The sequence below is a fragment of the Hydractinia symbiolongicarpus genome, chromosome 12, assembly GCF_029227915.1.
Source record: "Hydractinia symbiolongicarpus strain clone_291-10 chromosome 12, HSymV2.1, whole genome shotgun sequence".
NCBI lineage: Eukaryota > Metazoa > Cnidaria > Hydrozoa > Anthoathecata > Hydractiniidae > Hydractinia > Hydractinia symbiolongicarpus.
The window spans coordinates 21,114,484-21,343,547 of NC_079886.1; the positions used below are offsets into that span (position 1 = coordinate 21,114,484).

At 33.3% G+C, this 229,064-nt stretch overlaps 19 protein-coding genes across 24 annotated transcripts; 7 read left to right on the forward strand and 12 right to left on the reverse strand.

Moving 5' to 3' along the window:
- Positions 1-1,850: 1,850 nt before the first annotated feature.
- On the reverse strand, positions 1,851-17,612 carry LOC130622467 (dynactin subunit 2-A-like). Of its 2 annotated transcripts, none has more exons than XM_057437926.1 (18): positions 17,465-17,612; positions 11,188-11,253; positions 10,544-10,640; positions 7,680-7,744; positions 6,753-6,848; positions 6,518-6,592; positions 6,288-6,326; positions 6,177-6,217; positions 5,964-6,030; positions 5,497-5,559; positions 5,256-5,321; positions 5,035-5,079; positions 4,367-4,444; positions 4,151-4,222; positions 3,753-3,815; positions 3,629-3,668; positions 2,765-2,856; positions 1,851-2,523 (listed from the first exon to the last, which is right to left on the reverse strand). In XM_057437926.1, the coding sequence occupies exons 1-18, from the start codon at positions 17,501-17,503 to the stop codon at positions 2,425-2,427; spliced, it is 1,203 nt and encodes a 400-aa protein (XP_057293909.1). In that variant the 5' UTR covers positions 17,504-17,612; the 3' UTR covers positions 1,851-2,424. The 2 variants fall into 2 exon arrangements, with proteins under 2 accessions (XP_057293909.1, XP_057293910.1); XM_057437927.1 differs by lacking the exon at positions 17,465-17,612 and adding an exon at positions 11,706-11,881.
- A 169-nt stretch (positions 17,613-17,781) lies between these two features.
- Positions 17,782-20,581, forward strand: LOC130622468 (14-3-3 protein beta/alpha-A-like). Its single transcript, XM_057437928.1, has 2 exons — positions 17,782-18,163; positions 19,663-20,581. Exons 1-2 carry the CDS (start codon positions 17,891-17,893, stop codon positions 20,128-20,130), a joined length of 741 nt encoding a protein of 246 aa, XP_057293911.1. The 5' UTR covers positions 17,782-17,890; the 3' UTR covers positions 20,131-20,581.
- A 5,378-nt stretch (positions 20,582-25,959) lies between these two features.
- LOC130621578 (vacuolar protein sorting-associated protein 41 homolog) lies at positions 25,960-52,777 on the reverse strand. Its single transcript, XM_057436883.1, has 32 exons — positions 52,539-52,777; positions 52,109-52,267; positions 51,762-52,013; positions 51,344-51,408; positions 50,419-50,500; positions 50,252-50,318; positions 49,063-49,121; positions 44,301-44,351; positions 43,006-43,132; positions 42,667-42,728; positions 42,475-42,585; positions 41,519-41,580; positions 41,357-41,438; positions 34,456-34,548; positions 34,255-34,326; positions 34,047-34,102; positions 33,750-33,797; positions 32,805-32,901; positions 32,454-32,495; positions 31,942-31,992; positions 30,941-31,000; positions 30,754-30,831; positions 30,194-30,248; positions 28,168-28,232; positions 27,671-27,746; positions 27,488-27,549; positions 27,175-27,249; positions 26,994-27,037; positions 26,781-26,836; positions 26,631-26,675; positions 26,229-26,311; positions 25,960-26,136 (listed from the first exon to the last, which is right to left on the reverse strand). Exons 1-32 carry the CDS (start codon positions 52,749-52,751, stop codon positions 26,074-26,076), a joined length of 2,613 nt encoding a protein of 870 aa, XP_057292866.1. The 5' UTR covers positions 52,752-52,777; the 3' UTR covers positions 25,960-26,073.
- On the reverse strand, positions 28,797-29,866 carry LOC130621580 (uncharacterized). The gene has a single exon (XM_057436884.1). It carries the CDS (start codon positions 29,849-29,851, stop codon positions 28,835-28,837), a length of 1,017 nt encoding a protein of 338 aa, XP_057292867.1. The 5' UTR covers positions 29,852-29,866; the 3' UTR covers positions 28,797-28,834.
- A 14,095-nt stretch (positions 52,778-66,872) lies between the features above and the next one.
- LOC130621679 (uncharacterized) lies at positions 66,873-74,266 on the forward strand. The gene is made up of 2 exons (XM_057437008.1): positions 66,873-67,246; positions 71,749-74,266. The coding sequence occupies exons 1-2, from the start codon at positions 67,207-67,209 to the stop codon at positions 72,834-72,836; spliced, it is 1,128 nt and encodes a 375-aa protein (XP_057292991.1). The 5' UTR covers positions 66,873-67,206; the 3' UTR covers positions 72,837-74,266.
- A 1,629-nt stretch (positions 74,267-75,895) lies between these two features.
- Positions 75,896-80,472, reverse strand: LOC130621680 (uncharacterized). Its single transcript, XM_057437009.1, has 4 exons — positions 80,128-80,472; positions 77,816-78,055; positions 77,062-77,273; positions 75,896-76,830 (listed from the first exon to the last, which is right to left on the reverse strand). The coding sequence occupies exons 1-4, from the start codon at positions 80,342-80,344 to the stop codon at positions 76,558-76,560; spliced, it is 942 nt and encodes a 313-aa protein (XP_057292992.1). The 5' UTR covers positions 80,345-80,472; the 3' UTR covers positions 75,896-76,557.
- Positions 80,473-83,603: 3,131 nt separating this feature from the next.
- Positions 83,604-86,221, reverse strand: LOC130621990 (uncharacterized protein C17orf98 homolog). Its single transcript, XM_057437383.1, has 4 exons — positions 85,960-86,221; positions 84,985-85,084; positions 84,283-84,414; positions 83,604-84,203 (listed from the first exon to the last, which is right to left on the reverse strand). The coding sequence occupies exons 1-4, from the start codon at positions 86,185-86,187 to the stop codon at positions 84,193-84,195; spliced, it is 471 nt and encodes a 156-aa protein (XP_057293366.1). The 5' UTR covers positions 86,188-86,221; the 3' UTR covers positions 83,604-84,192.
- A 532-nt stretch (positions 86,222-86,753) lies between these two features.
- On the reverse strand, positions 86,754-95,089 carry LOC130621988 (protein lifeguard 1-like). Of its 2 annotated transcripts, none has more exons than XM_057437382.1 (12): positions 94,867-95,085; positions 93,815-93,828; positions 93,662-93,726; positions 92,775-92,828; positions 90,631-90,681; positions 90,475-90,514; positions 90,228-90,265; positions 90,064-90,109; positions 89,752-89,793; positions 89,364-89,453; positions 89,216-89,263; positions 86,754-87,869 (listed from the first exon to the last, which is right to left on the reverse strand). In XM_057437382.1, the coding sequence occupies exons 1-12, from the start codon at positions 95,051-95,053 to the stop codon at positions 87,717-87,719; spliced, it is 828 nt and encodes a 275-aa protein (XP_057293365.1). In that variant the 5' UTR covers positions 95,054-95,085; the 3' UTR covers positions 86,754-87,716. The 2 variants fall into 2 exon arrangements, with proteins under 2 accessions (XP_057293365.1, XP_057293364.1); XM_057437381.1 differs by lacking the exon at positions 86,754-87,869 and adding an exon at positions 88,048-88,557 and having other exon boundaries at positions 94,867-95,089.
- Positions 95,090-99,302: 4,213 nt separating this feature from the next.
- On the forward strand, positions 99,303-121,917 carry LOC130621182 (adenylate cyclase type 5-like). Its single transcript, XM_057436500.1, has 22 exons — positions 99,303-100,249; positions 100,460-100,609; positions 100,730-100,854; positions 107,501-107,612; positions 108,391-108,518; positions 108,943-109,101; positions 109,326-109,494; positions 109,703-109,777; positions 110,460-110,506; positions 110,703-110,865; positions 111,101-111,198; positions 111,311-111,395; positions 111,481-111,591; positions 115,760-115,870; positions 115,993-116,162; positions 116,574-116,664; positions 117,019-117,171; positions 117,987-118,133; positions 118,934-119,032; positions 119,167-119,281; positions 119,923-120,047; positions 120,808-121,917. Exons 1-22 carry the CDS (start codon positions 99,491-99,493, stop codon positions 120,931-120,933), a joined length of 3,318 nt encoding a protein of 1,105 aa, XP_057292483.1. The 5' UTR covers positions 99,303-99,490; the 3' UTR covers positions 120,934-121,917.
- An 830-nt stretch (positions 121,918-122,747) lies between these two features.
- On the reverse strand, positions 122,748-131,944 carry LOC130622728 (bis(5'-nucleosyl)-tetraphosphatase [asymmetrical]-like). 3 transcript variants are annotated; one of them, XM_057438225.1, is made up of 3 exons: positions 131,894-131,928; positions 124,828-125,230; positions 122,748-123,992 (listed from the first exon to the last, which is right to left on the reverse strand). In XM_057438225.1, exons 2-3 carry the CDS (start codon positions 125,183-125,185, stop codon positions 123,886-123,888), a joined length of 465 nt encoding a protein of 154 aa, XP_057294208.1. In that variant the 5' UTR covers positions 125,186-125,230; positions 131,894-131,928; the 3' UTR covers positions 122,748-123,885. The 3 variants fall into 3 exon arrangements, with proteins under 3 accessions (XP_057294208.1, XP_057294207.1, XP_057294209.1); XM_057438224.1 differs by lacking the exon at positions 131,894-131,928 and adding an exon at positions 125,985-126,073; XM_057438226.1 differs by lacking the exons at positions 122,748-123,992; positions 124,828-125,230 and adding an exon at positions 126,173-126,899 and having other exon boundaries at positions 131,894-131,944.
- Positions 131,945-132,030: 86 nt separating this feature from the next.
- Positions 132,031-145,613, forward strand: LOC130622726 (POU domain, class 2, transcription factor 1-like). The gene is made up of 12 exons (XM_057438222.1): positions 132,031-132,215; positions 132,606-132,694; positions 135,258-135,400; positions 135,602-135,654; positions 136,205-136,366; positions 136,453-136,572; positions 139,876-139,941; positions 140,401-140,566; positions 141,495-141,565; positions 142,251-142,612; positions 143,054-144,299; positions 145,555-145,613. The coding sequence occupies exons 1-11, from the start codon at positions 132,090-132,092 to the stop codon at positions 144,180-144,182; spliced, it is 2,487 nt and encodes an 828-aa protein (XP_057294205.1). The 5' UTR covers positions 132,031-132,089; the 3' UTR covers positions 144,183-144,299; positions 145,555-145,613.
- A 1,292-nt stretch (positions 145,614-146,905) lies between these two features.
- On the reverse strand, positions 146,906-149,974 carry LOC130622727 (GATA zinc finger domain-containing protein 1-like). Its single transcript, XM_057438223.1, has 3 exons — positions 148,520-149,974; positions 148,033-148,210; positions 146,906-147,331 (listed from the first exon to the last, which is right to left on the reverse strand). The coding sequence occupies exons 1-3, from the start codon at positions 149,090-149,092 to the stop codon at positions 147,090-147,092; spliced, it is 993 nt and encodes a 330-aa protein (XP_057294206.1). The 5' UTR covers positions 149,093-149,974; the 3' UTR covers positions 146,906-147,089.
- Positions 149,975-151,185: 1,211 nt separating this feature from the next.
- LOC130621376 (uncharacterized) lies at positions 151,186-156,038 on the reverse strand (the record flags this gene model as incomplete). The annotated part of the gene is made up of 10 exons (XM_057436664.1): positions 151,186-151,896; positions 152,186-152,269; positions 152,490-152,731; positions 152,810-153,133; positions 153,371-153,390; positions 153,760-153,835; positions 154,095-154,348; positions 154,732-154,865; positions 154,961-155,044; positions 155,784-156,038. Coding segments are annotated over 10 exons (1,653 nt in total), but the record flags the coding sequence as incomplete, so codon positions are not given.
- A 65-nt stretch (positions 156,039-156,103) lies between these two features.
- Positions 156,104-156,460, reverse strand: LOC130621378 (aquaporin-2-like). Its single transcript, XM_057436665.1, has one exon. It carries the CDS (start codon positions 156,458-156,460, stop codon positions 156,104-156,106), a length of 357 nt encoding a protein of 118 aa, XP_057292648.1.
- Positions 156,461-158,322: 1,862 nt separating this feature from the next.
- LOC130622759 (transformation/transcription domain-associated protein-like) lies at positions 158,323-189,957 on the reverse strand. 2 transcript variants are annotated; one of them, XM_057438258.1, is made up of 56 exons: positions 189,907-189,957; positions 185,866-185,976; positions 184,552-184,601; positions 183,840-183,915; positions 183,611-183,645; positions 183,234-183,305; positions 183,089-183,121; positions 182,540-182,623; positions 182,356-182,412; positions 181,690-181,854; positions 181,387-181,464; positions 181,084-181,172; positions 180,869-180,965; positions 180,632-180,770; positions 179,990-180,216; positions 179,699-179,749; positions 179,530-179,621; positions 179,291-179,435; positions 179,045-179,183; positions 178,731-178,814; positions 178,574-178,643; positions 178,244-178,304; positions 177,959-178,148; positions 177,772-177,866; positions 177,585-177,693; positions 177,341-177,485; positions 176,460-177,052; positions 176,088-176,286; positions 175,690-175,868; positions 175,074-175,237; positions 174,433-174,600; positions 173,460-173,696; positions 172,787-173,116; positions 172,035-172,529; positions 171,524-171,880; positions 171,028-171,279; positions 170,044-170,280; positions 169,669-169,850; positions 169,166-169,448; positions 168,201-169,085; positions 167,606-167,748; positions 166,382-167,415; positions 165,768-166,192; positions 165,136-165,598; positions 164,637-164,810; positions 163,693-164,474; positions 163,143-163,377; positions 162,713-162,985; positions 162,403-162,610; positions 161,983-162,175; positions 161,460-161,750; positions 161,042-161,206; positions 160,671-160,905; positions 160,236-160,432; positions 159,952-160,063; positions 158,323-159,127 (listed from the first exon to the last, which is right to left on the reverse strand). In XM_057438258.1, exons 2-56 carry the CDS (start codon positions 185,930-185,932, stop codon positions 159,018-159,020), a joined length of 12,051 nt encoding a protein of 4,016 aa, XP_057294241.1. In that variant the 5' UTR covers positions 185,933-185,976; positions 189,907-189,957; the 3' UTR covers positions 158,323-159,017. The 2 variants fall into 2 exon arrangements, with proteins under 2 accessions (XP_057294241.1, XP_057294240.1); XM_057438257.1 differs by lacking the exon at positions 189,907-189,957 and having other exon boundaries at positions 185,866-186,776.
- A 108-nt stretch (positions 189,958-190,065) lies between these two features.
- Positions 190,066-193,871, forward strand: LOC130621614 (cilia- and flagella-associated protein 300-like). Its single transcript, XM_057436933.1, has 2 exons — positions 190,066-190,180; positions 191,854-193,871. The coding sequence occupies exons 1-2, from the start codon at positions 190,127-190,129 to the stop codon at positions 192,631-192,633; spliced, it is 834 nt and encodes a 277-aa protein (XP_057292916.1). The 5' UTR covers positions 190,066-190,126; the 3' UTR covers positions 192,634-193,871.
- Positions 193,872-195,555: 1,684 nt separating this feature from the next.
- LOC130621613 (protein white-like) lies at positions 195,556-209,024 on the forward strand. The gene is made up of 20 exons (XM_057436932.1): positions 195,556-195,838; positions 196,198-196,420; positions 196,498-196,546; positions 196,996-197,182; positions 197,560-197,631; positions 197,950-198,048; positions 199,162-199,328; positions 199,887-199,958; positions 200,137-200,239; positions 200,836-200,898; positions 201,419-201,453; positions 202,413-202,518; positions 202,905-203,036; positions 203,291-203,383; positions 203,692-203,749; positions 204,073-204,150; positions 204,298-204,403; positions 204,796-204,896; positions 206,232-206,308; positions 206,696-209,024. Exons 1-20 carry the CDS (start codon positions 195,689-195,691, stop codon positions 206,795-206,797), a joined length of 2,073 nt encoding a protein of 690 aa, XP_057292915.1. The 5' UTR covers positions 195,556-195,688; the 3' UTR covers positions 206,798-209,024.
- A 415-nt stretch (positions 209,025-209,439) lies between these two features.
- On the forward strand, positions 209,440-215,617 carry LOC130622035 (uncharacterized). Its single transcript, XM_057437428.1, has 8 exons — positions 209,440-209,565; positions 211,416-212,344; positions 213,287-213,363; positions 213,581-213,656; positions 213,736-213,854; positions 213,979-214,281; positions 214,456-214,771; positions 215,532-215,617. The coding sequence occupies exons 1-8, from the start codon at positions 209,531-209,533 to the stop codon at positions 215,567-215,569; spliced, it is 1,893 nt and encodes a 630-aa protein (XP_057293411.1). The 5' UTR covers positions 209,440-209,530; the 3' UTR covers positions 215,570-215,617.
- Positions 215,618-215,789: 172 nt separating this feature from the next.
- LOC130622036 (mucin-2-like) lies at positions 215,790-219,658 on the reverse strand. The gene is made up of 4 exons (XM_057437429.1): positions 219,530-219,658; positions 218,193-218,226; positions 216,375-217,975; positions 215,790-216,160 (listed from the first exon to the last, which is right to left on the reverse strand). Exons 2-4 carry the CDS (start codon positions 218,215-218,217, stop codon positions 216,122-216,124), a joined length of 1,665 nt encoding a protein of 554 aa, XP_057293412.1. The 5' UTR covers positions 218,218-218,226; positions 219,530-219,658; the 3' UTR covers positions 215,790-216,121.
- Between the last annotated feature and the right edge of the window lie 9,406 nt (positions 219,659-229,064).

Genomic DNA, 229,064 nt, shown 5'->3' on the forward strand with positions numbered 1-229,064 from the left:
CGAAGTACTACTTGGACTGAGGTTAAACAGGAAGATTTAGTTTCTGTCGAGATAGAAAGTAACGACGACTCCAAAAAAATTAATCCATATAGCTGTGCGATCAAAACATTTCTTGGACAGCCTTCACAACTAACAACAGTGGCACATATTTCTAGAGAGATATCCAGACACACATTTTTCTTCTTGAAAGAAGAAAATGGAAAAATCGAATGATCAGTCCACAGTACAAAATATCATCCATCTCCGATTCCAGCAGAGGGTTTAGAGATTCCTCTAATGTTAACGTTTAAAAGTACACGTTTCATTACACATTAAAAATGAAGAACTTCGTTACATGATTATATTCATATGATTACGAATCACAAAAAATATATTCAGAGGACGAAGAATGTGATGATATAAACTTTATAATTGAACAAGACAAAGATGAAGAAGTGGTCGAACCAAAGGGTAAAAGAAAAAGCCGCCAATCATATACGAGACGGCATTCGAATCGTTAGAAATCGAGATATGTAGTGAAGTGATTAAAACAAGAGAAAAAAACCTTGTATCGTATTCATCAAAACCGAATCATCAAAAAATGAAGAAATCGTAGCGTAGAAAAAAAACTGATCTTATATATTTTACAAAATTACACTTGTAAAATATCTTTGGTGCTATATTTATTTGAAAAATATAAGTTTACTAAGGATATACAACGTTTGTGGTATTTGTTTTCACCTGTATATTAGCTGATTGAAGTTTTAATAAAAAAGAAAACAAAACATAAAATGGACAAAAATTTTCGTCGGACAATATTTTTCGTCGGACAAAAGTGACGAAAATTTTGTCCGACAAAATATAGTGTCGTTTTGGGAAAAGTAATCCATGGAATTTCCTCATAATTTTTTGTATGTATGCTGGACTTATTTTGACATTTTTATATATCAAAAATTTTGTTTCTATAACTTATGGCGTAAATATAGTTACATTTTGGGGAAATTATAAAAGCCTACCCCTGAGCTAAACCAGTTGACCACTAAAAAGCAAATGTAAATGATATCAGCAACGATTTAGATGTGCTTAAAATGTCATAACATATATACCGTAAAAATTATCCGTAGTCATCTTCTAGTATTTTGTCCAATCAGATTGTAGCTTTCACGCAGAAAGTTTTTAATGTTGCGCAATAATAATCTAGCAGTAGATTGACTTTGTCGAAGACTGGCTTGGTATATTCTTGACCGCAGAGCTTTTTGAGATAAACGTTGACAGTAGTTTGAGGTTTTATCTTGAAAAGCTCTGGGGAGAAGAATGTGTCTTGATATACACGCATTCCTTATAATATACGTGTTTGTAAGAAAGGGAACTGATCACAACCAATTTTTGCGCTTAAGTCTTTTTTACAATCTAGTACGCATGCACTTATTGTTTCGTAAATTAGAAGGGCTGGCTGCTGGCTACTAAAGCAGAGTAGGACAAGCAATAAACTCTTACTTGTCAGGGCCAATCGACCTTTGCTTCGCGTGCAGATTTTAAACTGCATTCTCTCGTAAGTGTGACATTTAGAAAGTCCTTTTTTTCCAGTCAAGCTGTCCTATTCACGGTTTATGCAGTTTTTGCGAAATAATCTTATGTACGTAACTAGTTTTTCTAAACTTTTAGTGCTATCTTATAACACGGACCACCCTTTTGATTCTAACACATACCCTTTATATTCTTTTAACTCTGCAATGAGAAACTCTCCTCTTGTGATTGTAAAACTGAGGTCGAGGTTGATTTTATTTTGATTATATCGTTTTAAAGTTAATATGTAAATTGATGCAAATGTTAGCAATATATGTAGTGGTAGTTAGAAAGAGGAACAAATGTACTCGCCGTATTTCAATCTCTTTCCAGAATAAAGGAAATCTAGGGTCAAAATACAACCAACAACAACAATCTTGACCCTTTTCGATCCCGGATCGTTTATAAACTCCGATATTAGTATTTTGGATAAATTTTATGTTTTTAATAACTTCGCAGAAAAAGGTGCTGACATCAGGAACAATTTGTTGCTACCATTTTATTTCTTTGTGACGCACTAGTAAACCCAGACAGAATAAGGCTAATGTGCGAAGAATGTGTGTCAAATTCACGATTTCATATCAATATTATTAAAAATAAATCATATAATAAGAAAGAATTCTTTTTGTATATTGATTTATACCTATATTTACTAAAATAAATAATTCATAAAAAACATTTCTCCATCTCAACTAAAGGTTTATCAAATGAGTGAAGTGTTTTTCTATTACGAAAAGCGAGATTAAATTTAAAGGGAAAATTTTTTCAAATCTCTTCGTATTGACAAAGTACGAAATACAAATATATGCCGTTCGTATGCAAGCGATTTTTTATGGCAGCGAACAGAATCAGCTTAATGATAATTTCTTTCGCACTGTTTTATGTTCCCACTTTTTTCATTACATTGGTTATTCGAGTTTCTAGCGATACACAGTTTTCTTGGATGGAAGTGACATTCTCCGCAAAACTTTTCTCAAACTAAAAAAAATAACATATTTTTTGATTAGCAACCAATCACAATATTTTTTTTCTTATCTAATCTACGACTTGTTGGGTTTGGTACTAATCTGAATTCACAAATAATTTGTGGTCTTTTCTTAACATACAAATATACACTTCAATCACAAAAACAGGGCAATGATGAAATCGCTAAAATTTTCAAAACATGGTAAAATATTGAGGAACTGTTATTTTTCTTGCTACGAAATCCAACACTTACCTTTTCTAGCATTTCTTTTTGTGAACGAAGCTGATCACGAATGTCCGCTTGAGTTGTGTTTAAATGTTCCAACGATTGTGAGAAAGACGTGGCTGAAAGAAACAAAATTTTTGTTTCATAACGAAGATAACTTTCTTAACATTTGATGTTTTGCTGTACAACTTATATTATGATTACAAACCCAAACATTATACACGAGTTAACTTCAACTATTAATGCGTTCTTGTCCGTAATATTTTTCTGGCTGCAACGACTGTATTTAGGCAGTTTTATGTATGGTCAAATTTTCTAACAGGCAATGACTTTTTGCACAACTCAATCTTAAAAGTGAGCTGGAAGAGCAAATACTAAGAAGAATGCGTAAATTTTAAGTGAAAGGAATATCTGAATAGAGATTTTAAATTAATCAGAAACTGCCCAGAAAAAAGTGATTTAAAAGTTTTTAATAAAGCTATAGTCATGAAACCTTCAGATAAACATTTACCTATAATTTTTGCCCATTTTTTATGTCACCTGCTTGTAAGGTTTCTTCAAAAAGAATGGAGGAGGGGTGTAGTTTATTAAATAGTTAAAAAAATTTGTAGGTACTTTATTTGCGTCTAACGAGTAACAAACGAGTACAAGTTACAAATTTTTTTTTCAAGACAAACTAAATGATCAGAGTATCATTTCAACACCTTCATTGTTTTATTCAGGTCCAAGTTTCTTTTTTTTTTTTTTGGCAAATACACCGCACTAGTAACAGTTCTTAACTTAGCTCCCAAAAACATCCTCGAGGATTAAAAATACTGTCTTGAAACGTTTTCAACGTTGAACATAGTATTACATATGATAAAATTTTTGAGTGAAAAGAGCATAGTGTACCTTGTTCGTTCAAAGGTTGCAAAGCTTTTAAACGTTCGATCTAAAACATAAAGGAAACAGGTTAACAATACCGGTTACGGTTAGATGTCGCAAGTTTCATAAGGTTACAAATTGAGGACCATACCAGGTCAGGAACAATTGTAGCCACACTGTCCCAACTTGTGATAAGAGTATGTAATTCTGCTATCTAAGAGAAGAAAAAAAGTAAGATTATTTCACATCCTTAGTTCCAAACTACTTATAAACATGTATTGGAAATTCCAGCTAAAATATCACGTTTAACAATAGTCGTACAACACGTTTATAGAACGAACTCTTCTAGACAAAAAATAGGTAAAAATAAACTGAGTTTTTTAGATTTTTTAGGTGGACAAACCGATCATAATATTTTGTGTTGAGTTCTCAAACAGTGAGATGGCCCATCTAAACAGAAGAATGGCGTTCAACTTACTTTGTTTTTCTTACCCTAAGTTAAACAGTTTTAAAATTTTGAAACACAAAATCTTAAAAAGAAAGACTTACTTTAGTCTGTTTATTTACATCTTCGATTGCACTTTTCTTTTGAGAAATTTCGTTTATACAGTGAAGAAGACCCTAAAGCAAAATTGTTGTAAAATGTATAAACACAACACGTGTTAACGTCTATGATGAACTACTAAACAGAAAAGTGCAATGGCAAGTTTTAAACACAGCCTGTGGAACAAAAAAAAAGAAAGAAATTCTTTTACTTGTTATTACCTGTAACCTTGCGGCAATTTCTTCAATATGTGCAACGTCAAATAAAGTCAATTTGGCTTGCATGGAAGCTGTGGCATCCTACAGAGAAATAAAAGACAGTAAAAAATATAATAAAGAATATTATGGGTCATCTAAATTTACATGAAACTTGTTATTTTTACTATCTAAGGCGTATGTAATTAATAAGTTGCCCCTATTCAAATTTTTTAAACATGCTTAAAGAGAACCCGAGGTATAAAATGATGTAATTTTTTTGCATTAATGACACTCGTTTGCTTGTCCTAGGCCTCTTAATTTTTTGCTGATGATTCCATAACTTGGGTCATTTTGGCAAAAAAATGTCAAAATTTGCTATTACTTAAATATGACATCGTAATTTTTGCAGCATAATTAAATCCGAAATTCTTTAAATGTGAATACCTTAAGAACGAAAAGAGCTTTTTAAGAAATTTAAAAAGACTTGTTAAACAACTTTTTAAGCTCTATAATACAAGTCCAACATCATTTTATATCACGGGTTCTAACGAGGTGCTCAAAATACCATATCTAACAACTAAACCCCTTGTATGTATCCATGAAGGCCTGAGTGCAACAAAAATTGAACTTGTGTGAAAACCGTAGATCAGATAATTACACCAGTAAGAAACGGCTAAAAATGGAACACATACCATGAGTGTTGTTGCATTTAAGGTTGGGTCGCTGATCACTGATTGCTATAAAAAAATGTACAAAATGTTCACATCGAGAAAAAGTGAATCTAACGACATTAAAATAAACTAACATGAACACTACAAAAGAGCGAGAGAAACAGACAACAAAATAAAAACAAAAAAATAATTATAAAAAATACAATGAAACGAACAATAAAAAATTTCAAATTCAGACATACAAGTTTTTGCGTATCTTTGCCAATATAATCTTCCAACTGCTTTATCTTCCCCTCGAGTTCACTAATCTAAAAACATACCAAAAACACTTGCAGAAAGGTAAAAGAAAATTAAACATAAATTAGAGATGCAGTCTGCAGCTATGTCCACAGACCAGACGAAAAAAATGTGTAAAGTTATAAAATAATGTACAATTTAAGAAGGATAGTTAACAACGCAAAAATATTTTTAAAAAATCTTTACCTTGGCTGCTTGCGCGAATTTAGTGTGTTCTGGTTTGTAGTACATTTTATAAACTATATTGTCCTATTGCAAGAAAATAAATTAATATTTTTATAAAATTTTTACTAGATATACACAATTTTTATGAATATAGCTGGACTATAGTCTGGGTTTATAACAAAATTACACAATAAATATAGCTGGACTATAGTCTGGGTTTATAACAAAATTACACAATGATGTCCTCTGACTTGTAAACGTAACATGTTTTGCAAGAGACCAACGCATTTTTTAAAAAATTCCTGACTTTTTGACCATGAAAATCACTCAATTGGTTTCTATAAAACCAAATAAAATCTCTATGTAATCAGATGATCACAACAAAAGAGTTCGCATAGACGAACACTTATTTGCACAAGATCATATCATTGATTCACAAGTTTTACTGCTGGTGGTCGAAAATTTAAATAGAAGAAATGGACCATCACCTGGTTTTGACCATCTTTTCCAGCTGTTGTGTTTGCTTTGAAAGCTTGTAGTTGATTCAAGATTTGTCTAAATCCGAAAAATAAAATTATTATTATTATTGGAGAAGTTTGCTGTATTGAGAATTTTTAATATACTTTCAAAAATTTAATTTAAATTTAACTTTTTACTTTTCTCTAAATTCAGTTTTCTAAACATTGAAACATGTATCTTACTTTGTCCAAGTACCAAACTGAATACCACCTGTTGCTAAAGCCTAAAAAATGTACAAACATAAATTAACCAATTAAAATTAATGAGACAGTGAACGGTATTCAAAAGGTTACCTCTGTTCCAAGGATTTTCTCTAAGTGTAGATCATGAAGCTACAAAGAAATAATAAACCAAAATTTAAAATAAATAAAAAACAAAACTAATTTGAATATGCCGTATTAATTGTAATATTAGTCAGACAGGAAGTTATACATTAACTGTGAGAAAACTATTTAGTATCAGAGCAGTTGAATTGGCGGAGAAAGTCAAGTAGGTTAGAAGACAATATGATCACTGCTGTCACCTGTTTTTGGAGAGATTTCACTTGTTGAGAAAGCTCCACCGGGGTTGTTTCTTTATCAGCGGATGATACAGAGTCCTAAGATTTTTAAAATATTAATAAAAAGCAACTAATTAACTAAAAATTATAACTTAGTTTTTTCTATCAGTTATGCATAAAAGATTATCTCGCAAGGAATGGGTTTAACACGAAAAACACATATCCTATCACTTTTACATATTCAACAAAATGAAATCACTTTTATTTGTTCTACTTCCTCTGCCAATTGTGTAAGTTCAAATTGAAGTCGGTGATATTTTTGTTGTGGTGTTTCTTTAGCAACTTGCTCCCCAATCTACAATACAAAATAATTGTAAGTTATGAACAAAAATGAAGCATTATTACATGTAATTTGTTTGGCCTGTTTGGTGACAATAATCAGAAGCGTAGCTCATTTATAGCTTTTTCTTTCTCTGATGCGTTGTCAGTAAAACAAACCAGATGTAAACTGTATTTATTTCTTACAAATGAATATTTGCGCTCTATAATACACACAACTTTAAATATTTTTTTTTCATTACTCCTGTAAAAAAAAACTTGGATAAATCAAAACTTTGTTTAAAAGTGAAACCTACTGTAAATTCTTGCCAAAAGACGTAATTTTCAGAGGTTAAGAGTTCATTTTTGTTAAACCATTTGCATATTAGTGTTTCGAAGTCTAAACTTGGTATTTTTTTCACTTTCAGTTATTTTTAAATGTTTTAAATCTTGAAGAAAATAAGTGGATGCTTGCTTGTGATTGCACATTTTTTTCTCTATTTTTTGGAACACTGAAAAGATAGAGTGATGTGCTTTATCAATATTTTATGTTGAATACTATGTTAAATTCAGATGTAATAAAAAATAAAGACCATAATTTAAAAAAAAGCTGGTTTTGGAGTTTAACTTCCTTTTTAGCAAGTTACTAACAGTTATGGAATCAAGTTACTACAGTTCATATTTCTTGCAAATTTTATTGGATAACTAGTCTTTAAAAATAGATTAAACAATTTAAGGCTAAAAATGTCATAAATACTGCATGAAGTAGAGAAAGCAGAGAAAATGTCTATTTATGAATTTTTTTCCAAATTACTTAAATTTTTTTTTTCATATCTATCATTGTAACAAATGATAAAAATTTACTAACTATTTCAAAGACTGATTTTGACTCATAACCTCCTTTGTGTCCATGTGATAACTTGTCAGAAAAATCTAAAGAAATATAATAAACAAAGTAAGTCCATCCTCTATACTCATTTGTTATCCCAATAGTATTGATGCATAATTATGTTACATAATTATGCATCAATAAGGATACATAATTATGTTTACTTTTAAGAGTGTATTTGTGCTGTATTTTTTCCCTTGTATGTTCCTAGGAAGTAAATCTGTTTTTCAAGAGGTAGTTATTACAGAGGCTATCAGTAAAACTACCCAAGCTGTCGGCAAAAAAAGAAATCAGTAGCAGGAAAAAAGTAGCACCTCCCTTACGCAAGGCACAGTAGTGTCACTTTATATTTTTACAGGGGGTAAAAGAGTAAGAAAAAGCATTCAATTAATACAACTCTTTTGTCTATAATACAATTAATACTAACTTTTAGATTTTGTTAATGCATTAGGCAATAGCAATAGCAATAAGTGACCTTTAAAATCAACCTTTTCGCTCCGCTCCATCACTTGTTTTTAAAGGGCTTACCCAGTAGGCCCTAAACATTTTTGATTGGCATTCAAATTATTTTTATGGTAGCCGATCAATAAAAAAACACCAGAAAAAGTATATCTTTCAGAAACAAAACCGTTTGTGAGTATCTTTATCGGTTCTGTTCAAATTGCATTTTGCAAATCAACAAACAAATTGGCAACCGCAACATTTCGGTGAAGTCGAATTGATGACATGGACGAATTGTTAGAGTATGTAATGAACTCTGATAGTAAAATTGAGGGGGATTCTGATCAAGACGTAAGTTCAGAAGACAACTATGATGACTGTGATGTTGATATAAATGATCAGGATGCAATTAGAGACGACCTGATAAACCCCACTATTGACACTAACATTGAGACAGTTCAACAAGCCTTGGATTGTTTCTGTTACAAAATATAACTCTTTTATGTGAAGCAATAAGAACTAATCAAAAAAATTTTCAAAGGAAATTGTGATTGTCAATCTTGACAAAGGAACATCAGTGTTTTATGTTTACGTTACATAAGAAGGTAATGTTGGCTTGTAAATACCGCTCTCATAAAAATAAAGCTGGCAATCAACTAAAGGTCGTTCATATGCTGTCCGTCACCAACTGAGAACATAGATGAACGATGATGCCATAATAAACCCGAAGCAGTTTTGGAATTACAACCTTCACATTGTGAAATAAGTCCACATGCAATTTTCCTGTACCATTTATAAGACTTTCGCAAAATATCGAATGAACGGAATAAGACATCCTTTATTTGTAAAACTTTCCCCAAGCAAACCAGGACTTTATCTGATATATGTTTTAAACTATTTCATACAAAACAAAACATTACAAAATAAATAAATGCAACTGCAGCTCTAAGTTTGTTATAATTTTAACATTTTGGAAAAAAAAGAGCAAAATTTCAGCCAAATCGAATAAGTATTTGTTGAGATATAAAGGATTAGGTGGCAGAGGTCGAAAATATAGAAAATACGCTCTGGAAATAGCCAAGGTATTGCTCCGTACTGAAAGGGTTAACTTTAAAAAGCTAGTTTGCTTCCTACTCTGTGGTAGACCAAACACTTGTTTATACACTTCACAACTAGAAAATCTTGATTTATCTTTTTCATTTGGTTTGCTACATTTTACACTTACGGTTACTGTAAAGGAAACAATTTGTTTTTAGGTTTTTTGCAAAAAAATCATGACATATAGAAAAAAACTCTTTTGAATGACATATTTTATATTCCATGAAAATATTTGGAACATCCCTTTTTTCTGGAAAAAGCCTTTTCAGAGTGTTATATCCTTCACACCTTCAGGAAAATATGTGCAAAATGAGTTGAGCATTTTTTTGTGAGTATTATGCATGATATGGAACTATAAATATATGCATAATAATATTTTTTAGATAGCTTAATTTCACCATCGATATATATAAATATAAATGTTTTGACTTTTGTCTGTTAATAATTCTGAACGCGTTCATGCATATTCAGCACGAAGAAAAATTCACATTTCTATCATCTTTCTGCATATTCAGTTCACACATTTTCATAACACCTACGAAAATCTTTAAAAACAAATATCTTGTTGGTAAATTTTCGCATATATGCCCTTACGTTTGTGGCCTCTATTTCCGAAAGGTTCCTATTGGCTCATTGAAATATTCGGAAATGGAGAGCTGAATAAATTATGCACAAAAGGTTCCCGATTTTTTTTGTATATTTACTGATTAACGAATTATGACAACAGAAAGAAAAAAATAAGTATTTTTTGAATGATTATATATAATTACAAAAAATTTCTCAACGACGTTGTTAGAAAAAAAACACGGGAACCTTTTTAAATTTAATTTATGCTGAATATAATGGTGCAAAAAAGAGAAGTCTGCAACCACGCGTTCGGAAAAAGAAGCCATTTTAAAACAAGCATTCAGAAACAAAAAAATAAGAAAAAATATTAAAGTATTGATAAATTATAAGGGTTTTTCTTGGACTACTCATCAAGTGAGTTTTTTCCTTTACAGTAACCTTAACTGTGCTGGTCTTCCCTACATAAGACATCTGTAAATAAGTCTGAAAACTAAATTCATAATAATCTTTCAACTTTAAAAAATCATGCCTTCAAATATTTAACTGTGTACGATTAACAGCATGCAATTTTTCTAACCACCTTTTTAAAGTGGAGTGAAATGTTTACCACGCCACTATTTTTGGCCACAGCCAGGTCTACAATGTTGAAAAAATGTTTACAAAATATACCAGATTAAGTGATAACAAATGTCAAACATTAAGCGAAAAATAATACAAAATCAAAATATGCAGCCTACCAATGTTCGACCCATCCAGATATTTGTTTTGAAAAACATTGTACGATTTAGATTGGTCAAGATGAATATGCTCCACTGCCTCGCTTGTTAATTCGACCTATAAAATAAGACACAATAATTTAAAGAAATGGTATCCGAGCACCATCAATTTACAAAACGGAAAGGGTATTTTTTATTAAGGAATGCCATTATAATGACACGTTATTATTTTATATCCATATCAAGCCTTCCCAAAGATATATCAATGTAAGCTTGATACAAAACAAATACTTTAAAAATAGCTAAATAAGAAGGTAACAACTACTGTTTATGTTTTCTTCCTTTTAAATTTTTTAGCTCCTTTTCCCTTTTTCTTATTTCTTAAAAGCTTTTCTACTTTTGACTTTAGTTTGGCTTTTCTAATAGTTTGGCTTTACCACAAATTCTAAGCTATCAATAAAATAATAGTTAATGTCTTGTCCATAGTGTGACAAGTGACACAATAGCAAAAATGGGAACTGCCAAATTTGAAATGTGCTTAATAAACACTACACAGGATCAGTAGTACATACTGTGCAGCATAGTTTACTTGTAGCAGAACACAAGTAAATATAAACACCAGAGAGGTATATATTAGAAGTATGGAACATAAAGGTAATACTAACATTGTCAGTTTTTCCATGAGTTGATACTTCAGAACCTGATTCGAAGCAGTCTTTACCACTTGAGTCCTAAAAAAACAACATAACAAATACAGTAATTGATTTGGTAAACATATATCACTTTGTGAGACTGTTGAATATAAACATGCCTGTTATGGAGACTATTTCCTTGGTTATCAAGAAAATCTTTCAGCATGAAATTACTTTTAATTTCGAGGGAGACACTTTAAAAAAAGGTATCTTGTGTAACAAGAATCTATTGATTATTTAAAAAAATTATCATAAATAAAGATTATCAAATTAAATAAAAAAATATTGCTTGTGAATGTATTCAAATAAAACAATTTTATAAACAAGAAAAACATATTTTGGAGCAACTTAGTCTGTTAACAATTTTACCTCCTTTGTGAATTCTTTGTTTAAAGCCATGAACGTTCTCAATTTGGTAAATACATAACACAATTTTAAGAAGGCTATTCCCCTATTGTGCAAGCCAAGTATTAAAAGTAGGCTGATCTTACCTGACCTAAAAAGCACCCTGGCATGAATTAAGGTTAATGGAAAAGGATTCACATAATCACCAAACAGGAGGAGCTTCTAAAAACAGGTTCACACTTTCCAACATAGAATTTGATAACAAAAACCTTCATGTTTGGAGCTGCAAAAGTATGGAATAATCTTCTAGATCAAGTGATCGTAATAAAAGTCTGCTTTCTTTTGAGAATTCCATCTCTAATGTATTTGGAAAATTCTAATCACTTTTTATTTTTGTTTTTAATTATTTTTATTTTCAATTTTCTCAGATTAGAAAAAACTTACTATGTTTGATGGAGCTATGACAGTCAAGGTTTATCATTTTTTGGTATATTATTTGTTTCAGTGGCCAAGTCGAAACAATCCACTAACTATAGGTTTTTGTGATTTTCTGGGTTAGCCACTTTAAGTATTTATTATTATTATTATTATTATTATTATTATTATTATTATTATTATTATTATTATTATTATTATTATTATTATTATTATTATTATTAATCTTCTTTATTTATCTTCTATTTAGGTGAAATTATCAGAGATGATGTAACTAAATAGTGCCAACCATTTAGTTACGTTATGTCTGGCCAATACTTCGATGAGTTTTGATCTACATGATATATTATAAGACTACAATCTGGCCAGCTAGCTATATAAATTTCTTAATTATCAATTGAAAAAATTTACACCCAGTACCTATACAAAATATCCAACACTAAATTTGAACTACCTTATAATTTTCTTAATATTTGAAGGTAAAAACAAATTAGATACATTAAACTCAAAAGTCTTTATCTAACTCACAACCAAAACCATCACTTTTTTTTAATTTTAACCGCAGCGGGGAAAAAGCAACTTAATCAAACTTGCAGGGTTATCGCATAAATTAGTAACGTAGAGATTTTATGAGAAATTTACTGCTGTCTTAAAAAGAGCTTCCCACTTGAACGGCGTGTTTTCTCTTAAAGCATAAGGACTACCCTATAAAATGGGACCTGTCATTGAATAAAAAGTATCATGTGATATTTGCCAATCAGGAGAATTGATTTCAGAACGTAAGAAATTTATTGTTCTTCTAACTTAAGCCGGATGCCAAGTTAACACTTTATCTATAGCTATGCATCATTATCATCAACATCATTCTCGGCTTAACATATGTTTTCCATGCTAGCATGTGTTAGACAGGGTATATTAATGACCCTCTTCCAATCTGATCTAGACTGTGTTGGATCTAAACTCAACTTCCTCTGAATTAAGTCTGTCCTTATAACCTCCTGCCAAGTCTTTCTCAGTCTGCCTCTGAGCTTTGCCCTAGGAACTATCAAGTCTCTACACTTTCTTACCCAATTACCCCCTCCATTCTTTTGAAGTGCCCCAGCCGATTTAATCTTCTTATCTGGATAACATCTTTAATTCTATGGATACTTAGCCTGCTTCTTAGCTCATCTGAACTCGTTACACATCCACCTAACCATTTTCATATCATTCCTTTCTAAACGGTCAAGATCTTCCTGCTTCACTGCCCATGTCTCACTACCATACAACATAACACTTCTTACACAGGCCTCATACAACCTACCTTTTAACTCAATTGACAAGACCCTGCTAGTCAACAAAGGAAACTCTTTGAACTTTTTCCAAGCAGAACCTATCCTGCAAGTAACACTTCTTCCAACATCCCTTTCACTGCCCAACATATCACCTAAGTAACAGAAGTTCTTAACTATCTCTAAAGAGCCACTGTTGTACATCATTGAAGCTGGAAATACTTCATTCTCTATAATCTCACCTTTGCAACGCTTGTATACAAACTGAATGTCAGCTCTTAACTTTCCTTCAGTACTATTGCACTTCTTATATGTACCCAATTCTTGCAAGTCTGACAAAAACTTGAGTTACTACCAACCCCTTTCCTGCACACTCCACAAGGCCACTTTCCAACTACCAAGGTCACACTTGGCTGCAATGCTACTAATCATGACTTTAGACTTTGCTGTGTTCACCCTTAGCCCTTTCTCTTCTAGTCATTTCTTCCACTTCTCAAACTTTCAACTAATTCTTCCATCGACTCTGCTATGAGAACCAAATCATCTGCATACAATAACTCCCATGGACAACCTGTTCTGAACTCCATCGGCAGCGCTTCTAAGACTAGAACAAACAACAAAGGACTAAGTACAGAACCCTGATGTACACCAACATTTACACTAAATTCATCATTAAGTGAATCGTTAATCCTGACACGACTTCTAGCATTGCTGTACATAGACTGTACCATCGTAACTAGCCACTCATCCACACCTAATTTTCTCATAGCCCACCAAATAACTTTATGTGGCACTCTATCAAAAGCTTTCTCTAAATCCACAAAGGCAAAATAGAGATTCTTTCTCTTTCCTAAATACTTTTCCTGAAGCTGTCTGAGTAAAAATATTGCATCTGTAGTGCCACGCCCTGGAACAAAACCAAATTGCATCTTATCTATATCAATTCTTTCTCTAAGTAACTTATCAATCACTCTTTCAATAACTTTCATTGCTTGATCAACAACTTCAAACCTCTATAGTTACCTCTTTCTAATACATCACCCTTGCCCTTGAAACAATTCACTATTATGTACATTAAACTGCCACTCACTTGGAATAGCACCATCCTATATAATCTGATTAGCAAGACTTGTAATAAGCTCAACTTCAATATATCCAGATGCTTTTACCATCTCTGCATACCTTATACTCCTACAACCTTGCCAATCTTCAATTTCCTAATAGCCTCCACTAGCCATTATGTCTTGATCTGCATAGCAGGCCCTTCTACAAAATCATCATCAGGCAAATTATCCTCATCCCAATCAAAATCAGTGTTAAGCAACCTCTGATAATAATTCTTTCAAGCTACCCTTTTCTCCTCCTCTGTGCTAGCCAAAACACCTTCATCATTACGAATACACTTCTCACCTACAACATCTTGATTAGTCTTCTTCATTCGCTTTGCTATCTTGAATACCTCATTGCGCTGGTCTTCCCTTCTTAACACATCTTAACAAATCTGTTTCTCTCTGCTCCTGATTTTGCCTTATACACTGCTGTACAAGCACAACGCTTAGCTTCTCAGTAAATATTTTTATTACCACCTGACTTCCACTCTTTCCAAAGTTTCCTCATTTCCTTTATACGCTGGTCAACCTCATTATTCCAACACCAGGTCTGTCTATGTCTAGCTGGTCCTTTCGTCCACCCACAGGTATCATCAGAAGCTTCTGGAAGGCAATTCTTCAAAGTAGTCCAAGTACTTTCAACATTGTCACTATCACACTGACCATTGTGGGCTAAATGCTGAACTTTTGCACTAAATTGCCTTGCTACAATCTCTTCCTTCAGCTTCCACAGGCCTGTACTTTCCCTTGGCTTCTGTAACACTCTTTAAGATAATATCACAAACCAGCAACCTATGCTGGGAAACACACTCTTGTCCGATATAACTTTAATATTGTCCGATATAACTTTAAGGTTAAGGCTTTAAGGTTTTAAAATTAGAACCATTGCATCCTGTTTAACACCTCACACAAAAAACCTTTTAATTAATGCACTTGTCATGCCATATTTCAACTACTGCTCCTCAGCATGGGCTTGTGCCACCCAAGGTAGATTGGGAAAACTAGAAAAACGATTAAAATGTGTCCGTACCTTTCTTGGGAAAGAGAGGGAATATTCAATGAATAATTTACTCATCAAAAACGATGCCATATTAGTTTTCAAAGCCATGAATCACAATGCTCCTGATTACATGCGCTCAAAATTCCTTTTGACAAAAAACTGTCATAATCATCAAACAAGAGGAGCTTCAAAAAACAGGTTCACACTTCCCTTGGTCAACACGGAATTTGGCAAAAAAGCCTTCCCATTTAGAGCTGCAAAAGTGTGGAATAATCTTCCAGACCAAGTGACCTGTGATGGAAGTCTGCTTTCGTTTAAGACTTCCATCTCTAATGTATTTGGCAAATTCTAATGGAGATCACTTTTTAATTTTTGTTTTTTTATTCTTTTTCTTTTCAATTTACACAGATTATAAATGTTACTATGTTTGATTGAGCTGAGGCAGTCTAAGGTTTATCATTTTTTGTTTCTTTTTTGTTCTAGTGGCCCCCAGTGGAAACAATCCACTAACTATAGGTTTTTGTGATTTTCTGGGCTAGCCACTTTAAATATTTATTATTATTATTATTATTATTAACTTTCACGTCCTTCACCACTTTCTTGTCTGGCTTTGTAACCAGGAAGTAATCTATCTGTGTCTTACAGGCACCTGACTCAATGTTATCAGCCTACTCTGTCTCTTACTGAATGATGTATTGCAAACCACCATGTCCATTGCCATTCCAAACTCAAGCAATCTCTCCCCTTCCTTATTTCTGCTCCCAAATCCATAGCCTCCATGCACACTCTTATAACCTTCAGATGACTTCCTAACATGACCATTAAAGTCGTGGCCTACCATGACAAGTTCAGTGTCTCCAAACTTTGATGTGACTGCTATTAACTCATCATAAAACTTATCTTTATCTTCCTCACTGATGCCTATGACTAATAAAGTCATATCACCTAGTTGGGCGATTCATGGTAGACTAATTAGGCCATATGTAACCTAGTTAAAACATGACAATCTTTAATGGCTTTTTACACATTTCGTAGAAAAAATCGCAAAACAAAGTCTTTATTGAGAATGGGTACCATAATTCTAAAATTGTCACTCGTGCTCCGATATGTTTGTGCACGTAAGAGTACGTTAAAATGAAATATATAACCTGATTATGTTACACATCGCCTATTTAGGTAACGATAGTAAAATACTTTACTGAAAAAAAATACTTCATAATAATTTAATAAAAATTTTTGACTGGGACCAAGTTTTATCAACATTGAAATCTTCATCGAACACCACAACGTTTTCAGCTGCTAACGTTTTCAGCTGCAAAGCTACCAATGCACAATGCAAATTAGTCAAAATTTGCTGCAAAGTAAACTGATTTGATATACATAAAAATTGTATTTGAAACGCAATGATTTCAATGTATTTAACAGTAAGTTTTCATTGGCCTATTTACTACTAGTTACTACTACACAGATAGACTGATTGAACAACAACATGTGGCCTAACTTACAACTCATGCAATTATGCCATGTCGAGTAATTAGCAGGGGACGATTTAGACTCCAGCCACTTCGGCACTTGCCTAAGGAGAAATTTTGCCAATGAGAAAAGTATTTAATTTAAAAGCAACGCCCAAGGACAAAAAAACTGTATCCGCCCCTGATTAGGTGTTTACCTTGACTGTACAACAGCTAGATAAAATAAAAAATAATAAAAATTCAACGGAGGTGTGATGTGCAACATTTTCTTAAATATGTGCTAGTAGAGCTAGCGCTACCAGTTTTTAAATCATGACTTTAACAGGGCATTCAAAATGTTACCATAGTTCAAGGTTAATCCAAACCATGTAAAGGAAATTGGGGAGATGGAACATTGTGGTTATCTTGTGTAGAGCGCGGGCGGACCCTAATTGGGTCTTCGCGTACTACTCAAAATGAGCACTAAATACTCTAGAGGACTCCACTCTATCTAAGCCATAATAGCCCCTCCTGGAAATACCAGACAGGGTGTAATCCTAAATATTTGTGACGCTCGCAATGCAATTCAGTGTTATTTTTATCCGGCAATGATTTGTTGTTATATTGTTATTCACTTACAATAAATGGTAAGGAGTCGTACTTCACTTGATCCGCCATTATGGTTTGTGATTAAACATATTAGTTGCCCTTGGGTTTACTATCATTGTTTACCCGAGGCGCATTTTAGGGCAGGGTCTGTGCATAAAATGACCCGTATGAAGCCCTTGATTTAGATTGGTTCGTGAATTTTTAGCTTTTGCTGCACGATACACACCACAGTGTACCATAACACTATAATCTAGGTCGTCAATACAGCGTTATTGCGTCGATAGTAGATTTTCTGGGGAAAGTTATATGTTACTTGATAACTATAGATAGACAGATTTATTGAAGAAAAAGGTAGGCTTCTGTACCAGGCCTTGTGATAGCTTCTTCGGTTATAGCCTGCAGTTTGCTTAGAAATAAAACATCTGAAGCTAACCCTTAATTTACATCTCAAATAAAATGTCAGAATCAGAATTAGTTGATATGGCCAAATTGGCCGAGCAGGCAGAACGCTACGATGACATGGTAAAATACATGAAAGATTTGACAGTGAAGGGCCAGAAGCTCACCGACGAACAAAGAAATTTGCTATCTGTGGCATTTAAAAACGTAGTTGGTGCAAGAAGGTCTGCGTGGAGGATTATTTCAAGCATTGAATCAAAAACTTCCGAGAAGGGTGAAAATGTTGACATGGTAAAGAAATATAAAGAAGAAATTGAGAGTGAATTACAGGTAAACACCATAGCTAGCCTTTTTCCAGGCAAATTTTGGGTTATAGTCCATTTTCTTTTTTTAAATGGGTTTTGATCATTAAGAAACTGGCTGTTAGTCTTTAAAAGCATCCCCCAAACCTAAAACACACAACCATTTTTTAATAATCATCAATGCTTATTGCCATGAGATTGCTTTTTTGTTTTGTTTTCACAAATCTGTAGCTAGCAGATTATTTACAACTGTTTATAAAGTTTCATATTTGTGTGCGCATCCTGTCAGGCCAAAAAAGAAGGACCACATAGGCCAAATTAGCTATGCACTTCAATTTTGATTTTTAAGAATATCAAGATTGAAATTCCCTGGAATTATTTTTCTTAAGTACTATCTTCTCCGTTTAAAAGTAGACTTTACTAACTTCACATCCTTGCAGTGTGTTTTTTTTGTGCAACTATCAATTTTTTTGCAAATCTCCCTCATTAACTCCTAAAATCCCCTTCAAATTAAAAACGTCTTCAAAATTTTGTTTGAATTTTTCGATATTTTGTTTCTTTTTAGATATGCTAGTTTTTATATTACTTATTTTCAATTTGTGGTTGCCATGGCCTTACTTTTTTGTTGTTTGTAATTGAATGTTTAAAGTCAAATGTTTCTTTTATTCATTTTCAAAGTGCTTTAAGAAGCATTTCTCTGTAGCGCCAATGAATTTATAAAAAAACTATTTGACCATACTTGTTAAAATGGGGAAAATAGGCGAAGTTTATTGAAACGACGAATGGCATTATTTTCCCATTACCAGGTTTTGGTGCAAATAAAGTATACTGGGGTCAATGGCCTGGTTACACTCTTCATATATTAAAAATTGTCAAATCATCTGAGAATGTAAACCTGTGTCACCAGAGTAGCATTTTGTTGCCAGGAACAGAATAAAATTAGTTTGCATATTGTTAACTAGTACCAAGAAAGCTGTGACACCAATTTATGTAATAACTTAGTCAACATTTTGTATTCAGCCAATCAAAATGCACTAATTTCAACCAAAATCTTTTCTTTGATGAAATGATACCTGTGGCACATATAATTGAAAACGCTGTTATAAAAACACTGTTATGATTGCACCTATAATCTTTGTGTCAGCAGGCATTGAAGAATGTTGGGAATATATACAACTGGCAAGCTCCTGTAGAATTTTCTACAAGCAACAACTAGTATTTTAAGGTTTAAATCAATGCTCTTCAAAAATTATGTTGGTGCCAAATTTTGTTGATTATCAAAGCAGAATATCTTATTATCAAACCATATAATTTTTTCTTGTTCCTTAACCTTCGTGAATCAATGATCTTAAAAGTTTCTGCATTCAAAGTACTCACAAAATAGGTTGCCATTCCCTTAATTCTGATTCAAAATTTATGAACTGGGCTGTCCTGTTCCTTACAGCAATTGTAGCTGGTTAAGTTTCTGATAAGTAACTTTATATTATTGTTCCTGATTCTAATGTATCTGATTTTAATCCTTTGTAGGAGAGGTGTGAAGAAGTTCTTTCATTAATTGATGATCACTTGTTAAATACAGTTCGTGGTGTAGAAAATTGTGATGAAGGGTTAGTTTTTTACCTAAAAATGAAAGGAGACTACTACCGATACTTAGTTGAAGTAACTACTGGTGATAAAAGAAAGGAATTAGCAGATAAATCCAAAGATGCATATGTTGCAGCCACTGAAGCCGCTCAGAATTTAGCAGCAACTCATCCTATAAAGCTTGGTTTGGCTCTAAATTTCTCTGTCTTTCATTATGAAATCAAAAATAATGGTAAGGAAGCTTGCATTTTAGCTAAAGAAGCATTTGATAAGGCAATTGCTGAATTAGATAACTTGAAAGAAGATTCATACAAAGATAGCACACTTATAATGCAGCTCCTAAGAGACAATTTAACGTTATGGACCTCTGAATCTGAAGCTGATCAAGAAGAAAACATTGAGGGTCAGTAACTACACCAAAAAGTACACCGAAAAATGCGATTTAAATCAATGAATTATCCAACTGTTCTTGTTGCCAGTTTCAATGCTATGAACTGTCATGGGTGAAACTGTTGTTGACTATTTAATTTTTAAAATTTCATTCACTATATATATACTTTGTATATGACATGTTCACTGCATCTGCTTGCCAATAGTTCAATCTCAGGGTTTCTTATATTATGTGTCAAAAAATAATAACAGCTTTGTAAACATTAAGAGCTTTCTGTAGAGCACTTCATTCTGTAAATTAATGTAACTTTCATACTAAAAGTTTTTTTTAATGAAATTTTGCATTTCTCTTTTAACAAAAGGTAATGAGGAATGATTCAATGTGGGTGGTTTGTGAAAGGAAATCTGTAAATATTTTTCCGATCAACTGTTAATTTATGGTCATTTAACTAATTAAAAGCAGGTCTGTAGTCATGTTTAGCACTGATATATATGCGTGTACCACACCAACAAGATTGTTTATTCAGTGTGCGACAAAAAATGGATGTGAAGGATATGCAGTTTTCAAGTATTGTTCAACGGAAGTAGCGCTAAAAAAAGCGAAGAAATTCGACTTTTCATAAAAAGATAGTTAGTTTGATTTCCCTTGGTTTGCTTTTGACTTCGTTTAGCCAGTAGACCCAGCTGGTTTTTAATTTGGGGAATGTTCTGAAAATCTATTCGTTGCGAATGAAAATATACAATCCAAACTTAAGCAAATAATAAACTGCACATAACATAACACAGTTTAGTGCCACCACGTGGTTAGAGTCCATTTCAGCATTTTTTTGGAAAAACTTTTATTTAAATTTCTAAACCTCGTTTTGTAATTGTATTATGGAATCTGACTGATAAGTTCCTATTTGCCGTGGGGGAATTACGTAATTGCGTGGGATACTAAAAATAAATGTTGCGCATGTGCAGATTCTGTTCGTTTACTCGTGCGACTCGAACAAATGAATTATTTTGCATTTATACTGGAGCCTAAAAAATATCTACCATGACCAATAATTTTTCATATTTTGAGATAGCGCCAAATTTGATAAATACAGACCAGAAACAACAAAACAAACACAAATGGTATAAAGTGTCATACCTATAAAGTGACATGGCTCCGTCACCAGCTTTTCTCAGAATACGAGAACAATAAACCCAACCTCGTCCCCAGGAATTTTTTGAGTCCTGAGACGAGGTTCCAAAATTTCCTTGAGTGACAGAGCCAGTTTTCTGAGAAAATATCTTATCGACTGTAAGCAAAAGAAGTCCAAAAATGTTTTTAAGACATATCTCAAAATTGGAACCCAAACACAATCAAAAACCTTTAAATGTCACATTGGACATTCAATCTCTTTAATAATAGCCGTATTTTGTCTGTGTGTCCGCGAAAACCGTGTCCCGTAACGGAAACACGAAATTTTTAAAATACGCACGAATTTTAAATGCGATAAATTTTTGTCCACTTTGTTGCAACGGGTTAATTTAAAAGACGAGCGGGGGCGACCCCGTGGATTTCTCCACGGTTAACGACTAGTCTCTTTAATAATAGCCGTATTCCGTCTGTCTGTGTGTCCGCGAAAGCCGCGTCCCGTAACGGAAACACGAAATTTTGTAAATTACGCGCTTTGCTATGGCAGGGTAACAACGGTTTGTAAACTCTGTTTTCATATCAGCTATTGTTGCGGGAAAGTAATTTTTAAAAAATATATTACAGTCGCACACTATAATGGTGTATGCGCTTAACTTGATTTACGCCTGCGCAACACGGTTTAACTGTACTAAGCGTTCAGCCCAGTGTCACGATTAATTTTTTAACTTTTAAAAAGACTTTTCCACAAAATAAAATAATATTGACCGATTGTTTTTGCTATGACAGGGTAACAACGGTTTGTAAACTCTGTTTTCATATCAGCTATTGTTGCGGGAAAGTAATTTTAAAAAAAATGTTACAGTCGCACACTATAATGGTGTATGCGCTTAACTTGATTTACGCCTGTGCAACACGGTTTAACTGTACTAAGCGTTCAGCTCAGTGTCACGATTAATTTTTTAACTTGCGCAAAAAGTTATTCCGCAAAATGAAATAAAATTGACGATTGTTTTTGCTATGATGGAGTAACAACACTTTGTAAACTCTGTTTTTATATCAGTTATCGTTGCGGGAAAGTTATTTTTTGAAAAATATGTTACAGTCGCACACTATAATGGTATATGCGCTTTAAATGATTAACGACATACTGTATACCTGTACTAAAGCGCTCCACCTGATCGTGTGGGACAGTTTACGGCTCTTATTAAGCGCTCCACAGAGTGTTCAATGCCGGATCACACCTTTACTTGTGGCTTAACCCGGCGTTTTGACGCCGGGTTTCCCGGCTAGTCTATATTATAATACCCGTATACGTCTGTCACGCAAAATGGTAGCTTAGCTGCGCAATAGCGAGAAGCACGCAATGTGGTCTAAAAAGGACGGGCGAACCCATGGATTTTCCACGGGCTAACGACTAGTCTCTTTAATAATAGCCGTATTTTGTTTGTCTGTCTGTGATAGGGGAGTCCCGTGGCGGAAACACGAAATGCGATAAAGGACGGGCGAACCCGTGGATTTTTCCACGGGCCTAACAACTTCTCTTTAATAATAGCCGTGTTTTGTCCGTCTGTCCGCGAAAACCGCGTCCTGTTACAGAAACACGAAATGCGATATATTAAGGACGGACGACCCCGTGGATTTTCCAACGGGTAAACGGCTAGTCTATATTATAATACCCGTATACGTCTGTCTGTCTCTCACGCAAAATGGTAGCTTAGCTGCGCAAGTAGCGAGACGCACGGATTTTTCCACGGGCTAACGACTAGTTTTCACTAAAAACGACAGAAAATTAATCTGTCTGCATGCATTTGATATCCATAATTTGTTCTAAAAAAACAAGAATATTCACAAGAATAGTCTGGCTTTGTCTCTGCATTCGTCGTGATGGTGGCGGTCAGGTAACAAAAATAGTGATTTTTCGTCCAGTGAATTCTGACTTAAGATGGCGATTCTAGCAGCGACAACACTCGTTTGACCGGCTACTTTTTTATATTTATAAAATTGCAAGGAAATTCTCTTATACCTAGGTGATTGACGGCGAAAAACACCCTGGTATCATTGACCGGATTTTGAAACAGCGCACAATTATGATGACTTTACCATATTTGTTTATATCTTCCCCAGTACTCTAGCTGTTCTTATTATGTATTTATATTCTCGAACATGTTAGTTTAGATTTCGTTCTTTAAAAATATAGTCACGTTTTAAAATAAAGTTTTATTTGTATCCGAATTTATCTGGTAATTTAGTCACCACTATTTAAGTTAAGATTAAAATGCCGCATAGAGTCCTGATCGATTATATTTTTCTAAATCAAACTTTATAAAGGTAGCCAAATTTATAAAAGCATTTGGTGTTACTTCGCAGTACCTTCCTTTGTGTGAGATTTATAAAATATCACTGACTTGTTTAAATTCCTGTATCCGCCCCTTGAACAGTTTTGTTATATAATTGACCATAACTATTTTGATGATGATGTAGACGTCATAAAAATATATTCAAATGTGAAGGAAAATTTACAAAAGTTAGTTAACCTCCCGGGGTGTTTAATTACTACGGTAAGTTTTATCTTAAAGAAAACCATTTTCGTTTTCGTTGTGATAAGTATTCTCATCAAAAGTCATATTTACTATATAAAATACAATTTATTCTGTTTTTTTTTTGTTTTTTTTTGTTAAAAAATATATATAAAAAAAACAGGAAACCTCTAATTTTCGTGAATCAGCACTTTTTGCAACATTTATTTTCTCTAGAGGGCGATATAATAACGTATAAAAATGAAACAGCTGTTTTATTTTTTACTTCGCGTACCAAATTTATTTAAATCCCTTTAATTACATATTCAGGGCTCCCACAGGTCCTTGAAAGTCCTGAAATTTCAAAAATATCCTGGAAAAGTCCTGGAATTTCAAAAAAGTGTCCCAAAAAAATGCTGGAATTTCAAGTGGCCCGGAAGAGTCTTGGAATTTTACAAATGTTTGCTTCTCCTTTAATTACTTTTTATAGTAGTTCATAACTTCTCAGCAAGTAACGTATGCTGTTCCATAAGTTGTTTCCTTGTTTACCTGTTTCGACTTCTAATAATACTAAGGAAGTTCTGTGAATTGTTTTCTCATTATTATATACTTTTTAAATTACTGAATGCCTAAACACAATGCCAAAAATAAATGTCTGTTCCAACAAAAGTGGCTTGATGACAATCGGTTTAAATCTTAGATTGAAAAAAAAATTTTTTACTGTTGTAAAGATATCAATGTTCCTAATATGGAAAAAACTGCTTTAACCTTACACGTAAAGGTAAAAAACACATTGATCTAAGGTGAAAGTAATAAGGCAATGATGTCAACAACATTTGTTCTAACACCTGTTGCAGCATCAGGGATTGTGTCGGAGTGCTTGAATGATGCAGAAAAGCAAAAAACTGTTGACAAAATGTTGATTAATGCATCTACTGTTAAGCTAATATACATTAGATACTCAACGTTGTCTATTCAAAGTACTCAATGAACTCTTCAACAGATTCTGCAAAGTTGTTTAGATTGATGGTTCCTGACAATGCTGTTGCAAAGTCATTCATTGTGGTCTCACTAAAGCTGGTTATGTAGCCACATTTGGGCTTGCCATCTACTTTCAGAATATATTAATATCATCACTGTGCACTGTCCCCTATTACACTGCTTCATTTGATGAATCTCTTAAGAGGGCGAGATGGATCTTTTATTTCTATGATAAATCTGACATGATTAGCACTCATTACCTTAAATCAGAGCATGGAGGTAGAAATACTTTTTCTATTTCTACCTCCATGATCAGAGTTTATGTGGCGCTCAACTACCGTTGATGTTTTACATATATGTGGTATGGTATATGTAATATTGATAAATTCAAGAGTATACAGGTGTCATCAGTTGGGACAAATGTCAATCTACTCTTTCTAAATAATTTCATGAATGAGAGAAAAGAAGAGAAACTCGATCTTCTAATAGATATTGGAACCTGCGTTTTTCACACAATTCACAGAGCTAGCAGTCGATATAGAGAAGATTTACAATCGTAAAGATAGCAGATAGAAAACAACAGTAAGGATTTGAAACGTAAAATTGTAAACGATGAAATAAAAGCAGTAAGAGAAAAGCATCGAATCTTTAACCAAGAGTCTGACAAACTTAAGAAAAGAACATTGATCTAAATATTGTAAAGAGAGTCAAATAAAAAAAGAAATTACGTGACGCCAAACAAATAGAGATTAAAGAGTTGGATGAGAAGTCAAGACTTTTCTCCACTGATGTTTTGCCAAACATGCCGTAGTCCTTTTAGTAAAAGGACGGGTTCTTGAGATTCAATTTTATTTTAAGTAGGTTTTGTTATTCAGAAGGTATATAAAAGAATGTATATTAATTTTTTAATTTTTCCATCAACGTTTGCTTGATTATGTCAAAACATAGCAATACGTTTTATCTGAGCAATTCTTGATTTACCCATGATAAAAGTCCTAGAAAGTCCTGGGATCTTTAGAGTAAAAGCCCTGGAAAATTAGAAAAATAGTCATAGATAGACCTGTATTTTCAAAACTAAATTCCTGTGGAAACCTTGATATTACTAGAAACGATACCTATCATCAACCTACCGAGGGCGACGACATGGCCAGTGCAGACAGGCTGAAAAAGACTTTGAACTTTGGCAATTTTAGTCCGCTTAAAAAAGGAAAATATAAGGACACCTTATTTAGCACTATAAGTTACTGACTAAGAAAACAGGGTCAAAAAATAAACCCTATAGATAGCATAAAATTGAATTATACAGCCAAACCATGTCAAAAATTGTAAAAAAAAAATCGGCTAACGCAAAGCTTTTTTTCTCGTGGAAGATTTACTCGATGCACAGATGGGGCAGAAAGATTCCTAAAAAAGAATGAACAAAAATAAAAATGAAAACCTTTCTATCAATAGAAAAATTAGATTTACTAGTTCACAATATTTTTTTTTTTGCTTACCACTTGTCTGGCTTGTTGAAGACAATAGTCATGAAAGTAATGTTGACAGTGAAAACATACAAGATTGCTAGCATTTCTGCTGTCTAAAAATAGATATAACGCTAACGTTGAAACAAATAAAAAATAAAGGTTCTTTTTCCTCTTTTAGAAACTGCGCGTCACACCAAGCAGACTGTTTTTGTAATTCATTGAAGCTGAAAGCAACTATAGTCACCACGAAGTGCTTTTTTACATTTTATAAAAAAAGTTTAAACGCATTTTAAATTTGCAGTTGGACTATTCTGGAGCATGAAGTGGCATGTTGTTTTCAGGTCTTTAAACATTTGTTCATAAAAAAAGTATACTCATGCGGAATGCAGCTCCGAATGCTAGCAAAAAAGATTTAAAGACTGGACTACTCACCGTCGACAATTAACTCGCCCTGGCACCCTTGACATTTATGGTTGTCTACGAAAAAAAATATTAAAAGTCACAGAACTCATTAAGTTATCCTATCTTACAACTTCTATAATTGAAACAACACAAGTGACATAAAAAAACATAAAAAATTACCTCGTACTACATAACCCCTTGTTTGACATTTCACTTGTTTCTGAATCAACGCAACACTAAAACGAAACAATAGTTCTGCATAGTCAGATGATCTATACATCCTTAACAAAAAATCATAAAAAACACTGAGCTCGATTTCCCTTTCTTGCTTTCCACTACACAACAACAACATTCTACGAAGCGTTGATGTTGAAAAACATGGCTACCGCTTACCTATCTTTATCTAGTATGGTTTTACAGCCCTCGTGCAGGGAGACCTAAATTAAAATTAGTGACAAGAACTTTGAATGTTGGGTTGCGTATTAGAACCGTTCTACAAATGTGGACACCACTGTCAATGTGGGAACTACATTTTGTTTTCTTTTATCTAGTAACTGTAATTTAAACTGCTGACCTGCAGATTGTAGTCTTGAAGTATCTTTACCAGTGCATCTCGCAGTGACGGGATTTTGAGACCAGGAGGAATACGCTAAAAGGAACATGGCTTGTTATTTCAGTACCGCTACGTAATACAATGGATTTTTTAATATATGAGAATCAGTATGCTTGCACACTTCGACAGCATTATAAAAAGTGAACACTGATCAACGACAGAAACTTAAAAATATCGTAATAGTCTGATACTTGCACATCGGTGCGCATGCGTAGATCTCTGTGTGTTATTTGACAACCTTCCCGGCATGCAACTTGATGAACGTTGAACTTACTTTTATTAGTTTTTGCGGGTCAACATGTGTACCAATATTGAATAACAATTCTTTGATGAAAGCTAAACGAAAAAAAGTTTCAAGATCAGATAAGATACACGCTTCGCATATTAGCATCTCGAAATGCGAATGCATGCATTTTTCGTCTTTTCGTAAAGTCTTAAGCTTACAATCAAAGAATACCTGGTTTGTTTAAAGACTGAGTGATCAAATCATACCACAGATCTTCATCATTTTCTTCTTTAGCAAAATCGATAGCCTAAAACAGAGGTCTAAAATTTGACAAACCGGCAACAATTGCATCGTTGATAGGACGTGCACTAAAAAGTAGAGATGACACAACGGAGATTACATGAAGCAGGATGATATAAAGATGACATGAAGGAGATGATATGAAGATTACATAAAAGAGATGATGATATGAAAATGATGGCGCATCTACAACGGTAACGAATAGGTTGGAAGTAAATTTAAAACAATCTTTCTAAACCCATATCTGGTTTTGGTTTGATGTTTATTGAACCTAATGTTCGTTCGTGTTTTTGATAGAATGTTTTGAAAAGAATAGAGCTTGATATAAACTAACTTACTTGTGATATTAAGAGCGTGTTCAGTGTGACACTTATTTTTCATTTTGTTAGTCAACCCCTAAATTAGTTGGCTTCTTAAATTCATCATACCTTTTGAATATCGTTCATTTTATCGATAATTAATGATAGCGCCTTTTTGTTGTTGCCCATGCGACCTGAATAAAAAAATAAATTAACTAGACCAGCGATAGACGGTCCAAAATTCAGGATTAGTTCATTTTCATTCTCCCTCATATTTATATTTATTTTTCAAGGGTCATTAATACGAACAAAAAAGCGAGATGCTAAAGAACTTTGGGACTGTTCTATCCGTGTTGTAAATGGTATCCTGTTTAAAAACGCTTCGCCGGGCTGTTTGTCAACAACACAACGTTTTTAGGCGGTTTCGTTAAGTGAACAGGTTTGTAAGCCGCACGTTCTGTTTGTAAACGCAATACAACTACGCCATTTCAAATTCTAAGAAATAGCTATACTGGAAAATAACTCTGAATCTTCAAGCAGTGGTGGAGAGCTTGAGAGCTTAAACTAAATTGCGACATTATATATAAATAAATAAATGTCTAAAATCGAGGCAAAATAACGACGGCGAGAATGTTAAAAAGAAAAATTGGAATATCATGCAGCTATGGTCTTTAAACCCAATCAACAGTGCCTGTATAAGCAAAAAGAAATCCAAAATGGTTTAGAAAAGCCAGGATGACAAAACATGACAAAAAAAAGCAAAGAAGTAATCAGCAATCTTTAAGTACAAGATAAATTACACGCTTCTGCCTAAATATACTTTAATGTTTCGCTTGTTATGTTGAGCAGCTGCATTGATCACCTCACTACCCACATAATCCACAACAATAAAATTAACTGTTCTTCGTCTTGCGTATGTACCTTTGAAGCACTTCTCCACGCCAGTTTTAATGTACTTCCTGCACACCGATGCAAGATCATCAACACACAGACCGGAGGAGAGATACATATCATAACGAACAAACTTATGTGACGCCTCCTTCCTACATCGTGTTTCGCCCATAGCATTCATTAAGTTTTTACATCCTGATGATGCCAAAAATGTCATGCTGGTCCAAGTAAATCCGACATTCCATTGCGAGATAATCCAAGGTTTTCTGTACGATCCACTCAACGAAGTATGCATAATTATGTGGATACGTTGGTTCTTTTTGATGGATTCACCTAATTTTCTTCCAACAGAAGTTTCGATGGCTAACTGACCGGCAGCAAGCCGTTTGTTAGAAGGCTCCCATTTGTCACTAAGTTGTTTAATAATATCTGCGCCGGTTTTATCTGAATCCGTACGGTCGAAATCCCGATTAAAATGAATCACTATAACTTCATTCCTATTGGCTGGTTCGTTCATCCAATCATCAATCTGTTGTATCATTTTCTTGATAGAGCCACCATACGCACCCGAGTGACATATCCACGCGCTGTTCGGTTTGTAGTTGTCTTCCCAACACGAGTCAATATCAAAATACCGCACACCAAGAGACAACTGCTGTTTGAATGACAACTTTTGATTGCGATAAAAACAGCTCAGTGCATCCACTTTACCAATTGGTGTGTGGTAGTCCAAAATACCATCAAAACCAGCTCCTGAGTTATGACTTCCAGCCAATGTTACTTGTGAGATATCCAGGTCGCATAAATCAGTCATTCCATTGCACTTAAGAGCCGCAGTTTGAGATATTGAAATTAAACTAAGAATTACAAAACGAACAAGGCGCGACATGATTGAACTTGACTTAGAGACAGCGTACTGCATGTGTATACGCAATTTATGCGTTAATTGCGAGAGTAATACAGGGGGTTTAACATTTATCGGTGCTGAAATTGTATGTCTATACGTAAGGCATAGATGTTTAAATGACATTACACACCTGTTAAAGTAATACTACAGGTAGCCTTTACTTAGCACGCAAATCAAAACATTTACTCCACTGGCTGATTTTTATAAGCTACACAACTTAACAATAAAGCTTCACTTAACCCCCGTTTTAGCATTAATCAAATGATACTAACTTTTGTAACGCCCTTTAAAAAGCTGGTTAAATAGATTTGCAAAAAAGGGGGATACAATAAAAAAGCATTAAATATTTGCACTTACCCAACAAAAACACCATTTCTTGTATATAACCACGTTCTTCACAAACATCTAAAGCCTAAATTGTAAAAATCGAACAAAATTCTCTAGTATTACTATGGTAACAGCCACATATTAACAAATTAAATCAGTTGAACAAACTACGTTAGCTAGCAAACAACACAACCTTTAAAAACATCACGCTAACGACACTACACCGTAAAAGTTGTCGCCGTTGAAAGCTAACCGAAACAGAAGCGTGTATAAATGATATAAAGCTTGCAACGAAGAGAAACAATAGCGTATTTTAGGTTTGAACCAAGGCGAATCAACAGCGTATCTGACGTTCGCAATGAGGCGAAACAATAGCGTATTTGACGTTCGCAACTAGGGAAATATAGCGTTTACGAAAGGTGTTATTAACTGGAGAAAGAAGATTTCCAGCAGAATTTAAATACAAAGGACGCCATAAAATTATGAGGTGTGCGCTAAGTTTATACGAAATAAAAAAACATGGGGGTTCGGACCATATACAGTGTACAATTTTTTTTACACAAAACATATGGCTCGTTAGCAGATCTTACCTTTTCCAGTTGGTAGTAATTACTGTTGCGTAAAAATGACAGCAGGCGATCTTTTTGATACTCGGCGTATAGTTCAACCTAAAATAAAACATACAATAGTTAAAACAAGAAAATAATTTGATGCGATCCCTTTTAAAAAAGAGGATCAGGAGTCTGGACACGAGTGGTGGGTGGACAGAAACAATACCTGCAGGTTGTGGAACTCTTGACCTGCTTGCGGATCTTTTATGAACAGTCCATTTAAATACTAAGTGAATAAAAAAAATATATGCGACACATGGTGAAATCATTGCGTTATATTGAAAAAAGGGGAAGGCGTTAGTTATTACAGCCTTATTAAGACAAAGAAATAAAAAACACTATTTATAATAAGAACATAATCATACTGATAAATGTTTAACTAATTACAGCCAGTTTTACGGAATCGAAATCTGATCCCTCAGCTTACAGATTAATTAAACTTTCGTGCAATTTTATTTATACACAAGACGGAAGTTTAATCAATGTGAAATAAACATAGTATTAAATCGCGCGAAGGATTACGGATTTTTTTCTCAGACGTTAACTTTTCACCTAAATGCTATTAAAATCAAAAATGTCGCATGTATTTAACAAGCGCGAAAAAAAAGTCGCCAGTATTTAAGATGCGCGAAAAAAAAAGTCGCCAGTATTAAAGATGCGCAAAAAATGTCGCTAGTATTTAACATGCGCAAAAAATGTCGCTAGTATTTAATATGCGCAAAAAATGTCGCTAGTATTTAAGATGCGCAAAAAATATCGCTAGTATTTAAGATGCGCGAAAAAATGTCGCTAGTATTAAAGATGCGCGAAAAAATGTCGCTAGTATATAAGATGCGCGAAAAAATGTCGCTAGTATTTAACATGCGCAAAAAATGTCGCTAGTATTTAAGATGCAAAAAAATGTCGCTAGTATTTAAGATGCGCAAAAAAATGTCGCTAGTATTTAGGATGCACAAAAAAACGCGCTAGTATTTAACATGCGCGAAAATATGTCGCTAGTATTTAACATGCACGAATTAAGGCCAAACATTTTTTTGAAACACAAGATGGCCGGCAAACAGTAATACATCATCATGTGATACTTGTTCCTGCTCTTCTTTAAAACGCACCCAAAAGCTTTTCAGATTAAATAACAACCCTTGTCGTGTTTTTATTTTTATTGCTTACCTGGTGCAAAAGCTTTTTATTCTGTTTCAACTGCTTTACAACGCTTTCAACCTACATACAAAAATAATAAAAAATACGTGTATATGTTCTTCAAAACCATACCAATCTGGCATCATGCATGTCATGTTGTTTTCATGCAAAGAAGACACAAAACGAATGACAAGCTAGCTACGATACAATAGTGAAGCATTTAAGCATCATTATCTTCAACATCATCTATCCTTCAATAGTCATATATCCCTTAACAGATAGATGGAGAATGCGAGTATTCATCTTATTTGTGAAACAGAGAGACACAGAGAGGCAGTCGTACGAAAAATGTACAGAATATTGAAAATATTTCAAAAAGACTCCAAAAACAATTAAATGACCGCTCGGGCCAACGAAACGATGCCACAATTGCATTTAAGTATGTAGAACTCACAATTTTGCTTTGTTCTTCAGCGATGTTACTAACTTATATTTTCAAATTTGAATGCTACGCACGAGACTTGTAAACTCGATGTACTTACAGGAATATCTTCCATATTCTCAACAAACATTGCAGTGGCTTTCTGAAAAAAAGAAAAACACAGATACAATAGTTTGAAAAATTAAGTTCTATAAATCAAAAAAGTAATTTACAGCAAGTTAGTTTGTTTTTGGAAATAGTTTCGTTTATTATTATACGCCCATCATGGGCGGAAACATGGGTGGAAATCAAATAATGCGAGTTCCTTTAAGTTCTTTTAAGATGGGTGATATTTTGTTTGATATTTTTGTTCTATAAGAGTAATCAGAGAAGCTGACACTCGATTTCAACGAGTTGTTGGTTGATAGTGAACACAACTTCAAATTTACATTTTTAAAAAACGAAGGCTCACATCTTTATCAATTTCCATCAACTCCAAGTACTTTTCTTGAATGTAATCAAGTAATTTATGTTCATATATCATTTCGAACACGCCATTGTGACGAAGTCTAAATAAAACATCTCATGTATTAGTATTATTCAAGTGACATTTACTCGAAAAAACCCACGTGTCTAATGATTGGGGTTCAACACAGCTTTATGTTGACAATTACGTAAGACGGAACAGAATTTTCACAAACGTCACAAAAAGGTTGTACGAACATAAAACTTTGCGTATTTGACAATTATTCGCGAAATTCATCATTTATGCCTGCTTAAATTTGTGCACTTAACTGCTTCTTATTGTATCAGGACAAATTTTTACCTCATCTAAAAGCATATCAGGAAAAATATAAAAGTGTGTGTTTACTTAAGTTAATTCAATCCCTGTGACCTGTGAGTACACACACATCTCTCTCTCTCTCTCTTAGAGAGAAGTCTTAATGCAACGATGTGAAGCAGACATATACTACTCAGGAAACTACAATATGGCAAAGCTCAATGTGTTATTTAGCGAGACCTATTTTTCTAATATAGCGTGTGATTGTCTAAACATAATAAATAGAAAATACTTCAAGAGTTGATGTTAAGAAAATGACTATTCAAGTTGACATATCCATTTATTTTATTTTTTGAAAGTGAGCTTTCGCCAACTCACAGGTTAGCATGATCACACTAATTTACAAATTCGTTTTCTAACGTATTAAATACTTAAATTGTACAAAAAAATAACAATAGTAACAATAGAATTATTGAAATAATTTCAAAGGTATCGATTTAACTGCGTTATTAAGAATAGCTCATTTCCTCAACATTAATATTTCAACTAGAACTGCTCCTTCACAATATACTTCGAAAGTTGTTACAAAGCAACTGAAACACGAGTTTTTTTAAATCAGAGTAGTGTTTCACTTACTCTAAATAAATTCGTAACGCTTCACCGTATTTCTTCTCGTGTGCATACCTGAAATAAAATGTAACTACCCAATATTTAAATACATCACATACATGGTCACACGCACGCTCCTAAAGGTTGAACCATGTCCATGACCCAGTCACTCATTTATAAGGCCAACTATATTGTTACCATTGCACTATAATCAACATCAAATTAAAGGAAGTATCAAACTTTTTAGTCTTTATGCAAACGGCATTTACATTTAAAAGGTTTGAAGAAAATATATGTTCGAGTTCAAGCACAGATACAACTTACAATGTTGCTAAGGATTGAAGTAACACTGCTTTTTTTGGTTCCTCTTTTATCTTTGCCTACAAGTTTTAATAAAAATATTAGCAGTTTTGGCAACTGAAGATGAAAATCGATTAGGATTTAACATGACAATAAGCATGAAGTATGGTTTGACCAAAGGATCTCCTTTTTCGAGTTGATTGATCTTTTAAATTCAGAAAAAGGATTTTACCTGCAAAGAGTAGATAATCGTCTGTGATCGATACAAATCGGTTGGCCAATCTCTAATCAAGTTGTAAAATCCCTAAAAGTAATATTTACTACAAAATGCGAAGTGATACAAAAACTATTTCGATTGTTTAAAAATTTCTTTTTATCTGTAGAAGGCATTATCAACCAAGATATTCTGTTTGGTCATATTTGGTTGCCCTACCTGATAATGTGTTTGCAGAAACTCGTTTAACACCATTTCGTAAATAGTACTATCTAACTTTGGATTGCGGTAAGGGATGTATGGAGTAATAGCCTAAAACGATCAAAGGTGAAAAAAGAACGATAAAATACAGAGAAAACGATAAAATTATGAAGAAACACGTTAAATGTGGGAAAAAACGATAAATGTGAAAAAAAGGTAAAATGTGGAAAAAAACGATAAATGTGGCAAAAACGATAAATGTGGCAAAAACGATAAATGTGAAAAAAACGATAAAATGTGGCAAAAACGATAAATGTGAAAAAAACGATAAAATGTGGAAAAGATTTAGAATTTATTTTCCAACTCATCTTTGTTCGATCAATCTCACAAAACTTACGCTTTTTATAAAACAAAAAAACAAAACAAGAAATTTGGCATTTAGTCTATAGTGTTCTATTTTATCACATATTTACCTATTGTTAACCTAAAACTATTCTTTTTTTGTTCTAAAATTTAGTTGGCAGTACATGACATTTTTTTGCCATCTACAATCTAAGTTATAGTGCCGCAAAATCGCAACTATTTTCATGTTTATTGCGTTTTTTAGAAAAAAGAGAAAACCAGTAAATTTTATTTTTCTCTGTTACTAAATCTTTTTTTTTTTACATTTCTTCACAGCTGGTTGAAATTTTTTATTATCTTCTTCATTATAACACTTCTAACATCCCTTCTGATCTCAACATGCTTTTCCTTATCAATTTTCTTGACATAATAAAGTAACATTTCAAAATATAACTAAAAAAGTTGCTTTTTTGGGGAAAATGATGACGTCAACATAATTTTTGAGTCAAAGCACGTTTTTCATTTTTCTTAGTTACTTTGCCAGATTTATAGTCATACCGTTTTTTTTTTGTTGAATTCGATAGGGGTGGTAATAGTACTACACTTCCCTAAAGACGAAACCCAAAATCGACGAGTCCCCCCTTCCCCCCCCCCCCCCCCCCCACAAATAATAGTTTAACTTTGTTTTTTTATTTTCGATATAACTTTTTACGAATTAGAACATCAGAGTATTGCTAAACACAGTGCAAAAATACATTACCACATTAAAGTCTGGTGGAGCATTTTTAGGGAATTTAATTTTTTAGATTTTTCAATTTCTGGCTAACAGTTCGGCACGATTTTGACTCCCCACCGCTCTTAAAAAATATTAATAACATTTTTTAATGATTTATGAGTCATTTTTATTTACGAGGGTAACAATGATTTAAGACAACATTATTTCAATTTGTAAAAAAATCGGACATCTAATTAACATTTTCACATGAGCGAGGAAAGGGAGAAGTATCACCCACTCATCCTACTAAGCTATATTTTTTTCCTGTTGTTTTAACAGAAATCAATACCTCCCTTCATTATCAATTACATATTTCAGAGTTTTATATTTTTAGAATACATTGTCACATTTTCAAATCACAGAAATTAATACAACATTGAATCAATAGATACTCAACAAGAGTCTGAATTTGTGTAAAAAATTATATTTTGTGATCAATGATGAGGGAGGTCTAAAATTAAACTTGCCAAAGGTGAATAATCCAAATTATTATACTTTAATTATTACGTTACATTTAAAAATCTTTCATTATAAAAAATTATGCCACACCTCCTTTTAACATAACTTAGAACAACAATTATTCTACGTGGAGCATTTTTATTTAGTCCTCCTCAATTTTACAACATCACAGGGAAGACACAATGTTGATAAATATACGAGCCTCCCTTATTATGTACAGAAGTGTATAAAATGCATCTGAAATTATACAAAGTTATAATTTAAGAAAACACTTCTCTAAAAGACACAACTTTGATATCATATACCAGACGGTTTATATTATAAAGAGCCATGTACATTTCTTTGGTCAAAACAATTGTCATCTTCGTCTCAATTACATTGCTTATGGTAGAAGGAAAATCAATCAACAAGGTAGAACTAGTTATTTTTTTCATGAAAAGCTTACAAGTTCTTAAGATTAGAATCTTTTCTCATTTTTAAGCTCCAGAAATGGTAACAGAATATTATCAATAATACCATTGCTTCAATTTAATTTCTTTATGATGAAAAATAAATCGACGTTATTAACAGAACCTTCTCAATAAACTTTCTGACAGCACGCATTAGGTTTAGTACCTGCACATGTGGTATTTTTAAGCGCTTGATGGAAGTTACTAGATGGCTTGAAACTTCAGTACCTTATATACATTAAATATCTGAATGTAACAATCAATTTCCTGATTACAAACCTAGGATTAGAAATTTTTTTCTATTTTTATTAAACAGCTTTCGCTTTTAACTGTTGGAAATTTTGCAATAACTTCTATCACGCAACATGACGTGGTGTAGCTACTAATATTTTAAAATATTTTATATTTTTATGCAGGTACAAAACAGTGACATGACAGCTTTAAATGCGTTATTAAGAAGTAAAAGACAAGTCTGTGGAGAATGCAGCATCACTGCAGAGTGCTTGGCTTACTGCTCACCTTCCCATGTATGCTTGGATGGTCATTGTATCGACGACGAAGAAAGTCCTCCAAAATAAAGTGGACTGTGAATGGATGATGACAATTTTGTTGTCAGAAATTGTTTTATGTTAAAATATAAATAAATATATAATTGTTTCTAAAGAAAGAAAAATATTAGCTTTACGATCTTTTTTTTTTCTGCACACTCTCATTAGCTAGCGTTATATTGAAGCTTATTTTTTTGGATTTTTTCACAACCACATTAAATCAAATCAAATCAAATCAACGAACAAATTATTTATCAACGACCAAAATATTTAGCAACCACCATTAAACCACCCACCATCAACAAAGGTAAAAAAAATCTTATTAAATGATATTTAAAAACGCTGTATACAATCTAACTAAACTGTGGAAAAATGTTCGTCATTTAGGCTTCTTTTGTTTATTAAAGTTCTGCGATTTTCTCAAATTAACCGTGTACTTCATTCACGGTTTCTCGTAAAACATACAGAATCAGACGATGAGGACGTGATAATTTAGAGTAGGTTAGACAGTGTAAAAGTGTAACATCCACGAATTCATGATTGTTGGAGAATGCAAGTGTGTTTGGAGTTCACAACATTACTGTAAAAAATACTGGAAGATGTTCCATGCCTTAACTTACTAAAAGATTTTGATAGTCTTTGTTCAACGTATCAGATACTGCGAGTATTTGACATCGCAGATATCAAAAAAAATTCAAAGATGTAAAATGTTTTCAAAACAAGTAAGGTTGATAGTTTCCCCAATAGGCATCCTTTTAATTCATCTTTTTTGTCACAATCAAAGTATACAACTTTATTCATTCCAAATGCAAATGATTCACCATTTCACCGAGCATCTATATCGTGTAACCACCGTTCTGCGCAATTTTTCTTGGTTGCATTTACTACCTTCAGAACCATAAAAAGAATTTTTTCAACAGTGAACGTCTCAGTGGTTTGAGCACCATACGGAAGCAACTTTGGCATTTTTAGTAGAAAATACAAAAATTAAAATTTACACAACAAAAGTAAAATTCAACTCTTCCTTCATACATCAGAACAAAAAAATACGAACCTTGCTGTTTCACTTACTCACTCTCGCGCATCATTGCTCTCCATCGTAGAGCTATTTACGTACACTAACGGAAATGTGCGTCCAAATCCTTTTTTAGACATAAAATCCTCATAATAAAGCTTTTTCTTTTACAAAAAATAGTTCTTCTTTTAGATAGTATGATAAATCTTTTTGTGAAAAAAAATTTTAGTTGTCAACGATTCAATCAATGAAAAAGTTTATATTTGGGAAAGAAAGCATGGCCTAAACATTGAAACATAATTTACTATTTTTGTTTTATTTGCATGCTGCATTAAAGGAAAAAAAAAAAGACTCTTTAGTTTAAAACAACTGCATACAAATTACACAACATTTTTGTTTTAAAAATATATGTACAAGACATATACAAGAAAAGATATAAATACAGTCAAAGTTGGCTTTCAATCGTCTCTCTACCGCAATATTGCCATAAAGATTTGAGGACATTTTCAAATTTCTCCTCATATTTGAAGAGATTTTAAAGGTGATTCGATAAGTAAAAAAGAAAGACAGCTGTACCCATGTTGCATTTTTTTTTTACCAAATAGTTTTATAAAATTAAGATTAAGGAGATTTAAGAAGAAAGTTGTTAAAAATCTAATTTTAGATAATTGATGACTTTATAGGAGACGTGGCAACTCTGCATTAACTCAGTCATATTTGTAGAAATGTTAATATGTAAAGCAGCCAGTGGCCAAAAAAGTAAAAAAAAATAAAAAAATAATATTTATATATATATACTATATATTATACACTATATTTAATATTTTACAAACCACTTTAAATACATGCAGGACTACAACGTTGCATTACAGTATGATAGGGAAATTATTTATACAATGCTCAACGTAGACAATGACGCAAGATTTGAACTGTGGCTGTCATACAAACATCTTAAAATCTTAAATAAATCATTGCAGAAATGCTTTGCTAGCCAATACTTCAGACAGTAGCTTAGATCATTGGACTAACAAAAACAATGAAAAATAAGAGCCGGGTGACCAAGTAATCAAGACAGAATGTGACCAAATTGGAACAAATCACATATTTAGTATGATAATGATTCAGACTTAGTTGCAATAAGTAGTGATAGGTTGGTATACTGATGGTATGTCAATGTTCATTTCTTGGTTAAGTTTTGGCAACCAAATGTGCTCAAATTCTCGACCATGATAGTTGTACATTTCCCCCTAAAAATGTAACCCCTTTCCTTTTTGAAATCACTATAATTTGACTTTATAATGCAGTGACTACAGAATTGTAGTTTAAAAAATAAACAGGAAAGTGTGCATTTTATTGAGGTATTGAGCTCGTTGTATGATATAAAATAAAATACATCCATATACCTTCCTCTTTTAAACACTTGCCTTTGACATGCAAACTATTCCCCTCCCACAAATCTTCAAAGTTTAAAAATACAAAAGATGATTGACTATACCAAAAAGTTTGTTCCTTAAACAGTTCCTGCTAAACACACTTTAGATTAACACCTAGATAATTTCTTTCAAAACAAAAAAAAACATTCCGTTTAAAAATTGGATAATTGAATTACGGAATTGATCAGAAAACATGTGCTTGTTTTTCTTTGTATTAATTGTTCAAACTTACCTCAGTCTCAATTCACATTGCTACATTGTTACAAATCTTTTGTGTAAAGTTTAAAATAAAGAAGTGGTAATCTGCAGCACGTTTTTTTCCCACCCACTTTTGACACAACTTATCCATCTCAACCTTTTTTTACTTTATCTTCCTATTTTTATATTATTAAAAAAATGTTAAAAACATGTAGGTCCCTCCTACCCTCTCTTATTATGTACAGAAATGTATAAAATGCATCTCAAATTATAATTTAAGAACTTTAAAAGATACAAATTGGTTATCATATAACAGACGCTTCAGTTTATATTGGAAAAGAGCCATGTACATTTCTTTGGTCAAAACAATTGTCATCTTCGTCTCAATTACATTGCTTATGGTAGAAGGAAAATCAATCAACAAGGTAGAACTAGTTATTTTTTTCATGAAAAGCTTACAAGTTCTTAAGATTAGAATCTTATTTCTTTAGAATCTTTCTTTAAGCAGCCGAGTCAATTTTTTTATTTCATCATATTCATTATGTTGACCATGGTAACTTCCAAGCCTAACTCTCCATTCTCTTTTAGGTGTCACAAATCGACATGACAGGATTAAATGAATTGTTAACAAACAATAAGAAATTGTGTGAACGATGCAGCAATGATATAAAATGCATGCTGTTTTGTGGAATAGGATCAGTGTGTGAAGCAGGAAGATGTAGAGAACGAATGATGAGTAACGGATTTCCTGCAAAATGATTAATGTTTTGTTGCGCTGATTTATTATGTCATCCATTGATTTAAAATGTAAATAGTCTTGTAAAAACAGTATTAGTTAACGCTTGCTGTTGAAGAATTTATACAATCCTTCAGTACAAAAAGTAGTTTTAAATATATTATAATAGAGGGGGGAGAGGAGAATAGAACGGCAGTAAATAATAGAAGTGCAAAATTACGTTGTTATTTCAAACCTTTGTCGCTGCAAAACTAATCAGTCAATAAATATTTATGTAGAGTGTAAACAACACCATAAATAATAGAAAATGTGGGCATTTATTTTAAAAATTGAACTTTACCTGGAGCATTTATTCAGGTAGGGGGGGATTTTTTTAAAACTGTATATGTTGAGGACTTGAAAATTTGAAAATGTAAATCTGTTACAAAAAACATATGCGGAATAAATAAATTTACTGAAGCTTTTGTTTCTATTTTACGTATGTAAGGGCTGCTCTGAATAAAAATAAATTTCCTTTCTTCAAGTGAATTTCTTTTATTCCTGCCATCTTAAATTAAGACAACTATAGTGGATAGAAGATAACTATAGTTTAGCTTAGTTCTAAATAAGGGTATTTAGAACTAAGCTAAACTATGATTTTTATTGTTTTGATCTTATTTTATGATTTAGCATTTTTGATAGTAAATTCAGGGCATTTATCATAGCATGGCCAGTTATCTGAACATGGCCGTTTACTTTTGCCATTTAATTGGTCGTCCTCAAAAAAACATTATTTATGCATTTTATGTGCTGATTAGAGAAAGGCAAGTAAGAAAAACAAGCAAATTAAATAGCAACATAAACAATAAAGTGAATAACTTGTTTTGGTTTGTGTAGCCTTAAAAGCATAATCTCAGAAAGAGTCTTATTTGCAATTTTTTGCTTTATAAAAACAAAAATAAAAGAAACTTTTAAACTTAACTACCTTTAATTTGTGATGCTTTGCAAATCTGTATACTTCTTCTTCCCATAATTCTTTGCTACTCCCAAGCACCCTGTCACACATTCTAAATATTAAATAGTTGTTGATGTATAGTAGAAGTTTATTATCCTTTATTTTAAAACAGAATATTAACAGAAATATTACAGTGCAGCTTCTTTGTAGTTTCCTTGAGCAACATGAAAATTCAGATACGATCTTCCAATATTCTAAAAAAATTCAGATGATATATATGTAAGTATTAAAACAATGCTCAAATAATGACACAATACTCTAAAAACAAACATATTAGCTTAAAATTAATATTTTACCCACAATCCCCCACCCAGCTTTTGAGATATTGACACATTTTTATCCATTTTGCAAAGTTGTCAAAAATCATCAACTTGCGAATTCTTTGTAATGCTACTTTTTCAGATGAGTAGGTTGGGTCTGCAGCCTTTAAATTGTGCTAGTCACAATTTCTAACATGTCTTCTTCACAGAATAATACACATCAGGGTCCACAAAGGCCTTGAAATTTGAGGATAAGCATGCTGTCGTCAGAAACAATTAGCACATTTTCATAGTTTGTATCTAACTAAATAACCTAGGATCCCAAAAGTCCCCTGTAAACATTGACAAATTTAAATTGCATGAAACTAGTACAGAAACTGCCTATAATTACTTGTCGGGAAAAGTCGTTTTAGCCTATGGACAAAATTCATGGGAATCTTCTTTCACTACTTACAGCTACCACTTTTGCTTACAGATAGGCACACAAACAAACAGTAAACAATATAATAAAGATGCAATCTATAGATGTTTTTGCGAGAATTTTGTGAGAATTAAAACCCTTCTAGTTCATTTCATACTGGCATTCTTAAATTTTCAATTATTGGGTTAGTTCTTGTGTTCTTCGTACTGAGTGAATATTCCACATACTTTATGGATTGTATGGTGTTTTAAAAAAAATAATCTTATTGATGACATAACATTACACTTGCACATCTTTTGCTCAAATGGGAGCTTTTAAAGCACTAGGACCCCTTTGCAGGACCCCCTTCGCAGTACTAATAGGAACTGAAGAGGTTATTCTGGGGGGTACAATTTAACTATACCCACAAGAACTGAATGACGTCTTAGCAACTTCTGATTCTTCTCAGCTTTAAATAATGCTTCCTTGAAGTCTTTTTTCTCAAGCAACCAAGTTATGTGATCGTCCATATCACGAGGCTAAAATTACAAAAAATAAAAATATATATAAAAAGAGATGTAGTTAGAAGAAATGTTTAAAAAATTAACCTTCCAACTCACCCTTGCAATAACAATATCTTTTGGACTAACGATGTAAAATAATTGTTCTTCAAGGACATGTTCTAAATAAATAGCAAAATCTTATTTTTAAATTAAATTTTTAACTCAATATAGCATGAACAAGGTATGTAAAAATTCTTAAAAATAAAATTCTTCAAGTACTACAGATCAGCCATATCTAATGACTTAAGCCTGTTATTCTATAATGATCAAGAAAATGTTTTTAGTGTTTTTTTCAAAATAATTTTCATGCAAAAAAGGGTTTATAGTAAATCACTTCCTGCATCATCCTAGTACGATTAGGGCCAACAGGGAACTTATTATCCAAAGTAGATTTACCTAAGAAATAGTTGTTGCACAAGTATTCTTCAAAACCACGTACTGATAGAGCATCAGTGGATGTTTCTACATAACTATCAATTCCTTGAGGTTGAATAACTAACAATTGAGGTCTTTGTGCAAGTCCCTTAAATGGAAAAAAACAAACAAAAAATAATATTGTAAATCCAAAACTATTAATAAACATCCGACTTTTTCACAGCTCGAATTAGAAATATAAGGTTGACTCACAAAAATGAATACTATGTAATAAAGTTAACCTCGTTGCAGTTGTGGTCTAGGAGAGCTGTAGATTAATTATTATTGATTACTTGGTACAAATAGAATAACTTTTAAGAAAAATGTTTTTTAATTTTTTTGTTACCTGTTATCAATTTTTGTTTTTGAAAATTTTATTAAACCTGGTATCTCAAAGTAAATTTTGGAAAAACTTGATATTTCGGTCGAGATTCAAGGTTTCTAAGAAATACACCAGTGCATGGATAATAATTCAGTGAAGTGATTTACATCTATTCCGACTATGTTATGTTCCGCAAGCGAACCTCTTTGTAAAAGGTATATTCTTTGACAATAACCGCTTTTTCCCAAAAATTAGCGATTTTCAAAAATTCAGAGGTCTCAAGGTATTTTTTTAGCTTATTTGACGATTTTTATAATATGTACCGAAAAGCAAACTTTCAGGAAAAATGAAAGTTGTTTTTTAGATTTTGATACTTAACTTTTAGAGCTCAGCTTGTTTTTGGTCAGGATTTAAACTTTAAATACGGCAAAAAAAATTATTATTTCTTGACAAACTTTATGCAAATAAAGATAATGGAGAAGAAGAAAAATGGAAAAAATCTTCATTAACTCAAAAAAACAGCATTTCTATTGAGAAACTGCAATCAGGCAATTTTAACCCTGCCTTATCTTGTAATAAGTGTCACAGTTCTAATTAAAAATATGAATTCAATTAGGAAAACTTTGTGGACTGTAGAGAAGAAAACCCCTTTCCAGCAGTGATGTCAGAGGACTGTAGTCCACTTTTTATTAATCCCTAGTGAATAGTTATTTTACAGAATTAGATGATACAAACAATTTACGATTTCACAATTTTAATGCTTCTTCATAGAATCATTCATAGAGACAGCATTTAGATCCGAATTGTGATTTGAGAAATGCTTATTCAAGCATTAACTTCTTTGGTAATATTGATAGTCAGCTGGAAAAGTTGATAGTCACCATATTTAAAAGTTGTCTGTTATATAAACATCGTAATTAAAGTTTGCCTACAGACAGACCAACAATATACAAACCTTTTGAGGTGCTTGACCATCTTCCTTATTTACAAAATAGGCCAACACAGCCTAAAAAATTAATAAAAAGTACAAAGAAATTTTTCAAGTAACAGAAAGCAGATGCATTAGTATAAAGTAGCATGATTTTCAAGACTTTGCTACATTTAAAAATTTTATGCAAAAAACAACAAGATAACTTGTTAAGATGTATTTATTGTCATATAGAACAAAGAGTAAGACAATATCACTGACCCCAAAAATATAGATAAGAAGGCGTTGGGTTATACAAGAAAGATTGCATATGAGTATTGGATGAAAGTATTATTGAGCCAGGAAGAATATTAGAAAGCAAGAGAAGCTGTTGGATTCCATCAAAAAGATTATAGACTATCAGAACAAAAGATTACTGAGGAAGAAGAATAGTAGAAAGTCTTATAGAAGACAAAAGGTTAGTGGTTTTAGTAATTATCAATGGTAGCAGAATTGGAACGATCTATATTATGACCTCAACAAGTTACAAAAATCCACCTGTGTTAAAAGATGGGTCCAATTATATTGATTGGAAAAAGGAGTTGGAAGTGTGGCAAGCACTGACAGATTTAGCTGATGAGAAGAAAGCTTTAGATGTATTTGCTTCGTTAGATGGTAAGGCTAAAAAGACTCCCTTACAACTTTACATTCAAGATTTAAAAACTGAAGATGGTATTACAAAACTTAGGGACAAATTGGACAAGATGTAAAGCATCATGCATATGAAGCATATGAAGATAGTACTTCCAAGGAGACATTTTATGGTGCTTCACACTGCAAGGTTCCTCAATCACGGTATGCAGACAGAGGGTGGAACAGACAGCGTCAGAGATATCATGGGCAACGAGAAACACAAGAGTATAGGTTAAAGGATTATTGTAGAAGCGGTGGAAATCGAAGTGACAGAGAGGAGAATAGAAGATCGGGTGATCGTCCAAGATGTTACATCTGTGGAAGTATTTACCATTTTGCTAGGGAGTGTCCAGATAAAGCTAAAAGTAAGAGTGATGAGATTAAACTTCAATTTTATACGGAAGAAATAATGAAAACTCTTGTTGGTGAGACATTTACCATGGCAATATTGGATTCTGGTTGCGCTAAAACAGTTTGCGGGCAGAATTGGTTAAACTATTATGTAGAAAGTCTTTCAGACGATGATGCTTCATCAATCAAAGAAGAGCCATCATCAACAGTATTTAAATTCGGAGATGGTAAAGAAATCAAAGCATCAAAACGTGTCACCATACCTGCTTGGCTTGATAAAAATATGTTAGTATAACAACAGAAGTTATAGACAAGTACTTATCATTACTATTTAGTAAGCAAGCAATGAGGAATGCAAAAGTTTTTATTGATTTTAAAAATGACAAGGTTAAAATTCTGGGACAAGAACACCAGATCCAATTTAGTTCCACCGGACATTATTGTATTTCCATTAACAAAGAGGGTAGCGAAATTGAAAAGACTTCTGCTCAAGTATGTCTGATGATGAATAATTTGGATGATACTAAAGAAAAAAAAAAGTGGCCCTGAAATTGCATAAACAGTTTGTGGATCCATCAAAGGACAAGCTTCAGCAGCTTTTGAGAAATGCTGATGTAACTGACCCAGACCTTTTAAAAATGATTCTGGAAGTTTCAGATAGTTGTGATACATGCATCAAGTACAGAAGAAATCAATCAAGACCAATTGTTGGGTTATCACATGCAACAGTATTTAATGAATGCGTTGACATGGATTTGAAACAATGGTTGTATAGTGATAAAATTTGGTTGTTACATCTTGTTGATCACTTGACCAGATTTAGTGCATCCTGTGTTATTCGAAGTGAAAGGAAAGAAATTATTAATACTCAGTTTTTAAGATCTGGATTTCCATATTTGGGTCTGCTAAAGAGTTTTTAGTGGATAATGGTGGGGAATTTGATAATGAGGATTACCGTAGCATGTGTGAGAATTTAAACATCAATATTGTTAACAGCTGCTGAGAGCCCATGGAGTAATGGACTTGTTGAGCGACATAATTCCACACTTGGCAATACAGTCTGTAAAATGATGGACAAGCCTAATTATTCATTAGAAACAGCTGTGGCTTGGGCTGTTGCTGCTAAGAATTCCTTAAAAACGTACATGGCTTTTCACCAAATCCACTAGTGTTTGGCAGCTATCCCAATTTTCTAGTTATGGAAATGAATGATCCACCAACTCTAGAAGGAAGGACAAGTAGTTAAGTAGTTGCTGATAACTTGAACGCATTGCATGCTGCAAGAGAAGCCTTTATAAAATCTGAATCCTCTGAAAAGCTCAGAAAAGCCTTGAAACATAATGTAAGAGCTTCAACAGGTGTGAGCTATGTAACAGGAGATAAAGTATATTATAAACGGAGATCTGATGATACTTGGAAGGGTCCGGCTACTGTGATAGGACAAGAAAGTCAGCAAGTTCTAGTGAAGCATGGATCAACATATGTTAGAATGCATCCATGCAGACTACGATTAAAAGAAGAAAAGTTAGAAGCACATGTAGAAGTGGAAATTGACCATGAACACAAACAGGAAACTGGAAAGAAAATATGGAAGATGAGGAATTAAGTAGTGAAGCATCAATTACTAACAGTGATGTTAATAATGATACAGGTATGGATACTTCATTTGAGAATAACAATTTATTATTGAAGACAAGTGTGAAAGTAAAGAATATTATGCCAAACGTTTAAGATAAAGTGAAATACAAAACAGAAGTTGGTTGGAAAACAGGAACTGTGCACTCAAGAGCTGGGAGAGCAAGTGGAAAGTATAGGAATTGGCTGAATATTGTTAATGAGAATTTATACTGGACAAAGGTTGAAGAGTGGGATTTTGCTGAAAAGGCATCACAAGAGGCTTTGATATGCTTGAATAAAGCCAATGAAAATGAGATTAAGTCTGCCAAGGAGAAGGAATTGAACAACTGGATCAAAAATAAAGTTTTTAATGAAGTGGAAGATAAAAAGCAAAGCTGCATTAGCACCAGATGGATTCTGACAGAGACTAAGAATGGACTAAGAATTGTGAAAGCTAGATTAGTGCACGAGGTTTTGAGGAGTTTGAAAAACCAATTCAGACAGACTCTCCAACTTGCACAAAGGAATCATTACGTTTAATGTTGTCAATTTTAGCTTGCAAGGAATGGGACTGTAACTCTATTGACATTAAAGCTGCCTTTTTGCAAGGAAAACCCATTGAAAAAGATATATACCTTAAACCACCTAAAGAGTTCCAGAAAGATGGATATGTCTGGAAATTGAATAACACAGCCTATGGCCTTGCAGATGCATCTAGAACATGGTTTTCAGAGTAAAGCAGGAACTGTTAAAGCTTGGAGTTGCAGTAGTAAATTTGATGCAGGATTGTTCTACTATCGAAAAGATGGGCGTCTACATGGAATTATGACAACCCATGTAGATGATTTTTGTTGGGGTGGTACCAAACGTTTTTTAAACAATGTGATACTGCCATTGCATCAGAACTTTAAAATTGGTACAGTGCACAACACAGCATTTCAATATTTGGGATTAGATTTAATGAAAAGAAAAGAGAGCATTATTGTATCACAAGATTCATATTTGCAAAAGATTACAGTACTCCCCATTGATAAACACAAAGATAAAGATAAATCGTTGAATACGAAACAAAAACATGATTTGAGAGTATTGAGTGGACAATTAAATTGGCTGGCTACACAGACACTTCAAGACATTCTTTTTGATTGCTGTGAACTAATGCGTAACATCACAGATGCCACTGTTCAGATATGCGAAGAGCCAACAAAGTGTTACAAAGAGCTAAGTGTGAACCTGTGGAATTGAAATTCAAGGCAGTTGGAAACATAGAGGAAGCTAAACTTCTAGTATTTCATGATGCATCATTTGCTAATCTAAAGGGAGAAGGGTCTCAAGGTGGATTCTTAATTTTCTTAGCGAATCAACTAAATCAATCACCAAAATCAAATGAGGGATTCATTTCGTGGCAGTCAAGAAAATTGAAAAAAGTAGTGAATGGTACCCAGAGACCATGCAATTGATCGATGCTGCTGGCAAAATATATTGGATTTGATGTTTATTCGAAGAAATTTTCAATATTGCACCATCAATCGCTGATTGGTTGCAAGAATCTTATCTTCTTTTTACGTTGGCAACTGGTGTTCTCAAACAAGAAAAATAAAAATAGAGGAGATCTGAGGAGAGATGTGTACATAGTTTAAACATTTTTGTTATTTTGTTAATACTAACCATTTTGGAGTTGATTTCGTTAAACTGGCCACAATATGGATTGGTTAAAGTTCCTGTTTTGTTTATGTGTCAAATGACTTATGTTGTTGTTAACTCGGATATAGCTGCATATGGATATCCATTCAATTCTGTTAATAAATTTGGTTGAACTGAAAGATGAACAAACTGAAAAAAGAAAGAAAAAGTAAAGAGGGGAAGATTGTTAATATGTATTTATTGTCATATAGTACAAAGAGTAAGACAATATCACTGACCCCGCAAATATAGCTAAGAAGGTGTTGTGTTATACAAGAAAGATTGCATATGAGTATTGGATGAAAGTATTATTGAGCAAGGAAGAATATTAGAAAGCAAGAGAAGCTGTTGGATTCCATCAAAAAGATTACAGACTATCAGAACAAAAGATTACTGAGGAAGAAGAATATTAGGAAGCCGTATAGAAGACAAAAGGTTAGTGGTTTTAATAATTATCATAACTTACTATTTCTTCACCAAATGGGGCTATGCCAGATGCATAGAAATCAGTACGAAACATGTGAACTAAAAAAGTTTTTAAAAATTAATAATTTTTAATCTTACAGATTCAATTTCTTGTACATTATATGTTTTAGTAGGTTTATTTTATCTTTATATTAACATAAATAAAGCTGGACCAAGTGGCAATAGTTTGAGTGGCATGCAGTTTTTTCGTTATTTTTCAAATGTCGACAAAAGTGTCAAACGACCAATGCCCAGCAGTCAATAGGCTGCAAAGTCGCTGCTTTTTGCACCTTTACACCCATAGGCCAGGCACATAGCAATTAAAATTTGTTAGTTTTATCCCTTGCAATCCCGCACACCAAAATAATCCATGTTGGAGCACATGAAGGCACTAAAATTTGTGAAAACTGGCCATGCTAAAATCAGCCACAATTAGCACATTTCAAGAGGTTAAATAACCTAAGATCCTAAGTCCTAATTATAATCTTAACATTGACCAATTCAAAATGTGCAAATCTAATATAGAAATAGCTTATGCATCTAATTGTGTTGGTGAACTTAGCTGTTTTGTCCAGGATTGTAGAAAAAGAAAACCGAAACTGAAAATATGAATAAGCAGCACAAGTTTACAAGGCACAATGTTTCTTGGGTTTCTTATGTAGAATGTGTTTTACATTAAGTGGCTAAAATATGAAAAGATTACAATACTGTTTTTAAAAAAAAATATTTCAAACAGCATGTACGCAGGCGAGAAATATAAGAACAGACCGCAGCGATCAAAGAAATCAAGTTAAAAAAGCATCCTACTTTTTAAACTAATTAAAACCTGATTTTAAAGAGAAAATGATAGTTAAGAAAAACCAATTCCAACTCCTTTTAAATCGTTTATTCCTTAAATCTATAAATTTAAGGGAATAGTCAATTTTTTTAGTGTGGTCCTTCTTACATTGCCTGTGAAGGTGCTTGCGCATATACAGAACTTTGTAAACATTCGCAACTCATTTACATGCTGCATTCATGAAATAGCTCATCTGATTTCATAACATGTCACCTTATTGGCATTACCAGTGTGAACGTTTTCATTTAATTTGATTGCATTTTAATTAACTGTCACGTATGGCCAAGTCTTTTAAATATGATAAATAATTTAACAGCTATAAATGTATTTGCAAGCAAATTTTTATACATACCAATTTCTACGTAATGTGTAGGCAAGTCACGAATATCATTTGGCATTCTTTGTTTTACAACACATACCTTTAACAATAAACATTGAATAATGAAGTTTTTGAAAATATTATGCTGATAGTTTTATGACAAAAACGTATTAAACCAACTATATATGAGTACTCAATACCTTCACATTATCAGCCCATGCGATTAATAATACTTTGTCATCTTTCCAACAAATGTTACAGTGAAATAAATCATCTCGTGGACTGAAAAATAAAAATGTGGAAGTACATTAAAAAGACGGTAACTTATGTGCTGTTGTAACATTTCCAATAATGAAAATATATGGAAACTCTGTTGGCTTTTCCATCTGAATACAGTGACCTTTGGCAAAACGAAAATTGAACTAAAAATTGCATACTGCAAATACTTGATTAAGCCTTTATCCCTTTTTTAAAAAAGAACCCACCTTAAGAGAATTCTCAACAAACGAATATTAGAATAAGCCCCTATGGGTGTTTACCTCAAGTACATTACTTATTTTAGAGAGAATAACACATTCTATCCTAGCAAAAACATATTATTATGCTAGTAGCTATCCTAGCTGACTGACAAAAATATATCTAACTCAAAAAATAGTTGAATATTTTAAGAAAAGTGGGGTTCTTCAAAGTTCAAATTAAGTAGGAAAATTTTTGGAAAAACTTTAAAAAAATTAAGGAGAATCGATTTTACTACTTTATTTAATAACGTGAAAATTGGTAAAGAAATCGCTACTTTCTATAAAATAAAAAAAAATTGAGACTATATATTCTTGTTTATTTTTGTTGTTAGGAATCAACACACTTCATTTGACCTTTTGTTTCATATTTTACAAATGCTAGTAATTTAATGAAAACAATCATGGTTTTGATATAAAATAAGACAAAAATTTCATAGCATATTTAAATACTTTTTGAAGGTTTTAATATAAAATACTATGCAAGGTATAGCATTATGCTAGGTAGAAAAAAGAAAAAGTCTCCCCCCCCCAAAAAAAAAAAAAAAAAAAAATTTAATTAAAACATCAAAGTCACATGGTGAAGAAAACAGAAAAACTGTATATATACCTTCCATCATCTCGTTTTATATGGCTTATTCTTTCCTTTGTGCTTGTGTCGTACACCTCTACACCCTTTTAGTAAAAATAAAATAATTATTTATGCTGACATGGTCTGAAATTATCTGGAAATAAGAAATATATTATGCCAAACAAAATAAATTAGATATGTTCACAACTGTTCATTTACTGGCAAATTCAAAAATAATCTCAAAGCAAGAACAGGCACGTTTCCAGTTTATTATCTATTTTAAATTCACAAAAAACAATACATCACATGCTTAGTTCTGCAGGATTTAAAAATTGTTTATAATACTTCGTAGCATCATTACATGAAATTGTTGCAAAAAATTTTTCTTTATTGCTTGACTTGCATATATATTCTTTAGGCAACACTGAAAAGATAAAACTCAAACCGTTTTTATTACCTGTGAATTTGCCCAAGCAATAAAATTATTTTTCCATTGGACTGATCTGATGAATCCTTCACCAGCATGTATAACTGTTGATTTATTTCGTAACCAACCCTTTTCAAACATTGTAAGCTTTTCACCAACTCCAATTACATACTGCCGGTTGCCACGTTTACCAAATTCAGGATGTAAACCAATAGATCTGATGGGACAGTCAAATGTATGCTGGATATTGTTTTCAGCTGTATATAATCCATTTATAACAACCTAAAATCATGCGAGACAGAGGGTACAGATCAACAAAACCATCAAAACACAATCATTAGGAAATGCTTTAAAATATATAAGTAAAACAAACCCACACGTCCATCTTCTGAACAGCTAGCAATAAAATCTCCACCTGAGTCAATACTAAGTTGGTTGACAGTGGTTGTGTGGGATGGAAATTCTTTGCTACGAATGTTATTTCCTTGATGGTCGAGGATATGAACAACACCCCAATGAGTACCAAGAGCAAGAAACTACATAATAAAATGTCATAGATAGAAAACCCCTCTATTAAAAATATGCCTCCTAACGTAACAGCAGAGCTCCCAACAAAAAGAATTGGAACAGTGAGTTATTACAGAGAATATAATAGGGAATCCATAGGCATCAATACATGATATACCCTAATAGAAAAAAATTAAATTGCTAAAAATGTAAAATCGCTCAAAGTATAGGGCAGGAAAAAATTTTTTTTATGCATACTAAGCCATAATGTATAAACCTATTCAATATATTTAATTATACCTTCGGATGGACAGCCATACAACTGGCAGCATCCTCACGTAAAATCTCAAGTAATGCATTGCCAATTCTTTCATATTTTAATTTTGGTTCCTCCTCGTCTTCCTCCTCTTCTTCTTCTTCTTCTTCTTCTTCATCATCATCATCATCATCATCCTCTTCTTCCTCTTCAGCATCTGTTTTTTTACTCTCCAACTTTATCTCATTTGAAGCCATTTTTTTTATACCCTACTCATAATTTAACAGAATTTAACATTTTTCTTAAACGAATCTTACCCTTTAATTCCTAATTCTTTACAGACTGATTCAAACATGTTGGTTTCTAGGATTTAAGTCCTGCAATGCAGCAAAATTTGATAAAAAATGTTGCATGCAATCAAATTTATTTGTTTCACGCAACACTTTTCTTATGGCTACATGCACCAAGCAGCACTGGTTCACTGGTCTTTTCATCATGTGGGGGTCTATAACTACAGTACTGTAAAAAGGTATCTTAACATTGCGACCTCTATCGTGTGCGACGTGAACGATACGCGATAGCTTTTTGAGCATTTATTTGTCTCAATAGAACTGAATCATATTGCGTCTATCAGGATGTCGCGATAGGCTATCTTCCACATAGTACTAGTCGATGACGTAAATTGCTTTATAATACTTATTTTAAATTAAATACTGAACTTCAAACAAAACAAAACAATGCTTAAAAGAGTTTCTTTTTTTCTATGATAATTTAGGAATAATAATTCTTATATGAAGACAGTTAAACAAAGTTGCGACGAAAGTAATAAAGAGTAAATTAAATAATTTTTTTGCTGGGTTTAACTAGGGGCGTAAAACGTTGTTACTTTAGAGACATTTTTATATTAGAATCATTCTTTTTTTGTTTGTTAAAAATCGACATTTCGAGCCTTGATTAATTCTTAAGATTCTTAAATAACTTGTTGAAAAAATTGACTATTGTTTTAATTAAAAAAAGTCAAAAATTGTGATAACTTGAAAAGAATTCTTTTGTTTTTTAAAAAAAGTGTGTATTTTATTATTTTACTTTATATTTTTTAATAAAACAGTTTTTACTAGTGCTTTTTGAGAATAATTATTGTTTTACCAGAACCTAAATTATACACATGTTATGCATTAAGAACCAATTGATTCATGAGCATGCATGTGCTTATGTCGTAAAAATTTAAAAAAGAAAAAAATGTAAAATTTAAAAAAATTGTAATGACACCTTCCATATCTTCATATACAAAGCAAAAAATTATAAATCTGTGTGAAACAATCCCCTGTTATACCGGATGTTTCTAATATTTTTAAAAGAAGTCGAAGTTGTTATTTCACGTCCAACGAAAAGAAAAAGCTGGCAAAAAAAAAATTTTAATTGAACTAAAAATGGGAGAAAATAATGAATACTCCTCTGTTGATATGACAATTCTTAACGTTATAAACTCTGATTTTATTGCAAAAACGTCGCTTTTATGCAATCTTTTAACTTGAAAGAGCTCCAAGCCTTCCCTGACGTGAGAGGCTTTATTTAACATTATTAATTTCTAAGAAAATTATGACAAAACTATACAAGCAATTCTTTGATTTGTGGATCTTATATACAATAAAAAACAACTTTCAATTGAATGTTCTTTTACAAAAAAGTGTTTAATTTCTGAAAAACATTTTTAGATAGAAATGACGGTAGCTAAAATGTAATACTGCATGACTTTGTCAATACCATTTAGGAAAAATAATAAAAACAAGGTAGAATACACTTGTCGTAACAACCTACCCCATTATAAATTTCAAATGTATAATTTTAATGCTGCGAAAGCCTTCAAATTTTGTCAACTAAACTATAGTCCGTAAAAGGAATTCGCATTTAGAATTTGATTTTCATATAAGACTATGCAAAAAACATTAAAAGAACACTAAAATTTTTTATAAAAATTATTTTTCTTGTTTTTTCTTTTCTTTTAAGTGGGCAGAGAATGACTTGCTGTTTTCATCTTTTCACTTTTACAGCTAGTTATTTTAATGTAAATTAAAACAAGAAAACAAATTTATCCAAAAAATTTTTAGTGAGACAAATTATTATTATTATTTTCCCTCGCAACAAAAAATATTAACTGCATGCGTGATGCAATAATACCTAGAAAAAAATGCTTGTTGTAACACCCTCCTTTGTTGTAGACACTGTATTGAAGAATTAAACTTTATTTAATTCTAGTGCAAGCAATGTTACTTAAACGTATTGTTTTTTTTATAACAAGACGCATTGAGTTTATATTTAAGTTTCTCTTATAATAAGAGGCACAATAAGCGCGAATAATATTTGTTAAACGAACTTCGTTAATGAAACGAAATTTGTCATTGTGAAAAAATATTTAAATATAAAAACCTAATAAGTCCAAATAAAATAAACAAACTTCGTATAACGAAACAAACTTTCTAATTGTTAAATAAATTTAAATATAAAGACTTTAGATAATAGTCTAATTAAAATAAACAAACTTTGTATATGGTAAGAATATTGTGGCATCACATTTATTATTTAAGAATTAAACCAACAACGATTATTATTTTTTTGTCCTGTGCAAAGCCATCTACACTTCGAGAAATTGAAAACGTGTTTGCCTTTGTTAAAGCCGCAAGTCAAAAAATGTTTCAAAAGTTGTGTGGTCTACAAAATAGAATTCCATGATGTGAATTGTGCTATGTTGGACAAACGAGCTGACATTTGGCCACGCGACTAAAGGAACACAATCGAGTTGGTCCTGTGGGAAAACATTTTAAAGAATGTAATTCCATGTCATTAATGGAACATATGTCAATCATATGATCCACAACACGCTCCGTATATCATTTAATATCATTTAATGACTCTCGAGGCGTTAATGATCAATTATATAAAACTTATTTTGAATACAAAAGATGAGTATGGAAGCCGAGCACTAGTATTCAAAATGTAATTTAGCTTTCATCATAATGCTGGATGTAGTTATGATATGTTGTATGATATATGTATATAGGAATTGTTAATATTTTATCCCGTTTTTTAACCGTTTTAATTTGTTTTTAGACCTGATGATGGATAAATTTATCCAAAATATATATATTGTTAATAAAGAAACTTCGTATAAGCAAATTTTTATACGAACGTCTTTGAAATGATACAAACTACATAAAAACTGGCGTATTAATCGCGTAGCGCACGATATGCGATCTTGATGTTAAGATACCTTTTTTACAGTACTGTAATAGTCACAACACTAGCCTGTCTCAACAACCAAAACAATCGACTGCTTTAAGTTCTTTTAAGTTCATATCCCTAAAATCAAAGATGACTATTGACTGATTTAGCTTCACAGTTTCCTTGTACTGTGGCAAGTGTTTTATTTAGCTTTTAGGAAAAAGAAAAAGAAAAAGAATCAACTCTGCCTTCTTCCCTTTTGTAATGAACTCATTTCTGGTTGGGGTGAAGGGCCGCCTTTGTCAGACGTTTTATGTGCAGATGTGTATCTGCCCCACAGTCATTGGGTTAAGCAAGTATATAATATTTCATAAAGTATTCAGAGTTCATGCCAGTCTTTCCTGATGAGACGCATGATCATGCATCTACTTTAGGAAGGGCTGCCTTTGTCAGACGTTTTATGGGCAGATGTGTATCTGCCCCACAGTCATTGGGTTAAGCAAGTATATAATATTTCATAAAGTATTCAGGGCTCATGCCAGTCTGTCCTGATGAGACGCATGATCATGCATCTACTTTAGGAAGGAGCATAAAAGATGCACAATGAAATGGTGTAGAAAAGACGTCTGTTGGACCAACGTTTGAGAAAATACACACGATAATCAAATAACATATATAAAGATACACAATGTGACATATGGTACAGGAAAAAGAACTCTTTACGGGCCTTTGCAACCTTTGCAATAAACAAGCACTATTAAAGGCATTAATAAGATGCATCTTTTTCCTGAGTCATTTGCAATTGTGAGTCATTTATTTCAGTAGAGAAGCAGAAGTTTAGTCCCAATCATTTGTTAGCAGTCCCTTGTCAGCCTAAGTCAGGAGTCATTTACAGTGTTGTGTGAGCCATTTATTTCAGTAGCTACATACGAGCAAAGTTTAGACTGAACGCAACTGCATTTTCTGAACCATAACAATTTGCTAATTAGTAGTGTTAATAAAAAAGGAAAGACACATGTAGAAAATTAAAAAAAAAACAGAAAAATGTTTTACTGCAGTAAAATAAATAAAATATTTCATGGAAAACAAAACAGTCAAGCTGCTCATTCGCCATGTCAATATCATACTACCTGCGAAATCGGTACCGGCAATGCGTTCAGCCTAGCAAACGCTTAAAAATGGCAGACATTATTTGAAAAAATTGATAGCTTTCGCGGAAATATTTTTAGAAAGTGCACGAGAAAATTTACCAATTTTTCAAGGAAATTTTTGAACTGCGCGAGGAAATATTTTATAAAGTGCAAGAATTGTTATAAAATTTATTGAACAAACAAGTTACGCTATTTTGCAATCTCTTTCGATATTATAATATATATACTGTTGCCAAACAGGCCTGGTAAATTTATTTTTCAACAATTAATTTTATTAATCATAATAATAATTATTATAATAATAATGAAATATAATAATAATTAAGAATTAATTAATAATTTTTAATATTCGTGGCCGTCTAAGTGCCATAAAAGACCTATTTCGGGTACACTGTATATTCGACGCCTTAACCGCTTTATTTTTCAGTGCCAATTAGTTCATCAGATATGGCTTAAATTTTTTAAACTTCTTTTAAATCATTAGAAAAACATTGTAGAAATCACATTGTTCATGCTTACTGAATACTTTTACAGTATTGGCATACAGTATTCTCTCCAATTAACGGACACTCCAAAAGGCGGACACCTCTGATTAGCGGTCAAAGTCTCATTAAAAACTTTCTACTTAGCGGACACTGAATAAGCGAAAACTATGATTAGCAGATAATTTTTTTTCTCCAATTAGCAGACAGTCCAAAAAATTAAGGAGCAGAATACAAAAACAATGAAAAATTGAACAATTTTAAAATAATTATTTTAAACACTTTGAAAATTTGGAAGCAATGTCGGCTTTTACACCCTTAATTTATTTCGCAAACCAGTTAATCAACTTTTGTTGTCCGCAAAACGTATTTATAACTGGTATGTCCAGACCATATCTCCACGATTAACCCTCTTTCCACAAAGCTCGACTGTAATCAAAGTTTTCGGGATTTTTAAGAATATGAAGCATATTTTTGATACGTTTTGTGCCATGTGTCCAACAATGCTTTCGTGTTGCAAACAATCATTTCTTATTATTGCTATTGCATTTCCGTCCACCTCGTTAGATGGCTCATGTCTGCATTGTAACAATTCCTCCACCAAGGGGTTCCAGATGTTAATGTTAACATGATATCTTCTAGCAAATGATTTGCACTTGTACTCATTCCAATCTTTTTCGATGAGTATGGGTATGTCGACCTCGTACATTTCATATTTGCGTTACCGAATAAAAAAATTTTTATGAAGAATGAACTAAAATTTTAGAATGAATGATCGATTGTTTTTCAAAAAAGATCTTCAAATGCTACGAAAATCCAAAACTGCTTTGATAAGTGTGGTTACTAAGGAAACAAGTGAAGATGAAGAAGATATTGTCGATGAGGAGTTTCAAAGAACTTTACAGAGTGAGTTCAGTAGAAAACTGTGTAATAAAATATCTCCGAAGTTTCACCTGACGAGAGTGATAACGATTTAGAAAATGATGACGTTGAACAGAGGATCACCACGCATGAAGCGCTGACCATGATTGATAGATTATCAAACTTGAAAGATTTTAATATAGAACAAGAAGCCCTGTGGCTTAAAGATTTCCGCCATTGCAATAATCTGAAAAAGTACTGAGCTTTAAAGAGGACTGAGTAATAATGGGGAACAAAATCATTGAATATTCTAAAATTTTAAAATTCAATTTTTAAATTCTTATTGTAATTGTAAATCATAGCTAACTTAACCTACATAAACTTCATTTCTCTATAAGAACATTTTTAAAAGAAAAATAATAAACCTGAAAATTAATGAACAACAAAAACAAAATGAAAACAACGGCAAGGCTGAAAAATTTATCTATTTTCTCTTTTTCTCCGAAAAACAACTTGGAAAATATCTTTAAAGGTGGCAGTAATTTTTTTTTACATAATCAGTTACGAAAGGTTATTTTTAGACTACAAATTCTTATTTTTTCTTTTATACCACACTTGTCACGATTTTATAGCTATAATACATTATCTTTCACCAAAAATATTTAGCCTCAACAAATTCCTCTCTAAATTAAAATTCATGAATAATTAATTAGTTCTGCTGAATATAGCTTTAGTCTACGTGCTCGCAAAATTGTACAGAAGAAAATGACGTAATTATTAAAGTGAAACGTTAATAACATCAAAGATGGCGCATTATAAGACGATCTTCATTATGCTACACTGCACGAGCTTTAACTTTCGATAGCATATAAACTTTAAAATAAAGTGTTGTTCATTGGATAATCAAACAATTTGTTGCACTGCTATGATTCTTATTGGCTTGAAACTCTTTTAGCCTCGTTCTCAGAAAAAAAATCTGTCAAAACGAGGATTTAGGCTTTAGCTGTCTCTATATATCTATCTAAGTCCTCAGGCGATTTTAAAGATTCTTCCTTCGCTGGCGGAAATCAAAAAAGAATTTCTTTATCCTCACTTAAAGACAGACTTGAAATTATTCGAGTCCGGAACTTAAAACAACAATCTATTAACAAAATTTCTCCAAGTAAATTTTTTTTAAAAAATCTTTTTCTTTATTTAGTTGATATTATGATGTTGATATTTGTTTGTTATTTTTAAAAAAAGGTATATCACGTACAATTTAGTTGTTTTCTTTTTTTTCGTGTCTAAGTCCAGCTAATCGCATTTTCCTCAAATTTTGAGCTAGTAGTAGTAAGGAGTGAATTTAAGTACACCGACCTCCTTTCACACCTTTACCTCCAAAAACCCCGCTTCCACCACTTCCACCACCACCTCCATCCAAAATCGGTAAACCCAACGTCATCCGAAAATAAAATCCGAGAAATACCGATTTCGATAATACGCATGCGCAAAAACATATACTCATATTATACAGAATATGAGTAAAAATTATCATGTCCCTGAATTATTCCAAAATAAATATGGATATTTATCAAGAGCTTAATATCAGTGACATTGAGCGCTACCCCTGGTATCTCTGTTCTATTCCACAACGTGGAGCTGGCGATGCCCGCGGAGCCCCTGAATATCCTCAAGTCGAAGGATCTCACTCTCGCTACTAAACTCCTCAGACTCGTCTGGAATGTCCCTCTCATCCGTAAAATCATCATATCCCGGATTATCAGCTATTAATTTCAACCACCAGCCTACCTAAATAAATGAGTGTTTTGGAAGACTAAACCCTTATCAGGAAGTCAAGACTATGCTCGCTGTCAAAGGCAAGAGGCAGCGGGTTAAAGTGAGTCATGTACCGTCCACGATTGGCCAGAATAAGGATCTCTATGTGGAAATACCGAACATGGGTCGAGACGATGTTATATTTCCTGGGAGTATCAGACTACTATTTGATATGGAATTGACCGGCACCAACACCAAAAGAACGATCGTTAGCAATATTGGGAAGGCCCTGGTGCGTGACCTACTTATTACTTTGAATGGGAATGAGGTCCAGCATATTGCGGATTATAATGTATTCAGCGTCTACCGTGATCTCTGGATTTCGAAATTTCATAGGGAGAACAATCTGATTTTGAAGGGAATCAATCCAAATGACGAGACAATTCGCGCTTTACAGGTAAAAGCGGCTGACCATGTAGGAACAAATGAGGAGCGTGCTATAGCCGCGGCGTACGGAAACACCTTTTGTATTCCGTTGGGGAAATTGTCGAGTTGACGAGAGATCTCCCGTTTTATCAACATGGACTCCACGATAGGCTACAGTTCGTTCTACATTTCGCTTCATACGATCAAGTCATCAAGGATGCCGGTACACCAGCCGCGGGCTCAACCGCAGCCAAGGCAGCTGACGCTACATACAAAATCTCTAACATTTCGCTCGAGTTTGAAAAATTAGTAAATGAGGATCTGGCGAGCGCTATGATGTCGCGATACAGCCGCCTCGCCCTACCATACGAACGAGTATTGAGGAGTAAAGTGGTGACTATGAAGAAACGTGATACATCCTACAATCTCCAAGTCGATACCCCAGCTAAATCCTTGGTGGGTATATTACTACTATTCGTCGATCCTGGAGTATCCAAGGCTTATGCTGGTGTCAATGAGCAATTCTACAATCCCAAAATCGAGAAGATTTCTGTCACGGTGGGGGGTGAGCCCAATGAGCTCTATTCATATGCTATGCTCCCTCGAGATCATTTGCAGCAGATCGTTGAATTATTTGGGTGCCATGATAGTGAAGTGACCATAGGTCAATTTTTCACCGAGCGCTATGCGCTATTCATTGATTTTAGGGCAACACCTGGTCGGGGCCTACATGGTAGTGGGCGGACTCTGCAAAGGTTATCGGACTGTATAACCCTGCACATGACGAAAAAAGCGGATGGCAATGGAGATATTAGGTGCTACGTCTTCCTTATCCAAGACGCGCAATTAAACATCCTGGATGGGCGTTTTCACTCGGTGGAATATTAAGAGCAGTGGCCAAGCCCGTGCCTGCGGGCAAACAACAACAACATCAACAAACAAATGGTCATGTGCTACTGGTGCTGCAAAGTTATAGATAATGATATTAGAATACATTGCCCCCTTAAGTATAACCCCCCACAAAAACTTAAAGTATACGATGCCCCGAGGACAGATGATGATAAGAAAGTGATTGCTAAATCGGTGTACTCCATCAAAGAGAATATGTGTCGTGATAGTGGGCGTGGTTATTACGATACATATGGCTGGTTTTGCTCCAATAGGTGTTGCTGCGCTTTCATCACGGATAAAAAGGGGCATGATTATAAATTTGAATTATCGTTTTTGTTAATGCGGGAATATTATGATGGCCCCGCAGTCCCGCATTGGGATAGATTAAAATAATTTGCAGGGCCATTGACAAGGAAAGAGTGGGAGAATGAATCAATTTCAGAGGACGATGCCATTCGTACGCGTATTTATACATATCACCACCCACCGGCTGATTAATGTGCTCAGGTAGAATAAATGGCAACAATTGGTGTGCTCGTAGCAGGTGCAGCGATTAACGCATTGGCCTTTTCGGGCTCTAATTTCCTATTCAGTAAACTCTCAGGTCATGGTGAAGAAGAGCGGAAAAGACACGATTTAGCGGTAGAAAAATTACAAGCTGCCCAAGCTCAATGGGTGCGTGTCAGACAAGCAAAAATTGATGCGTACAATAAGAGAAGGGAGGAGCAAAGGCAAGCTGGTGAAGATTTGAAGGAAATGGACGAAGGAATGAGAAAGTATTTCATTTCTACTCTCGATAGTGTCCCAAAGCTCTCAGGTTTTTATACACCCTCAAAGCAGCAAAAATTCATTCTTGGCTCCTTAGCCCTTTTGGGTTTTGCGGCGTACAAATGGGCGTAATCGTTTTTGACATGTATAATAAACATGTCAAAAGTAAAGCATGTTGTTACCGAGAAGGAAGCGGAAAAACTAAGCTAAATCTAATATTCTACAGAACATCTCTGGACCGGGCGTAAAGCCATCAAATTGCTCGCTGAGAGCTCTGGTCTTTCCAAAAAGAGAGTTATTCACTGGCTAAGTCGCCAGCTCTTGTGGCTCAGACATATAAAAGGCCCCAAGCGCATCAATTACCCGCATTTCAATATCACGAAACCCAACGAAATGCACCAATTCGACCTCCTGTACATGCCGCATGATAAATTGTATGGCAATACGTACAAATATATCCTCACGGGTATTGACGTGGCCTTGAGGTATAAGGTGGCAAGACCGCTATGTAGCAAGAAAGCTAGTGAAGTAGCCGACATGCTCAAGGACATATACAAGACTGGACCTCTCCGCTATCCTCAACAATTCCAATGCAATAATGGGTCAGAGTTTAAGTCTGATGTGACCAAGTTGTTAGAAGCCAATGGTGTCAATATTAAAAGGGCAACTACTAAATATCACCATACGTTCACAGCGTTCGTGGAGTCCTACAACAAAGTACTCGCACAAAGGCTTTTCAAACCCTAAGATGCCCAGGAGCTTGCATCTGACAAAACCAATACTACATGGGTCAAACACCTATAAAATATTGTAAAAACCATGAACAATTGCAAGACGGCTATGATCGGAATGAAACCTTCATCTGCCATCAAGCTTGATGATGTGCCACTTGCAAAAAGCGAGGAATATCCCGAGGAAAAGCCTTTGCTTGATGATGGCCTTTACCTCTACCTCTTGCAACCTGTTGAGGAACATGGTGATGCCAAAAGACGTGCAGGTTGGATCGTATCGTAACTGGTACCCGTCTCCTATACTATCTTGATGGAGGTCCCAATCGGAGTTTCGTGTCAGAGGAATTGCTACTGGTGCCCGAAGATGTTGAAATACCTCCCGAGCATGTGAAAGATTGGTAGGGCTATTTCACCGGTTCCCCCGTAGCGGGGGAACTACTCAGTTGATACTTAATGTGAACCATTGGTTCACATTACTACCTACCGAGCAAGATCCCTATAATCATCAATAGGGTGAAGTCGTGTATAATTAGAAGGATGTAGTGTATAGAATGGATAACCATAGACTATACCTTTAATAAAATTTGGCTCGTTATCAATGTCATCGATATCGACTAAGCGCCTATCCTCAATTTGAATTTTTAATATCTCACCAATTTTCTCCAAGTCTGCCAGATCCAAGAGCTTTAGGTCCTTATCCTTTATGATTTCATAGCAAATTACTCCCCACTCGTGAACGTTCGCTGATACAATATGCAGACCCTTGCGATCCTCAATATCGTATTCGAGCACTTCATCCTCCTCCTCACATGCAATTGTCGCCCAAGGGTTCTCTCCTGATTGCACTCTATCTAAAAGCTCATCATCATCCGGATGTATAAACTCCTCCCAGTAGTAGCCATTTCGATAATTAAAATTCTCCAAACACTGTGAACAATAACCGGTAGTGGAACCTGCATTGATACAGCATCGCAGAATCGGTACCGTCACATCGTAATACTTTGTAAATTGCTGACTCTGTACGTACTTTTCCATTTTTCTTTAACGCTTAATTATATATTGAAATATTTTGAAACGGTCAATATATAACTTTCCCAATTATATTCCAACCAGGATGTATGTCATTAGAACAGTTGACATTAATATGAAAAATACATGGTGTTCCTCTGATACCTTACCCTTTCCAGTACATCACGAAGATCTTCATCAAGAGCCTCAAGGCTCCGCTCCAAATGTGGTATCCTATCCATTTCTTGGTGGCAGGCATCCAGTTGCTTTTCTAATTGATGTATGTATGACATATTTATTTATTTTAATATACTCCAGGCTCTGGGATGGTCCAGTCTAATATACAAACAGGCATGTTTGGATTTTTTCAACTGATTCTTGATCGCTTCCCAGTCGTTATTTATGTTTGTCTCTTCATCCACCAATTTCATGTCACTCATTTCGTGCGGGTACCACATGAACAACTGCTTTTTCTGTCTCCTCAGGTTTTTGGGAATTGCGGTATAACTCTGAGTCAACAGCCATAACGAATGCTTCCTGTGCTTCCCGCTAATGGCAAATTCGAGCAGGCTCTGGCGCCTTTTATCCATGGATTCATCCGCGATCATGTCAACTATGAAGAGTGTGCTCACACCGGCGAGGACATTTGATAATCGTTCAATCCATTCAAATAGTTGATCCTGAGGTTCTATCAAAAAAACATAGTCATCCTTTCAAAGCAAGGATCCCCCCAAGTACGCCGTGTTCCATCGAATTGTTGGGCATAGGATCACGATATTATGAAAGTGGCCCCTGTACTCATTCTCGAGAAGGTCGAGCACACGCTTAGTTTTGCCACAGCTTGTGGGGCCTGTAAATATAGCTGTATGGGGTTCTATAAATATCATGTTTGTTGTATACCCATGGGCATACAACAAAACCTCTAAAAATTTTATTTTGGTGGCATCATCGAACGCTTGTACCAACCCTGCTTTATCGCATAATCATCGAATAGGATCGCCCCCGTCATATATCCAGCTGGTTTTATACCATCTTCCATGTCCATCTTCGCACCTGGCCTAGAAACACCCAGCGCCTTTTTGGCACCTAATGCTGTTACGATGGTATATGATACTAATCTCACGGACTCCCATAGACTATTAACAACTTCCTTCTGATATTCTTTGCTGCTCATTTATATTATACTTATTTCATACGAAAAATATCTGGCTGTGTTTGAGATTTTTGCTGAGCCACTGCAGCAGGTTGCTGGGTACCGGCGGGTCCCCTACGGAAAAAATATATGGCACCTCCAATACAGGCGAGGGTAATAATCCCCCCCTCCCCCCACGCCATATATATATCCACTGCCTGACTGTACAGAACTCACCCAGAAGAGGTTTTGACTGGAACACCCTGTTGTTGTTTCATATCTTCCTTCCTCTTCTTCATCAGTGCGGCCAACTTTTGACCTTGGGCCACTCTACCCGGATGCTTCACTGGTTTTGTTATTACCCATAACGTAATCACGCACTCATCATCACCATCAAACCGAATCGCTATTTTATATTCCGAATTATCGAATGATATAATTTCCAAATTAGAATTTGACGTGCGCGATACGATTTGGCCGAGGCTGGGAATAACATGTTTCAATGTAAAATACACGCTGGCCATACACTCGCCATCGCTGGGGTCAATAGTAACGTCTTCAATATCCACATCTGAAATGCTCAATCCAATGCCTAGGATGTGGGAAGATGTGTTTATAAAAATTTGCCGTAGCCTACTACAACAATACCCTACTATATCTCCAAGGGATGACGGTGGAATAACAATATTTTTAACGATGTTCGTTTCCAATTCATCAAACATTCTTCAGGTATACACAACTAATCCTATTTCTCCCGAACAGACCTTCTTTTACACTCTAGCTAATATTCTTTCGAGGCAGAACACATAAACAAAAAAAAAATCATATGCTGTTGATTTGGTTGAAAAAGATTAAAAAAATGGATTAAGAAGTCCATACTATTTAATTAACTAAATAGTTATATGCTTAATTAAATCGATTTTACACATTAAATAACAATTTTCTCTGACTGCATGAAATGCAACATCCTGTGTTTTATGACTTTTAATCTCTTAGTAAAGCAACAAACACAAATTAATTTTAAAAAGTCAATTGGTTTGACCATAGTGGCCATTTAGTTGTAAATGAGTTTCCAGGGACCCGTTTCGTGAAAACCGAAAGTGTAATATGAAAAAGAAAGATGAAAAAGAAAGATATTGAGTTAAAACTTGTTAGGAGATGCTTTTAGGCAGGTCTGATGGGATTAGCATAAAAAATGATTCCGTAATATCTATACTTTTCGAATTTGGGCATTTAAAGCAGGGCGATAAGATTTTTTTTAAAGACAATTATAAATGTTGACCTAACAATTGTAAAATTTTTTAGACAATACAATTTATTTGGGTGTATATGCATGTTAGGACGATGGCTTTTAATGCGCTAAGACCCCCTTCGCAGGACCCTTGTTGATAGCAGTACCAACAGGAACGCAAGAGGCTATCCTGGGTAAATAATTTCAATAATAAAATAATAATAGGCACCTAATCTTTCACTTTTAACTATAATATGAAATAAAGATATAGCTAAAAATCATAATAAAAAAAGTGTATAGCTAGCTACTTTGGTTTGCACAACCTTTGTAGCTACAAAAGTACGTCTTGGACCTTAAAATAAATATATATGTAAAATTTGTATGTAGCCAAAAAAGCGAAGGCAACACTGCAATCATGTTTTCTCGAAGCAAAAACTCAAAACACTTTAACTAACTTGTTTCTGATTAAATTAAAAATAAAACTCTATCCATGATTTCGATCCAAGATTGTTTTGCATAAATTATAGCAATACGGTGTTCTCGGCGGTTCGCATGCAATTCTTAAACAAAATGACCAAATTTTAAATAAATTAAAAATCAGCACGAATCGTGCTGATTTTAACCAGCCTGGCCCGGGGTCATTTCTTCGCGCCGTCTCGGATATCAAAAAAGCGCAAAAATTGCCCTGGGAACGAGGTTGGAACTTTACCCCACTAGGCATGGTGTGGTACTGGATATACATGGCTAAGCACTGCATGGTATTGATTTATTGTGGTTGGCCGTGGCGTCTGTGCGTGTGCGTGCGCAACTGCGCTAGAACATACATTTCCCTATCCCTAAGACGACGACATATCAAAAAGGGAAAAAAACCTGGGGACGAGGGTGGCGTGTGCCATTCCTAGAAAAACCGAACAGAACCGATATTCGGACTTTTAAAGGGCTTGATTTCGGATTGTAAACGGACGATTGCGTAACCATAGGTTGTCGAAGACGGAAGAAACGTGACCTTTGGTTTGGACACAAAAAAATTATGTAGCCAGCTACCTGTAGAAAAAAGATGGAAAGCAAAGATATAAAGTCAGAATCGTCTGACACAGGTAAATATTACATAATTTTTATAAGTAGGAAAAAGTTTATGCAACGTGATTCTAAGATTTGTAGCTAGGAATAGCAGACCTTTTTTCAATGTTTACATTTTCCCATGGTTAACCTTTCTGGCTCTAATGCGTGGCAGGCAGGTGGAGCGCTTTAGTACTGGTATGCAGTTTTCCTGTACATTTAGTGGCGCCATTGATTAGTGGTTATAGCTCTTGTACTCTGCAGGAGACCAGCGTTCGATTCCTCTTGATGGCGATTCAACATGGGCGAATGAATATTACCACAGCCCAGGGTTAACCCAAGCCAGGTTAACATCCAACAGCACACTGTGTGGGCTGTTAGATGTTGCCGGGAGATGTCTAGTAGAGCGCAGGCCCTAATACACCTTTCCGATAATCCGGGAAAACTAACACTCCATTGCAGTTTATTTTGCAATCAGAGGAGGTAAACATCACACTTTTATAAGAGTTTATTAAGGTTTATTAATGAAAAGTACACATAATTTGTATCTTATTATTATTAAAGTTTCCTGAAAATTTGAAAGAAATTGATACGACAGAAGTTAAAAAACTGGAGAAAACACGCTTTCGTCTCTAACTAACTCTCATAAAAACACGATTTTTACCTCCTTTTTTCCGATATTGTAAAACGATGGAGAGCCGTAGGAACGCATGTACAATTGAATTATTGTAAAGGTTATTGGGTCTGCGTAGCTCAAAATGAGCATTAAATAGTCTAGGACTCTCCATCTAAGCCATAGCCCCTCCTGAAAATAATAGACAGGGTATATCCCTTGATATTTGCGAGGCTAGCCATGTAAAATATGCACATCTATCTGTCTGTCTCCAAAAATACGAATACACGAGTTCGCAGTTTCAAAATTCAGTGAGCGCACATATATAATGATTACGTAATTAAGATGCGCGTGCATAATCGGAAGATAAAATGCAAACAAAGATGGCAGTAGTAAATGAAAGTGACTATCGTTTCAGAGTGTTTTTCCTTGTTAAAGGCTCTAAATGAATAAAAAACTGTCAATTTTAAATTCCAGCATGTTTTGATGCGTTCGGTATTACAAAATCTGTCGATGTTACGTAAAACGTCACCATGTTTAGTAAAGATGCTAGCGAAGAGTTTGTTTTTATTTTCTTACAACTGTACCGCAATGTTTATTTACATTATGAGCCTTGGTTGGGTTTTTTTACAGAACATGTTTGCGCTTCCTTGACAACAACGCGAGGAGAGCACATGGTGGGAAAAAATGCAAGGAGTTAAAGTACAACAACAAGACTAAAAAAATTTGTAAAAGTGTTGACCAGTAAGGACGTTAGTGGTGCAAATATGGCATGCAATGACATGCTACGAAACCATCTTGTACAAGTTTGTTAGCTATATGGAACGTACCAAGAGGTTGTAAAACTGTACCTGTTCACAAACCCATTTTGGAGCTGACATTTAACAAACATCGAAATGTCTTTTTCACATTATCAATATATATAGTATAATAAACCTATAAAAATGTTATATAATTAATCAATATAAATCGGTTTTTTCATATTGCTTAGGACTGCCATATTGTTACCACATAGTCAAACATTTTTAAATGAAAATAGGGTACTCTGTTGCCAGTTTGCGAAAAGTTTTCATTCGTCTGATGACTTGTTCCACTAAAATCCTCAAATTTGCAATGTGTTTCGTTTTTTTTAACTTCTGCAGGTGTCATCTGTGCAGATCCTTTTCGTCCAGGAGGTACCATATATAAAATAAACCAAACATTCTTCATGAATTCTGAAACCTTTGTCAAACATTATTTGGGACTATTGAGGTACCATATCAAGATAGCCACAACAGTTTGTTATTTCCTTATCTGATATAGAGCCTCCATATGCTTTGGAAACAAACAAAGACTAGGTCCAGATTTTTCGCCGTTTCAATAAAAAATTCTGTGCCATCTAAAATTGAATGCATTTTTGGCAATGACTGGAATCTTTTTTTGAGAGTATTGGATATTTTATCTTCGTCTGGTACATATACAATAGGTCTCAATGCTGCTGAAGTAGCTTTCAACCATGAAGCTATGTTGCTAGTTAAGCCAACAGATATTTTGAAGCGATCAGCAAGATCTTTATCAAAACTCACTCGTAAGGTTTTTCACAGCAACAACTCCTCACAACTTTCTGGGTTGCACAAGTTTGGCTGTCCCAAACATCCAAGTCGTACTCACTATGACTGCAGTTTATGACAGCACAAGTTCTGGAACGCTTTCTTTTTCCACTCTCAACAGTTTTTTTCCATATTTTCAACAAAATTTTCTGTACTTTAAGACAAATATTCACGAGTTCCTACTGGCGTGAGTTAAAAATAGGAATGTTTTCTTCCGGTTGTGCCTGTACATATATTTTTTTAACGATGACATAATGGTCATGTGATCTTCGCACGCAAAATTCAGGGAACTGTGAAGAGGTGTATTGCTAAACCAAGCAAAAAAAAACAAAAAAACACACACACACAAAGATATTGTGGAGTTAGTTATTCACACAAACGACTGTATGGTATTCATTATTTATTATAAGACCTTCGAGGCAATTTTGTTTTGTATTGACAATTTGTTGCCCAGTTGCTTTGTTAAATTTTGAGGGCTGGCAGAGTTTATTTCGAAACCATCTTTCTTTCCATGAACTAAAGGAACTTATGAAACGCCTTATAATATCACCATTCTATCCTATTAGTAAATGCGATATCTTACATAATTTTAAATGCTTGTTTTGTTTTAAAATGCTTTATCCCGGTTTAAAATGCTGATGTACGTTTGTCAAATTTTGTTTTGATATAAAGTTTGCAAAGAGTCTTTTGCAACTAGTATTGAAAATAAAGAAAAATAAGGTGTTTACGTTAGGTATAAAATGGTGTTGAAATTACATCATGAGCTTAAAAAGTTGGTTAGCAAGTCTTGGAATTTTAAAAATTTCAGATTTAATTATGCCGCATAAATTATGTCATATTTATGTAATAGCAAATTTTAACGTTTTCCATCATCAGTATTTTCAGACCTAGGGACTTATTTTATTTTTAGGTGAATTGATTAACATAAATTTTTTTCACAAAATCACACTTTTTTGCTTGTCCTAGGCCTCTTAGTTTTTTCAATGACCCAATAACTCCGGATCTGCATGTTGGTTTGCAATCAAATTTTGTGGGCAAACAAATGAGCCTATAGAACCTTATACCCAGAAAATAAAGTTTTGGTCACAAATTACTTGTTTTTATAACAGGTTTGAAGTGTTTTAAACTGGGAAGTTTTAGTCCTGTCCTGTTTACAAAAAGGACATACGGATTACTGACAGGTTTACAAACGGTATATATTTTCTGTTTGCCGGCCAAATCGTTTGAAATCAAGATGGCGTTTGCAACCAAGGACTGAACATCTCTGTTAGAATTTACTACTCGCAGCTCTAAATATTTAAAAAACAATTTATTTATGTCATGTTCTTTCCATTGCATTTTTGATTACCCTAAGATATTTAATTTTTTCTCTGCTGTTCATGTAGTTGATGGTTCTCAACTTTTTTTTTTGCCAAAAAGATATTTGTATTATTGGTCATTTTGTGATTTTCAGTGAGAGGTCGACTTGCGAAAGTTTTGACAATTTCCTTCAAGAAAAAGCAAAATGTAGACACTGTTCAACTATTTTTTACATTGACCCTGCTATGAGAACCAGACAATTTGCATACAGAAAAACCCTTCAGTAAAAAAAACCTTTTCTTAACTCCATTGAAAGTGCTTCTAAGATCTTCTGGCAATAATTTTTGCTGGTATGCGAAATTTTTAATCTGCAATCTAATCTGCAAAATTGTGTCATTTATTCTTTAAAATATCATTTGCAAAAATTAATAAAAATGTCAATAATTTGGAAAATTTTTATTTTATAGTAAGCAACTACTTTTTTTAGTATAAAATAAATATATTTATTCATTAAAAATAATTACAATTTAATTAAAATATAAATAGACTAAGGTTAAATAAAATAAAAATTGATAAATAAAGGACAGTATAGAGTAAAAATTAAGGCTATGAGCCACGCGAGTGTTTGACTGAATAGAAGAGAAGTGCGCATTGGTGACTAAATAAAACAAAAACTTTTATTCTGGTAATCTACACAGGCAAGATCAAAATCATTAACCACCTCCGTGTGCAACTTGGTATTCAAGGATCTAGAACCTCTAAGGCAAAGCAAAGCAGATTTCATTATTACGAAGGAGAGTTTACGTCTCATCCAAGGCATTATTTTATCTTAAAAAAAGTAATTTTTGTTCCAATACCTAAAACCTGAACAAAAATAACAAAAAAGTTGTTACATGTTGACGTGTTCTTTTCTTTTATTCTCGTGTATGAAACAATGTGGTTACGATACAAGCAAAAGTTCAGTGCTTTGGACACAACAAAGTATTTAAAAGGGTATGTTTAATTTGCAAAATTTTAATGCATTAGTTATTGTTTCTAGACAAAACAAGTGGATCTTTATTCAAAGTGACGAAAGGGTGTGTGAAGAAACGTAGAGAAGAATTGCCAGTTTCATACCCTAAAAACTATATGATTGTTGATGAATTCTGCTCAAGTGTAACATCATTAACTTCATCAAGCTCTGATTTCTTTAACATGCAGTTGCATTCACGATTTCATCATCTTTCCAAGCATCCAAAACGATTTAAAGAAAAATCGTCAACTGATAAATTGTTAGATGAAACAGCAACATTAGTATACCCGCAAAGAAATACCCTTGATGAGGAAATCATAGCTGAATTAGATCGACAGTATGATCATAATATTTGCTTAGATCGTTTTATAAGCGAAATGGAGCAACATCAGACACATGAACCCCCACAACAAGCAGGGTTACTTGCAACCAGGACTGAATCTGTCTCATTATCTGGTAAAGCGGACAGTTGTAGTAACTGTAGCAACAGCTCCAGTCAATGTCCTACTTGCACAAGTGGTTCTTCTTCTGTGCTGCCTCGCTCAAATGAAACAGATAGCGTGAGTCATAACAGTGAAAGTATAAAATCAGCCTCACCAGAATGTGAAAATCCTTTAAAAATTATGGAATCTTTTCAAAATGTTGTTTGTGATCCAGAAGAAACTCCCGTATCTACTTCAGAGACCAAAAGATCCTCCAGTGAACCTGAGAGTGGCATTGATGTAAATTCTGGATTAAGAACTTCTTCTAGCAGCACTTCCCAAAACTATAAAGGTGGTAAACCCGGGCGAAAAAGAAAAAGAGGTTATATATATGATCCAAAACCAGTTAAAGTCAAGTCTAAAACAGTTATTCCTGAATCCCAGAAGGACGATACGTATTGGGAAAAACGTAAACGGAATAACGAGGCTGCGAGGAGATCAAGAGAAATGCGTCGAAGGATGGAAGCAGAAGTGAGCAACAAAATGAGTATTTTAAAAAAAGAAAACGAGGCATTGCGCGTAACTATAGCGTTATTAATAAAACGTAATGAAACTCTGGAATATATTCTTGATGATTATGCAAATGTTGAAAAAGAAATTATGTATACAATCAACGAATCTCCAGCTAGTTGATAACAACGGGTTTCGTATCATTATGATTTATTATCATCATTATTATTACGGGGAATGGGAGGAATAACTTTCACGGTGTACAATTAGAAATAAACGTACTACAAAATGCTTAATTTATTATTGTACATCGTACATATGGACCCACTTTTATGAACCATAGGATAACGTTTGATTATTCGAGCAACAGAATAGCTAGATTTGAAAGAGAAGTATTTGTATTAAAACACTGTTTAATTCTTGTAATAGGTTTGTTGTCGTAACTAAAAACATGCCAGCTTAAAAATAAGTCTTTATAAAAATATGATCGTTGTGTAAATATTTTGTCGAGGTCTATATTAAGATTTTAAATCTCTTTCATTTTTTGATCTACGGTTGTAAATATCGCGTTTACTTACGTAGAATTGTGTATAAATTTTTATTTTAAAAAAAACATTGAGTATATTTATTATTTTGTATCTAATATGTACACATTTTTTTATAAGCAACTGAGTTGCTAAGATCTCAGCCTTAAACTTGGACCAAAATTACACAACGTCTTAGGTTGACAGGAAAGATGTACTGAGCAACGTATTGAGAAACAAACAGAATAGACAAACAAACGATATTTATGACAAAACAATGCACTCACTATGGTCCTCAGCATAATAAACAAACAAAAGGGAGCGAGATATTGAACGATCGAAAAAGAAAAACGTCTTGAAGTTTTGTCTCAGAAATTTGTATGCATAGCAACATTCCTGAAATTCCCTTGTTGATTTCTTCTTTGAGGCTTAAAATTAATTTTTCCTTAGCAACTCCAAGCGGAAATAAAAATTGGTGTTGCTTATAAAAAAATGTGTAGTCTTTTGTTATTTTTATTATATTGTATATAGCAGACTGTATATGTTCTTGCATGATTCTATTTTTCAGAAAAAAAAGATTAGCAACACAGAAAATGAAGTCATAAATTTCTTTAAGTGAAAATAACCTTGAAAGTATTTCGAAAAAAAAATTTTACCGTGTAACGGCAACTTAAGAAAATTAAATTATCTTGAGATATGTTATTTTAAAGATATGAGAAAGGTAGCTTCGTAATATTGGGTTTTTGATTTAGATCCGTAAAGTTAATTTGTCCGAAATTTTGTCTAGGATTTTTCCGAAATCTTTGAGATTGTGTCCGAAAATTTTGTTTTGTCAAAATCACCTGCTTCTATTTTATACAAAAATATTTAATGTGACCAAAAAAAATGCAAAAGACATGCGGCAACGTGCCGCAAGGAACGATTGGATTCGATCCAAACTTGCCGCAGCGTCATGCTGCAAACAGTAAGTTGTTATACCTCATTTAGCGGCTACTGTATATGGTGATAACGCGCTGGGACACGTAAATTTCTTTTCAGTGTGAATTTAGCAAATCAACAATTAAGAATTCTTAAATTATGTTTTAAGCAAAACAAAATTTAACCAGGTTCATCGTTGCCGGTTTAGTTCACTGTTTACAGGCACTTGTTTACCTGATGCTTGTTGACTATCTTCTTTGATAAACACAATTTACCATCTCTAGAGTTCCAAATGATCAAGGGAGGGAAGGGGGTAGTAAACGGAGGGTTAGGGAATGTATAATTTACAATCGGGTGAGTGTATATGTGTTTTTGGTGTTGTGGTTTAGAACAATTTGCCGGTGGGGGTTGGGTAGAATACATGATGGTAGTCGGGTGTATGTTTGTTGTAAATACTTTGCTCATCAAAATGGTAAGTGATAGAAATAGGTTTGAATAAATAATAATGGAGGTGTTAGAGTGGAAGGTTGGTGCGCAAATCAACGTTTACTTTCAATCACGTTTGTTTTGTAAGACTTACATCACTCACAGAACAAGTTTTGAAACTAATTGCAGTTTTTATAATTCCCACCATTGCATAATTTATTTATTTCATGGTAATGAATGTGATGCTGTTTTTTTATTGTGGTGCTAATCCGCTCCTTAAACTACAATTCATTCAATTCCTAATAGTATCAGTCCGTTTGTTTTATAGTAAGGTCCATGTATTCCATTGACGTTCAATTATTCCGAAAGTGTCATCAAAATGGCTACCAATGAGCTAAAAGTTTAACTGAGTAAACCCTACCAATTCTTAAGTTTTGATGCCCATTGAGTTCAGTTGTACCGTTTTCTTAGGTTTTAACTTTATCTTTAAAATTTTTCTAATGTGAACCTCGACTTTTGTAAAGGTGGTCGCTTCTCATAGCTTGAATTCTAACAACAATTAAATTGTTGAACACTTGTTAAGGCTGAAATACACTATCATTTTTCCAATGGCATCAAAAATGACAAATTTCGGCACGTATACATTATCATTAAAAACATGAAACTTGAGCATGTTTTCTTAGCAACATTGACTCTGAAGAAGAAATAGCAGCTGCTGTTCCTGTAGATATCTTATCAAAAAAGAGAGCCGAACGTAGGAAAAGAAAGCAAAGAAATGTGGGTGAAGCCGTGGTTAAATAGGCGAACTGAACTTGGCATCTACAATACTCTAATGTATGAACTGCGCGTGGAGAAAATTGCAGAGTATACGCGATTTTTAAGAATGCCGCTGGATATTTTTGATGAGCTCCTTAATCCTTAAGTTGACATTGAGAAAAAAAACAACGCATTCAGGAGAACCAATTCCTGCTAAAGTCAAACTAGCCGCAACTTTGAAAAATCGTTTTTATATTTTACTTTTATATTTAACATGCAAGATATAGAATATGGCGAATACAAACGCTTTAGATAGTTGATATTTATCAAACTCATGATAAAATATGCTGTTAAATTTTTTTTGATTTGCTTATGTCATCAAACCACTTGACCCCTCCGCCCCTACCCTATAATCAAGCGTAAGCAATTTCCATGACCCCCTCCCCCTACTTGATTACGTAATAAGTGAACACTCCCTAAGTTCTCACACGCAAAATTAGAAGTTTCGACTCAATACGGATTTGTTGATTTGCCAAATATTTAAAAAAATTTCACGCATACCGAGAAAATTCGACCAACGTTTGTAAAATGATAAGAGTAACAGAGACACAAAAACGGTTTTAAATAATGCACTTTATTATTACCAGGATAAATATTTCAAATTATATGCACACAATTCTAAGCTCCAGTCTTCTATTAAAGTGGCCGCCTTAGGCCCTTTTTATTTAAAATAAAATTCGAGATCTAGCCTTACGCAAATAAAACATACACACTAAATGTGTCCTCATCTTCAATGTCTGTGTCTGTGTCTACAACTTTCCAGCTTCATACACACATACACATTGGAATATACTAGGAATAAGTTCAGCCTGAAAATTGATAAAATTAATAATGTATAGTATAAAAAAGCAACCGTAAAAAATGGCATTTAGATCGTACAGGCACAAGTACAAATTTAAATTAAATAATTCCTAATAAATAGATAAATTCGTAAAATTCTGCCGGCGAAAGTTTCTGCAGTAAAGTGTGGAACCATGGGTGTGGAATACACTGAAACCATTCATCTCAATGTTAATAATAGTCGTATTCTGTCTTTATTACGAACACCCGTCTGAGTAATTTCTTCACAGACGACAAAATGCACGAAATGCACGAAATACCCATGCGGGAAATAAGTACAACGGGTGAAAATCTGATGAACAGTAAACTGTGAATTTTTCCATGGGCTAACGACTAATTTATAATTTTTGTGCATCAAATCCGACGGTTTTAAAAACATATTAGTGTTTGTTCCAATTGCCGGATTTTTTACTTTTGGTGACAGCTGAGTCTGTTTTCTGATATCTTTCTTCAGCTCCATCAATTTTACCAAGTTTTCCTGACCGGTAATCGTCAAATGCTTGTTGTATTTCATCCTGCGTGTTCATAACGAACGGTCCGTATCTTGCAATTGGTTCATTTATGGGCTCTCCACCAAGCACGAATGCATGTAAGTCTTCATCCTCAGAGGCTTTTAAGATAAAACTATCTCCATCAGTGGTTAAAACAGCTACCTAGAATAAATAACATGGCAGTGGGAGATAAAAAACTAAAATCAAGCAGCGTTTAAATAATTGCAAATGTAATGAGTCAAACAAAGACATTTAACGATATCAATGAACAATAAGGACTTCTGGTATTCTTCCAAAGTCAGTAAAACACTCATCCTAATTGTTTTATCAGTGAGATCAAAGAATTGTCGGATATAATGATTTAAATAATTTATGGTGCTAAATGTTGCAAACCTTTCCGATATCAGCAGGTAGATTTTCAGCACCAAGGAATCCTTTTCCTCGCCAAACATAAACAAACGAGTTATAACCTTTCGGAATATCAACCTCAAAAGTATTTCCTTTGTTTACTTTGATGTCCAAATACAAAATTGGTATCCTTGTTTCGATGTATGCAGATGTGCCAAGACATTCCCCAGCGATAATTTTGATTGTTGTTTGACCATCTTGATAAGTAAAAAAAACAAGGAGTTTAGTTATAAAGCAAAAGATTAATATTTTAAATATCTCGTACACTTTTAAACAGCATTAAAGTCTGATTTCCATTGCCTTTTTATCACCTTTTTGTGCACCACATGTGGCTGTTGGTGTGGAACCCACTACTATGTTCCCACGTTGGAAAAGCTCAGAGTTGTGCACACGAAGTAAAAAAGAGCAAAGTGGATTTGTAACAGTGCATTTATTACTGTGGAAAGTTTATCATTTCTTGAACATGATAGTTTAGTAGGCGACGTTTCGGGAGATCCTTCTCCCATCATCGGGCAAAGTAAAATGATGTTGAGCATTGATGTTGAGCATTATCATGTTCAAGAAATGATAAACTTTCCACAGTAATATGAATACTGAACAAACAAACCGAAATAATATCTTCCATAGTGCATTTATTGTTTGCATGGCTCTGGATTAAAATCGAATCAAAGTGTAAAATATCGTAAAATATGTTAGGTTTTTAATTACTACCTGATTAAGGATTTCATGATTTACATACCTGAAGATGTAATAACAGGAATTTTCTCAGGTGGAGTATCTTGATATCTAGGTGGTACCATTTTAAACTTTTTTGGCAGGTTCACCCATAATTGAAAGCCTTCACTTAAACCACCTTTTTTAAGTAATTCATCAGTTGGCATTTCACTGTGTACAACACCACTTCCAGCAGTCATCCACTGCACCCAACCTTTTGTCAAATTACCACTATTTCCAGCACTATCTTGGTGGTGAAAACCACCTGAAACAAATCAAACAAAATAATATGTTACAGTATCGATATTACTGCAAAACCAAAGATCTTAACTGAAACATTTCAATGCTGATTATGGGTGAATTTCTTATTTATAGCAAAAAAAGCACCATTTTAAAACCTATTCTCTTATCTTTTTCATACCACAATTCCAAAAATTTCATCAATCATTCCTAATTTGGTCAATCCAATTCTAATATAAGGAAAATGCATAAAAATATGAATACAATAAAAAAAATTTCCAGGAGAGTGGTAAAATTAATGAAATATAATGGAGAAACCCCAACTTAATATAAACATCACCTCATCTCTGTTAGATATCTTTTTGATATATTGTATTTGGGAATATTTTAGGCATACTAACACATGTGGTTTATTTTTACCTTGGTGTATAGTATATATAGTCATGGTTTTGGCTGAAGCTGGCACTGGAGGTATTACAATTGGCAATCACAGACTTCTTGAAAATACCAGCCTGATCTGGACAGTGAAAGATGCAGCATCCCAACCTTTAATGCATACAGCTAACTTTCTACCTCCAATGTGCACAACCATTGTTAAACCAACCTTTGGAGCACTCACTCAATGTTCAACATATGACATGTAAAGCTGACATAATCCCAAACATGTACAGCAGATGTTTAACCTTTGACTCATGCAGCGATGCATCCTTTGACCTCTGCAGCCAACATTCAACCTTCATTGAGTGCAGCTGACCTTCAACCATCAACTCATGCAGTCAGTGGTCAGCCTTCAACTCATGCAGCTGACGTTTAAAATTTTTTGTGCACTGCAGACTTTCAGCCTTGAGACTGACAAACAACATCAATTTATAAGATCAACTTGCACATACCATTGAAAATATTTATTTTTTAACACTTGTCATTTCTAGTTGTATTCAATCACATGATTTGTTCAGATGTTCATTGGTAAGCTCTTTTTACTCTGAGCATGCTTTAGTGAGGCTTATCATACCTAGCAAGCTCTTTATTGATCATGCATAGGAAAAATGGATGAGAAACCATTTGTTGCAAAAATAAAATTTTATTTAAGATGTCAGTTAAAAACATTTTTGCAAGGCATCTAAATTTGGCTACTACTACCCAACCAAGAGCTCCATCGATTTTTATCAAATTGCATAGTTAGCTAGCTAGCTCAGACACTTGCTTCATTTAAAAAAGTAAGTTTGGCTTTGATCTATATTGAAATTAAACTAGGCTCTTAAAGAAAAGATTTATCCTAAATAGTCACTGGGTGCTTAATCAGTCTTTTCTCTGAAGGTGATTTTCAACTAAAAAACGGCCTGAGCGTAAAACAATAGCTGCTTATAAATCTGCTTCAAATCTTATTTTTTGATTTCCACTTGTTAAAAGCAGCAAAAAGAGCATGTAAAATTTAAAACAACAAAAATATGTAAACATGAACGTTTCAACATAAAAAAAATATTGCTGTTAAGAAAATAAATCTTCTCAAACTATTGTTGTTGCTGAATGAAGAAAAACAAAACAAAACAAAGAAGTATGCAAAACGATTTTGGATAAGACGGCCGTATCAAGAATGAAAAAGGAGAATTCAATCTTCTCGAAAGTCAAATTTTTTTCAGTATTTTAGTATGTCACCCACTAAACTTAAAACTCTTTAATCTTGGGTTGCTCCTTTAATTACAAAAAGTGAAACAAAGATGAGCGAGCCGATAAGTACAAATAAAAAGCCTTGTGTCACCACAATGAGATATCTAGTCACTGGTGTGATGTTTTCGATGGCTCTTTTATGGCCTTGAAGCATTTTACTTGGATAGCGCTTTGAAAACGCATGTAAAAGTCGACTTTCGAAACTATGCTGAGTAGACCAGTTTTAGCAGGTTTGGGACTGAAAGAACAATATAGCCGCCATGCTCAGCCCGTTCTGGAACGCCTAGTGGAAATCCTGCTTTATTCTTAATTTGGAAGATTATACCTAATTAGCAGTACACGCGTAATTAGCTAGCTAGTTGGCAGTTTTCCCTCGTGTCCAAAGGTGCTATGATTTTAAACTAAAAATGAAATATGTAACAAATATACCTTCAATGCAATAAGTAACTGTTTCAAAACCTCTATGTGGATGATCCGGAGCACCTATAGCTTCTCCTGGACCATACACAACTGGACCTAAATGATCCAACATCAAAAAAGGATCAACAACGTCAATTTTGTCACCAATCGGTCGACGAACCATAAAACCTCCCCCTTCACGTTTCTTCTTAGAAGTCTCGAATTGTTGAATTTTCTTTAATGTCATTTTAACAGATTTATCAAATTGTAGCGCTACAACTATAGCTAGCTATATGTTTAAAAATAGCTAGCTATCAAATCTAGCTAGCTACATGGTTTTTGTTTTTCTCTAGAAAGATCGCTACCATGTTTGTTTTGCTGAATCAGCATGACTTGCAAAACATCCGCGCCTGTTCGGCATTACGGAGTTTCATACCGCGCAGGTCTGGGCGCTAGCGAAGCGCTTTGTAGGGACAAATTTTTGGCTTGTTTTCATTTGCCTCGATAGCCCAAATAATTTTCATGGTCAGTTTTTCATAACTATTCTGGTTAGTGCTGCGAAAAGAGGCAGAAATGCAAAATCCTGCCTGACGTTTCTTCAACTAATTTTTTACTTTAACTGACGTTTTGCTTTTTAATAACACGTTTGAATGGTGTTGCTAAGCCTCTTTGTGACATATTGACATGGATAAGATGTTGGAATCAAAGAAAACTTAAATTACTGACTTTTATAGAGAGGCAAGAGAAGACATATTGTTGATGTTGGTTTTAGGGATTTTAGCTTCCTGTTGCAAGCTACATATACCATACATTTTGTGTTGTGATGAATAAAGTAATGGTTAAAAAGAAACACTATTCTATCATTATCAGTGCACTTTGGCAAGAAGAAATAAAAATTACAGCTAGCTATAGAAAGACTTAAAGGAAGTTTTTTTACAGTAAGCTATAGCTAGCTATATATGGATCTGTAAGTTTGAAATGGATTAACGTGGAAGAGCATTTAATAAAGGATTTATTTGCAAAGTATAGCTAATTAGTTATATAAAAAAGAGCACAGATGAAATCGATTGAAAATAAAATACACACTTCAATGATATAATGACTGGCTTTGACTTTTCGTTGGAAATTACTGTATATATATATTACATAACTAGCTAGGAAGAAATATATATAATAGCATGTTACACTGTGTTACTGTGTTCTTAATTTTGGTGAAATGCAAGAATAAATTGGCAACCGAAAATATTTGACGAAAACAGTTAAAGTCACTAAATTTGTTTAAAAAGTTATTTTCCATTAAATTTATTTATTTGTCCCTACAAGCGCTTCGCTAGTGCCCAGACCTGCGCGGTATGAAACTCCGTAATAAATTATTGGGTGGCGTTGGAAAATGGAAAATATGGATATTTTTAGAAAAAAAGCCATAAAAAATGACATGTCACTGTAGTAAAACATCGTTTTTGCTATTTGCGGTTTTTGACTACCAGGAACAAATTATTCATGTAAATAACAAAACAAAATCTATCTGTCTATCTGTAGATGAAACGAACATAACAAAATATAACAGTTAAAAAATACTTTCTGTCAAAAACTCATAACAAGTGAAAGGCATTGTGATCGACGTATGCGTCCGTAATAATAGTAGTAGTATGTATTCGTCGACAACGGCATATACAAAAAATGTAGTCGTTTAAGTGTTAACAACATGGCAGGGGAAAGCAGAAGACATATTTTGTCTTATTATTAAGCGAGCGAAATTTATTTACAATCTATGGCATATCTTAGAAAAAGAAGGATAAGCCATTTTGTATTAGCAGAGGTCTTTGATGTCTTGATTTAGATTCGACGTAATTAAGGGAGGGATCCGCAAAATACACGGTTTTTGCGATTTTGAAAAGTGCATTTTGAAAGCCACAGAAATTCACTTTTAGTGTGTCTGGGCCTTGGAACTAATATTATATCTGGTCTGGCATCTTTCGACTTCCACATTAAGGCCTGATTTTCACCGAAAAGCGTTTGTTGCTTTTTATAAAGCTTGTAAAAGAAGGTATACTTTTTACCTGTTTTGGTAGATCGCACGCTTATATTATAATGTAATGATGCGATTTTTATGAAATAAGATGTCTTGTATGGCTAGTTAATAGAATCTAGTCTATAGATTTCCAATGTTTATATAACGAGAGATCTTACGATAAAATCATCTATTTTCTTTACCAGTTGTTTAAAAAGCACTCAATTTTGATAACCATTGCAGTAAAATTCATAGACTCTTTTGAAATGGACGCAGGGATTATAGCACTTCCCCAATATGTTAATATTTTCACATCTTTATATGCAAATAAGCATGCGAAACGTTGGAAAAGGCCACTGCATAATCTAGTTTAGGCTACGTAGCCAAAATCAAAACAAAAATAGGAGAGGAAAGCTCAATGTGCAAAACAAAGACCAGAACGGACGGGTTTTGTTTTGACGGGTCTTTGCTGACGTCAGCAAAATTTTTAATCCCTGATATCTCCTTAGGCGTTCGTCGAGAACATACGATCCTTCGGTACATTATTTTAACCAGCGTTTCAACCTCTACATATTACAGACAAAGAATAAACAAATTTTGCGTTTTTTTTATCAGCACCGCACTGCTGACGTTAGCAAAACATTTAAAACAACTTTTCTTTTATTAACCTTTTGCCTAAGTGTATTTCTCCACGGGCTTTATCGACTAGTGTAATAATAAAAGTTGAACACACGCGATGGCTAACAACACGAACAAAATTTTAGTCTTTTCATCAGTAGTACATGAATTTCTCGCCCTTCAAAATTTCTTCTGGGCCGTGGCGCAACAATGCAAGCAACCGTGACTGCAGTGCACTACAGAAGATCACCACTTTTTTAAGGGGGTCTCGAGATTCCTTGTATCATCACTGTTCATCACTATGGTTTTGCAGCGTTACCAAAATATGGTCGACGAACTATATTGTCAGCAGAAAGAAGAGATTATAATGGGATCTTTTCTTGAAAAACAACATGCCCAACTGCCTATGGAGCCTATAAGGCCAAAAAAGAGGAAAACTCAGAAGCAAGTGGAAAAAGCATCAAAAGAATGTAAAGATATACGGAACTTCTTCCAAAAAGGGCAAAAAAAACAAACAAACGAGACTACACAAAGAAAAGTCGAAAAAAACAAAAACCGTCCAGATACTGATTTCGCTGTTACTATTGTCTATATATTATATAAGACCCAACGATACAAAATATGTAAGGTTTTGTTGTTTATTGCTCAAACCAATAAGACCGCATATCAAAAGTTTCTTCTACAAACATTTTTTTTCTCTTACCGTACCGTCGTAAACCGTAAAAATTTCCTCAGAGAATTTGGCTCCTGTAACACAAAATTCATCGTAAAACCAATTGGTGGGTAATTTTTTATTTACATTAAAACGCAGTTAAATATTGCATTTGACTTAAGGTACACAACACTACGAGCATAAAACAATCAACACAAGTGATAAAGAGAATTTATATATTCGCATGCATAAAAATTAGTTTGTATAAAAATCAAGAATATAGAAAATCACAATTATTTACTAAACGCTCTAAATATTAAAATTTTATTCAATCTTTCACTATTATAAATAAACTATTTAAAATCAAGAATATTTACACGTATATAAAAATCACTGGTATCTGGTAAAATAAATAATTTACAAAATTTTGTACACACTTAAAAGAATTATTTTCATATCTTTTGTTGATACAAAGGTTCCACTTTTTTAAATCGAAATTGTAGGAGAACATAGTTTTACAAGTGATGCAATAGAAAATACTGCATCACGAGCAATTTTGGAAATTCGGGTACTGTCCATGAACATTTTCTGAGAAAAGGTAAGAAAAAAATTTGTCTTTTTTAGGGAGAATTGAGGAGAATCACATAGCCTTTCCAATTTGTAGTGGTTTCGAGGAGACGAGGGTTTCATGTTGTCATTGTTTACACGGAACTCCTTTATTTAACAAAAAATGATTTAAACTGAGAATTAGTTGACTGACAATCGTAGAGAATACTTTATATACTCTTCTTCTTTCCTTCTTTTTACTCGCTGTTCAACGACGTTCTAAGATAGAAAATGTGAACACAAGATTCATCCAAATCTACAAGGACGTGGAGAAATTTGTAAACGTAATTAAACACACCTTGAAAAACTGATTGCCTATTTCTCAAATCAGGTGTATTCCGACGATATCCTCCATTTCCGTTGTATCCGATTACTAGTTTCGGATTACTCATGAACAGTTCATGACCTGCTACTTCGACCGTACTGTAACCTGTCAATAACAAAACCACCACAACGTAAACAACTACTATTTCTGTTGTGTTAAGACATGGTAAAAAACAAAGTCACCTTGTAAGCATAAATTTTGTCACTTTTAAGGGTGGGCATTTAGCCAAAATTTAACGACTTTTTAAAAGTACTCTCAGGTATCTATTTTTAGGGGTCTTTTTAAGATTTTTTCCTATAATTTTTGCCATATATTTTAAGGCACATATAGATGCAAGGAAAATACCTATAGGACAATAACAACGTATAAAGAACGCGAGAAATGCAATTCTCCAAAGGGTAGGTTAGTGTTATAAATAGTATTTAGGCCAATGTGTGAGCCGTCAGTCACAGTTCCTGCGATGCTGCATTATGGAGCACCCAAAGCTGGGGCTCGAAAAGGTACATAAAATAAACCATGCTAACGTTTGTAAACATTGACAAGTACATAGTGCGTGACTAGTATGAAAAGGATCTTTAACCTTTATGGATTTTCAGGTTTTTCTTGAGAATTATTGATATTTAAGTTGATTATTATAACAAAATCTCAAAACAATCAAACAAACAAACAAACAACCTGCGCCTTTCGAATTTCTCAGGTGTAAGTATTTTCCCATTGAACCTTTTTCAAAGAAATAGTCCGATTGTTTGCCATTCATAGATTCACCGCCGCCATCCTATGAAAGAGATATACATATCTACCATAAAAGAAATTTGTCAGCTAAAAAAAATTAAAAATCCTAATTTTGCTGACCAAGAACAAGTTCAAAACCGCGTACCTAATTTTTTAAAAAATATCCCTAACTTTTAGCGCTTTAAAAATATTATAACGTCACTAAAATTTCGTGTTTGAAAAAAAAAATATACCTTTTTATAAGCATAGTTTTTGAGTGCAGCGTTGCTTTATGCTTATTTTTTCGTCTGATTTTCTTATTTTATGATGTCCGTTGATTTCGATTTTTTGAGCTTTTCAATTCGAAATCCGCTAATTCCAACATTTCGCTAATTCGAACAATTTTTTAGTCCCAAAGCTGCATTACGCTCGTTAATTCGAAATTTTGTGTATCAACTCTACTTTTCATCTCTAAAGGGGGATTTTCACGGAGCGAATTGTGGATGGCGAATTCGGCGGCAAATAAGCTGCGAAATATCTTTTTGATTTTCACATGGAACAAAAAACATGCAGCACCTTAAAATACTGAATGTAAGCACTCTTTTTGATATAAAAAACAGATAGCTATTTTTAATTTTTTCCAGTAATGAGTTTTTCTAAGAATATACACGGAATGTTGCTTTCTGATTGGCTAAAAGTTTACAGCGAAATATTTCGCTGCTGAAAATTAGGAACTGTTTCTATTTTACGGCAAAGTAAATTTTTTTAAGGAAAATGAAACCAAAAAAAAAAGGGGAAACTGAGATACATTTCGCCGGCGAAACCGCCTGCCATGCAGTTCGCTTCGTGAAAATTCCCCTTAAGGTTGACTCTCCGCTAAGTAACTTATGTCCTGCAAACAGAAATCCGAAAGTGAAATTTTAATTTAATAATCTATACCTGCCCAGTTTTCTTCAACGTCTTCTTTACAGAAGGATTCTTGAAGAAATGTTTCACAGTTTTATCTTTTTGTGCATTATATGGAGGGATACCAGTAGCGTGTTTAGGACTGTATGAACCACTGTCACCGGATAAAGTCCCCACAGCTATGCAATCAAGTGTGAACCCCTTTTCACGTTCTATTTTTTCTGCAGAGGTAAGCACATTGTTTTCTTTCTTTTTAACCATAACTGTTTCCTTTAATATACAAAGGAATGTTAGTTTTTTACTTTGAAGCAGATGATAGGAAATCACTTAACTAAACATTCAACAAGTGAAATACTCTCTCTGCTTTGATTGTAACAAATAAAAAAAAGGTTATTTTTCGTTCAGTTGAAAACAGTAATCAGAAAAATAAGAAGTTGTGATTTATTGGGATAAGTTTTCTACGGGGACTAAATTTCACTGATTTTCACCTAATCTGCGAAATTAAGTCCCTGGTAAAATTTAGAAAGTAGCCATCCACGAAAATTTGTTGTCACAAAATTTTTTGTCTGATCTGCGAAATATATATATGAAAATTTTCCAGAAGCGTTCGTACTTTCCCTTACTTCCTTTGTCACCTCGTTTTTAGCAGCTTGTCAAGAGCTAATTTTGACAGTTTCAAATAATAGTTAAAAAAGTCGAAACGCGAAATTAAGTCCGGGCCGAATTATTAGAAAATTGCTCATCCGAGACATGGTGGAATTGATCACTTTAAATCTATATTACCAATTATCTTATGTCTCATAATGGAATGCAAACGACTGCTCAACTAAATACAATTATTCAATTTAAATCCGTTATTACGACAACATAAATGCACTACAAAGTAAACAAAGAAAAATACACTGGAGCTTAAAATAGTTTCACACCGTGCTGTCATCTTTGTAACAATTCTGTAACAAGTGCAATGCAACAAAATAAAATATACTAAAGGAACAACTCAAGATATTAATGCGATCTATAGAATAACTTACAACAATATGATTCTAAGATTACTTGGTTATACTAATCCATTGATGCATCTTACAATGTTTTATTTTTTACAAATTTAGAACTAATACATTCACAACTTCATCACAACATCACAACAAATAATAACAATAACAAAATACCAGTACATAAACAATAATATAAATACAAGTTTTACTTCAAAATGTTATGCTTAAATACTGGTCCCTACTTTATAACCATTGCATCATACAAAAAATTCTCTATATTGTGAAGAAAGTGGTGATCTATTTCTAGACCATCTAAACGATCATCATTTCCCCTTCATTTCTACCTCATTAGCCTGTCAAATTTTCATAAAATAACTAAATAAAATAAAGAACCCACTAAACAATAAGGAAACGAAAAGATTAATAATAATAATAATAATAATAATAATAATAATAATAATAATAATAATAATAATAATAATAATAATTATAATAATAATAATAATAATAATAATAATAATAATAATAATAATAATAATAATAATAATAATAATAATAATAATAATAATAATAATAATAATAATAATAATAATATCTAACATAGACCTGTGTTAGAAATTCTTTTAAAACATCATTGCGTTAAATATCACAGATCTCTATAATAACGATTAGTTAACATTAAAACAAGCTATGCTGATTATACTAAGCTAAGCCAAAAACGATTGTTATTCCATTTGAGGTATGGAGTCGACTGGTAAGAACACATATGTAGCATTAATTTATGCCTCCAAGATTTTAATTCCTTGCGAGACCAATAATTTCCAGAATGTAAAGAAACAAAGTGACGATATCGATGTATAAGTTCAGAGCTGCAAAAACATAATCTTCTGGACTGATGGAGTATCTTTTATTTCCACCCATCATTAACTGAGTGTCCATAACCAAATACTAAAAATAAATTAATTACCATAACTGGAAAATCTAATATTTTCAGACTATTGAGGATAAAACAATTAAGGATACAGTCCTTCAGCATTGAAGAAATAATACAATACTTATTTTAATAAAAATGTAACCTTTTTCAACCAGATCAGTCAAGGTGTTAGTAGAATAATTCTAACAAACATTGAAAGATGAACACCATTATTTCTCAAGAATAAGACATACAAAGTTTGTTTGCTTATTACAAAATTCACACGTTTTAATCAAAAGAACACTATCCTACCAGAATTTATCATAAAGCACATTTAGGTCATGTTTATATATATATTATATTTATTTGTTTAAAATTTTAATAACTTATTTATATTATATTTTTTCATATTCATTTATACTTTACAATGTATATATTTTTGTGTTCATACAAAAAATAAACGAAAAAAAAATCTGATCATTAATTGCATGCGTATTTCAATAGTCATCCCAATCGATTCACTCAATGATTTTAAGTTTATCCACATAAAGATTCTGCAGTCTGTTAATCATCACCCCCGGCAACTCCAAATATTTGCAGGATGTACATGAATAACATTATAATGTCAATATATAAATTCATGGCAGCAAATACATAATCTTCAGGGGATATAGAATATTTTTTTTCACCGCCCATCATCATCTGTGTGTCAAAGACTAAGTACTAAAATGACAGTGCAGTGCAGTTAGCTAAATTTTAGTGTTTTAATTAACATTGACACAAAAATTCAACTTTTAAGGTTGTTTGTTACTTTTCTTTCTCTTTCTGTTTTGCGAAGATTAAAATAGCACACTATATGTATGCAATTTAAAAGCATTGATAGAAGAGTACCATAAAGGAAGAAATTTTTTGCAAAAATTGATTTTGCGATTGAGAGGTCTGAAATTAAATGTCCTGCAAAACAAAATAATGCGATTAGAACGATTTTTGTACAAATTGCGGAAGGTATTTTTGGGATTGCAAGCTCGCAATGCGGAATTAATGTTTGCAGTTGGAACGTTTGTTATGAAAGCGTGAAATGACAACCTATATCAAAATACAATATCAAGCGAAATACATTTTGCGAAAAGGGTCCAAATTCGCATAAATAACTTTCACAAAAAGTTTTCTCCTAAAGAACTGCAACAATTTTTAAAACATATGACAGATGAAAATAAAATTTTGTGTCAATGCAGAAATATTAATAATATACTTTAAGTGTCAGTTCAAATTATGACTTAACTAACAAAACTAACCCACAGAATTACCTTGCTTTACACTAATAATCAAATGTAAACACACGTAACATAATATGCGTTGAATACACTGAGAAATTTCTTACCAGCCCAAAAATAAGAGCACCAATGCAAGCATATATCAAACGAAGGATCTAAATCAGTCAAATAAAAATTTAAATTAGAAAGCCATTACATTCAATTAAATAAATAACAATATTTTTATTTACAAGGAAAACATATACCAGTACTTACCTTGCTATGGAAAAAGATTGTTAAGATTCCGAAGCACAACAATACAATAACTGCAACAAACAGGCAGCCTCCCATCATTGTGAAATCATACTATATAAAAAAAGACAATGCAGTAATTAACAACAGTATACACTCAGCAATTATTCATGGCTTTTTCAAAAATAAGAAAATTATATGAGAAGTGACACAATATACAATGCTGTTGTGTTAATTTGCCAGTTTTAGTGATAGTCTTAGTGATATATTTAAGATAGAATCTTAAATAATATGTCTGCAACAAATGCAGTTAAAAAAGGTTTGTCTTAGGTATATTATTATAGCTCCTGCTTCTTTGATACTTATCACAAATATATTTAAAATAATAATTCCAAATTCCTAAGAATTATACCTTTGTTTGGAAAGCAAAAAGTGTGATTGCAAGAGAGACGACCTAAAACAAAATGTATAAAATTGTATAAAAATGTAGGAATTAAAAGATAATGAATACAAATTATTAAAAAACCTAAGCCGGTTTTACTTGCTTTTACTAGATGTGAATGTTTTTATAAAAAAACAGAAAAATTCTCAGTTGTTTTCACCATTTCGCTAAACAACCTTTAGGCTGTGAACCATGCTTAAATTCTGTTTTAATTACCAATACCAAAACATTAAAGGGAAAAGCATGGTAATTCTGTTATACATTTTTTTCAAATTTACTTACTGCAACTATACCCATAGCCATTAAGACTTCGTTGACTTTGTAATGTCTATTAAATTAAGATAATTCACCATTGAAATAAGATAAATTTAAAATGTATGATAATGAAAAAGAACAAAGAATAATTACAATGATGTTAAATAATAAATAACCAGCCAGTTACTTACGCAGATACCACCCCAATTAAATAACTTTCGCACAGTGTCTAAACAAACATGATAAATGTAGTAAAACAATGCTTAGGGAATGCAGTTGCAAATTTTACCAAAAAACACCAGTGTTTTTTAAAAACCAAAAAAACCTTTTTCCTGTAGCAGGGTCAGGATATATAATATGTCAGAATAGCATAACTGTTTTAAATGATCACTTTACCAGAGTTTACCTTGAGCTGCCCCAAAATTAATAGCAACTTACAAATAATCCCAGCAGGATAAAATTCAGTGGGTATGATCGTCTAAAGGAAAAAGATTTTACTTTCGAAGAAAAAACCTAACCAAGTCAACTATATACAGTTGTATCAAAAAAGTAAGTACAATATTTTTATCCAAAAAAGTAACCGAAAAATCACACCTAGCATTTTCACAGCAAGCAATGGCTATCATGAAAACAATGGTCAGGATCCTAAAAGAGAGGGAAAAAAGTCTAGTTTGCAATTATAAAGGTATTGTAATTAATAGTAGCTCAATATAATAACATGTTAAGGCTTAAAATGAAAATATAAATCCATTAAATTGTTAAGAATTAAAATTGATCTGATGTTGTCCTTATTATTATGGTTATTATTATTAAATTTATTTCAAGTTGAGTATACAAAAAGGTGGGTAATAAAAAGTAGCTAATTAAGGTCAACCAAGTACATTAAAAACAGTTTGAAAACTAAATTACTAACCATAAGTTCTTTTAGAAACTACAGAATATGGGTCAGTGTGATGTTAAAGAACCTATGGATGTGTGGGTCTTAAGAATCCGTTTCCAAGGCAGCATCAGGCCTACCTCAGGAGGAGTGCTCCTGTTGTGGACATAAAGCAACCCAACAACGCATTCTGTAGACAAACAGAAGCATAAAAAATAAATAAATAAATAAGACAAATTAAAGAAAAAAAAATTTTTTTAGGCACTACAAAAAGCCAACTCCTTGAATGTACAATTTACATAGTCTACAAGGACAGTTTGACAGTATCCATCCCTTTATATCTTCCTTAAATTTGTTTAAGTTTGGAGCACATTTAATTTCTTCTGGTACCGAAGCCCAAACTTTTGGAGCCAAATATGACACTGTTTTTGTTCCGTAGCATGATGTTTTTGGGTTATGCTGGGCTAATTCCATAAAGCCACGAAGGTTGTAACTGGATCTTCGGAAGTCGAAAACCTCTTTCATAATTTCTGTGGATAATTCATGTTTTGTTTTGAAAGCTTCTGTGACAAGGACTTGCAAATTTTTGTGTTGCATTGTCACTGGGTTATCTTGAAGTAATAACTCCTCGAATCCTGACTCGAAATTGTTATAAGTAATTCCAAGTAACCTCTCGTGTAATCTATTAATTCGGTTGTTTAGTGATCTACTATGGTTCATCCTCACAAGAGGGCAGTAACTAAACTGTGAATGAATATATGATTTCACATGAGCCTTCTTTTTTGGAAAATCCATATACTGCGCGATCCTACTCAGAGCATGTATTTTTTTCTTTTCCAAGTTTGTTATAACTGTAGTTGCATTTTTGCCGTACGTATATGGGGTATTGTCATCTGCATAGCTGGTGATATCTGCAGTATCAGCGAAGAAAAAAAAGGTTTGCTAAAAAAATATTGAATAACAACGGACCAAGTATTGACCCGTGTGGTACCCCAGATTCAACATTTTCCCACTCGCTGTAACATGTATTTATTTTCACTCTTTGTTTTTTTTCCTGTGAGGTATAACTGTTTTATAAATTTAGTGTCTTAGAGTCGCAGTCATACGCATGAAGTTTAGCTATTAATAAATCATGCTGGAGACAATCAAAAGCTTTTGACAGGTCTGTCAGGAATGCTGCATATGCACCCCCATTATCTAAAGCTTTTTTCACTTCTCTATCATTGTAAGAAGGCAATACTGTGAGTTAAAACCCTTCCGAAAGCCGCATTGCTATTTAGATAGTTTTTTCCCAAAAAACTATTCTCTAATTGTTTATATAGACACTTTTCAAATATTTTTGATATATTTGGTAAAATGCTAATAGGTCTGTAATCACTAGCATCTGTAAATGCAGGGATTATATCACTTTGCTTTAAATTAGTTGGGAATATGGAAGTGTCAATCGCAAAAATTAACACTGTTTAAAATTACACTACTAAAAATATCACAGTTTTCTTTTAATATTTTAGTTGGAACATCTGATTCTTGTGATGCCTTTTTAGTATCTAAATTTGAAATAAAGTTTTTCAAATTTTTTAATGATTCATGTTTAAATGTAAAACCAATAACATTTCTGCACTTTTCTTTTATTTTTAAATACTAGGATGATTTTTGTATTTCATTATTGCAGAAGTAACTTCATCATCTTCAAAGTTGTGGGCACCTAATAAATTTTTTTCAATAGAAATGTTAATGTTAGGCACAATGTCACTTTCATTCGTTATTATTTTTTCATCCTTGACAAGTGTGATGTTCTCTTTTCCCACCTTTTTGTCTGAGAACAATTATATTCGAAAAATTATATTTAGAAAGAACTGACCATGCGCTCCAAAACATCCATTGATTTCTTCGCACATAAGAGTTAACTGGTGGGCTATAAAATATGTAAAAAATATTTTAAAATGAAGCAATGAAGCACCCATGTTTGATACTACCTCAATTATGCAAAATTTGCACAAGATTTGAAAAGGAGTTCATAATCTATTTGATACAGACAGAGCCAGAAAATCATTATTTTAAAGGTTTTATTAAAGTATAATGAGTTGCTGAGTAAAATGATAATATTGATAGCATAATTTCCACCCCATCCACCTTTTATTAAGTGTACAAACTTTCTAAAAATGAAAAAAAAGGTCTAGCTTGATATTAATGGCTGAATATAATGCTCAATATTTTTTTATTTAATCTAAATTACTGTTCTGGTAATAGAAGTAATTGTTCTTTTGCGTAAAAGTAGATTTACCACAGGCAACAATGAAGAAGAATTTGGACCAGAAGTACTACTACATTGCACGTCCAATTTCAGGGTTTATATCAAAGAAGTGAAGGTCTGACAGAGGGCATTTTTTTTGTTTTTTTTTAAAAAAACAAAATAAAAAAGCCTTTTTCATTTTTGGATATACTTTTGGAAAAAAATTTGCTTAAGATGTTAAAAATAAATGTCATTTTCATCTTCATGCTGTTTTGTTAGGTGAAAATGTTTCTATGTTTAAAAGTTGGAAAAAATATGTTTTGTAAACAAAATTTGTTGTGCTGATGCTTATTTTGAATGACGTTGTCAAAATTGTGTTTAAGTATTCAAAAACGTTTTGTGAAAAACCTGGAAAAACCTAGACATATGTGAGTAGCAGGTTATAAAAATATATTAGCAAGCAGCTAGCCATTTTATTTTTTACATAGTTTAAAATATCAATAGAAAAACTTTACCTTAATACAAAAAGACAAACAATAGCAATTGATACCAAAAGTTGAACAAACAAAATGGAATACACCTAAAACAAGAAGTTTATATAGTCCACTGAGAAATTTAAGAGAATATTTTTTTGAAGGTTAAGTGAATTTTTTTGATTAAATACGTACCTTACGAATGAAACCTAAAGATAGAGCAAAAATATAATTTACTTCTAAAAAGTCATTGAATACTATATGCAGAAAAATCATTAGGATGCTGGTATTATATACAAGTTGTTTTTACAAAAGAATAAATCTTTTCAAGTATGATACTTTTAGCAAAATTTTGTTACTTCCAGTTGCTAAACCCTGATCATTGAAGTCATGCAGGCAATTATACCAATTGTAAGTGTACTGCGCTAAAAATACCATAAAAATCCTATTTTCGATTTTTTCTTAGCACATGCCACTTAACATATAAGAAGTTGATAATAGCAACTGAAGTCTTCTCCAATATTAATACTGAAAACTATGAAAAGAAAACTATTGCGTTATATCAACATACAAATATTTTTATACCAGAGGCGGATCTATACAGCGGGCCATTTCTTGAATAAATGAATAAACTATGCCAGAGCTACAAAAAGCACCCGCTAAAACAATTACGATCTGAATATTTGCAAGTGTGATTCACACATCCTACATAGGTTGATTCTGGTCCACGGTGAAAGCTTCACAGGATAACCTAGAGCCAAGACTGGCTGACTTAAAAATTTCTGACTAAAAATAGGCCAGGCCGACATAGGTTGATTCTAGTTCACGGTGAAAGCCTCATGGGCCAAGACTGGCTAACACAAGTCAGGTCAACATCAATTTGCGTTATGAGATAGATAGTCAGTAATGAAAAGTAGCGAAAACAAGGCGGAATTGCGATCTTCAGATTCCGGGTAAATTTGACAGAATTCCACCTGATCCTCAACATTTTTTACTAGGTCGCGTAACATGGTTGACCTAGTCTAAATAAACGCCTGTATACACTTGTTTATAGTGGGTTCCACTTGATAAAGACGCTGGTTTCAGTCTAAGATTCACTAATATGAATAACTTTAATACACTGACAAAAAGGATGCATTTTTTCTGTACATTTAACAGAAAAAAGAACACTGGCACTATGACTATTAAAAATTATAAGAAAAAGAAATAATTATTTACGTCATTTTTTTGTTAATTAAAGACTATACCTTGCCTCACAGTTTTCTCACTGAAAGAAGATATGCCAATATCTTCATCATCACCAAAAGGACCTAGTTGACTAGAACCATAGTCCTGTGGTGGAGCACTTGGAGGCGGTTGATTCCCATAAACGTAAGTGGAAGTATATGGTGGTGGTTTATTGGCTTCTAAATCATGAACTGGCTGATAACTCATATTTTAAATTACTAAGAAGAAACACAGAAATGTTCAATAAATATATACAACACTGTTCACAGTGACTCAAGCGTTTGTAGTTAGTTTGCTAAGATGGAAACAGTTATTTAAGTGAAAATACTGATTACAATTTTAGCTATTACTTTTGCCTTGTTTGGACCCCAGTGGAAAGAATTGAATTGTTGTCTAAAAGCAAAGCGATTTTTTTGGGCATGCCACTAAAAATATTCATTATTATTATTACTATTATTATTATTATTATGATTAAAAAATAGAAATGCATGCACATGTCATATCATCATCATAATCATCATCATCATCATCATAAAGCATTGTTCTGTTAAATAAATTTACAAAATGCGTGCATAAAATCAACATATACATTTCTGCCATATGTGTCCGGCGCTACTTGAATTTTTAAGGAGATTGCTATTTTTACATTTGCTCAAAGGTTCATAAAACAACAAATATCATCATAATATAACAACTGATCACAAGAAATTCGTTCAAAAATAAAAATGTTTGCTACAATTGGTAAAAGAAAAATATAGTTAAAAACGATCTTTGAATGTCATGATAGCTATTTCACCCTATATGCCCCTGATTTTTTTTACCTATTAAAATGCGTGCACTTGTACAAAAATCCAAAAGCTTTTGTAAACATTGGAAGTATTTTCTGCTCGCAGCTAGCTAGCATTATATTGCAAATAAGAATTCAGAAATTATTCAGTGTTCTCAACATAGCATAGCAGCAAAAATAAAACATAACCCGTTGCAAAACTTTCATTCTATACATGTTTTGGATCAGACAGAAACAATTACTTCCTATCTTCGCGTGAGTGCGGAAAGCTATGAGATCACTGGGTCGCTATGCAAATGCAAATATCTGTGCCGCGTAACAGAAACACGAAATTCCGTTTTTATTAACCGATTCGTGCTTTCTTCGCACGAAAACATTTACATTGAATTTTTTATTCTGATCTTTGCTTGAACGTAAAAACATTTTCAAGTCAACAAGTCAAATCAACAGCGTACAGTGACTACTTAAATTACAGAATGAGTAAAAGACTATCACCACCACCTTTCGGTGGTGGTGATAGCCTTACTAATTTTGAAGGATATATAGCTAGTAGCTAGCTTTACTCTGTGAATAGAAAGATGTTCATATTTTACATGGCCAGTCTCACAAATATCGAGGGATATACCCTGTCTATTATTTCCAGGAGGGGAAATGGCTTAGATGAGGAGTCCTAGAGTATTTAATTCTCATTATAAGCTACGCAGATGCATTTAGGTTCAGCACTCTCTATCAGACATACAACTCAGACATCCAACAGCCCTTCATTGTGCCATCTCCCCAATTGTCCTTGCATGGCCTGGTTTAACCCAGTGCTATAGTAACATTCACTTGCCTGAATCGCTGCCAAGAGGGAAATCGAACCCTGGTCTCTGGCACAAAGTACAGAAGTTATAACCACTAAGCTACGGTGTGCAATACACACGTTGCATTTTGTTTATTGGTTTTTTGATGATTTCATCAACACATCTGCTCTGAAATGGGTAAATTAGATTTAGGAAATTGATCCCAGGTAGTCCCTAGTTACCCACACAAGATTTAATGTCAGTTATTTCCACCTGCTTTCAAGTTATGTTAGCCCTAAACTTAAAAGTGCAATGCAATGACTTCACTAATCTTAACCTTTGCCTTGATGCCAATATTGGTAATATTGTGGGAGGTAGTAGTAACAATCATCAACATAAGGGATTGCGATATGCGATCTATTTTTGCAAACTTGCGATAAAAAAGTGAATAAAATACACAAATTTGAGATCTCAAATTGACATTTTTCTTGTATTTCTATCTTAAATATTTTTTTAATAAAAAGTTTTAACAAAAGAAGTATCACAAAACACGTTTTTTATCCAGCAGTCTGTTTGTTTTTTATGAAAAGTGTTTTTAAAAGAGTTTGGCATCAGTTTTGTCACAGGGAAAGTTTATTTTTTTACTTATTCACAAATAATATAATAATAAAAATATTTGTGGGTTAATTAATCCACTTAGTGCACTCTTTTGCTTTAGTGAATGACTTCAAACAAAATTAATAAGGACAACACAACCAATAGATAGTACTTGTGGCATGGTTCCAAATACTATCCGACTGAGTTTTGTTGACTTATACCAATCAAGCATCAGAACATCAGCGCGTAGTAAAGGGGCCTTCTTAACCCAACTACAGACAAAAAGTTCTTAGAAATTTAAAGATAATATTAAACCAGAGTATATAGCGCTTTTTAGTCTGAAATAACTGCATTTATGCAAATACATCTAAGTACAGTATTAGTATGTTGATGTTTTTATAGGCTTAAGAAAATTGTAACAAAAAAAATCCACTTTGCAAAAGCCACAGACAGACACACAGAAGGTCTGTATTATTATATAGACACAGCCCATCACAGACTGATTGTGTGATTAAAAGAACCCAATAAGATATTGTGGAAAAAACATTTAAAACACTCTACTGGGGTAATAATGAGTAATAAAGGAGTATACACTCAATCATAGTGCCATGTTTTTCCTTGGTTGGTTTCTCTGGTTGGTTGGTGTGTTAACATTTTTACCTCCATTACGTAATCACATAGACACGTGCAAGTAAATATCCAGACTGTGATTCCACGTATATTAGATTTGTTCATAATCAACAAACTCTCTAGCGATCTGACTTCTGCCAAGATGGATTCTCCATATTGCTGTTTGATGTTATTGAAGATATTATTTTGGTTTGTCTGTTCAGTATTCATATTACTGTGGAAAGTAAATTTAATTTTGTGACCATAAATATTTTTTTCCACTAATATTTATTTCCATTGATAATAAGGTAATTTACATCTTTATAATAAAAATCTTTGGTTTTTAGTGTATTTTGACAGTCTAATATTTAGTAATATTGAAAGACACCAAGTCGTAAGCAAATTTTGTCCATTGTTAGGTATTTTTACGCCTAAATTAGAAAATCATTCTAAAAATTTTAATTCTTAAAGAAAATGTGTCTTTACTTGTTGCTGCACTTCATGTTGGTGCTGATTTCTCAACAGTTTCTTGCTAACTCTAATATAACTGAAAGTGCAAATATTTGATTAAATCATTTTCATTTTGAGAAATTAATTTCTCGCATACTTGTATATATTGTAACAGTGTTTCCATGGAAACTAAACATTTTAATTTTTAATACATTTAAACATTAAAAATCCAAAAAATAAGTAAGTGTTTTTACAAATTTCACAACTTCCAAAGATGAAAAATTTTGCTTTTTAAAAAAACAAACAAGTAAACTTAACTTTTAATGTGTTAATTTTTTGCACTGAGGCGTGTAACAGGCCATATAATTTTTGTTTTCAATCAATTTTAACATCAAAGTTTTAACAGGTCACGTAAAATAATAAAGAAAAAGGCAAAAGTTACCCCAATTTGTTTTGTATTATCTGGTTGAAATATATATTCTTGCAAAAACTTTTTCCTGTGTTTTTTGCAGAGGTTGATAATAATAGTTCTGATTTGTTTTTATTTTTCTCCCTCTTCATTTTTTCTTCAGCTTTTTTATTTTTTCAAAGCCATAATAACACTTAAGTAAATTATTTTAATATATTTGTTTTGTTTTATATAATAGATTAAAAAAATAGAGTAGTTTTTATTTTATCACACTAGAGCAGTTTCCTATTTTTTAAACTAAAAAGTTTTTTTTTTAAGTGGCTTATTTATTTATTTTTGTTTTTTATATTTTCCGTCACATATTGTTTTGTTAGGTTAATTTTTATCTGTATTTATTGAAGTGAAAAATTGGAGATGCAGCCATTGCTGTTGTTGTGTTGTTTTTCTTCTTATTTGTTGTTTTTCTTATTGATGATTTTTTTTCCTAACACCCTGCTTTTGTTTTTACTTTTGTTTACAAAATTAAAACAGAATATAATTAGTAACATTATCTTTTAAAATATAGAGATGGGTTCATTTTTTTGGTCTTTTTATCAGAGAAATATTAAAATGAACCCTATTTATTTATATTTTAAACTTAAAAAAACCATATATAGTATTAGTATTACCTTACCTAGTATTACCTAGTATTTTTGCTTATTTCACCACAAAAACTTAATTGTTTTGGTATAAAATAGCAAATATAGTACGAGGTATAGTTAGAAAGATATTGAATATTTTTTTCTTTCTATAACTTTTTGTAAAATATAAAGTTAGTATTTGTATTTTTTTTATTTATTTTAGGTTATTTATAAATTAAACATAAGATATAAAATTGGCTTTCTTCTTTCTGCTTGCTCATATTTGTGTGCATATCTATTTTTATTATGTGTTGACTGCATATGCAAAAGATTGGAGAAGAAATATAAATACTTTCAGCAAAGCAGAAATTAACTGTGACAAATAGGACAATGATAAATAAATTACTATCCAAAAAAGCTCGTGCAGTTTCTCGTGGAGTTATTTCTCCTGCTTGCAATGAATCAATGGAATGTATTGATGAACATGAAAGTGAAGTTAAAAATTCAAAAGTTGCAAATATTTTTCAAGCAAGAAGTTCTGAATTATTATCAGGAGGTGCATCAAGACAATCAGATGCTATTAATTATCCTAAGAATGCAGAGAAACGGAAAAGAAAGAAAACATTTACTTTTAGAAATTCTATATTAGAAGCAGTACCATTTCCGTCAATCAAAATTGAAAACTTATACAAGAGATATTTCTTCCGCTTAAATCAAAATTTTATAAACTGGTTTTTAGTGTTGTTAATTGTTATTTCAGCCATAGAGATTGGTCTTCATTTTACTTACAACATAAAAAGATTGTTTCGTTTTGCCAGAGGTACTTATCTGGCTATACAGACTTCAATATATGCAATATTATTGAGCATCTCAAACTGGAGAGGAGCTTCTGGCCGGATGCTTATTGTTATTTCTGGTGTGATAGTATTTTCAAACTGTCTGACAATTGTCTTTAATTCAGTATTACTCGTTGATGTTCATCATGGTCTGACGGAGTCATTATCGTTTACAATGTTTTCAATATATATGGTTTATGTTATGCTTCCTTTACAGACCCGTGTGTCGATATTTTGTGGTTTGTTATTAACCGTTACTCAACTTGTAGTCAGTGTGGCCAGTGAATCTAATTCGACCCATATAGGACGATTAGTAAGTAGTTATGAAGGAAACCCTCTATAATTATTGGTGTTGAATTATTTCAATTTTGGTTTTGTTAACTCTGCTAAGTCATGAAAAGTCAAAAATGTTTTTGTCAAGTAAAATTGAGGCAAACAAAATTGAGATTTTGTCATATAATACATAGTCAGGAGTTTTATTGTTTTGACACTGTAGGGATTTTTGTTGTGTTTACTTTTTTAGACCACAGCAAATGTGCTGCTATGTATAGCTGTCAATATTGCTGGAATTTTCACACACTATCCCTCTGAGCAGGCTCAGAGAAAAGGATTTTTAGAGACAAGGGGATTTGTTCAAACAAGGATAAATTTACAAACAGAAAATGAGGAACAGGTTTGCCAGATATTTGTTTTTCAACATTTGTATTAGTTTTCAAAACTTATTTTGGCTATAAAAATGTGTTATGAATTGTCATGTAGATCGAAATGCTAACCTAGTATATGTGACTTTTAGGAACGCTTGTTGTTATCCGTATTACCTAGACATGTGGCCACAAAAATAAAAGCTGACATTGAACTAGAACAGGAGCGGACTGGTCAATTCAGTAAAATTTACATTCAAAGACACATCAATGTAAGGTAAGGTATAGATTCTCATATTTTTGATTTAAATTCTGTCTATTTTGTTTTAGAATTCCATTACGCTGTCTTATTTAAGCAATACAAGACTAGTCAAACTTTGCAAACTTTTTAAATAACGTAAACATTAAGATAATTTGAGTGCTACTCAAAAATTTTTTTTTTTACTTCTTAGGATATATTTTGATTGGAGAAGTTTTCCTTTAAATCTCAACGATAACTTAATGTGCGACCCTAATAATTTCAAATTCTGTTTTTTATCTTATTTGTTGCTTAAAATGCTCTTATTAATTTAAACTTTCAGACTAACATTAATAATTAACTTCATTATGTGGAATAGTGTTAAAATAGTTTTATTTTATATCCTATTATGTATTGTCTGTTTTTTTAACAATGGGTTGTTCGTCTATTATTAGATTATTTAGTCTGTAATGACATTTTAAACTTTTTTTTATAAATAAATAATTTATTGAAATAACATAATAATACTTCTGGGTATTGTAAATAATTGTGTCTTCATATATATATATATATACCTTTATATATACCCAGTCAGTACCATTTACGTTAGAGATGTAGTCACAGAAAGTAGGTTGAAAGTATGTACAATGCCAGAATTGTTCTTCTCAAATTTTTTTTTGATATTGTTATAACATATGTTTTTCAGATAGCATATTCCCATGTCCATATATTGATATAACTGTGAGAAAGCTGCATCTGTTTTTTATGTTATATTTTATTTCCATGGTATATTTCACCACATACTTTTTTTCTCACACTGTCAATTTTTTAAAGAAAGATTATTTTGCATGTATACTCTTTTTGTTACAATTATTTTCCTTTTCATGCCAAATAACATTGTTAACTTTTAAAAAGTTCTTAGACCATCTATAAATTAGCAGGAAGTGCAGCTACTTTTTTTAAATTTTTACTCGTTAAGATAATGGAAACAACTAAAAAACAAATCTTTAAATGTACAGAAATAGCAGTCTGCACACTGCTAATGTGAATCTAAATGCTGCCATTTTTATTTTTAGAGACAAAATGTTTCCATTGTGTTCATCATTAATGAAATATACAGAATTTGTCTTACTTTTATTATGTGATACTAGGAATATATATATAAGACTAACCTGTAGGTTATCTTCGCAATAGTTCTTTCTGTGTATAACGCAATGCTAAATTAGTGTGATTGATTCAACTCAACACTATGGAACACCACTTTTACTAAACACAACGAAATACCAATGATACTGGTTCAACACAATTAAAACCCCACCACCAAGTGATTCTTATTAATAATCGCCTAGATAGAAGTTCAGCAATCTCCCTCTATTTTCTTTCTGTTTGGGGTTCAGTTGGTTATTCAAATGTGAGAGGAATTTATAGCGACTCCTACTCGCTTAGTACAGTGGTGTTGGGGCAAAACTGGCTTTACTCCAAAACCCTCTACTGTACTAGTCTTGGTTAAGTCATCACTACATGTATCTCTCTTTCTTCTTGTGATTACTTGTGTGGAATTTAAACATGAAAAATTCTAAAAGATAAAAACTCAAAAAAAACTTTAATTTTTGAACACAATATTCAAAAATTCGTAACTCAACATTTAATTGGTCACTATTATTCTTCATGACCCCTCTGTAGCACATTCATTAAGAGTGTGCTATTTGCTCCTTGTTTTGTTATTACATCTGCTAACTGATGTTTGGTAAAAATCCACTTTAATTCAATCTCTTTCTGATTGATACTCTGTCTAAGGGAAGCCATATCAACCCTTAACCGTTTGTCTTCCAAAGACTTTGTTGAATGGGCAGGTTTGAACAAAGTCTTTGGAAGACAGCATGACATAAGATGCCTTCTAGATTAGTATTCAACACTTCATTTATCACATTCTTCACCCATATGCATGTATCAACACCATTAACAAGAGCTAATGTCTCAGAAGCAAGAGTGCTACGCGCAACTCTCTTAATATTTTTAGACTGCCATGTGATAGGTGCCATAAGATTCTCAACACCTTTTAGGAAAATAAAAATTCCACTTTGAGAGCTGCCATCTTGAAGATTCCCAAATGAAGCATCAGAATATAAGATCAGTTGTAATGGAAGCTTAAGCTTCCAAAATTTCAAGGAAATGTTGAGATCCAATTTCAACTTCTTTACCACTCTATTGGCGCTCATGACATCATCAACTACTGCACAGTTTAGTTTTGTGCTTAGCTGGCACACATCAAATGAAATTTCAGGCCTTGATTGTGATGACATCCAGTTTAGTTGCCCACATATGCATCGGAAGTTAGATTATTCTTCATGTGATAGTTGTCTATGTCTGTCTGTTGTGTTTTGCATCTCGAGCAGTTCCATAACTGCCACATAGTTCTTTTGGTCATAGTTAATAGAACCATTAGATTGTTGTATATTGACACCAACATATTTGAAATTGAAGTAATCTTCAGATCCAATGAGAAAAGTTTCTCTGATAGGCGAAATGACCTTCACTTGAAAATCATGGGATCCTCCCATAGAAAATTATCAACATGTATTACAATCAGTCCTTGGCAGCAGCAGTCTTGAATCCAATAAAATAATGCTTCATCAAATAAAGACATTCTCAACCCCAAGCCGATTAGCTCTTCCTTCACACATTGATACCAAGCTCTTGAAGCATCAGCAAGGCCGTCTACAATTTATTTAGTTTCCAAAACACACCTGTTGTATTTACTTCCTTTGGGGGCTTTATGATAACCTCTCTGTCAATCTGGTTGCCTTGAAGAAATGCAGTCTTGACATCAAGGTGTGACATTCCCAATCGTAGGTTGCTAACATCGTAAGTACAATGCGAAGACTTTCTTTAGAAAAAATTGGGGAGCCCTTAGTCAAATTTTTGACTTCTCCATCTTCGAAACCTCTTATGACCAAACGAGCTTTAACTATTTTTTATCCCTCTGTATTCTTAGTTGTGACCACCCATCTTGTGGATATTACAGATTTACCTTTATCTTCTATGGTGGAGAAAACTTTGTTGTCCTCCCAATTGGCTAATTCTTTATACTTTGCATTTAGGACCTTATCTGTAACACTTGCTTGAGTCAATAATAGTACTTCTTCAGTTTCATTTGTCTCAACAACAGGTTGCCAGTCACTCACACATCTCTTGAAATCTAACCAATTTATTTCACCTGTGTCTTCATTTTGGACATTTAAACAGCTATCATACTGTCTGCCTTCTTTTCCTTTTCTGCTCACTTTTCCTGCTCTGCTGTGGTTTAATCCCCTTGTCCATTCACTGTCGGGAGTTAGCTTGTAAATGATTTTTGTCTTCAACTTTGGTATTCCTGGGACTGTTGACGAATTGCTAACATTTTGATTGGTTGTGATTTCATTTGTTGATATCTTGTGTGTTGTTGTTTTGTTCTTGAGGCACCGTCTGATGTTGTTTCTTTTGTTGTTTGTAAATTTGTTGTTTTCTCATTTTCTGGTTCTTCTGTATTGTTACTGTCAAAATCATCTGCACCAACATGTTTTACAAGGACTTGCTTATTCTCATGTCCAATTACAGTGCCTGGTCCATGCCATTTTTCACTGTCTTTTCTCAAATAGAAAACTCTATCTCCATTGATATATCGCTCATCATTGTAACACTGAACTATGCCTCAATGCTCTTCGTTTACGCTCAGAAGACTCTGCTACTATAAAAGCTCTTTGTGATGCATGCATTACAGCAAGGTTATGGGCCACGGTTTCACTTGAAACTGTGTCATTCATAGCTGGCAAATGATCAGTGAGGATGCAGGGATAGTCGTGATTTTCACCATAAACAAGTTGATTTGGTGAAAGTCCCTTGTTGTTTGATAAAGAATTCTTTGCACTTACAGCCCAGAATAGTGCGGGATTGTGTGTACATTTTGTGTCTTCAATAATTTTTTTCAGCATTTCCTTAATCATACCATTGTGTTGTTCACATAGTCCGTTTGACCTAGGACTTTCAGCCAACAATAGGGCACGGTCTTGGTTTTCTGTATTTGATGCACACTTCACAAGAGTTTGATACTTCATCGATGACTTTCATAACTTTACTTTGGTTATTTAAGAAGGAATTAGATGCTTTGATGAGAGATTTTAATTTTTCAGCACTTGGTTGACAAAATTGACAATGAAGTTTGATAATCTTACTTATTTTCTTGATTTTGTACTTGCACAAACAAAAGCAATCTGGGGTAACAAGTGGTCATGTCTCTTTCCATCCATCTTTATTATGTTTTTGTTCAAAGGTATGCAATAGTGACCTGTAGTGGTAAATTTTAAAGGTTGGTATTCTCCAAACATTGTAACCGAATCATTGCTAAAATCTAAAACTGCCTCTGCTTTTTTCATGGAAGCTTGACTCAGTAACAAAAGAATTTCTTTTGAGACAATTTCCGTCTCCAGATACACTTCTTTTGAGCCAATAATTACAGGTAAGAACACTCTTTTCATAGAACAAACTGCTTCACTATCTCCAAATTTAAATCTTATTTGGCTGGGATGCTCTTCGGGCAATCTATAATTTTGAAGATTATCAATAAAACATTGATACCAAGCATTACCACAAACGGTCTTTGTGCAACCACAGTCTAAAACTGCACATGACAGGGTTTCACCGACCAGAGATTGCATTTAATCCTTTCTCATTTTTGCAAATAAAGTAACCTTAGAATGACTATCATCTTTTCTAACATACTCAGGTTCCTGATTCTCATAAGAGTGTAGACAGTTTGAAGCCCAGTGATATATAGATTGGCAAATATTGCATCTTGATGGACTTCCAGATTGATCGGGTGGATTCATTATTCTATCGTTGGGTCTGGTTTTTCTTCCTTCATATCTCTGATTTGAAGCAGCTGCAGGTCTTCCTCTTCTAAACCTTGAGCGTTGATATCCCCCTCTTTGAGTGAAGTAATTTTGCTCAATTGTATCTGCACTCGCCTGAAGAACTGGTTCTATCTTTACTTCAGTGTATGTTCCTAATAAAGCCACAGTATCCCCAAATATTTTCTTTAACTACAGTACCATTGCATCATACCGTAATTCATATAAAGTTGCTATTGCTAACTGTTGCTGCTCTGGTTCAAGGTTGGCACTTTGTAGAACTCTATATGCCAACACTCCATCAGGAAGTACCATATGATGTCCTTGGATATTATGGTATAACCGTTCAAACTCTATAAGATTGTCATTCATACTCATCTCAGGCAGTCGTTTAAATCTTTCAAAGGTTTCATAAGCTAGGTAAGCAGTTTGATTCTCATCTTTTAAATATATTTTGTCCAATCTGTTAGTAATGGCTTTTACTCCAGTTGCTGCACATATCTGTCCAATGTCTAATTCTAGAACTGATTCTTTAGCTTTTCCCTTTAAGCCCATGAATTTAGCTGCCCCTTGTTTTTCTGTCTTTAATTCTACCAGTGATTGCCATATTTGCACTTCTTTTTTCCAATTTTTGTAACTGGTCTCTTTGTCTAATGATGTTGGGGAGACCCAACTTTTTGACATTTCATTTTTATTCCTCTGCTACCATTGTTAACTAGGAATATATATAAAAGACTAACCTGTAGGTTATCTTCGCAATAGTTCTTTCTGTGTATAACGCAACGCTAAATTAGTGTGATTGATTCAACTCAACACTATGGAACACCACTTTTACTAAACACAACGAATTACCAATGATACTGGTTCAACACAATTAAAACCCCACCACCAAGTGATTCTTATTAGTAATCGCCTAGATAGAAGATCAACAATCATAAATCGTAAAACGTTATATTTTCATCTCATTGTTACTGATTTGAATCTTTAAAAAATGGCCTGAAGAGCCAGAGATAACCATTCAAAGCATGGATGCACTGATAAATGATATATCCAGGCTAACTAGCACAGCAAAGGCTGATTTACACAGGGTTTTATCAAAAATTCCTCCCAAGCAAAGAGGATAAATAAATCCGATAATTGATAAAGATTAACATTTTATCTAACTCTTTGATGTAAAAAAGTATATCAACAAAATGTATAATTTTAGTACACAATGTATTTCCAAATGAAACAATAAAATGTGCAGTGTAAATCAGACTTAAGGTGCAACAAATTATTTTGTCATTTCTTTTTTTTTTAAAGTTGCATACATATATTTGCCACAAATAAATAAATAAACTTACAACAACACCAAAAAAAAAAATAAGGATTCAACAGTTCAACGTCGTTTTACTTGATAATTTAGGATCGAATAAGTGACAATTCACTCTGTTTACTTCCTTTTTTCAATACAGAAAATCAGCAAACAACTTGAACTGAAAAGGTGTATCGAATCTGATTGACATATTTATACTTTTAATAACGCTTTATACACAGGAAGACTTTAGCTGTCTTTCCTTTGGGAATATCTTTTTCATTGTAAGTCAAATTCTGTTATTTCAGTAATATTGCTCTAAACGATCTGTACTTAAAAAAGAAAACTTGGTGATTTTTAAAATGTAATAGCTTTCTCTGTTTAAAAGGTAACAAAAGCAAAAATCCTTTTAAACCCTATTATTTTGAGTGTTGATATTTTACATCTTGTGGAATATATTTTTTGTCATGCAATTTTATTTCCACCTTTTACGTCTTATATTTAGCATTTTGTTTGCAGACATCGAAGGTTTCACACAGCTTGCTTCACAATGTACTGCACATGAACTGGTTAAAACGTTAAATGAGCTTTTTGCAAGATTTGATCAATTAGCAGTGGTAAGCTGTATAAATTTAAATCGTTATATTTCCCCAATGTTTTTAAAGAAAGAATGAATCAACATTTTATAAAACCTATTGTTAGCAGATATTTTTTGTTTTATATTTTATTTTAAAAAAGTAATATTTAATCCCTTGAATGAAATTAACAGCAAATTGTTTTTTAATGGAACGAACAACTCTCATAAACAGAAAGTCATTCCATCACATCTAATTTCCTATTTTACATCAGATTGAGACTAAAAAACATAGCTAAGCCATTGCATTGTGTACATTACTTTTGGGCCGAATAACCTATAAATTGACGCCTACTCCCCTGCATGTGTATCTAGGGCAGCCTGGGACTAAAGTTGATCCAATTCTTTAAAGCATAGCCAGGCAACTAATTTTTGGACTAGGTGTTAACTATATCATTTAAGAACCTTTAATTTCTTCTTAACTGTCCATTAAGGACTGTAAAGTTTTTTATCATCATTTTAAACTTCAAGTTTTAGAAGCCACCGAACTATCTAAATTTTTCAATAACATTTCGAATAGAAACAGTTAACCATATCATCAAAACATCATCGAAGTATATATGTCTAACCAGTAAAACCTCTCTGTAGCAGACACCATCAGAAATTCTAAAAAGTATTTACTATACAGATGTATCTGGAACATAGAAGTTCTTATTGAATTGGCTTATATTAGTTCAAAACCATTCCCTGAGCTGTTACGGTAAAGCGAATTTCTGAATTTGGAAAAATAAGAAGTAATAATGTCTTTTTTATTATTTTAGAAAAATCATTGCATGAGAATAAAAATCCTTGGTGATTGTTATTACTGTGTCTCAGGATTGCCTGAAGCTCGACCAGATCATGCTCATTGCTGTATCAATATGGGTCTTGATGTCATTGATGCTATATCGTATGTAATTTACATATTTAATTTTTATCAACACCCAAAATTGTCTAAGAAGGGACATAGTTTACTTCTACAATTCCAGGATTAAAAATGACCATAATTTATTTGCAAGGTTTTAATCAGGAAAAGGTAGATGATTGTAAATCATAAAAAGTAAACAATTATATGCGTAAAGTAAACTACTCCATGAAAATATAACATGTTGTCTTTAAAAAAAGTAGTTTAATAATTTATTGTGCTATTCTATGCTTAGTTGGTTTCTTCTTTCAACAAACCGATCTTGTTTTTCTAACCTGACAACAATTCATTTTTTTATAAGCAATAAAAAATAAGTCAAAAAAAGCAACTCACTTTTTATAAAAGTGTATTCCCCAACATTTTTATTTATAATCAAATTTCAGTCCTAAGAAATATATACCTTCTTTAGTATTGTGAGAGATGCTACAGGTGTCAATCTAAACATGCGGGTTGGTGTGCACACGGGAAATGTTCACTGTGGGGTGCTTGGATTAAAAAAGTGGCAATATGATGTTTGGTCAACAGATGTGACTATAGCAGGTCATATGGAATCGGGTGGCATGCCTGGGTAAGTGTTAGGATAGACTCTTTTTATTGTCTTTTATTGTTTTTAACTTTGATTCTAAAATTCTTCTTTTATTTCACAATATGAAAGTTTAGTTGAAAACGAATCCTTTCCTCATCACTGAACAAAATAAAAAATGATGTTGTTGACCTTTTAGTATAATAACAGTGAATTTAAAAACATAAAAATTAAATCTAAATAACTCACCAATTGTCATTTTTTTGTAGGCGGATTCACATTACCAAAGCTGTTTACGAAGAAGTGAAGAATGATTTTAAGGTTGAGGAAGGTAATGGTTGTAGTCGTGATGCATATTTAAAGGAACAGAACATTCACTCATACTTCATTATGCCAGCTGGTAAAGATACTGAAATGATAGCAGTTGACGATCCTAATGTGAGAATTTTGTTTAATAAAGTGACATGTTTTAAGTATCGTTTTATTTTTCACTTTATGCATGATGAACACTAAAAGAATGTTCATATTGATCGATGTGAAGTTGCAAACTGAAATTTGGTTTTGCTACTTTACCTTAACCAGGCCAATTTGTTGTGTCCTTTTTCTAATCATGTTGTATTTAATTTCAACAATTCAATTTGTTTAGAAGAAAGGACCAAGAAAAGGTTCAGTTGTAGCAAATTTGTGGGCTGCCCAGCCATTTTCGAAAAAGTTTTTTGAGGTAAGAAAAATAATGGATATGGAAAATTAATTTTAGTTATGTAAAATACGGGATAGCTCTCTATTGTGTTATCTTGTTGTTCAGTGCAACTGTCTACAGCAAACTTATGGTTAAATTTACACCATGCAAAAGGGGTAGAAAATATACAGGTTGTCAAAATCATATAGTATAAATGATGCAGATTTGGAGTTTTTTAGTCAAGTCTTTTTGTGAAAGGTTGTGGTAGAGCGTTCACCTTCAGTGCGGGAGGTCTTTGGTTCAGACCACAGCCGAGTCATGCCTGAGACTATAAAAGTGCCAATCTATCTTTTCTGCTTAGCGTTCAGCACGAGTATAGGATTGATCTTAGGTGGTTGTCTAGTTCAGCAGCTGTTACGCTTGCACGCCTTTGGTAGCTCAAATGGGAGCTTTAAATGCAGGACTCTCATTAATAATAATTCTATTAGGAACTGAATAGGATATCCTATAATAATGTGAGGTAAAATTAATTCCCGCAAAATTTAATTTTTTATTTTAAAAAACTAGTCACACTTATTTTTATTGTGAATTAAATTTATTTATTGTGAATTAAAATTAATTAATTAAACACCCTGACTAATGCCCATCAAATTCTTTTCTTACAAAATGCTAACTTAAAATAAATTCGATCCTTTTGTAAACATTGTTATTTTCTTTATTTTAGGATGTGGATGATGATCAAGAATTGAAAGAGAAAAAAATGAGAGCAAGGTAAAAAATCAAAATGTATTTACTAATCACCCCCTGACCTGGTCATGAAAAAAAAACTAGCTACAAACCTTTGAAAAAACAAAAGGAATTAAATTTTCCACTAGCTGGAAGCATGCATTGCAACCCCTTGTTACATAAAATATGTCGTTTTGGGCCATTTTGTGTAAAGTTAAATTTTTTAAATTTCTTGCTGTAGGTTGGGAATAACAACAGTGTTATCGAACAGCTTGTCCCATCCTGACGATGCTGTGAATGAATTTTTGGAAAGAGCTATTGATGCCCGAAGCGTTGATCAATTAAAAAGAGAGAACCTTCGTCCAATATTTTTAAAATTTTATAAAAAAGACTTTGAAGACAAGGTAAGCATTAAAATGACGTCATGTTTACAAAAATGGACAAAACTCGTACAATTTTTACTTATTCGTGTATTTAGTTGACTTCACAAAAAAATTACTCTGTACCAGCCTCTTTGTTTTTTTGCTTATTTTGTTGTGTCTTGGAAAGATGTCACATTTCTTTCAGATGTTTTATGGTGGACACTTTTAATGTACTACAGTTTAAAGTTTTATGTTTCTTGTTAATTTATTTTCATAGTATAACGAAGACACAGATACGATGTTTTTCCCCAATATGGTTTTTTCTGCATTCGTTTTCATTGTCATCATTTGTGTCAATCTTATTGTTCTTCCAAGGTATGACTTAAAAACTTTCTAGTACCAACAGTTATGACCAATGTAAAACAAAAGATTAAATATATAATATATAATAAATATTTATATAAATAAAAAGTACGTACTCGTTTAGATCAGCTGAGAATCTTTATGTATATTTGGGTGTTTTCCTCTTTCTGCTTTTGTTGATGTTAGCAAGTTTTGCTCACAAAAAGCAGGTAAGTTTGTAGTAATATAGAAGTTTAAATTTAATAGTTAATAACAGGCAATAGATAAATGATTACTGTTATTTTTTTGTTATAGAAACTTGAGCCAGAGTTATCACAAAAAATAGCTAAAAATCAAACCATGTTGTATCGGTGTATTTCGTTCTTGGTTTTGGCATTGATTTACGTTGCTGCTATATCAAATTTAGTAGGTTTAGTATTGTTTTTTTTTGCAGTCTGCTTGCAGCACATAGTTTTCTTACTATGCAATAAGCTCTTATTAATTATGTGTTATTTTTCTAAGATTAGAACACCAAGAACACCTTTAACGTTTTTATGTCTAAAGCTAAATCAATAGGTCAAAAGTATCGAATCAGAAAGTTTTAATCATCATTCTCATCATCATTCTCGGCTTAACGTCCGTTTTCCATGCTAGCATGGGTTGGACGGGGTATATTAATGACCCTCTTCCAATCTGATCTAGACTGTGTTAGATCTAAACTCAACTTCCTCTCTATTAAGTCTGTCCTTATAACCTCCTGCCAAGTCTTTCTCGGTCTGCCTCTGGGCTTTGCCCCAGGAACTATCAAATCTCTACACTTTCTTACCCAATTATCCTCCTCCATTCTTTCTAAGTGCCCCAGCCAATTCAATCTTCTTATCTGGATAACATCTTTAATTCTATGGATACTTAGCCTGCTTCTTAGCTGATCTGAACTCTTTCTGTCTCTCAGACTGGCATTACACATCCACCTAACCATTCTCATATCATTCCTTTCTAAACGGTCAAGATCTTCCTGCTTCACTGCCCATGTCTCACTACCGTACAACATAACACTTCTTACACAGGCCTCATACAACCTACCTTTTACCTCAATTGACAGAACTCTGCTAGTCAATAAAGGAAGTAACTCTCTAAACTTTTTCCAAGCAGAACCTATCCTGCAAGTAACACTTCTTCCAACACCCCCTTCACTGCCCAACATATCACCTAAGTAACAGAAGTTCTTAACTATCTCTAACGAGCCACTGTTGTACATCATTAAAGCTGGAAATACTTCATTCTCTATAATCTCACCTTTGCAACGCTTGCATACAAACTGTATGCCAGCTCTTAACCTTCCACTAATACTACTGCACTTCTTATGTACCCAATGCTTGCAAGTCTGACAAAAAATTGAGTTACTACCAACCCCTTTCCTGCAAACTCCACAAGGCCACTTTCCAACTACAAGGTCACACTTGGCTGCAATGCTACTTATCATGACTTTAGACTTTGCTGTGTTTACCTTCAGCCCTTTCTCTTCTAGTCCTTTCTTCCACTTCTCAAACTTTTCAACTAATTCTTCCATCGACTCTGCTATGAGAACCAAATCATCTGCATACAATAACTCCCATGGACAACCTGTTCTGAACTCCATCGACAGCGCTTCTAAGACTAGAATAAACAACAAAGGACTAAGTACAGAACCCTGATGTACACCAACATTTACACTAAATTCATCACTAAGTGAATCGTTAATCCTGACACGACTTCTAGCATTGCTGTACATAGACTGAACCATCGTTACTAGCCACTCATCCACACCTAATTTTCTCATAGCCCACCAAATAACTTTACGTGGCACTCTATCAAAAGCTTTCTCTAAATCTACAAAGGCAAAATAGAGATTCTTTCTCTTTCCTAAATACTTTTCCTGAAGCTGTCTGAGTAAAAATATTGCATCTGTAGTGCCACGCCCTGGAACAAAACCAAATTGCATCTTATCTATATCAATTCTTTCTCTAAGTAACTTATCAATCACTCTTTCAATAACTTTCATTACTTGATCAACCAACTTCAAACCTCTATAGTTACCCCTTTCTAATGCATCACCCTTGCCCTTGAAACAATTCACTATTACACTCGACTGCCACTCACTCGGAATAGCACCATCCTTTATAATCTGGTTAGCAAGACTTGTAATAAGCTCAACTCCAATATATCCAGATGCTTTTACCATCTCTGCAACAATACCTGATACTCCTGCAGCCTTGCCAATCTTCATTTTCCTAATAGCCTCCACTACCCATTCTGTCTTGATCTGCATGGCTGGCCCTTCTACGACATCATCATCAGACAAATTATCCTCGTCCCAATCAAACTCAGTGTTAAGCAACCTCTGATAATGATTCTTCCAAGCTACCCTTTTCTCCTCCTCTGTGCTAGCCAAAACACCTTCATCATTACGTATACACTTCTCACCTACAATATCTTGATTAGTCTTCTTCATTTGCTTTGCTATCTTGAATACCTCATTGCGCTGGTCTTCCCTTCTTAACACATCTGCAAATCTGTTTCTCTCTGCTTCTGATTTTGCCTTATACACTGCTGTACGAGCCCGACGCTTAGCTTCTAAGTAAATATTTTTACTACCACCTGACTTCCACTCTTTCCAAAGTTTCCTCTTTTCCTTTATACACTGGTCAACCTCATTATTCCACCACCAGGTCTGTCTATGTCTAGCTGGTCCTTTCGTCCACCCACAGGTATCATCAGAAGCTTCTAGAAGACAATTCTTCAAAGTAGTCCAAGTACTTTCAACATTGTCACTATCACATTGACTATTGTAGGCTAACTGCTGAACTTTTGCACTAAATTGTCTTGCTACAATCTCTTCCTTCAGCTTCCAGACTTTCGACGGGGCCTGTACTTTCTCTTGGCTTCTCTGACACTCTTCAAGATAATATCACAAACCAGCAACCTATGCTGGGAAACACACTCTTCCCCCGATATAACTTTCACGTCCTTCACCACTTTCTTGTCTGACTTTCTAACCAAAAAGTAATCTATCTGTGTCTTACAACCACCTGACTCATATGTTATCAGCCTACTCTGTCTCTTACTGAATGATGTGTTGCAAACCACCATGTCCGTTGCCATTCCAAACTCAAGCAATCTCTCCCCTTCCTTATTTCTGCTCCCAAATCCATAGCCTCCATGCACACCTCTATAACCTTCAGATGACTTCCCAACATGACCATTAAAGTCGCCGCCCACCATGACAAGTTCAGTGTCTCCAAACTTTGATGTGACTGCTATTAACTCATCATAAAACTTATCTTTATCTTCCTCACTGAGTCCACACTGTGGAGCATAAACTGACAGAAAAGTGACAATCCTATTACCTATCAAAAACTTTATCACTATAATACGACTATTAACACGCATAACATCTATTACTTTTTCTACCCACTTCTCTGCAACGAATATGCCAACTCCTCCATATCCATCACTATTACCAATCCAAAAAAGCTTATACCTTGCCCTCCTACCTTCCACAAATCTCACTGAAGCTCCTCTCCACCTAACTTCCTGAACACAACACATATCAACAGATCTACGTTCTAACATTTCAACTACTTCACCTGCTCTACCTCTCAGAGTACCAACATTACACTAGCCATCCTCAACCTAGTGTTATCTACCTCGTGATGCGATAGCTGGGTAACGGTCTGACGATGCTCACATCTGACATCTGTCCTACCGTGCGCGACACCTTCACTCCTTAGAGTTCCAGCCCCGTTTACGCAGTTTGTCTGATTAACTATTTTTAAGGCCATTAATAAAGAGTTTTGGCATTGTTTTACGGCTGGATGCCCTTCCTAGCGCCAACCGTTCACAGACCGGACTGGGTGTTTTTTAAAGTGACACCATCACTATGTGGCATTTCATGGGACTTCCACAATCGCCCCTTTAAACTAAGGTATGGTGGAGGACGTTCAACTCCTCTCTTGTCTCTTAAGGAGACCCTTCACCCTTAATATTGATTGTATTGGTTTGTCGCTTAAAATTTAAAAAATTGTTCAAGTATTTTCTGTCTGTCCTTGTAAAATGGTTGAAAGAAAAAAAAAAAAAAATTTCTCTTTTTATCAGCCTTATTGACACTGCTTCTTACAACCTTGTCGCTAGTAAATCTTTAGAAAAAATCCTGGTTTCCACAAACCGAAACAAAATAGCTATCAGTAAATAAATACATTATATAAACTGTTTTATCTATCTCTTATGTTAAATATTAATCTTGGTCATCGTATCGTCCTCGCAAGCTCGGTCTATACTTTTGACCTAGCCTAATATTTCTTGTTATAGATAGACAAAACAGTTTATGTTATACTAGCATAGAGATATGTTTAGTGATAACGTTTAAGTGATAAGATTAAGCTTTTAACATTAAGGGTTCTTATAGGTAGGATTCGAAGTGTCAGATTTTATTTGTACAGTAGACAGGAAGCTTTACATAAAAATTTGTTCATTTTGATAATTTATTAAATATTTCAGAGGTCTTTTGTAAAAACGACAGTTTATTTTGTATTTTGTATTTTTCGTTTCATTTTAGTTTTTATGTAATGTAGACGAAAGAGCAATCAAGGACTGTCAAGTTAAAAATGAAAGTTATTTGCAAAATTATATTCAACCTGATATTAACAAAAATTGTATATACCCACAGGTATGTTCAATTAGATATTTTATCTTAAGTGACAAAAATTTGTCCTTGTTCAGGAATTTATACAAAGTAAAAGTTATGGTGTTTAAAATCATGCAGCACGTATTTTTATTTTTGTTTTATAGTATGTCTCTTTCTCTGTCTTCATGGCTATGATCACAGGTGCTGTATTTTTAAATTTCCTCTCCATCCTGAAGACTATTATCCTATGTATTATGGCTTTGCTGTATATATTATTGGTGGCTTTAAAATATAAAACGCTTTTTGATTGGCATGATTCTGTTCTGTTTTGTCGGTAAGTTTAGTTAGATAATTGGATGATTTTATTTGATTGTAGTACTAACATTTTTTTAGTTAATCAGTTTTTTTAAAATGCTGCAGCCAGAAATATACAAAATAGAAGAAAGTATTTACAGGACGGAAATAATTTTAACAAGCTAGTGATAAAATATTTGTGTATGTTTGGAATAAAATTATGTACAAGTCTTGGTGGGAATACTTGTAGCAAAACGAAGAATAAGTTATTAATAACTACTCAAATTGCATTTGCTTAAAAATATTTTTACGTTGCTAAAATAATTTGGTTTTACCACTAGATGGTAACTCTAAAAACCACAGCAATAATATTTTAAATGCAGCATAAATATAACTAGTCATATTGCTATGTTTTTCTTTGCTAACTTTGCATCAATTGTTTGCATGTTAGGAGAGATCATGATCAGCATGTACCTTTATATATTGAAACTGTCACCATGACAATTTATCTACTGTTTGGACTTGTTGCCTATGGTTACATGGTAAGTAGTTTCGGACTTAAATTTGTACTTTCTAAAGACTTTCTTCCGTTTTAACCATCCACCAAAATTTATCTATATGAATTTTTAACAAGTTTTTCAAACAAGAAAATATGTTTACGCTATAGTAACGAGAACATGTTCTTGTTATGTCTTTGCAGTTGTTTGAGGTTTTGCCTAATTGTTTTGAAACTTTTTAAGACACCTGTTTCGTTTTGGGACAGCTGAAGTTTTGGTGAGATGACACCATGACAGCCCTGCCTATGTCAACATTTGTGAAACGTTGCTTAATAATTCTCACATTCTGTACTAGTTTTATGCATTAATTGATCCTGATATGTGTGTATTTTTTTGTAGCATGAAAATATTTCCAGACTTGATTTCTTGTGGAAAGCACAAGCAACTCAAGAACGTGATGAAATGGAAGATAAAAGAAAATATAATAAAAAACTTTTACACAATATATTACCTATTCATGTGGCTGAACATTTTCTTCAACACAAAAACGAGGTAAGACTGGCTCAGCGAACAACAATACAGGTTGTGTTGTTGTTCGTTGCTGCAATAAATGTTTATTTTTGTAAATATGTACCTAACATTTGAATTAGCACCCAATCTAGTTAAGGAGATCATATAATTTAAGTATGGAATCTCAGTATGCATACATAATTATATGTGGGAAAGAAATTATCAGCATTTTCCACTTTTTTATCTCCTTAGCTTATTTTGTTCACAACTGTGTGCATTATACAAAATAGTTTTCAAACATTTTCAAGTATTTTTGTTTTGAAATTTATATTTTCTGTAAACATGGAGTAACGATGAAAAAACTCAAACAAAAATAATGAACGAATAAATTAAATAGTAAGAATGAGAGGACTGTTTGAAATTCTGCACAGATTCGAATTTATCTTTTTCCTTGTGAAAAAATAAAGATTCTGACAAATTTCATGAAAATTTTTGTTGTTTAAAAATATTTCAGTCACTTGGAGAAAATTAGTCACAATTGGCCCACAAAATTTTGTCTGATAAAATATTGGGATTTTTTTTTACGATAGAGGCAGAATTTACCTAGCATTTGGTTAAGAGTAGGACCTAGTGCGTTCCAGTACGTTTAAACACTTTTTATCACGCCTCTAATAAAAAAATTTGAAAATGTTAGTGGAAAAGACATCTATTTTTGCTTGCATATCCAGTTTGCACCAAATCACCTTTGCTTTTAACGTAAGAACAATCTCAAAACAGTTTTTCTTTTTTAAAAAAAACAATTTATCATTATCTGATTTGATGTAAATTATATAATTATATAGAATCTTTATTTTCAGGACTTATACGCTCAAGCTTGTTCCAGTGTTGCTGTGATGTTTTCCAACATATGCAATTTTTCCGATTTCTATCTGGAATTAGAAGCTACTGGTGATGGTTTAGAATGTTTGCGTGTGTTGAATCAAATCATCGTCGACTTTGATAATGTGAGATCTCCAACCTTTTTTACATGACTTAATTTGTGTGACATTTTGATGTATGACCGTGTCATATAATTATGTTATTTTAAATGTGTTTTGAAGATCATTCAATTTTGGTGGTGGCTGTTTCTAGCCACCGTGCAGTATAATGCTATCTGCGTTTACGTCATCTATTAAATTAAGAGATAAAACTGCTTAATGGATCATTGATAAAAATAGCTAAAAATAAAATAAAACACATTTCCTGATTTAAAAGTGGCTCAGGTTAACTTTTAGGTCAGATCTGTTAATTTAAATTTAAGGTTTTTACCCAAACGTTATTAAAGAGAGGATGATTTTGAACTGGAGTCATTTTTAATGCAGTATGCATGTAAAACAATAATAATATTTCTGTCTCAGTATTTTGAGTTGTAAAAACCCTCAAATCAATTTTCGTATTTATTTTTTTTAAATTTTTGAGGGTGGTTGTAGGAGAGAACATACGTGTACTCTTCATGAAAAAAGTGTTGTGAATAACAAATTTGTTATTAGAAACACGAGGCTGTGGTCCGTTCAACTGTTAACTTGTCGTTATTGGTAAAATTTAAAAAGTGAATTAATAAAATGGAGAAGATCTTGCTAAAAGTCTTTTTAAGGATGCAAAATGGCTCAACCTTCTTTGATTTTTCAACTTTCGTGTTAAAAACATATATACAGTATAAGCACAAATCAAAAGAAATGCCGGGCAGTTCATTTGTATTCTCACTGCAGCGTATTAAGACCATCAAATATGATGTTTACATAAAAATGACGTTTTCTTCTTTCAGTTGTTACAAGACAAAAAATTCAAATCCATCGAGAAAATCAAAACAATCGGTGAAACTTATATGGCAGCTTCTGGTTTGAATCTTCAATCGGTTGTTAGCGTAAGATAGCTGTTCTGTTTTGTGTTTAATAAAAAATTATTTTTATATCATTGTTGTGGTTGGTGTCTATTTAAAAGGTTGAATCCTTGAAGTTTGAATTTTGCTTTCACTAAAGTCGATATTTTACCATTTAGGAAGAACTTCAAACTTATGATCATGTTGAAGAAATTGCAGCTTTCACTATGGCTATGAATGAAACATTAGATGCAATGAACCAAAATGCTTTCAATAACTTTAAACTGAAAACAGGTTAGTACTAGTCACTTTAATACCTTTTCCTTAATTCCTGTACAACAAATCAAATATGAATTCTGTGGGACAATATCGTTTTGTGAAACCCCTATTCAGCAAAACCCTCCAATATTTCTAGCATTGTAGGCGTGGGCATTACCAACGTCTGTCGTTCAATGTGTTTTCTTTTTGATCTGGTGCAGAAGAAGTTCAAGTACAATTGTAAAATTGTTTAGAATTTTCAAGTGGCTTATTATTGGAGGAAAACGATTGAAAACCTGTGAAATAGAAAAATAATTCCTTAAAATTAATGTTCGCTAATTTCACGAGTTTTTGTCAATTTATTGTAATTTTTTTATAAAATTATCGGTAAACTCGCTATTTACGAAAGTCTCTCTGGATCTGTGAATATCAAATTTAATATTCTTTCTTTTATACCCTCTAAATGACAGCCCTTGAAAACGGTATTAAATGAGAAATAAAAATGTAAACAAATTCTTTTTTTGCGAAATTCGCGAAAATAAATTCTCGCAAAAATTAATTCCCTAAGATGTAAACACAGGAAAGTGTTACGAACAACAATTAATTCTACTTAAACTGTCGGATCTAACTGTTATGTAAACCCTAGGTTGAAACCTTAAACTTTACGTAAACCCTAGGTTTGAACTTCGGACCTGTGGTAGCTGGTGTAATTGGCGCGAAAAAGCCTCAGTATGACATTTGGGGAGACACTGTGAATGTGGCAAGTCGAATGTACAGTACTGGTAAACCCAACTGTATACAGGTAAGTTTTATTTGTGCTTTTAAATGTAAACAAACTAAATTGTCTACTTTGTACGGAAAGTCAACAAGGTTAAGACAATTTGCAGGTCGAAAAATTGGTTATAATGTTAGGTGACAGAACAAGCTAGTAATTTAATGGAAATTTTGTGTCTCTTATGTAGTTGTATGGTGCTACTATTTTTGATTGTTTAGATGTTATCATTTAATGAATTAGGATGAAGTTTTCGAGCAAAATATCTGCAATTTTTTTGTCGTAAAAATAGAGTGATTGCATAGGATGTGTCGTGTCTAGTAGTCATAAATATAAACACACTCCTTCCCTGACATGAACTTTAAAATTAAATTTTAATTGCACGTTTTTCAAAGTACATAAATGAGCAATTGTATGGATTCAAAGAAAGTTTCCGGATTCATGTAAAAACGTAATAAATTGAAAACGATGATAAAAACGTAATATTTTTTTTAAAATTATTACCTTCGTATTATATCGAATTAAATATTATATTGCTTGAATCCGTATAAGTACGGATTCAAGTAATTATTACAAAGTTAAACGAATCCCAGAAAACATTTTTAGAAGCTTGTCCTTTTTTATTTTTTGATCATTTTTATGTTAAATCCGTATAAATTTGCAGAATTTAGTGTAAGTCAATCTGTATGAATTTCTATTTTTAGTAACTTGACTCATGAATTCGGATAAATTTTTCTCAATTGTAAATGCAGTATTAGTTTTAACATAAACATTTTTTTTTTATTTAAAGGTGACACAAAGTATTTACAATCTTCTTTCGAAACGAGGCTACATATTCGAGTGTCGGGGCCTCGTTCCTGTGAAAGGAAAGGGAAAGATGGTAACCTATTGGTTGAAAGGAAAAGAAGGGGTGTGACGACGAAGCCATAAGCTGACAAGATTAATGATAAACGGTGGTTGTTCTCTGAGTACGCACTTCTCCACGTCATATGTTTACGCATTATTCCCTTCTCGATGTTTTGCGCTAAATGACGTCATGTTGATTTGATTTGTGCATGTGGCTATAATCGTCATTTTAAACAGGTTCTATGGCTGTCTCATATCCTCGTTTAGTACAAACTTTAACGCAATGACGAATCGAACGAAGTAACTAGGCTCCGTGGAGGAAAACGTTAACTGGTTTCGTTGATTTTTTACATAACGACGTTACCTGAACGACATAGTATCCAAAATATTTCCCTTCTCACCAACGCAATTTTTTTTAATATGTATTTTATAATCGCTCGATTGAATTTTTTTTTTATTTTCTGTATTTATTCACTTATTTGCATGTCTGCGTAGTTCTTAACCGTTTAGCTAAGCTACTGGTGCGTGATTGTGTATTTTTTTGTGTTTGTGTGTACTTTATATTCGTGTATATTTCGTTGTTTTTTGCGTCCGTGTCGATTTTAGAATATTTTTTAAAAATTAAATTTTGTTGTTACGTTGATTACTTTCGTGAAGTTCATCATGTTATATTTCAAGCACTCGTCTAAAGATTTGCCTTTGTTGACATAAAAATTGTTGGTAATTCGCCATTTCAAATAATGAGTTTTGGAAATCAACTTCTGTGCTTCGGTGTCTACGCGTTACATAATGTAACGTAGTAGTTAGCAGCTGATTGATGCTTTTATGTAGCCACTTCGTTCTTTATTTTCACTTTTCAAAGCATATGAATACCTTTTTAAATTTCTGGGGATAATAAATGCTGAGAAGATTTCGGTAAACTTTGTCACAGGTTAGCTAATGTTTTCTTGTTTCATGACGTAATTTCTCGTAAACATCTACGAACCCTCTGTTGTGGTGTGAATATGTTGTACAATATTTTTGTATAAAACGAATTACATACATCAATCTACAATTGTTGTTAAAGTATTTGCTAAATTTTGTTTCCGGGGCACTGGAAAAGTGCACACTAAACGCCGGTCAAGTTTTTTGAACTTTCGCAATAATTATTGATGAACAAAAGATAAGCTAATAACGATTTACCAATCAATTTGGAACTTCAGGTTTTATAGTTCTTAGTTCATTAAATGTGTGAATTACTATGTCAATCAAGTTGAAGCAAAATTTTCACATTGAAGAAACTGAATCTTTAAAGAAAACCCTGGCAGAACTGGTGGATGTAACAAAACAAAAACCTGTCAAAATTAAATTTTGTCTACATCTGCTAAATGAAATTTAAAAGTTTTTGTTTGCACCTCTGATATTACCATATTATTGAATTCAAGGAAGGACAAATGCTACAACTAAAACTGCAGAGTGATTTGACATAAATATTAATGCTGAAGTCATCAAGTTTTCCAAAATACTACTTTTTTCCAAATGTTTTCGGATTTTTTTAATATTTTTAATTAATATTTTTAAAATTTGTCTTAAATAAACTTTTCATATCTGCTCGTAAAAGGAAAAAAGCAAAAGTTTAAACTATTAAAACTCATTTAAAACAAAATTAATTATATCATTAAAAAAATTGATTTTTAGGGGGCGTTTATTAGAGAAAGGCGTTATAAGAAGGAAGGGTAATCAGACGATTTACAGTGACTTTCTATGTCATGGGAACGAGATTACTTCTTGCCATCTTTAAAACCAAATTTTTGCCACTTATTTTATTTTCGTTGTCAACTTTTCTTAGGACCACCATCCAATGTTCTGCATTAAGTGGAGAGAACTTAAAAAAACATTTAAAAATTATATTTGGTATTTATATTTTTTTAAAGTTATTACATTCAAATAAGTTAAAAAAATTATAAATAATAAGAAATACACGTCACTTAAATACATCATATATTACTGACTTAAAAAAGAACAAAAAAAACGCGTTGAATAGAATTCTAACTCATTGACAAAAAATAGAATCCAACACTGAGGATCCTAGTGTAGAAGCTAGCAAATTTTGTTTTTCACATCTACGCTGCTATATTTAAAAATGTAATGTAAGGCAAAATTTCCCTTTGAACTTGCAACTTTTACAAATGAAGATCATAAACCCTCTTATTGTAGTAACCAATAACTCTTCATAGAAATCATCCAATTTGAATCTTGTTTTGAAATAAAAAATATGCATGTTTTTAGTTTTAGACGAAAATTTAGACATTTCAGTATACCTTCTCAAAATTTATTTCTTTAGAACTGAAAACTGTTTTGTTATCAAAAAAACAAGGCTACTTGAAGAAAGACATTGTTCGACTGCGAAAGTCAGAGAGTAAGAGAAGGCCATCTTGATTTTTTTCTATTTTGTAAATTGATGAATTACACTTGCACAAAATATGTTTAATAAACCTGGAGACAAGATATAATGTATAATGGTTAAAATATTAAATACAAAACGTAGCATGTTAAAGTTAAAATTAAGAATTTTATCTTCATAGCAGTCCCTGTGACAAATTAAGAGTTTGAATCAGCAATCACTGCTGTATAGCTACCATGTATAAAAACAACCCCGCACAACAAGACTTTTTCATTGTTAATTTAGCTTAAACTTTTCATAATAAAAGAAATTCACAATATATAAAAATTTTCAACTAAACACAATAAAAAAGGGAAAAAATTTCCAAATAAGAAATCCACTAAATACCATAGGCTCCCTTGTCCCTTAAGTATGTAGTAAAAATGAAAATACACCACGGCGAAAGGTTTTATATTCTACTGATGTCGATTAAATAAAATATTGACAAAAAGGCAATCTAAAAAATTCCCAAATAAGAAATCCACTAAATACCATAGGCTCCCGTGTCCCTTTAAGTATGTTACGTTCCAACTCTCCTTTTAGGGGTATTATAATATCTGATAAAAGAATATACGAACTCAAACCGACACTTATGCTGTCTCATCTGGAACAACAACACCATCCTTTACGTTGGACCACGGTTGCTTCGGGATTACATTCTTTTTTTGAAGATAATAACGGAGAATATTCGTCAGGAATATTTATACCTAAAGAGAAGATGCGAAGAAAATTCTAAGAGAGAGAAAATTACAGTGAGCTTAGACGAACTAATTTAACAGATATTTTTGAAACACAAGAAATAACAAACTACGAATGTTAAATTTTAAACAACAGTGGGAAAAGTGACAATTTCACAAATCAGGTCACATGAAGCGCGCTACTCTCTTTTTGTCACAGATGACGAGGTTTGTCACTTTTTTGTGTATGACATTATCAAGCAACCATGAAAACAAAACATTTAAAGGATGTTTAATATTTTTAAAACTTCAGGATAGCTAAAAGGTAATTTCTTTTAAAAAAAGAACAAAGATAAACGGGTGCCGCTTTTGCTATGCTCCTAATGGGAGATTTTCTTGCTTGGTTGAGTTAATGAGATACAATTCATTAGCTGTTAGAACTGTGGGAAATATTTGAAACCTTCAAAACGCAAATTTTGTACACATCCGCCAAAATCACTTCGCCTCCTGTTCATTTTATAAAGAGTTCATTGAAAAGTTGATATCTCGTATACAATTTTAAAGCGAAAAAAAATTTTATGATAGTGTTTTTACTCGGCTTATGGCCAAAATAAGCTACCACGCTCTTAATAATTGCGAAGCAGTAATAACGAGTCATAAGAGAAATTCAGAGACTGTCGAAACTTTTTTTTAAAATAAACAAGTAGATAGTATAACAAGAAGATACAAGGTTGCGTTTGATGATTTGCTTCTTTCTTAACTTGGTTTACCAGCTAAAATGTCAAGTGCATAATGTATTGCCACACTCCTTCCTCCCCCATGTAGCCCTTTTTACCCATCCAACACTTCACGAAATGATACTTACAATCCGAAAAAGAATTCGTACTCTTCGGTGAAGCGTCACCAACTTCGATATAATTCACTGGTCGGCCTGATCCTAATACAGTTTTGTATTTACTGTGTATGGTTTCCAACCACGCCTCCTCCACGGTGGTGATTTTGTATAAAAAGTGATAAACACCTAATGATAAGTTCACAGTTCTCGTATAAGTCAATTGTCCGTCTACTGACGTCATAGAGTAAACATCTAGATTAGAATTCGGTTCATCCTGAGTAAAGAACGGATCACAATGAACGGAATTCGCTCTTGTGATCAATAGTTCAACTTTTAGGATTTTTTCGGGATTTGAATCTTCGTTTCGCCAAGTGAAAAGTTGGTCCATTATTTAAGCAATTCCATTGTAACATTTATAATCTTCATTATTAATCTAGAAAGATCCATAATACCTTTCACACCTTTTCAATTATATATCAACACGCTTTTCCATCGGATTAATCTCTGTTCTCAATAAAAATTTTAAAAAATCACAATCGGAAGAAGAAAACTATGAAAACGAATTGGAGTAGCAAACTTTTGTTTTACTAGTGTGTACCAGGCTTGAAAAATGTTTTTTCGGAAAGTTTTCAAGCATGATATTTAGCTAGATGCATGACTAAAAAAACTAAATGACATCAATAAAAGACAGTTTAAAATAATTTTAACTTAAAAAAAAGTTATTAAACTATATTGCAAGTAAAAAAAAATTGTGGGAATTAATTACTGAATAGTGATATTTTTAAAAAATTGAAAATTTTGCAGTTTACAAAAGGATCTGATATTTCATGCAACCAAAAATTTGGGACTTTTGTCTGAAGTTTTTTGGCATGTAACAACTCTCCTCCCTTTTACTGATTAACAACTCTCCTCCGTTTTACTGCGAAATTGACTTAATCAATCCTGTTCGTGGAAAATAAACACTATATTAAAACAATTATAGGTATTCCTTTATCCTTTAGGCTTTAATTCAAAATATATCATTAAAAAGGTACTTGTTTTCTCCCATTTGTCGCAAAAAAATTGATCCCTCAAAATTCGCTAATTTTGAACAGGCCCACGGTTACCCCATTTATAAAGGCAGTAGGGATTCCAGCTATACAGTGCAATAATTTAATAAATATATTTTTTAAAGAGAAAAAAAATACCTGCAATGACAAGTAAAAGCTTTGTATTCTGTTGATGTTGCGAGCAAAAAGTCTCTAAGTTATGTCCCTTTTAATGATAAAAAACATTATAAATAATTGAAGAAAAATTGTAAAACATTTATTACGATAAATTATGCAAAAAAGAAGAGTGGAAAATTGAAAATTTTTAACGTATAAAACAGTTAAGATGTTCTTATGTTAATGTATTTTTTATTAAGTTTTCTACACTACTACAAATCTTTTGAGTGAGCAAGGATACAACACATACATCCATCTTTTATAACTATTTAACACCTAAATTTTATACAACTTAAAATTGTAAACTTTATTGGTAATATTTTCGGTTCGAAGTTCACATCCAACCTCCTTTTAAAGAGGAGTCTACTTTAAACGTGATATGTATGCAGCATTTTCTCTCTTTTTTAAAGAAACAACCAAACAATTATTAAAACCAGATAAACTATACAACAATGAAATTAAAACCCCTAATTATTTTCACAAAGATATTTTTCACATTTGTGCAACATATCTTGAAAATCAGCAAAATCAGCCAAACTACAAGCTTCTTTCAAGCCTGACCATTTAAAAGCAATGTGTTCATTAGACAACTTAACAACTGCTTCAGGATTTATTAATTTGGCTAACCAATACACAGAAGTTTTCGGTATACCACCTTTTACGTGGTAATTCAACTCGAATTTTACATTTTCATGAATAGCCAAGTCATCTTTAGTTATTCCAGATTCTTCAAGTGTTTCTCTATACGCAGTTTGTAGGTCACTTTCTCCAGGATCTACATGTCCTTTTGGAGGGGTCCAATGGTTTCTGCCATATGATGTTTGTAGTAGTAAATATTGAAAGGAGCCTGAAATATTTTGATAGATCACAAATCCAGCAGCTCTTTTTGTTACCATACTAAAATATAAAAATAGGTTAGCTAAAAACACAGTTCATGTGAACATAACACAACAAACTGAAAAACAAAGTTCACAGTAGCTATACAAATAATATTTGCTGACTTTTCCTGACCAAATAGCATGAAAATATTATTTTCCCCAATCAGTAGGCTTCAAAAGATACTATTTTCTCCGACTTTACAAAACTTGAGTATGAGGTAACTGAATATAAACAAAATATTTCTTCTTCATAATCAGAATAAATAGATAACTTATTAACTTATCAAACAAATTTATTGCTTATCAATAAAATCACACAACTTTTAAAAAATAAATATAAAGTAAAAAATTTATTTCCTCACTTTCCCTGACCATCCAATATTGATGTGGAGTGCAAAGTTCAACAAAGATAAAAAGCATCAAATTTTGGTATATATCTGATGCTTAAGGAGTAGAATTTAATTTTTTAAAATTTCCAAAAATTATTGTGTGACTTGTGTCGCTATACAAAGCTTACCTAATCGCTCTCCTTTTTTGCTTGACCATTTAAAAAATCATCCTGAAACATTTCAATTTGATTATCAAGGCAGGCTGAAGGGCAGCCGATATTGTAAATGTTTTAAAAAAAATAAGGGAGACTGGTTGCAATGAACCTCAAAATAAAGATAAACATTATGATCTGCCTTTGTTTTTTGTACGTCTATTAATTAAACTTGTTTTTATAAGTTGTTAGGGCATTCACATTAATTTCCTTCATGTTAATTTTGTGCTTCGTTAATTTTCAGGAATAAGATAATGTCTGTTTTTATATAAGTGTGTTTTCTTGGCATAAAGATAAACAAAAAAATCAGATCATCTGTATTACCACCATCTTAGCAATCACATATAATAAGTGGCAGTAATGGAGGGGGCATAGTTTCATTCTTCATATTTTAATTGGCTACCTGTTGCTTAATAATAGTGTAGATGAGAAAAGGAGAAAAAAAAGAAGAATAGCATCCAAATTTAATTTTAACATTTTTTAATATTTTCAACAGCAATTAATATTAAGAACTGGGCAATAAGTTGTAAGATATATGTCAATAAGACCTAAAAATGATAACTGCAATATCGCTCTATTGCGGGAAGAAAATCAGTACAATACGCTTATTGTGATTGCAAATATATAAATAGATTAGAATAGCATTCAACACAAAAAAATGATTTAGAGAATTGTGTTTTAGAGAGAGCGGGGAAACTGTATATAATTAAAAGAAAAAAAAAATTCACGTATGCATTGTTCAGAAAAAGGCCTGAATATTGATTTATAATAAACTTTTTTCAGATTACTTATATAATTTCTAAAAGTGTGTTATTAATGTCATTTGTTTTAAGCATACATAGACTAATAACACTTAACAAGATTAGACTCACATAATTTATTTCTATGTGAGTTTTTTAACTTTGCAGACTCACACAATGTAATTAAGTTTTACAGACTTGTGTAAAATAAAGTCGGATTTCAACCCCTGAATATAGCAGACCTAAAAACTGCTGTTGAAATTTGGTAATTTTGAATGTATTTACAATCTACAAAAGTATTGTAGAAAGGTATCTTAACATTGCGTGCCTCTACCGTGCACGTTGCAATCGATATGCAATATATTTTTGAGCATATCTTTGTCTCTATAGCACTGAATCATATTAAGTCTATCACTCAATGGCATAAATTACTACATATTGATATGCTGAAAATAAATAAATTTATTTTGTTTTTTTTTACAATACAAAAATAAATATTTATATTTTAAAAACGACAATAAATTTCTAGGTAAATAAAATTAAACATTTTTTCTAACTAAATGAAGCAAAAACAAATTAAATATAATTTAAGTTCAGAGTTCTTTTTACAAAAATTTTTAATTGTCATTGTTACAATCCAACATCTTTGCATCAGCAAAATTAAACTTTGTCTAAACCTTGGATGAAAGATAAAATGTATTGCACATGTTTTGTTTGTTACGCATATTCTAACCGCGCATGTCAACATGCTGCAATCTAGAGCTATTTGCATGTGCACCTCAGCATGATAGCGAAAAATATGGCGAGCAAAATTGCTTGCGTAGACACTCTGACGCGAGCAATTAATTGCTCGGGAGGTTATTTGCTCATGGCAAGGCCTGTTACTGCAGACAGAATACAGTCAAGGAAAACCGCTAAACGTAGGATACCAGGGTGGCTCCTCATCGAAAACGCCGCAAAAAATTTGGCCTGGAGAAGCCTGAAAAAACCTGAAACAACATTTTTTTAAACATTTATTACCATGTATAATTTATTCTTTTAATGTCAAGCAGTGGTAGTCGAAGAGTTCTGAAAAAAAATGTTTTTTATATCATTTATTCCACAAATGGCTGTTATAAAATCCTACAAATAATAAACTGAGAGTGCAAGGTAAAAATAGCACCTTCCTTCTTCAAGACAAAATTTAAATGACAACAAAATGAGTTCCCATGCATTGCATTTCGGGCGGTTTCGGACAAGCCCAGGCTTTTCCAGCCAGTTACAGACAAAAACCTTGAAAAAACCCTGAAAAACGCCTGCAGCCACCCTCACATATACAGCGCTTTTGGCAAGTCGGCACCCTCATCTCAGGATATATACTGCAATTGACAGAAATCAGAAACAGGGTCCTTAGTTTGGCACTTCATGTTGTCAAACAATAAGGTTGATTTGGTTCGGAGTAATACCACTTGCCGAAACACTTTATCCATCCAGAATAAATAGGACATTCACCATACCACTTTCTTGCTAAGAAATTTATTTCCTGATTTATCTTGATCCGAAAGAAAACATATAGAAAATCGTTTTAGATAATTCTTAAAAATATTTCGCCTGGAGACCCAGCATCATTTATCTTTTCACCGGGAAACCAGTATAGTTAATGTTGGAAAAATTTAAACCCTGACTGACTTTGGGCCGCAAACAAATTTCTAGTAGTTAACTAAGTTAAAAAAATTAGCAATAACAGACAATATCTACCTATATGTTTTACAAATAGAAGAGAACAGTATGTATTGCAATGTAGTGATATTAAAACGGAGATCGTTTTCTGTTTAAAGGTTGCCTCTGACGTTATAACAAGGTAATCTTAATCGAAAGAAACCATTAAAACATATAGAAAAAAGTATTATTTAATGATTTACTTACAAAATAAAAACATAAACACGATTTACTTATTCCATGTTTTCATAAAACCTTGTGCTTCGATCGCCATTATTGCAGCATTAAAAACACGCTTCAAAATCTTGAAAAAAACATCAGCATACCTCCTGACGTCACAAGAGCCAAAACCACAGACCATCTTGCAGCATGAAAACGACAAAGCGAGATTTCTATATGAAACTAATTATTAAGAAGTTGTTCCGCTATCACAATTCTAATTAGCTTTAAAAATATTTTCTTTTTCATATTGTAAACATGGTTTGGTGTGCAGCAGTAGGATGGTAAAGTTACAGAGCAAAAAATCAAAACTTATCTTTTTTTAAGCTGCCAAAGGATAAAAAGCTTGCTGCAGAATGGAAAGCAAAAATAAAGCGGGAAGATCTTCCTCAGCTAGTTTTTCTATGCAAAAATCATTTTGAAGGGCACTGTTTTGATCAGTCGATTGAGATTCGAAATCGTCTAATGACAAGTAAGTAATAATTGCATTTTCGCATACACAAACTCGCAATCATATTCCTACTTGCGTGATGGTTGTAATCTTAGGCGAGAAACCTCAAAGACGAAAGTTGGTATCAGATGCAATACCAACATTATTTGCACATTGTGTGACAGCACCAAAACGAAAAAGTGTAAAGTTGAAGATTGAAAATTGTCAAGTAAGTGCAGTAAATGTAAAATATAATTCTTATAATTCTGCTTTCTTAATTTTGTTTGATCTTTTAAGATGATGAAAAATTTACTTGAACCAACCAATGTGAATGATGTCGAGGCAGAAGGAATCCATTTTAATTCTGATTTATGTGAACCCGGTAGTTTGGGAAACAGTAAATTTGCCCATGTAGAAACGCAAACGGAACCCTGCTGTCAGCGTAATTACGGAACGCAATTTAAGGCAACATTTTTGCGTAATTTTTATTGTGTTTAAATATGTTATGTTATTAATATAACAACTGCTTCAATTTAATTTTAGACTAAAACGAAGCACAAAAAAATTGAGGCAAATCCAAAATTTAAAGATTCATCAAGTCAATGCAATTTACTGGGTGATGCAGGTATTAACGCATTTTCATCTGATTTATAAGCATACATTACGTAACAATAATAGCAGTGTAATTATCGCTTTAGGCGTCACTGAAATTATACCATCTGACTTGGAGGATAAAATCCAGGCCCTTTCTGATGTACTCGGCATCCCAAATCTTTCCAGCATTATTAAACGGTTTTACCAACAACAGCACAACAGGCCTTTGCAAATCAGTCCAAGAAAGAGATAGTGAGCCACATTGTAGAAACTTATAATATTTGGAGCATGAATGTACCTCCTGATGCCGTCCCGTTCGAATCTTCATTTGCATTTTGCGCCAGGTAAGTAAACGAACCAGTCATAAATTTCGTAAATTTTGAATTTTTTAACTGACAAGTGTAACTAGGTTTAACTAACAAGTACTTCGAAACATATCAACAAGGCATTCTAAACACGAATTAGTCAGTAGAATATATCACCGTGAGGCATCCTATAATTCTTTTGTCCTTGTGACGTCAATTATCCAGCCATTATGAACTTCAAAGTTCGAGAAGAAGCGTGAGCATGATAAAGCCGCATCATGAAGTGAGGTAGCTCAAAATTTGAAAGTTTATTTACAATTATTTGCTGTACTAAACTTTTCTGTAAAAAACGAATGTTATTTTCTTAAACACTTATATGAATAGCACTTAATTAGGTAGCATCATTAAAACGTCGGAGGGAACCTTTAAAACAGGGACTTGTTTTTCTGCAGAATCAAACGATGTGTTTACATTCTAAACACTTACCTCGCAGCTTTTTCCGCCATTGAATTTTGGCCTCGTTGTACTCTTGCTGAATCAGCAGATATTTAATTATGATCGGCATCATTTATGATAAATCATCCAATCAGAAGCGCCAGATTAAAATTAATTATTTTCGCAAAAAATCGTGGATGATAGATTCAAGGGACGGTATGAAAACCTGAACATATAACCTAAAAACATGGCTGACTGGAACGAGTACTTTTCCAAAACCAGGCCACCATCTAATTTAGATGAGGCAAAGAGAACTATCCAGGACTTTGCTATTAAGCATCGTCAACTCGGTAGAAACATTGTGCTGGTTACGGTGAGTGTAAAAGCAAAAATTATGCGAAATCACGAAAGGAGAGAGAATAATTAGTGTTTTGCATTCTTAATTACATCAAGACTTAATTTTTTTGCATAGATTAATATCAAAAATAAATACAAATATATCGCGGGAGAAATCGAAAAATAATAAGGAAGTAGGAAAATACAAGAAGAAGCTTCTTCAAAATTTGAATTTTCTTCTATATCACAACAAATTTTATCACACTACCACACCTTTTGAAATTTTAGACATATAAAGATGGCTTGTCCAATGTAATGTCAAACATCTGGTTTAGCAATTTTAAATTCAAGTTTTATTTTTTAGTATTATTTTTTAGTTTTTATTTATGAGTGAGTTTGTTGATGTCTAAAAATAATTTTTGTTTAGAGTGGAGGAACGACAGTTCCAATTGAAAGCAACACTGTCCGTTTCGTTGACAACTTCAGCCAAGGGACAAGAGGAGCATGTTCTGCAGAGTATCTTTTCACAATTTATATAAAAGGAGTTTAAGCCTAAAAAAGATATGTATATTTAGTCAGCATGCTTTCGAAAAGACAATCGATGAAGCAGGGCATATGTAGCTATATTTCCATTATATATAATGCTTTTTATAAATATGTCAACAAAGACGACCATGATAAATAAATCAAAGTTTCTGTATTCTCTATATATGAATTAAACATTTTAACTTACTCAAATCAAGCTTTTTTGCACCAAGCTACCTCTTGATGTGGTTTTCGAAAGCAGCATCACCTTGTTGTCGCCTTATTTTTTGATAGTGTTCCTGGCATGCAGTTACAACAGTTCTACCATTTCCTAACATAATCACTAACATATTTTTAAATTAGATAAGGTAGCGTCTGCTACATTGCCTGCTACAGCAAGGAATGAAGCATTGTAACTAATAAAAGCTCTAAGCAAAAATTTATTTGACAAATATTTTGAGCTTTAACAAAATCAGTAAAAACAGTTTTTAATCAAAGGCGGATTTAGGATTTTATTGACTTGTGTAAAATAGCCCGGAAGAGGCTTAATTGCTTTGTCAGTGCAATCAAAGACAACTGTTAAGCGGGATAAGCCCTCTGATGGTAAAAACAGCTTAAAAATCAAAAACTAACCGAGTGGTTGATAAATCGCTTAACTTTTCATTTTTACATTTTTAAGTCACAAAAATTTTATTTTTTTTGGACAACTTTAAACAAGGATTCCAAACATCTAATTTTCTTTAAATTAAGTATTACATTTGCGTCTTTAATATTACATAAAATCTTGGGCTCTCAAGATATTTTAATATCATAAACTTTTTAATCAACTTGTGAGGTGAAGTAAACTTTATTTGAAAACTAAGGTCAATTTTAATTAAAAACTAAAATCACTAGAAACCTATAAAGATAACCAAAAACAAATAATTTTTTAACCCAGTCAGTGTTAACTATGTAAAAAAAACTAAACAAAAATTTTAAACTTGGTCAAAATTTTACAACTTTTTGCTAACGAAATGTTGATGGTAGTTATAAAGATAGAATTTAACTAAACAAAAATGTAGCAACCTGACCTGTTAGTCTAGGATTGTTCTGCCATAAGGTTTCCATTTTACACCAGTTGCCTACACCAGATGGATAGTGAAGCCGTCACCAACACAGAAAATTAAATATTTTGCAGGATAAAAGAGCAGCAATTTTTTTCTGACAGAAACAGACCATTGAACTCAGGGGCAGAGAGTGGGGAATCCGAAAACCAGTTTTATACACCAAAGGCGTGGGTACAGGTGTTATCATGCTGTGTTCAGACTTTAGGGGCAAAATTAAAAACAACAGGCTCACATATACATATTAACTTTTTAGAGATAAATTTTTGCTGGTGTATAACCACTTGTGGTTAAGTTAATCCACCAATTTAATTGAATTCTGTTTTTCTGTGTTGAGCGTTTATATTGTTTTATGCATTTGAACTGATGTTTATATATACCGCATTTTATACTTTTTCTTTGTGTAAATAATAGTTTTCCCGTTAGAAAGTCGAAAAAGCTATTTTACTTTTCTGCTTTTGTTTCAAATTTAACTAAAATTTAAAGACTTGCATTTCATGAACTAAACATTACATTAAAATTAAAGGACTATATTGAGAACAAGACTTAAAAGCAAGTAGTAAGAATTCTAAAAGTATGTTGCTATTAAATATGTGAAATCATTAGCTAACGTAAGTTAGAAACTTGCACTTTCATAACATGCCATGACAGAGCTGAGGCTAGTGAAAGATTATATGCCAAAATTAATCAGGTGTATGCCATTTCTTCAATTTCCCTATCATGGCTTGGGTTCAGCTGAGGCTATGGTAACATTTACTTGCTCTTACCTTCCTTTTTTTGCTTCCCAATTCATAGCCTCCATAGTCATTTTATAACCTTCAGATGACTTTTCAACATGATCATTGAAGCCTACCACAACAATTTAACTATCTTCAAACGTTAATATGACTGCTATTACCTCATCCTTAAAATTTAACCTTTACTTCCTCGCGAGTCTGCACTGTGAAGCATAAAGTAACACAAAAGTGATGATTCTACCTGTCAAAAAATTTATCAATATAATATGACTATTAACACTTAAACAGCTATTACTTTGTCTACTCACTTCTCATTAATACTATTATATACCCAGGGTAGGCTCTTTAGCTTCCATTGGTACTGTTATCGGGTGAAGGGTGTCCTAGTGCATTTAGGTGGGCAACCACAACAGCTGCTCAGCTAGAAGGTTATACTCCTACCTCACTGAAGCTCCTCTCTACCCAACTTACTGAGCAAAACACATAACTGTTTGCAGACTGGACTTGGTGTTTTTTAAAGTGACACCCCAAGTGGCCTTTTACAGGAATTTCACTATTGCCCCTTAGGTATGGTAGAGGATGTCATATATTCATCATCTTTGAGTTTACAGATTCTGCTTGTGTGTTTAAGCTGAAAAGGTTTTCTTGTTTTAAGGCCTGAGCAAAAGCTGCATTTTGCTCTGATTTTAATATTTATTCTTAACCTTTTGAAAGATATTTTTTAATGCAAGGTTATGCTGTGATATTCTTGCATCGGCAAAGATCTTACGAGCCATTTTGCAGGCATTTTGAAGGACACAATGCTCTTGATCTGATGGAGCTGCAGGTTGATAACAATGGGAGCTGTAGAGTTACTGGTATTTTTTGTATTTTTAGGGAATCAATATTTTAAATAAAAAAATAGTTTTATTATACTTTCGAATTTCTCAAATTTTTGTATTAAAAAATTATTGTGTTTTGCATGACCTGTACCTTGTACCTGGTGTGAAAACTTTTGCCTGATTCTTATCATACCAATTATATATGTATACAACTTTTTATTACCCTTCTTTTATAAGTGGATGAATCAAGAGCACCTGGTCTGACAGATATTGTCCGAAGATACAAAGAGGTATCATGATTGTTTCTAGATATGTTCAAAGTTATAGGCAATAATGTTAAAATTTAAAAAATTGCCAAATTTAAGAAAACAGTCTTTCTTGGATTTAATTTCACGGATGAGATTAAATTTTGCAGCTGGAAAAATTCACAATTTTAGGGGTGATCTGCTTGGTAGATTGCAGTATTCATGATTCATTAGCAAAATCTTTCAAGAAAGAGAAAAAATGTTAATAAGCAAACTTTAATGTATTATGAAAACTGCCCCTTGATTAAGGCATCCCTTTTAGAACCGCCGTCTTAATTGATAATTAGAAAAGAATAAATTTTAAAACAAGCTCAGTAAATTTATTTCATCAAAAATTTAGTCGAAAAACTCAAAAAACAATGTTAACAGCTTATATTCAATTTTAACTCTATGAATGCCTGAGTTTAAAATAATATTGGGAATTTAATTTTGTGACCTTGTGTTTTTTGTAGTAAACTTGTTTTGCGATTTATCATTTTACTTTTTTTTTCCTTTTTTTGAAACATTAGTAAACTTGAGCTACATATTTTTTTAGGTTCAAAGTGGTTGCTTGCTCCTTAAAATTGGTTTCATGACACTTTCTGACTATTTATTTCTTCTACGTGCATCAGCTGAAGCTCTGTCCCCCTTGGGTTCCCATGTCATGTTCTATTTGGCTGCTGCAGTGTCAGATTTTTACATTCCTGAAAATGAAATGGTTGGTATACCTGTTTGTTATTGACTTCTTTTGTGTTTCTTACATATTGTTGACTTGTTTGCTTTATCTGTATATTTTTGCTCTAGGCGGAACATAAAATTCAGTCATCAGAAGGAGGGTTTAGTTTGAATATGTCTCCTACACCAAAAATGTTAAGCCCTTTGGTGAAGGAGTGGGCAAAATCTGCATTTGTGGTGTCTTTTAAGGTATTTAGACTATCTTTTAAAAATATGTATTTTTTGAAAATACATACTTTTCGTCTCTTTTTGAAACAACCATTTGGAAAAATGTTGTGATTACGTCTTCAAAAAATTGCTGACATTGTATATTGACATATTATTTGTATGTTACCTTATAGTCAGAAATTTTCGCGACATTTTAATTTTGCGATAGAAATTTTGGGTCAATTTCGCAATTTTTATTTTCGCGATTCGTTGCCTTGAATTTTTTTCGCGACATATAATTTTCGCAAATTTCATAGAGGTACGGAGTTGAGGAAAAAACAAAATTTCATGTTTCTTTCATACTTGTCTTCTTATGATCCCTCCCAAGTTGAGGAATCTGAATCTAAGTGAGTTTCGATTATGGTACCATCAGGCGAGTGACTTGGACAGACCATTGCAAGGTCTACTTGAGAAAATTCTTCTGTAAACGTCTGTACTGCGGGTAACATATCAATATCACGAAAAGGATCAAGTGAAGGAAGTTTAGAACTTCCTAACTTAATTGCATCAGTAATGCCTGAACGAAGTCAACCATTTTGCACAACTGTGTGTCCTTCTGGAGATGACATTTTGTTAAAATACTCTATAAGCCATATCGCACGCAGAGGTTTCATGATTGGTGACTTAACATCAACTTTAACACTTTGAACATCAGCACCACCCTCCAGCTGTAATAAAATTTGCTTGCTGCACCATTGAGAGAATTTGCTTCTCATGAAAATGTTGAAATGTCCGTTCACGGTCAAGTCAAGCGGCTGGTATAAGTGTGTCATATTAGCAGGAGTCTAACCAGTAAAATGCTATTTTCCTTTAAAAGATTCAAAACATTGTCCGTCATTTGCCCCCTGAAGACATCCATAACTAGTAATGCTTGAGGAGTTGGTAAAAGATTTCAGAACTGCGTTCTTTTTCTAAATACAGGATAATGATTTTCTTTATCAATTTTATAGATTCGTCTGTGTTGCTATAGTGTTTAGGGTTAGTATATAATAAAAAGGTATCATGCAAGTCAACTTTTGGATGGCTTTGAAATGGTTTCCGGCGTATATCATCTGCATTGGTGGGAATTTGCCTTCTAATGTAATCCTATGGTAGCTGTCATACTTCTTTTGTCAGAGCAATCGAGACTGACTTGGTATTTTTTTCTGTCATTGTTGTTTTCCCGACTGTCACATACTTCGAATTTGTTTGATCCAGGCTTAAGATCAGCGATGGAGGGATTTCATACTTTTCAACTTTAGAAACAATGTCGTAGGTAAACATTAACTCTGCGTCTTTTCGCGCACCTTCTGGTCTTCCAAATTTACCAGTTGTTCGAACTCTTCTAACAAAATTTATACGTTTAAACAAACTTCTTCTCCAGGATCTGTTTCTAAATTGAATTTGTTCCAGCTCATATTCCGAATATCCTTTTACCAAAGGATCAGCAACAGATATGGCGACACTTGAGTTAACTACACTACCGCGCGATCTTGTTGATTTTAAAAACTTTTGCACCATCACATCGATTTTTCCAAGGAGCAAAATTCTTCCACTTTTTTTAGCTTTCAAAATCTTATTGGGTGATTGCCTTTGGATTCTTGACTCCTTCAGCTCTTCTTGGTACTGCTTTTTGAATGTTCTAACAGTGCTTTCTTTTAGCCCAGCAAATTTGTTTTTAAAGTGAGTAATAGCTTTACAGTTTCCGTTTTCACTTGCGTATTTTCCTATTTTGAATCGATCGTCTTCACTGTATAATTTATATTTTCCTCTTTTTTCTGACATTTTCGAAATGTTTTGTACAGCTGCTTCGTAGTCTAGTACTCCGAAACCAAATACCGGCTGAGGTGGAAGCGAGGTAAATAATTTTTGTTGCTGGTTGTCTTCGCATTCTTTTGCCGTCTGCAAAGAATTCCGTTCATTTTTTTCTTGGTGTTTTTTTGCTTTTGCAAGGCTGCGTATCATCGACATGTTGTTATCTTTGCTGTTATGATGTTCTTCCAACTTTGTATAGCGGCAAAAGAATCTCGAAAGTGGCCGTTAACACATAAAAGTTATAAATGGTATGGCTGACATGGTTTCTACTATTCATATGTATACCTGCTCCGCTATACAGGTGGCATGAATTATCATTTCTATTACAATGTCACTATCTTCTTTGCTGTAGCAGCCTCGAGATTTTTTTTACATTTCATCAAGTGTTATACAAGCCTTGGATATGTAATATATAACCAAGAGCTTATCAACAGATTAACAAGAACAGGTTCTTCAGTAACGATAATAGTCTTTTAATTCGAATTTTCACTTTCTTTGTTTTAGACATGTTGCAACACTACGGGAGTGTCAGTCTGATTTCCTGTCTGATTATTTTTATAATTTTCTTTTTGCGTTACGAGTTTGATGAACAGTCCACGATACTCTCGTGAAGTATAATTTTATTGAGTTATGTTATCACACCACAAAATCTTTGAATTTTCTGTGGCCATAAGAGGATTTCATTTTTATAGATCAATTTGGCAACCACAAGAACATCAGATTCTTAGCCGTGTTTTCGAATGAGGAAACCACTAATGACATGTTTGCCGTCAAAACTTGTGATGAAAATGGAAGAACAGTGGGTCATAAAATCGGTCTCGCCATTTACCTTGGGACGAGAGGTCTTGTTCTTCATTTCAGCTGGAATATGCTAAAAATCAAGGTCAAAACCCACCTCCATAGGAGAACGTCGAAACGAAATCCCATACTTTCTTTTAGACCCATGCCCTCCTCTTCTAGCCTTCGGTATCTGGTTAGGAATGTCACTAGGGATAAAAGAATTAAAACTGAAGAGGTTTCATAGGTGTAAGAGTTAGACAGGAAAGTTTAAAAAAAGAGGAAATTTCATAAAAAAGGAGATCGATGATTTATAACACAAAATGCCATTTAGGTTAACAGGCGAACCACCATCTGAAATTGTGTTTATAAGTGCATTTCTTCCTTGATTTTCCCGCGTTTTATCAAACTGGGTATCACCAGAATTATTTTGTTGCGAAAATTTTACGTCTGCTACCCTGTGGAGTCTAAAAAATGAAGAAAAAAAGAAAATATTTCGCGGTTTTTATTTTCGCGATTTCGTCAATTAAATTTTTTTCGTGGCATTTTAATTTCGCGAAAATGCTTAAAAATCTTGAAAATTAGTTGTCGTGAAAATTTCTGACTATAAAGTATTTGCCTATCCGCTTTGTTAACGTTCACATTGGCAGGGTGAATGTGATTTAAGAAAACAAGTACAATAGTTCCTAATTGTGTAATGCAAATGCTTTTCAGCTTGAAACAGATGTCAACATTATATCAAGAAAAGCGAGAGAAGCCCTCCAAAAGTACAATCACCAGGTATTTTTTTTCGAATTATCTGCACACTTTGTAATTAGTGAACACATCAATCTGTCCCACTAGGGTGACAAAAAACAACTGTAGATCAGCAACTGCTATTGTCGGCCAAATTCTGCTTAGCATGTGCTGATTGCTAACGTGAGCTTCCTGAGCAGTCTAATTAACTCATGGAGTTCTTTTGTTACTACTTTTAAGCATTGAGAAGTAACTCGGTTTTATTTTCAGGCATACTTTTAAACTCAATCTGTGAAATGTTAAGTGCACTGGAAATTTTGTTGATTCTTAAAACATTAATATATGCAGAATTTTTTATTTGTGAGAAAATCATCACCTAGATTACTGACAGATGATAGGGAAAACAACTGTCAGAATTTCGAAATAAAGACTGGATCACTGATAACATTTCTATGTTAATGAGATTTCTGTTTTAGATTGACTTACAAACTGTTTCTGTTTCAGGTTGTTATTGCAAATATACTCCAAACAAGAAAGAAAACTGTTGTTTTGGTTACACCATTTGATGAAGTGCCAATATGGATGAGTGATCAAGATCTTGAAATGGGAAAAGAAATTGAGGAAAAGATTGTGTCAGAGTTAACACGAAGACATTTTGCCATGAGTTCTGGTGAGAATAGTGGGACTCAAAATTAAGCATATAGATTAGTTTAGTTCATGTGGTTGTGTATAATTGATTTCTATGAAAGATTAAATTTAAAGCAACTTTGTTTGTCAAGATTTGTGTCAAAGTATATTTATTACATTGTATTTTCGTTGCTGTCCCATGTTTTGTTTACAAGACTAATCTACCTGCAACAGAACAGATTATTTACCTTAGTACTAACTGACTTCTACTGGAGGACAAGGTTTATTATCTTACTTGTACTTTTTCTTATTCATTTTGTCATTTTCAGGAACATGAGAATATTTTTAGAAGGGTTTAAATTACAAAAATTAAGGTCTTTTCAAGCTTTTTTAGAGTTTAGTGCTTTCAAAAGAATGTGATACTTTCTGTAACTCATTGTGACATGAAGAAAACTGGTTAAGTTTTTAGCTTTAACTTCATGAAGTAACTGGTCTATCTAGAAGACCTTTCGCAGAGGAGCTTGTATGACTCCCACTAACTCATTTAACAAAAAATTATCAAAATTTTAGGGATATTATTTCGCTTTGTCTATTCAGTATTTATATTGTTGTTGAAGGTTTGCCATGTCTTAAGCATGTAGCTTAGTGGGCAACGTTTCGGAAGAACCTTCTGCCCGATGATGGAAAAAGAATCTACCGAAACGTCACCTTATAAACTATCAAGAAATGATAAACCTTCAACAATAATATCAAAATTGGTTTGGAAAAAAGTTTTTGCTACAAATCTAGTGAATTCTTTGTCTTGCATAAGCTCTCCTTGTAAGAGATTCTTTAATATGTACAGCCCTTTTAATTTTGCATTGTAAAAAAAGTTGATATATGTTTGTTGTAATATGGTAAGAATCCTCAGCTACAGATTCTTTACATTAATATTACATTAATATTACATTAATATTTTTTTCTGTTTTTAGCTAATAATGAAAACACGCATCAACAACAATCACCTGTTGTCAATAGCAACGTCAACTTTTCACACCAACAAGTATGTTTTTTTGCTTTGTTTGTGTAAAAAAGTAGCCATTACCTGAATTCCGTGAATGTGTGGCTAAATCAAAGTACCATGAAGAAAGAAAGTTCGACAAAGAAACTTCACCGAACCAGCTTTGCCCCAATTTTTTGTATTTTGTAGAAAAATTTTTTTTTGCGGTTATACAAAATTTTTACCATTTCTAATTTAAACATTTTGCAGAAGTCTATTACGAGGTAAACTTAGGTTACAGATGGACAAACGATAGAGCTGTTCTAGAAATGAATCAAAGTACGACTTGTGACAGACAGGACAGAATGAAAACTCAAAAATGACAAGATTGAATATTAATTTCTTTATAACGTCAGTTTACTAAAGCCATCCATTTATGCAGTTCTGGTGTTTATTTCCTTCTGGGTTATTTTAATGAGCGTTTTAAGCTCTACACAAAAGAGGGAAAAAATTTTTAAAAAAAACAGGCCGTTGATGACACTAAAATATTGAAACCAATACAAAAATTTTAAAATACATTTTAATTTTTTTATCGTTGCCTACTTGTTGGTGTACCGATTACGCCCTTAAAGCCCCAATCACACACGTAAAGTTTTATGCACGCAAAAGTAACCGAGGTTTTTTACAGTAGATTTTGGAGGTACAGAATAAAAATAATCAAATCATTCTCAATCTTTATTTTCTTCAGTACCACACACAGACTTCAATGAATGCAGCTAGTTCTGTTTCGTCGAGCATGCCAGGGTTGGCGCCAATTAATGTGTACCAACCAAACGCAATCAACACAAAAGCTGGTGGCATGCAAAACGTTCATCTCTTGCATTTGAAAAGCACCAACGATGCTGAAGTCAGTTCAGACGTAATCACCTCAAATTTGTTAAAGCGTTCAGTCTCTGCGAAGGAGGATAGTGGAGGGTTGACGATTGAAATGCAGGAATTTATTCGCGAATTTAAAACGAGAAGAGTTAACCTCGGTTACACCCAAGATGACGTGGGAAGAGAATTGTCTGCTCTCAAAGGGCCAACGTACAGCCAATCATTCATCTCCAGGTAGGTGCAATAGAAATTTTGGAATTAATGCAGAAAATAACACAAAGGACTGTGTGTCTTCCTCTTTTGACGTACGTCGTAAAAATTGACGTAGGTCAATATCGTTAAATACTTTTGAAATTTGTTGTTTAAAGATGATAGAATTCTCCGGACGGAATTATAATATAAACAAAGAAAAAATGTCTTGAACCGAATTTGGCAGTGGCTTTAAATTATTTTTGTATAAATGATTCTTTTTCGCTAAAATAAGTTAACATTTTTAAATTATTTTTTTGGGCTTTCGAAACGGAACAATGCTGAAGCATTCAGCTAATTAGAATAATTAATATGATCAGAAAAAGATCAAGCTTTTTTCAGGCCTTAAATCCAAAGCCTTGACGAAAAAGCTAATCAAGGCTGCACACTTTCGATTATGTACACCATTTTTATTTTTTTATTTAGATTTGAAGGAAAGCAGCTTGGTATGAAGGCGGCTGATCGTATGCGCCCTATATTAGAATCTTGGATACAATCCAAAGAAGAAGAACATAACAGAGGGAATAAATTCACAAAAAAAAGACGAAAGCGCACAAGTTTTCCTCCAGAGTATGTAGAATTGTTGACGGAGCATTTCCAGAAGAATCCGAAACCAACTAATGAAGAGATGCAAATCATTTCACAAAAACTCGATCTCGACATCACGACTGTAAAAGTGTGGTTTTGTAACAAGAAACAAAGTATGAAGCGTCTTGGTCAGCCTGTTCAACGGAATACATTACGTGCAGAGCTGGAAAAACGAAAACGCAAGTCAGAAGCAGACATTGCTGATGTTTTTCCATTGTCAGCTCACGGGCAGCTAAAAACATTACTGCCCGTTTCAACGCCCACTGGCACGGTAACGATGCCATTTTTTATTAGTCCTGACGGCAATCCAATACCGATTGTTTCTGCCACATCGGGAAATAATGTCACTGTAAATTCAACTTCTCAGGCCGGTGTCACAAACCCATTATCAACGCAACAAATTGTACACCTATCTCAACTACCTATACTCACATCAATGGCTGTTGTCAACAATAGTATACATGGATCTGCGACACCGGACGGGGCAACACAACAGATTTTATCAAACGGGCGCATAATTCATCCGGGGTCAATTCTACAAATACCAGGGAGCTCCATAACTGCACACCAGCAGATGCAAGGAAATATTTCGCAATCAACTCCGACAATAAGTGACGGCACAGTCATTATAGCGCCGTCAGAAACATTAAGTGCTGTTCAGGGTACCGACAATAATAACAGAAACATACATATTTTGCCCAACACAAACACAACTATGCCCGAGAACGGAATGATGACCGGTGATACTCGCCGTCATATGAACCACAATGAAAACGTTTCCTCGCAGGTGTTGAATAATAATGTAAGTCACAACGTGGGCAGTAATGTTGCAACCAAAACGGAGGAGGGCTCAGAGATTTGTGTGTCTACGGAAACCAACAAAAACGATAGTTTACTGCATAGAACGGTTATTGAAAGAAACGAAATGTCGGTACATGATGGTAAAATGAGTGACGACAATGATTAAAGAAATCAGGATAAATACCTGACATCGACAAGTCCGCATAAGAGCTAATATTTAGCTGACGATAAGTTTACCCTATGAAAAAGTTATAATATGCTTCACAATTAAATTTCAAATTTGGTACCTTAAGGGAAGAAATTTTCGCGGGAAGAAAATTTCGCGGTTTTCGCGGTTTTTGGAAAAAACCGCGAAATTTTCTTCCCGCGAAAATTTTAAAAATTCACCGACCGCGAAATTAAATTCCCGCGAAATTTTTCGAAATTTGTTGACCGCGAAATTAAATTCTCGCGAAAATTTTTGATTTTATTTGCATTGGAATTATAAATTCAGTGAAAACTGAGAATGGAGAAATGGCATATACATAAAAGTATCTTTTCTAACATAAGAGATGCTCTAAGAATTACAATAATCAATAAAACTTTCATTAATCAATCAGAGTCAATCGTGATAATCTTTTCCGTTTTCTTCTTGCCATCTCGCCTTTTAGTAGTTGTTTTAATGCTAATGGTCTTGCTAAAAAAACTTCGGATATCTTTCTGATTGCTCGCTTCATCTTTGGACTTGCTCTTCTTCGATTGGGATGAAGTGGAAGGTAAATTGATGCTTTCCTCGGTCACATTATTAGGTTGTAAAAAGGATCCCAGATTTTCCTCATTCTTGGGTTCAATGTACAATTCCTCTATAAGTTGTTTATATTTTTCCATCAACAGAAGGTTAATACAAATACCAGCAATTTTCACTGTGATTTTACATGGAATCTCCATACCGCCTTGAACGATGGGAGAGCGTCTATAATGTTCACTTGTAAGCTTGGCATTAACGATTGCTCCTCTATCCATGAAAAATTTTGTAACACGCGAGATCTCTCGTGGAAGATGACCAACTGCATTTGTATCTCCTATTTCGCAAACCTTGATCGCGAAACGATCAAAGGGATTTCCAAACTCGTGATGACATTCTAGAAATTGTTCTCTCTGAGGATTCCAAAAGCTTTTATAATAATGGTATCCTCTTACTGCTGCTGAAAATTCGAAAACTTTACTGTACGCCATCTTACAGTGACAGTAACTTTCTTCTGTACTTTCTTGTTTCCTTCTTGTCTCAATAAGTTTGTCCTCATTGTTTGACTCTCTTTTACTTCAGTCTCCTTTACTTCAGCGAGTAAGGGGTTTCCCCCTCGAAGAAGACTTTGATAGAAACGCATTTGACTTCATTATCGATGATGAATGTAACGAGTAATTAACAATTTAGAAAGACTATTTTTTCTCGACCGCGAAAATTATATTTTTTTCTCGACCGCGAAATTAAATTCCGCGAAAAAAATCGTTTTGATCAACCGCGAAATTAAATTCCCGCGAAAATTTCTTCCCTTAAGGTAGCCAAACTTTGTATATTATTATAGGCTTTAAAACATAAATAAATAACGATAATCAATCTCATGTTAAATAAACCAGGTAAAACATGAGACAGCTGTTACCTGTGGAGGTACAAATTTTGATTGTTTTAGTCAATAGCTTTACTACTAGAGACCCAGATTGAGATGGCTTTTAGGCTGAACAAGTGGTAATGTGATATTTTGCAGACAAAAATTAATGAAAACCAACTTTATTTTTCAGAACAACTTATCCTCTGTAAAACGATTGCATTTATTGTTTATAAAATAAAAAAAAGAAATGCTTACATTAGCAAAAAATTGCCAAATTTAGGTCGTTTTGGCATTTTACGGACTATATTGACAAATAATAGGGTGAAAATCATCTTGAATCTAAGTCATCAGTGTATAGCTACTAAAAAAACACAATGAAAACTTATACCTGTAAAGGTGACCCCCTGTCTCCAAGAAGCGAGTTTATCAAGATATTATCGATAAAGCAACAAATTTGATACTCTGGGGTAAATATAAAATTGATAAAAAACGACATTCTTTAAATTACCGCGAGTTTTAGGTGAAAGCTTGGTGAAAGGCGTGGCTTTACAAGTTTTAATTAATGATCATGACTTTGAACCAGTTGCAAAAATCTTTCAAAGTTCACTGGCAATGTAAAACTACTGGCACATTGCACAGAAGAACAAGGTTTTTTGCCTTTTCTCTATTTAAACATCAAATCCTATAATAAAGCTTCTAGCCCCAATAACTCGAACCGAAATTTTATACTGCGTTTACACGTAACCATATTCATGTATCATACAGGAAAGTGGGAGCCAATATGTTCCACCATAGCAATTAATTTAAACCGTATTTCAAGATGCCAGTATGTTCTGAGAAACAACAGTACGCATAATTTCGTGCGGCGGGGATGATTTTCGTGCACATGCTTACATCACTCTTGTACTGGAAGCCATTTTTAATTTCACTGCGAGATTGGCATAACCGAAATTTATGCGTCCTTACAGATATCGCTAAAAAATATCTGTTTTATTAAGCGCGTGTGAGGTCCAAAATTGGTGAATTTACCTTTTCGAGCATCCCACGCTTAAAATATGGCGCTAATCAGAAAAAACGCCAACCTTCTCACCAGACCTTTGCTAGTCTTTTTGTAAAGTGGACAACGTAAATTTAATGTTTGTAATTAGAATTTATAATATATTAGCCACTTGCAATTTTTACCACCTTTACATTCCTAGAGCCCTTTTGGTTCTTGATGCACCATAAAAAAGAAAAGAAAATATCGGCGGAAAAAAATTGGCCAGCAAAAAAAGGAGTCTGTAAAAAAAACGATAAAAGATTTTGATCGGTAGAAAATATTATTTATTGAGCCATAATTTATACCGACTTTATTACCCGAAAGGTATACAAAAAATAGGTCGATACACAAAGTGCTAGGTGAAAATATTTGTAGAGTGTTGAAAAAAGGAGCAAAATAAATAATCGTTTTTCATCAAATAACAAAGTAAACAAAACAGATCTTCTTAAGTCTTGTCTTCAACAATGTTCTCCACCGGAGAGACAATTTCAGTTTCTTTATCTTCGGTTATTTTTTCTTCTGTAAAGTTCGTATCTTTCATACTTTGAGCGACATAAATTAAATTGTCAAGACTCGATTGCGTTCGATGGTATGGTGGATGCACACCACGTGCTTTAAACAAATTCGTAGGAGCGTGACAAACAAAACTAAAACACTCCATCGGTCTTGCAGTTTCCTCGTCTAAACCTGAAAAGATCATAAAAAGTTAACGAATGTGATACCCTGGGGTAAATATAAAATTGATGAAAAACGTCAGCCTTTAAATTACCGCGAGTGTGAAGTGAAAGGCGTGACCACGAGTCTGTTTTATGTAAGTTTAGCTACTTTCGCAGTTGCTTTATTTGCAAAAATTATATTTTCCAGGCATTTAAAAATTGACGAAAAACTACAATTCGCGAAAAAAATTCGCGTAAAGTGCCACAATTTGCGCTATTTTATTTGAAACTTTACAAGTTTTTTATTATGGATCTCTGGCCTTAATCTGTTTGTCGCAAAGATCCTTGTATAAGTTCACTGGCTATGTGAAAACTAGTAGACTGGCTTCATTTCGGGATGGAGTCCGACTAAAGTTAAGTTGTAGTAATGAAATGATAAAATGTATGAAACTATTTGAGGGAATTAAAATTTATATGGATTGAATTTCTCCAAAAACAAATTTTTTTGGTAATTTGGTAAATTTTATTGAGGGGCAGCAATAACTGTGTGGCGTAGTTTCAGAACTCCTTTGAACAAAAATGCTTTAATTAATTCTGACTTCTTTGTCAGAAAGGGTTATTTCTCCATAATTAGGTTTTAAAGAGTATCTAGTTGAATTTAATATTGACCTTATTTAAAATTAATTCAAGCAAAGAATGTACTGATGAGTAAATAATTGTGCTGGAACAAACCTGGCACAAACAGCATGGGATCGAAATGATGTAAATTGGCAACCGTTGGAATTAACCAGGTAATCACAGCACTTTTCTCACAAAAATCATCTTGCAGAAAGCCACGTAACTGTGCGAAATACGTTCCTCCATGGATATCACTTGTGCAAACGATATCACCCACTTCATACAGCAGTCCCTATGATTAAAAAAAAAGTTATATAGAGATATATGTTACAAGATTAGATATTTATAAAAGTTATTTGTACATATAGAATTAGGAAATAAACAATATCCTGGGTGGGCGGTAGTAGATGTGAAGAGGAATAAAGTTGAACACTGGAATTTCCCTAAAAATGTGTCTAAAAAATGTGTATTCGGTAATTTTTTTGGTGATGCCAAGTCAAGTACAAAAAAATTCCAGTCCTTCCATGTTAAAATCTGTAATTTCCTGGTTTAGGTTTTGGATCAAAAGATTATACATGCATTAACAAATAAATACACTTACATCATGATAGATACAGTTCGACGCTACTATGGATGCAACACCTTTTGTGGATTTAAATGGTTTCTTTTTGAATAAATTACGTCTATTTTTTGAATTTCCATTTTTAATTATTCGATCAGCGTATACTCCATTTGTAAACTTTTTATTTACCTTGCTTTTTCGTTTTGATATTCTAACTGCAGTAGGTGCATCTTTAGCTCTTGCACTTGTATTTGAAGTCACATTTCCCACACTATTGTTTTTCCCATTAATAGTGCTTTGAGCAGAGTTGTTCTTTATTCGTTTTAAGTGACAGATATTACAAATAATTCGTTCTACGTCAAGTTTTCTCCACATAACACAGTCTTGAACATTACAATCAAAACATTGCAAAGTTGTTTCAGAAGTTTTAACTGGACAGACATCAATATTTTTTCCAACATTTTTCACTGCAACATCAGTATTTTCCATGTCTATATCATTGTTTTTAATTTCTTGGTTTAGCAACGTTGAATTTTCAGCACATTCATCTTCTGCAGTGACTGCTGTAGATTCTGTAGGCACATGTTCTTGTTTTGTACTGTCTTCATCCATTGCTTTTAAATAAAGAACATGTTATGTAATTTGTACAAAAGTGTTTACATGTTCTTTGTAAATGATAAAAACTAAGATGGTTAAATTATTTATTTAGTTTGTATCTGTTATATACTGGCTAGATTTAAAGTGTCCTAATATTTGTACTGGATAAGCCTTCTGTTTCTACTAAAATAGAATATTTCAGAATGATTTTTGTGGCAAAAATAAACACTTTACTCTGACTTTAAAAGTGATAAAAAATGTTTTGTTGTTATAACGAAATATTCCTTGGTAGAGACAGGTTTTCAGCAAAATTTTAAAGACAATCAAGCTGAATGATTAAATCATTGTTCGTTGTCAGGACGCTATTAGTAGATAAAACTGGTTGCAGTTTTTGGTGTGGAATTAAAAAAGCCTTGAGAACAAACAATCAATTAAACTATGGCTATTAAACTTTTGCCTCCCCTCCACCTCCCGGTGAAATTTCAAAAATGGTGGATGTAGCACAAATTTGATTCGTCAATTAAGCAAAATGTCAATCATCACTACGGGAACAAAGATAGATAGATAGATGTGCTTATTTTACATGGCTAGCCTCACAAATATTGAGGGATATATATACCCTGTCTAATATTTCCGGGAGAGGCCATGACTTAGATGGAGAGTCCTAGAGTATTAAATGCTCATTTTGAGCTATGCAGACCCAATTAGGGCCTGCGCTCTACTAGACAACTCCCGGCAACATCCAAACAGCCCACACAGTATGCCATCTTTCCAATTTCCCTCACATAGTTCGGGTTAACCCGGGGCTATGGTAACATTCACTCGCCCATGTTGAATCGCTGTCAAGAGGAATCGAGCCCCAGTCTCCCACACAAAGTACGAGAGCTATAACCACTAATCTACAAAGCTGAACCGATTCACCAAGGCCGTCATCAAAAATATATTGTGTTTGCATCCTCCAAACTCACTTTTGGTAATAAAAAAGATATTTTTCAAAAATAATTTTTTTCGCAGAACTAATTTATGCAAAATTGACAAAACTCGCGAAAATTAATTTCCGTAAAAATTAATTCCTTTAGGGCACTCCTGCCTGTGACTACTGACAGTTTACAGAGCAGCGAAAAATGGTCTACAAACGATGTTGAATGGCGCTATACCGTTTTGGCCCTGGAAACGAATTTGCTAGCTCTGGTCTGAAAATCCCAGGGAAAAATATGGCCGACCCCGACCGACTCATTTTTGTGGGGTCTTCAGGACGTGAACACAACATTATTTTCATGGTGGCCGACCCCTGACTGACTTATTTTTGTGGGGTCTTCAAGGCGTGAACACAAAAATGTGAGGCCACCTTTAATGTACGGAACCAGAGCGGACCAGAGACAATTTAGAGATGTATGTAATAAGATGAATGTTTACATTTTTCGCAGTAAGCACAATACAACAACATAATCACACAAACAAAACAGTAACACAGACAGAACAAGCAGTAATGTAAACACGTGCATACAAAAGTAAGGTTTTAGAACTTATCATTAAAGGGATAAAAGGCATAGCTATAAGAGATAAAATGTAGGTATGGAGGTATAAAGGAGATTTTAAATAACCTTTGTTGATACAACAACCCACCACTACAAGCACTACCATCTTTAATTGTAGAATACCCTTTTTGGCGGCCCTCTAAATTTAAAAATCTTTTGAACCCTACCCGCTGCCTGAACCAGTTCTCCTACCGCAGTTTACACACGGACATTCAGCTCCCTAACCCACTCTGGAAACGAGGCTATCAGGCTTTTTTATTAGCATACTTCTTGTGTTCACAGCCTGAATATTCTAAACCTTTTTTTAGAATGTCAAACAACAATTTTTGTAATCAGTTCCCGCCCGGTCCCCTACACCTCACGACAATTTAATTAAACTGACAGTTCTTTCATTTATTTGAACAGACTCTTCACTCGACTGCTTTTCTAAAATGAAACTGCTTTTATATTGCATTACTGTTTAGCACCCCTCCCCTGTTTATTTTTGTAAACATGTCAAGAACATACGCACTCCTTGAAGTGTGTTTCCGTAAACCTAAATCCTCCTAAAAAGACAAAATAATCTTTCAATTTTTCTTCCTAATATATTTTTAATAAATAAACTACAACTAACTAAATATGATTTTTGACAGAAAATTGTTCGGCGAAGAGTAGAGTGGCTGGTCCGAGACATTTGTCTTGTGGAACCATTTTATCATTTTGTATTTCTTTCATCTTCGCACACAACCTCATTACTAGCACTAGTTGTTTCAATCTCACCATTACAAATTAAAAAGAGGCTGCAAGGGCTGGGAATACATACATGTGTTTAGTACGCGTTGAATAAAAGTTTAACGGAATACAAATCTATATTTATTTGCTTGCCTATCAAAAAATACAGTGTATTTACAGACTACTAGATATCAATTTTACTCTCCAATGAAGCTACAATAATATACACAGCTTTTAATAAATTTAACGAACTTCATTCTTCCGAAACAAATCCTCACAGTACCAAGGTGCGAGGCTGATAGAGCGCTTCATAACATATAGCCGAAAACATCCTTTTTACTGAAGTTTGTATGTACTGGGACGAAATATCACTATATAGTAAGCTTGTTTTTAGTATTCCACCTTCAAGACAGTGTTACTCTTGTAAGAAGGTTGCGTACCTTCTGTCATTTCGATTTTTACATGGTCATTATTTGTACTATCTGTTTCTACAGGTTCGATAGGACTCAATATAAATCGGTATAGCAGACCAGCAATTGTTGATCCAACGTATGGTGCTACCCAGTATATCTGAAAAAGTTTCGTAAGAGGAAAAGGTTGGTTAATCTAGAATAATGCCTGTTTTCAAAGAGGTAAAAATAGCATCTAATCACTGAAGCACTCGCCTTACGGCATATAAGGCGGTTGTCTGGATGGACAGCAAAGTTAAAAGGTACTTGTACAGGACCTTTAAATAACCTAACTAGCCGTCTTTGTGGTTTCTCTTGAAACTAAACCTCCATGAATAAACAAAGCATATTACTTCAAAACTTGCGCAAAAAACCATAAGATAATCACACACAAGACACGAATATCTTACCCACGAGTGATCATCCCATTCACCAAATATGAGTGATGGACCAAATGCTCTTGCAGGATTGAATGAACCACCCGTGTAACCTTTCTAAGAAATTGACGAAATAATTAATATCCAAAGAAATACATTTTACGTTATACAATGTCGTTGAGAAGTAAACGTATTTTTCTGTTGGGGGAAGGAGAAGGAAGGGGTAAGATTTGGTGTAGAGTGAGTTTATCCAAATAATCGTTTAATTAGTTAGCTGTATTTACATTCAAGCCATTCTCACTGTTATATATGCAATCTACCAAAACTAAAAACTTACTCCCGCAAAGTGAAGCCCAATGTACGTCACACCAACAACGATTGTTGACGGTCCGTCGGAATGTTTTCTTTTGTTATCTTTACAACTCAAAAACACAAGCGTGAGGATGAAGGTTAAAATAAACTCAACAAAAAATCCTTGTGCTACAGTAATATCTTCCCCTATGAACACTGAACCAAGTTTTGATTCAAGACGGAACTTATATGGCGTCAAAAAATGCGTGATTCCACCACCAAATAGACCTAAAAATCATATATCGTCTAAGGATCTAAAACATGCTTGGTTTGTTGCAGAAAATATACAGAAAGATAGATAGATACCTCCAACATATTGAGCCACAGAATACATGGTAGCACGGGGACTGCTGATATCTCCATTAACATACGCACCCATTGACAGTGCAGGGTTTACATATCCCCCACTTATTGGTCCAAATGTTTTTAACAAGAATATCATTGTAAATCCTGTAGGTAAGCAAGTCTTGATGGTCTCGATCGACATTTCGAATGTCTTACCGAAATTCATACCAACTGATGTCACAATAAATACGAAGAAAGTTGTAGCCAGCAATTCACAAAACACTGCCCTCCAAAAATATTTGCTATTAAATTCACGAAAATATTCCTTAACACCCATGATGGAGTCTCAACACTAACCAAACTGTACTATTCCCGATATTCTAGCCACCTTTTAAGAATAAATTGTTAACAAATTTCCACTTCTCAATGTGATGGCAGAAATCGTGATAAAAATATGCTGAATCACCGTGAAATTGTAAATAACTTATAAAATATTTATCTCTTTTTAAAGACCATATTTCAAAAGATTTTATAAGGAGACATTCTAAACGAATTAGTGCGTGGGCAGCAATGAAATATTACTTTTCAAACATTGCATTCGCCTAAGGAAGTAAGGCATCTTACGAATTCTAGTTTTTTTTGCTTTAGAGACAAATAATTACATCGGTATATTTAAGGCGTTGTTCAGAGTGAAGTTCGATAAATTTTCAGGTGTTCTGAATGCGGCAACATCGGATCCTACTGATGGAATACTTTTTTTAACAGCGTGATTTGAGATTTTTGAGATTTTTTAATCGACAATTGTACGGCGATGATGTTTTTTTTTTTTCGAGAAAAATATTAATTAAAGAAGTTTCGGTTCCTTTAAAATCAATTGTTTTTGCATGTTTATTCATTCAGGATAACAAATAAATTCCCGTAGTTATTAAAATGGTAAGCATTTGTCTTGACACAGCTAAATAGAAACTTACACGATACTATTGTGTATGGCCAATAAACAAAATAAACCAACAGAACGTTCGTTACTAAGGATTCTCCTTACCCAATCTAATTAGGGATATTAGGAACACCACACCATAATTAATTAATATCCTGAAACGTGACCGCAGGAATGTACAGTTGACGTTCAACATAAATATTTACGTGAAACTTTGCGACCATGCTGGTTCACGAAAATTATTTTCAAATACATCTCCAAATTACTAATTAATAATTAATTACAAATTATCTCCAAATTAATTGTTCTTCAGCCTTTATAAATATATAGCAATAAGATGCTTTGAGACGAAATTTTATTCAACCCTACCAACGAAAGGTACCTTTTTCAGCGTCCCCAACCATGTAAGCCAACCTGATAATATTTTTAGGACGTGGGTAGGATTAAAAAAACAAGCTAGCGTACTTTCGCCTTTCAGTGTCTCATACATTTGCACAACGATAAACAAACTTAATTGAGTTAGTTGGATTTTTATAACACAATTCAAATGATCTCTAAAACCCTTGCGAAATTCTGACTGTTTTAGAATTTCAAAGGAGGCAACCTCGTTTCCAGTACTTGAACTTCAAACAGGAAAAAATAGATTATGGTAACATTTGAAGGTAGTTTTTCAACGGGAAATATATTTGGCACTCAAAAGCAGAAAAATATAATGCTATATAAAGAATTTGAACAGCTATGTGTTTTATCACTCTCTACATTAAAATAAATAAATAAATGATTCAGTTCTCACCTTTGCTACCGGGACCTTTTGTCTATTATGCACAAAACGTCAAAGTAATGGCTATGCTTTTGACAAGAAAATACAATGATTCATTGAAGTTATTGAGTTTGTAGAATATTGACAAACGATAAACTATATACATCAAATATATATATTGACCACCTAAGAACTAGTGATCGTCCATGTGAAGGTAGGCTCAATTCATCATTTCATGAAATTTGCGTTAGGTCCGGCATTTCAATTTTCACGTGGTCTTTGCTGGGGGTAGGCGTCTTCACAGGTTCAATAGGACTCAGTATGAACCTGTATAGCAGACCAGCAATTGTTGATCCAACGTACGGAGCTATCCAGTATATCTTAAAGGAAAAATATGTTTTGTTTATTTACTCGAATGATTCTAGTCTAGCTTTTTTAGGACACGAGTTAACATGAATTTTTTGGACTCACTTACCCAAGAATAACTACCCAATTCACCAAATATGAGTGATGGGCCAAATGCTCTTGCAGGATTGAATGAACCGCCGGTGTAACCTTTCTAAAAACAAAAAGATTTGCAATTGGGATAAATAGAAACCAGGGATAGAATCCGTAACAATGCAATCTTAGACGATATCCTTTCTATGGAACTTACACTCTCCAAGCCTCTTGCATTGACCTTAATGGGGAAAAACTTGTAGTGTAAATGCGACTAAATTTTCCTGCTGAATATTTTTTCTGACGAAAAATTGCTCGGATGAATGTTCTGGAAACCAAACATTATTGGAAATTTTTATATTCTTTTTGCTGCTTTTAATGCAAAAATATTTTATCCATTGAAAAAGGAATTATTACGGGCTGTATTCCTTCACACTACACGTCTTTTTTATAAGAAACATTTTGGGTTCAACCCATTCTCGACCCCAGAGGTCTTTGAGATAAACTCGAAAGTAGGTTTTAATCTCAAAAAGATCTGGGGACGAGAATGGGTTTAGCCTGGATTTTCTTAACTTAAAAGAAGGTTCATATCCCTGTTTTACACTTTACTTTTCAGGGAGAGGACTGTCAATTTTTTGTCAATCTGGTTCAATTTTCTCATTGTTTTGGGAGTTAGCCGTTGAAACTACCTATAATCACAATTCCAAGTTAAAGAACATTGTGTTATAAAAATAACGTGTACGGGAGAGAATTTTCGTTTCAAAAAAGTAACGAAATAATTTGCTAGCGATGAGTATTATTCCTCATAACGTATAAAAAATATAATGTATACATATGGGAAACGGTTTCAATAAACTTACTCCGGCAAAGTGTAGAGCAATGTACGTCACACCAATAATAATTGATGACGGTCCGTCAGAATGTTTTCTTTTGTTGTCTTTACAACTCAAAAACACAATCGTGAGGATGAAGGTTAAAATAAACTCCACGAAAAATCCTTGTGCTACAGTAATATCTTCCCCTATGAACACTGAACCAAGTTTTGCTTCAACACGAAACTTGTTAGGTGTCAATAGATGGGTGATTCCGGCACCAGAAATACCTAAAATACACAAAAGAAAGAAGTTATTAAAATGTTATGTTAATAGAAAAATTCTGCTAGGGTTATCCCCATTAATGATTAGCTGGATTTAAAATTTTCAGTATAAATACGATCATTACCTCCAGCATATTGAGCCACAGAATACATAGTAGCACGCGAACTGCTGATATCTCCATTAACATACGCACCCATTGACAGCGCAGGGTTTACATATCCCCCACTTATTGGTCCAAATGTTTTTAACAAGAATACCATTGTGAATCCGACAGGTAAACAAGTCTTGATGGTCTCGATTGACGTCTCAAATATTTTACCAAAATTCATACTGACAGACGTTACCGTAAAAACAAAAATGACGGTCGCTAAAAATTCTGAAAACATTGCCCTCCAAAAATATCTATTAACAAATTCACGAAAATATTCTTTAACACCCATGTTTTGTTGATGTATTTTATTTTGGACCACGTTTGAATAATAACTCCTGACTTTGTATGGTTCTTCTCACACTGTTCGTATACCTGTTTGAATAATTTCACCCAATGGATCCTCTCAATTTAAATATACGCACAAGCGTGGGTTAAATAAATAATTGTCAAATCATGATGAAATATTAACTTTATATGTGACCTCTATAGTACGACCTTCAATATTTGATACCTACTAACCGCGAGTTCTTCAAAGGTGTCCACTTACTGGCGTGCTGATGATGAGGGAAATTTTTAGATGAGTCATCTTGTAAATTGTTTTGTAAAGAATAGTAGAGTGGACTTTTTTCAGTTTTTGCTTAGAGTATTATTTCACGGGATGCGACTAGTTACCACCGTTCATAATCTCTCACAAAGGCAAAAAAGTTCTGCAAATAAGGTTTAACTCTCTCTTTACGTTACTACAAAAAGGAGTTCAAGTTATCAAAACCTCAGGAAGAGACAAAATGAACATGAAAATCACTCCACTTCTTTTCCTCGTCTCCAAATTTCTTTGACATAAATTTCGAGATTTTTTTTTTCTCGGAATAAGAATGTACATTTTTCCTTTTCTCTTCGAGTAACGCTTGGGTAAAAAAAAAAATATTCTACATTTCCACCACAGATCCGATTGAAATTTGTTTCCCTCAAAACATTGAAGGCCGGAAAAAGTTTGCAAGCTATCTTTTTGGTACTTTTGATAACAGTTAATTTTGTTCGCTTTGCAACACTTTATTTGAAAATTTTCTGGGGTTTGAAAGGGCATCACGAATTTGTTTGAGCATCTGAAATGTAGAGACTTTGAATGCGTTTCAAAGTAAACTTATTAATAAGAACACCGCCATATAAAAGAAATTGAACTGCAAATGTCACAGAAGAATTATTACTTTGATGTTAATTCTATATACTCCAATATAACTCGCCAGTATGATTTTGTTCTTCCGTAATATTTTTAAAAATATGCTTTATTTTTTACTTATTTTGGTAAACACACTGATTTATGTAAAGGATAAGGTTCGGTTAGCACCGTTTTTCATACAATTTTATATTTTTACGTGCGCTTAAAAATCGAACCGGAACTAAAGACACGAATAGGCCTTAAAACGAAATTGGTAAGTTGTTCTACTCAAATCTACAATGTTTTTAAACAACTTTAATGCCAGCAACTTGATGCAAGTAGCAGTTTGTTGATTCTATTTATGGAAGACCATTCTCTCTTCATGATTGTAAATCGAAAAATTCTGTCCTCTGGATATTAGAAAAGCAATGGTTCATTACTTTATGGCTTCAGTTGAAAATAGTTAACTTAGTTGAATGAGTTTTTCTATTTTTGCAACTTTCCAGTTATCTGTATATTTCATAACCAGAAGCAATGACCGCCCTGTAGCAAACATTTGACATTATTTGACTATTTATTCTTCTTTCTTACTTAAAAGAAAAATATCTGAGTAATAAAACATTAGTTTCTATTCTGACTCATTCAAAAATTATTTTCGAATGTGACGTCATTAATGCAATTGTAACCTATCCTTTCTTAATTTCTTAAATTAGTTCTGGCGTCCTCCAGCTGGCAATTGGCAATTGTGAGAGTTCGCACGTGGAAAAGGTCAGTACACACGTGGAAAGGGGAATATGCACTTTATCTATCTTCGAAGAAAAGTGACACTGAATATTTTCGTGAATTGTTTACATGATTGGCATTGTACTACATAAAGAACACAAACTCGTTCCCAGGATCTAAACGCAAAGTTAATATTGGTATTACTGTTTTGATGTCAGAAGAACAAGTAGAAGTCCTGTGGAGAAGTTTGCAAAGAATCATTATAATGTGGCTAGCGTTATATTCCCTTTTCTTGGAAGAACTGCAACAGCGTGACGCCGTATCATGACACGTCACCACAAGAACAACATAAAGTCGCTAAGTACAGTATATATCATGCACTATATGAAATACCTAAATATTTATTTACAGGCTGGTATAAACACGGCTAGACATCAAAATTACCTTATTTATTTTTTGGTTTAATAATTTTTTTTCAAATGTGAAACAATACGTATTTCTAATGTACTTAAGCAATATAGAACTTCAAATTTAAAGTCGAAATTTTTTTTTTTGCACATTCCTTTTTTAAAAAAAATTAAAACAAACCACTCTTTTCTTTTTTTTGCAAAAAAATTGAATATTAAAAATAAGTCTAAAACGTCATATATAAATAAACGTTTGGTCTGTGAAATTTAAAACCAACCCAACTCTTGATTTACAAGGTTAAAATATTTTTTTAAAAATACCTCGACGTAAAAAAACACTGTTCATGCAACAGAAGTATCGCCCATAAATATGAAGATATTATAAGTAGGGCGGTTGGGTCGATATATGCAAGAGGAAAGTGTATAACAGACAGACATATCATATAATTGTTTTTACACACACGACTTCTTTATATTTGTTTGTTACTTCCGATTTTTCTACAGGCGCCATTTTCTTTCGTCGTCAACTTACTATAGCTACATAGTTACCACAAAGTTCTTTACAACCACGGATGCCACGCAGGGTCCATACGACACGTATTGTCAGGATTGGATGCAGCTGATATTAACGTAGCTACCTTTGATTCAGCATTCTCAAATATGGCTAGATCTACAAAACACAGAATGGTGAGACTTAACATGAAATCCGTTTTTGGAGTTATATTTCAGGTTTTAATAGATTATTGGCTCTACTACAGTTTGCAGTAATTTTGTGAACTTTTGAGTTAAAAACGTGAAAGTAACAAACTGTATGGATGACGCAAAAGCTTCATGGGTAATTATTGTAATGATAAGCGGGAAATTTTATTTTGACAGAAAATGACATGATGACATATATTGTGTTGTCAGCAACATGACAATTACAACATTTTTTTTTATCTACATGAACTTTAAGCCATGCCGTAGATTACAAAAATATCCTTTTTACAAACAACTTCTTGACATCCTTTCAAAATGCTTGCAACAAAAACAAGCATATAGACAAATAGGCAAAGCCTTTTAGTATCCAATATTTTGGATTTCACATACCTTGTTGGTAAAAAAAGTCGGCAAAAAATTTAGTCACTTTGACATAATTTAGTCACTTTTTGCCGACAAATTTCTATATCAAAAATGATCACAAAAGTTTAATTTTTGAGAAAGCTCTTCTAATCCTAATTGGTAATTTTACAATCAATACAGCAAAAAGGGGGAAAAATTACATATATGATACAGTTTTTATCGCAAAATATCAAACACACTCCTAACTATGCAACATGACTTAGTTCAAAAACACAAAAAAGAAATTATTGAAAACAAATTTGCACAAAGTTTCCCAATATAACAAACCTAACGTGCGGCACAAAGATAGAGGAATAAACCGGAAAAAATTATTATATATATATATTATTATATCTACTACGCATGCGCACTAACTAACAATAATCAACTTACTCTGCAACCTTGTCATCATTGCAGTACTGGCATTGGTGACAGATGTGATTAACACTTCGTTGTCCATGTCAGGTTGGCTTCCAAACGAAAGCAGATTTTGTTCATCTTGCTTCTACGGAAAAAAATCCAGTAGAAAGATAAATCAAATTATTTTTATTTTTATAATTTAATAAAGAGGAAGCTAATGTGGAAGAACATTATCACTTTAATTTGCAAAAAAAAAAATAAAAATTAGAACAACAAAAATAACAAACAAAAAATGTGGTCTTGATTACCCAGCTCACCTTTTTGTACCAACCGATAAGTTCGTCTTTTAAGATGGCTTTAAAATAACTATCCACACTAAACTGTGGTTGCATCAAGCACCTAGCAACAGCAATCATGCAATGCGTGATATTACCATTCACACCCACGGGGGAGATGAATTCACTTAAATTGGGCGTTAGTCTGAATGGAACTGGTCTGTTTGCATCTAATTCACCTAAAATGTAATTTTTCTTGTTGTAAAGAATTCAGTTACATATTTCTTTATTTATGATGACGTCACTATTCTTACTTGACTGTTCTAATGACAGTTATAATAAATAAAGAGAGGTTAAATAGTTAGTTATAAAACTTTGATCTTTCTACTTGTTAGAATTTACATTAGAAATTCACCTCAAAAGTCAAACCAACACCACCCCTGACCTAACGTACTAAAATTAAATAAAGAAACAAACCTTTTGCATCATCTATATCGAATCGGAAATAATTAAATGTAACATTCCCACAATCCCTTGCAATATTGATCATTTCTGGACCAAGTCTTGTTAGATGCAAAACAAACTCTACGAAACCAGCCAAAGCAATTTGTTGGGTTAATTTTTTGCGAAAAGTCCAAAACTCCGTGGCAGATGTGTACGTGCATGTAGCCCACTCTTTTAATAGTGTATCAGGAACCACAGAATTTTGTATCTAAACAAACAAACCAATTACTCTCTGCGTAGGAGAACATATAGGTTAGTTTCGTGGAGTCCACTAAAATCTGATACTAAACAAATACATTCAAGAAATCTGATAAATCTGTTAAGTATAATGGGATTAAGCTCACCTCTTTCAAAATCTCTCGTAAGGATTGATGATTGAACATGTAGCCACGAGATTGAATTTGCGCCAGTTTTTCATAATACAACGTGATTGGTTGTTCAGGATCCATTCTTCGCTTTTCGCTTCGCTCCTTGTATATTTCACTTAGTGAGATAAACGATGGATTGTCCTGAAATACAAATCGCAAATTAATTCTTTCACATCTGTTTAGTCGTGTGCCTCTCTTGCAGTCCTAATATCAGTAGTAAAGTGCGGAGGCGTTTACGATTATTCGCCGCGTCACATTGCGTTAGGAAGAAATTTAACCTATTTGTTTGTCCAGTATACTTTACTGCTGATTTAGGGAAATAAAAAAACTGACTTTTCTAGAATCTTCACTGCTTCAGTTTGATTTGTTTTGTTGAATACATTTTGACACTCACCTCGATTAACCTCATCTGCGGAGACACAGCAACTACACGCGGGACTGTAAACTGTAACCCGCGTCTGCAAGTTTCTTTTCGTTTTTGAAAAAAATGATTAAGCATGCGCAGTAACTGCAGCACTCGTTCTTCTCTTCTTGACTCTGTTAACCAGGCGTCATTAACAACAAGGTAGGGATAAAGTTTGCCATTGTGTCCACGAATTGTGAGACGTCTGGCGGAGAAGTTATGTCGTTGCACCAACTCCACCCGTGGCATAAACTTGGCAATTCGAACGTAAAACGCATTGTGCTAAAAGAAGAAACATATTAGCTGTCGAAATTCTTACCAAGCTATAGAAGACATACAATTGCTCATTCATCGCTAAATCATAACTAATTAAAACTAAAAAGACATTCAAACAAGGTATGACGTCATAACTATGCAGCGAACAAAAACCAAAAGTTTTAAAGTGGTGAAAACACTGTGAAGACGTTAGAAGATAGGATCATTCAATACATAGAAAATATTTAATTCTCTTTACCGTGGTGGCTTTTGGCATTAAGAATTCTCCAGGTAGTTCTACCTCTGCGGTAGACTGTGAGAAGTTGCTGATAAAACGACACGTTTCTTCCAACAAAAAAGAACTGGGAAGGAGTTTGGCTTTTGCTTCTAAGATCTTTATCCACTTCTTTAACTTTGAAATTAACGTATGTAGCTTCATTGAATTTGGCTGGCTAAACGAGTCAAACAATTGGAATTGTTAATTTTAGTTACCAGTTGTTAAATTAACATGGAGACGATGGGATAAATTTAAGGATAAATTTTATTTTTTTAATATTTGTTACACAACAATATGATTCTTTACTTTACAGAAATTTGAAAGCCTGCTCATCTGCATACTAACAATAAATCATTATACATTATTACCCACAAAACAATAGTACTGATAAAGAATTATTACCTAAAGTCGAAGTCACTACTAAACTGTCCTTTCAATTTCTGAAAAACAGGATCTTGTGCTGTTGCTTGTGCTCGTCGAGCTAGGGACTCCGAAGCAGCTGATGAAAATGTTTGCGACACGTTCGATGCACTTTCGAAACCGATACCAAACGTACTTACAAGTTTTTTGACGAAACTCAACGTGCGAGGGGTGATTTGTGCACCGTTAACTATAACACGAAACACAGAATTCAAAATGATTTCCGGAAATTTATTTAAAGATTTGCCAAAAAAACTTGCCAAAATTAACCATACTAGGGATTTCCACTTACCGTCGCCTCGATGCTCGAAGGCTACTTGATAACATTTCGCTAAACCTTGTCGTAACTGTCGTAAAACATCTTCGTGCCAACATTCACGAAACCATACCATTTGATCAACAATGCCCTCCAGGGCAGAGAGTAAAGTAGGATGTAAATCGCGAAGCATATGCATAATACGACTACACCTCCACATTTGTGGAGGAGCGCGTATTAATCCACTTGAATCAGAGTGAGAGCTCGTGCTACCCGTCGTGGCTGTTGTTGTGGTGGTAGTAGTTGAAGCTGAAAAATGGTTAGCAGGTTAATTAAATACGACTGAAATCACAAAAAAGAGATTATCTTTTCAACGCTTTAATTAACATAATTTTCGCCCAGATTTTTAGGTGTAAACAGTAACGTACAAGAGTTTGATAACCGGCAACAAATTTCTTTTACTTACTCATGGAACCAGTTGCACCATTATTAGACGATGAAGTGGATGAACTACTGGTAGTTGACGCCGCAGTGGAGGCGGTTGTAGCGGTACCTGCCGTGGAAGACACAGTTGGCACTGACACGGTTGTTGGTTTACCTTGCGTGAGAATCGCCGCGTTTGAGGTGAACGGTTTGCTCGCTTGAAACTTCAAGGTGTTAGAGTGAGTGGTTGTTGATGTATCTGTTGATGATGTTGCAAGCTAAAAGATTTAAGCAAAAAATATTTATTTTTCCTTCGACGCATCTTTTTTTTTCAATAAGTCTACCTGTGTAAATAAATCAAACTAACTTCTACACCACTTTTGGTGGCATACAACATGTCCAAACAACACGCTCAATAATTATAAAATTTATCATAAAAAACATTAATCTGTAATAACAAGTGAATCACCCATAACTAAGTAAGCGAAATCAAAACAAAACAGTAATGGACAGGCTGTTGTCTATAATCCAAACAGTAGCAGAATCATATGAGTTTTTTGGTCAAAATTAATCATTACAAAATGTGATCTTACTTTCGCAGCAATACTAGCTGGAGTAGGAACATTATTGGTACCAGATCCTGACGCATTATTAGTAGCGCCGCTCGTTGATGGCCCAGCATCCGCACCTTTGGCTTTCGCATCATCATTCTTTTGAGATGGTGTTGACGATGCTGAAGATGATGTGGTAGAATTTGACGGCGACGATTTACCACTATGAACCAAGCCCAGCTTGTATTTCTCACGTTGTTCTATTTTTAGAGTAAGATAAAGCGTACGGATTGGGAAGTAGACTGCTTGTGGAAACACCCGACCAATCGAGAAAATTAAATTCAGGACGCGCTGTCCTTCTTTTCGGACTAAACAAGTCAACAATTGCGGTATCCATGGCAACCAATGAGCCGGATGAACACCGATGCAATATTTCTCCAATGTGTCAGCTAAAGTTGCTTTCTCGTCGTCGTACGTCAGCAACCATAGCGACCGCGCTAAATACTTTCTACATTTTGCTTCGTGGTTGCTTCGACAAGCGTGCAGGTAACATATTAAAGCGTACACTCCTAACGTAATGTTTCTCTCGCTAACGAAAAGATTGTCTAAATAATCACCCCATAAGGCCCATGCTTTGACTAATGTGTCATGCATTTGGACTGCTTCAGAGAACGCTTTATTCGCATCATCTGACCGACCAACTTGCGCTAAAAACATCCCCTTTAATGCAAAAAACTCTGCCGTCATTTCTTTTGTAAAATATCGTAGGTTTGTTGACTCGATTACCTCCAGTCCTTCCTGGAGCTCTTGTTTACCCATTACACCTGAAAAACCAAACACGATTTTAACGAATATTAGAGTGTAAAGACTTCAATTAGCTTAATAGAAGAGAAAAAATAAACAAAAAAGTACAAATTGTAATAAGCATTGAAAAATCTTATTAAGCCTCAGAAACAAACGAAAAAATAAAATAATTATAGCTTTACCTGCCATTTGTAAATAGCATTTTACTTGCTGGCGAATTTTTTGAAAGCAGTCAACGATAGGTACGCTAGGTATAGTATGAATCCGACTAAGCGAGTCCAAGCAAACACCAGTGAGACCATGCTTTCTTGCGATGTAACCATAATAAATAATTGACCAAGCTGAAGCGTGTACACCTATGTAAAATACGGAACGTGTACACCTATGTGAAATACGGAACGTGAACACCTATGTAAAATACGGAATGAAATAATAAAAAGAAAATTTTGATTTGAGAAGAAAATAAAGAATTTTGAAGGTATTAGTAATTCCTTTGAAGTCAGCTCTTCTTGAAAGATACATTTAAAAAAAATTTATACATCAAAGACAAAATTTCTTTTAATTTTCCTATAAAAAACTCTAAACATTTTAAAGGACATTTCCCCAATTTTTATATACTCTAAAGAAGCTATTTTAAAATAAAGTGCAGGCGTGACCATCCTGCAAAGAGGAGCAACCTACCTAACATAGCATGATTATTCGATTGTGTTTCATTTGCCATTTGGCTAGACAGATTTTCATACGCCGCCACAATGGCTTGATAGTGGTGATGTCTCCACATAAAAATATCTGACCAATGAACTAAATCATCGCATTGAAGCGGCAATCGGTTACGCCATGTCTTCACAGTCGCCTTCATGTCATGCAAGCTCGACATGCGACCAATTGTTTGCTGCTGCAGTCCCATGTGCAGTTGAGAAGCTTCTTGCAGTTCAATAATCTGCTGTGCAGCCCGCAGAATACCTGTGTGCATAGTAGACACAATTTGGGGTAGCTTCCGCCACTGTCTTATAGCTTGAGTGGAAGCAGTGTCGACAAGTTTTTCAACGTTGTTAAAATTTTGATCTTCTGGATGACAGATGGTAAGGTAGCCTCGGTATAGCGTGAGTTGGTAAGCAAGGGCTTCTGGAAAACTAACCTCAACCTGAAATATAGAAAAGCAGAAAAGCAAATGTATCATCCGTACTTTTACATCTGAACTCCACCATACATAACACAACCTACTGCGTGTTTAGCAGGTTCTTTTTTTTTAACTCTTAGCATCGTTTAAGGTAACCACGTTTTATCAAGGTAAGAGTAACGTAAGTGCAAACCTGAGTTAGAGATTCTTTCATTACTTGCCAATCAGGAATCCTCCAAGCGCTCTCTAGAATAATAAACGGATTCGATTGTGCTTTTGTTTTTCCGAATTCAATCAAAATATCCCATTGTCCTAACTCCTTAGCACAGCGCATCCACCTATCTTCCCACAGCTGATACTCAGATAACAATCTCGGATCCAGTTTTCCACTATTACTATGGTCGCGTGCCTTTGTCATGGCTCCTTCGTACGAGGTTTGCGCAAGCTCAAATAGACCTTGTTGTTCATAAGACAAAGCTGTAATAGTTTCTTGAAAGCGAGCTTTTCTCTGCCACAAACCAGCCGCCATGTCGTCTTCACTTAACTGTTCGTACATCTCTGCTAGTGAATCAAAAGTTTCTTGTATCGGAAGCTCAGATACTTCATCATCGTACAAACCTAAAAACAAAAACAAATTCCCAACGTAAACAAAAATACAAAAATTTTCCCAACGAACTAAAATGGTTTAAGACATAACTCTATGTTTGCTCGGGCTAGTCCACATATACATTGATATACATTGTTTAACTTCCGCAACGTAAGAACCACGCGCAAATCAGATACGAAATAAAAAATGTAAACAGTTACCAAAATCCAGCCAGGGTTGTTGAATTGGTAGTTGTGGATTGACAGATACCATGTCATCACAAGCTACCGCCATGTTCTCCAACAGTAACGCTGCTAGATGCCACAAATTGTGAGTCTTTCCCAGATACTTTAACACGGAAGGGCGGACAGGTATAGACGGATCACAACGCGACATGCCTTCCACTAATGTGTTTATTGCACTTCGATAACCTTCTGTCTGTGCTAAGTGGCTGCCACTACACAAGAACGGACCAAGCTCCCCAGACAATACCATATGCTGTTTCTCTTCTAATAGGTCCCAAATATGTGGAAACATTTCCACCCAAATCTTGTGTGCAAGTATTGTGCTGCGATGTGACAGCTGAGAGACAGCACGAACAAATGGTCCTACTTTAATGTCATGTAATTTCTTCAAGAACATACCATGTTTGCTGGATAATTGTTCGAGCAATGGTTCCCACTCGGCTTCTTTAGTTGTCTCCAGTGTATCGTCGGTAATTGTTTTCAATTTCTCTAAGATTTCTTTCTCGTCTTTAGCAAGCGCAAAAAATTTGGGTAAAAACACCTCAGTGCTCTCTTTAAAGTCGTCTGTCTCCATGGGAGTGACGTCTTCGTCAACAGGTTCAACTTTGATTTTCATGTCAGCAAAAGAGTTGCTCGTATTGGATTTCTGCTCGTCAACAACTTTACTCATCTTTTTTAATATCTCCTTTGCATTGGCGTGTTTTGACTGGCGAATAACAGACAAACATGACGGCAGCCGACTGTACACACTATTACACACCATCATGCGATCCAACTGAACAACATTGAGAAGTAACTCTAAACATTGCTTGATCCAGTAATGGTTACCCATATGTTCCCAGTTTTGCGTTGATATTATATACATAAGACGATCGTATATACGCTTCTTCATACTTTTGTCGAATATATCCATAAATTTCATGCGAATGCTTGGACTGACGCTATGCAAACCAGCAAGGAAAGCAGGCTCCAATCGTGCAGTTAATTCGCTACCACTTAGTGCCTTGTCACTAAAAGAAAAACAAAGTAATAGAGAGTAAGGAATAATTTGCTAAACAGGATAGTTCATTCTTTTTTAAGCATAGAGTCGACTTTTGTTGTCGCGTCTCTTTACTGTTTAAAATACATAAACTGCCTCTCCACTCTGATCTTCTTGACAGGTTCGGCGTGAGCGTAGAACTAAACAACAATGTCACATACCGATACACGTAATTGACAATTTCTAAGAACTGTGCGTGCAATTCCATGTCATCAGCAAACCTCTTCTCAAAGTTCAACATCATCCTGTACAGTAGCAACGACTTCTCCCTGATGGACGGAATGTTGTTTTGGTTTTGCGACGTCTGTGAAAACACGAAAGTTGATATACAATGGGGTAGTATTTAAAGTTGAAGTGTGCTGTTTTGGTTCAGACACATCATTATTTCTCAAAAGTTCTGTTTTTTTTTTACAATATCATTTATTAGATATAAAGGCAAATTTAATTTTCTATAACATCATATAAATATAAAATTAAATTTTTTGTCCTAGTAGCCATAAATCTACATTTTTGTTTTTCACTAAAACGTCCGAAATTCCCTTCGCTTTTTTTCAATACGTCATATTTTTTATTCAGATTTACGGCTACCTGGAAACAAATTAAATTTCATGAATGAACCACTACAGTACATTTAACTGAAATTTTTATAGTTTCAAAACTTAATGGTAACACTTTTTACTTATTCAAAAAAATAAAAAATAAACTCAATCATCTTAAAGTTACGCCACCACACATCCAAAAAGAAGGCTAACTTACAATTTTCGTTCTAACCCATTCATCCACCATCTTGATCATGGCTTTTAGTAATTTCGATTCCGGCGATTTCTCAATCAAGGTTGTCAAAATGGTCAGAAAAACCTTTCTCATATCACCATGCATGGCAGCCAGTCTTGTTTTAGCTAACTCCAACGAACTAATCAATAAATCAGTCAATCCACCACTTTCACCACTTTGACCTGTCACGTGGTCTTTCTGCATTTTTTGGATGGCTTTCATGAAGTGAATGAGAAATTTGTCCAGATAGTTTGGACTGTTTGTACAAGCTGCCTTTAACAACATCACTGGTCCATACAAAGCAGTGGTTGACGAATTCGTTTCAAAGTTGACTAATCCTTCATAAACTGTACTTCCTATGTTATTGTACAAATTTTCCAGATCTTCTGTTTTGTTGCCGTGGATACCAGATTCGATTGGAAAGAGGCTGAGTAATTTCTGCAGCATAGTATGAACACCCTTGACGACTTTCGCATTTTGACACGAGATGCAAACTATAATTCCACGTTGAAGAGGTTTAAAAATAGCCAGTAAATCCTGTTTGTTACGTACGGTACATAAGTAGGAGAGAATTTCTAACGCCATGCACACGTTTGCAAAGTTGGCGTTGGCTTGGTCAAGCAAGAGAAACAATTTATCCAGCCATGTGACACGCAGTTCAGCATTGGGCCAACAGTTTGGTTTTAGACACGATTGGAGTAACTTGAAGCAACGTTTGGATAAAGCTTCGCCAGGCGAGTTAGTAGTAGAAGATTGTTCGTTCACTTGACAAGCAACTCGAAATAAGAAATTGCAGACTGCATCCACGATAACTTTCTCAAAAGCAGTTTTGAGGGGTTCTCCCTTTTCATTTGTTCCCCTTTGAAACTGAAATAGAGGTAATAAAATAACACAAAGATGGTACTATAAAAACACCAGAAAAAAACAAACAAAAACAAAAACTATACCTGACCAGTACTCCCACGTGGTCGTTTATTCGAACCATTATCAGCACCATCAGTGACTGAACGTTTTATGCCAACGACAGTGGTAGGCGACTCCGATGTATCTTCTTCTTTGAACCTTCTCTTCTCCCATTCACTGATAACCTCCGCAAGATCAACTGCCAGTTTGCGATGTTCAATAGTTGCGCTTTGTGTAAAACCCAGACGTTGCATAGAGTTGATCATGTGTTGTACAAGGTCCATACGCACTGGGTAGTACACAGAATGGTGACGAACAAGCAAGTGCCTAAATAGAAAACACAATTTCGTCCCTAAGTGTTCTATAAGATTGAGATGTAACAAAAGAGTTATTGTGTAACATCAATAATATGATTATGCGAAAATAGACTGTCAAATCTGTCAAAAACAAATCTGACAATTGTGAGTCGTCCTGCTTTTTTATATTTTACAATTATGCAAACACACATACGCTCTTCAACATTTCAAGCACACAACGTATAACTTACAGAACATGGACCAGCTGACTTAATGTATGTCCTTCCTCCACAATGATTTTCTTTGTCCAATGTGACAACATGGTGTACCCATCCTCCATACGGCTTGGCAACACTGGAGTAAGTATGTCAAGACCTTGGCGAACAATAGTACGTGCTTCCTGTCCATGAGCTTTCAGTAAACCATGGAAAACCTGAAAAAGTATCATGAAATACCAGTACATGCAAAAGGAAAAACAAACAGAAATTCCCAAGCCATCATGGCATCTTTTAGTATTTATAAGGAAAAAAAGAATATTCGTTCCCCCAGCTATAAGTAACAAAATTCGTGTTACCGACAATAATTTTATTTCTCTGAACGGCCAAAGCTCTTGAGAATATACGAACCTGTAAAACAAATTTCTTGTGAATGGCAAACTTAATAATGATATGCGCTTGAAGGTAGAAGCCATGATATTTTGTAGCTGGATCCACACATTGTTTAGATAACAAACATGGCCAAGCAAATATATACAATCTCTTCAGTTTCGTCCCTTGCTTCCTGTTGGCTGCGTCGTGAACGTGAGCTCCAGCGTGTTCAACCAGAAGTGCAGAAAATTGGAGAAGTAAAATACGAACAGAATCCTGAAAAGAAAAGGAAATCATTGTACTTCATTCTAGAACTGAACAAACTAATCCACCAATCAGAAAAATCTTAGAATACTAAAAGTAGATAAGTAAAATACAGGGTTGGCACTCATGTTGCAACTAATTTTTTAAGATTATAGGAGCTACAATGTTAGTTAATTCAAAGTGTAAACAAACTCATCAAACTTTCTTGTGCAATCTAAATCTTTTTTTTATATCTTACTATTCAGTTCACAGTCCATAAATTGTTGTGAAAAAAAATTTAAGCTAGCTGGTTAAACATAGCAAATCATAGCAGTTCATCAAAAAATTTAAGCTAGCTGGTTAAACATAGCAAATCATAGCAGTGCATCAAAAAATTTAAGCTAGCTGGTTAAACATAGCAAATCATAGCAGTGCATCAAAAAATTTAAGCTAGCTGGTTAAACATAGCAAATCATAGCAGTGCATCAAAAAATTTAAGCTAGCTGGTTAAACATAGCAAATCATAGCAGTGCATCAAAAAATTTAAGCTAGCTGGTTAAACATAGCAAATCATAGCAGTGCATCAAAAAATTTAAGCTAGCTGGTTAAACATAGCAAATCATAGCAGTGCATCAAAAAATTTAAGCTAGCTGGTTAAACATAGCAAATCATAGCAGTGCATCAAAAAATTTAAGCTAGCTGGTTAAACATAGCAAATCATAGCAGTGCATCACAAACTGTATCATTATGGCAAACCTTTGATTTCACAATTATACTTACGCTAGTTGCTGATGGTTCAGTATCAATGACTTTATTTACAAACACACTAATCACATTAGTGGGGCTATCATGTTCTGGGTCAGGGGGACCTCCAATAATTTCATTCGTTTGTCCTTGTTTGAAGCTTTCCTCAAACATTGGGATAATAACGTGTTGCAAGATCATGGCTTTTAGGTCTTGATTATAAGTTTGATCTTGAAAACAGTCTACAAATTTGAAAAACACTTTTCGTTTCTCCTCCACGGTGTAGTTCTAAAGACAATTCATAGAATAGCTGAAAACTTTTTCAATCCATGGCATATTCAAGAAAACAACCTCACTGCTCAAACAAGGATTTAAAATTAAAAACGGTCAAGAATAAACATAGTCCATCAATTTCATGGAGCCATCCAATCAGGTGAAAAGAAAGCAAAAAAGGGAAGAAAAATTTGGTATTAATAACATTGGTAACATGTTGTTAATTAAAAGGCAAAGATGTTTAAAAATTGCTTCTCACCTTACAGACATCTTCGAGAAAGTTTTTTAAGAAATGAAAGCTTGGTATCGAGCGTATAGTGTATACTTTTAACAGCTGAAACAACACATCTATTTCACCAGGTTTATTTTGAGCATATGAAAGTAAACACTTTGCAAGAAGTTTAATCTCTCGCCAATACGTATTGCTGTTACTATTTCCATTCTTTGATTTCTCAAACAACGGGTGACTGTTCCATATGCGACACAGATGCGTCACCAACACCGGCTGGTGTGTCAGCCATTCTTTATTGAATTTGACAAGAGTTCGAATAATGAGGCATCCTTGAAATTGAAGTGCTTGTCGTTTTTGAATCATTGCATTTTGATCATCCTGAACCTGCAAACACAGTGTTAAAAATGCTTAGTAAATTTGCATTGAAATATCTATGTGCATTAATTGGTCACAAAACTTTCTATCCGATGTTTTCTATTTTTAACAATTGTGAAAATCACCTTCAATAATAAAAAGAAAGGACAAAAAGAAGACGAACCTGAGTTTGGTTATGGTTGATTATGAAGGTGCTATTCACCAACTTTACACCGCTTCCTTCTAGAGAAGTGCGCAATGATTTTGTGTCTTTCCGTTTCAATACACACACAAATAACCTATTTACAAGGGGATCTGATATGTTTGCAAGAAAGAAGTCAACGGTATGCTGTGGATAATGTAACAAGAAATCAATAAGTGGTTTTCGGAAAGGACTTCCAATCTCCAGGACTAGAGCTCTCTCTGTTTTGACTGTCAAGGTAATGAGTGGTTCAATCAACTTCGAAGAAGCAGCTGGAACCAAATGAAACATATTCATGATAGCACTGCATATTTTGATTTCATCAGTGCTTCGTACAGCAGGCTTTAATTGCTGTTGATTTTGAGTATTAGACGTTGAAATAGCTGTCTCCATCCATCTTCGTAAATGTGCAAGCAACTGCTCACACAGTTTCTCGTTAAACAGTTCTGGAAACAACTCCATAAAGCATGTTAATTTCTAAACAGAATGATACAACTAATGATTTTGAAGCTTTTAAAAGAAAGAGCTCATTACAATACCTGAGTGTGAATAGTAACAGGTTCAGTAACAATTTATCACATACCTATTTTACATTAAAAGGTTTATATTTAAAATTTTTGTTTGTTCCTACTCATGTGATTTTATAAATACAGAATTAAAAAAAATAATAAATATAGTTTTAATTAAATAGAAATCCCACAAATGAATTTGGAGTGACAAGAGCTTAACAATACCTGTAAAACACTCATATTCAAACTTCGATAATCTCCTAACATCAGCAGAAGCGGTCTAATATTAACAGACACAAGTTCTTTGACAGATTCTAAAGCTCCTCCTTTGATGAACTTTTGCATGTTTTCTTTGCCTGCTTGCATAACTTCTGCGCTGGAGGAATTAATAGCCTTTACCAAAACATTGAAAATTTTTTCACGAGCTTGCACAATGTAATGACATGATGTCAGTGCAGCCAAAGCACTGACTCGTAGTTGAGAAAATGAGGTAACAGATTTGTAACATGGTAGTTTCATCAGAGTGTTATCGTCGGCTTCGCATAATGTGTACAGCTAAACAGAATACATGAAAAAGTAGGAAAATAGCTTAGTTAGGTTGGACTGAAGAATATTTGTCTACTGGTATTTGACCAGGTCTCAATAAAGTTTTTTCAATCACACCAAAAAAAAAAACTATCCGAACTGCCGATTTAATTTGATTGTAAAGACAGATTTTAAAATAACCAAAATAAAATTATTTTCTGGAAGAGTGGGTCCTTGATAAAAGAGTCACATGAGTGTCAGCTAACAAGATTACTTTTAAGTTTGGGCTTATCAAAATCAGATTGGTAAGGTGTTAAGAAATAAAGCCAACAGTTACTCAAGGAGTCTTTAAAAACAATTTTACAATATTTACCTCTGTAAAAAATACTTTATGTTCTACGATAGACAAATCCATTGTAAACAATCTTGGAGAAAGTGAAGTACAAAATGTGTTTCCATCCATTAAAGCTATCTGCGTATTCACAGGTTGATGTCTCAATAGGTGCTTCTTCGGTGGTATCATATCTTCTAACAAGGATTTATGTGGTTCCATCAGCTCGTGAATAGTTTTGTTTGTGACAGATGACAACACATGTAATGAGTGTCTCGCCTACAAACAAATACAAAAAGTTTTACTTAATTGCTGGGCTTATAAGAACTACACTGTATAATATTAGGATTTCTAATATTAGTTACATTGTGCTTCGTCAAAATAATACACAATCTACAGACTCCTAAACTCTTTAAGGGCGCAAAAGGCTTGTGTCATAATGCACATTTTTTTTGCAAACTCAGAACCACATAGCAAAGGCAGAAGTTGTTAAATTTTTCACACACCCTATTTTAACAACAGGGACCACAAACTGCATTTTCCATTATACAAGGCAAATTATTTTAAATTACACACAAACAATTGTAGGTTGCTCACCATCCAAAAAAATTTTTCAATTTCTGATATATTGATCTTATTTTACTGTAGCCATTTTACAGGATTGATTTGTAGGTCATACATAAAATTTTATTTTGTACAATTAATTCATATATATATATGCATAGATTCGATGTCTATGGTGGCCTTGGGTATTAGGGGTATTAAGTTAGGAAGTGGTCTAGCTTAGTTACCACACACTGCTGCAGCTCAAAGAAATTTCAATAACATATGATTAGAAATAAGTTTGGGGCTTTTGTTGTAAGCATCATGTTGCACAAGATTGAAAACAAAAAGAATATCTTGACTATTTTTACAGGGTGGCTTTGTGAGGGTGGGTAATAAAAAATGGAGTTTCCTTAATTTCCGTAGCATTGGTCACATTTACCTAACTAAATTCATGTTGGTGAACACTAACCTGTTCGCGTACTGTGTGATTTGGTGATACAACTTCTCTCACCATATTTTGAACCACAATGGAAAAATATTGTTCACGTGATACACTATTGTCTGTATCGGGTGCATTACATTTTCTCAGCAGGTCTTCTAAAATCCTTTTAGCAGATTCAACAGCTCCAGATGAAACCTTTTAAGAGTAGAGGAATAATAATAGTACCATTTTAAATTTAGAAAATTCAAAAACATCAAAAAAAAAAAAAATAGTAAACAACTTTTTGTTTCAGGTCAGAAAAGCAGCAAGTTAAAAGTCGTTTTGAAATTCAAACTATAGTTTTAAAAATCAAAATTTACAAATGAAAGTCATCTCCATATTGGATTTTATTTGAAATATAATCTTGTCCCAACATTTTCAATACGGTCCCACACAAAAGAATTGGATTCGATTAAGGAAGTACTCAAATTTTAACCCTCAAATATAAAAGACTAATTATAACACATTGAAGTTTAAAATATTCTTAGGATTATTCAAGGAAGAAAAAAAACTTTTTTTGAACGCAGAATAAGATAATTAAAAAAAAAATACGCTTCCAAACTAATTTGCAGATTATTAAAAAAGCTTTGACACATGACATGAGGACAAAATTAATGAATAAAATTCACCTCATTTGTTAAATCCATCATAACAAACAAAAGTGCACTGATAAACATCTGCTGATGCTCAACCACCCACTGAAGTGGCATCAAATTCATGAGAAATTCAATTGCTGAACAACCACCACTTTTTGCAAACCATGCGCGTTCATAACAGCAACCACACAATTTTTCTAAACCATTTTAAACATTTTAATTAATACTGCTTTTTAAAAAACAATATATTTAGATTCCAGGGGTTGGTTTATTGCTTTACAAAATTCTTGCACTTGTGTAAATTATTATAATCTTTTTGCAAATTAATAACACACTTTATCAAGCAAAGTTTTGATAACAATAAAAATTTCTATCCAGAGAGGGGAACTCTTACATGTAGTAAAAGTAAAATTTTAGTTAACAAATTTGTAAGATTAGATTCTTGACAAAAAGATGAAATTCAATATTTATGTTGAGATTTATGCATGACACCATACACCTCGGCTTTCAGTTATTCTATACAGTTGTCCATTACACATACAGTCATGATAATTTTTTGAAAATCTGCTAAAAATTGCATTTTTAATTGACTCATACTAAGTCACTAAAAAAATTCGCTTCACAACAATAAAAAGTAAAATTATCTTACCTGCCATATATTCAAAGAAAGGTAGCCTGACCGCATTTAGTTTATCCTGTATGATGATGTATGAAGTTTCGTACAAAATTGTAATCGCCAAATGTCCATATTTGCAAAGATCTTTGTCCTCATGTGACATAATGTCGGCAATCGAGTCAATAATAACATGGACATCCATACCAGCAATGCTAAAATATTAAAATGCACTAATAAAGAAATAAGGTTAAATAAGGTCATAAGATTAAATACAATTTAATGTTATATCTTTTTTATATATATATTTGATATAAAATTAACAAGTTAATAAGTTTCAGTAAAAAGAGTCTTATTAGCATGTTCATAAATATAATGCGAAAAAAATTCATGTCACCTCTGCAGGTTCTATCTTATATTAAACTTACACACACCTAGTTTGTGGCTCTTGACAATATGAACCAGTTTGTTGAGTTATAACAAGTAATGCAAATTGTCGCAATATACCACAAGTAAATGGCAATGCATCTGCTTGTAATTCCTTTATTGATGCAGCAAAAAGCATACTAGTCAACCCTTGTTGGAAAGTCTTTTTTGATTGTTCATCTGCACATGGTGCAACACAAGTTTTACCTATAAAATACAAAACAGTTATTCAGATATAGAACTTTTAGAACAAATTTTTTTGGTTTAAATGCAACAAAAATATCTTGATTGCTAATATATTCTGATTCAATTAAATCAAAGATACAGGGCCAGTATCACATAAATCTCAAACTTGTATGCCCACTATGCAAGAGCTATACCTGATTTTGTGATGGTCTTTTTTCTGAATCCATCATCTTTTAGTAATAACTCAAACAGATTTGTTGTATCTTCAACTGACATCGCTGCAACAATAAAATGCTTTGCTATTAACCATGCTTGTTCTCGGTAAAAGGGGATATTATCAACAGAGTAGTTGTTTTGTTGTGATGCAGGCAAGGTTGGAATCTGAGTCTTGAGGACAGAAACAGCTTTGTCAATAATAACAGCAACTGGCAAATTTATTGGCTCAGTAAGATCTAGAAAATGTACAACCAAACATGGTCCAATATTTTCATTAACTTTATATGCCAGCTGTTGTGGCTGTTGCAACATTTTTCTTCCTCCTCCACCAAATTTGCCCAAAACCCGAAATGCAACATGTGCCATTGTTTCCATTGGGTTTCGTAAAGTTTTCCAAAGAGCTTGCATCAAGTCGGATTTAACAGGTTGAATGTGATCATATAAAAAGTCTGGCTGCAGGTTATCCACACAAAGCTCTAATGTGCGTAAACCTTGACTAACGAGTGATTGTGATCCATTGAGTGCCGACACCAAAGGATCCATAAGCATTGGTAGGTATGGCAACAAGGAACTAAAAAAAACATATATTACTTTTACCATGGAAACTTTTATGACATCATGATTTTTTGGGAAGGGAAATAAAATATTTTTCCTTCGCCATGGAAAAACTAGGTGCACTGATAATTCCTAGTAAAAAATGTTTTCACGTGTGCAATAGAGAAACAACATATGTTTTGCTAGGAAATATATATAACCTTGCTTGCATCAACACACTCCAATTTAAAGAAAAAGAGACTTAATGTATGTTAAACACAATAACAAAAGATTAGTAAAAACAATATGACACTATAAGATATACCTAAGTCTTACTGGAACTGTAAGACACAGTTCTACAAATAAATCTTTCATGTACTGCTTATGAATACCACTTTGCAAATTATTTAAGCCTTGCAGGAGTGTTGGAAGCAGTGGCAAAAACTCTTGGTAGAGCAAGTCGTGATTTCCTGAAAAGAAGGTGAACTTCTCTTGTAACATTTTGCTAAAAGAAAACAAATTTTAGTCCAGAAAATGTTTAGTTACTAGGAAGAAAATCAATTACATACCTCCACCAATAGATCTGAACAATGCCCTTAGAAGGAGAAAATAATTGTAAGGTTCTTTTGCAGTTAATGCAAGTTCCATAGAGTTGTTTACTATTTCGTGAAGATGAGGCTAAAATCAAAATTTGTAAATATTAGATAAAGTCTAATAAAAAATGAATGCCTTTTGTTTTAATAATAAATTTCATACCTTTAGCATTTGTTCATTCTCCTGTGCAAATAATGATACTGAGCCGAAAACCAGTTTAAAGAGTTTAAGGTACAAATTTGCTTGGTCAGACTTGGCTGAAACATAGAAAAATATAAAAAAAGTTCCTTAAATGAATTAATACCTGTAAGGAATTTAAGTTACACAGCCAAAAGCCAATATCACATACTTCCCATGTCCTTTAACCGTCCTAACAAGAAGTTAACAAGAATGGTGGCAAAGGTGGCTGAAGTGTTTGGGTTAGCAAGAAATGAGTTGGGAATGATTTGGAAAGCATAATTGTTGTGAATGCGTTCGACCAAATACTCAATTGTTGCAGAGAATACTTCTTTAAACGTAGCAGTGTTCAGCATGGTAAACTAAACACAAATTATTAAAGAGCTCAAATCCAAAGAAAGAAGAAGAACAGTAGCAGAGACAAAAGCAGCTTCAACAATGCAAAAAATTAACTTACAACTCCAGCAAAATGTTCTAAAATTTCTTTTTCTTCCTTCATTCTAATCTGATGTGGAGAGCTATGAATATATTTTATAGCTACATAAAAAACATATAAATTCTCATTTTATATATGAGATATACAAAAATAATTATTTATGTATTACTACTAGTTGATTAACTTCGGTGCTTTTATTCCCAAAATAGCACTATACTATGTATTAAACAAGCTAATCTATGCAACTGCTTATAAGCAAAAGATTCTAACTTGAGAACTGAAGATGCAAACATGATGCTTTTTTTAATCACTGGGTATTTAAGTAACAAAAACCACTTTTGTATAACATACTTGGTCATCTTCACATAACCAGTGCCAGAGGGGTTGACAGAGATTTGGTACACATCCAAGGCTACTAGGGCTGAAAAAAAAATTAACAGTTTAAACGCAACCTAATCAAAGAAAAGTACTTCAGATGCAAAAAGTCTATAATGTTAATCATGAGTACCATATTTCAGCAAGCGAATGAAAATTTCTGTTTCTGAAGGTAGAAAGACTTTATTTCCTTGCGGATACACAGGAATCATCAAATCTAAAATTAAGAAGTGAAAATAAAAATAAGAAGAGTAACATTACACAAAGCATAGTCCAACTTAGTACGTTTGTTAAAAACCACCTGTAGCTTGCAGTTTTTATAATTTTCGTGTAAGGAGTTTAAATTTGAAACAAAAATGTGTTTTAATCTTTCTCAGAACAATATCGCGCATTTAAATGTATTCAAGGTTGTTACGAAAAGAGTAAATCATTTTGTATTATACATACCACCAGGCAATTTACAAGAACCAGCTCCCCATGTGATTGTTTTAGCACCACATACCAAAGTTTTAACCATTTCTCTGTAGTCTGGTACAGAGAAAGTTTCTTTACTGTCTTTCGAGGTGCCTTGACCAAGTTGGCTTTTCTAAATATTTAATGCCAAAAATCAGGTCTCATGAATGTAACACCTTAACATATCTGTCACAAGTTTACAAACAAGACACAATCTCCAATATTTAACTGACAAACTACCTTGGGTTCACCCTCGTCATCATTTGAAGTAGATTGTGAATCAAGATTGGCTGCAGGAGAAGGTTGCAATATTGATACTGACGTGCCCATGGATGTGTTATCTTTTGTTAGTTTTTTGTCAGGTGGTGGGTCAACTGCTGGTTCACTTTAATAAAAACAAAAAATAGAAGCCAATAAAACTCATTGTTAGAAGTGAGGACAGATATAAAAAAACAATACAATGGGTTTATTTCACATACCACTTGTCCATTATAGCTGGTATGTGATGTTTTGCGATAGCTTGAAACTTCCTAACAAATACTTCCAGCATCTTCATAAGGATTTCTCTTCCCTTTGAAAGCAAAACAGAAACAAAATGTTTACAGTCACGGCCAAGAATCGGGAATAGTTTTACAACTTAATACTTACAGCAGCTTCATCACTTCTCTGTCGAATGCATTCCACAAGATTGAGCAAGAGCTGTGTAAAATAAAAATACACCCCTCAAACACAAGCTGATGTGCAACTTACAACATGTTTCATTACACAGCACATGTTATTAGACTATTTTGAAAGATTTGTATTACATAACAAAAAAAAATAATGTTTACTTCACAAGATCTAAATAAATAACGTTATTTCTTTTTAAAGAAAAAGTTAATACAGATCATTAAATCTGGTATGACAAAGAAGCCAATTAAGCAATCAATTGACGACTACCTTGCAAGACATTCTTTGTATACTTATTGGTAACGATTCATCATACACATTTTTTGAAAACAATTGCACAGCGATGGATAAATTTGGCAATGTTAGTAAAGCTCGAACATGGTGTACAAAATCAGCTAGTGTACTGTAAGCGAGAGGACGTAATGCTTCATTGACTGTCCACCCATTACCAATAAGCACTTCTTCGTCAAATAATTGCTCAATATGTGGAACAAATTCTGAAATGAATTATATCAATTTTTTTTAGCAATATGTTTTTAATGATTTCTGAATTTAGGTATGAAAAAAATTGTATGATTTAGAAAAAGTAGGACAAAATCAAGTTGCAATTCATTTTTGCGTATTTAAACTTTTTCTGATATTAAGTTGACAAAATTTACTTGTTTAGTTTGATGTCTGTAAAAAGCAGTTTTGATTTAGTAATTAGGTAAAGAAAATAATAGACAAAATATATTGAAATTAACATCAATGATAAAGTAATAAAATTTTATCACAAAACAAAATCTTAATATAATGTAGCTACTGCTTTATAAATTTTAAAGTCTAACAATACCATTGTAAAAATGATTTTATTGTTACAGTAATGTGACAAGCAGGGCAGCCTTTGCTACTGAATTAAACAGTAAAGCTTACTTGATCTTAGTTCTGTTGCTAATATGTGTCTTGCAGCAATCAGCAACTCCTTTCGCAGATGAGCGACTTCCTGGGGACAGTATCTGAACAATGCTAGCATGCCAGCAACCATGTTAGTAGAGTATTGTCCAACCAAATCCTTCAACACAAATGTTTTTATTCACATACTTAAATTGTTAGATAACTTTTACATTTAACATCTACTTAGCTAGATGTCAATCAAGAATTCTAACATACCTGAAAAATCCTGACGATATAAGCTAAGAAGGAGAGGGTCTTAATTTGAGCTGCAGTGAAATCAACGTAAATTTCTTTGTTAAATGCCTTCAATTGTCTGAAAAGAAAAGTGATAAAAAGTAATAACAGTAAAGACATTGGTCAAAACATGCCCATGTTTCCCATAAAAACTAAACTTTGTTTTTACTTTAACTAGAATAAGAAGCATCATATACCTTGCTCCTTGTGACGGTTGCAGTGTTATCGTATTCATAACAACAGGAATGAATTCACCAATCTTTACTTGAACACTTTGTTTATAAAGCTATAACAAAAAAAATAAAAATAAAAATGAAAAGATCTGTGCTTGAAGAATATGATCAAGTGTAATACAAATTTTACAGGTCAAGAAATATGCATGCAATGGGGTTTATCTTTTTGGTGATCAATGGCAATAGTATTGTATACACTGAGATAATTAATATGCAGTTCCTGAGAAAATCATTTAGTACATGTTTGCATGTAATGTAAAATCATACCTGGTACATCAGAACAACGATGATCGGAAGTTCAGCTAAAACTTTTAACGACTGTGTGGCTTTTGGAATTTGTGTTGACTGGTAGGAAAGACAGAAATTAAAAAACAAAAAGGAATTTGTTTAAGTCTTTATAACATTTCATTCTGCTATAAAATAATGTTTATACAAAAGACCGTTTACAAAAGTGTGAGCTGGAGATATTATCACATAAATAAAAGCTACATAACATATACAATCTATTAATTAGCATTTTGATGCATGAAAAAAAGTACTATTGCAGTGAGAGATGAAATGTTTGCACACCTGGCTTCCTCGTCCTGGTGTACCTGCATCATTTAATTGTGATACAGGTGACCCAACTGGAGGAATTTTCATAGAAGGAGTTCCAGGTCTTGCTTGAGCTGATGCACCACTATCTGGTGGAAGATGACCAGTTGCTGTGACAGTTACTATGTCAAAATGTGTTTTCTAAAAATAAAGTGTTTACAGACTAAAAAAACAAACAGACATAAAGAAATAATAAAACAAGCAAAATCAAAGCAGGCCCATATGTACTAATGAATGTCATCAAGTTATTGAGCGATCATTTATTTTAAACTTTTCATCAGAAAACTTTTTAAACTAAATTTTTTATTTTTCATTGTAGTAAACCAGCATCATATTTAGAAAATTTATCAGTTCAGCTTGAAAACAGTAAAAAAAGAAATTGTAATAAGTAAGCCTTCACACTTTCATGGACTTCACATAATTAATTTCAGAGTAAAATATCTGAATTAATTAATTGATTGTTTGATTAACTCTATAGAGTGGTTGGTTGTGTCCCAACCCTGTTTCTGAAATTAGATAGGGTAGTTATGCAAAAATAAATTTGTCTCTCTTTTCATAAAATCAGTTTGTTTATCACTACAAATCCATGTTAATAAATTTAAACTTATTGTGTCAATAACAAGTAAAACCAAATTTACTTACTGCCGTGTTTGGAAATTCTTTGTAGAAATTAATAACAAATTGGAGAAACATTTTGATCTAAAAAAAATGTTTTGCAGCATTATATGTCATCAGTGTACAATAAACCAATTTTTAAAAAATTTCATAACAACTAATCCGTAGCACAAGGTGATCATTTTTTACTCCTTAGGAACTTTTTACTCACTTCCGGTTTAATCTGTGGTCGAAACTGTTTATGCAATTCAATTATGATACGTAAACAAACCAACACATTTTCCTCATTATCAATCTAAAAATTGTTTGTAAATAAAATGAGGATTATTTACATCATGTTTTATTTTTTTTACATCAGCATTTTACTTCTAATTTTAAAAAAGAAAAAGAGCAACGGAATTATTTTTCTTATTTCAAACAAATGTGTATCAGGCAGAACCTATCACATCATGCTAATTTTAATCTGCTTTTACAATATTATAGCAGCCTCTTCTAATAAACAGCACATGTAGGAAAAAGAATGAAACAAACGCTTTAATAATTTCTGCAGCATATTCCTTTTTTGTTTAAACAGCCTTTAAAATATTCTGTTGCTGGTTTCTAATAACACATCACTTACTTAAAAATTAAATAAAACTAGTTAATCACTGTACAATTAAACCCTAATTTATGCACGTTTAACACAAATTAATTTCAGCAGCCATTTCTCGCAGGCTGCAGTGTTTAAAATAGAATTAGTTATGTGAAATTATATACTTACTGCTAGGATGTGAAACATGATATCCAAAATACTCTAAGATCAGAAAAAAAGGGAAAATTAACGATCGCAAAGAATAAGTTATAGAAATTATTTTTTTCCTTTAATGAGTTAAAAGTTATAAAGACGAAAAGGATTAATTTCTTACAGAAACATGTGGTTTCAGTGAATCATTAGCAGGTATTCTGTGAATGGTTTCCAACAACAACTTTCGTAACTCCTACATAAAATATGCAACATATATAAATAAACACTAAACTGAACATCACTGTATCTGACTATATACTTCATTCAAAATGTCAAAGGATTACAATTTTATGTTAGCTTAAACAAAAGAGGCTAAAACTTGCAGGTTAAAAAGTATAGTCAATAGTTAATTTTTTTTGTAGACACTCAACTTCAACAGAAATGTTGTGCAATTCATAACATCTTTTTTAAAATGATTGACAACAATTTCAATTCCCAAATTTAGAATTGTGATCTATTATTTTTAACCCTGGTGATGTCATCTGTAATCAGAATTACCTGTTTCATAGAATCGCATTGAAACTGTGCCTCCCCTAAAAATAAAAGGCTGATTAAATCCCTACAGATAGTTTATTGAATTTATGCTAATGTCTTGTAATTTGAATGTTTAATACTTAAATCAAGGGAAATACAAGATATAGAAAAAGCATGTTTTTCTAAATAGTTACTCATCAACGATTAAATTAGGGAAAACAAAAATCTATCAATGCATAAGAATGTGACATACCATCCTTGAGTACTGACAGTATTTTAGGTATAACATACTCCAAAAAGCTTGCATAATTAGAAGAAGCTGATATTGCCTAAACATAAAATGATAGCATATAAGTAAAATAAATGAAATTACTAAAGAATTATATTTACATCAAAGAAAACCTTCATTTTACAGCAAAAGGACTAACATTTACAGCAAGAAAATCACATTTACGATAATTCCCTTTTTTTTGCCTCTATAATTTTTTCTTCCACAAATCTTCCACAGAATTTCTTTACAGACCAAAACGCTATTCAGTAGTAGGTATTTAATAATGCTTTTCAATGCATCATAAGAGGTGAACTCTTTACTACTGATTCCAAAATAAAAATTTGAAATATAAAATATGCATGAAAGACAAATAATAATTGCCCAACTATAAAAGAAATGATGAAAATGAATTATGAAACAAAAGAAGATTGGAAAGTTGATGTTGTTAAAAATATATAGAAAAATTCTATTAGAAGTATAGTTGAAATATTCTAATTTACGTTGGTACTTGGCAATTAGTAATGTAAATGATGATATCAAGTCAGCATTTATTTGCCTACGTGAAATAAGTTGATTTAGAGGTGTCTGGTCTTAAACATTTAACAAACACCTTGGATTAAAAAGGAAAAAATATGGTATCCATACAACTAACACGTATTTATAAAATTAATATATATGCACTAAAACAAATTACCTCGAAATTCTGACTGATTTCTTGTGCAAACTTGAGTTTATCTTCATCCGCTGAATAATTAAAGAATTAAAACACTTAACATTTTGTGGCATTAGAATAAAGAATAAATAGTTATGGTTTTAGTCAATGGGTATCAACTGAAGAAGTGCACCAAAGTTTACACAAATGGTGCTATTCTTAAAACAAAATGTCGGTGCCACAAAACACAGGCTTTCTTTTAAATGTTTCAACGTCAGCAAAAAATTTGTTAAAGCCTGTTAAGTTAACACATTAACACATTTGTGTCAACAATGTGCTGATGTGAATTAGAAAGGCTGACAAAGTGAGCACCAGGAATAAACTGGGTCTAAATAAGTATTTTTTAAATGCAAGTAATTTTGAACTGTCAATTAAATGGTTTAAATAAATAATATATAGTTTTGAGTACACCTCTGTAGTGGCATTTTATCACTGGCATTCCTACACTTAATTTTCTTTTTTTTTCATTGAAAAGGATAAATTACCCCAAAAATGTTTTCTGACCGCTTATTTTTAAGCCTTAGTCCTTCCTTAAAGATTATTACTTTGTAGATTTTTGACTAAAAAATAACTACCAGCAAACAATTACCAACATAATTACACAACAATATTTCAATACAAAACCATAAAACAAAAGGTTTAAGTAAAGTATAATATATAAAATTTGTTTTAAAAGTTTTAACTAACTTGTTATAATGGTTTTTTGAACAAACTATCGTGTTATTTAAGATTAGTATGATTGCATTTTGATATAAAACAAAATAGTGCCTTGTTGAAGCTTCATATGGTCACATTTTTACAACCTTAGAACAAAATATGGTGTTGTTTAAACTCCATACAATTGCATTTTGACGGTTTAGATCAAAGTACGCTTTTGATTAAGCATTGTACAATCATGTTTTGATGGTCTTAGAACAAATTACAGCATTGTTTAGGTGTAAACATTTATGTGATAATAACACGATTATTATAAACAAACTTTATATAACGAAAGGAACTTTTTTATACTTTGTACGAATTACATACAAACTTCAATTCAAATTATATGAAGTTTATACACACTTTATAATGTTGATGATACAACAAATAAATATAAAGTGATATAAAAGATTTAATAAATTGACACAAAGTTTTGTAAACAAATTATTTGAAGTTTGCATGAACATTTTGAGACAATCCCTAATTTTGCATGACCTATGATTTTTATTATCTGTTAATTTTTATGAAAGAGGTATAATCGTTTTCAAAATAAGTAGTTGTGAGACTTGTGAGAGAAAGCAAATATAAACAACTTACACACAGTAACATCAACCAATGCACCAGCATACTGATGATATTCACTCAATGTGTCCGGTGAAACCATTTTGCTTGAATGTTTGTTACTTTATCATTTTACTCATTGTGGAACTATAAATTATATAAAGAGTTATACATTACAGCTCTAACAGGTATAAGTAAGAAATGTTGATGATATACATGTTACTAAAATCTGCATTGAATAAAGTAAACATTAAAATGATGGAAAGAATGACTTCAATTCTAATCCTAATTCTCTGATTTGTTGATAATGTATTCGTTCTGAAAGGCTTTTTATTTGTATATTGGAAACTTTCTTACTTAATGTTTTTTTTCTATTGGACACACAATAGTCAGAATTTAGAACTGATCAAATGAGATGTGTTAAAAAGTAAAATGAAACTTTATGTAAAATTGTCATTATTTATGTCAAATCTTCCTTAATACTGCTTGTCTATATTACAATTTTTAATTTCTGCATGCTTTGCGAAGGAAATTGTTTGATTTTGTCTTTTATCATTGATTACCTACACAAATTTCAGTTAAACCACTCAATCCTTTATTAGGTTTCTCAATGTTTGCATGTCCAGTTATATATTTGGTAAAAATTTAAAAAACAATACCAGGCTATCAATAAGAAAATAACACCTGAGCAATAAATCACTACACCAAGGTTACAATAATCTAAACTAGGGGAGATCTTCAAATAAATAGAATAAGTTTATTAACGCATATTTTATAATAAAGTCTTTTTTATCTATTTTATTTTATCTTTTTTTTATATATTTTAGCTCTTTTTTACTGTAATAATCAGGCCCGGTCAGGAAAATTTACCCCTGCGAGCGCTAAACCGCTCACATAAATTTAATTGCATGAGCGATCCACGTGCGATCACAAAAGCTTGTGCAAATTAGTTTGCGTGAGTGGTCAATGAAACAAAAAGTTACAACATGCACATGCTTGATCTGTAAAATAAAACTAAAAATAATCCAGTCGTCGCTGATGAAATATATCAACAAAAATACTCGATCAAAAGCGCTTAAAATTAGAACTTTTTTACGTCAGCAATTAATCGACCTGAGATTCATTTCAACTGATTTCCGTCGGCATTGTGTCCACAATATTTTTTGTAGTGAAATTGTTCAGCTGGAAATATCTTTCGTCATTCACCTTTTATTAGGGCTAGACCTCTCATATATTTGATGCACTGATCTCCTAAGACGACGACAAATGAAAATGGAGTGCAAGTCCTATTGACATACCTTCTGGTTGGTGAACTTCGTTAGGTTAATAGTTCACTGCCAACTGACTTTTTATGTTTCTAGATGAACTTATTAGATTAGGGCATCATTAAGTTGTATATCGCAGAAGTCGTGGTGACATGCTTCGAAAATGCTTGTCACCAGCATAGTTTAACATGAAGCAAAACTGTACAGGAGACTCAATTGTTAGAGTCTTCACAGAACATCTCTTCTCACAAAACCGAGGGCAGGCTGACTTATTGCCTGCTGTGTCAAGTTGGAGAAAGAGCTTCTGGACTTCTTTTTAATACAATATACGACTTTTTCGATTATTACGAATCAAATAGCACCACAGTATTCTGTAGCCTGAATTATTTTAGTTAGTGATAAGGCTGGATTTAAAATACTTGCCTTTGCCGTCGCCTGACCGGGTTTAGAGCGAGTTGAAATTATTTTTTTAAAGTCACCGTTACAAAAGAAAATTTTTTTCTGCAGTTGCAGGAATGAAAGCCTTAAAACAAAACCCAATAAAAATGATTTTTGTAAAACGTATTAACCACAAGTGCTAATTTGAACGTGATAATGTGTTGGCAGATTTGCTATATATTTTTTAAAACTTTATTCAACACTTTTTTCTTTGGTATTACATCACAAGAACATTCGTCCGAAAGCTGTATTAAGGTACAGGGCACCTAACCTCTCCCATGTTCTGGTTATTTTTAACTTGCATGGGTGCGCACTCTTCTCGCATTATTCTCTGTGACGATGAAGGTCAAAATGACTTGTGGCATGGTTCCAAATGGTCTTCCGTCTTTCGTTCAAGTCTCAGTGTAATGCACCAGCCAAGCATAAGAGTGTCAGCATGAAGGAAAGGGGCTAACCTAATGTTCTTTTTACCTCATGTTCCTCATAATAACACAATCATTCTTTATAAGCTTTGTGTTTTTGGCGGCGCTTATTTAGTAGATTCTCTTAAAATGTGAGAAAATCGCTCGCGTAAATTTTTTTGCGTGTGTGTAGGAGTGTACGCGTGCGATCGCACGCGTCTCCTGACTAGGCCTGATAATAAGAAAGAACATTGATTTCCATATGAGATGAATTGATATTGCTCAGCCAGAAAAACTTTTTTTGGAATTGGGGGAGCAATTAATAGCTCAGCTAGTTTCTTATTTCTTAGAATTGGGCGAGCTTTTGCATGAGTAAGAGCTATGCTCTCCCCTTATTGATAGGCCTGCAATACTCCTTTACTTGTTACCCTTTTTTAACAATATGTTTAAAACTTAATTCTGCAATTTTTAAAGGTTATTGATCCTTAAAATGTCCATATATTGTTCTGTTTAGAAGTTTCTTCTTTTTTTATAGTTTAAATTGTATGTATACCACAACAAAAATTTAAAAACATGTTCTCACAAGCACAGGATTTTCCAAAAATTAATACACAGTGCGACTTAAGAATACTTTAAAGGATAACACTTTTGTGGTACTTTTTTAACTTTACTTTGGCGATAGTATCTTCACGCTAAAGTGTTCCCTCAAAACAATTGACCATGAAAGTTAATTTCTGAATTTTTGTCATAATTTTGTTACCGCAAAAGTTTCTTTCTCCATTTGAGAAACTCGCCTGCAGGGCTTGTTTGTTAGGTTTTTTGTTTATATCTCTACTTCCAAGCGTCAAAATTATTCATAATCTTATTGAAGAATTTTCCACTGAGCCCCTGAAATGTTCTGTATTTTTCTAAAAAAAAAACCTGTTAAGGGAAGTTGCCAGAGGGGGTTTGCTGTATGTGATTGAATCTGACAAGGAGTGTTATGAGATGAGAAAGGTTTTTTTTATTACTTGTTTTTTTAGAGACAAATTAAAAAAAATATTATTAAAATTCTTATTAAAATTGTATCTTCATTCTTTTAAAACAACAGCTTATCTTGTGATGACGTAGGAAGCACTGAGTAAGCATTTTGTATTGCGTTTAAAAGGTTGGTGAGGAAGCAAGTTGAAAATTATATTTGACTAGTACTCCAATAATTAGCAAATGTGACAAAAAAAAATATTACTATGTTTCATAAAACAGTATTCTTCATCTTTTTAGCTAAATATTATATTTGCTCAGGAGGTATAACCTTTATTGCTGCGTTTTCGGCAAGTCGGCACCCTCGTTGGTACGGCAAAGAAGCCAAGCTTTGAATGCATATTTTATTTGTGTGAATGTTAAAATAAAATTGTGCCTGTACAGCATGGTTAAAACATATTGTGAATAAAATCTACCTATGTTTTTATTATTGTGGATTTTGTTTGTTTTAAACGTTTTCCTCCGTGTCCGCTTGGTTTGTTTACATTTTTACCTCAAAATGTGCGCATGCAAGTAAATATCATTCTATGTATCGCAGTTGAATCTGCACATTTCAAAATGAGCATTTATATTCTGCTAGGACTCCAGTCCTAAGCATGGTCCCTTCTGGAAATAAGACATGGTTTATCCCTCAATATTTGTGAGGCTAGTCATTAAAAATATGCACATCTATCTATCTATTTATTTATCTATCTATCTAGCTGGCTAGCTGCAATAAAAAAGCGTTAGGGCGATGTACATCGACATCAACCATACATATATCATGTGTTTTGTTGTAGCTAGTCTTGCTTTTGCAGTGGAGAGCAGTTGCGCAGGGCAAACTACCTAGAAAGCGGGACATAAAACAGAAGATTGAAATCTAAAGAAATACTAACACTAGATAGCTATTTTAGATGGTATCTGTTTCACTCTTAACAAAGCAGTAGCTGCTGACACCTCGCATCATGACCTACCTTTATAACACAACAGCACAGGCGCCATCATTGACGATTGCCAAAAACGCGTTTTGAACTTTTGGCGAGTTGGCGAGGAACTTTTCCCGCGTGTTATACCGAATAAGATAGGTTACGGTGCGGGTAAATATACCCTCAAATTTAAGTAACCTTCTTTGGCGGCCACCCAAGTAACCCGTACAATGTTAGGCGCGAGTGCATATAAATATTTATTCAACGAATGGCCACATCTTTGGATTTTGCTGGATTTTATATCACCACGAAAGTTTCGTACGTAAGGGAAACTTTTCTATTATAATGTGAAAATATTATCTTTCTTTCACTGACAATGAGTCTCTGCATTTGCTTTGTTTTTATTGAAGCAAATCGCGAAATTGTAAGAATGGACCCTCAAAGAAAAAGTGTAGGGATTTAATCAGTATGACCATCTAGTTACCAGCTAATTACTGCTAATTCTTAGATGCTACTGTTGTATAACATAATTTGCCCATAATATTAAGGTAGCTATTCTTTAAAATAACTTTGACTTAAAACTTGTGCGGAGGCCATTTGTATTAATAGATAGATAGATAGATAGATAGATGTGCATATTTTACATGGCTAGCCTCACAAATATCGAGGGATATACCCTGTCTATTATTTCCAGGAGGGGCCATGGCGTAGATGGAGAGTCCTAGAGTATTTAATGCTCATTTTGAGCTACGCAGACCCAATTAGAGCCCGTGCTCTACTAGACAACTCCCGGCAACATCCAACGGCCCACACAGTGTGCCATCTTCCCAATTTCCCTCACATGGCTTAGGTTAACCCTGGGCTATGGTAACATTCACTTGCCCATGTTGAATCGCCGTCAAGAGGAATCGAACCCCGGTCTCCCTCACAGAGTACGAGAGCTATAACCACTAATCTACGGTGGCCATTTATATTATAACCTATTTGACCTTACTCATTTTTTCCTGTGAAAAATAAAGTTAATTGCATATGAAACAGCTTGAAAGGTTGTCTAGGAATTTGAATATATTTTTTAATAATTCTTAATTGGTTCTTTAGATTCACTAATAATGCATGATGTCATGTGTTTGCTTTGCAAAGTCTTATATTTAACAATTTTGACACGCTATATAGAGTTAAAAATGGCTGGCTGTTCACTTTAACGCGTTTTAAACATTTTACATAAATTTTAATATTTTGTTGTCATAATTATGTTCCATAACTCATGATGTCATAATTTCGCAACTTTTAAGACAAATATCTTGAGAACCAATAAAGATTTTTTTGCTCAACTTGATTTTTCGCAGGAGGTAACCTTTAAGGTGTTTGTTGGCATTTTAGGTGTTGGAAAGTTATAGAAAGGTGGGGTTCTGATTTATTAAGAAAATTCAACATAACTATTAAGAAATCCCTCTTTTTCCTAAAACAGGTTTAAAGCTTTTTAAATTAATTTTGCATATTGGTGTCTGATTTACAAACTTTCATTCACTGCACAAGCGTATTGAATCAGGATGACGTTTACCATAAGGACAGAACATGATCTCACTGGAAACAGATCATTCACAGATCAATTCACCATATCAATTGCATATGGTAAATTCTCAGTTTAGAACATAATGAAGACCAATATAAGCGTCAATTTTTAAAAAATGACAATACTTAGGTAATATTTTAATGTTCTATAATAATAAAAACTTTTGTATAAGCCAAAATTTTTAATTAAAATCCTAGTCTAGGCAGCCATTAAACATATTTTACTCACCCTGAAGCCCTTGTTATCAGTTGGCCAACAAAGGTTTTGACATGGCAGAAGTAACAGGAAATGATTGAATCTATCTTCAGAGTTTAAAGATATCTTTATTGGCAAAATGATGTGTTATTGCCTCCAACTAATAACTCATTTTACATGTGTAATATGTTCACACTCTGTGTCTGTACTGTATTTATATGAAATAGGAACATAAAGTTGCCATGACTGAGGTGCATGCGTTCCAGCACAAAGTGAAAGAGTTTTCATCTTTTTCTGCTAAATCCAGACAGGAATATTTTAAAAAATGGGGAATGTTGCAAATGAGTGTACAAATGTACTCCTACAATCTGTACTTTGATATCAATGAAAAAGATCGATTTGTTGAGGCATTTTTCAAAGATGGAAATGTTCAACAAACATTAAAAACCTTTGTGAAACAAAGATCTGTTCTGTTTGGAAACATGCAATTCAAAGATATTTTTGTTGAGATTTTGCCGACAAACGTTACAAGCATGAATTTCTTTGATGTTATTTATAATAAAAAGCTTGTTTATGAGAGTGGATCAATTAAAAAATGTTTCGATGAAATGATTGACGATATTCTTGTATCAGATGAATTAAGGAAAATGATTCTCACTGATGACTCTGAATATTATGGTATATTTCAACAAAAAGATCGCAAGGAATTTATTTTTCAAGTTTTCCAACATTTAGTGATCGGTGGATACTGTTGTCAGTATGAAGATAATATTAATCCTTATATTGAAACAACAAAATACATATACAAAGATTTACTCCATGTAAATAAAGATGTTAACACAAAGAATTTAGTAATAGGTTCCATTGTTTTAAAAGTAAAACTACTTCGTGACGAAAGAAATCAAGTGTTTCCTGGAACCTCAAATCACATGCAAAATTTTTGTTACCTGATTATCAATCCAGAAAAAAGAAATGTCATTGTTTGGCACCACATGTGGGATGTTTGAATAATATTAAATATTTCTTATCAGATATGTTAGATGAGACAACCTGAGTCAGCATTTTGTTATGTCTTATATATAGTTGATTTATTTCTCTTTAGGTTTATCAAAAAGTTTTTTCATTGATCAGTCATAATAGGGTTTGTTATTATCTCTGTGTTGTTGGATCAGTGACCTTTAGTACTATTTTGTAGTAGTCGCCAATCCATGCCACATGTAACATAAGTTCTTGCAAATTTTATTTGTAATCTTTTGATAACACGTTTTTGTTGTATTTACATCTTATTTTACAAAATATATATAAAAAACTTCGTTTAATAATTAATGAGGAGTAAAAAGTGATACGCTTTGCAGCAGATGATGTTGGAATTTTCAACTACTTTTATAATAAAGAAGTTTTTTGTTCTCCATTCTGTTCCTGTAAGCAACATATGAAGTTTTTTTCTATTGTGTCCCTTGTTATGTTTTTCGTTTTACCTAAATTATATTCTTTTTTTAAATTCAGCGTTTTTTTTTCAAGAAATATGTATCATATCTTTCTAGCCTTCTTTTGTTATTAGATGAATTAGGTGTATATATATGTGCAAAATAAATTATTCTGGTTTTACTTCTGTTAGTTGTTGATTGAAAAGATTATTACTTATTTTTGGCTTTATTTCTGGTTTTATAATGTAATTTTTCATAACTTGGGGTAGTGTGTGTTGCTCACTTTAATTGTCACCTCCTCTTTATTTACACTTTTTAATTATTTTTTTGCCTAAAAATGACTAAAAAAATTTTTTTTAACCGACTGACTTTACTTTTTTTGGTAACTCTGGTTATAGCAAACAAATAATTACTTAATGACAGCCAATCTCAATCAAACCGTACACTAAGGTATCTAAAACAAAACAAATTTGGAATGTTTTATTTTTTTTTGAGAGAACTCTCATTCTCAACTATATTTTTTAAATGGAAAGATTTATTCTTAAAAATATGTAAAACAATTTTAGTAGGGTTTGTTTGTGGATTCCTTACCAAAACTTATGCAACGTAAACAGTTTTTCATTAATTAAGTTGCTAACCAAATTACTTTAGCTGGAATGTGTAACAATGGATTTGCCACTTAATGTGTTTTTAATTTCTGTATACTGTTTTGTGGCAATTTTACTTGTAATTACAAACTCTTGTAATGTTACATCACTTAAGTATCATTAGCCATGTAATTATTTTTAGGAACACAAAACAATGCTGTTAAAAACTTATCTTGAGAATCTCTTAATGAAGCTTTATAAAAAATAGACTTCGGTGAAAGACTTCGAAAGAAGTTAAAACCTTTTTGTAAATGTTTAAAATCATTAAGTGCTAAAACAGACACCAGAGTATATATTTTACTGTAATAATGGTCTTGGTGCATTTACAGCTTCTATTTGAGCTGTAAAAGCTCTGAAACCACAAAATTTGCTTAACTAGATATCTGGTTAATCCTATTCTCATGCTGAATGCTGAACAGAAGGGTGAATTTACGCTTTTATAGGCTCTGGCATTACTCGGCTGTGAATGAAACTCACAACCTTTTACATGTTCTATCACAAGACTACTTTGGAAGTATTTATTATCAATTTTTTCTGGATAAATTCATTGGGAAATCATGGAACAAGTTACTGGGTGTAACGTTCAAAACCTTGTCTATCATCATTCTCTGAAAAAAATCTTGGGATTATAAATATTTTATAAAAAATTTTTTGTCTGGTTATGAAATATGGTTCTGTAGAAACTTCTTTTTTTGACTTTTCTAATATTTAAAGGTGAAGTGTCCAAGACTTTCATTTTTGTTTCTTCTTCACATTCTGTGTCTGTTTGCTTTAGAGCCCCAAAATATTGCAGACATCAGAAATAGCTGTTGTGCACATAGTGGGAAGTCAAACATGATCAAAATTCACCATTTATACATCCTTGAATTTATGTTACACACAGTGAAGGCAACCTTGAAGTGCACTATTTTTTTGATCACCCATTTATATTTGATACATATTCACATTTATATTCTCTTAGTAATGATAAACGTAGATGTCATTATATTTAAAATGTTGTGAAAAATAGTACTTGATTTTTTAAAGGTAAAGCTGGGGAATTTGTTAAACATTACGTAAAGTAAATCTTGAATTTTTTTGTATTAGAAGCCATGCTTTTGATAATAATACTAATTATGCATTACCACATAACAATTTTTTTATAGAATTATTTTTGAGTAGTAATGGTTTTAATTTTATTAAGATAAATCCCTCTGATAAAGACTGCATAAAATGTGTAAAACAATCAGTATTTTACATAATTGCCTTACTATAGGCTCATAAGAATACAAAATAATAAATATAAATAAGCCTAAACTAAAATAAACAATACATCGTCCAGAGATTATCTGTTTTTGTGTAGAGAATAGGGTGAAATGCTAGCATTGAAATCCTGTGAAAAAAAAATGTTTTTTTTATTCTGGAGTAAAAACTAGGTTTAAGAAATTAAAATCCTTCTTTTGTGTGTATATATATATATAAATAATCAGCTCAGGTCAAATTATTTTATTTCCAATGACCGTAATTACAGGCTGCTTTCATTGCAGTAACTATATGTCATTTTATTTCAATTAAAATAACTGCTGATTTAAGCATTATTGCATGAGCCACGTTAATAAAGCAATGTTGTCTTTTGCTGATGATGATATTCTTACAGCTGTATACCTGGTTCTTGACCAGACCATGAATCCGAAAACTTGTAAAATAATTTCGCGAAAAATTCAAAAAAATTGTGTTTGTGTAGGCATAAGTTGTTTTTGTGTAGTTAACTAATAATTCTTGTTAAAGGATATGCACAAGTATTAAAATTATATTTTGCTTACAGGCCTCTTGTGGAAACCAGGTCATATTAAAAACCATAAAATGGCATTTCTCTTTATATAATTATAATTATAATTATCAGACATTATTCAGTACATATAAAAAAAAGCATTTTATGCAGATCATAGAGCTATGCATGACCATCGTAAAAACAAGTAACATTGTACGACTTTATATTTGAAAGTATAATGGATGGAAATTCTGGTGCAGAGGGTAACTACACTGTTGTGATTGAGAGTTCGCCCAGAGATCCTGATGTGGAAGTAGGAACTGTTCTGGCAAATAAGCAAAATGTGAATGTTGTAGAAAGTCCGGACCATATACGAGCAGATCAAAGGGTAAGGGTTTGATATATATTCATTTTTATTGTTCATTTTAAGATTATATAAACTGAAAAAATAATAATGTTGTTGTGGAATGCTTTGTGTTATCTGATTGGGATTTGAATATGGGAGGAATATTTCAGTAAATTAACTATTTTGAAAAGATGTTTATGACTAAGCTATATATAGAAAAAAAATTATTTAATGAAAATCATATCTGTGTTAGAGATATTTGCTACCACGTGTGAGAGTGACAAATCAACTAATAGTTTAGAATCTTCTGACTGATGTCTATTTCATCGATCATGCTTTTGTATATATTTTGATTATGTGATTCACCAAAAACCTAAACAGTTTTTCCACCTCTTCTTTAGATTGATGGATCTGACTCAGGTACCATGTCACCTGATCTCATGTACAGTAACCCAACACTTGTCACAAATGGAGATCATAATAGCAAACTTCGCTTGGTATGGGAAAATTTATGCGTAGATGCTGAGTTGCCACCACCATCTTGTTTTCAACGCATGAAGGCCTGTTGTACAGGAAATTCAGAAAATATACAAGAAAAGAGCATACGGCCTGTTTTAAAAAATGGTATTCATCAATTTTCTAATCAGTTCAATTCTATAAATATAATGTTTAAAGTTACGCCAGGTTTTTCTGTTTTTCAGTAACTGGAGTAGCAGAGCCTGGTAGTTTGCTTGCTATAATGGGAGCCAGGTTTGTAAATTTCTCTTTTGTTACTGTGATGGTGTAATAAGTTGAAGCTGTTTTAAACAGTTTTTTGTCTCCTATTGTTCTTAAATTACAGGACAGATTTCTAAGCTCTATAGTTGTATTATATATAGCAATTTTTCAAACTTTTTTAAAAAAGCAAAACGTACAAAGAAGAACTTGTGCAAAGTAGTGAGAATTTATTTTTAGACTTTTGTCTGTGAAACAAGCAAGCTAGTGATTTTTTATAGTTTAATCACCGGTCAGCATAATACAACTTTGGGTCCAAAAGGCAATAAGAGTAATAGTATATTTACCATTAATTTCATTCTTAAAAAGCATAGATTTGAATATTGCATTCAAAGCATAACACTTTTATGTTGCAGTGACGTTAAAAAAACATTGTTAAATCTTAATTTTTATATTGCATTTAAAACATGATTATTTTGCTTTAGTGGGGCTGGTAAAACAACATTGTTAAATGTGTTGTCTCGACAAAATATTGCAAGACTAAATTTGCGTGGAAATGTTATGGTAAACAACCAAGTTATTAAGAACAAAATCAAATCAATCTCAGCATATGTTCAACAAGAAGATTTATTTATTGGAACCCTCACTGTGAAAGAACATCTTACTTTTCAGGTATGTATTGATATTAATACTGAATATGTATTTTTTTAAAAACAGGAGTTTCTGAATGTTTGGTCTTAGTGTTTGGTTGCTTAGGGCCGTATTTTTGCTTATACTCTGTGAGCTCCTAGTGGTGGTAGATATTTGTATATTTTACAAAGAAATTGTTATTTTCTAATTCTTTCTGTTGGTTACGCTCTATTAACAATATTTTTGATATATTTGGTAAGAGGAGAAAAAAATGTAAATGCTGTAATATTTTTCTTCTAACAAATAAGATAATTTCCATATGATCAGTCCCAAAGCTTGCCTTGTTAATCTTTTCTGTAAAAAAACTTTTTTGTAAACAACAGAATGGAAAATGTACACAGCAACTTTTTTTGTGTTAGGCCCTGCTTCGTTTGGATGATAGTTATTCTATGAATCAGAAAAAGCAAAGAGTTACTGAAGTATTACAACAGGTAAGGACATTGCAATGACATCTAGTGAAATAGAATGTGAATAATCCATGTCATAGAAGAAACATTAACAAAAGTGAATATAATATAGCAGGTTTCTCATTCACATTGACACTTAACAATTGCCCAGGAAATGAGGTATAAAAAAGTTTTCAATGTGAGCTATTTTTTTAATTTGTTGCACAAGAATACTTTTTGTTCACTACTACTAACTCCCCCATTGAGTGTTATTAAGTTACCATACATTGTTTATATATAATAAGCAGGAGCTGTTATAACATCATGCTTTTTTACATATTGTGCATGTTACTTTATTTAAAGCTTGGGTTAATGAAGTGTAAAGATTCCATTATTGGAGTGCCAGGAAGAATTCGAGGTATCTCAGGTGGTGAAAACAAAAGGTTGTCATTTGCTTCAGAGGTATGGTAGCTTATTTTGTATTGATACTTTATTATTTTTGCTTAATAAACTTGTCCTCCGATAATAGTTTGTTTTCTGTTCACAGTCAGGTGCTTTCTTCTAAAAAAAGCAAAATTTAAACTTTCTTTGCTGCTGAATTGACCTCTGTATTAAAAATAGGCTTTGTACAGAATGTATTTGACTGTTCTATCATGAAGTATAGCTATAATGAAATGCGGCAATGCGAGGTAAAAACCTTCTTGACTTTTTTTTTGTGGAAGTTATCTCTCAAGTTGCAATTTTTTAAATAATTTAACTAGACAAATGCATTTGTTTTGTTTTCCAGAGAAAGTTACATAGCTTTAATTTTGTTATGCCTTGAAAAAAAAAGAAAACATATTTTATTAAAGCAAAGGTTCCTTCTGCTATAATCAAAAGAAAGTTTGGAGAAGTTTTATCTGATTGCATTTAAACCAGTTTTCTTTGTAGGATACAATATTATCTTTTTTTCAACCAAAGTTAATTTGTTAGGTTGTCAAAAGTTTTTAAGGATACTTATGGCAGCCTATTGAAAGCTCAGTTAGGTTCACTTAGCTTTCAGTCAGCATTGGGAATCATTTAAATAAGCAATTCGTATTGTCTGCGACAACAACTGCATGAAAATATTTCCCTAAACGAAATGGTAGAGTGAATTGGGTGAATGTGACAGGCCAGCTCTGTTTACAAAAGAATGAAAAAAGTACATGCACAACATTCATGCACATAGAACATGCAAATCATGTGCAACTAGCTAAAACTTTAAAGCATCTAATTTATTTCATTCTACAGCTACATGATGTCTTACTGTGTGATTTTTAAATAAACACAGTTCTGTATTGATTTTTTTTCTTATGATTCTTGCACGTTTTTCATACAATCATGCAGCTTATTTTTCACCCATTTATCAGATCAAGTAAATATACACATTGCCGAAATAGGGATTCCTTTTGCTGACATTAGCACGACGTTCATGTTACTTTCATTTCTCCACATCAATTTATTTTCTTAGAATAAAATATTTTATTGATTCTATTTTCCAAATATTAAACTCAGTTGGTGATGGTAATGTTTAGTAATCAAACATCTCTCTTCTAGATCATAACGAACCCAAAATTGTTATTTGTTGATGAACCGACATCTGGTTTAGATTCATTCATGGCAGAAAGTGTTATCTCAGCTTTGCAGAAGATTGCAAGTGAGGGCAGAACCATTCTAGCAACTATTCACCAACCATCGTCTGCTACTTTTAATTTGTTTGATAGGTAAACCTTCGAACGTTATGGTATTTTTTCCTGCAACTGCAATTTTTAACTGCGTATTCCATTAGTTGGAGAATGTAGCATTATTTTTTCTATTATATACACGAATCCAATTGTTTCTACTAGGCAGTACCAGACCTTCTTATCTTTTTGTCAATTTTAAACAAGCATTACCCTTACACTGTACTAACACGATTGTTAAATAAAAGTTACATCAAACTACACGTTTTCTTAAGAAGCATCCCAGTTGATAAAGTTCCAGGCCTCAAATTGAACCTTACTCAGCATCCTTTTCAGTTTGATTGTGGCAAAAGTCTTCTCAGAACCAACATATATCTGATTACTCCTGTGAGAGTAATCAGATGTTAAACCATCAGAAAATTTAAGGGCCAATCCCGTTTTACCCTTATCGATACCCTTATTGATGCCCACAATTGACTGGACAGGATTCTTGTCCGTATTGTAACGATATGACTCTCTCACCACTTCCAACATCTTAGCATAAGTGGGTAGCGAGAAAGCACTACATAACCTCTAATATCTATATTGACCTTTCTTAAGATTGCTACTACTGTCAGAAGGACGAACAGCTTTTCTTGGTACGACGAAGCAAGCCATCTCTTTCTTTAATAAGTATGTATATAAGTGTTATTTTATAATCAACTCTTAGTAAAATCATTTTATTTCATGGACGCTATACTTTTAATGGAATCTTTATTACATTAAATAAAAAAAATATTTGGACTAATTATGTAACCTTGTCTTTTATATTTTTTAACCTCTTTGAGTTCGTTGTTTTATTTTTGTGTAGGGTTGGCTATCCTTGTCCAGTAAACTACAATCCAGCAGATCATTATGTCCACACACTTGCAATTATACCTGGAAACGAAGAGGAATGCAAGGCTAAAGCTATGGTATTTAACTTTTTAAAGAAACACCATCAAGAGTGCGGAGTGTTTTAAAAATTAACAAAACCTTTTAGGATCTAACATTTTTGCCTAAGTAATTGTGTGTCAGTGCTGTTAGTTAGTCTAATGAAAATTTGGAATTGATTATAAATTTCAAATCCAATAAAAAGTACTAAAAAGCATTTTTTTGTGACCACTTTTCGTGCAACGTAATATTCTGATTTTGCGTTGAGTAGGGAGAAAATATAAACAACAGACCACAGAAGTCAAATATCCATCGAAGTATCCACTGACATGGTTAAACTTTTTTACAGGAGAATAATTAAAATTAATTTCAGTACTTTTTTGTTTCTGTGCTTCCAAAAAACCTGTAGGAATTTTAATATTTTACATTTTACCCATCATCCTGCTTTTTCACCTACAAAAACGGTTGCGCACTACAAAAATACACAACTTTTGTAAACATTAACAAGTCATCTATGTGAATAATTGCTCTCATAAACTCCTGGTACATTGCCCATCTTATTACCATTTGTCTAACCTGAAGATTTCTGCTTTATATTACTACAGCAAACCATTACCGTACATGCTTTCTTCATTAGGCGATATGTGATGCATTTGCAGAACAAAGCGAAAGAAAAGAAAGTATTACTCCATCAACCGGTGTAAGTATCGATTATTATTACGTCTGTTTCTCTTTGACTTATTTACCATAACCATAACAAAAAATTCTTATGTATTTTCAAAAAATCACTTTATTTAAAAATTTAAAATGTACAAAGGTTTTCGTAACAGTGTTACATTATCAAGTGATTATCATGTCATTATCACTTGATTATTTTTAAATAAAGTATTTTTTGAAAATACATAAGAATTTTGGCTGATTTTATAATAAATAAATAGTTCTTTAATTATGAATATTTTGAATTAGTTGATTAAAAGGTATTCTGTAAGTCAAGCATTTGGAATGATTTTCATATTTTTGCAAATTAATAACATCTTCTTTGTTGTGGTAAACCTATTTTGTCTGAATATTGTGGTGACAACCAATCTGGATGAAATGTTTTGAGGCATCTTTGTAATAATTCTCAACTAAGAATGCTTATGGCAAATATAATTTAGGATATTTCAATGTACTTGTTTCCTAATGAATAGAATTTCTGTAATAGCCTGTTTTTTTTGTAGGGCCAGGACAATGATGAAGTTTATACAAAACAAAGGTAAAAAATGGATATTTGACCTATGTAAAGATAGGTTCATTTTCATTATACACCATTTGGTTGCATTTAAGTTTCCTTTGTTATACTATTCTTAAAATAATTTTAAAGCTCTTATGGTATTGCAAATAGAATATGAAGTACATTATTTGTAAGCGTAGTTTTCAACATTGAACTTTTTGCATCGATTTTACTTGTCGGTTGATATTTATGTCACTGTAGGATAAAAATTATTTACTAAACTTTAAATGTTGTCTACGCAACAAGTATTTTTTAGTTTTCAAATAATCAAATTCTCACATAGCTATGCGTTGAAATATAAGTTTGTCAGACTTTCCAAAAAATTAAAACTAAAAATTGGAATAAGAACTGCTTTGTTTACAACAAATGGCTGCTAGTCCGGAAAACATACACAAACTTCTGGCAATGCCGTACAACTATAAAACAAACTTCTCAAAAGTCGAAAAAATGTTTGACCCAGCCCAAGGTTAAATTTTTCCCTTTTGAACTAAAATTAGCACAGCAGGTAAAATGTTGTTGACAATAAAAAATGTATCAGGGCATTCGTTATTCGTTATCGACAAAGATAATACTAGGAACCAAAAGACAGTGATGGAAAACAGACTTGTGACACCGAATGCCATCTTTGGTTGAAATATGCATGAGAAAAGTAGCATAATGTTTACCTGAAGTTTGAATACTTTACAACCAGTGCTGCTTTTGATCTAAATTTTGTCCGGGATTAAAAAAGTGTTCGTTTGCTATGTAAGAATCCGAAATCTTTTATATTGAGAGTGCTACTCATTTCGTAAAACCGAAACTATTTAATTTACCACTCGTTTGCTTGAAATAGAGTAACGGAATATTCAAGGATTATCTTATGTTATTTTCTTGTCACCTAAAGAAAATTTCGAGCGATCTTTTTTGTGTCCTAATAGTTTTAAATGATCATTATTATGTAGTTATAAAGTTGGTTTTGGAAAGCAACTAGCATCAGTGTTGTGGCGATCATGGAAAGCCAATCAACGTGAACCATTTGTGAGCACATTGAGGATTGGACAAGCTATTGTAAGTATTGCCTGTATGATTGATAGGATGGCTGCATGGTGTCTCTGCTGGATGAGAAAACCAGTGCTTGCCTTATTATATCTACTAACCTAATGTCAGAAACTTTTTCAGTAAAAAGCTTTTTGTTTATTTTCATGAAACTTGAAATTAAATTGAATCAGCTTCTTACTTTCATACCACGAATTTTCAGTTGCGGTACTAAACTGTGACATTAAATTGTATATCAGCTTTAATAAGACTTACTTATAGCTAAGTTAACATTGGCCACTTGTAGGGCAAGACATGCCACATTATTTAAGTAGGTAACACAAATATGATTTCGCCAGTCTTCCACCTCGATCACGACTGGTTTAATTCAGTTTTTAAAACTTTTTTTACAATAATAGGTTATAGCTCTGATAGCTGGTCTGGTTTACTTAGATCAAGATCTCAATCAAGCTGGTGTAACAAACATGAATGGAGCAATGTTTTTCTGCATTACTACGTTATCCTTTAATTCAATCACTGGATCTCTGTTTGTAAGTTTAAATACCAAGTTTAATTGCTAATTTTTGTAGTTAAGTACTACTACTGTTTTACATTTTATTACTCCATCCTCTCTCCATTACTTCATCCTCTCTTCACAACTTCATTCTCTCTCCTCAAATTCATTCTCTCTTTTCCACTACACCACTCCTCTACTTCAACCACTCTCCATCACTCCTTTCCGCTTTCCACCATTCCATTATTTATTCTAGAACATCGAGTTATATTTATCTATATTTTTACGTAGGTTTTCCCAGCTGAATTACCTGTGTTTTTAAAAGAGCACAAACTTGGGATGTATCGTACCGATGTCTATTTTATTTGCAAAACACTAGCAGAGGTAAACTGGTTTTAATATCTTATAAATTTTTTTTAAATGGTGTTATCTTACCAGCGACGTATTTTCCAGTTTGAACAGCGTAAAGAGAAAGAAATTTTAGCGAGAAAAAATTACAAGGAAAAATTCGGGGAATTTTTCCTTCTCACAAAAATTTTTTCCTTATGGTATTATGATGTACAAAGTTAAAAAACGGATGACAGATTCCCGTCAGTGCTTTTTGCTACAATTATCTCTAAAATACAACTAACCTGGAAAACATTTTGGTATTTTAGGAATTAATGTAATAATCGTGTATGCTGTCATTTTAGCTGCCATGGTATATACTCAGTTCATTCTTGTTTGCTACCATCGTCTACTTCATGACGGGTATTTAACTTACCTACTAATCCTTTTTAATTACTAATGTTATGTAATCTAATATGGTATACAATGTTGTTCAAGGTATTATTAACAATAAAGCTGAATTTCTAACGCATGAACAATCTCTTTCTGCATTAGACAAGCGCATGTTAAACTTAAAGTCAGTGTTGTTTGGTTCTTTGCAAAACCTTAAGCCTTATTAATTTATATTGACGTCAGCACAGTAGTATTTCCAGGCCCTTTCAGCCTTGTTGTGGATAATATTGTGTATAAACAGAAGTGGTCTACTCAATCCTGTATTTTACTTTTAATCTTATCTCTTTTCTTAGATTTCGGAGTTGAGGCAGCTAAATTCTTTGTATTCGTTGGAATATTGCAGCTCATTACACAGTGTTCTCTTTCGTTTGGTACATGCATTATTTTGAATCTCTTTGAAAATAAAAGCAGTAGAACTCATGTAAATTAAATTATAAGGAGACGAGGATTTTGTCTATTATGTCTTTGATTAACGGTACAGTATGCCGTTTGCTATTTACAAACATGTCCTATTTTAGGGTACTTTGTATCAGCCATAGCACCAACAGTTCAAGTAGCTACTTCCATAGGACCTCCTTTGATGATGCCATTTTTGTTGTTTGGTGGGTTTTTCGTTAAAGACGAGTACGTAGTATTATTATTATTATTATTATTATTAATTGAAATTACATATTTAATTATTTGATATCCAAAAATCTCAGATATATTTTATTATTTGTTTAATTTTTTATTAATTTTGAATTTAAACAAACTTGAAGACCAATTACAATCTGAAATTATACAAAGAAAGTCTGATTTTATTTAAAGGCATTCTGAAATTATACAAAAACAAACCGAAATTTTACAAACAGTCTGAAATTATACAAACACAACACGAAATTGTACAAACACAATCCGAAATTATGCAGCCACCATCCGAAATTATACAAATACAATCCGAAAAATCACTTTCAATCTGAAATTTAGTGGGGAGTCTGTATATGTAGTGCTTATGATTTTCTGCTTATTTATTACAGGTCAATTCCAGACTATTTTATCTGGTTAAAGTTCTTGTCGTGGTTCAAGTATGCCTTCGAGTGCCTTCAAATCAACCAATGGGATGACATCGACACTATAAGTAAGTTTCATTGTGCTCCATATCATCGACTCTATAAGTAAGTTTCATTGTGCTCCATATCATCCACTCTATAAGTAACTTTCATTGTGCTCCATATGATCCACTCTATAAGTAACTTTCATTGTGCTCCATATCATCGACTCTATAAGTAAGTTTCATTGTGCTCCATATCATCGACTCTATAAGTAAGTTTCATTATGCTCCATATCATCGACTCTATAAGTAACTTTCATTGTGCTCCATATCATCCACTCTATAAGTAACTTTCATTGTGCTCCATATCATCGACTCTATAAGTAAGTTTCATTGTGCTCCATATCATCGACTCTATAAGTAACTTTCATTGTGCTCCATATCATCGACTCTATAAGTAAGTTTCATTGTGCTCGATATCATCGACTCTATAAGAAAGTTTCATTGTGCTCGATATCATCAACTCTATAAGAAAGTTTCATTGTGCTCGATATCATCGACTCTATAAGTAAGTTTCATTGTGCTCCATATCATCGACTCTATAAGTAAGTTTCATTGTGCTCCATATCATCGACTCTATAAGTAAGTTTCATTATGCTCCATATCATCGACTCTATAAGTAAGTTTCATTATGCTCCATATCATCGACTCTATAAGTAAGTTTCATTGTGCTCCATATCATCCACTCTATAAGTAAGTTTCATTGTGCTCCATATTATCGACTCTATAAGTAAGTTTCATTGTGCTCCATATCATCCACTCTATAAGTAACTTTCATTGTGCTCCATATCATCGACTCTATAAGTAACTTTCATTGTGCTCCATATCATCGACTCTATAAGTAAGTTTCATTGTGCTCCATATCATCGACTATATAAGTAAGTTTCATTGTGCTCCATATCATCCACTCTATAAGTAAGTTTCGTTGTTTAAAAGATGTGAATAAGCGAAACGTCTTTCAAATTCTAAAATGAAGTAAAGGAATTTTTGTACTTTTAAAATGTAGCTTAAATATAATCACAATAAAAAGAGAAATTGTTTATCTATACATAATTATCACAAGATTTAGTTGTTGTTAAAGTTCTAACATGCGCGCGCAAGCATTGGAAAAAAAGCGGCGAAATCTTTTAGTTCAAATTGGCTAATTACCCTAATTTACATATTTTTACAATGGAATTAATATTCCCCAATTATTCTCCTTTATTTTCAAGAAAAAGTTAATTTTTGAATTTTTATCTTTCATAAGTGTGTTCTTTGTTTCATATTTTCTAAGGTGTGTGCACGTCCCTAAGCATGGTTCGCCATCCCAAATTAACACAGTTTACATCAGACTAAAACTCGTCATATATTTTTTTCATTAAGGTTGCGAACTCAATGGGAACAAAACAATTTGCCTGACGACAGGAGCCAACGTGCTTGCCAGGAATGGATATAAACGGGTTAGTTAGCTAGTTATTTTGTCATTTGCTTGGAAGAAAATAAAAAAGTTGCCCTAGCACCTTTCGATGTAAAAAGTAAGACAGTAAATCGTATACCATTTACATGGCCGACCTTACCAATTTCACATTGTGAAGTAGATCTATTGTTTTACCAAGAGTAAGAACTATATTTCGCCAAGGATTTTAGACCTAGTTTACAATTGAGTTTTAATCAAAAAAGCTTAGCTGCTAGAGGCCATACATAATTAGCACACCCCCTCCCAACCCCAAAATAAGTTGTTTTGAATTACGTGTGTTCCAGTTCTTGTATGTAGGCCGCGGATCATTTTTTTTCTTATCTAGACAGGAGCTGTCTCAAACAATAATATATGTTTTTTGTATTACCAGGATAATATGTGGCCAAATATTGGAATAATGTTTGCACTGTTAATTGGCTTCCGAATCATCGCGTTCTTGTTTGTGCTGCTACGAGCGTACAGAGCAAAATAACGACGGGATTACCATCACCATCAACACCCTTTCCAAATAAGATGGCGTAAATAATGAAGGAAACGAGGTTGCGTTTTTTTCAGAATCCAATCAATGCTGTGAGCACGTTACATGAGAACAACCAAATGGGAAACGTTTTTCTCTGAAAAGCATTTGAAATTTTTAAATAATTTTGTAGTTACAGTAAGTGGTTTCGGGGGACTGGTAAATTTCTATTTCCATCTTTATCGATAAAAGTAAAAGAGTCTTATTTTTAAAAGGAAAGGGTTAGAAGGATAGCCTAGGATCCACGCAATGAAGGCGCAAAAATTCGTAAGGAAAACAAATTATTTCCAGTATCCAGTCTAATCACAGTATTCTTTGTTTTACGTCAAGTTTTGTTTATTTTTCTTCTCCGTGCTTGAAATTATTTTTTCTTGTCATATCAATTCAAAATAACGATAATATAAGATGTTATGTCACTTTATTCCTGGTGTAAATTATGTTATAAAGTATTTATTCACCTCGAATATAAAATTTTATAAGTTCAGAAAGTTTTCATTGTAAAACAAGCAATCCTTGATTTCTACTTATAACGTAAAATAATATACCTCTTTATCGTGTAGTTGCTGTTTTTTTATCATGAAAAATTTCCTTAAAAACATGGCTGTGATTAAAAGCGTATAACATCTCCGATTACTACCTGTTCCAAACGAAAATTTGCATGTAAGCAACACACCTTGCTTCAGTTTTTAAAAATTTATTAGTTCAAGATTTTTTTTTAATTCTTTTTTTTTTTTTTTTTTTTTTTTTGCGCGCAAGAAATTTACTTAATAATAAATACATAAGGTTGACATACAACTACTACCACTTTCATACGTTACTACCACTTTTATACGCTACTACCACTTTCATACGCTACTACCACTTTCATACGTTACTACCACTTTTATACATTACTACCACTTTCATACGCTACTACCACTTTCATACGCTACTACCACTTTCATACGTTACTACCACTTTCATACGCTACTACCACTTTCATACGCTACTACCACTTTCATACGCTACTACCACTTTCATACGCTACTACCAGTTTCATACGTTACTACCACTTTCATACGCTACTACCACTTTCATACGCTACTACCACTTTCATACGCTACTATCACTTTCATACGCTACTACCACTTTCATACGCTACTACCACTTTCATACGCTACTACCACTTTATACGCTACTACCACTTTCATACGCTACTACCACTTTCATACGCTACTACCACTTTCATACGCTACTACCACTTTCATACGCTACTACCGGTTATAAAAGCTATGTAATGTACAAAACGGCAATGCCCTGAATCGCTCAACCAAAATATAAATTACTTTGCTCTCTAAGCACGGATGAGCATTTACAAGAAAATTGAAGATGTTATAGAACTTATTTGAAAAAAAAAACGGATTGAGTGAAAGAAATAGATCTTTTGCTAGCAGAAATCGGTTTACATTGTGCTAATATTTAATCCGAACAAACATTTTTTGCTTCAAAATCTGGATGAATAATTCCAAAGCTACCGGAGAAAATTCGCAACTGTGGAATTGACCAACATAATTAGTTTAAAAGTTCATAAAAATCATAAGCTACTCGTCCTGGGGGCGAATTTTGGAGCTGTGAAGGAAAAGGGCTTCTAAAAAACGATCATAGAGCGTTGCCGTGGTTGATTAAATATACAGAAATAGTTTGAATTCAACCTGGTCCCCAGGCCTTTTTACTTTTCTAGAAAATTTAAAAGTTCTGACAAAGAGGTTACAAAAAAGGTTTCCTAAATAATTTTTGCCTCTCATTTCCCTAAAAATGTAGTACTTAAAAAAGTTTCAACCTTGTTCCCAGGGTATTTTGCCGTTTTCATTAATTTGGCAGCGCCGGAGCAGGGAGAACCTAGGAAGGAGGATGTAAAAAGTCCACTAAAAGAATGTCCGCGAATAAAAAAGAATACCTCGTCGCCAGGCCAGGACTAAATAATCCTGGTGAGGAAGGGGTTAGGGGTGAGGGAAAGAATTGCTCTTAAGGAGGTTTATTTTTACTTTTTTACTTCTTTGGTTTCCGCGAAAAACTCCGACAAAATTAATGCATGTAGTTCACGTGAAAAGAAATCAGAATTTTTAAAATATTTTTCGAACATTTTTTAAAAGTTTTCAAAATCTAATCGATAGCTAAAATTTACAGCAATAAAGCGTTTTTTTTTTTAAATAACCCTTTAGTAAAAACAACAACAATCTTGTCTAAAAAATAACTTTTCCAGTTTGAAACGATCAAAAAGTTAAAACAAACAAACATAGATTTAAACGAAACGTAAAGATCAAAAAATACAATAAAATAATAGTTTAATTTTATGTTTAACTTCGATTCACTGAACATGCTCTTCTTCAGCGCGCTGTTTCTCACTATTTCTCAAAACTACCTGCTATTCATACAAACTCTTGGTCAAAAGATTAGAAACAACGAATGCATTCATAGTAAAAAAATAAGCCGAATTTAACAGTCGTTATTAACGAATAAAATCGAAAATGTTACGAACAACAAAGAATAATCAAAAGGCGTTATGATTAAAAAATATATCTTGACATATTTTATACGTTAATTATTTTGTTGTTGTTGTTATCTAATTTAACATAATTAGCATAATTAAGAAAAATTAACGGGTATTATTTTAATTTATCAACAATTACAGGTATTTGTTACGGAGTGATGTTTTGTTTTGGAACTTCGAGCAGGAAGCTAAGGTATGAAATTTCTTGTAGTGAAACAAAATAGATAAACGTAATAAATTATGTAGTAATCTGGATATGGGGGCCGGCGAAGTAACCTATTTTTGTGTTTGAGGCTGACTGTGTTTTAATTTTCTTTCGTTTTTGTTTTTTTAACCTGTTCTCGCATTCAAAAAGAAGTCTGAATCCTTTTTTTATGAAAAACATATGCTATAAATATTGCCTTAACAGATAATAAGCGCCAGTGCTTGGAATGAAAGTAACTATATTATGGAAAGACACCTCAGCATTCGTGTCCCAGCCCACGAGGCAGCTACAGCCCTGAGATAATAGAAAAGGAAAGAATTTTTTACTTTGATTTGTACGGAAGCCCAGTAGCGACATGTTATACTATATATTAAATTTACACTACGATCGTAAGATAATTTTACTATCTTATGATAATTTTACGCCCTCTAGATAATTCTACAATCTGCAGATAATTCTACGATCTACAGATAATTTTTCGATCAGATTGAAAGTTATCTTAAGATCGTAAATTATCTTAAGATCATAGAATTATGTGCAAATCGAAGAATTATTTTAAGATCGTAGAATTATCTTGAGATCGTACTGTAACCTAAATATGAAGTACAGATTTGACCATAATAAAAAGATAAGGAAAAAATGATTTTAATGTGACAATGTAAATAATGTCTAGATTTTTTCGAAGCTATCGTGCAAAATACTTTCTTTGCCAAAATAAAAACAATGAAACACAACAATCTTACTTCAATTTACACCAGTACTTAAACGCCACACACTAAAAGTTAAAAAGTTTGACTTACTTTATTATACTTACGCTATAAATAATATCGAGACGAGACCAAGAAGAAAACCTCTCTTTGTTATTATTTCATACCTAGGTTGAAATACAAGAGCTTTCCAACATGGGATGCCCTTTTCGCGCACAAATTTTAGCCGTAAAAAAATTAGCAAAATTGATAATTTTGTATAAAACTGAGCCAAATTAAACGTGAGTCAAATATAATGAATCCGGAATTTATTACTGGTTAAACTATATTTTTGCAATTCTCTTTTTTTCTTGTTTCTTTTTTTTAAAAAAGGGTGTGTTTATATAAATCTTTATAGTGGCTAGAGCAACAAATCAATCTCACGGCAACATATCTTAACCCCAGACTCCCTTAAGGTAAACTTCGAAAGTATCGTAACCAGTAAGAACGAAAGAGCGAAAAGTTTTTTTTATAAGAACTAGCTATCCTCCTAGGAACTAGGAAATATGAATTCAGCCTTGTATGGTTTTATTTTTTAACATGTTTAGCCTAATATTATTTTGTTTTTATAATTGTTGAACATCTATATTATAATAGGTATAAAAAGGACGGGAGAACCCGGGCTAACGACTAGTATTTTAAAAATTTCTATTAATCAATTATTTGTGAATATCTATAAATCTTAACTTAGAGGGAAGAAAATACGAACACGTGTTTCTTTTCCTTTAAATAATCGCAACAACTAATTCTTGAAAAAAATCCGTAAAATTCCAGCCTGATCTTTGTTTTATTTTTCATTTATTTTTTGGCCTCATTGTTTATTTAAGAAAAATTAGTAGATATAAGAATGTATGATTAATGACAACAACAAAAAAAACAACAGAATCCCTCTTGCGAGACCGATGTATTCTCAACCTTCTCCCCAGTACTCTTCTACGCCCATGATATTCTGACAGCGAAATAGAATAGACATTAGAATAATATAGGCGTAGAAATGCCCTGAGAACGAGGTTGAAGTTTATGACGGACGTTGAAAAATGCAGTTTACTTTAAGTTTTCAACTTTTAGAGATACGAATCTTTTTGTTTTCAGGTTGCGTTACCTGCAACAAACAACATTGGTTCATGCCGACCCTCCATCAAACCCATCACAATACTTACCCAAATTATCAGAACATATAATTCAAAATGAACCCGACAACGTCATTGATGATCCATCTAGCATATTTTTTGATCCGAACGAAAAATCGGATTTTGTTTACACCGCAGTACCAATCATTACTACAAGCACATACCAAAAATATTCTCCGGAGAGAGAGATTTGTTACCCAGATGCATCTGATATAGACAATAAACATCTTTCGAAAGCTTTAGAAAACCATCATTTGCGTGAAAGTCCGATCTCATCGGAATATGATGATAGTTTAGATCGGACGAGATCTTTACCTAACACTCCTTCGCATAAAGTAAATGACAACATATTTAACGAACAATACAATGACGTAAGCTCGCGACGTAACTCGCTGGAATTTGATCCAATCGGAATGGATTCAGATTACCATGCTGTTCTAAACACTGGGGAGGATTACACACCTGCGTTGAGTCCGGTTGGTTTAAGTGAAGCAGAGGTGAAAAAGTTATACGAATCATCTCATGAAGGATCGCTTGTCGACGATTATGTAGAACTAAACTTATACGAAGAGAATATTTTGCAGAATGGAAAAAGTAATATGAAAATTAAAGGTTATTTCTCTGACGCTGAAAGTGTTAAAACATATCAAGATTCCGGGATATACGACGATGATGTGTTCATAGATTCTCCTAAACCATTAACCAATGAAGAGTACAGTAAAGTTTCGCGGCGATTAATATTTGGCGGTGAAGGTGGCGAAGAAGAAGATGGATATGTTGAAAGATTCTCAGCCTTTAAAACTCCAATGAGCTCACGACAAAATAGTTTAGAATCTATACTTTCTCTCACATCACCTGTTACAAAGGAAGCACCTAAAAACAAACAAATAGGTATGCACTTTTTAGTTGTCTCCAACTTCTTTAAGCTAAAATCAAAATTTTTTCGTTAGCTTATAGGTCTAATATCAACCCCGTCCCCAGGACTCTTTTTGTCTTTCAAACAAGTAATTTTCAGACAAGCAATTTCGGCTAAATACTATAGCTAGCGGTCTTTACTTGCTTGTTAAATTATTTTCTTTGCTTACTATAACTTTTGGAAATTGGGTACTAAGTTTGCATGTTTACCTCAGCTGGTTTAAACAATATAAAGTAATTATATATGCATCGTTTGCCAGCTAATTATAACGGACCAATTAGAACACAGAAACATAATTGAATTAAACCAACCAGACTACGTTTGATTCTGAATAGAGAATAGTACAGAAAATGAGCGAAGGCAATTAAAATTATACCGAAAATGAGTGATTTATAATTTAGCTAGCCATGATAATGCAGAATTTATTCGATTTAAAGTGAATATATGAGGCTGTAATATTCATGAATAAACGAAAGTGTGATAGCTGTTGTTGGTAACGAGAAGATGGGAGATTTAACTCCTGTTTCGTATTATTGTACCGAGACTTATTTGGAAAAATTTCTCGGAGATTTTAAAATACAAGATCGTCCAAAAAGAATGATGCATCGATTTCTTGATGATGAACGACGGAATATTTCGCCGCCAATGGAAGAAGATAATAGCCGAGTTAAATTTGTTAACCAAGCACTGTACTTTTCACCAAGGGATAATTTTCTTGATGGTATAGCTTTCTGCTAAAGCTAAATTTTAACAGGATACTTATATAACGTATTTGGTACTTGTTATCCTCATTATGGTTCTAACTCTAACCTTTACCCTAACTATGATCTTTAGAGCCGAGGGGTGGGGATAACCAAGCAAGTAACTCGCATTTTGCATACTTTGATTATTTGAAACAAATTTTAAACTCTTTTTAGAAACACCAACTGTTGAACGTTCATGGAAGACATCAACAAGCAAGTACAGTCATGTTCAAGCGAAAGTTCAATGTCATGTAAGATATATCCATCTAAAAGTGTCGCTTTAAATTCACAAATCAAAACACCGCTGGATTGATGCTCATTCGGGTGTTCTTATTGGCTTGAAGTAAAAACATTTTTAAGTATAAAAGTTTACAGGTCTTTAATAACAATAAATAAATAAAGAATTAGTGTTGCTTGTTAAAACAAATGAAATACCTTAAAATCTATTTCATGATTGTTGTTTTTTAGAGAACAAAAGGCGATAGAAGTCCATCACCTGGATCGTCGTTGAAAAAGAAATCGCCCTCAGCTTCAAAACCACCGAGTATGTATATTTCTCTGATTTCCAACATGTTTTCAATGTATTCTGTAATATATAAGTCGTTACACTTTTCTTTATTTAGTGGTGTTCGGCAAATTCAACAAGCGTGCAACAAGCACTCCTAAAAGTAGCGCCAACATTAATCCTAAAGTGGATTCTTTGAGTAACGTAAAACACACACCCGGCGGAGGAGAGAGAAAAGTAAGATTCTAAGTATTACAGACACACGCGCCTAACACGATTTTTATTTCTCGCACACGGACGGATTTTTTGGTAATTTTTTTGTGTTTTGTTTGAAAAAACGATTTTTCTTGATTTTATTTAGATATTCAAAGAGCGTTTGAATTTCCGCGAAAATGCGACGGCTCGAACTGATAGCCACGGCATTGAAATGTATTCTCATTTACCAGAAGAATTTCAAGAGATTGCACGGAGATTAGCGAGACAAGATCATCAACTCAAACGACAAGAATCACAACGTGGGCGTTCTTTATCTCGCAGCAGAACATCGAGTCGACAGTCCAGCATTAGTCCAACCAGAGGCAACGCTGCAAGGGTGAGACGAAGTCGACGGTTGACGCCAGGAAACTCAATTTCTGATATTTTCGCAGCTGTTAACTCCTCAAAGGTAAAAAACAGGTTTAGTCGGTACTATGTAAATTTTGGAAAGAAATAAAAGTTTTGTAGTGAATACCAGTCGTAGATTTCTATATAACAATTACACACAGGTTTACAGTCAGTTATGTATCTGCAGTACGCTTATATGACGCAGTAATACGACTTTTTTTGTTTGTTTTAACAGACCATGCTAGAAAACGTCACAAAACCTCAACCATCGTTAAGTCGTTCGTCAAGTGTACGATCAATTCCATCGACACCTCATTTAAGTCGGCAACATCCTGCGACAGCTTTACGCCACGCGCCAAAATCGCCGTCGCCTGGACCAAGTCCGAAGCGAAAAGAAGCAAAATCGAAATCGAAACAAAAGGAAGAAAAACCGAAGATTATTGTATCGCCAGATGTTCAGAACTCACTGGTTACTTCTGATCATCCGAGTCCTGTTTCAAAACTTTATCAATTCACAACACAAAATGATTCTTTTGGGTCGCCACAATATTGTAAGTGTACATTTTCATTTTTGCAACATTCTTTTATGTTTAAAAAATGTAGGCACTCACCTTGGGAAATGTAAATTTTAGGACCCTACCACTCTTAGCTATTAACAGTGCAGTCATTTAGAGAGTAAACATTATAAAATTGTTACTTTCTTTATTTTCTCTTCAACCCTATTTGGTCCGGGGTTTCTCGAACATATTATGACCGGGGGCGGTCCATAGTACGTCACAAAAGGAGCAAAATGGCAGTAATGACTTTTGCTTGCGTCAGCACATTTTTTGTGACGTCATCAAAAGCTTTAAATTTGTCCAAAATGCCACTATCTGCTTGAAATTCAATTACTTTAGTTATAAAGCGAATTTTTACATTTTGTTTGAAGTTTCTGAATGCTAAATAAAAGTTATTTAACATTTTTTCCGGTTTTTACGTACAGATCGCATAAAAAGTTGCCCGATATTACTCGGAAATCTGGTTTTTAGAGATGTTTAGGGGTAGTTTTAAGTAATAGCCAATATCAAAGACTCTAAACTCTCATGTTTACTGCTTCTGCGTATTTTGCGGAACCGGAACAGATATGTCATTAGGCTTATTGCGCAGCCAATTTTTTTTGCAGATCTATCAGACAATCAGAATTCATAAAATACTGTTTTTTATTCACTCTTGTTTTTGATTAGGAATTTTTCTTGTATTACAAAATTTATATGAGATATATGTTGGAAAGCGTAGTCTATGTGAGAGTACATATATTTTTATATTGTTTAGCAAGCAATCCAATATTTCAAGCAGTATCCGTCCACTAGATGATTGAATCCGTCAAAGATGAAGGTGCAATTCAAATCAAAAGAAAATGAGAATGTCACAACAGCTATATTAGTATATTAATTGATGACAAGTTTACATATTTCAATTATTTTTTGTCTTATTTGATAGCTTCCATGTTCATTCCATACTTTCCAGATTTTACAGATTTAGCGCTCAATCACAAAAAAAAGGATTCATTATAGAAAAAAATACATTCAATAAGAAAACATTTTGTACTGATGTTTTAAATAAATATTTATTTTTTGTACATAGATAAAGAAAAGTAATAATATAATTATTTAGTATTTTATAACTGCAAATTTTATAAAAGTTTGACTATATATCCTTAAGGAAATATTTATGGAAAATTATATAAAAATACAAAGAAGTCGACATGAAACCATCGACGCGTAGGTAGTATCAGAGAGAGAATTAAAATTCTGATAAATTAGAACGAGTCATCCTACATGTCCTCATCACGTTTGTAGATGAATTTAAACGTCGAATTGTAGCCTGCCATCATCTTCATGAATTTGGTTGCATTTAAACGTTTACCCTACTCTGGCAAAAGCTGTTGCATCAGATTTTTTCTAAATCGAGATAATAAAAAAGCTTAGTATTTCATGCGTTTATAAATATCGCGGTCTATTTCAAGCAATTCTTGTCCGCTTGTTATTACGAGTTAAAACGATTACTCTGCGGGAGGTCAAGCTGTAGTGCAACAGTTTTAAACAAGCAAAATACGAGACTAAACCTCGGGTAAATCAATACAAGAGATTAAGCCTCGGGTAAATCAATACTTACCAAGCAACTAAACCACTGGAGAAAAATAATTAATACGCACACAGCTGCTAAAATTGACAATATGCAGATAATAGCCAGTTCATCCTTAGTCATATCATTTGGAGGTAAGGTAGGGATTGTAGTTGCTAAGACACTGCTTTGTGTCGTGCTTTGCTGCGTGGCATTTGTTGTCGAGTTGGGTGGTACTGTAGTAATAGTGGTAGTAGTTATTGACGAGTTATTTTCAGTTGTATTAAGCTGGACGGTTGGCGTAATTGAATTGGGCGGTGGTGTAATGGAAGCGCTTTCTGTTGGTGACAGAGTATTCATAATGGTGTGAGGTTGGCTGGTTGTTGTTATCAGGCTTGTCAGTGATTTTGTCATGAGCGTATGTGGTTCACTTTTGAACGACATTGTGTTATAGGATTCTTCAAAGACACTGCTTTCTGTTGGTGACAGAGTATTCATAACCGAGTTAGGTTGGCTGGTTGTTGTTATCAGGCTTGTCAGTGATTTTGTCATGAGCGTATGTGGTTCACTTATAAATGACATTGTGTTATATGATTCTTCAAAGACACTGCTTTCCGTTGGTGACAGAGTATTCATAATGGTCTGAGGTTGGTTGGTTGTTGTTATCAAGTTTGTCAGTGATTTTGTCATGAGCGTATGTGGTTCACTTTTGAACGACATTGTGTTATATGATTCTTCAAAGACACTGCTTTCTGTTGGTGACAGAGTATTCATAATCGAGTTAGGTTGGCTGGTTGTTGTTATCAGGCTTGTCAGTGATTTTGTCATGAGCGTATGTGGTTCATTTTTTAACGACATTGTGTTATAGGTTTCTTCAAAGACACTGCTTCCTGTTGGTGACAGAGTATTCATAATGGTGTGAGGTTGGCTGGTTTTTGTTATCAGGCTTGTCAGTGATTTTTTCATGAGCGTATGTGGTTCACTTATAAATGACATTGTGTTATATGATTCTTCAAAGACACTGCTTTCCGTTGGTGACAGAGTATTCATAATGGTCTGAGGTTGGTTGGTTGTTGTTATCAAGTTTGTCAGTGATTTTGTCATGAGCGTATGTGGTTCACTTTTGAACGACATTGTGTTATATGATTCTTCAAAGACACTGCTTTCTGTTGGTGACAGAGTATTCATAATCGAGTTAGGTTGGCTGGTTGTTGTTATCAGGCTTGTCAGTGATTTTGTCATGAGCATATGTGGTTCACTTATAAATGACATTGTGTTATAGGTTTCTTCAAAGACACTGCTTTTCATCGATGCAATGCTACTGATAAAATTGGTTTTACGAATCAGTAATGTAGTATTCGATTGTGGATATTTTGTCATACCAGGTTGCTTTTCCGTCCCAGACACCATTGTAGGATATGATGACGACATAGAGACAGTTCTGTCTGCACTTGTAAAACTATGGATAAAATTAGTTTCATAGATGTGTGATGTTTTTAATAATTGTGATTCTTGATAAATGGAAGGATTCTTTGAGGTAACAAAGGAGGGTTGCAGATTGAGTTGAGATGTAGTGTTTGGAAACTGTATCGTCAGGCTCGAAGTAAGTGTTGTGCCTAACGTTCCCAATAGTAGGACAATAAAACATCTTTCTAAAAAAGAAGATAAATTAGTAAATTAGTAAACAAACAAACAAACAAACAATTTATTAATTTGTTTCATTTCATTTCCGTCTGTCTGGAAAAAAATCATTTTTTTATTGATTTGTATAATATAAGCTAAAATTCAAACGAAATTAAAATCTAAGTTGCAGTAGGTAATTAGAAAATGCAATAATGACAGAATAATTGAATCTTACAATACACTTACTTGTGATAACAAAACCAAATTTCATTTCGTATGTCTAAATGATAAAAAAAAAAACCTGATGTTGTTTTATATAAAAACGATTTAAGTCACGTTTTCTTCTCCTTCAAACGTCCCATTGTGCGAATTCAAATTTTAAAAAAGCATCCAGGTGGCCGTTATATTTAACATTGGTAGCAGTTTTTGGTGTAGAAAAAATTAGATGTGACCTTCGATGTTCAGATAAACGGGTGTATAGTTTATTGTCTAGTACGGATTGGGTCAACTGTTATAAATGTTTCAGGTCTCAATATATAAAAATGGAAGATACCCATTGAATATTTGTGTTGATAACACAAATGCTTGGCTTTTGTTTTCTTTATGTTTATTCATTAGCGAAATTGTAAAAAAATGAGGGGTTTCCCACTCTCTGTCCTGTGTTTCACACCCTAAATGAAAACGAAATACAACACCCCCGCCCTTCTCCCCAAATCATTATTTTTTGCATATCGGCGGTGTCCAATCAACCCAGTTTTTATTATTACCATCGATTCTAATTTTACGTGCAATATCGGACAAAGATTTACAATTCTCAATTTCGTCTATTGCGTATAATTTAATTGGAGAAGAAGCAGTTGTTGCTTATTTTGTATCACTGATGTTAAATTCGATCACTTGCTAGGTGGATCCATTAGTAAGTGCAGTTTTAAATTTGCTGAGGGTAAAAAGATACAAATATAGGCGGCCTTGCTTTCAAGATTGTATATCCCTATATATGTGAGCATTTTAAATATGAAATATCGATTTGATAAAAGGATGAATACATGAACAATTTCGACAAATTATAATTATAAGAATTGAGCGCTACTCTAATAACACTCTTTAAATTAAAACCCCTTCCTCGAAATGTCTATTTGAAATGCAGCTTGGGATTAACCTGCTCATATTACGTCTCACCATTAAAATTCTTAAAAAAATCTACTAACACCCCTGGGCGTTAATAAAAGCATTATGGTAACGTGCAGAGTTACAAGGCTATTCTTAAAATATGTCATCTATTACTAGCACAGGTGAAGATTCAACTTCAACGTTATTAAAACCCAGACGTCTTGTTTCTTAACCACAGTACATATATAATGATGTGATAATACAAGCATAAAAATACTTGAAACAACTTAAATGTTTCTACTAAGGCTATAAAAAGACATTTGTGTGATTTGCATTCTGCTAATTTTTTATTTAATTTTTTTTACATGCGAGGGTGCGAGGGGGAAAAAGGCATAAAAAAGTTACCGAAAGTTTCCGAAAAACAATTTGTCAGTTAATTTTAGTCAAAGATATGAAAATAAAGATAAATTTACCTTTATGAACGTTTAACAAAAAATTACCGAACACTCATCTTGATTCTACACTTTGTATGTCTAACATTAGCTACCTAGCTGTATAAAAAAAATACTTTCTCCACCTTGGATGTATTTAGATATTAGTACCTCCAGAAACGCATAAAAGAGCTCTGCCCAGGAGAGTTGATTTGAAATGCTTAACAAATTGATTATTTGTTGCTAAACGCTTTTGTAAACTAATTGTGCTGACAAAAGCTTGGTAATTAGGATCCGTTCAAGCGATAAGAACACAGAAGTAAAAGTGTTACGAGTGCTTATTTAATTTGGTACAAGACCCACCCTCGCTGCTCACTACAAACTGCATGATTGGTCAGAAAAATGAACTTCCCCACCCAACAAGTTGAGGACTAAAACCAAAGTGGAACTCCAACGTGGTGCTGTACTCCTCTGTAATAAAAATATTTTCACTATGGATTTGAAATTGTCTTGGGATTTGAAATATTTTGTTGAATTGACTCTTCTCAGTTTCCATATGTTATAGATAAAATAGTAGTACCATATTTTGCCTTACAAATTCTACAACTAATCGTGAACGAAAACATAATTTGCGCATACCACTTAAACACATATTATCAAGACAATTGCTGAAATGACATTCAAGAAAAACAGGATCATCAGAACATGTAGTGTCAGTTTGTTCATAAATTGCAAACACAATTTCTGTGCTATCTGAAACTCTCAATTTTTAGCTAAATACTATGCAGAAAGCTACCTACCTAGTAGGAGAAGATAGCACACACAAAAAGTACAAGTTTGGCAAGGATAAAGTGACTTGATACCAAACTAAACAAAAAAACGTTAGCTAGTTAGCCACCTCCTAGTTATGTCACGATGTACGGTTGTAGCCCAAGTTTTAAAATTAAAATGTTGAAGATTCACACAGGGCTAAAAACACGAAAATATATTTATCTATATTTATCTCAATATACGGAAACATACGGCTATGAACGCTCAATCGTTTCAAAAAAATCTAGAGGACGCCAAGAAAAGCTGATTAGTTAATGTAATAGTTGGCTTTGTGATTGGTTATTTTGTAATGTTGGCTTTGTGATTGGTTATATTGTAAAAGTTGGGTTTGTGATTGGTTATTTTGTGATAGTTGGCTTTGTGATTGGTTTTTTTGTGATAGTTGGGTTTGTGATAGGATATTACGCGTGCGGAGTTGCAACAAAGTCTGTAAAATATACGCCGCATTTGCTATTTCCAGCTAAAAGTTTTTCTGCGTGGTTTAGCACGACTCCCTTTTGCATGATAAAAAAGAGAAACGAGGATATTATTTGCATAGAGAAGGTAACTTTTTAATGGACAACGAAGAAATCAATTGTCATACAGGAATCTGAAGAAAAAAGAAATGAGAAAAATATACGGTAGAAATAGTTGCAAGCAAAAATTTTGCAAAAGAAATTTTTGTGAATGATTGGTTTTTAATTTTTTTTTAAGGAACTTGCTATAACTAAGGTTTGTCCAACATTTCTTTCTCCAATAATTTGCACCAACAAAAAAGTCTTAATAATCACCAAAGAATAATAATGCTTTATTTTTTTAATGCATCATATCAGCTTCGCTGTCATGGAAACATTTTTCATGCAATCGAAACAAAGATTTTTGTTTCAGACACATTAATGTGTCCCCGTGTCACATGGGTGCTGGTTTATAAAATAAATTTGCATGTAGCTACGAAGAAAGATGGCGCTTTCAAAAAAACGTGGTAATAACATTAATACCACTTCTTCTTGATGCAAAAAGAAGAAATGAAAAGACAAACAAGACACTCTATTGGGACAAGATCATGGTTGCTTTGCCGACAAATTGATGGAAATTACCATAATTTGTTTAAAGAGCTGAAAGAAAAAAGGTTATTTAAAAATGGACACTAATCATCAGCCTCGATCCCAGACATGTTGTCTCTTTTTGCATATCGGACAACGAGACGAACATGGCCCTAGTGAAGGCTGGTCAAAATCTTTTGATTTTCGCAGATTTTTAATTCATACACTCGTGTCTCGTTTATCTGGAATTTTATTCTTCCTTTCGTCTTTAGTTAGCAAGTTTTAATTTAATTATTAGAATCTGGATTTTATCGTCATGGAGATATAATTTTTTAGTGAAGACTGGACCTTGAAGACTTAGGTTGTGATGGCTCTAACCTATATTGATATTTTAAGGCGAATATCTTTCGCATTAAATAATTATGATTTCAGTTATGCCTGAAACCAAAGCAGGACCCTATTAGATAACAGTACCATTTTGTAACTGGTTAGGCCATCCTGTGGAAATATTAACTAATAAATAAATAAATAAATAATAAGTCATATGTTTGGAAGCTTTGTTAAAGGGAAATGTGGTGGCATTTCCGCCCACTGGATTTGGAAAATCAATTATTTTTCATTTACTTTGCTGATCTCTTCCCAGTTAAAAATGAAAAGAATATTGTTTTGGTCCTTTAACTTCCATTATCAGTTGAAAGTTCAGTTGATGATCAGTTGAAATACTTGAATGGGATTGGTTTTTCTACTGCTGTATTGAACTTGGAACAGAGGAAGTTTGAGACAGATGAGAGCTTGTTTGGAAGTAATGATGCAGTGGAGGACGATGATGATTACAATTGACTGTGGTATTAAAAACGGAGATATTAAGTTATTATTTTATTTGCCCATCCTTTTTATCTAATCAAGGGCGTTCAATTTTAAAGAGAGAAATTTATTTGCGTGGTTGATGAAGCGCGTTGTGTTAAAATGTGGTAAGTAACAAGCTGGCTATTCAAGAATATAGATTATAAAATTGTAAGAAACTTTGTGATGATGGCTCTTAAAATTCATTTTATAAACTGATAATGAAGTAGGTATGTATAGCACATATCATATGAAATGTTTAACAAAATAAATTCATAACACACAAACCCTGTCAAGATTGTTTCCAGACATAACTTCGGTATGTACTTCCGTAAGAATTTGACCGTGGAACTAGACTCTATAGCACACAAACCTTATTCAGGTTGTTTCCACGTATTGATAAAAATTATAGGCGTTTGGTATTAAATATCAGTCGCACATATTTGAAAGGAACTTTCCGTTATCAACATGGGTTGCAACAGCTTGCGAGAGCGTGTGAAGTTGGTTTTCGAATGAGATAATTCTGATGGGATACATGAAATTTATCCTGATGTGCTAGAGGAACTTAAATGTAATTCTTTCTTAACATTTCCTGACGTGCTACACAAGCATGTTAAATTTTGTTTAATCCAAAGAAATTGACCTGCAGAGTACTATCTTCCTCCCCTTGTAAAAACAAACAAGGATCGCTGCACAGTAGCCTTACTAAGGTTAGTTGTTGTTTTTTAATCTTTTTTGTTCCTAACAGCTTTATTACTATGGAATGTTTTGTTTATAATATTAGCTAATCAAAACGTGCGAAATAGTGGACTGAGAAGCGATGTTTCCCGATTTCAAAGATTTCAGGAAACAAAGTTTCTTTTCGGATTCTGCACTGCAATTAGTGCGAAAATTACGCGCATGCGCTGTTTGAAGCGCGTGTTTTTCTCTCGCAACAAGCTGTTATCGTTAACTCATGAATCGACATGGATGATATGAGACGAAGATTCAAATCATTGTTGACAATGCCCTGTCAAAGTACCAGTACCAAACACTGACGACTGCTACCAGGGTGGGTGAGAAGATTTTTTCTCTGGGATATCAGTCAGCGCGAAATACCAATGTTCAACAAAAAAGTATTTTTTTGTGTATGTCAGAGAGATGTGAAAAGAAGAGCAATTTTCAGTCAATGTTTTGTCGAATTAAGCTGTATGCGGCGTCAGGTTGCTAAAACGCTTGTTTAGAATTTCTAGCGTTTATCTTATAACAAAAGTCTAGTAAACTAAACTCGTCATTTTTCCCATTTTGATATTTTTTATGAGGGCGGGTAAGAGAGATACGTATTCGTTCCACTTGCAACTTCTGCCCATTAAATGACATTTTGTTAGCAAAAAGTTGTAAATTGTTGACATTTTAAGCAGGCATGAAGCTAAAAATTTACGTAGAGTTTTTTTAAGTTTTTTGTACCGAATGGTATCATTTGTTTGTGTTAGTTTTTTTTATAAGCTTTTTTTAGTGATTTTGTTTTTCAAATAAAATTTACTTTAGTTGTTATCAAAAAAGGTTTCTTCGCCTCACTTGTCAATTAAAGAAGATTGTTATGATTTTAAAATATCCTGATTGGTTTAAATTCTCGAAGAATTAGCTGATTGGTTTTAAAAAGACAATGCTATAGCGGATCAACCGTGACTAATGGAATTGGATAAAAATCATGCAATAATTGAAGCCAACATTAATTTTACCATTTATGCGTTCTATTGAATGTTTCGATCTAAATAATAATAAATATAAAAAAAAAATGTGAGAAAACAGTAAAGTTATTACCAACACCCCCCAGTAACAAACAATGTGCCTGAACTTCGATCGCTGAGTTCCCATTTCTGTACCGAATGCAGCAAACACTTTCAGCATTCAAAAATGTATTTTATCCTTTTTAGATACAGCAAGGTAAAGATGCTGAAAAAACTCAACTCTGCCGATCAAAATGCTCCAGAATATTTTTTAGGAGAAAGATGTATTACTAAGACTTGAATAAAACTAAACGATACGGCTTGATATTTTCCCTTGTGTCACGACCTTTTTTAGGTTTCGTTAGACTCGTTTAAGTCGCGAAGCTTCTGAAGCAATGGCGTAGAATACGCCAAAACCCTCAGTATTGTTTTTTTATATACAACGCTCTGACATAAAAATTAGCTATACCCGCGCCTGTGGTTTAAAATGTTTTGGCTTGTTTTGATGTGCGGGATACGAGAGGTTTTTACGTTCGAAATATGTTTCTAGTTTCGAAACATACATAACATGAAAATTTGTTTTTGTGTCCCCAAAGCTTAGGAAAAAAGACAAAAAAACCACCACATCATATTATTTACTACCGTATATTCACTCACATTGATCATAAGTCCTACTTTAAGATTCTGTGTTTTACTTAACGGTCACGGGTCCTGATTCCTAGGTCCTGGGTTTCAAGTCCCTGTTCCTTTTATAGGATTTTAGATTCCGGTTTTCCAGCATCCCCTTTTTAAACAGTATTTTTCAAAAATAGATGCATCAGTATTCTTTTATGCAAAATGTAAAACAACAAAAAAATCGAAGTTTTTTGTTTTGATGAGAAAGCAAGACAACACGTGGAACTGTATTTGCTAAAAATTATATGGTAAATAGCCTCAAGAATGTACTTACTACCTCCCAAAGATTTTAAAGTCATTGTTCTTGCTTCAAACGGATTTACATACAATAATTTGATATGTTGCTTTTCAGAATTTAGAAAATAGCTAGTTCAAAAAGTTCAAAGTTTCTTTCTCAGTAAACTTGATTTAAACTACAAGGTTGGGTAGAACAAATTATGGATATTGAGTATAAGGTACTTTTCTGTCGTTTTCAATTATATTTGGACGTCAAGATATCCAAGATGATTTAAGATGTTGTTTTGACCTTCATTGCTTATAAACTTCACCTTCGCCATAAGCTCCATAAGTCACAAAAGTTTAAAATCAACGGTTCGTTTTACACCCCCTTTAATCACAGAGTTCTTTCTAGACCCACGTAAATCAGTTTTGCCCGAAATATTTTTTTAATTTAAATTTAGCTTTCAAAAATATCATGCTTGAACAACTTTTCGTTTATCTAGTAGAATATTATTCGTTCAGTTTTCTTATGCCAGTAATGCTGATTGTGCTGCTCATGGTTCATCAATTTTTGCTGTCCATTTTGGTTCCGCTTGGGTTCCTTTTACAAGGTCACTTATTGATTCTTCAGTTCAATCAACCAAGCGAAAGTTTTTTCCGCAACCTATTTCCTGTACTTATCTCCTTTTTTTTTATTTCGCATAAAAAGCTTAATTGATAACACGTTCTGTTAAGTTTGATTCAACTATGAAATATCTTACTTCTTTTTGTGCGATGTCACTACTTGCTGGGATATGTTGTTGGACTATTGGACCTCCAAAACGCTGGAAGACAATGACGATAGACAAAAACATGAAAGTATCTGGCTATGTGTCATACCCCAAACTACCGAAGAACATAAGAGATAAATCATGTTTACGTATCAAACTTGTGACTGATGGAAAGAAACCAAGATTGCTTAATGAAATGATAAAAACTAAGATACCAGAAAAGGGCACAGGGTTTACAATGGCATTCCCTCCAGTAACTTTGACACGCGATGACGTCATGCATGTGTTTATAAGATGCATCTTAAATGTTGGATGGTGTTCAAACCATCAATTATACAATCCATCATATGACCACGACGATTTGGTATCTAAGAATAACACAGGTTTTGTTGATCTGCAAGGAAACGCCAACGAAAACATTTATGGAGTGTCCCCTATGACTCTCACCTCACGTAATGAATTTTTGTCAATTAAAAATTTTTTTGATTGTTTCTTTGTTTGTTGTTGTTGTTATTGTTGTTGTTGTTGTTGTTGTCGTAATTTTAATTTAAAGTACTTTCTACTCAAAAATTTCCTGCAGACCAAAGTGCTTGGAAAATTACCTGTTTAAGACATCTAAATTCCACTTGAGAAGAGTTCTGGTTACTTTAGCAGCTTTTTAAGCAGCTTTACAAATATATCTGGATAAAATCGTCGTAAAAAAACTTTTCCAGAAATTAATCTCGAAATTTAAACAGCTACTGCAAATTATTTTTTATTTTAGTCAAGACATGCTCCACAAGATCTCTTGATGATGAAGAGGAAAAGAAACCAGAAGAAAACGGAGAAGAAGAAGAAAATGAAAATGAAGTGAATGAAAAACCAAAGGAAGAAGGACAAGAAGAGACAGAGGAAAATGGAGTGGATGAAAAACCAGACGAAGAAGGAAAAGAAGAGAGAGAGGAAAATGAAGTGGAAGAGAAAAAGTAAACAATGTATGCAAAAACAATCCTCGGTGCTGCTAAAATGTTTCAATTTTTCCAATTTATAAATGTAGTTTTTAACCTACGATAAATTGATTTAAAATTTATTATTGGTCTTCCAGTGTAACCTTATTTTTAGGTAACTAAGACAAGGGATAACTATAGTGTGTAACTTTGTAAAAATTAACCCTTTGAATGCTACCTATTTTTCAAGGCACGTTTTAGTCCAAAAATAATTAGATTTCCAAAATTTAAAGGGAAAAGACTTAGATGACTTGTGTTTGGTATGGCTGGTTGGGTTAGCCAATCCTCTTTCTAAAACATGCAACTGGAAGAACAATTTTCATAACCACCTCTTCAGGAGTTATGGCAACCTAAAGGCGAATCTCCAATCACCACAATACTCCGAGTTACTGAAATATTATAGCAAAAACGCATGTTAACATCCACCATTTTGAATTTTATTGTCTAGAAATTTATTGAACTAGTTGGTGGCCCGTGGAAAAATCCACGGTTTTCTCGTTCTTTTTATACCGCATTGCGTGCGTCATGCTACTTGCAGTATCATTTTGCGTGACAGACAGACAGACAGACTTATACCGGTATTATAAAATAAATTGTGGTGCGCTTTTTCAGTATACTTCAACTTGCAACTCGCAAATCTTCCGGCAATCGTAGTAAAAAAGTGAATATCTTCTAGTGAAATTCGCGTTAGCTGTGGGATATTATGGAGCTTCACACAGAGAATACAAGTAATGTCTTTCGTACTCTAGATTCAAAAATGCAGGTTTATATACCAACAACACGTGACACACAGTATAAAACACAGACTCGCTAACCACAGTACTAAACATAGAACATAAAATGGGACTGTTTTGCCCATTTTTAAATGTATATCTGCGTGTTCCGTTGTTATGGGCTAACATATAACTAATAGGAATGCTACTGACCTCAGCAGTTTTTTGCTGACCTCACCACAATATAGCTCTGTGGCAATAACTAGCAAGAAAAAGTCCATTGCCATAAGTAATAATTTCGGTTATTTTTCAGTATTAGGTTCACACAATCTGATCTTGTGAAGCTCAGGATCATAGGTTATCATAGGTTAAATTTAAACTTTTAGCTGTTCTAATTTTTTTATTGTCAGACAGTGCGACTGAGACACTATAAACACTGTTTAGCATGGCCACGCTTTATGGCTGCCTGGTATTGGCTAGTAGATAGTTTTTGAGAACTTATCTTTGTGCCAAATGTTGTAATTAGAGATAAATCCACAATGTTGCCTTCGTTTTGTTGGTAAATGATTCGGTCTGTACATTTTTCAAATTTGGCGTTCTTTTATAGGAAGCTGCTGTGAAAACATTTACTTTCGTTTCGTAAATTCGATTTTTTTTAAAAAAAATTACTTTAAAGTTCTCTTGGGGGGAGAGATTACTACACTAAAAAAAGAGCAGAAAAAAAGCTACTTTTTGAGAAGTGATAAGTTGATAATAAAAATGTCAGCATAATTTTTTCGTTAATGACTACGAATTGGCTACGAACTATGCAAGGTTACAGAAGTTTTCTCACCTAAAAGTCTATTGAAGTTAGTAAAATTAGCTATTATCCCACTAACCCATCCGTCCATCCAGCCCTCCTCCCCTGAACAGATCACTGGAGAAATGCTGTTATACTTCTCTTTAATAACATGCTATATTTCTAATGAAGTTTTACAAAGGATTAACTACTGACGTAACTGCCCAGTTGTTATTGGCAATGAAAAAATGACCTGCTTATCTTGGCAGCTTAATGATTTGATTTTGTCTGATTTTTCATATGGTTTGTTTTCCTGTTTATCCTTTGTTATTGCTGTGGGAGGTGACAAAAACCAAGAAACCTGGACAATCAATTTGCCACAATAATTGTCTGTTTAAGTTCCGCCTTCAGAAGTAATAGTCGCTGTGGATCATCTATGTCCGAAAAAAAGACCATATCTGAGCATATACTGGTCAGGGGCGGATCCAGCATTTGTAACATGTCAGTCACTTTTTTTGCGAAGCAAAAAATAGCGCAGCAATTTGCTGCGCCCAGAACAGCTGGGGGTCATGGGGGGCGCTATAAGCCCCCCGGAAACTTTCGCTATTTTGAGCCTCTACGCACTATAAATGGCCTAATTAATGTCCAAATTATTAGCTCTGTTAGAGACGTATTTTGTTTCGAATGGACAGCAAAATAACAAACAATCTTGTAAAGGGTTGCAAAAAAGTGTAGGAAAAATAAAAACAACGGTTTAAATTCATATATTTTAAAACTGTTTCGCCCAATATCAGGGCTCGTCAGCATGCCTAGGAAACAGCTAATAACGTAATATTAGCTATTCCAGACATGGACAGTCTGCTCCAATCAACCGAGTGCTATCAGCTGGAGCAAGCCGAACTCGGAAAAGGGGGGGGGGGGTTAAAGACAAGGAATTGATATAAAAATAGAAAGTTATTAAAGCCCCTGATAGGGGGCTCCTAGAACAGGTACTATCAGCCGGAGCAAGCTGAACCTGCAGAAAGATAACG

What these genes read in the sequence shown, in the direction of transcription:
- LOC130622467 (XM_057437926.1), bottom strand. Translation starts at nt 17,503, where the DNA reads ATGGCGGATCAAGTGAAGTACGACTCCTTACCATTTATT. An exon ending in TGAAATCTCTCCAAAAACAG is followed by an intron (nt 6,327 to 6,517) that starts GTGACAGCAGTG and finishes ATTTCTTTGTAG; the next exon opens with CTTCATGATCTACACTTAGA. An exon ending in AATTCGCGCAAGCAGCCAAG is followed by an intron (nt 5,322 to 5,496) that starts GTAAAGATTTTT and finishes GTATGTTTTTAG; the next exon opens with ATTAGTGAACTCGAGGGGAA.
- LOC130622468 (XM_057437928.1), top strand. Translation starts at nt 17,891, where the DNA reads ATGTCAGAATCAGAATTAGTTGATATGGCCAAATTGGCCGAGCAGGCA. An exon ending in AAATTGAGAGTGAATTACAG is followed by an intron (nt 18,164 to 19,662) that starts GTAAACACCATA and finishes AATCCTTTGTAG; the next exon opens with GAGAGGTGTGAAGAAGTTCT.
- LOC130621580 (XM_057436884.1), bottom strand. Translation starts at nt 29,851, where the DNA reads ATGCAGTACGCTGTCTCTAAGTCAAGTTCAATCATGTCGCGCCTTGTT.
- LOC130621578 (XM_057436883.1), bottom strand. Translation starts at nt 52,751, where the DNA reads ATGGCTTCAAATGAGATAAAGTTGGAGAGTAAAAAAACAGATGCTGAA. An exon ending in ATAAAACGAGATGATGGAAG is followed by an intron (nt 50,501 to 51,343) that starts GTATATATACAG and finishes TTTATTTTTCAG; the next exon opens with TCCACGAGATGATTTATTTC. An exon ending in AAGAGTTCCACAACCTGCAG is followed by an intron (nt 30,832 to 30,940) that starts GTATTGTTTCTG and finishes GTTTTATTTTAG; the next exon opens with GTTGAACTATACGCCGAGTA.
- LOC130621679 (XM_057437008.1), top strand. Translation starts at nt 67,207, where the DNA reads ATGGAAAGCAAAGATATAAAGTCAGAATCGTCTGACACAG. An exon ending in GTCAGAATCGTCTGACACAG is followed by an intron (nt 67,247 to 71,748) that starts GTAAATATTACA and finishes TATTGTTTCTAG; the next exon opens with ACAAAACAAGTGGATCTTTA.
- LOC130621680 (XM_057437009.1), bottom strand. Translation starts at nt 80,344, where the DNA reads ATGACATTAAAGAAAATTCAACAATTCGAGACTTCTAAGAAGAAACGT. An exon ending in AGTTACTTATTGCATTGAAG is followed by an intron (nt 78,056 to 80,127) that starts GTATATTTGTTA and finishes GATTTGTTTCAG; the next exon opens with GTGGTTTTCACCACCAAGAT. An exon ending in TACCTGCTGATATCGGAAAG is followed by an intron (nt 76,831 to 77,061) that starts GTTTGCAACATT and finishes TATTTATTCTAG; the next exon opens with GTAGCTGTTTTAACCACTGA.
- LOC130621990 (XM_057437383.1), bottom strand. Translation starts at nt 86,187, where the DNA reads ATGGTTAAAAAGAAAGAAAACAATGTGCTTACCTCTGCAGAAAAAATA. An exon ending in CGTTGAAGAAAACTGGGCAG is followed by an intron (nt 85,085 to 85,959) that starts GTATAGATTATT and finishes TCTCTTTCATAG; the next exon opens with GATGGCGGCGGTGAATCTAT. An exon ending in GAGAAATTCGAAAGGCGCAG is followed by an intron (nt 84,415 to 84,984) that starts GTTGTTTGTTTG and finishes TGTTATTGACAG; the next exon opens with GTTACAGTACGGTCGAAGTA.
- LOC130621988 (XM_057437381.1), bottom strand. Translation starts at nt 95,053, where the DNA reads ATGAGTTATCAGCCAGTTCATGATTTAGAAGCCAATAAACCACCACCA. An exon ending in TTAATTGGGGTGGTATCTGC is followed by an intron (nt 90,110 to 90,227) that starts GTAAGTAACTGG and finishes TTAATTTAATAG; the next exon opens with ACATTACAAAGTCAACGAAG. An exon ending in TGGCTATGGGTATAGTTGCA is followed by an intron (nt 89,794 to 90,063) that starts GTAAGTAAATTT and finishes ATTTTGTTTTAG; the next exon opens with GTCGTCTCTCTTGCAATCAC.
- LOC130621182 (XM_057436500.1), top strand. Translation starts at nt 99,491, where the DNA reads ATGATAAATAAATTACTATCCAAAAAAGCTCGTGCAGTTTCTCGTGGA. An exon ending in CGACCCATATAGGACGATTA is followed by an intron (nt 100,250 to 100,459) that starts GTAAGTAGTTAT and finishes TTACTTTTTTAG; the next exon opens with ACCACAGCAAATGTGCTGCT. An exon ending in TCATCGTCGACTTTGATAAT is followed by an intron (nt 118,134 to 118,933) that starts GTGAGATCTCCA and finishes TTCTTCTTTCAG; the next exon opens with TTGTTACAAGACAAAAAATT.
- LOC130622728 (XM_057438225.1), bottom strand. Translation starts at nt 125,185, where the DNA reads ATGGACCAACTTTTCACTTGGCGAAACGAAGATTCAAATCCCGAAAAA. An exon ending in TACGAATTCTTTTTCGGATT is followed by an intron (nt 123,993 to 124,827) that starts GTAAGTATCATT and finishes TCTTCTCTTTAG; the next exon opens with GTATAAATATTCCTGACGAA.
- LOC130622726 (XM_057438222.1), top strand. Translation starts at nt 132,090, where the DNA reads ATGGCTGACTGGAACGAGTACTTTTCCAAAACCAGGCCACCATCTAAT. An exon ending in ACATTCCTGAAAATGAAATG is followed by an intron (nt 136,367 to 136,452) that starts GTTGGTATACCT and finishes TTTTTGCTCTAG; the next exon opens with GCGGAACATAAAATTCAGTC. An exon ending in CATTTGTGGTGTCTTTTAAG is followed by an intron (nt 136,573 to 139,875) that starts GTATTTAGACTA and finishes AATGCTTTTCAG; the next exon opens with CTTGAAACAGATGTCAACAT.
- LOC130622727 (XM_057438223.1), bottom strand. Translation starts at nt 149,092, where the DNA reads ATGGATGAAGACAGTACAAAACAAGAACATGTGCCTACAGAATCTACA. An exon ending in CGAACTGTATCTATCATGAT is followed by an intron (nt 148,211 to 148,519) that starts GTAAGTGTATTT and finishes TTTTAATCATAG; the next exon opens with GGACTGCTGTATGAAGTGGG. An exon ending in TCCCATGCTGTTTGTGCCAG is followed by an intron (nt 147,332 to 148,032) that starts GTTTGTTCCAGC and finishes TGATCTTTTCAG; the next exon opens with GTTTAGACGAGGAAACTGCA.
- LOC130621378 (XM_057436665.1), bottom strand. Translation starts at nt 156,460, where the DNA reads ATGGGTGTTAAAGAATATTTTCGTGAATTTGTTAATAGATATTTTTGG.
- LOC130622759 (XM_057438258.1), bottom strand. Translation starts at nt 185,932, where the DNA reads ATGGTTTCACCGGACACATTGAGTGAATATCATCAGTATGCTGGTGCA. An exon ending in AAATCAGTCAGAATTTCGAG is followed by an intron (nt 183,916 to 184,551) that starts GTAATTTGTTTT and finishes TTTTATGTTTAG; the next exon opens with GCAATATCAGCTTCTTCTAA. An exon ending in ACAACCCTGGCTGGATTTTG is followed by an intron (nt 166,193 to 166,381) that starts GTAACTGTTTAC and finishes TTTTGTTTTTAG; the next exon opens with GTTTGTACGATGATGAAGTA.
- LOC130621614 (XM_057436933.1), top strand. Translation starts at nt 190,127, where the DNA reads ATGGCCACATCTTTGGATTTTGCTGGATTTTATATCACCACGAAAGTT. An exon ending in TCACCACGAAAGTTTCGTAC is followed by an intron (nt 190,181 to 191,853) that starts GTAAGGGAAACT and finishes TATATGAAATAG; the next exon opens with GAACATAAAGTTGCCATGAC.
- LOC130621613 (XM_057436932.1), top strand. Translation starts at nt 195,689, where the DNA reads ATGGATGGAAATTCTGGTGCAGAGGGTAACTACACTGTTGTGATTGAG. An exon ending in CTTGCTATAATGGGAGCCAG is followed by an intron (nt 196,547 to 196,995) that starts GTTTGTAAATTT and finishes ATTTTGCTTTAG; the next exon opens with TGGGGCTGGTAAAACAACAT. An exon ending in TTTGCAAAACACTAGCAGAG is followed by an intron (nt 203,384 to 203,691) that starts GTAAACTGGTTT and finishes CTGTCATTTTAG; the next exon opens with CTGCCATGGTATATACTCAG.
- LOC130622035 (XM_057437428.1), top strand. Translation starts at nt 209,531, where the DNA reads ATGTTTTGTTTTGGAACTTCGAGCAGGAAGCTAAG. An exon ending in ACCTAAAAACAAACAAATAG is followed by an intron (nt 212,345 to 213,286) that starts GTATGCACTTTT and finishes AACTCTTTTTAG; the next exon opens with AAACACCAACTGTTGAACGT. An exon ending in CCGGCGGAGGAGAGAGAAAA is followed by an intron (nt 213,855 to 213,978) that starts GTAAGATTCTAA and finishes GATTTTATTTAG; the next exon opens with ATATTCAAAGAGCGTTTGAA.
- LOC130622036 (XM_057437429.1), bottom strand. Translation starts at nt 218,217, where the DNA reads ATGAAATTTGGTTTTGTTATCACAA. An exon ending in ATTTGGTTTTGTTATCACAA is followed by an intron (nt 217,976 to 218,192) that starts GTAAGTGTATTG and finishes CTTCTTTTTTAG; the next exon opens with AAAGATGTTTTATTGTCCTA. An exon ending in TCCAGTGGTTTAGTTGCTTG is followed by an intron (nt 216,161 to 216,374) that starts GTAAGTATTGAT and finishes ATCTCGATTTAG; the next exon opens with AAAAAATCTGATGCAACAGC.